This window comes from Lampetra fluviatilis, chromosome 1 (genome assembly GCF_964198595.1).
Source record: "Lampetra fluviatilis chromosome 1, kcLamFluv1.1, whole genome shotgun sequence".
Lineage (NCBI taxonomy): Eukaryota > Metazoa > Chordata > Hyperoartia > Petromyzontiformes > Petromyzontidae > Lampetra > Lampetra fluviatilis.
This window is the reverse complement of record NC_136275.1, coordinates 8392757-8681114: the sequence shown is the minus strand read 5'-3', so window position 1 is coordinate 8681114 and position 288358 is coordinate 8392757. Positions and strand designations below refer to the sequence as shown.

Below are 288358 nucleotides of genomic sequence, written 5' to 3'. Positions count from 1 at the left end.
TGTAGTGTAATTGCGCCGGCTGGTGGACAGCAGCGACAACAGTGTTGGACAGACAGTACACACGCTGGTGTGGGTGTGTACGGTGTGTGGGCAAAGGGTAGGAACTAGGGTAAGGGTTTCGGAGGGCCCCATCTGGAGGCCACTGGAACCTGCTAGCGGGCTCGAGAAGGGAGGCGCGGTCAGAGCGGAGCCAGGCCATGCTGGTAGCATAAAAGGAGCCAAGAGCAGGGGCTCAAGTCTGTCGGTTCTCGTTGCTTTCGTCTCGTCGCCGTCATCGCTAAACGTCTCCTCTAGATATTGCGCGACAAAGGATAGTAATTGGCTATCTCAGTCAGCGCCGTCAGTGTACAGGCTAGGCTAAGTTACTATGAAGAGTGTGCGGACGAGACCGTGAAAGTTGTTAATAAAGAAAGTGCCTCCTAAAAACGCTGTCTCTGCATCATTCCCACTACACAGGGATAGACACCGCAAGGGAGAATGGACTCGGGTGAACTCGGGTGGCCCAAAGGGACACTTGGCGGAGCAGGCCCAACAAAGCGAACCTCTAGCCGCACCCGGCCCTGTGTCACAGGCTGACCTTCCCTCTTTATTACACTGGTAACATGGCAAAATTGGCCCCAACTATCCCCACCATCATCCGTCACTGAGACTAGAAATTACTTTGCAATACACCACCATCTTTTACACGTCTGAATGAGTATACAGCCATTAATTTCTTAATTTATCGATTCATATATTTTCTTGATTTGCGATACGGGTTTATATTTGTATTTGTTGATACAGGTTCACGTGACCATCCAGCTGCAAGTGGCAGCTACATGGACCAAATTGTTTAAAAAATTGAAAAAAATATTAGAATTTTATCCCAATTTTGAAATCACAAGGGGTTGCTCGTGACACCTTTCACTCCGGTGCTTCTCTCATGACCTCTGTCAGACTCTTCTGACCTCTACTGACATCAGTGTTCCCAGCCAGGCCACAGTCGCCAATTAAAGAGACCGTTGCACGTGTAACCTGTGTGGTTATGTATTTGTTAAATGGTGCATATTTTTGCGCTTCAGTATTATAAGGATAACCTCTCTATTTTCTTTGGAACATATTTTTTACAAAGTGCTTAGGTGATGACCAGTGTGATGGAGAGACTTCACGTGAACAAGATCACTGATCGATTCGGTGTGATCGAGTCGGCGTGTTACGTCACCAATTTTAGAATTGGCTCTGCGTGGCGCAGGTGAGATGCTGAATGAGGGAGCTACGTCAACAAATAACTTGTGACCGTAAAATTAACACTCGAATCGAAATTAATTGATGAGGATGAAGTAATAATTCGTTTTCAAGTGCGTACTACCCAAACACCTTTACAATTAAGGTTTTGGATATTCCATTTGGTTGTAAGAGTTTAAAAAGGTTCATTTTGGTGTAAGTAAAAATAATTTAAACCCTGCAATTAATCCCATATGCGCAGGGATTTGATCAGTGAGGCGGGGGCGTGAAGTTGACAGCACGTTTGATTGTTTCAGGTATGAGATTAGTTTATTTTGAATATTGTGTAAACGGGTGGGGTTTGTGCGGGAATCTTAATGGACGTTACTCGCGTGAGGCACATTGTATCATTATTTTTACGAGTATTTGTAGCATGTTTGAGTGCACACGGGAGTCATCCGTTACAACAATCAATGGCTGACTGGAATACTGCCGATAAAACAAAAATAGTTATTTTGTGATAAGTTGCTTTAAGTTCGTATCGTTTAACTATATCAAGTGGTCAAGCGGAGGGCTCAAAATGGCCGCTAGGGAACTTCTGGGTCAAAAGTAGAGATTCGCATGTAGTTTTGGATTTGAAAATCGGCTCGGCGTGGCGCAGGGATTTGATCAGTGAGGCGTGGGGCGTGAAGTTGACAGCACAATTTAGTCGTTTCAGATGGTCCGACATAGTCGTGTGCTAGAGTGGCTGGTTCAATAAACCCAACGTGTGTGAACGGAGTCTCCTCCTGGGTTCCTTGTGTCCAAGCGTGGAGAACAAGAAGATCACGCCAGAGAACTATCGGTTTTTATTTTGTTAATCATTGTTGACCACCACCACTGTGCCCAAGAGGACGATCACGGCCAGGAAAAACCGAGGCACAGTGGGCGCGGGTCACTCAACAAATACGACGCAATTTGGAGATGTATCGAGACACCTGGGGTATCTGATTGCTCAGCTCAGAACTGCGATTCCTTCTTGTAGAAGGATGTCAGACCATTAATTACAGCAAAACGTTTACTTTGGCAGCTAATGGTATTCAAATAGTAATAATCTGTTTATAACTTATTTGATTAATTAAAACAAGTTAGTGGAATGATAAAACAAACTGCAAGCTGACTTATATTTTGATTTACCCAGATGCGACCAGAATCTGCACTGTGTTGAAATAAGCGCTTCTCTGCGCACTTGAGGCTGTTTTACGCTCTCAGAAAACCAGACCCCACACCCCGAAATTCGATTATCACGTTTCGAGGTAATGATTAAGTTTTTTAATCTATTTGTTTATACAGGTGAGAACTCACGAGACAAGGATGGAATCTCTGGCTCCAATTAAAATCAACCTCACCACAGAAGTTTAGACAGATGCCATCACTAAGATCACAGTTCCTGGAGCACTTCTCTGATAATGGCCCGGATTGGGAGTACAGCAGCTCCAGCCTCGTCTCCCACCTTGGAAGATTACAGTCGACTGAGTACAGTATATAATATTGACTGTTGTTTTTTTATTTTTTTACCACCTGTATTATTATTCGGGCTATTACCAATACCCCAATGATGCCCTCCGTCGTATATTATTCATGACAGAAGAAACAACGCTATTGGGAACACATCCCCATATATACAATGGTATAATGACCCTTTTTAACATGGATTCGATGAGTGCTCACTTCTCCAGGAACGCATCTTGAGCGCTAAGCGAGGTCTACCTGTATATCAACGTGGCGAGATTCAGGAATCTGCTTCATGTAATTTCTTCTACTGGCCACGTTGCTGCTCAGTGTGTTTGGGAATTTTATAATCTCTACATGATCCACCGATCTTTGATTCTAAAGGGGGGGGTGTAGAGGTGTAATGTTCACATCCAATGCTGTAGCGACGTGAATTTCATTACAGCTGAAGTAATCATCAAAGGCACTTATACTGAGCCGTCCCTAGGTCGCCTCAGCCTTAAATAGCTGCCTGGTCAGTGTGTTCATATCAGTATTGGTGCACAGATGTAACTCAGCGAATCGAAGGCAAGTATTGGTGGATCACGAGATGTGGGTTGGTGAATATCCAGGCGATGGTTGTTGTTAAAGGTTTTTAAGTTAGTGGATTATGAAGAAATAGAGTTGGTGGGATGTTATGTCACTGGAAGTTGGTATCATGTGCTTCAATAGCATCACTCATTGCCATAATTTTAATTGTGGTGATGTAAATTGTGACAAATGTGTTTCGAATGTAATGATTTATCGATAAATATTTAAGATTACGGACTCCCAAAATCTACCTCAAAATGCATGTGTAAGAATTGTTATTCATACAAATAATAATGTATATGCACGTACATTTACGATAATGTAGCTAACAAGATTGTACAGAGAACAGTGAGAACCATCACGAATAAAGGTAAATTTTGAAAAAAGTGTTGATACAAATACGTGCAAAGCTAGAACAAAATGCCCCATTATCTGAAACTGGTCTTGCACAAGTATTTTCTTCTTGGTCTGTATTTGTTCAAACTTGCACTTTTACACGCCTTGGCTTGAAGCAACTGAACTTTTGTATGCAAAACTCTGTAAGTTTTTGTTCCCTTCAAGGTCATAGTAAAAAAAATGCAGAAAATGTCACCACAAATATGCAGTATATGGGGAAAAACCACCACTCTTTGTAATTTTTTTGCCTTGAGACCTCACTTTAGCAACTAACGCCTCTTTTTCACAACCTTGAAAATCATTATTTAATACAATATTTATTCCACCACCAAACCTTTCAATTTCACCATGGCAGATTTCACTCAGTTGGTGAATTACAACACCGACTTTTTAAATATACCGCAAAATGCATTTGTAAGAATTGTTATTTATTAAAAGAATAATGTATATGCACATACATTTCGGATAATGTAGCAAACAAGATTGTACAGAGAACAGGAACAACCATCACAATACATGGTAAATTGAGAAAAAAATGTTGATACAAATTTGTGCAAAGCTAGGAAAAAAATGCCCCCTTATATGAAAGTGGTTTTGCAAAGGTATTTCCTTCTTAATGTTAAGCTTTCGTGACTGCATGGATCCATACTCTTTGGTTCTGTCGGTAAAGTCACGTAGTTAGACATAAAATAAAATAAAACAAATCACGACGTTTCGATCGCAACACAAGCGGTCGTCATCAGGCCTGATAACGCCCGCCGTCAGATTTCCTCCTTGGTCTGTGTTTGTTCAACCTTGCTCTGCTGCCTTTAAAATGCATTGGCTTTAAGCAACTGGACGTTTTTTATGCAAAACTCTGTGAGTGTCTGTTCCCTTCATAGTCACTATTAAAAACATTTAAGAAAATGTCACCACAAACATGCAGTATATGGTGGGGGAAAACCACCACTCTTCGTTATTGTCTCGCCTTGAGACCTCAATTTAGAACCAACGCCTCTTTTTCACAATTCTGTCTATCATTATTGAATACGCTATATATATTACACCACCAAACCTTTCATATTCAGAATGGCAGATTTCACTCCGTTTGTGAATTACGCCACGAACTTTTCACATGGTCTTGGTCCTAATGTGCAGCAGTTTTAGTTTGTAAATCTGGAGGGTGGGAGTATGGGGATAGCATCATAAAACGAAAATCCTGCAGTTTCTACATTGCCTCTCCACCTGCACACTCATGGACACACGGGGTCTCCGAGGGCTCGCGTTTCACCCCAGCCTCAGCCACGCACCGCTACCCCGCGGGAGCTGCACACTGGAGAGCCCCTCTAGCACGGAGCTCTTCCCCGAGCTCTGGTCACCGATGACGAGCCACGGCCGGTAGGTAACCTTACGTCCTGCTCCACCTCAAAGTCAGCGCAGCACGTCGATCAGGTATTAATGCACCTTGCCGTTGAAGCAGTTAACCAGGGACCTGCCTTGTGGGCATACGACCGACTTTTCTGCGAGTGATCCCAATGGAACGAGGATGAAGTGAGGGTGTGAATTCGTATTTGCATCATCAAACACCGACAAGGAAAGGGAAAGATAATGGTAATTGAAGTCGACTAAGTCCTTCATCCCTCCAGCACAATGAAATAGCTATCACTTTATGTACAGAATAATGAGCAATAGTGTCCATGCCTTACCCTTTGCGTGAACAACAGTAATTGGTTATCCTGTGACCAGCATCTGCAAAAGAAATGCAGCATTTCTGCCATCGGCTCCAGGCTACCAACAAAGATGAGCACAATACAATGCTCGTTTTTGATAGATTGGCTGTCAAGCAAGGACTTCTCAGGGCGCTTTACACGCGTTATAAAGCGTAATTGAGATGAAAATGTTCATTTGTAGTGACTTACTCAGAGACACTAATAGTTGGAGGCACTGGTTTATTAACACGGCCTGACAGTGACACTTAGAAACTAATGTTCCCAGTCAGGACAGCTGGTAGACTGCCTGACTGGCGACGCCGAGATGGTGAAGATGGAGACGATGGTGGTGACTCCAGCAGCACGACGGGATCCCACTCCAAACGACAGCTCCAAAGTCCCCTCCCGGGGCCCCTCTTATACTGTCAGCGTGGCCTGGCTCCGCCCCCGGCCACGCCCTCCTTCTGGAACCTACTAGCGGGTTCTCGATGTGCCCCTTCCGTGACCTTTCCCATATATCCATCTCTGGTCTATCACGTGACCTGCCGTCAGGGCTGCTGTAAGCTGCAGATCCCTTATCTGCCAACAGCTAGCGCTATGCTGCTACGTGACCGATTCTATGTCACTACACATTTATGAATGGGTTACAATAGCTGAAAAGACTTGATTAAAAACACCTGGAAGTGATGTACGCCAGTGTTGCACGCAAACGATTACTACCAACCTATTTCAGTATTTAGCGCATTTCTGCTTCAGGGGGAGCGCACGTGTCTACTAGGTCAGACCTGGCTCCAGTTCCTCTCGGATTAGGAGGCAGAACTGCTGTGTGGGGGGGCCACCATTATAGGGATACACACCGCTGGGGAGATTGGACTCGGGTGAACTTGGCGGAGCAGGCCCACTAAAGCGGACCTCAAGCCCCAGCAAGCCCTTTGTCACAGGCCGACCTTCCCTCCTATTATACTGGTAACATGGCAAAGTTGGCCCCAACTGTCCCCACCTTCATCTGTCACTGACACTAGAAATATTTTGCCATACACCACCATCTTTTAAAGTCTGGATGAGTCTACAGCCATTAATTGAGCACCAGCGCTGGTCCAGATGCAATGCTCCATTAATCAATTCATCGATTAATATAACGTCTTGATTTGCGATACGGGTATCTAATTGTATTTGCTTATACAGGTTCATGTGACTATCCAGCTACATGGACCAAATTGTTTAAAAAATATATATATTTGAATTCAATCCAAATTTTGAAATCGCAATGGGCTACTCATGACACCTTTCACTCCGGCGCTTCTCCCATGACCTCTGCCAGACTCTTCTGACCTCTACTGACACAAGTGTTCCCAGCCAGGCTACAGTCGACAATTCAAAAGCCTGTTGCACTTAACAAATACTACGCAATTTAGAGATGTATTGAGACACCTGGAGTGTCTAATTGGTCACATCGGAATCGTGAGTCGTCCTTGTACTAGTGTAGTGCCATAGAATGGGTCACTACAGCGCGTAGCGCCGGTTTTTGGCAGTGAAGGGCATTTGAGGATACAGTGGCCGGTCTGCCAGTAGGGCACGTGATAGGCACGGCTGTAGCGTTACGGTGACAGAGGACACGTGGGGCAGAGCCCAGAAGGGGGCGTGGCCAAGGGCGGAGCCAGGCCACGCTGGGTCGGGGCTGCTGCGGTTTGGGAATGGCACCCGTCTTCACAAGTCTTCATCCCCCTCTTCACCTCCTCGTCGGTGTTGGGTCAGTCAGTGTGCCGGCTTTCCTGACCCATATATAGTTATCCCCTATACTGTGGAAAGTGTAGAATGAACGTGTATGCCTCCTTCTATTAGTGTCTGAAGTGACTCACTGCCCTAGGATGCCAGAACATTAATTCCAGCTAAAAATAAACTTTGACAACTAATGGTATTCAAATAGTTATAATCTGTTCAGAACGTATTTAATTCATTAAAAAAGTTATTGAAATGATAAGTTAAAACTGCAAGCTGATTTTGATTCACTCAGATGCAGCCAGAATCTGCACTGTTTGAAAGAAGCACTTCTCAGTCCCCTTGAAGCTGTTTTACGCTCTCAGAAAACCAGACGCCACACCCCGCAATTCGATTATCAGGATTCGAGGTCATGATTACATTTTTTAAATCTATTTGTTTAGCCAGGTGAGAACTCACGAGATCAGAATGTAATCTCTAGCTCCACGTAAAAGAAATCTCACCACATAAATTTAAACAGAAGCCTTCACTAAGATCACGGAATTCCTGGAGCTCTTCTCTGATAATGACCCGGATTGGGAGCGCAGCAGCTTCAGCCTCGTCTCCCACCTTGGACGACTACAGTAGAATGAGTACAGTATACAATACTGATGTTTTAAATTATTTGTATTTATGAAATGTTTACCACCTGCATTATTATTACCAATACCCCAATGGTGCCCTCATATACTGCTCATGAGAGAAGAAATCACCCTGTTTGGAACGCATCCCCATTATTTATTTCTCCAGGAACGCATCTTGAGCACTAAGCGAGGTCTACCTGTATATCCACGTGGCTAGATTAAGGCATCTGCTTAATGTATTGTCTTCTACTGGCCACCTTGCTGCCCAGTGGGTTTTGGAGTTTAATAATATCTACATGATCCACCAAATTTTGATTCTAAAGGGTGGGGGTGTAGATGTGTAATGGTTAGCATACTGTGCTGTGAACGTAGTGACGTGAATTTGATTGCAGCTAAAGCACCTATACTGAGCCTCACCTAGGTCGACTCAGCCTCAATGGCTGCCTGGTCAGTGTGTTCATATCAGCATTGGTGCACAGATGTAACTCAGCGAATCGGAGGCAAGTATTGGTGGATCACGAGATGTGGGTTGGTGAATATCCAGGCGATGGTTGTTCTTTAAGGTTATTCTTGAACAATTGGGGATTGATAGAGTTTGTGGATTATGAAGAGATAAAAGTTGGTGGGTTGTTATGTCACTGGAAGTTGGTATCATGTGCTTCAATAGCATCACTCATTGCCATCATTTTAATTGTGGTGATGTTATTAGTGACAAATGTGTTTCGAATGTAATGATTTATCGATGAATATTTAAGATTGCGGACTCCCAAAATCTACCGCAAAATGCATGTGTAAGAATTGTAATTTATTAAAAGAATGATGTATATGCACGTATATTTAGAATAATGTAGCTAACAAGATTGTACAGAGAACAGTGAGAACCATCAGAAGTAAAGGTAAATTTTGAAAAAAATGTCGATACAAATACGTGCAAAGCTAGACAATAATGCCCCATTATCTGAAACTGGTCTTGCTCAAGTATTTTTTTCTTGGTCTATATTTGTTCAACCTTGCACTGCTTCCTTCTACACGGCTTTGCTTGAAGCAACTGCACTTTTCTATGCAAAACTCTGTCATTTTTTGTTCCCTTCATGTTCACTTTTAAAAAATTGCACAAAATGTCACCACAAATATGCAGTAAATGGGGAAAAACCACCACTCTTTGTAATTGTCTCGCCTTGAGACCTCACTTTAGCAACAAACGCCTCTTTTTCACAACTCTGAAAATCATTATTTAATACAATATTTATTCCACCACCAAACATTTTATATTCACCATGGCAGATTTCACTAAGTTGGTGAATTACACCACCGACTTTTCAAATATACCGCAAAATGCATTTGTAAGAAGTGTTATTCATACAAAGAATAATATACATGCACATACATTTAGGATAATGTAGCTAACAAGATTGTACAGAGAACAGTGTGAACCATCACAAGTAAAGGTAAATTTAGAAAAAAGTGTCGATATAAATACATCCAAAGCTAGAAACAAGTAAACCCGTAAAAACAAAGTTTTTCACTCTAAATCCTTTATATGCGTGGCGGCTAGAGTCCTCTCGTCCTCTGGCTTGAGATGGCTGCAATCTATGGGTCAGATGATTGTCTGCCAGTATTAAGCAATTGGTAATTAAATATTTAAATTGTTTTCCCTAAACAGTGTAAAATTTTGGAACAAAAATTTTCACAAAAATTAATTGTCACACACAACGAGTCTGTGTGGAAAATGTCAGCTCGATTGGATCACGGGAAGTGGGTTAAAAAATGAGCGAAAGATTTGCACGGTCCTAAGCAAGCAAGCGAACTTAATATAAAGGATTTAAAATATTTTCGCCTGTGGAGGACGCGGGGATCGATCCCGCGACCATTTGGCATGGGAAGCGAGGGCGCTACCAACTGCGCTACTCCGCCACGGCCTGTGGAGGGGTTACGCTCTGGGCTCTTATACTGTGACGTTCAGCCAAAGCCAAGAATGAGTTCTATTTGAATATATGTCAAATAATTTTTTTTTGCCTAAAAAGTGTAAAATGTTGGGAATTCTTTTTCACGAACATTAATTGTCTGTCACAACGAGTCTGTGTGGAAAATGTCAGCTCGATTGGATCACGGGAAGTGGGTTAAAAAACGACCGAAAGATTTGCACGGTCGTAAGCAAGCAAGCACGCAAGCAAGCACGCAAGCAAGCAAGAATGCGAACTTAATATAAAGGATTTAACAAGTAAACCCGTAAAAACAAAGTTTTTCATTATAAATCCTTTATATGCGTGGCGGCTAGAGTCTTCTCGTCCTCTGGCTTGAGATGGCTGCCACCTATGGGTCAGATGATTGTCTGCTAGTATTAAGCAATTGGTAATTAAATATTTAATTTGTTTTCCCTAAACGGTGTAAAATTTTGGGAATTTTTTTCACGAACATTAATTGTCTCGCACAACGAGTCTGTGTGGAAAATGTCAGCTCGATTGGATCACGGGAAGTGGGTGAAAAAACGACCGAAATATTTGCACGGTCGTAAGCAAGCAAGCAAGCGAACTTAATATAAAGGATTTTAAAATATATTCGCTTGTGGAGGACGCAGGGATCGATCCCGCGACCTTTGGCATGGGACGCGAGGGCGCTACCAACTGCGCTACTCCGCCACGGCCTGTGGAGGGGTTACGCTCTGGGCTCTTACACTCTGACGTTCAGCCAAAGCCATGAATGCGTTCTATTTGAAAATATGTAAAATATTTTTTTTTGCCTAAAAAGTGTAAAATTTTGGGAATTTTTTTTCACGAACAATAATTGTCTGGCACAACGAGTCTGTGTTGAAAATGTCAGCTCGATTGGATCACGGGAAGTGGGTTAAAAAACGACCGAAAGATTTGCACGGTCCTAAGCAAGCAAGCAAGCACGCAAGCAAGCAAGCACGCGAACTTAATATAAAGGATTTAAAAATGCACAAAATGTCACAACAAATATGCAGTATATGGGGAAAAACCACCACTCTTTGTAATTTTCTCGCCTTGAGACCTCACTTTAGCAACAAACGCCTCTTTTTCACAACCTTGAAAATCCTTATTTAATACAATATTAATTCCACCACCAAACCTTTTAATTTCATCATGGCGGATTTCACTCCGTTTGTGAATTACGCCACGGACTTTTCACATGGTCTTGGTCCTAATGTGCAGCAGTTTTATAGTTTGTAGATCTGGAGGGTGGGGGTATGGGGATAGCATCATAAAACGAGGAACCTGCGGATTCTACATTGCCTCTCCACCTGCACACTCATGGATACACGGGGTCTCCGAGGGCTCGCGTTTCACCCCAGCCTCAGCCACGCACAGCTACCCCGCGGGAGCTGCACACTGGAGAGCCTCTCCAGCACGGAGCTCTTCCCAAAGCTCTGGTCACCGATGACAAGCCACGACCGGTAGGTAACCTTACGGCCTGCTCCACCTCAAAGTCATCGCAGCACGTCGATCAGGTATTAATACAATTTTCCGTCGAAGGAGTTAACCAGGAATCTGCCCTAGGGGCTCGCGACCGACTTTTCTGCGAGTGACCCCAATGGAACGAGAATGAAGTGAGGGTGCAAATTCGTATTTGCATCATCAAACAGAATGGGAAAAATTATGTTAATTGGGGTCGACCAAGTCCTTCATCCTTTCAGCACAATGAAGTAACTACCACTTTATGTACACAATACTGAGCAATAGTGTGCATGCCTTACCTTTGTGTGAATAACAGTAGTTGGTTATCCTATGATCAATATCTGACAAAGAAATGCGACATTTCTGCCATTAGCTCCAGGCTACCAACAAAGATGAGCACAATACAAGACTTGTTTTTGATAGATTGCCTGTCAAGCAAGGACTTCTCAGGGCGCTTTACACGCGTGATCAAACGTAATTGTTATGACAAATTCACATTTAATAACGGGATACAAGAGCTCAAAAGATTTGAGGTAAAAAACTGTTAGCGATGTCCGCGGGTGTTGTACACACCCGCTTACTACCAACCTATTGCAGTATTTAGCGAATTTCTACTTGTCCATCAGTGAGAACGTACGTATATACAGACAAGACCTGGCTCCAGCTCATCTCGGATTGGGAGGCAGTATAGGTGTAGTGTAATTGCGCCGGCTGGTGGACAGCAGCGACAACAGTGTTGGACAGACAGTACACACGCTGGTGTGGGTGTGTACGGTGTGTGGGCAAAGGGTAGGAACTAGGGTAAGGGTTTCGGAGGGCCCCATCTGGAGGCCACTGGAACCTGCTAGCGGGCTCGAGAAGGGAGGCGCGGTCAGAGCGGAGCCAGGCCATGCTGGTAGCATAAAAGGAGCCAAGAGCAGGGGCTCAAGTCTGTCGGTTCTCGTTGCTTTCGTCTCGTCGCCGTCATCGCTAAACGTCTCCTCTAGATATTGCGCGACAAAGGATAGTAATTGGCTATCTCAGTCAGCGCCGTCAGTGTACAGGCTAGGCTAAGTTACTATGAAGAGTGTGCGGACGAGACCGTGAAAGTTGTTAATAAAGAAAGTGCCTCCTAAAAACGCTGTCTCTGCATCATTCCCACTACACAGGGATAGACACCGCAAGGGAGAATGGACTCGGGTGAACTCGGGTGGCCCAAAGGGACACTTGGCGGAGCAGGCCCAACAAAGCGAACCTCTAGCCGCACCCGGCCCTGTGTCACAGGCTGACCTTCCCTCTTTATTACACTGGTAACATGGCAAAATTGGCCCCAACTATCCCCACCATCATCCGTCACTGAGACTAGAAATTACTTTGCAATACACCACCATCTTTTACACGTCTGAATGAGTATACAGCCATTAATTTCTTAATTTATCGATTCATATATTTTCTTGATTTGCGATACGGGTTTATATTTGTATTTGTTGATACAGGTTCACGTGACCATCCAGCTGCAAGTGGCAGCTACATGGACCAAATTGTTTAAAAAATTGAAAAAAATATTAGAATTTTATCCCAATTTTGAAATCACAAGGGGTTGCTCGTGACACCTTTCACTCCGGTGCTTCTCTCATGACCTCTGTCAGACTCTTCTGACCTCTACTGACATCAGTGTTCCCAGCCAGGCCACAGTCGCCAATTAAAGAGACCGTTGCACGTGTAACCTGTGTGGTTATGTATTTGTTAAATGGTGCATATTTTTGCGCTTCAGTATTATAAGGATAACCTCTCTATTTTCTTTGGAACATATTTTTTACAAAGTGCTTAGGTGATGACCAGTGTGATGGAGAGACTTCACGTGAACAAGATCACTGATCGATTCGGTGTGATCGAGTCGGCGTGTTACGTCACCAATTTTAGAATTGGCTCTGCGTGGCGCAGGTGAGATGCTGAATGAGGGAGCTACGTCAACAAATAACTTGTGACCGTAAAATTAACACTCGAATCGAAATTAATTGATGAGGATGAAGTAATAATTCGTTTTCAAGTGCGTACTACCCAAACACCTTTACAATTAAGGTTTTGGATATTCCATTTGGTTGTAAGAGTTTAAAAAGGTTCATTTTGGTGTAAGTAAAAATAATTTAAACCCTGCAATTAATCCCATATGCGCAGGGATTTGATCAGTGAGGCGGGGGCGTGAAGTTGACAGCACGTTTGATTGTTTCAGGTATGAGATTAGTTTATTTTGAATATTGTGTAAACGGGTGGGGTTTGTGCGGGAATCTTAATGGACGTTACTCGCGTGAGGCACATTGTATCATTATTTTTACGAGTATTTGTAGCATGTTTGAGTGCACACGGGAGTCATCCGTTACAACAATCAATGGCTGACTGGAATACTGCCGATAAAACAAAAATAGTTATTTTGTGATAAGTTGCTTTAAGTTCGTATCGTTTAACTATATCAAGTGGTCAAGCGGAGGGCTCAAAATGGCCGCTAGGGAACTTCTGGGTCAAAAGTAGAGATTCGCATGTAGTTTTGGATTTGAAAATCGGCTCGGCGTGGCGCAGGGATTTGATCAGTGAGGCGTGGGGCGTGAAGTTGACAGCACAATTTAGTCGTTTCAGATGGTCCGACATAGTCGTGTGCTAGAGTGGCTGGTTCAATAAACCCAACGTGTGTGAACGGAGTCTCCTCCTGGGTTCCTTGTGTCCAAGCGTGGAGAACAAGAAGATCACGCCAGAGAACTATCGGTTTTTATTTTGTTAATCATTGTTGACCACCACCACTGTGCCCAAGAGGACGATCACGGCCAGGAAAAACCGAGGCACAGTGGGCGCGGGTCACTCAACAAATACGACGCAATTTGGAGATGTATCGAGACACCTGGGGTATCTGATTGCTCAGCTCAGAACTGCGATTCCTTCTTGTAGAAGGATGTCAGACCATTAATTACAGCAAAACGTTTACTTTGGCAGCTAATGGTATTCAAATAGTAATAATCTGTTTATAACTTATTTGATTAATTAAAACAAGTTAGTGGAATGATAAAACAAACTGCAAGCTGACTTATATTTTGATTTACCCAGATGCGACCAGAATCTGCACTGTGTTGAAATAAGCGCTTCTCTGCGCACTTGAGGCTGTTTTACGCTCTCAGAAAACCAGACCCCACACCCCGAAATTCGATTATCACGTTTCGAGGTAATGATTAAGTTTTTTAATCTATTTGTTTATACAGGTGAGAACTCACGAGACAAGGATGGAATCTCTGGCTCCAATTAAAATCAACCTCACCACAGAAGTTTAGACAGATGCCATCACTAAGATCACAGTTCCTGGAGCACTTCTCTGATAATGGCCCGGATTGGGAGTACAGCAGCTCCAGCCTCGTCTCCCACCTTGGAAGATTACAGTCGACTGAGTACAGTATATAATATTGACTGTTGTTTTTTTATTTTTTTACCACCTGTATTATTATTCGGGCTATTACCAATACCCCAATGATGCCCTCCGTCGTATATTATTCATGACAGAAGAAACAACGCTATTGGGAACACATCCCCATATATACAATGGTATAATGACCCTTTTTAACATGGATTCGATGAGTGCTCACTTCTCCAGGAACGCATCTTGAGCGCTAAGCGAGGTCTACCTGTATATCAACGTGGCGAGATTCAGGAATCTGCTTCATGTAATTTCTTCTACTGGCCACGTTGCTGCTCAGTGTGTTTGGGAATTTTATAATCTCTACATGATCCACCGATCTTTGATTCTAAAGGGGGGGGTGTAGAGGTGTAATGTTCACATCCAATGCTGTAGCGACGTGAATTTCATTACAGCTGAAGTAATCATCAAAGGCACTTATACTGAGCCGTCCCTAGGTCGCCTCAGCCTTAAATAGCTGCCTGGTCAGTGTGTTCATATCAGTATTGGTGCACAGATGTAACTCAGCGAATCGAAGGCAAGTATTGGTGGATCACGAGATGTGGGTTGGTGAATATCCAGGCGATGGTTGTTGTTAAAGGTTTTTAAGTTAGTGGATTATGAAGAAATAGAGTTGGTGGGATGTTATGTCACTGGAAGTTGGTATCATGTGCTTCAATAGCATCACTCATTGCCATAATTTTAATTGTGGTGATGTAAATTGTGACAAATGTGTTTCGAATGTAATGATTTATCGATAAATATTTAAGATTACGGACTCCCAAAATCTACCTCAAAATGCATGTGTAAGAATTGTTATTCATACAAATAATAATGTATATGCACGTACATTTACGATAATGTAGCTAACAAGATTGTACAGAGAACAGTGAGAACCATCACGAATAAAGGTAAATTTTGAAAAAAGTGTTGATACAAATACGTGCAAAGCTAGAACAAAATGCCCCATTATCTGAAACTGGTCTTGCACAAGTATTTTCTTCTTGGTCTGTATTTGTTCAAACTTGCACTTTTACACGCCTTGGCTTGAAGCAACTGAACTTTTGTATGCAAAACTCTGTAAGTTTTTGTTCCCTTCAAGGTCATAGTAAAAAAAATGCAGAAAATGTCACCACAAATATGCAGTATATGGGGAAAAACCACCACTCTTTGTAATTTTTTTGCCTTGAGACCTCACTTTAGCAACTAACGCCTCTTTTTCACAACCTTGAAAATCATTATTTAATACAATATTTATTCCACCACCAAACCTTTCAATTTCACCATGGCAGATTTCACTCAGTTGGTGAATTACAACACCGACTTTTTAAATATACCGCAAAATGCATTTGTAAGAATTGTTATTTATTAAAAGAATAATGTATATGCACATACATTTCGGATAATGTAGCAAACAAGATTGTACAGAGAACAGGAACAACCATCACAATACATGGTAAATTGAGAAAAAAATGTTGATACAAATTTGTGCAAAGCTAGGAAAAAAATGCCCCCTTATATGAAAGTGGTTTTGCAAAGGTATTTCCTTCTTAATGTTAAGCTTTCGTGACTGCATGGATCCATACTCTTTGGTTCTGTCGGTAAAGTCACGTAGTTAGACATAAAATAAAATAAAACAAATCACGACGTTTCGATCGCAACACAAGCGGTCGTCATCAGGCCTGATAACGCCCGCCGTCAGATTTCCTCCTTGGTCTGTGTTTGTTCAACCTTGCTCTGCTGCCTTTAAAATGCATTGGCTTTAAGCAACTGGACGTTTTTTATGCAAAACTCTGTGAGTGTCTGTTCCCTTCATAGTCACTATTAAAAACATTTAAGAAAATGTCACCACAAACATGCAGTATATGGTGGGGGAAAACCACCACTCTTCGTTATTGTCTCGCCTTGAGACCTCAATTTAGAACCAACGCCTCTTTTTCACAATTCTGTCTATCATTATTGAATACGCTATATATATTACACCACCAAACCTTTCATATTCAGAATGGCAGATTTCACTCCGTTTGTGAATTACGCCACGAACTTTTCACATGGTCTTGGTCCTAATGTGCAGCAGTTTTAGTTTGTAAATCTGGAGGGTGGGAGTATGGGGATAGCATCATAAAACGAAAATCCTGCAGTTTCTACATTGCCTCTCCACCTGCACACTCATGGACACACGGGGTCTCCGAGGGCTCGCGTTTCACCCCAGCCTCAGCCACGCACCGCTACCCCGCGGGAGCTGCACACTGGAGAGCCCCTCTAGCACGGAGCTCTTCCCCGAGCTCTGGTCACCGATGACGAGCCACGGCCGGTAGGTAACCTTACGTCCTGCTCCACCTCAAAGTCAGCGCAGCACGTCGATCAGGTATTAATGCACCTTGCCGTTGAAGCAGTTAACCAGGGACCTGCCTTGTGGGCATACGACCGACTTTTCTGCGAGTGATCCCAATGGAACGAGGATGAAGTGAGGGTGTGAATTCGTATTTGCATCATCAAACACCGACAAGGAAAGGGAAAGATAATGGTAATTGAAGTCGACTAAGTCCTTCATCCCTCCAGCACAATGAAATAGCTATCACTTTATGTACAGAATAATGAGCAATAGTGTCCATGCCTTACCCTTTGCGTGAACAACAGTAATTGGTTATCCTGTGACCAGCATCTGCAAAAGAAATGCAGCATTTCTGCCATCGGCTCCAGGCTACCAACAAAGATGAGCACAATACAATGCTCGTTTTTGATAGATTGGCTGTCAAGCAAGGACTTCTCAGGGCGCTTTACACGCGTTATAAAGCGTAATTGAGATGAAAATGTTCATTTGTAGTGACTTACTCAGAGACACTAATAGTTGGAGGCACTGGTTTATTAACACGGCCTGACAGTGACACTTAGAAACTAATGTTCCCAGTCAGGACAGCTGGTAGACTGCCTGACTGGCGACGCCGAGATGGTGAAGATGGAGACGATGGTGGTGACTCCAGCAGCACGACGGGATCCCACTCCAAACGACAGCTCCAAAGTCCCCTCCCGGGGCCCCTCTTATACTGTCAGCGTGGCCTGGCTCCGCCCCCGGCCACGCCCTCCTTCTGGAACCTACTAGCGGGTTCTCGATGTGCCCCTTCCGTGACCTTTCCCATATATCCATCTCTGGTCTATCACGTGACCTGCCGTCAGGGCTGCTGTAAGCTGCAGATCCCTTATCTGCCAACAGCTAGCGCTATGCTGCTACGTGACCGATTCTATGTCACTACACATTTATGAATGGGTTACAATAGCTGAAAAGACTTGATTAAAAACACCTGGAAGTGATGTACGCCAGTGTTGCACGCAAACGATTACTACCAACCTATTTCAGTATTTAGCGCATTTCTGCTTCAGGGGGAGCGCACGTGTCTACTAGGTCAGACCTGGCTCCAGTTCCTCTCGGATTAGGAGGCAGAACTGCTGTGTGGGGGGGCCACCATTATAGGGATACACACCGCTGGGGAGATTGGACTCGGGTGAACTTGGCGGAGCAGGCCCACTAAAGCGGACCTCAAGCCCCAGCAAGCCCTTTGTCACAGGCCGACCTTCCCTCCTATTATACTGGTAACATGGCAAAGTTGGCCCCAACTGTCCCCACCTTCATCTGTCACTGACACTAGAAATATTTTGCCATACACCACCATCTTTTAAAGTCTGGATGAGTCTACAGCCATTAATTGAGCACCAGCGCTGGTCCAGATGCAATGCTCCATTAATCAATTCATCGATTAATATAACGTCTTGATTTGCGATACGGGTATCTAATTGTATTTGCTTATACAGGTTCATGTGACTATCCAGCTACATGGACCAAATTGTTTAAAAAATATATATATTTGAATTCAATCCAAATTTTGAAATCGCAATGGGCTACTCATGACACCTTTCACTCCGGCGCTTCTCCCATGACCTCTGCCAGACTCTTCTGACCTCTACTGACACAAGTGTTCCCAGCCAGGCTACAGTCGACAATTCAAAAGTCTGTTGCACTTAACAAATACTACGCAATTTAGAGATGTATTGAGACACCTGGAGTGTCTAATTGGTCACATCGGAATCGTGAGTCGTCCTTGTACTAGTGTAGTGCCATAGAATGGGTCACTACAGCGCGTAGCGCCGGTTTTTGGCAGTGAAGGGCATTTGAGGATACAGTGGCCGGTCTGCCAGTAGGGCACGTGATAGGCACGGCTGTAGCGTTACGGTGACAGAGGACACGTGGGGCAGAGCCCAGAAGGGGGCGTGGCCAAGGGCGGAGCCAGGCCACGCTGGGTCGGGGCTGCTGCGGTTTGGGAATGGCACCCGTCTTCACAAGTCTTCATCCCCCTCTTCACCTCCTCGTCGGTGTTGGGTCAGTCAGTGTGCCGGCTTTCCTGACCCATATATAGTTATCCCCTATACTGTGGAAAGTGTAGAATGAACGTGTATGCCTCCTTCTATTAGTGTCTGAAGTGACTCACTGCCCTAGGATGCCAGAACATTAATTCCAGCTAAAAATAAACTTTGACAACTAATGGTATTCAAATAGTTATAATCTGTTCAGAACGTATTTAATTCATTAAAAAAGTTATTGAAATGATAAGTTAAAACTGCAAGCTGATTTTGATTCACTCAGATGCAGCCAGAATCTGCACTGTTTGAAATAAGCACTTCTCAGTCCCCTTGAAGCTGTTTTACGCTCTCAGAAAACCAGACGCCACACCCCGCAATTCGATTATCAGGATTCGAGGTCATGATTACATTTTTTAAATCTATTTGTTTAGCCAGGTGAGAACTCACGAGATCAGAATGTAATCTCTAGCTCCACGTAAAAGAAATCTCACCACATAAATTTAAACAGAAGCCTTCACTAAGATCACGGAATTCCTGGAGCTCTTCTCTGATAATGACCCGGATTGGGAGCGCAGCAGCTTCAGCCTCGTCTCCCACCTTGGACGACTACAGTAGAATGAGTACAGTATACAATACTGATGTTTTAAATTATTTGTATTTATGAAATGTTTACCACCTGCATTATTATTACCAATACCCCAATGGTGCCCTCATATACTGCTCATGAGAGAAGAAATCACCCTGTTTGGAACGCATCCCCATTATTTATTTCTCCAGGAACGCATCTTGAGCACTAAGCGAGGTCTACCTGTATATCCACGTGGCTAGATTAAGGCATCTGCTTAATGTATTGTCTTCTACTGGCCACCTTGCTGCCCAGTGGGTTTTGGAGTTTAATAATATCTACATGATCCACCAAATTTTGATTCTAAAGGGTGGGGGTGTAGATGTGTAATGGTTAGCATACTGTGCTGTGAACGTAGTGACGTGAATTTGATTGCAGCTAAAGCACCTATACTGAGCCTCACCTAGGTCGACTCAGCCTCAATGGCTGCCTGGTCAGTGTGTTCATATCAGCATTGGTGCACAGATGTAACTCAGCGAATCGGAGGCAAGTATTGGTGGATCACGAGATGTGGGTTGGTGAATATCCAGGCGATGGTTGTTCTTTAAGGTTATTCTTGAACAATTGGGGATTGATAGAGTTTGTGGATTATGAAGAGATAAAAGTTGGTGGGTTGTTATGTCACTGGAAGTTGGTATCATGTGCTTCAATAGCATCACTCATTGCCATCATTTTAATTGTGGTGATGTTATTAGTGACAAATGTGTTTCGAATGTAATGATTTATCGATGAATATTTAAGATTGCGGACTCCCAAAATCTACCGCAAAATGCATGTGTAAGAATTGTAATTTATTAAAAGAATGATGTATATGCACGTATATTTAGAATAATGTAGCTAACAAGATTGTACAGAGAACAGTGAGAACCATCAGAAGTAAAGGTAAATTTTGAAAAAAATGTCGATACAAATACGTGCAAAGCTAGACAATAATGCCCCATTATCTGAAACTGGTCTTGCTCAAGTATTTTCTTCTTGGTCTATATTTGTTCAACCTTGCACTGCTTCCTTCTACACGGCTTTGCTTGAAGCAACTGCACTTTTCTATGCAAAACTCTGTCATTTTTTGTTCCCTTCATGTTCACTTTTAAAAAATTGCACAAAATGTCACCACAAATATGCAGTATATGGGGAAAAACCACCACTCTTTGTAATTGTCTCGCCTTGAGACCTCACTTTAGCAACAAACGCCTCTTTTTCACAACTCTGAAAATCATTATTTAATACAATATTTATTCCACCACCAAACATTTTATATTCACCATGGCAGATTTCACTAAGTTGGTGAATTACACCACCGACTTTTCAAATATACCGCAAAATGCATTTGTAAGAAGTGTTATTCATACAAAGAATAATATACATGCACATACATTTAGGATAATGTAGCTAACAAGATTGTACAGAGAACAGTGTGAACCATCACAAGTAAAGGTAAATTTAGAAAAAAGTGTCGATATAAATACATCCAAAGCTAGAAACAAGTAAACCCGTAAAAACAAAGTTTTTCACTCTAAATCCTTTATATGCGTGGTGGCTAGAGTCCTCTCGTCCTCTGGCTTGAGATGGCTGCAATCTATGGGTCAGATGATTGTCTGCCAGTATTAAGCAATTGGTAATTAAATATTTAAATTGTTTTCCCTAAACAGTGTAAAATTTTGGAACAAAAATTTTCACAAAAATTAATTGTCACACACAACGAGTCTGTGTGGAAAATGTCAGCTCGATTGGATCACGGGAAGTGGGTTAAAAAATGAGCGAAAGATTTGCACGGTCCTAAGCAAGCAAGCGAACTTAATATAAAGGATTTAAAATATTTTCGCCTGTGGAGGACGCGGGGATCGATCCCGCGACCATTTGGCATGGGAAGCGAGGGCGCTACCAACTGCGCTACTCCGCCACGGCCTGTGGAGGGGTTACGCTCTGGGCTCTTATACTGTGACGTTCAGCCAAAGCCAAGAATGAGTTCTATTTGAATATATGTCAAATAATTTTTTTTTGCCTAAAAAGTGTAAAATGTTGGGAATTCTTTTTCACGAACATTAATTGTCTGTCACAACGAGTCTGTGTGGAAAATGTCAGCTCGATTGGATCACGGGAAGTGGGTTAAAAAACGACCGAAAGATTTGCACGGTCGTAAGCAAGCAAGCACGCAAGCAAGCACGCAAGCAAGCAAGAATGCGAACTTAATATAAAGGATTTAACAAGTAAACCCGTAAAAACAAAGTTTTTCATTATAAATCCTTTATATGCGTGGCGGCTAGAGTCTTCTCGTCCTCTGGCTTGAGATGGCTGCCACCTATGGGTCAGATGATTGTCTGCCAGTATTAAGCAATTGGTAATTAAATATTTAATTTGTTTTCCCTAAACGGTGTAAAATTTTGGGAATTTTTTTCACGAACATTAATTGTCTCGCACAACGAGTCTGTGTGGAAAATGTCAGCTCGATTGGATCACGGGAAGTGGGTGAAAAAACGACCGAAATATTTGCACGGTCGTAAGCAAGCAAGCAAGCGAACTTAATATAAAGGATTTTAAAATATATTCGCTTGTGGAGGACGCAGGGATCGATCCCGCGACCTTTGGCATGGGACGCGAGGGCGCTACCAACTGCGCTACTCCGCCACGGCCTGTGGAGGGGTTACGCTCTGGGCTCTTACACTCTGACGTTCAGCCAAAGCCATGAATGCGTTCTATTTGAAAATATGTAAAATATTTTTTTTTGCCTAAAAAGTGTAAAATTTTGGGAATTTTTTTTCACGAACAATAATTGTCTGGCACAACGAGTCTGTGTTGAAAATGTCAGCTCGATTGGATCACGGGAAGTGGGTTAAAAAACGACCGAAAGATTTGCACGGTCCTAAGCAAGCAAGCAAGCACGCAAGCAAGCAAGCACGCGAACTTAATATAAAGGATTTAAAAATGCACAAAATGTCACAACAAATATGCAGTATATGGGGAAAAACCACCACTCTTTGTAATTTTCTCGCCTTGAGACCTCACTTTAGCAACAAACGCCTCTTTTTCACAACCTTGAAAATCCTTATTTAATACAATATTAATTCCACCACCAAACCTTTTAATTTCATCATGGCGGATTTCACTCCGTTTGTGAATTACGCCACGGACTTTTCACATGGTCTTGGTCCTAATGTGCAGCAGTTTTATAGTTTGTAGATCTGGAGGGTGGGGGTATGGGGATAGCATCATAAAACGAGGAACCTGCGGATTCTACATTGCCTCTCCACCTGCACACTCATGGATACACGGGGTCTCCGAGGGCTCGCGTTTCACCCCAGCCTCAGCCACGCACAGCTACCCCGCGGGAGCTGCACACTGGAGAGCCTCTCCAGCACGGAGCTCTTCCCAAAGCTCTGGTCACCGATGACAAGCCACGACCGGTAGGTAACCTTACGGCCTGCTCCACCTCAAAGTCATCGCAGCACGTCGATCAGGTATTAATACAATTTTCCGTCGAAGGAGTTAACCAGGAATCTGCCCTAGGGGCTCGCGACCGACTTTTCTGCGAGTGACCCCAATGGAACGAGAATGAAGTGAGGGTGCAAATTCGTATTTGCATCATCAAACAGAATGGGAAAAATTATGTTAATTGGGGTCGACCAAGTCCTTCATCCTTTCAGCACAATGAAGTAACTACCACTTTATGTACACAATACTGAGCAATAGTGTGCATGCCTTACCTTTGTGTGAATAACAGTAGTTGGTTATCCTATGATCAATATCTGACAAAGAAATGCGACATTTCTGCCATTAGCTCCAGGCTACCAACAAAGATGAGCACAATACAAGACTTGTTTTTGATAGATTGCCTGTCAAGCAAGGACTTCTCAGGGCGCTTTACACGCGTGATCAAACGTAATTGTTATGACAAATTCACATTTAATAACGGGATACAAGAGCTCAAAAGATTTGAGGTAAAAAACTGTTAGCGATGTCCGCGGGTGTTGTACACACCCGCTTACTACCAACCTATTGCAGTATTTAGCGAATTTCTACTTGTCCATCAGTGAGAACGTACGTATATACAGACAAGACCTGGCTCCAGCTCATCTCGGATTGGGAGGCAGTATAGGTGTAGTGTAATTGCGCCGGCTGGTGGACAGCAGCGACAACAGTGTTGGACAGACAGTACACACGCTGGTGTGGGTGTGTACGGTGTGTGGGCAAAGGGTAGGAACTAGGGTAAGGGTTTCGGAGGGCCCCATCTGGAGGCCACTGGAACCTGCTAGCGGGCTCGAGAAGGGAGGCGCGGTCAGAGCGGAGCCAGGCCATGCTGGTAGCATAAAAGGAGCCAAGAGCAGGGGCTCAAGTCTGTCGGTTCTCGTTGCTTTCGTCTCGTCGCCGTCATCGCTAAACGTCTCCTCTAGATATTGCGCGACAAAGGATAGTAATTGGCTATCTCAGTCAGCGCCGTCAGTGTACAGGCTAGGCTAAGTTACTATGAAGAGTGTGCGGACGAGACCGTGAAAGTTGTTAATAAAGAAAGTGCCTCCTAAAAACGCTGTCTCTGCATCATTCCCACTACACAGGGATAGACACCGCAAGGGAGAATGGACTCGGGTGAACTCGGGTGGCCCAAAGGGACACTTGGCGGAGCAGGCCCAACAAAGCGAACCTCTAGCCGCACCCGGCCCTGTGTCACAGGCTGACCTTCCCTCTTTATTACACTGGTAACATGGCAAAATTGGCCCCAACTATCCCCACCATCATCCGTCACTGAGACTAGAAATTACTTTGCAATACACCACCATCTTTTACACGTCTGAAAGAGTATACAGCCATTAATTTCTTAATTTATCGATTCATATATTTTCTTGATTTGCGATACGGGTTTATATTTGTATTTGTTGATACAGGTTCACGTGACCATCCAGCTGCAAGTGGCAGCTACATGGACCAAATTGTTTAAAAAATTGAAAAAAATATTAGAATTTTATCCCAATTTTGAAATCACAAGGGGTTGCTCGTGACACCTTTCACTCCGGTGCTTCTCTCATGACCTCTGTCAGACTCTTCTGACCTCTACTGACATCAGTGTTCCCAGCCAGGCCACAGTCGCCAATTAAAGAGACCGTTGCACGTGTAACCTGTGTGGTTATGTATTTGTTAAATGGTGCATATTTTTGCGCTTCAGTATTATAAGGATAACCTCTCTATTTTCTTTGGAACATATTTTTTACAAAGTGCTTAGGTGATGACCAGTGTGATGGAGAGACTTCACGTGAACAAGATCACTGATCGATTCGGTGTGATCGAGTCGGCGTGTTACGTCACCAATTTTAGAATTGGCTCTGCGTGGCGCAGGTGAGATGCTGAATGAGGGAGCTACGTCAACAAATAACTTGTGACCGTAAAATTAACACTCGAATCGAAATTAATTGATGAGGATGAAGTAATAATTCGTTTTCAAGTGCGTACTACCCAAACACCTTTACAATTAAGGTTTTGGATATTCCATTTGGTTGTAAGAGTTTAAAAAGGTTCATTTTGGTGTAAGTAAAAATAATTTAAACCCTGCAATTAATCCCATATGCGCAGGGATTTGATCAGTGAGGCGGGGGCGTGAAGTTGACAGCACGTTTGATTGTTTCAGGTATGAGATTAGTTTATTTTGAATATTGTGTAAACGGGTGGGGTTTGTGCGGGAATCTTAATGGACGTTACTCGCGTGAGGCACATTGTATCATTATTTTTACGAGTATTTGTAGCATGTTTGAGTGCACACGGGAGTCATCCGTTACAACAATCAATGGCTGACTGGAATACTGCCGATAAAACAAAAATAGTTATTTTGTGATAAGTTGCTTTAAGTTCGTATCGTTTAACTATATCAAGTGGTCAAGCGGAGGGCTCAAAATGGCCGCTAGGGAACTTCTGGGTCAAAAGTAGAGATTCGCATGTAGTTTTGGATTTGAAAATCGGCTCGGCGTGGCGCAGGGATTTGATCAGTGAGGCGTGGGGCGTGAAGTTGACAGCACAATTTAGTCGTTTCAGATGGTCCGACATAGTCGTGTGCTAGAGTGGCTGGTTCAATAAACCCAACGTGTGTGAACGGAGTCTCCTCCTGGGTTCCTTGTGTCCAAGCGTGGAGAACAAGAAGATCACGCCAGAGAACTATCGGTTTTTATTTTGTTAATCATTGTTGACCACCACCACTGTGCCCAAGAGGACGATCACGGCCAGGAAAAACCGAGGCACAGTGGGCGCGGGTCACTCAACAAATACGACGCAATTTGGAGATGTATCGAGACACCTGGGGTATCTGATTGCTCAGCTCAGAACTGCGATTCCTTCTTGTAGAAGGATGTCAGACCATTAATTACAGCAAAACGTTTACTTTGGCAGCTAATGGTATTCAAATAGTAATAATCTGTTTATAACTTATTTGATTAATTAAAACAAGTTAGTGGAATGATAAAACAAACTGCAAGCTGACTTATATTTTGATTTACCCAGATGCGACCAGAATCTGCACTGTGTTGAAATAAGCGCTTCTCTGCGCACTTGAGGCTGTTTTACGCTCTCAGAAAACCAGACCCCACACCCCGAAATTCGATTATCACGTTTCGAGGTAATGATTAAGTTTTTTAATCTATTTGTTTATACAGGTGAGAACTCACGAGACAAGGATGGAATCTCTGGCTCCAATTAAAATCAACCTCACCACAGAAGTTTAGACAGATGCCATCACTAAGATCACAGTTCCTGGAGCACTTCTCTGATAATGGCCCGGATTGGGAGTACAGCAGCTCCAGCCTCGTCTCCCACCTTGGAAGATTACAGTCGACTGAGTACAGTATATAATATTGACTGTTGTTTTTTTATTTTTTTACCACCTGTATTATTATTCGGGCTATTACCAATACCCCAATGATGCCCTCCGTCGTATATTATTCATGACAGAAGAAACAACGCTATTGGGAACACATCCCCATATATACAATGGTATAATGACCCTTTTTAACATGGATTCGATGAGTGCTCACTTCTCCAGGAACGCATCTTGAGTGCTAAGCGAGGTCTACCTGTATATCAACGTGGCGAGATTCAGGAATCTGCTTCATGTAATTTCTTCTACTGGCCACGTTGCTGCTCAGTGTGTTTGGGAATTTTATAATCTCTACATGATCCACCGATCTTTGATTCTAAAGGGGGGGGGTGTAGAGGTGTAATGTTCACATCCAATGCTGTAGCGACGTGAATTTCATTACAGCTGAAGTAATCATCAAAGGCACTTATACTGAGCCGTCCCTAGGTCGCCTCAGCCTTAAATAGCTGCCTGGTCAGTGTGTTCATATCAGTATTGGTGCACAGATGTAACTCAGCGAATCGAAGGCAAGTATTGGTGGATCACGAGATGTGGGTTGGTGAATATCCAGGCGATGGTTGTTGTTAAAGGTTTTTAAGTTAGTGGATTATGAAGAAATAGAGTTGGTGGGATGTTATGTCACTGGAAGTTGGTATCATGTGCTTCAATAGCATCACTCATTGCCATAATTTTAATTGTGGTGATGTAAATTGTGACAAATGTGTTTCGAATGTAATGATTTATCGATAAATATTTAAGATTACGGACTCCCAAAATCTACCTCAAAATGCATGTGTAAGAATTGTTATTCATACAAATAATAATGTATATGCACGTACATTTACGATAATGTAGCTAACAAGATTGTACAGAGAACAGTGAGAACCATCACGAATAAAGGTAAATTTTGAAAAAAGTGTTGATACAAATACGTGCAAAGCTAGAACAAAATGCCCCATTATCTGAAACTGGTCTTGCACAAGTATTTTCTTCTTGGTCTGTATTTGTTCAAACTTGCACTTTTACACGCCTTGGCTTGAAGCAACTGAACTTTTGTATGCAAAACTCTGTAAGTTTTTGTTCCCTTCAAGGTCATAGTAAAAAAAATGCAGAAAATGTCACCACAAATATGCAGTATATGGGGAAAAACCACCACTCTTTGTAATTTTTTTGCCTTGAGACCTCACTTTAGCAACTAACGCCTCTTTTTCACAACCTTGAAAATCATTATTTAATACAATATTTATTCCACCACCAAACCTTTCAATTTCACCATGGCAGATTTCACTCAGTTGGTGAATTACAACACCGACTTTTTAAATATACCGCAAAATGCATTTGTAAGAATTGTTATTTATTAAAAGAATAATGTATATGCACATACATTTCGGATAATGTAGCAAACAAGATTGTACAGAGAACAGGAACAACCATCACAATACATGGTAAATTGAGAAAAAAATGTTGATACAAATTTGTGCAAAGCTAGGAAAAAAATGCCCCCTTATATGAAAGTGGTTTTGCAAAGGTATTTCCTTCTTAATGTTAAGCTTTCGTGACTGCATGGATCCATACTCTTTGGTTCTGTCGGTAAAGTCACGTAGTTAGACATAAAATAAAATAAAACAAATCACGACGTTTCGATCGCAACACAAGCGGTCGTCATCAGGCCTGATAACGCCCGCCGTCAGATTTCCTCCTTGGTCTGTGTTTGTTCAACCTTGCTCTGCTGCCTTTAAAATGCATTGGCTTTAAGCAACTGGACGTTTTTTATGCAAAACTCTGTGAGTGTCTGTTCCCTTCATAGTCACTATTAAAAACATTTAAGAAAATGTCACCACAAACATGCAGTATATGGTGGGGGAAAACCACCACTCTTCGTTATTGTCTCGCCTTGAGACCTCAATTTAGAACCAACGCCTCTTTTTCACAATTCTGTCTATCATTATTGAATACGCTATATATATTACACCACCAAACCTTTCATATTCAGAATGGCAGATTTCACTCCGTTTGTGAATTACGCCACGAACTTTTCACATGGTCTTGGTCCTAATGTGCAGCAGTTTTAGTTTGTAAATCTGGAGGGTGGGAGTATGGGGATAGCATCATAAAACGAAAATCCTGCAGTTTCTACATTGCCTCTCCACCTGCACACTCATGGACACACGGGGTCTCCGAGGGCTCGCGTTTCACCCCAGCCTCAGCCACGCACCGCTACCCCGCGGGAGCTGCACACTGGAGAGCCCCTCTAGCACGGAGCTCTTCCCCGAGCTCTGGTCACCGATGACGAGCCACGGCCGGTAGGTAACCTTACGTCCTGCTCCACCTCAAAGTCAGCGCAGCACGTCGATCAGGTATTAATGCACCTTGCCGTTGAAGCAGTTAACCAGGGACCTGCCTTGTGGGCATACGACCGACTTTTCTGCGAGTGATCCCAATGGAACGAGGATGAAGTGAGGGTGTGAATTCGTATTTGCATCATCAAACACCGACAAGGAAAGGGAAAGATAATGGTAATTGAAGTCGACTAAGTCCTTCATCCCTCCAGCACAATGAAATAGCTATCACTTTATGTACAGAATAATGAGCAATAGTGTCCATGCCTTACCCTTTGCGTGAACAACAGTAATTGGTTATCCTGTGACCAGCATCTGCAAAAGAAATGCAGCATTTCTGCCATCGGCTCCAGGCTACCAACAAAGATGAGCACAATACAATGCTCGTTTTTGATAGATTGGCTGTCAAGCAAGGACTTCTCAGGGCGCTTTACACGCGTTATAAAGCGTAATTGAGATGAAAATGTTCATTTGTAGTGACTTACTCAGAGACACTAATAGTTGGAGGCACTGGTTTATTAACACGGCCTGACAGTGACACTTAGAAACTAATGTTCCCAGTCAGGACAGCTGGTAGACTGCCTGACTGGCGACGCCGAGATGGTGAAGATGGAGACGATGGTGGTGACTCCAGCAGCACGACGGGATCCCACTCCAAACGACAGCTCCAAAGTCCCCTCCCGGGGCCCCTCTTATACTGTCAGCGTGGCCTGGCTCCGCCCCCGGCCACGCCCTCCTTCTGGAACCTACTAGCGGGTTCTCGATGTGCCCCTTCCGTGACCTTTCCCATATATCCATCTCTGGTCTATCACGTGACCTGCCGTCAGGGCTGCTGTAAGCTGCAGATCCCTTATCTGCCAACAGCTAGCGCTATGCTGCTACGTGACCGATTCTATGTCACTACACATTTATGAATGGGTTACAATAGCTGAAAAGACTTGATTAAAAACACCTGGAAGTGATGTACGCCAGTGTTGCACGCAAACGATTACTACCAACCTATTTCAGTATTTAGCGCATTTCTGCTTCAGGGGGAGCGCACGTGTCTACTAGGTCAGACCTGGCTCCAGTTCCTCTCGGATTAGGAGGCAGAACTGCTGTGTGGGGGGGCCACCATTATAGGGATACACACCGCTGGGGAGATTGGACTCGGGTGAACTTGGCGGAGCAGGCCCACTAAAGCGGACCTCAAGCCCCAGCAAGCCCTTTGTCACAGGCCGACCTTCCCTCCTATTATACTGGTAACATGGCAAAGTTGGCCCCAACTGTCCCCACCTTCATCTGTCACTGACACTAGAAATATTTTGCCATACACCACCATCTTTTAAAGTCTGGATGAGTCTACAGCCATTAATTGAGCACCAGCGCTGGTCCAGATGCAATGCTCCATTAATCAATTCATCGATTAATATAACGTCTTGATTTGCGATACGGGTATCTAATTGTATTTGCTTATACAGGTTCATGTGACTATCCAGCTACATGGACCAAATTGTTTAAAAAAAGAATATATTTGAATTCAATCCAAATTTTGAAATCGCAATGGGCTACTCATGACACCTTTCACTCCGGCGCTTCTCCCATGACCTCTGCCAGACTCTTCTGACCTCTACTGACACAAGTGTTCCCAGCCAGGCTACAGTCGACAATTCAAAAGCCTGTTGCACTTAACAAATACTACGCAATTTAGAGATGTATTGAGACACCTGGAGTGTCTAATTGGTCACATCGGAATCGTGAGTCGTCCTTGTACTAGTGTAGTGCCATAGAATGGGTCACTACAGCGCGTAGCGCCGGTTTTTGGCAGTGAAGGGCATTTGAGGATACAGTGGCCGGTCTGCCAGTAGGGCACGTGATAGGCACGGCTGTAGCGTTACGGTGACAGAGGACACGTGGGGCAGAGCCCAGAAGGGGGCGTGGCCAAGGGCGGAGCCAGGCCACGCTGGGTCGGGGCTGCTGCGGTTTGGGAATGGCACCCGTCTTCACAAGTCTTCATCCCCCTCTTCACCTCCTCGTCGGTGTTGGGTCAGTCAGTGTGCCGGCTTTCCTGACCCATATATAGTTATCCCCTATACTGTGGAAAGTGTAGAATGAACGTGTATGCCTCCTTCTATTAGTGTCTGAAGTGACTCACTGCCCTAGGATGCCAGAACATTAATTCCAGCTAAAAATAAACTTTGACAACTAATGGTATTCAAATAGTTATAATCTGTTCAGAACGTATTTAATTCATTAAAAAAGTTATTGAAATGATAAGTTAAAACTGCAAGCTGATTTTGATTCACTCAGATGCAGCCAGAATCTGCACTGTTTGAAATAAGCACTTCTCAGTCCCCTTGAAGCTGTTTTACGCTCTCAGAAAACCAGACGCCACACCCCGCAATTCGATTATCAGGATTCGAGGTCATGATTACATTTTTTAAATCTATTTGTTTAGCCAGGTGAGAACTCACGAGATCAGAATGTAATCTCTAGCTCCACGTAAAAGAAATCTCACCACATAAATTTAAACAGAAGCCTTCACTAAGATCACGGAATTCCTGGAGCTCTTCTCTGATAATGACCCGGATTGGGAGCGCAGCAGCTTCAGCCTCGTCTCCCACCTTGGACGACTACAGTAGAATGAGTACAGTATACAATACTGATGTTTTAAATTATTTGTATTTATGAAATGTTTACCACCTGCATTATTATTACCAATACCCCAATGGTGCCCTCATATACTGCTCATGAGAGAAGAAATCACCCTGTTTGGAACGCATCCCCATTATTTATTTCTCCAGGAACGCATCTTGAGCACTAAGCGAGGTCTACCTGTATATCCACGTGGCTAGATTAAGGCATCTGCTTAATGTATTGTCTTCTACTGGCCACCTTGCTGCCCAGTGGGTTTTGGAGTTTAATAATATCTACATGATCCACCAAATTTTGATTCTAAAGGGTGGGGGTGTAGATGTGTAATGGTTAGCATACTGTGCTGTGAACGTAGTGACGTGAATTTGATTGCAGCTAAAGCACCTATACTGAGCCTCACCTAGGTCGACTCAGCCTCAATGGCTGCCTGGTCAGTGTGTTCATATCAGCATTGGTGCACAGATGTAACTCAGCGAATCGGAGGCAAGTATTGGTGGATCACGAGATGTGGGTTGGTGAATATCCAGGCGATGGTTGTTCTTTAAGGTTATTCTTGAACAATTGGGGATTGATAGAGTTTGTGGATTATGAAGAGATAAAAGTTGGTGGGTTGTTATGTCACTGGAAGTTGGTATCATGTGCTTCAATAGCATCACTCATTGCCATCATTTTAATTGTGGTGATGTTATTAGTGACAAATGTGTTTCGAATGTAATGATTTATCGATAAATATTTAAGATTGCGGACTCCCAAAATCTACCGCAAAATGCATGTGTAAGAATTGTAATTTATTAAAAGAATAATGTATATGCAGGTATATTTATAATAATGTAGCTAACAAGATTGTACAGAGAACAGTGAGAACCATCAGAAGTAAAGGTAAATTTTGAAAAAAATGTCGATACAAATACGTGCAAAGCTAGACAATAATGCCCCATTATCTGAAACTGGTCTTGCTCAAGTATTTTCTTCTTGGTCTATATTTGTTCAACCTTGCACTGCTTCCTTCTACACGGCTTTGCTTGAAGCAACTGCACTTTTCTATGCAAAACTCTGTCATTTTTTGTTCCCTTCATGTTCACTTTTAAAAAATTGCACAAAATGTCACCACAAATATGCAGTATATGGGGAAAAACCACCACTTTTCGTAATTGTCTCGCCTTGAGACCTCACTTTAGCAACAAACGCCTCTTTTTCACAACTCTGAAAATCATTATTTAATACAATATTTATTCCACCACCAAACATTTTATATTCACCATGGCAGATTTCACTAAGTTGGTGAATTACACCACCGACTTTTCAAATATACCGCAAAATGCATTTGTAAGAAGTGTTATTCATACAAGAATAATGTACATGTACATACATTTAGGATAATGTAGCTAACAAGATTGTACAGAGAACAGTGTGAACCATCACAAGTAAAGGTAAATTTAGAAAAAAGTGTCGATATAAATACATCCAAAGCTAGAAAAAATGCCCCATTATCTGAAACTGATCTTGCACAAGTATTTTCTTCTTGGTCTGTATTTGTTCAACTTTGCACTACTGCCTTTTACACGCCTTGGCTTGAGGCAACTGAACTTTTCTATGCAAAACTCTGTAAGTTTTTGTTCCCTTCATGGTCACTATAGAAAAATGCACAAAAGGTCACCACAAATATGCAGTATATGGGGAAAAACCACCACTCTTTGTAATTTTCACGCCTTGAGACCTCACTTTAGCAACAAACGCCTCTTTTTCACAACCTTGAAAATCCTTATTTAATACAATATTTATTCCACCACCAAACCTTTTAATTTCACCATGGCAGATTTCACTCCGTTTGTGAATTACGCCACGGACTTTTCACATGGTCTTTGTCCTAATGTGCAGCAGTTTTATAGTTTGTAGATCTGGAGGGTGGGGGTATGGGGATAGCATCATAAAACGAGAAACCTGCAGTTTCTACATTGCCTCTCCACCTGCACACTCATGGATACACGGGGTCTCCGAGGGCTCGCGTTTAACCCCAGCCTCAGCCACGCACCGCTACCCCGCGGGAGCTGCACACTGGAGAGCCTCTCCAGCACGGAGCTCTTCCCAAAGCTCTGGTCACCGATGACAAGCCACGACCGGTAGGTAACCTTACGGCCTGCTCCACCTCAAAGTCATCGCAGCACGTCGATCAGGTATTAATACAATTTGCCGTCGAAGCAGTTAACCAGGAATCTGCCCTAGGGGCTCGCGACCGACTTTTCTGCGAGTGACCCCAATGGAACGAGAATGAAGTGAGGGTGTAAATTCGTATTTGCATCATCAAACAGAAGGGGAAAAATTATGTTAATTGGGGTCGACCAAGTCCTTCATCCTTTCAGCACAATGAAGTAACTACCACTTTATGTACACAATACTGAGCAATAGTGTTCATGTCTTACCTTTGTGTGAATAACAGTAGTTGGTTATCCTGTGATCAATATCTGACAAAGAAATGCGACATTTCTACCATTAGCTCCAGGCTACCAACAAAGATGAGTACAATACAAGACTTGTTTTTGATAGATTGCCTGTCAAGCAAGGACTTCTCAGGGTGCTTTACACGCGTGATCAAACGTAATTGGTATGACAAATTCACATTTAATAACGGGATACAAGAGCTCAAAAGATTTGAGGTAAAAAAAACTGTTAGCGATGTCCGCGGGTGTTGTACACACCCGCTTACTACCAACCTATTGCAGTATTTAGCGCATTTCTACTTGTCCATCAGTGAGAACGTACGTATATACAGGCAAGACCTGGCTCCAGCTCATCTCGGATTGGGAGGCAGTATAGGTGTAGTGTAATTGCGCCGGCTGGTGGACAGCAGCGACAACAGTGTTGGACAGACAGTACACACGCTGGTGTGGGTGTGTACGGTGTGTGGGCAAAGGGTAGGAACTAGGGTAAGGGTTTTCGGAGGGCCCCATCTGGAGGCCACTGGAACCTGCTAGCGGGCTCGAGAAGGGAGGCGCGGTCAGAGCGGAGCCAGACCATGCTGGTAGCATAAAAGGAGCCAAGAGTGGGGGTTCAAGGCTGCCGGTTCTCGTTGTTGCTTTCGTCTCGTCGCCGTCATCACTAAACGTCTCCTCTAGATATTGCGCGACAAAGGATAGTAATTTGCTATCTTAGTCAGCGCCGTCAGTGTACAGGCTAGGCTAAGTTACTCTGAAGAGTGTGCGGACGAGACCGTGAAAGTTGTTAATAAAGAAAGTGCCTCCTAAAAACTTTGTCTCTGCATCATTGACACTACACAGGGATAGACACCGCGAGGGAGAATGGACTCGGGTGAACTCGGGTGGCCCAAAGGGACACTTGGCGGAGCAGGCCCAATAAAGCGGACCTCTAGCCGCACCCGGCCCTGTGTTACAGGCTGACCTTCCCTCTTTATTACACTGGTAACATGGCAAAATTGGCCCCAACTATCCCCACCATCATCCGTCACTGAGACTAGAAATTACTTTGCAATACACCACCATCTTTTACACGTCTGAATGAGTATACAGCCATTAATTTCTTAATTTATCGATTCATATATTTTCTTGATTTGCGATACGGGTTTATATTTGTATTTGTTGATACAGGTTCACGTGACCATCCAGCTGCAAGTGGCAGCTACATGGACCAAATTGTTTAAAAAATTGAAAAAAATATTAGAATTTTATCCCAATTTTGAAATCGCAAGGGGTTGCTCGTGACACCTTTCACTCCGGTGCTTCTCTCATGACCTCTGTCAGACTCTTCTGACCTCTACTGACATCAGTGTTCCCAGCCAGGCCACAGTCGCCAATTAAAAAGACCGTTGCACGTGTAACCTGTGTGGTTATGTATTTGTTAAATAGTGCATATTTTTGCGCTTCAGTATTATAAGGATAACCTCTCTATTTTTTTTGGAACATATTTTTTTACAAAGTGCTTAGGTGATGACCAGTGTGATGGAGATACTTCACGTGAACAAGATCACTGATCGATTCGGTGTGATCGAGTCGGCGTGTTACGTCACCAATTTTAGAATTGGCTCTGCGTGGCGCAGGTGAGATGCTGAATGAGGGAGCTACGTCAACAAATAACTTGTGACCGTAAAATTAACACTCGAATCGAAATTAATTGATGAGGATGAAGTAATAATTCGTTCTCAAGTGCGTACTACCCAAACACCTTTACAATTAAGGTTTTGGATATTCCATTTGGTTGTAAGAGTTTAAAAAGGTTCATTTTGGTGTAAGTAAAAATAATTTAAAACCTGCAATTAATCCCATATGCGCAGGGATTTGATCAGTGAGGCGTGGGGCGTGAAGTTGACAGCACGTTTGATTGTTTCAGGTATGAGATTAGTTTATTTTGAATATTGTGTAAACGGGTGGGGTTTGTGCGGGAATCTTAATGGACGTTACTCGCGTGAGGCACATTGTATCATTATTTTTACGAGTATTTGTAGCATGTTTGAGTGCACACGGGAGTCATCCGTTACAACAATCAATGGCTGACTGGAATACTGGCGATAGAACAAAAATAGTTATTTTGTGATAAGTTGCTTTAAGTTCGTATCGTTTAACTATATCAAGTGGTCAAGCGGAGGGCTCAAAATGGCCGCTAGGGAACTTCTGGGTCAAAAGTAGAGATTCGCATGTAGTTTTGGATTTGAAAATCGGCTCGGCGTGGCGCAGGGATTTGATCAGTGAGGCGTGGGGCGTGAAGTTGACAGCACAATTTAGTCGTTTCAGATGGTCCGACATAGTCGTGTGCTAGAGTGGCTGGTTCAATAAACCCAACGTGTGTGAACGGAGTCTCCTCCTGGGTTCCTTGTGTCCAAGCGTGGAGAACAAGAAGATCACGCCAGAGAACTATCGGTTTTTATTTTGTTAATCATTGTTGACCACCACCACTGTGCCCAAGAGGACGATCACGGCCAGGAAAAACCGAGGCACAGTGGGCGCGGGTCACTCAACAAATACGACGCAATTTGGAGATGTATCGAGACACCTGGGGTATCTGATTGGTCAGCTCAGAACTGCGATTCCTTCTTGTAGAAGGATGTCAGACCATTAATTACAGCAAAAAGTTTACTTTGGCAGCTAATGGTATTCAAATAGTAATAATCTGTTTATAACTTATTTGATTAATTAAAACAAGTTAGTGGAATGAGAAAACAAACTGCAAGCTGACTTATATTTTGATTTACCCAGATGCGAACAGAATCTGCACTGTGTTGAAATAAGCGCTTCTCTGCGCACTTGAGGCTGTTTTACGCTCTCAGAAAACCAGACCCCACACCCCGAAATTCGATTATCACGTTTCGAGGTAATGATTAAGTTTTTTAATCTATTTGTTTATCCAGGTGAGAAGTCACGAGACAAGGATGGAATCTCTGGCTCCAATTAAAATCAACCTCACCACAGAAGTTTAGACAGATGCCATCACTAAGATCACAGTTCCCGGAGCACTTCTCTGATAATGGCCCGGATTGGGAGTACAGCAGCTCCAGCCTCGTCTCCCACTTTGGAAGATTACAGTTGACTGAGTACAGTATATAATATTGACTGATGTTTTTTTATTTTTTTACCACCTGTATTATTATTCGGGCTATTACCAATACCCCAATGATGCCCTCCGTCGTATATTATTCATGACAGAAGAAACAACGCTATTGGGAACACATCCCCATATATACAATGGTATAATGACCCTTTTTAACATGGATTCGATGAGTGCTCACTTCTCCAGGAACGCATCTTGAGCGCTAAGCGAGGTCTACCTGTATATCCACGTGGCGAGATTCAGGAATCTGCTTCATGTAATGTCTTCTACTGGCCACGTTGCTGCTCAGTGTGTTTGGGAATTTTATAATCTCTACATGATCCATCGATCTTTGATTCTAAAGGGGGGGGGGTGTAGAGGTGTAATGGTTCACATCCAATGCTGTAGCGACGTGAATTTCATTACAGCTGAAGTAATCATCAAAGGCACTTATACTGAGCCGTCCCTAGGTCGCCTCAGCCTTAAATAGCTGCCTGGTAAGTGTGTTCATATCAGTATTGGTGCACAGATGTAACTCAGCGAATCGAAGGCAAGTATTGGTGGATCACGAGATGTGGGTTGGTGAATATCCAGGCGATGGTTGTTGTTAAAGGTTTTTAAGTTAGTGGATTATGAAGAAATAGAGTTGGTGGGATGTTATGTCACTGGAAGTTGGTATCATGTGCTTCAATCGCATCACTCATTGCCATAATTTTAATTGTGGTGATGTAAATTGTGACAAATGTGTTTCGAATGTAATGATTTATCGATAAATATTTAAGATTACGGACTCCCAAAATCTACCTCAAAATGCATGTGTAAGAATTGTTATTCATACAAATAATAATGTATATGCACGTACATTTACGATGATGTAGCTAACAAGATTGTACAGAGAACAGTGAGAACCATCACGAATAAAGGTAAATTTTGAAAAAAGTGTTGATACAAATACGTGCAAAGCTAGAAAAAAATGCCCCATTATCTGAAACTGGTCTTTGACAAATATTTTCTTCTTGGTCTGTATTTGTTCAAACTTGCACTTTTACACGCCTTGGCTTGAAGCAACTGAACTTTTCTATGCAAAACTCTGTAAGTTTTTGTTCCCTTCAAGGTCATAGTAAAAAAAAATGCACAAAATGTCACCACAAATATGCAGTATATGGGGAAAAACCACCACTCTTTGTAATTGTCTTGCCTTGAGACCTCACTTTAGCAACAAACGCCTCTTTTTCACAACCTTGAAAATCATTATTTAATACAATATTTATTCCACCACCAAACCTTTTAATTTCACCATGGCAGATTTCACTCAGTTGGTGAATTACACCACCGACTGTTTAAATATACCGCAAAATGCATTTGTAAGAATTGTTATTTATTAAAAGAATAATGTATATGCACATACATTTCGGATAATGTAGCAAACAAGATTGTACAGAGAACAGGAACAACCATCACAATACATGGTAAATTGAGAAAAAAATGTTGATACAAATTTGTGCAAAGCTAGGAAAAAAATGCCCCCTTATATGAAAGTGGTTTTGCAAAGGTATTTCCTTCTTAATTTTAAGCTTTTGTGACTGCATGAATCCATACTCTTTGGTTCTGTCAGTAAAGCCACCCACTCACTCACCCACCCACCCACTCACCACCCACCCACCTATTCACTCACTCACCTATTCACCCACTCACCCACTCACTCACCACTCACCCACTCACTCACCCACTCACTCACCACTCACCCACTCACTCACTCACCAACTCACCCACTCACTCACCCACTCACCTACTCACTCACCCACTCACTCACTCACCCACTCACTCACTCACCCACTCACCCACTCACTCACCACTCACCCACTCACTCACTCACCCACTCACCCACCCACCCACCCACTCACCCACTCACTCACCACCCACCCATTCTCTCACCACTCACCCACCACTCACCTACTCACTCACCCACTCACTCACCACCCACCCACTCTCTCACCACTCACTCACCCACTCACTCACCCACTCACTCACCTACTCACTCACCACTCTCTCCCACAGGACATGGAGAATAAGATCCGTAACACTCTGAATGACATCTACTTTGGGAAAACCAAGGACATCGTCAATGGACTGAGGTGAAACACCCATCACACCACTCACCTCACCACTCTCCTCACCACTCACCTCACCACTCACCCCACCCACACACCACTCACCCACCCCCTCACCCACCCACCCACCCCCTCATCCACCCACTCACCCACGCACTCACCCGCCCACTCACCCACTCACTCACCCGCCCACTTGCCCACCCACCATCTCCCCGTGTGGTTCACGATTCATCTCCGTGGTTCTCCCAACAAGTTGCTGTGATTATCATCTCATCTGCCTCATCTGCCTCTCTCTCTCTCTGTCTCTCTCTCCGTTGCTTCATTTATTTAATCTTAATTTTGGAGTTTTCGTGACTGCGGGAATTTCTCTTTGGTTCTTTCGGAGAAGTCGCGTATCAAGATAAAATAACAAATTAAATACTAGCACTCTACGACGTTTCGATTGCAACACAAGCAATCGTCGGCATCAGGTATAAATGAAATAGCAACAACAATCTAACAAGAAAACTATAGACCAGGGGTCGGCAACCTGCGGCTCCGGAGCCGCATGCGGCTCTTTTGAACCTTGACCGCGGCTCCGGGGCGGATGCTAGCGAGGGGAGGAGGCGCACTGTGACACCTGCTCTGGCGTTGCCGCTGCTGACAGGTCGCCGCTCCGCTCCACACTGCCCGCCCGGTGACAGGCAATAACGTTGCCGTTGCTTTGTCACATGTTTGGAAGAAGTAAAAACCTTCCTGGGCAGCAAAGAGCTCACCTTTGCTGAGCTGGAACAGCCAGAGTGGCTGGAAAAATTACATTTTATGGTAGACATGACAGCACATCTAAACACGCTAAATACAACCCTTCAGGGGAAAGGAGGCACATCCCTGCACATGCTGGAGGAGGTTTTGGCATTCGAGCGCAAGTTGACAGTGTTTGTCAAAGATTTACAGAGAGGTACACTGTCTCACTTTCCCTCTTTGAGAGAGTTCAAACAAAGTCATGATACGATAAATTTGGAATATTTCAAGTCTGCAATCACCACAATGCAAAGTTCGTTTGGGAAACGATTCTGTGAGTTCAGAGAGGAAAAAACGACATTATCCTTCCCTGTCACTCCCCTGGCGATCGATCCATCCCTATTGAATATGACTGCATTTGCAGGTGTAAGTCAACCTGATCTTGAGATGGAACTGGCCGATATAGCCGACAAAGATATATGGGTGTCCAAGTTCAAATGCTTGACCGCTACTCTTGAGGATGTTGCCCGTCAGAAGGCCATTCTGGCTCAGAATCATAAATGGAGTGATATTGAAAACCTTCCCAAACAGGACAAACTTGTATTCGAAACATGGAATGCCATCCCCAACACTTATATAAATATGAAAAAGTATGCATTTGGAGTCCTGTCGATCTTCGGCTCCACATATGTATGTGAGCAGGTCTTCTCCAACATGAACTATATTAAAAACAAACATCGATCACGACTCACAGATGACAGCTCGCAAGCCTGTGTGAAAATGAAGGTGACGTCTTACAGCCCTGATGTGCAGACACTGTGCACTGAGGTTCAGGAGCAAAAATCCCATTAACCAGGTAATTTAGCTATTAATTTGCAAAAATATATTTTACATTGTTAAGTGAAAAAGTCCTTTTTTTATTCAGATTGACAGCTGACTGCACGATCCTGTATATAGCAATAAGGTAAGAAACAATATATGCAGTGTTATATTTGTTTTAAATGTTGCAATGGTTTTGCGGCTCCCAGTTTATTTTTTCCTTCGGAAACGGGTCCAAGTGGCTCTTTATGTCTTAAAGGTTGCAGACCCCTGCTATAGACAGACAGATAAGCAGACAGACATCACAAAGATAGACAGAGAGAGGCTGATACGTGTCTCTCTCTCTGTGTGTCTTTGTGATGTCTGTCTGCTGATACGTCTCTCTCTCTGTGTGTCTTTGTGATGTCTGTCTGTTGATATGTGTCTCTCTCTGTGTCTTTGTGATGTCTGTCTGTTGATACGTGTCTCTCTCTGTGTGTCTTTGTGATGTCTGTCTGCTGATACGTGTCTCTCTCTCTCTGTGTCTTTGTGATGTCTGTCTGCTGATATGTGTCTCTCTCTCTGTGTGTCTTTGTGATGTCTGTCTGCTGATACGTGTCTCTCTCTCTCTGTGTGTCTTTGTGATGTCTGTCTGCTGATACGTCTCTCTCTCTCTGTGTGTCTTTGTGATGTCTGTCTGCTGATACATGTCTCTCTCTCTGTGTGTCTTTGTGATGTCTGTCTGCTGATACGTCTCTCTCTCTCTGTGTGTCTTTGTGATGTCTGTCTGCTGATATGTGTCTCTCTCTCTGTGTGTCTTTGTGATGTCTGTCTGTTGATACGTGTCTCTCTCTGTGTGTCTTTGTGAAGTCTGTCTGCTGATACGTGTCTCTCTCTCTGTGTGTCTTTGTGATGTCTGTCTGCTGATACGTCTCTCTCTCTCTCTGTGTGTCTTTGTGATGTCTGTCTGCTGATACGTGTCTCTCTCTCTGTGTGTCTTTGTGATGTCTGTCTGCTGATACGTCTCTCTCTCTCTGTGGCTTTGTGATGTCTGTCTGCTGATACGTGTCTCTCTCTGTGTGTCTTTGTGATGTCTGTCTGCTGATACGTCTCTCTCTCTCTCTGTGTCTTTGTGATGTCTGTCTGCTGATATGTGTCTCTCTCTCTGTGTGTCTTTGTGATATCTGTCTGTTGATACGTGTCTCTCTCTCTGTGTGTCTTTGTGATGTCTGTCTGCTGATACGTCTCTCTCTCTCTCTGTGTGTCTTTGTGATGTCTGTCTGCTGATATGTGTCTCTCTCTGTGTGTCTTTGTGATGTCTGTCTGCTGATACGTCTCTCTCTCTCTCTGTGTGTCTTTGTGATGTCTGTCTGCTGATACGTCTCTCTCTGTGTGTCTTTGTGATGTCTGTCTGCTGATATGTGTCTCTCTCTGTGTGTCTTTGTGATGTCTGTCTGCTGATACGTCTCTCTCTCTCTGTGTGTCTTTGTGATGTCTGTCTGCTGGTATGTGTCTCTCTCTCTGTGTGTCTTTGTGATGTCTGTCTGCTGGTATGTGTCTCTCTCTCTGTGTGTCTTTGTGATGTCTGTCTGCTGATACGTGTCTCTCTCTGTGTGTGTATTTGTGATGTCTGTCTGCTGATACGTGTCTCTCTCTCTCTCTCTGTGTCTTTGTGATGTCTGTCTGCTGATACGTGTCTCTCTCTCTCTCTGTGTCTTTGTGATGTCTGTCTGCTGATACGTGTCTCTCTCTCTCTGTGTCTTTGTGATGTCTGTCTGCTGATATGTGTCTCTCTCTCTCTGTGTGTCTTTGTGATGTCTGTCTGCTGATATGTGTCTCTCTCTCTGTGTGTCTTTGTGATGTCTGTCTGCTGATATGTGTCTCTCTCTGTGTGTCTTTGTGATGTCTGTGTTGATACGCGTCTCTCTCTCTGTGTGTCTTTGTGATGTCTGTCTGCTGATATGTGTCTCTCTCTGTGTGTGTCTTTGTGATGTCTGTCTGCTGATACGTGTCTCTCTCTCTCTGTGTCTTTGTGATGTCTATCTGCTGATATGTGTCTCATACTGACATAACATTAAATTACCAGGTAGCAGATAATAAATCATTAATAGCGAAGCGTGGTCTCGCATGATCTTGTCGTGCAGCGTGAGCGTGTGGGGGCGCGGGTGCACACAGTGGTTCGCCACGTGAGTGAGCGCTGCGCGGAGCTGAGCGCGTGGGTGAGCGTGTGTACGCAGTGGTTCTGTAGTGCTGCGGCTCGCCTCGGGGGAGCGCGGCGCAGAGCGGTGCGAGAGTGGGTGTCGCGTGTGTTCACTCCGTGTGTGATACAGGTGCACGATCATAACGCGAGTAGTCAATGTGGAGTTGGAGCGCACGGAGCGGTGTGTGTGTGTGTGCGTACGTTCGCTCCGTGTGGGTCGCAGGTACGCGATTAGGAAAGGGAGGTATCGTGGTAGCGTAAAGGGGGACATAATACTACGCGGTATCCAACCATGCCTACTACGCGGACCCGCGGTGGAGGGGAATCCTCGGGCGACGGCTCCCACACCATGGGTGAGGAACCTAGCAACGGGGGGGCGATTGATGATGTTAGCCCGGCCGTTAGCATTATCGAGGGAGGGATCTCAGGGGCTAGCGACCCCCACAAGAGCAGCAGCTTCAGCTTCGTCTCCCAGCTTGGACGAATACAGTAGAATGAGTACAGTATATAATACTGATGTTTTAAATTATTTGTATTTATGAAATGTTTACCACCTGCATTATTATTACCAATACCCCAATGGTGCCCTCATATACTGCTCATGAGAGAAGAAATCACTCTGTTTGGAACGCATCCCCATATATATTTCTCCAGGAACGCATCTTGAGCACTAAGCGAGGTCTACCTGTATATCCACGTGGCTAGATTAAGGCATCTGCTTAATGTATTGTCTTCTACTGGCCACCTTGCTGCCCAGTGGGTTTGGGAGTTTTATAATCTCTACATGATCCACCAAATTTTTATTCTAAAAGGTGGAGGTGTAGAGGTGTAATGGTTAGCATACTGTGCTGTGCACGTAGTGACGTGGATTTGATTGCAGCTAAAGCACCTATACTGAGCCTCACCTATGATTTATCGATGAATATTAAATATTATAGACTCCCAAAATATACCACAAAATGCATGTGTAAGAATTGTTATTTATTAAAAGAATGATGTATATGCACATACATTTCGGATAATGTAGCAAACAAAATTGTAAAGAGAAGAGGAACAACCATCACAATACATGGTAAATTGAGAAAAAAAATGTTGATACAAATTTGTGCAAAGCTAGGAAAAAAATGCCCCCTTATCTGAAACTGGTTTTTCACGTAGTTAGAAATAAAATAAAATAAATCACGACGTTTCGATCGCAACACAAGCGGTCGTCATCAGGCCTGATAACGACCGCCGTCATATTTCCTTCTTGGTCTGTGTTTGTTCAACCTTGCTCTGCTGCCTTTAAAATGCCTTGGCTTTAAGCAACTGAAGTTTTTATGCAAAACTCTGTGAGTGTCTGTTCCCTTCATAGTCACTATTAAAAACATTTAAGAAAATTTCAACACAAATATACTGTATATGGTGGGGGAAACCACCACTCTTCGTTATTGTCTCGCCTTGAGACCTCAATTTAGAACCAACGCCTCTTTTTCACAACTCTGTCCATCATTATTTAATACACTATATATATTGCACCACCAAACTTTTTATATTCATAATGGAAGATTTAACTCCGTTTGTGGTCTTGGTCCTCCTGTGCAGCAGTTTTAGTTTGTAGATCTGGAGGGTGGGAGTATGGGGATGGCATCATAAAACGAGGAACCTGCAGATTCTATATTGCCTCTCCACCTGCACACTCATAGACACACGGGGCCTCCGAGGGCTGGCGTTTCCCCCCAGCCTCAGCCACGCACCGCTACCCCGCGGGAGCTGCACACTGGAGAGCCCCTCCAGCACTGAGCTCTGGTCACCGATGACGAGCCACGACCGGGAGTTAACCTTATGTCCTGCTCCACCTCAAAGTCATCGCAGCACGTCATCAGGTATTAACACAACTTGCCATCGAAACAGTTAACCAGGGACCTGCCCTGGGGGCACGCGACCGACTTTTCTGCGAGTGACCCCAATGGAACGAGAATGAAGTAAGCGTGTAAATTCGTATTTACATTATCAAACACCGACAAGGAAAAATAATGTTAACTGGGGTCGACTAAGTCCACTTTATGTACACAATACGTGTGCATGCCTTACCCTTTGTGTGAATAACAGTAGTTGGTTATCCTTTGATCAGCATCTTCCAAAAAAAAAATACTTTTCTGCCATCAGCTCCAGCCTACCAAGAAATATGAACACAATACAAGACTTGTTTTGATACGATTGTTTGTCAAGCAAAGACTTCTCAGAGCGTTTTACACGCGTGATAAAACGTAATTGTTATGACAAATTTACATTCAAGAATGGAATACAAGAGCTAAAAAAAACTTGAGGTAAAAAACTGATAGCGATGTACGCGGGTGTTTTACAAAACCGCTTACTACCAACCTATTGCAGTATTTAATGCATTTCTACTTGTCTCTCAGGGGGGACGTACGTGTATACTATGCCAGACCTGGCTCCAACTCCTCTCGGATTTGGAGGCAGTATAGTTGTGTGGGCGGCCACCATTACAGGTGCAGTGTAATAGCGCCGGCTGGTGGACAGCAGCGGCAACAGTGGTGGACAGATAGTACACACGCCGGTGAGGATGTGCACGGAGTGTGGGCAGAGGGGAGGAACTCGGGTAAGTGTCACAGAGGACCCCATCTGGAGGCCACTGGAACCTGCTACTGGGTTCGAGAAGGGAGGTGCGGTCAGGGCGGAGCCAGGCCGCACTGGGAGCATAAAAGGAGCCAAGAGCGGGGGCTCGAGGCTGCCGGTTCTAGGAATGGACTCGTCTTGTTGTTGCTTTCATCTCATCGCCGTCGTCGCTTAACGTTTCCTCTAGATATTGCGCTATAAAGGATAGTAGTTGGCTATCTCAGCCAGCGCCATCAGTGTTAGACGGCTAGTGATATGTACAGGCTAGGCTAAGCTACTGTGAAGAGTGTGCAGATGAGACCGTGAAAGTTGTTCATGAAGAAAGTGCCTCCTAAAAACTCTTTCTCTGCATCATTGACACTACACAGGGATAGACACCGTGAGGGAGAATGGACTCAGGTGGCCCAAAGGGACACTTGGCGGAACAGGCCCAACAAAGCGGACCTCTAGCCGCAGCCTGCCCTGTGTCACAGGCTGACCTTCCCTCTTTATTACACTGGTAACCTGGCAAAATTGGCCCCAACTGTCCCCACCATCATCCATCACTGAGACTAGAAATTACTTTGCAATACACCACCATCTTTCATAAGTCTGGATGAATTCTGCAGCCATTAACTTTTTTAATTCACCGATTACTATAATTTCTTCATTTTACTATAATTTCTTGATACGGGTATATATTTGTATTTATTTATACAGGCTCACGTGACCATCGATCTAATAGTGGCAGCTACATGGACCAAATTGTTTCAAAAAGAAAAAAATATTTGAATTTAATCCCAATTTTGAAATCGCAAGAGGCTGCTCGTGACACCTTTCACTCCGGCGCTTCCCTCATGACCTCTGCCAGACTCTTCTGACCTCTACTGACATCAGTGTTTCCAGCCAGGCTACAGTCGCCAAATCAAACGCCTGTTGCACTCAAAATATAGTACGCAATTTAGAGATGTATCGAGACACCTGGGGTGTCCGTGCACGGTGCCATCCTGGTATGCTGACAAATTAGACTGTCCTGATCTCCTGAGCTCTCACCTCCGTTTAACGAAATCAAATGTTACTTTTTTCATGGACTCCTCTAGTTCTCAGCGATAATCACAATATACAGTACCACTGATAAAACACACAAAGCTTAGCACTAAAACTGTTACACCATATGTAATTTGTATATCCAGCACTGTATACTCATTTTCCCACTGATAGAGCGATGAACGTTTGCCGTTCTCTTCTCATTACCTGAACTCTTTGTCTCCACGTCAGCATGTTACGTCACACAGCACGAAGCAATGTGGGCATGGTGCCCCTGGTGAGTGAGTATTGCTTTTGGTTAGCCGCCTGTGTCCCATGATCTTGACGATCCGTTGGAGTAGAGATTAGTTTACAGGTGGATTGATCACTATTTTTTTTTACAAAGGGTTCCTCATTGTATTGGTTAATCTCAACTCTCCGATTGAGAGGCGAGATCTCCACTAACCTCCTTTCCCGGTTGGATTTTATCACCTTCAATTAATCAGGAAAGAGTATTCCAGACTAAATATTATTGTCTGCCGGAAGCACTGGCTCTCTTGTCATTACTTTAACGCGAATTCTAGGCATCACGTGATGTCACACGACTTATTATTATGATTGTTCCTATTACTATTGGTATTCTCCATTGGTTGTCACAGTTAATATATCGACAATAAATTTGAAATGGTTAAAACTTTCGTTATTTATCATTGTGCCTTTATTTCTCCAATCCATTTTTGAAAACATCTTCTAGCATTGCTGTGCGTTACCGCCCTTATATACTGCTCAAGAGAGAAGAAATCACCCTGTTTGGAACGCATCCACATATATACTTCTCCAGGAACGCATATTAAGCACTAAGCGAGGTCTACCTGTATATCCACGTGGCTACATTAAGTCATCTGCTTAAAGTATTGTCTTCTACTGGCCACCTTGCTGCCCAGTGGGTTTGGGAGTTTTATAATCTCTACATGATCCACCAAATTTTTATTCTAAAGGGTGGAGGTGTAGAGGTGTAATGGTTAGCATACTGTGCTGTGCACGTAGTGACGTGGATTTTATTGCAGCTAAAGCACCTATACTGAGCCTCACCTATGATTTATCGATAAATATTAAATATTATAGACTCCCAAAATATACCGCAAAATGCATGTGTAAGAATTGTTATTTATTAAAAGAATGGTGTATATGCACATACATTTCGGATAATGTAGCAAACAAGATTGTAAAGAGAAGAGGAACAACCATCACAATACATGGTGAATTGAGAAAAAAAATGTTGATACAAATTTGTGCAAAGCTAGGAAAAAAATGCCCCCTTATCTGAAACTGGTTTTGCAAAGGTATTTGCTTCTTGATTTGAAGCTTTCGTGACTGCAGGAATCCATACTCTTTGGTTCTTTCGGTAAAGTCACGTAGTTAGAAATAAAATAAAATAAATCACGACGTTTCGATCGCAACACAAGCGGTCGTCATCAGGCCTGATAACGACAGCCGTCATATTTCCTTCTTGGTCTGTGTTTGTTCAACCTTGCTCTGCTGCCTTTAAAATGCCTTGGCTTTAAGCAACTGAAGTTTTTATGCAAAACTCTGTGAGTGTCTGTTCCCTTCATAGTCACTATTAAAAACATTTAAGAAAATTTCAACACAAATATACTGTATATGGTGGGGGAAACCACCACTCTTCGTTATTGTCTCGCCTTGAGACCTCAATTTAGAACCAACGCCTCTTTTTCACAACTCTGTCCATCATTATTTAATACACTATATATATTGCACTACCAAACTTTTTATATTCATAATGGAAGATTTAACACCGTTTGTGAATTACACCACGGACTTTTAACATGGTCTTGGTCCTCCTGTGCAGCAGTTTTAGTTTGTAGATCTGGAGGGTGGGAGTATGGGGATGGCATCATAAAACGAGGAACCTGCAGTTTCTACATTGCCTCTCCACCTGCACACTCATAGACACACGGGGCCTCCGAGGGCTGGCGTTTCCCCCCAGCCTCAGCCACGCACCGCTACCCCGCGGGAGCTGCACACTGGAGAGCCCCTCCAGCACTGAGCTCTGGTCACCGATGACGAGCCACGACCGGGAGTTAACCTTATGTCCTGCTCCACCTCAAAGTCATCGCAGCACGTCATCAGGTATTAACACAACTTGCTGTCGAAGCAGTTAACCAGGGACCTGCCCTGGGGGCACGCGACCGACTTTTCTGCGAGTGACCCCAATGGAACGAGAATGAAGTAAGCGTGTAAATTCGTATTTACATTATCAAACACCGACAAGGAAAAATAATGTTAACTGGGGTCGACTAAGTCCACTTTATGTACACAATACGTGTGCATGCCTTACCCTTTGTGTGAATAACAGTAGTTGGTTATCCTTTGATCAGCATCTTCCAAAAAAAAATACTTTTCTGCCATCAGCTCCAGCCTACCAAGAAATATGAACACAATACAAGACTTGTTTTGATACGATTGTTTGTCAAGCAAAGACTTCTCAGAGCGTTTTACACGCGTGATAAAACGTAATTGTTATGACAAATTTACATTCAAGAATGGAATACAAGAGCTAAAAAAAACTTGAGGTAAAAAACTGATAGCGATGTACGCGGGTGTTTTACAAAACCGCTTACTACCAACCTATTGCAGTATATAATGCATTTTTACTTGTCTCTCAGGGGGGACGTACGTGTATACTATGCCAGACCTGGCTCCAACTCCTCTCGGATTTGGAGGCAGTATAGCTGTGTGGGCGGCCACCATTACAGGTGCAGTGTAATAGCGCCGGCTGGTGGACAGCAGCGGCAACAGTGGTGGACAGATAGTACACACGCCGGTGAGGATGTGCACGGAGTGTGGGCAGAGGGGAGGAACTCGGGTAAGTGTCACAGAGGACCCCATCTGGAGGCCACTGGAACCTGCTACTGGGTTCGAGAAGGGAGGTGCGGTCAGGGCGGAGCCAGGCCGCACTGGGTGCATAAAAGGAGCCAAGAGCGGGGGCTCGAGGCTGCCGGTTCTAGGAATGGACTCGTCTTGTTGTTGCTTTCATCTCATCGCCGTCGTCGCTTAACGTTTCCTCTAGATATTGCGCTATAAAGGATAGTAGTTGGCTATCTCAGCCAGCGCCATCAGTGTTAGACGGCTAGTGATATGTACAGGCTAGGCTAAGCTACTGTGAAGAGTGTGCAGATGAGACCGTGAAAGTTGTTCATGAAGAAAGTGCCTCCTAAAAACTCTTTCTCTGCATCATTGACACTACACAGGGATAGACACCGTGAGGGAGAATGGACTCAGGTGGCCCAAAGGGACACTTGGCGGAACAGGCCCAACAAAGCGGACCTCTAGCCGCAGCCTGCCCTGTGTCACAGGCTGACCTTCCCTCTTTATTACACTGGTAACCTGACAAAATTGGCCCCAACTGTCCCCACCATCATCCATCACTGAGACTAGAAATTACTTTGCAATACACCACCATCTTTCATAAGTCTGGATGAATTCTGCAGCCATTAACTTTTTTAATTCACTGATTACTATAATTTCTTCATTTTACTATAATTTCTTGATACGGGTATATATTTGTATTTATTTATACAGGCTCACGTGACCATCGATCTAATAGTGGCAGCTACATGGACCAAATTGTTTCAAAAAGAAAAAAATATTTGAATTTAATCCCAATTTTGAAATCGCAAGAGGCTGCTCGTGACACCTTTCACTCCGGCGCTTCCCTCATGACCTCTGCCAGACTCTTCTGACCTCTACTGACATCAGTGTTTCCAGCCAGGCTACAGTCGCCAAATCAAACGCCTGTTGCACTCAAAATATAGTACGCAATTTAGAGATGTATCGAGACACCTGGGGTGTCCGTGCACGGTGTCATCCTGGTATGCTGACAAATTAGACTGTCCTGATCTCCTGAGCTCTCACCTCCGTTTAACGAAATCAAATGTTACTTTTTTCATGGACTCCTCTAGTTCTCAGCGATAATCACAATATACAGTACCACTGATAAAACACACAAAGCTTAGCACTAAAACTGTTACACCATATGTAATTTGTATATCCAGCACTGTATACTCATTTTCCCACTGATAGAGCGATGAACGTTTGCCGTTCTCTTCTCATTACCTGAACTCTTTGTCTCCACGTCAGCATGTTACGTCACACAGCACGAAGCAATGTGGGCATGGTGCCCCTGGTGAGTGAGTATTGCTTTTGGTTAGCCGCCTGTGTCCCATGATCTTGACGATCCGTTGGAGTAGAGATTAGTTTACAGGTGGATTGATCACTATTTTTTTTACAAAGGGTTCCTCATTGTATTGGTTAATCTCAACTCTCCGATTGAGAGGCGAGATCTCCACTAACCTCCTTTCCCGGTTGGATTTTATCACCTTCAATTAATCAGGAAAGAGTATTCCAGACTAAATATTATTGTCTGCCGGAAGCACTGGCTCTCTTGTCATTACTTTAACGCGAATTCTAGGCATCACGTGATGTCACACGACTTATTATTATGATTGTTCCTATTACTATTGCTATTCTCCATTGGTTGTCACAGTTAATATATCGACAATAAATTTGAAATGGTTAAAACTTTCGTTATTTATCATTGTGCCTTTATTTCTCCAATCCATTTTTGAAAACATCTTCTAGCATTGCTGTGCGTTACCGCCCTTATATACTGCTCAAGAGAGAAGAAATCACCCTGTTTGGAACGCATCCACATATATACTTCTCCAGGAACGCATATTAAGCACTAAGCGAGGTCTACCTGTATATCCACGTGGCTACATTAAGTCATCTGCTTAAAGTATTGTCTTCTACTGGCCACCTTGCTGCCCAGTGGGTTTGGGAGTTTTATAATCTCTACATGATCCACCAAATTTTTATTCTAAAGGGTGGAGGTGTAGAGGTGTAATGGTTAGCATACTGTGCTGTGCACGTAGTGACGTGGATTTTATTGCAGCTAAAGCACCTATACTGAGCCTCACCTATGATTTATCGATAAATATTATAGACTCCCAAAATATACCGCAAAATGCATGTGTAAGAATTGTTATTTATTAAAAGAATGGTGTATATGCACATACATTTCGGATAATGTAGCAAACAAGATTGTAAAGAGAAGAGGAACAACCATCACAATACATGGTGAATTGAGAAAAAAAATGTTGATACAAATTTGTGCAAAGCTAGGAAAAAAATGCCCCCTTATCTGAAACTGGTTTTGCAAAGGTATTTGCTTCTTGATTTGAAGCTTTCGTGACTGCAGGAATCCATACTCTTTGGTTCTTTCGGTAAAGTCACGTAGTTAGAAATAAAATAAAATAAATCACGACGTTTCGATCGCAACACAAGCGGTCGTCATCAGGCCTGATAACGACAGCCGTCATATTTCCTTCTTGGTCTGTGTTTGTTCAACCTTGCTCTGCTGCCTTTAAAATGCCTTGGCTTTAAGCAACTGAAGTTTTTTATGCAAAACTCTGTGAGTGTCTGTTCCCTTCATAGTCACTATTAAAAACATTTAAGAAAATTTCAACACAAATATACTGTATATGGTGGGGGAAACCACCACTCTTCGTTATTGTCTCGCCTTGAGACCTCAATTTAGAACCAACGCCTCTTTTTCACAACTCTGTCCATCATTATTTAATACACTATATATATTGCACTACCAAACTTTTTATATTCATAATGGAAGATTTAACACCGTTTGTGAATTACACCACGGACTTTTAACATGGTCTTGGTCCTCCTGTGCAGCAGTTTTAGTTTGTAGATCTGGAGGGTGGGAGTATGGGGATGGCATCATAAAACGAGGAACCTGCAGTTTCTACATTGCCTCTCCACCTGCACACTCATAGACACACGGGGCCTCCGAGGGCTGGCGTTTCCCCCCAGCCTCAGCCACGCACCGCTACCCCGCGGGAGCTGCACACTGGAGAGCCCCTCCAGCACTGAGCTCTGGTCACCGATGACGAGCCACGACCGGGAGTTAACCTTATGTCCTGCTCTACCTCAAAGTCATCGCAGCACGTCATCAGGTATTAACACAACTTGCTGTCGAAGCAGTTAACCAGGGACCTGCCCTGGGGGCACGCGACCGACTTTTCTGCGAGTGACCCCAATGGAACGAGAATGAAGTAAGCGTGTAAATTCGTATTTACATTATCAAACACCGACAAGGAAAAATAATGTTAACTGGGGTCGACTAAGTCCACTTTATGTACACAATACGTGTGCATGCCTTACCCTTTGTGTGAATAACAGTAGTTGGTTATCCTTTGATCAGCATCTTCCAAAAAAAAATACTTTTCTGCCATCAGCTCCAGCCTACCAAGAAATATGAACACAATACAAGACTTGTTTTGATACGATTGTTTGTCAAGCAAAGACTTCTCAGAGCGTTTTACACGCGTGATAAAACGTAATTGTTATGACAAATTTACATTCAAGAATGGAATACAAGAGCTAAAAAAAACTTGAGGTAAAAAACTGATAGCGATGTACGCGGGTGTTTTACAAAACCGCTTACTACCAACCTATTGCAGTATATAATGCATTTCTACTTGTCTCTCAGGGGGGACGTACGTGTATACTATGCCAGACCTGGCTCCAACTCCTCTCGGATTTGGAGGCAGTATAGCTGTGTGGGCGGCCACCATTACAGGTGCAGTGTAATAGCGCCGGCTGGTGGACAGCAGCGGCAACAGTGGTGGACAGAGAGTACACACGCCGGTGAGGATGTGCACGGAGTGTGGGCAGAGGGGAGGAACCGGGCAAGTGTCACAGAGGACCCCATCTGGAGGCCACTGGAACCTGCTAGTGGGTTCGAGAAGGGAGGTGCGGTCAGGGCGGAGCCAGGCCGCACTGGGAGCATAAAAGGAGCCAAGAGCGGGGGCTCGAGGCTGCCGGTTCTAGGAATGGACTCGTCTTGTTGTTGCTTTCATCTCATCGCCGTCGTCGCTTAACGTTTCCTCTAGATATTGCGCTACAAAGGATAGTAGTTGGCTATCTCAGCCAGCGCCATCAGTGTTAGACGGCTAGTGATATGTACAGGCTAGGCTAAGCTACTGTGAAGAGTGTGCAGATGAGACCGTGAAAGTTGTTCATGAAGAAAGTGCCTCCTAAAAACTCTTTCTCTGCATCATTGACACTACACAGGGATAGACACCGTGAGGGAGAATGGACTCAGGTGGCCCAAAGGGACACTTGGCGGAACAGGCCCAACAAAGCGGACCTCTAGCCGCAGCCTGCCCTGTGTCACAGGCTGACCTTCCCTCTTTATTACACTGGTAACCTGACAAAATTGGCCCCAACTGTCCCCACCATCATCCATCACTGAGACTAGAAATTACTTTGCAATACACCACCATCTTTCATAAGTCTGGATGAATTCTGCAGCCATTAACTTTTTTAATTCACCGATTACTATAATTTCTTCATTTTACTATAATTTTTTGATACGGGTATATATTTGTATTTATTTATACAGGCTCACGTGACCATCGATCTAATAGTGGCAGCTACATGGACCAAATTGTTTCAAAAAGAAAAAAATATTTGAATTTAATCCCAATTTTGAAATCGCAAGAGGCTGCTCGTGACACCTTTCACTCCGGCGCTTCTCTCATGACCTCTGCCAGACTCTTCTGACCTCTACTGACATCAGTGTTTCCAGCCAGGCTACAGTCGCCAAATCAAACGCCTGTTGCACTCAAAATATAGTACGCAATTTAGAGATGTATCGAGACACCTGGGGTGTCCGGGCACGGTGCCATCCTGGTATGCTGACAAATTAGACTGTCCTGATCTCCTGAGCTCTCACCTCCGTTTAACGAAATCAAATTTTACTTTTTTCATGGACTCCTCTAGTTCTCAGCAATAATCACAATATACAGTACCACTGATAAAACACACAAAGCTTAGCACTAAAACTGTTACACCATATGTAATTTGTATATCCAGCACTGTATACTCATTTTCCCACTGGTAGAGCGATGAACGTTTGCCGTTCTCTTCTCATTACCTGAACTCTTTGTCTCCACGTCAGCATGTTACGTCACACAGCACGAAGCAATGTGGGCATGGTGCCCCTGGTGAGTGAGTATTGCTTTTGGTTAGCCGCCTGTGTCCCATGATCTTGACGATCCGTTGGAGTAGAGATTAGTTTACAGGTGGATTGATCACTATTTTTTTTACAAAGGGTTCCTCATTGTATTGGTTAATCTCAACTCTCCGATTGAGAGGCGAGATCTCCACTAACCTCCTTTCCCGGTTGGATTTTATCACCTTCAATTAATCAGGAAAGAGTAATCCAGACTAAATATTACTGTCTGCCGGAAGCACTGGCTCTCTTGTCATTACTTTAACGCGAATTCTAGGCATCACGTGATGTCACACGACTTATTATTATTATGATTGTTCCTATTACTATTGGTATTCTCCATTGGTTGTTACAGTTAATATATCGACAATAAATTTGAAATGGTTAAAACTTTCGTTATTTATCATTGTGCCTTTATTTCTCCAATCCATTTTTGAAAACATCTTCTAGCATTGCTGTGCGTTACCGAAATCCTATTTTAATTTCAATCGGTGCTAATTTCTTCATGTATTTGCCGTGCAGTTCCTGTCGTTATAAATGGCAATGATAAAACAAATATATATTTTATTAAAGGTTCTTCACCTTTTTCAGTCACAACGGACTTCTAGAATAAAACATGTTTTAATTGTAAAATGTATTGCCTGTTAATATATTGACACTTTAAATAAACAAGACGGACACACACAACATTTATTTTTTTCATTGCTTTTATATTGTTCAGCTTTTATTTGTGTCAACTACTTCCACAAATATCTTGCATTGAAGCATATCAATACATTTTCATTTCTATTATTTCCTCTACACCATCTTGATAAAATAGTATTGTTAATCTTTAGCTCACTACATGGACTGCAAGTACATATGGTATTGTTGCTATATCAAATCAACTTGCACAGTAACAGTCTAAGCAAAAATAACAAACGGTAACTTTTTTTATTCCCGAAATCTAAAATTAGATCATTATTTAGATCGTATTCTTTCTAGAAAATTACAGAAAACGTTCCCCTTGTTTTTATTTGTCTCTTACTCTATTATTTATACTCAGAGTATCTGTTTGGTTGTTGTTGCTGGTGTATGGTATCCGGGTTGGTTTGAGGCTATATGACTTGTTTCGGGCAAAGACACTGTGCAGGACACATTAGTTTTATCGTCTTTCCAGCAGCATCATCCCCACATCCATAACGGTCGGCCATTACTTCACAATTGCTGTATTTGTCTTTGTAGAGGCATGGATTTGCTGTTAATTAAAAAGAAACGAAAAAGAAAGTAAAAATGGCAGACGTTTGTACTTTACCACTGCATCTTGTACGTGCCTAAACAAAATACAGCATGCATGTAATCACTGTAATTGTAAGATTTAACAGCATAGCAAAAGCTGTCACTGCCCCTTCAATCAGTGCAAGGGAAGACGCAATAAAGTTTAATTACTCACCTGTTCTCTTTTGCCCATTCTCCCCTCGCCCCTCCATTCGTTCCCGTCCCTCCCCTACCCTGTCGTGACCCCTAAGTTCCCCCTATCGTGGTCACTCATTCCTCAATCCTTGCACGCCCCTGCCATCTAAATCATTATATTATCTCAGCGTTTATTAAACTATGTCAAGCACCTTGACTGAGGCGCTCTATAAGTATAACATTATATGAGTAGATATCAAATAAACGCAGCTAATACTTGCTGAATTCATGGTCCACGTTTCTGTCGACCATTGCTGAGCACAGCAGGAACACAACTTTCTAGATAGCCTCGCAAAACGTCAGTGTCACTCTGGGCTCATATGGCAAACAATTAGGCCTTAGGGTATGCTTTACAAAAAAAAAACTTACTGGCAGCATGTAAAAATGAGGCTCATACAGCTTTATAACAGATGTCAGTAGGCAGTGAAAGGTAGTAAATGACTTTCTTATATAGATAATGTGTATAATACGTGGAAGCATGGGATGGAGGTCGATAGCAGCAGAGGTCTTGATGGACTATATTAAATAGTTCTGAGAATAGAGGTCAATGTTTATGAAAAATGTACAGATTCTAACACGTAAGATATTAAATAAAATTAGTTTTTATATATGGAGGATGTAGGTAGTTTTATAGCAAGACAGTGCTACCATATTTGATAGAACATAAGAAGAAAACATTGTGGATTTAATCAGGAAGATGAACTTGTGATTGGTGGAACGCGTGTAGAATGAACAGTGGCTATTTCCTGAAATGAGCACTGGAGTGAAACCTTGGAGGATGTTACACCAGGGTGTCAACTTTTATATAATTTTGCAATACAGCTGAAAAAATGGTTACATATGGTGTTATCTACAGTATTGGTTTTTGACCTTGATTTATCATGCTGCATGAAAAGGTGTCTGGGTAACTTACTGCACAAGTTGTTTACACAACTGTCAGGACAAGCTTCACATGGCTTCCCTAAGTCATATGGATAGTTCAACCTGGAGTTCTGGTTTCCACTGTAGAAAAGAACAGAAACATGCAAGGGCTTGTTAATGAAACAATACGTATTTTGTAGGCAGGACATTGCATGAACTGGCTGGAGTGCTATCCACGCCTGTATAAGGGGGGAAACACAGTACTTGTTCCATACATGCGAACCATAATTGGGATCTGGGCGAGGGGATTGTCACATCGTGGCCACGGCTGGAATCGGCCAATGAAGCTCTGATTCCACTTACAGACGCATGGACACGCGTTTTAACTATTTTTTATTTTTCCAGGTAATACCCACTTGAGCTATGTAGCTGTTTTTCAAAAGAGACCATAATAGCTCAACGAAGTGGCTTATCACATGGAAATGTATATTCTTGGTTCTTTCGGTAAAGTTACGCAGAAGGGTAATAATAATAAAAATATAACAATTCAACAATACAATTCTCACGACGTTTCCATTTCAACACAAGCAATCATCATCAGGTGTAAAAACCACAGCAAGAAAATTTGAAAAAAGTGGCGGGTTTAAAAAAAAAAATCTAATTCTCTTGCTGTGGTTTTCACACTTTATGATGATTGCTTGTGTTGCAATCGAAACGTCGTGAGAATTTTATTGTTTTATTTCTTCTTATTTTATTATTTCCCTTCTATGTGACTTCACCGAAAGAACCAAGAATATGAATCCCTGCAGTCACGAAAGCTTTAAATCGAAATGGAAATGTATTGCAGCTAAATACTCTAAACGCGTGTTTCTAAATGTGGAGAAAAAAAAACGGAGGACCCGTAAAAAATCCACACAACCACGGGAAGAATATGCACACTCCAAATATACGGGCGTCAGGGTCGAGATCGAACCCACGACTTCCTGAATAACAGGCGAGGCAGTTAACATATCGCCATCGTGGCGCCCCACCTTGTGTGTGTGTGTACCGCAAACCAGTCCAGTGTGCCCCCTGGTGATCATTTACGTAATGCAAGGTTCTATGGCAGGAGTCAGTCTAACCATTAAAAAGTATTAATTTATATCAAGTCAACCTCTCATGACTTCATATAAACTAGTACTTTTTAAATTACATTGGTAAACAAATAGCCCCAATCGCACGTTTTCTCATTGAAAATAGGTACATTTCTAAATATCACTGTCCTGATCACAAAAGCAAAGTTTGTGGGGAATAATAGCCATTTTCTATACTTTTTAGGCATAAGCAATTACGAAATAACACTTACTACCCATGAACAAAAATTGTGATACATAGTGTAATCAATCAATCTGACTGCTTTATATTGAATTATGTCAAGTGGAGCGAAGTAGGAACAGGGTACTCCACCCCAGATATGATAACAGTATTTATAACTACAAAGAAAGAAAAAACATATGTAAAGCATGAGGAGGTGCATGCTCAACAGTGACACAATAAGGACACATGCTAGTGCTCACGTAATGCACTGCAATTCAGATAACTATCTGAAGAACACCACCTACTTTTGCCCACCATTAGCTTTCTCTCCTAGAGATATAATTATCTGGAAACTGTTGTTGTACATTACCAGCATTATTCTTTAACATTTGACATTCTAACAAAACACAATCCACGTATTGAGCATACTTACGCTGGGCAATATTGGCAGACATAGAGGTACTTGAGATCCCCAGGGATATTTGGGCAGTAGTTGATCGCACACCCAACCTGATGAGACTTATACCACACCAGCTGCAGGAGACAGTGAACACAGTGGATAGATATAAAAATAGGTGTTACTATTTCTGGCAATAGAACGGGTGTCTGCATTAACCACATATACTTGTGGTGAACATGCAAAAAATGCTCTGATAGTACAGGCATTGTTTTTAAACTGATTGGTCCACATCAGAGACGGCGACATCATTGAGGTCCCATGGGAGATCCCATGATGTAGCTGCTCACCCCGAGCTCTCAATGTCCTGATAGTGCATTGTCTTTGTGCTGTTCACCTTTTGACGTCCTCTGGTCTAACAATGGTTGAGACTATACTCTAAAGAAAGCTGTCTCTGGTGTGTACCAATCGGTTTCAAAGACAATGTATATACTATCAGAGCATGTTTTTTTTTGCATGTTCACCACAGGCATATTTGGTTAATGCAGACATGATTCCTTGCAAAAAGTTTCAGTTTGGTGTTTTAACACCTGTTTTATTGCCAGAAAGGGCAAAACCTATTCTTATATTTTGATACGCGCAAGGGAGGTCCCATGATACAGTGGATAGACATTGTACTTTTGCATACGAATGTATCTTAAACACATCTACAAGAGTTCATGCAGGTTGCATATCACTCCAATAAGTGAAACTTGAAATACTATTTTAGACATTGTATTGGCAGTCGTGTTAAAGCACATTCTAAAAATGTCTTACTTCCACTACCGTTTAAAAACACTGACAAATACATAAGTCCTTGAAAGAAGAGCAACTGTAGGAAATTATAGGTAAATGTTAGGTTATTACCTATGCTACGTAGCTGCACATAACTCAGCACCTGGCCTGAAAACCGACATTAGTCAGTCAGTAGGCGGTGATCCCAATTAGTAATTTGCGGGTAACTTTTTAAGTTGAAAAATTGTCACCATTATGCCACACAATGGCCTACTCATGCCCAATGACGTCACGGGATCTTTAATGTCCGCCGTGGAGCGGATGGGACGTATTTTGCAGTGAATGCACCCATAATATTAACCAGGGCAGCCACTGGGGGTTCAACCGTGAAGCTGTGCAACAAGCGGCCAACGCACTGGGTCATGTCACCCGTCCAGAGTGTGCTCTTTACAAACCTGAGTGAAGTGTCCCACGGCCCCTGGGTGCTTGGCACCTTTCCCGTACTCAAACCCTGGAGAAATGACTTCGCTGTACCAGCTAAACACCACAGAGTCCCATGGGCGAGGATTCCCCGACAGGAAAATGTTCTCACCGCAGTTCCACTCTGCAGAGTAAATTGAACTTAAAATCAGCACACAGATCATGTCTCTCACCAAGCACGTGTTGATATGAATGTGTTACCAACGTAATGTAAGTATACCATAACGAGGTGTCTTATTTGTCTTTAGTGATGTAAAATAATTTTATTTTTGCACGCACATCCCTGAACGATTGATGAAAATTATAATATTATTTTTGTGATCGCACGCCATTACAAGGACGATGAAGATACTGGCTCCCACCATAGTGATGTTGGATTTTCCACACCTATCTCAAAGCTAACAAAAAAAATTAACGACAGTGGTTCATCATCAGGACCTCCTTTGCCAGTACCAAAATATACTAATAGGGTTTTTCCCCTTTTTTCTGGCAACAAAACTGACACCTTTTGCAAGGAATCATGCTTACATTAACCACAATACTTGCAGTCAAATGCAAACAAAAAACAATACTCTGAGAAAGCTGTCTCTGGTGTGGACCAATCAGTTTCAAAGACAATGCATAAATTATCAGAGTATTGTTTTTTGTTTGCATTTGACTGCAAGTATTGTGGTTAATGTAAGCATGATTCCTTGCAAAAGGTGTCAGTTTTGTTGCCAGAAAAAAGGGGAAAAACCCTATTAGTAGACAGTGGTTCACTTCGCCCTTTCCAGAACGCACTTTCACGTGCACACACAAGCCCAGGTGTGTGTTGTGTCATAAGAGTCTGATTGGTCAGCTCGGACCTGTGAGTCGTTCTTGTACCAGGATGTCAGAACATTAATTTCAGCTAAAAATACACTTGGATTACTAATGGTATGCATTAGTTATTATTTAACGGCAAGTTTGTAGAATAATAAAACTGCAAGCTTACTAATATTATCATTCACCCAGATGCGGTCAGCATCTGTACTGTGTTGAAATAAGCACTTCTCTGCCCACTTGAGGCTGTTTTTGGCCACGTCTGTATTGTATTCCTGCGAAGAGAGCACCGTCACATCCATTAGGACTCCATTGGAGGTATAATCAGTAGTATTAGTTTGTAAACAAAAAACTGCGACTTACGTCTTATTAATGACCACATCACGCATCAGTATATTGAGAATTAAGATAGCTATCAGGAGATAGCACACCAAAGGGGTATTGAATCCGTCTGTGTTGGCATTTTTATGCTATCTGGGCTCTTTTTCCATTCCTCATATGTTCGCAACATGCCATGTTACAGTGTAAAGGTAGCTGCGTCAGTTTTGAAAGGACGCTGAGCATTTCGCGAAGGATCTTGTTTATAAGGTGTTCGTTTCATGCGCTGTAATGGAGAAAAGTCACTCCTGTGTTTTACCATTTTGAGCATGTTATCAGCCCTCGGGGTGACAGAACGACGCAGCATGTTGTGTATTTCCTCAATTATTTTTTGATTTTCTACGAGGCTTGTGTCAAGTTTTTTCCAGGCATTGTTGTCGGCCATCACTCGTGTGGTGCACTCCAGGATTGACAGGGCCACTGCCACCAAAATCGCCTTGGTTCTGTGCAAGAGCAAGCGCACACATGCACAAGGGCACAATCTAACACAGAAGGCTCAAATACATTGAACATTTCATACAGCTTGTTTCTACAGCACAATTTTTGGCAGCTCACTACAATGGCTTACATGTTCACCCGTTTAAGCATTGTTATGTAAATAGACGGTAATATATGTTTTATTGTTGATAGATACAGTACGTGAGTTATGACTAGTCATGAACTGATCCGAGGGATTATGAACTTAAGAGAACAAATATTTACGTAAGAGATAAATGGATATGGACTCATCCACAATTGTGAAAAATTGTGGTCTATGGGAAAGTACTTCTATCCTCAGTGATGGGTCAAGGTGGGGGCAGTTGAGGTCAATTCTGCCGTATTACTCGTGTAGTACAGGGGAAGTCAGTCTGGGACACAGAGCCGGCACTCGGGGGCTGCTGGAGTTGCCCCTGCATTGTCAAGCATCCCTTTTGGCCACCCGAATGTATCCCCATTATGGTGGGCCCCCCACACAACAGCTCTAGTGCCCCCCCCCAATCCGTGAGGAGCTGGAGCCGAGTCTGCTGGAGATGTGAAAAGGTCTCTAAAGCTTTGCTTTGCGGATAAATGTACCGGTGGGATGGCGGAGGGGAACACACAATTCCAATGGTGTTTGCACACAAAAAGGTATATAAAGAGTAGGTAGCCACATCGACAACAGTCAACTTATTTCTACGCCGAAACCCGTCCTGGTGAGGAATGTGCTCATCTCCATTGACGATACTGAGTCAGGGGTGGAAATTCCACTTTTCTGTGATGGGAGACAGTATATCATAGTTTTTCTTAACAGTGGGACTAATTTAATGAATCACTGAGTGATGCTGAACTCTTGCTCACATCGAGTTATATACTTATGTATTTTTTGTGTTAAGCTTCACAACTGTGTAGATTCATACCGGTAGTATATTCCAGTTAGCTGTGTGAGGATAGAGCCCAAATTGGCTCATCAGGCCTGCCTCCACCTGGTACAAACAGTACCACTTATATGACTGAAGCCATTTATTAATTATCAACCATTTCTGGTTGATACTTTGCTTCAGTCACGTAAATGGCAATGTGTGTATCAGGTTGGAGGATGAGCTTATTAATCATTTACATAGCTAACCCGAATATATTAATGATACGTATTGTACTGCATTTGATTACTGAGGCCTTCTGAGGTTGATGTCCCCCAGTAATGATTCCACGACATGAATTGTCACTGAAGCAGAACTCTCCCTTTGGTTCGCAATGTCACGGATCAGTGTCAGTTACAAAAGTTCAACGCTTAGGTCAATGAGCCCCTTTGCTCAGATGATGTCATCATCATGATCAGCCGAGGTCAATCCACTGCTGGGTGAAGGCCTCCAAAAGCCGCCACCACCTCCGACAATCCCGCAACACAACAATCCACCTCGGGCCTGCACATTTAACTGACTTAATCACCCCATCACATCAGTAGACAAGGATGTCTCGGGACCCCCAAATAATTGACCCCTAACATTGTTTTTCCTTTACAGATTCATTTGTTTTAAATAAACGTTACTTCAAAAAATATTACGTTTTCGTGAATTTAATGGGGCAACAAGGCATCTGGACCACCCTGTACATTGTTACAAACATAACAAAATAACATGCATTATAAATATAAATATATTCAACCTCTGCATTTGTAGGTACTTTACAACACAATACTGTGATATATATATGAATATAAAGGCTGAATTTCAACTATTTATTATTCAAAGAATGTTCAACTTTGACGAAGAATTACACGTTTTATACTGTACTTACGCGAACATTTCTGCGAAGGGATAAAGAAAACGCTTTGGTCCAGCAAGGTCTTATATAGCAGCAGCCAAGACAAACACATGATGTCACTCACAGAGATTAAAAAACACGTAATAAACGTGACGCACTTTGAAATGTAGTATTAGCCAAACATTTTATTTAAAAAAACACAGTGTAAAGGTGATCGATATTAATAACTTCACAGCAGAGGTGGGACAAAGTCATTGTTATGCAAGTCCAAGTCGAGTCGCAAGTCATCAAATTCATGACTCGAGTCTGACTCGAGTCCAAGTCACATGACTCGAGTCCACATCTCATAGGTGGGACAAAGTCATTGTTATGCAAGTCCAAGTCGAGTCGCAAGTCATCAAATTCATGACTCGAGTCTGACTCGAGTCCAAGTCACATGACTCGAGTCCACACCTCTGCTTCACAGCCTCTCAGACATAACCATAACCCCTCTAATGATACACTATCTCGCTAAGAGGCAGACTAAAAAACTTAAACTATTTTTATTTTTCCAGGTAAGACCCACTTGAGCTATGTAGCTATTTCTCAGAAGAGATCTGGCCACACATGATAGCTCAACGAAGTGGCTTATCAAGTGGAAATGTCTTGCAACCAAATACTAAATGTGGAGGGAAAAACCGGCGTGTGGGTCGGGATCGAACCAACGACCTCTTGCATACCAGGCGAGGCTTCAGGCGAGGCTTGAAGCTCGGTGCCAACAAGAATCCTGGTCTCAATGCGAGACTTCACATACACGAGCTGGCTGTCCAGGTGATGTCTTACGGACACCATTTCTAAGCACAGGGCCCAAATGCCAAAACGTCAAGCCGCCAGCAACAAACAGCACCATCAAAATTGTGATACAGCATATAAGAGTTAAGGCATTTCTTGAATTGAGCGAGGTTATGAGAACTTAGGGGGGGGGGAAAGACAATGGGAGAGAATTCCAGAGTTGAACAGTGCGAGGGAAAAAAGCAGTGAAATGTTGCGACCTTCAGTGTAGTGGTTGAACATGGTATGATGAGATGAAACAGTCAGTCTGGAAAAATGAGACCTCAACATGGGTGGAGAAATCAATGAGTGAAGTCACAGAAACAGAAACCACCCAGAATAGAGGTTTTTGGGCTAGATTGCTGAAATATAAATGTGTCGTTAAAACCGCCACCACACGACACAGCCAATTAGTAAGGTTTGTCACGTAAACAAAACGTGTCAATTTGTTACTAGCTCATCACACCGGTGTGTTGGAGAGTAAACCCACAATATTTACAATTTACTATCCAATACACCGATGTGCTGACATACTTGGCTGTTGGGCGGTGGTGGGTTTAACGACACATTTCTACTTACGCATTCTAACCTCAAAATCTCTATTATGGATAATATTGGTTGTGAAGGTCTAACATGTTCAACAAACAGAAACCATGATAGTAGCGATAAAAGGGTGGTAAGGAGGCAACTGGCCACTAGTGAGCATGTGACTTGAGTGAATAAGTAAGTGCAGGATCAATCACCCTCACTGCTTTACATTCAATTATATCAGGGACAGGGATCTAGGAACTGGGTGCACCACTCCCGATATCACAACTTTGGCCGAATGTGTGCTTTATATATCAGCAGTAATAATTGCACAGAGTTAGAGAGGCATCGACCCGGATAAGAAAGCCAAGCTTCTTTGATGCCTCCTTAGCCAGATTAATACTACAGCCATTCCATGACAGGTCAGATGAGATTGTTGTGCCAAGCAGATTTATGATTTTACGAGGGATAAAAATATATTTTTTATATATGCAAGGAGGAACTGTGGCATCGACAGTTTTGTGTGATATTATCAATGACTGGGGTTTTTTTAGTTGAACAGAATTAAAATGTGCGCAAGAAAATGTGTAGACTGGGCCAACTTTTTGAAACGTACACATTTCTCACATAAATGAACACGCTGTAATGATTAGCTTCACTTTCACCTCAAAGAGCGGATTAAATGTAGATCCTTAATAAACAAGTTGTTTGGATTGCATATCGCATTTCCATGAGCCACAGAATTCGAAAACCTACTCGAGTTGCTACCCTGTCGCTGTGTGTCCACACTTGCGAATAATTCAAGTGAGCAGCCATTTCATTGGGCATACATTCTCCACGCCGATTTCGCTGGACTGGCTGGCCTTAATTCTCCATATTATAATGTGGGCAAAGCAGAAGTGCATGATTAAGTCTGATAACCAACTGGAGTTCACTTCAATGGACTTGAGTTGTCCGTACGTGGAACGTAGGTACAAGTGCACATTCTCTCCTGAGCAAGATATTGTCTAGTTCAGATAAAGAAAAGAACAAACAAATTAACACCAATGTATAACTACTGGACATCATCATTGTACTAAATCTAAAATAAAACTAAAAAAACCTCAGAGCTTCAAAAATGTCAGATCTGTGATTAATCACGGGCTTACTTGGTAGTACTATACACACACACCATATTTGGATAATTTCTGTTAATATTTACTTATACTTTAGCTAACACTTATGATGTTTAACCCTGTCATGTTTGAGCGGGTTTTTAGATTTTCCAAAATACTTTGGCACTGATATATAAAACCAAACTGTAGTGAAAAGCAGAACTTGCCTTTGATAATAACGCAAAAAATAAATCGCATTGTGCTACATGCCAACCATTTTATTTGCGCAACAGAAAAAACATTGTATTGTTGTCAAATGTGGTCAAGCTACGTATCAGGTTTCTGAGGCAAAGACGCCCACCTATTGCAATCATATTCAACCTGCAATAGAGAGTGGATATTAATAATTCAAAACACTTCTTCAGGCCCACTTTGTCATCTGACCTAGACCTAGAATCACAACCACCCTGCACCACGAGCACCACCACCACCTAGGGCATGTACATTTCTGAGCTGCCAAGACTTGGCACCAGGCAGTGGCTGAGAGGATGTGGTGATGGTAGTGTGGTGGCACAAGTACTGTGGACTGCACACGCTTAGCACACGGACATAGCCGCCCATACCACGCTACTCCCGCTCGGCCCACAGCGCACAACACCGCAAACCATGGTGTGTTTCTGCTGCCATGTAAAAAAAAACATTCATTATGACAGCTGGGATTTAGGCGTATTATCTTAACAATTATAGGTGAGGAAAGATGCGCCCATCAATTAGTTTTAGACCAACAAATGTCGTCATATATTTACTGTTACCGTTACTAATGCGTTAGCAAATACAGAAAGGGCTTCTCTTTAATTCTGACGATGAATACATTTCTCAACTCTTTTTTTCAGGCAGAAATTTCACGCCTCAGGATTGGCTGTCGAGATTACTTGACCGCGGTTGGAGAATCATCTTCTCGGTGAGATCTTTCCTTTGCGAAGATTGTTTAGATATTAAGTGCTGCTGCTGCTGCCACACGGCAGCTGCACCTGCCATGATGCCACCTGCTGGGGATGGCAGGGAGCCGCTTGCAACTGCGTTCTCTGTGCTCAACAACAGAATCCGGTACAGGCTGGAAAACCGTAAGTTTTAAACAAGGTGCAGAAATGTATATAAAACAACAACCATTGGGTCAAAAGCGGCCTGGTCAGAAATGATAGCTCAACGAAGTGGCTTATGTGGACATTTATAGCAGCCAAATAGTCTAAACGCATGTTTCTAAATGTGGAGGGAAAAAACGAAGGACCCGGAGAAAAATCCACACGATCATAAGGAGAACATGCAAACTCCAAATATACAGGCATCAGGTTCGGGATCAAACCAACGACTTCCTGCATACTAGGCGAGGTGGTTAACATATCGCCACCATGCACCTTTAGCGCAGTGTGACTCCGTATTGTGCAGCGTATCGTTTTCGCCTATTCAGGGTGATGAAAAGGGACTCCATCCCTCATTGTATTGACCATCAAGACACCGACTAAAATTACACAAAATGTAAAGTAATGTAGTGTTTTATCGTTTTAGAAAAGCCAAAGCATCTTAATAAATACCTTTGGGAAATGTATTGATCTTCAGAATTAGGAAATCGCTGCATATTTGCTAATGCTTTTGCAAATGACAACAGTAAATAGAAGACAATTGGTTGCTTAAAACTAATTGATGGGAGCAATGACGCACGTGAGAGACGGGACTTCGGGTCAAAATACAAATACAGCATTGTTTGCTCAATGGACATATTTGAACATGTCTACTAATATATTAGGGTGCCCATTGCTTAAGGGAGGAGCAGTGGCATATGTGCAGAATTAACAGTGATCTGATATGTATTCCCATGCTGTTCGATCGTATTGGAAAACTTAAATAGAAGTCTCTGTGCCAGACAGTTTCACAGACCGAGTATACTTCGATGAATGTCGAAGTTGCTTGAGGTTACACTGGCAGCATGCATCAATGTGTGCCGTAAGTACATGCATGTCTAGTGTTGTAAATATTGACGAATAAACTTCTTTATGAGGCACACGTTGTTTATTGACTTTCACTACAGGGTCCCTAGCATGAAGGGTATATCAGTCCCTTCACCCGATACCTAGGCATTATGGCCTCCGAACTATACGGGACCTAACTCTGGTCACCCGTTCCCTATCGTCCTCCGGCTGGGACCTAGGGGAGGCTAACTGACCCCGACCTCCTGGTCTGTGGGTCCTGACCACTGGCCTCACTGAGCTCCAGCCCTTAGAAGGGCTGCAGAGCTTGGGGTCCAGGGTCCTATTCTCCAGCCCGGTATTCTGTCTCCGGCGTGTAGATAAATGAGCCAGAGCTCTGAGAGCACTGGGTTATATACCCGTTCGTGGCCGGCTCCGCCCTGGCCACGCCTTCCTTCTGGAACCTTCTGGGCCATCCTGGAAGGTTTACATCATTCCCCTGGTTTCCCCCCCAGCTGGGGGCCCAGGGAATGTGTTCTAGGATCCGTTAACCAGGATCCACCGTTGGCCTCTATCTGGCCCATGGCATTTGCCTTGGTGAGGTAACGCCTCTGCACCCTATTGACAGTAAGTGGAACTGCAGGGCTATTGAACGGTGAGTGAGAATCACTCCTACATCACCCCCCCTGGCTGTAACAATTTAACGAATATTTCAAAACCGTGAACATGTAAAAATAACGCGTGTGCCTCGCAAAACGTAACAAGACCATTCCGACATAAATACCCCCTCAACAAGAACACACAATATATACATATGTAACACGAGAGAACCGAACGAACACACACCCATGAACACGCGCGACGCGGTAATAACAAGCCAACGGGCAACGAGAAAAAAAACTGAATTTTGAAAGGACCTCTATGCTGCAAAGGTACGAACACTCCACAGACCTGCAGTAGAACGCGGTGCACGGCATCAACCAACCAGACCGCGTATGTGTGAGGAAATGAACGAGGCCCTCATGAAAACCCCCAAGTTTTAGCGCGAGTGCGTGTTGCTGGCCCGTCGTAGGGAGCGGGTGGCTTCCTTGGTGGTACAGGCGGGGAGGGTGAGTTGGCAGGCACACCCGGGGAGGCCCATGATGACTCGGCGTCCGCAACGGGCGACCTTGTATTGCACGGCCCCATCACTCCCGCGTCATCTGCAGGAATGGCGACACGACTGCAAAGTGGGTTAGGCACCAACAAGGCATCACTTGTCTCGTTGGACGCGTCGCACGCTCGGCCCCCGTGATGTGTGTGTGACGCGGGAATGCGTGGCGCGACAAAAGACTTCAACCGGGAGGGGTGAATGAACCAGCGACGCTTTCCCCATCGAATCTTAATGCACTGGGGCCAAACAACCTCAACAATTTCGACCGGACCCCGCCATGGCTTAAGAAGTTTGGCCGATGTGGATACCGGCACCTGGGGACAATGAAGCCAGGCTTTGTCCCCCGCTGCCCACGCGTGTGTGGATGTCTTAGGGGCATGCAGCCGCAAATTAGCACGCTGGCGAGAGGCCGAATTCTTAATGGCGGCCTCGTGCGCCTCTGACAGTTTACGAAGGTTGAACCGCAGATAGTCTGCGAGTTTTGATGTTTGCAGCGGCTGGTCGATGCGCAAGCATTCTTCCGCCGGGGGGACTGCATCCCTACCATACATTAAGAAAAATGGCGAGAAGCCTGTCACTGTGTGCGGCGCCATTCGATATTCGGCGAGAACCCCAGGAATTTGCAAGTCCCAGTCGAGCTGGGATTCATCAACCTGGTGGCACAGCATAGAGGTGAGAGTTCTATGCAGGTGCTCTACCATGCCGTCAGTTTGAGGGTGGTAGGATGAATTGCGCACCTTCTTTGTGCCCAACAGGCTGCACACTTCGCGCAAAAGGGCACCCGAGAAATTCCTTCCCTGGTCGGTCAGCAGCCGTTCGGGAGCACCCTTGTTCAGGACGTAGCCCTGAACCAAGGCATCCACGACGGCTGCTGCCGACTGGTTGAGGAGAGCCCAGGCCATGGGCCAACGAGTGAAATACTCCACCCCAACCAGAAGGTACTTATTACCTCTCGGCGTAGTAGGGAGAGGCCCCAGGATGTCTAAAGCCACCAGCTCATTCACGCGAGACACGGAAATGGGCTGCAAGGGCGGACACGCAGGCCGCGCTGGCGGTTTCCGGCGTGCGCACTGGGTACAGCCCTATAGGATGTCGGTTATGTCACGCAACATACCCGGCCAAAAAAATTGCAGGTGCAGCATACCAAGGGTTTTGTAGCAACCGTTCATGTGCTGCCCACATGGCCTTACCCTGTAGCACAGAGGTTACGACAATCTTATACTGACAGGAATCACTGTCCCAATGCATGAGAAGACCCTGTCGCAAAATGACGGAAACAAACCAGCTCTGGCACTTGGCTGGATCACTGACACGACGTCGTAAAGCCAGCAGAGACACGTCTTCCAACTGGTGGTAACCCCATTCCGCTAGCGTCAGACCAAGCAGGTCATCACAGACCGTCACCTCAACGGGGTCATCAAGCGGAACCGGGTCAATGGGAAGAGTGACAGCCACCATTGTAGGGGGCGCGACAGACTCCGTCAGCGGAGGCTTGCAACGGCACGACCCAAAAAAACAAGCGCATTTTTGAACCGGCGGAAGACGAGACAACGCATCGGCATTAGTGTGTCGGGTACCTTTACGGTAAGTGACGGTGAAATCGTAGTCCTGAAGAATTTCGAGCCACCGGGAAAGCTGGCCGGATGGTTGGTCTACCTGCAAAGCATATTGCAATGCGGGGTGGTCGGATCAAACAGTAAAATGCCGACCGTATAGGTACGGCCTGTACTGCTGAATAAAGAAAACAATAGCCAGCAACTTGCGGCAGGTTACACAGTAGCGTTGCTCGGCAGGAGACAACACTCTGCTACCATACGCGACGACTTTTTCGACGCCGTCAACAATCTGGGAGAGCACCCCGCCAATCCCAGTGTTGCTGGTGTTAGTGTCCAGAATGAATAGCTCCGAGAAGTCGGGGTAGGCCAAGGGCGGTGCCTTCACGAGGGCATCGCGTAAGGAATCGAATGCGGCCTGCTCAGCTTCCCCCCACTGAAATTTCACCCCTTTGGATGTGACGGCGTGGAGTGGCTTGGCGATGGTCAGCGAAAGTAGGACGCGAAGCCAAGTAAACTGCGAACGTCCCCCACAAAGGTGGGGGTCGGCCACGAGCTGACACATTTTGTCTTCTCAGGATCGGTGGAAATTCCCAAGCGGCTGACTATATGGCCCAAGTACTGCACAGACTCGTGCAGAAGATGGAATTTCTGCGGCTTGAACTTCAAGTTAGCAGCGCGCATTTTCAGAAAAACAGCTTGCAGATGCTCAAGGTGCGCATTGAACGTGCGGCTAAAGACGATCACATCGTCAAGGTAAATGAGGCATGAGTCCCACTGGAGCCCAGCGAGGACAATTTTCATGAGGCATTGGAACGTCGCTGGGGCCGAGTGGAGACCCATGGGCAAACGATTAAATTCAAAAAGGCCCTGCGGTGTCCGAAAGGTGGTCTTATGTTTCGATGCTGCGTCGAGGGGGAGTTGCCAGAACCCCGACAGGAGGTCCAGCGTGGAGAAGTAACGAGGATCGGCAAGCGTTGTTGGAGGGTGGCCGCCGGCGCTGAGGCGAGCTGGTCGGAGTCTATACGAAAATCGGCGATCGCTTGTCCGATGGCGTCCACTGTAGCGGGTCGCTGCCGTGATGACGCAGCGTCCGTTGATTGGCTGGAGCTGTATGCCTCGCCCGCCAATGACGCGGCGTGCTGTGATTGGACCACAACGTTCCCAAGATGTATCTGGCTTCCGTGTCTGGCGGAAGCACATGGTCCCTAGGGGGAAATTTCAAAATGCGCGGGCTGTCCGATGGCGGGAACTGCCGTTGGCGGCTGCTCCGTTTCGCCTGCAGCCTCCAGCACCGTCCCGCCTTGGTTAATTTCTTCAAGAATAGAGGCCGCAGCATGAAGTAGTTGGGCGAGGCGGGAGTGCGCAGCGCGGACCCCGTTGCCTGCGCCAGGAGGGGCGATCGGTGGCCGGGCTGGTGGTTGGGCGGCCGGCAGCACGCCGGCATCTTCTGCACAGTTTTCAGCCCCCGCAGGTAAGTCTGAGTTATCTTCATCCAGGCTTCGCACGCGGGTCGTTCGTCTTGTTTCCATATTTTAACCACTTCTGACTCCAGTTGTAGTGTTGTAAATATTGACGAATAAACTTCTTTATGAGGCACACGATGTTTTTTGTCTTTCACTACAGGGTCCTTAGCATGAAGGGTATATCGGTCCCATCACCCGATACCTAGGCGTTATGGCCTCCGAACTATACGGGGCCTAACTCTGGTCACCCGTCCCCTATCGTCCTCCGGCTGGGACCTAAGGGAGGCTAACTGACCCCGACCTCCTGGTCTGTGGGTCCTGACCACTCGCCTCACTGAGCTCCAGCCCTTAGAAGGGCTGCAGAGCTTGGGGTCCAGGGTCCTATTCTCCAGCCCGGTCTCCTGTCTTCGGCGTATAGATAACTGAGCCAGAGCTCTGAGAGCTCTGCCTTATATACCCGTTCGTGGCCAGCTCCGCCCTGGCCACACCTTCCTTCTGGAACCTTCTGGGCCATCCTGGAAGGTGACATCATTCCCCCAGTTCCCCCCCACCCGGGGGCCCAGGGAATGTGTCCTAGGATCCGTTTACCAGGATCCACCATTGGCCTCTCTCTGGCCCATGGCATTTGCCCTGGCGAGGTAATGCCTCTGCACCCTATTGACAGTAAGTGGAACTGCAGGGCTGTTGAATGGTGAGTGACAATCACTCCTACACATGCATCACTGTGTGCCGTAAGTGCAAGTTATGTAGGGCAGAGGCAATAGCATGACATTCAGTGATACAAAAAGAAATTGGCAGGCAGTATTTTTTTTATTGTTTTGGTAGAGTTACATCCAAGTAAATATACAGCATTGGATAATGAAGCAAAAGAAGCAGCTACTACCCCATACTAAAATTGTGCATATGCAGTCTTGCTTTATACGTTGTAATGTTGTATGATAGTTCACTTTAAATAGACACTAATTCTAAGTCATAAAGTCAAAGTGATGTCTACTCAAATAAGCTTTGAGATGGTGCTCTTCTCCACTTTACAGCCCTGAACAAGTGGTGAAAAAAATCCACATTCATATGGCAGTGGAGGGTGTCTCCATAGGATAACCACTGTTGGCTTTTCCACAGAGTAGTAGGTATTTTATCAACCCAATAAGGATGATGGACGGAGTCACCCTCAAAAAGGATTTGTACTCGCAACCCTATTCTGAGTCCATTCTTTAGGCCTCATAACGAATTGGAATTTTATGGCAGCAGCCTCTACCTTTCCTGATATTCTGACTTGATTATATTACACTAAATTACCTAACATGGTCGCTTGCTTATTTGTAGGTTTACATATGTAATTATTTTGAATGTGAGTATTATTGCCATGCATTTTCTTTTTTAACATGAACCTAGAACATATAAAAGCAGCCTTTTAACCGTTATCTTAATCCAACAACTTCAGTATCCTGGTCAAGTTGTATTAATAGTATTTAAAAAGTGACGCATTGCAAATAACAGCAACAAGCGCTTGTGCATTGCAAATGCACAATTTAGAATACAATCTGTTTATAAAAGGCCTTCTTGTGCAGGGCTGGGAGGTTCATCTGCTGACTTCAGGCTCGTCAGAGACTTGTAGCTTGTAAGCGATGACAGTGATCCGCACAATCCCAGCAAAGAGGGAGTTTCATCTGCACAAATAGCATAAAGTTACAATGATCGCTAATAACAACCGTACAGTCAATAGGAAGATAATTTCACTTATTCTGTGCATGGCTCATGTTGATGTAGAGTAGCACCTATAATTTTACATTGAGGTGGTTGAGACAGATAATTGTATCATGCGTAGCTAATTTCACTGTTTGGAAACAACTGATAAGAGTGTACCTATTTTTAATCAACATTTTACCATTTAAAATATATCTCATACTTATTTTAGAGATAATTTATTGTATGTGTTACGTTATGCATTAAGAGCTTTAAACAGACATGAATTACTTGAAATACAGCATAACAATTAGCTAGACAAACAAATGTTCTTTACGTATTTTAAACTGGTTTCATGTGAACTTTTATACAAAACTGTTTAAACATGGGTCATATATCAAATTTCCACAATATTACGCTTGTTTACAAAAAAAAGCCTCACCGAGTCTCATCACTCTTATTCCGGAGGATCCTGACAAGTTTTCACAGGGGATGCCGATGATTGATATGTATTTCCCAAACGAGTTATTTGTGAGAGTATGGTTTTTCCTTTCTCATATTTGGACCAAGATGCCAGCACACAATGGCCTGCTCTTGCAAACCACGTCACAGGATCTTAAATTACCACTGTGTAGCAGATAGCGCATATATTTACGGCTAATACCCGCAGTAATAACCCAAAAATACAAAGCTATTAAAATGCAATGCCATTAACCAGGACAACCACATGCAATGCCCATCAGCACTACAATGTTCTGATGTGATTAATCTGTGTTACGTGACTTTGGCGATGACGTGTACAGTCATCCCGAACGGCGACCCATTTTCCTTACTCTCTGATCCCATTTTCTCGGGTCAGATCATTTAAACATTTGTATGGCTCAGTGTTGGTTTTGACAAGGCTGAATTCTATTTTAAGCATGTCCAAGTGGGGTAAACAACCTCCAACACCTGGATTTAGTCATGTAAGGTCACATTGTGCACGTCTGCACAATTTGCAGATACACACACAAACTGTCTACGTCAGTCTTGGCAATGTCGGAAAAACTATATAGTATTTGGCATTTCCCTACACTGCAAGTGTGGGAGTGGTCATAAGGTAGTTATGCATGAGACTGTGCTCAAAAGTGTGCACTGCACAGCATGGGTTGACTTAACACGTTCGGGAATTGGGTTTGGCACTGTGGAATATGTTTATTCCAGAATTGTTCAAATGAATCCATCACAGTTGGACTACACGAAGCCTCTGGGAGCATAGAGAGGTCAGCTTTAGCATTGAGGGCTGAGAGTTGAATACGATAGTAATGTCGGAGTAATCGTATTGGTTGGGAGAGCCCTTACACACAAAGTGCATGTGCAGGATGCTATTAACTACGGTAAGGTGAGCTCGTTCGTTTAGACATTGAATAAAGCGTACCAAAACAATTGTGATTCTAATTGATAAAGGGAAGTTTAAATGTGCAGAATAGAGGATACCAAGCGACTTGAGACAATGAGAAGACATGAAGCCTCATGATGGGACTGTTATGGTGGACATCAGAGGTTTCTGTAAACTGCGTGCGGTGGCATCAAACGGAATTAGCCGTCACCAACCCTTTGACAGTAACCTTGATTGAGATGTGGATCTGTCTGGGGATATATCTATTGATGCACGGCTGCTTTACTTTTTTTTTACAACTCTCAAATCCGCCTTGGCACGCTGCCGAGTGAGTTGAGCAACAAGCGAGGCAATGGCACACTTTTGGAATATCTCTGCTGGAAGCGAATCCATTAGAAGCAAATGTACGTGTGCATGCATTTCAGATGACTCAGTCTTTCCTGATCAGCTCTGTCCATGGGCGGGGATTACATTGTGATGTCACGATTCCCTGGTAGAATCCCAGCGCCCTGCCGCTAACTTGCGATTGGCTACCATTGATTTGTGGCACGGATTGGTGCCCCACAGAGCCCATGGCATTTCTGACAAACACCACCTGACCGGTGAATTAAGACATGTACATCGGGCCCTCAGGATGAACGGATACTCTGACCATACTATCCGCCAAGCTGTCTCTCCCACCACACAGAAACAGCCACATGAAACTCCGACCAAAACCATCACGTTACCATACATAGCAGGCGTGACCAAAAATATCTCCAAAATTCTAAACAAACATAAGATCCAAGTCCGATTCAGTACAGTGCATAAAATCCGTGATCTGATTCCATCTGTGAAGGATGTCGTTCCTGACTTACAGTATCCTGGAGTCTACAAATTGAGTTGCATTTGTCGTGATTGCTACATTGGAGAAACGAAACGTCATGTTTCTGATCGTGTCCGCGAGCACAAGTCAGATCTGAAACACGGCAGAACTGATTCTTCTGCCGTTGCCGATCATTGCTACAACTCGGTGGGCTCTCATGAAATTGTCTTTTCCGAGACCAAGGTTCTCTGCAAACCTCCCGGCTACAATCAAAGGTTTGTACACGAAGCCATACAAATATACAAACACAGACATAATTTCAACCGTGATGATGGGTACAAACTTAGTAATCATTGGAAAGATGTTATCAACCACGCAAAAAAGACTTAATTACACTTTTTTGGACCATCTTATCTGACAGGCACTATTTTACTTTACTTTACCGAGTGTTAACAACCCCAGTTATTTTTTAACAGTACTCTCTTCATTGTTCAGCCAGCATTGGTATAAACATGGGCATTTTCGTTCTTTTGTCTATCATGTGTATCAGACCTCCCCTCCCCCTCTCTGTCCATTGTGTTGGCGTGTGCAGCAGCAACCGCGTCCAAGCCGTCGTCCATTTTTTTGGCCCCCCCTCCCCTTCCCGATGCGTTGTACTTAGCACTCCGTGCTGTCTTTGAGCCCCACCCCCCTCCCTCCCGATACGTTCCATTCATTGGCTACCACATTTTGATGAGCTCCCCCCCCCTCTCCTCCCCCCTTCAACTTGCTTATAAGGGATTACATCTTGAATCATTGCCTCACTTGATGCAGCTAATTCGGCTGTGACGGTCCCACCTGATGACGGAGACTTGTGTTGCCTCCGAAACGTTGTGATTTTTGTTTTATTTTATTTTATTTTCATTAATTTTGATGTTTTACCTACGTGACTTTACCGACAAAACCTAAGAATATGATTCCTTGCAGTCACGAAAGCTTCAAATCTAGAATTGGTGCCCCACCCTCCCACTTGGCAAACTGGCAAAAAATTATGCTCATGAAACGTAGAAATGAAAGCATTTCTTTTGCAATTCAAAAAGAGTAACACTTGTGAGACATTAATGCATGAACATGTTAGATTCAGTGGGACTCAAACAATATAAATTAAAATAGTCCAGTTACATTATTTTGCAGTAGAAGGGTTATGCGATTTACATACAACTGATATAATATATAATATACAAAGTAATCCCTTCCCCCACCACAATCTTAACTTACCCATTTGCTTCCAGTTCGCAGCAGAATTTGCTTCGGAATCCAGTTGCGAGTGGGAGGTGTCCCCGTGAAGAGAGAAGGGGCTACTATCTCCTGAGAGATTCTCCAGACTCGGAAGACTTCTGCAATGACATGTACAGGCAGTCCTTGACTTACGAACACCCGACTTACAAACGGTTTTACTTACGAACGGGTCTCAGGAACGAAAATCGTTAATAAGTCGAGGACTGCCCGTATACATAAATATATAATTCACGGATCTCTAATGCTTCATGTAAATTGCTATTTGCAGAGCTAATTTTTGGGATGTTTGGGGTTTATTGAGTATAGGAATCACACTTTATATTTGTAATAACCTCACTGCATTCACTTATTCGCAACCCACCCACTGTAGATGCATTGTGTAATGTCGCTGTTGCATTGCAAGACAAATTATGAGATACATATACCCTCAATGCGAATGAAAACTCCAACCTAAGCAAGACCTGTTTTAATTGCTCATATTCGTTCAGTGTATTTTTCCACCAATCAACCCACGTTTTGCTATAAGCAATCCAGGTCACATTAATAAGAAACAATATAACTAAATTATAAGAATTCAATAGAGATATTTGACTCTTATGAATGCTTCCCCAGGAAAGCTTCACTGAGTCTCAAGACTCTTATTTCAGGGGGATCCTGCCAAGTTTTTGCAGTCGGGGGCGATGTTGCTGCTGTGTATTCTTAATAAAGTAATGTACAGGTAATTTGTTTGTACTTTTTCAGTTGCATTGTTTTGTTTAGCTGCAGTTCCTGGAGAAACCCCGTTTAGACCATACAAACTCCACACGGAAAGGCGCCTAAATCGGGAATCGAACTAAGGACCTTCTTGCTGTGAGGCACAAAGTGTTCCTACTGCTCCACTGTGTTTAGATGCCAAATACATTTTGGAAGATAGTGTTACATTTAGAGATTACCCTGTCATCTATTTCAGGTTACATAATGAAGAACAGTCCTTTGTCAAACCACTGCTGTAGGAAGCCCTTCCCATGCCATGTTGTCATGGGGGTTGTTTCACCATACCATACTTTACTATTCTGATCAATGGAGGCTGGTGAAAAGGTGGCCCAAGACCAGTTCACACATTGCTCACTAGTCACCACCGATATCAGCCACGGACAAGAATCAAACTCAGGTCGCCCAGTTCGTAATGCTATACACTACACCAGGTTATTCAGAATGCATTCGGAGGCTTTCAGGTCATTTTATGCGTGCATTTATAGTTACATCTTACAATGAGTATGTATAAGTATGTAAAACAAAAACTGCATTGCTGGCAGCAATAATTACTGGATTACCAGATGGAAATGCAAAGAACACTCCATACGCAAATGTATTATGGATTGCCGTGGATCATTGGGTAAAAGCAAATAACAGAATATTTAACATCTGGTGATCCAGCCGCAGCGTTTGTGTCATAAGCCTAACTCTCCTGATGAGACCCACGGGGTCTACACCAGTCCACGGTATCCGTTCTTAAACAAGTTACACTTGATAATGTTGGTGTGGAAAGCCAATAGACTCATGGACTCAGATATGTTTTGCTTTGTATATGAAGAGAGAGCAGACTTCCGTTTATATTAGATTTTTTCCCACAATGCTCCACAGCAACGCATAATACCTCGGTTTACTTGCTGCCAATTTAGTTGATGACGTAATCAGTGACTCAATCTGTTTGTGTTAGAGAATTCCCAACTGCCTTTACTACACTATTCACTTTTTCTCATCACCTCACCTTGTATGCTCTCTTTGAAAAATCATGGTGTTCATCGCCACATTTTCCACAGTCCAGGAGGGGGGGGAAAAACACTGAGATGTAAAGAAGTTGGTGAGATCTTGTCTCGAACACTGATCCTGGAGCTTCACTTTGGCCCTACAACAAAATAACAACAGAAAACAGCTTCTGTGCACCTTGGTGGTTTACAGTATGATGGCTCAGTGTGTGCCACAGTTATACACTGTGTATTTATTATAAAGCTTATTTACCCAGGTAAGTCTGAATACGGTGGCTAAATGTTAACTACTTCGCCTGGTATACAGGAAGTCGTGGGTTAGATTCCGACCCCGACGCCTGTATATTTAGAGTTTGCATGTTCTCCCTGCAATCGCGTCGGTTTTCTCCGGGTCCTCCAGTTTTTCTCTCCACATTTATAAAGATACATTTAGAGCATTTGGCTGCTATAAATTTCCACATGATAAGCCACTTCGTTGAGCTATAATTTGTGGCCAGGGCGCTTCTAAAATAGCTATATAGCTCAGTGGGCCTTACCTGGTAAAAAGGTTTAGTTTTTAGTTAAGTTTTAGCCTTACTGAGTTCACAAGACTCTTTTTCAGAAGGGCCCTGACAAGTATTCGCAAGAGGCACACTGTTGATATGTGTAATTCCAAAATAGTAAATTACAAATAATTTTTCAGAATTGGGATATTATGACAAGAATAGTGAAACACGGAAAAGTGTATTTAATGTGTGGTGCATTCACACAAGAGAGACATGGATACTTGTCCCACGTTGACGCTTTTATAAAGGTCACGGTGTGTACACTCGGCCTCAAATAATGTCTGGGTCTTGACGGGTCACCGTGAGCAAAAAGCATCAGAACATTAGAACATGTATGCTTTCATGAGACAGTCCAAATGGGTCATTGCTGATCCCGATGGTTTAGACGGAGTAGAGTTCAGCTGGACAAATATAAAAACCAAATAACTCCGTGGCGCTCGCCTTACATCACCCACTTATATCCATAGAAGCGAGAAGGAGGGCGCGACCCCTTGCCGGGGCAACGTAGCCTTGCTGCGGGTGGCGGTTACCCCCATGTGCATTTTCATTATTTTGGGCACAATCTTGTGTCACGGGCAGCACGACGGCGGGTGTGGAGCAACGCACATCTCGGCATAAACACCGCTCGCAGTACGCTCGGTATGACCCAAAGTTTGAACTCGGCTGTACATTCCCTCAGCCGTGACAGACTCTGCACACTCCATAACGGGCGGTTAAGGGAAGTCGAGTGCATGCCATACTGGACGGCAGGGTTACACAGTCGTAACACTTTGTGTCTCGTGGAAAAAAGGGCTTGGGTTCGATTCTCGACTCCGTGTGGAGCGTGCATGGTGCTCCCCCTGTTCCGCATTGCTTTTCTCCAGGTTTCTGCGGTCTCCTCCCTTATATGTATGTTACAAAAACCGTACATCACTGGAATTGGTAAAAACATCCCAATACTAAAAACGTACCTGCAAATTACATAGCAACATCGCCCTCTACTGATAAAAAAAACCATGGCAGGACCCTGATAATACAGTCGAGATTCAGTGAGCCTTTCAGGAAACAAGCACAATCACAGCAAATAATGATGAAGGCATGAGTCAAAAGAAGAGGGTTTCCATATATATGGAAAAAACATGTGGTGCCCATGATGCATATGCCACTCTCATATTTTACGGTCATCCTCGCAGCAGCTTTGGGATAGCCATCGAACAAAGACGATCACTGCATCGTTTCTGCGGCCGTTTGGAACACTCTTCCTTCCGATAGTAGGAAGTCACTGGAGCTATGAACTTTTAATTCTAGGTTAGAAAACTGATTTCTTTAGAATTGCTTTTTGTGTTTAGTTTGTTGTCCATCCCCCGCACCTCCGATATGTGAACATACATACAGGTACATACATATACCACGCTGTCACTGCTAGGCACAATTTCCCACCAACTCAGAGCTAATGGCCTTTGCAAATGCACAAAATACTGGTAGGCAGGTGTATTCATTGGCATGTCCACAGATAATTACCATAGCCATACCAATTCTAGTGGCAGTGCCATTGACAACATTAGCTGATGATTACCAGCCACATGTGAATATGATTATTCTTTTTTTTTGTAAACGAGGGAAAAATGTTAATTAGCTGCTAGTTCCTGTCAAAAATAGCCATAAATGACATTGCTATAAAACGTGTACTCTTACATTGACCCTGGAGATAATTTAGGTCAACTATACACATATTTATATGAGGTTATCTGGGATTAGAGCAACACAATGCTTCATTCAATGTAGTTGAGCCCATACAGAATGGAACGTGTGTGTGTGTACAGGTTGAGAATGTAAACAGTGTCCAATGGTGAAATTTGCTTTATTTTCAATCTGCTTAATGTGGATTAAAACACTTGAGGTGTATACGATTCACCTGACCCATCGACTTTACGGGGGATTTTCTCCCTGTTTTGTCGCAGTGTTCACACAGAGAACAGGACAGCCGTATGGTATCGTGTTTGAGTCATTGTGAGCATAAACAGCGAAGGAAAACAGTAAATAAGACATTAATAATTTGCGCTCGTTACTGTATCACCATTTGCAGACTAAAGTCACATCGAAGTGGGGATGTGCTCCATTGAAGGCTTAGAGCCAGCGGTGGAAACTGAACATGCTTAGCGTGCTACACCACTGGCCACATTTGGTTAAACTGAGACAGTACCTGACGGATTGTATTCGTTAACACTTATGCGACTCTTGGACTCTGCGAACTCACTCGATTCACTGTGCGATGTCGTGATTGCTCTTGATGCATGGGCATCGCATCGTATAGCATTCATGATTATTGTTCTCAATGCACGGTGCGGCTCGTTCATTGCAGGGTACCCGTTGTGTTCGAAGACGTAATAGTTTTGCATTGGTGTTTAATAGCGCAAGTCAAATACGAGCCCCAGCAAAGGCAGCTGTTACCCTCAGACATTCGATGCGTCATGATCCACACTAAACTAAAACTAAATTTGTGTTTATTGCAACAGGTAAGGCCCACTGAGCTATATACAGTAGCTCTTTTTCAGAAACGACCTGGCCACAAATGATAGCTTAACAAAGTGGCTTATCACGTGGGCATTTATAGCAGCCAAATACTATAAACGCATGTTTCTAAACGTGGAGGGAAAAACTGGAGGACCCTTAGAAAAATACACGTGACCACGGGGAGAAAGAGAGAGACACACAAACTCCGTATATACAGACGTCAGGGTCAGGATAGAACCGACAACCTACTGTATAACAGGTGATGTAGTTAACAACTCGCCATCACGGCGCCCCACACAAGGCGTGCGCGTGCTTACAGCTGTTGCTGGAGCTCCCGCGTGATGACCTGCAGCTGCTGCTCCTCCACACGAGTCGTTAAGCACATTTCCTCCATGAGAAATAGGTTATTTTGGTGTCGAATGGAAAGATCTTCTATCTGGGCCTCTCGCAGGTGCACAAGCTCCTCAAGGTATGCCTGTAACAAGACCGAGGCCATGAGTACATGACAGCAGACTACGTGAGCAGTAGACGAGAGAAGCATCACGTGTTATTTGTGCATGCATTCACTTGAGCTAAGCAAGTCCTCTGTTTCAGCAAAGCGAGTCTGTGGTTTTCCGTGGTAATCACTCTTATAAGTTGCATGACAGTTTTGCCACTTGTATGCGTATGAAGTTTGTAGATAGACAACTAAAAAACAACCAGATGCAACATGGAAAGAGTGTTGTGACTGACAGACATCTTGAGTGTGTTGAACACAGCACCGTGATGCACTTGAGTATGTGGCGAGGAGAATGTAAGGATAGATCTATGTGAACACTGAGATAGAATTGCAATCGGCACAAGTGAACGTTAGCTACAGTAGTTGTTGAGCTTTCAGGAATAAGTTAGAATTTATAAAAGAAAGCACAGCTGGGGGAAATTCGTCAATTCCGCTGATTAACTGACAAAAAATTATAATCGACTACTTTTTTTGCGACTGCCCACACTATCCTGCCACCTACTGTCAGACTAATGCCCACCCAAAGACACCTTGTGCCGCACAGGGACAGTTGCCAATGGGGGTACCCTCCAAATGGTTGAGATGAGACATGATGTAGGGCGCTTTGAGATGCTGAGGAATAAAAATGCCCTATGAATGCGAAGATTGTTACTTTTATGAAGTTAACACTATGAGGTCTCCTTTACCAGTGGCAAAAAATAGTAATAGGTTTTTACCCTTTCAACAGCTCTCAATACTCTGATAGTGCGCTGTTTTTGAGTTGTACGCCTTTTGGCGTCATCTGGTCCAACACTAATGGAGACTAGGATCTAAGAAAAGCTGTCTCGGGTGTGGACCAATCAACTTCAAGGACAGTGCATACATTATCATTATCAGAGTTGTTCCTTTTTGTTGCATTTTGACTGCTTGTGTTGTAGTTATTGCAAACATGATCCCTTGTATAAAGGTGTCAGTTTTGTACCAGTTGAAAGGGTAAAAACCTATTACTATTTTATGAAATTGTTAGAACTAAATTATATTTATGATCACTATCATTCAAAAAAATAATTAGTTCAAGAAAGAATGATTTGGCTACCATGTTACCCATCGCGTGTTTGTAGTATTAATGACGGGCCAAGATGCAGGAGAACCTAGTGTGACCCCAGGTGAGAGTCCAGTACATGCACCCACAGTAGTCATGTTTACTTGATGCCCTAAATTCTGCGCACGTGTTCAGATTAACTCTCAAAGATCAATTCCATTAAATTATATTTACTTTTACTCGGTCATAGTATATTTGACCTTTTATAAGCCAGACCTCACAAACTTTCCACCGCGCACGTTTGAAGGACACACTCGAGTTTGCCTGCATCCACTCAGTGGTGGGGTCACCAACCCCAAAGGGATCAATTTTCATTGACGTTTTTTTTTCCTGGTTATATACGTACTGGATACCAAAACGGCAAAGCGACAAACGATTATTGCTACTACGGTCACACATGTAAATACAACGATCTGTCTCTATCCATGTCATACATTTAAATTGTGTGTGGATTACGTGAGTGTACCAGTAATTTGGTCTCAACTCACGATTAACTCAAGACAACTACCCAGAGTTCATCGCTGCCAATGATGCAAAGCTTTTGATTGGACTGCAGAATTGAAATGTTTTGATTATGTTGTTTGCCCACTTCCTGGCATTGACAGTATTGAGTGTGAAATAAAACTGGAACGTTTTGGGGAAATCAAAGCGAAAACCAGTACAGATATTTTTCAGCATTGGGATGTTTGGCCAATACCAGTTATGAGTGCTACTACTTAATTCCAATGAATATTCTCTCTGGTTTTTTCGGTGAAGTCACGTATATAGAAAAAATAATAGAATAAAAGAAAACACGACGTTTCGGTCGCAACACAAGCGTCCGTCTTCAGGTGTGAGAAAATGGTCTGCTGTTCTGGCCTTATATAGGCACTGAAGGGGAGAGGGAAGGGGGGAGTTTGGCTGTGGGAGTTTACAAGGGAAAGGGAAGAGGGTTTGTGGTGTGCAGAGACGGGAGGCACGGGGGGAGAGGGGGGAGGGTTTGTGGTGTGCAGGGACGGGAAGCACCGGGGGGGGGGGAGGGTTTGTGGCGTGCATGGACGGGTGGGGCACGAGCAATTAGCAAGTAAATGGACTTGTAGTACAAGTCGTGATCGGACGATGACAACCGGTTAGGTGAGAGGACGACGACAACCGGGTGGGTGAGTGAAAATCATAGCAGTTAAAACTTGACGCGGTTTATCACATCCTTCCAATGATGGCTCAATCTGAATACATTTTCTCGATGAAAGTTTTGTCTGTGTTTGTACATCTGGATGGCTTCATGAACAAATCTCTGAAGGTGGCCCGAGGGTTTGCAGAGCACCTTGGTCTCGGAGAAAACAATGTAATGTGTACCCACAGCGTTGAAACAATGGTCCGCCAATGAATATTATGACTTGAATGTTGTTATATGCATGCATAGTGAATGTAAACTGTACTGTGGTTACCTTTTGCTCACAAATAACATTGATTTTTTTTTCCATTTTTTGATACTTCATACACCAGGCTTTCTCCTCTTTACAGACGTCAGAGAAAATTTCATTTTCAAGAGACGTGCTTCCACTGCCACTTCCCAATGTCGTCAGGTCCTCATCACTGCAGACACTGTCACAACAACACGCGCCATCGTCATGCAAGTTCATTTGCACAGGGGACTGCTTTGGAATGCAAAGGTGAGTTTGCATCATGCACAGTGCCAAGTACAATGTGTGACCGCAGTCACCTGACCAACAGGTGGCTGTTGCATGTCGACATTCCGATTAAAACGTTCATGCAGAACTACACTTTGCATCTCAATTCCGTTCAGTGAGACCCCGACGAGAGAAAGAAATGCACGTGGCAATGTGCACATCCACGTGAGTGTATGCTAACTGACACTCACCTTTGTTTAAAGCTCAAGTAAGGGGTGTAGTCGATCGAGGCTGGCTTACTAGTTTTCATTGCATCACCTTTCAAACAAAAGCTTTAAAGAAAGACAAAAACCACACTGACATTTGTAAACATCGTTTAAGTTCCAATAGACTAAATGTGCCACCATAATATATGTATTAAACAGAGTAGCAGCTTCTTAATAAGGATGGGTGGTTATTGTAATATATTGAGCTAAACTTTAAGAAAAAATAAAAATACAATTATTTGCCACAGTCACTTTGTCAATCCACAAATTATTATTCAATGAAGTTCAGAAATGTTTATATTAAATCAGACAACCTATTTCATGTTTAGACGCTCTTATTGAGGTTTTGTTCCCCAACTGGCACTTTACAAAACACAGAAGGACTATGGTCAATGAAACGTTCACCATGGGGAATGATCTGTGTTGATGCCTTTACCCTACCGCACACAACCTGCTAATAGCCTAACTGTGGTGTACACATTTAAACTGGTGTGCATGCACAGAGGCGGCGAGGGACATTCTAAGTAACTTTCCTCATTTAATCAACTGGCGCACAGTGAGGTGCAATCCAGCCGGGGAACTTTGGATTGCAAGTCCAGTGTGCTAACCATTACACCAGAATACACCGGAAAGCAATGTACAGGGTGGTCCATTAGAATCAGTGAATGTTTTTAAACGACATCTTCAAACATACCTTTTGAGATTGGCTTTTAATCAGTATACCCTGATTGTGTGCTTATTATGCTTTTTATTATACTTTAAGTTCATTATAATGTTACGTCTTTTTTACATATTAATCTCATTGTTGTTTAAATTGTGTCAGTCGCTTTTAATTTATCTTGTAAAGCACTTTGTATTGCATTTTATGAACGAATTATGCTATATAAGCAAAGTTTTATTTGATATATTATGACCGCCAATTATTTGACCCCTAAGATGTTTTTACGTTGTATATACATTTCTGTTTAAAAATAAACGTTACTTTTTAAAAAATAAAAAGTTTTAGAGATTTAAATGGGGGCCACAAGACATCTGGATCACCCTATAGAATGTGTGTAAGATGAAGGACGTGAAGAGAAGGGATTGAACAATTTTATTCTCTACTTGACCCGTCTGAATGTCCTAAACGACTCCCATCCCATCATATAAAGGAATAATGAATGAAAAGCCATTGATACACATATTTTACTGTATTAAAAGACGTGCATGTATATTCCCTACAAAAAAGAAAGCGTGTTGGGCCAAGCTGGCTGATGGAGAATACTCTATAATAGAGGTTTTTTTGGGTTAGATCGCGTAATTATCAATGTGTCGTCAAACCTGCCACTACCTGACACAGCCAATTAGTAAGGTTTGTCACATTAACAAAACATGTCAATTCGTTATTCGTGTAGTGTATCAGCGCCGACTGGCGGCCAGGGGTAGCAACTACGGGCATATCCACCCAAAAGGGAAGATCTGGGGCAAGGGTTGTCAAAGGGAAAATAACTGGACCAATGGTCGTGGAAGGGATCCATCTTGCGACACCCCGAACCAGCTAGATGGTTCCAGAAGGGGGGCGTGGCCAGGGCCTGGCCGGGCTCCGCTGGCAGGATAAAAGGAGGTGAGAGAGGGAGCTTGGGGCTGTCCGTGGGAATCGGGGTCGTCTCGTCGTTGTTGTCCTCGTCGTCGCCGTCATCGCTGCCGTCTTGGTCATCGCTCGACGTCGCCACTGCTCAATAGTTAGCCAACTATCTAGTCCGCCAGCGCCGTCGTTGCTACGGCGGTCAGGGTTGTGTTAGCGAAGTGTAAGAGTGTAAATTTACGTGAAATAAATACGAAGGTGCCTCTACAGTTACTGTCTTCGGAGTCGTACACTGCACGAGTACAGCACACTGGTGTATTGTCGAGTAAACCCACAGCATTTACAATTCGAGTACGACGTTTAGCCAGTAATTGCAACCAGTCTAAATCAGGTGACAGCCAGAGTTGTATGACACATTTATATCTATGCGATCTAACCCAAAATACCTCTATTATGGATCATATTGGTCGCCAAAGCCTACGTGTTAAACAGAGAATACTGTCGGGCCCAACAACGGCAATAGTGACGAACAAATACCTAAAATCAATCGAGTTGAGGCCGAGAAGCATGCCTGCCAGCACGACCCCCTCCTCCCCAAGCAGAAATGCCCCTTCCCGATAGAACTTCCTGTAAATAAAAGGAATCACATTTTTATCACAATAATAAACCATGTTTGCCAGTTGTGCCATTCGTATAGCACAAGGCTATTAGAAAGGAAAGCGCTGATATGTTTCACACAGTCCGCAGTAATTTCACAGTAGGAGGCAATGTTGCAATGTGTAATCCCAAATTAGTATTTTGCAGTGTAATTTTGCAGCATTGGCATGTTGTTCCAAAATACCAGTTATAATGTGTGTGTGGGGGGGGGTTAGCACTAACTTCCAATAAAACTAAAATGCAACTATGTCAGGTGGTATTTTCTAACAGTGGTTAACCTGGCCATAGGGGCTGGCTATAGGAATGTGCAATTTCCACTCATGGTTCAGGCCACCAGGTGGGAGGAGCACTTCTGCAATCCTCACATGAGCAGGGAGACACAGTGGCTCCAGCGGCTCGTTGTCTACCTTGTAATGTGCACCTCCCTCAGCGCCGCCGACACGTACTCGGAGAGACGCTTTTCCATGAGGGCCACCCGGATCCACGCTCGCCCCTGCACCAAGGACATGCGCGGTTGAACCCAATCGATCGTTCGGCCGACTGTGGCCAATCGAATCTACCAAACATGCTTTCAGATTCAACAAAATAACTACCACTTTTCGATGTAAAGCTTTCGTGACTGCAGGGATTCATCTTCTTGGTTCTTTCCCTTCTACGTGACTTCTTCTTGGTTCTTTCCCTTCTACGTGACTTCACCGAAAGAACCAAGAAGATGAACTACCACTTTGTGTGCAATCAACAGTGGTTGCTCAATCTTAATTTTAGAACTTTCGTGACTGCAGGAATTATTATTTGGTTCTTTCGGTTAAGTCACGTCTAAAGATAAAATAATAAATTAAATTAAATAATAGAATACGACGTTTCGATTGCAACACAAGCAATCATCATCAGGTATAATGAAATAGCGACATAAAATCTAACCAGAAAACTATAGACAGACATATTGGCAGACAGATATCACCAAGATACATAGCGGGAGCAACATAGGTAACAGAGAAGGGTGATCGTCTCTGTGGTTGCTCAATTGTTGTTGTCATCCCCGCCATATGAATGTGTGATTTCCACCATCGGTTCTGGGCTAGCAACAGGCGGCGAGCCCCACCCCATGTTTGTTTGAGGATGGAGACATTTATTGGCTTTTCTGAATTAACTGAAGAATGTGCCGCTTTGTTCTGATGATTTATCCCGTGAGTTCCCCCACACAGGGGATGCAGTGGTATGCTTGCGCCCCCTGGGGGCCAGCGATGTGAGAGACATCCTAAGCTCAACATCGGGGGCGAAGCATCTGCCTCTCGAGCAATTGTTGGCGCCGGTTTTGCTTGGTAAACATCGAACACTGGGCCAACGTTGGGAAAACGTTGATCCATACGTTGAATGTTTACCGGGTGGCTTCCTTTCCGCTTGTCTGTAGCTTCCTGTGCCTCTGATCTCAGTACACTGCATGACAAATGTGTAAGGTTATTAAAAGGTGTACATAGTAAATGTGATATGAAGAGTTTGTAAAAGGGCGAGGAGAGTATCACTAGCCTTGGCAGCTGACAGTGCGAGCTGCTCCATGCTCTGCACGCTGCTGATGCAGTTGTTTGGGACATGCCAGCACGCTTCTCGTATGTAATCCCAAAAATGTCTCGTGTTCTCAACGCCGAACCACGTCACGTGACCTACATACACACACAAAAATAACCCTTTCATTACATACACGTTCGTCCAGGCCTGTAGCTATGCTGTGGTGCTGTTAACAAGTTGTTCATGGTAAACGAGACGTTCATGTTTCATTATACTTCTGTAATTAAAATGAAACTCAACAAACGTCCAATTTTTTATTTGCTCAAAAACGCGCTGGTCATGAATTAAATATGCTCTAAGCGGTATCTTCCGGGTTAGGCCGCGTGTTGAGAAGTTCTTTTCTCAAGTGGAAGTCCACACGCAGATTATGATTTACTCTTTGCTTTTTTTTTAAATAAATGCATTTAAGTCACAGTCAACGAGAGAGAAAATATTTACGAAAATGTAATAATTTATCGAAAGTCTAATTGGAAAACGATAATGCGGATAAGATGTGTACAAATTCCAAAGTCAGGTACATACTTTCTCAAGTCATACTATCTCTGTTTAAAGTAGCAATGGAGCGCTACTTTTCTTCACTGCTAGTCTAAAGCCAGTGGCGTTAATTCGACATTCCCATAAATGGGGGCCAGGGTACAGGATCACTGTTGATATCCCCTGACTGGGATTTGAACCCAAAACCTTACCATCGAGCCACCGTGCAGCCTAAGCTGAAGGACATTTTCCCAATGAACCTTTTTTTCAATTGATGCCATTTTTCCAAAGTATTCATTGCGATACGTTTGTTTTTAACACAATAACTAAGCAGTGTAGATGCAGTACGTGTAACAATTACCTCTCAAGTTGTGATTTAGTGACTGTTCCAGTACAGCTGCAAAATTGATAAACTCTTCAACGCTCTCGTCTACTGGTTCAAAATTCGATCTCTCGATCAGAGTTTTCACAGTAAACCTAAAAAAACACACATTTACGTTGGTCATATTCAGTATATAATCAGTAAACCTAAAAAAAACACACATTGACGTTGGTTATATTCAGTATATAATCAATAAACCTAAAAAAAACACACATTGACGTTGGTCATATTCAGTATATAATCAGTAAACCTAAAAAAACACAATGACGTTGGTCATATACGGTATACAATACTAAAACGTATCATGAGACAACAGCTGCTTTTGGTGACTTCAAGCATACCACACAACTGCACACTGAAATGCACTTGCCACGTTTAACTGGGTTTCCACATACAGTCGTTGTTTTTTTTTTCTCTCGAAGAAATGTTGTGTGAGTTAAAAGAGTTTTCATTTTTTTCATAAAACCAATAATGTCTCTGTTATCAGGCATCTCCCATCGCAGCTCCATCATCGCCCATCATTCCCTATCACCGCTCATCATCGTCTCCCATCGTCATCAGGCATTGTCCCCCATCCTTGCCAATCAATTCCATCATTACCCATTTTCCATCACCTAGTATTACTCTTCACTGTCCCATCTCATTCTGTCTCATCAACTCGCGCTAGTCAACCGTTATCAACCAACCCATCACAGCCGATCGGCACCCATCAGCCGCCCGGAGGTAACGCGAGTCGCTGTCCGTGGTGCTAGTTACTCCCCGACGCCGCCGTGCCGCCTGGCTTACCCGAGCACGGCGAGGAGGTTGCGGCCCCGCACGGCCCCCGCCGCACGGCCCCGGGTCCCCGTGCCGCTCGGTGCCCGGGCCCCGCGCGGCCGCGACCCCGAGGACATGGCAGAGCGCGGCGCCTTGATCGTCTCCACGGGAACGTAATCGACGATATCGCTCGCGTGTACAGGCTAAAGACCCGCACGGCCCAGCACTTTATTCGCCGCGAGTCAATCACTGATTGCCGGAATCGACGGTGATCGCGCAAACCGCGGCGTTCAGAACGGCGATCGGCAGCAGAAATGTTCAATTGGGTGACGCGAACTGGGCTGAATCGGCGGTGGCCGAGAATCGTTAGGCAAGAGGCCCGCACTGATGTCACGAATCGCGTTTCGAGTGGCATTACAGTGCGAACGCCGTGTAACGCGCTGGGTAGAGTAGTGCAAACAGCGCTTGAATCGTGAATCCCAGACGCACGATTCGATGCATGCATCGTCAACGTCATCATCGGCAGTCATGATCTTACCACTGCTGGATGAAGGTCTCCCCAATTCTTCGCCATTTCTCACGTTCTGACGATGTAGTCATCATCCACCTCGCACCTGCACATGAACTGATTTAATCGCTCCATCTCCATGGTAGAGGTGTTCCTGGGAGTGCTTTCTCCTTTTGCTGCCATTCCGTCGTTAGTCTCGATCACCGGCCAAAAGTCGACGTGATTTCTCCGTAGTGGAACACGATCCTTAAATACAGTAGAGATCCCTGGACCGTAACATGGAAATAGAAATGTAAAGAGAGCGAAACTAGAAAAACAAGCCATGACTACACATACAATGGGGGTTGGGGTGAGGAATGAACATCATCAACGCGCTATAACGACTTTGTAACTCAAATTAATTCAAGAAGTTAATGGGTTCCGGGACGGAAACTAAATATGACGGGGTTAGTGTAGTAGTACACAATCCGCATGAATACATTGCCTCATTTTATGCAATCGTGGGGCTATACGGTAAAGTATGTGGCCCCACAACAGGGACTCCTGACTCGACTCGTGATGCTGCATTTAAATACGAACAGCACCACTGAACAGCTCGTTGTTTGTTAACAACGGACAGTCACGAGGCTATCATTTAACGGCAGTTAACGGAGTTGAATGGCAGGTAAAATGGATGAAAGGGAAGATAAAGGACAAAATTGTCGGAGTCTTCTCTTACTCTTTGTATATAGTAACGATTAGGCTACATTATATCTCTAACTTGCGTGTGTTCTCTAATCCAGGTTTGCCTCTTTCAGTGTATTTCCAAGCATGTCCCACCTCTCCACATGGACTTCATGAAAATGGGTTTTGGCAGGACAGATCACTATAAGGAATGGTGGTTCAAATTCATGATGGCGTGGCAACCAAACGGAGAGAATTTCCCCTAGAGGACACCAATGGCAGAGATTGAGTGATGAAATCTGTCCGTGTACGCAGGATTTCAATGGATTGTACATTGCAGGACAATGAGGGATGGTCACGGAGTGAGGAGGCCTTCATCCAATAGCGATTCAATAATGACTGGGCAAATATACACACTTATATATTTTTGGTAAATTAATCATTGAAAGAGCATACATATTACTTAGTACCACACACCTGCATCAACTCAAGCCATTGTTTTGACCCATTGCAACACATGGACGTTAAAAGTTTCCGATTATCAAAACGGAGCAACAGAGCTGGGTTTGAGATGTGGTGCCACAGATGACTACTACGGGTATAATGAGGGATGGTGACGTGTTGGTGTTAATTTCTTTACCGATTGTCGGTTCGATGATTCAACAAATCGGATGACATTTAAAAATATAATTAGGGAAAAAGGCTAATCTCTGTTCACGTGTGTGCCGCTAGACGAGAGGTGACGGGCAAGATTTGGTGACGTCCACATCAGTCACGCACTTTAGGGGAGGAGGGGTCCCACCTTCGGGGGGGGCAGAAATTCGGGACAGCCTGCCATTTATAAAGGGGCCAGAGCAATGGACCACAAAAAGTAGTTGATTACAATTTTTCGTCTATTAATAAACTTAATCTACAAAATGCCGTTCATTAAAGTGGTGTGGGTTTGAAATAAGCTTTTAAGTTGCATTCAGACATGGAGATTATTTTTAACCAATCCTTTTGGTCATCTGAGCATCTTCAATGGGAAGCAGATAGCAGTTTCTTTGCTGGCATCTCCATTAGATGACAAGTACATCGGCAGTGGTCGTGAAGGTGGAAGTTGTTTCCAGCACAATGCTGACCAGGTCACCCAGATCAACTCTATCGAGTTCTGTCTGCAACGCACAGAAATTTGATGCAAACGTTGAGCGTGATTCAAGTCGTAGCAATGCCTTGCGAAAAATGGCTGAGTGACTCGGTTGCAGCACGACAATAGAGTTCTTGAAATTGCTCAGAAAATTTTGTTTTTATCTTTACAGCTTGTACGCACATTGTAGTATTATCTCATAAATACAGTACAAAGGTGAACTAACGCAAGTCATGCATGCTGTCTCCAAATTTGGTCAACATACGTAAAACAAATCCCCATGCAACTTTGGATAAAGGTAGCTTATTCTGGATATCTAATCTCTAGCTATACAATGGCTTCTTCAGCACCGTAGTCGTGGGGTTACATTAACAGATTGACATGCTAATCTCGAGCAATACAATGGGCGAGGCATATTACTTGTAAATTCCATCTCTAGCCTCGCCCACTTACCCTTGAGTTGTGCCCATCTCAAACCTATAAAACCTCTTGCTGCAGTAGTTCTCTCGCTATATTTCTCCTGCCTCAGCAGTTCGCCTGCTGTATTTTTTCACCTGAAGACGATTGCTTGTGTTGCGATCGAAACGTCGTGATTTTTTTTAATTTTTATATCTATGTGACTTTACCGAAAGACCCAAAGAGTATGAATTCCTGCAGTCACGAAAGCTTTAAGTCAAGATTTAAGTCAAGAATCATTCTGGATACCTCTATATTCTGGAAGATATTTTGAAATACTCTATATATGAGATGAGTCATTTCTAAAATGTTCAGAGTTCATTAAAAATAACGTATTGTGTGTTCAGCTCACTCGTGAAACATGGCATATGTGGTTGTCTTTGAGAATAATATGTTATCAATTCGTTAATTATAATATTATTTTCCAGGGTAACTGTTGTTTTCCTCCATGAGGTGTATATTTAAAATATCAGCATATTGGTTGTTCACAGAAGCACCAGATTACATGAACACACATTGATTGACTTGCACCGTCAAAGCACACTGTTTCGTGTGTCATGTAACTCAACCAACACAAAACATTCTATGCATAGTAACAAAATCCCACTTACAGAAAAACACATATACTCACACACACACAAACATATCTGAATTTTCACCGTGTTCTGCCAGACATCACTTTCAATCCATTCAAAAGGTTGCGGTAATGTAATCTCTCCTTCGCGCAATGTCACCGCGTGTAATATAATGCTTTCCTGGGTCTCCCAAGTAGCAATACCATTTCTTGTAACAATGCCCTTATCAATAATGTAAACTGCTACAACAACATGCTGAAGAGCATCACATTGTCAATACTTGAAATAACCATTCGTTTATATACATCATCATTTAGGGTAATTAGTATATGTCTATTTTAAACGCAAGGATGCAACAGATACAAAGGAATATCACTTTTAACATGCTTTGTAACCGTTTTGAGACCGTGCATACTATACATAGTAATGCGTGGCAAAGAATTGTGAATAAAATTAGAACATACTTTGGGTTGGTGGTGGTCACAGATAACATAATTTCGCCGGGTGTGGTGGCACATGCTTCTGGTATAGCCAGGACTTTTTAGAAGTGGGTGCTGAGATATGTTCCAGTGTCTCTTGTGATGTGTGCATAGCCGATGCTTCAGTAAACCAAAGAAGTAACTATTGGGAAAAAATATTAACTGTATTTGCTGAAGGAAAACAATGAAAGCCAAATTAACCTTTTCGTCCAGAGGGTAAAAAGGCAAGTTTAATAGTATTTTCAAAAATCCATGAGCATATTTGTAACACAGCAAAACTGTGGCAGTTTACACCCTTCGCACTCATCAGTAAACCATAGCATAAGGGCAGGAGGCCATGTACGGGGAACGTGGGGTCATCTCGGCATATAAGGGCGTTTGCTTTTTATCTTTACCTGCATCAGTCCGTATTCCAGCTCTGTATCTTTCGATAAAGTCACGTAGTTAGAAAAATAAAATAAAAATATATCATAAGTGACATATTACTCACACACAAGCGTAAGTGATATATTACTTATGATATATAAAATATATATATATAAGTGATATATTATGTTTTATTTTATTTTATCTTTCTACCTACGTGACTTTACCGAAATAACCAAAGAGTTTGGATTCCTGCAGTCACGAAAGCTTCGAATCGTGCTGGTATTTAACTCGATTGCATGTTATCGATTTTATGTAATATTTATTTTGTGAAATTACCTTATCTCTTTAAATGTACATGTGGTATATAAAAATGTACTGATTTAATACAAATGTAATATGGTATTTAGTTATTATTTAACTCACCCTCATATCATATACCACTTTGTGGGAAGTTGTTATCTTGTTAAGAGACTGGAAATCCACCATCATCGCTATTATCCATGATCGATCCACTGCTGGATGATGGCCTCTCTAAGTTGCCATCCTTCTTCATGGTCTTGCGATGCAAGGATTCACCTAAAACCTCCATGCTAGTCGATGTCATCGTTCATTCTCTTTGGTTTTTTCATGTCTCTGAATAGCTCTCTTCATACGCTACATCAATTTTACTGGAGCAGTTACACCTGATGATGGAGGCTTGTGTTGCTTCCGAAACGTCGTGAGTAAATTAATTTAATTTTTTTACCTACGTGACTTTACCGAAAAATCCAAAGAGAATGAATCCTTGCAGTCACGAAAACTTCAAATCTAGAATTAATCGTTCATTCTCCGCAGTGGACATACTGTTGGGTACTTTCCTCCTTTGGCTGACACTGAGTAGTTATTCTTGTCTGCTAGCGACGTGTCTTGCTCAAGCCCACTTATCTTAACAATCAAAATTACGTCCTTAAATAATGTATGCTCCCGAATCCTAAGTTACGTCTTTAACCTGTGTTATCTTTCTCCGTGTATTCCCAAACAAACATCTCCCAATGCTTCTTTGTGCACTTTTTTGCTTTTGTTCCATTCTGTTCGTCAGCGTCCATGCTTCTCGACAACAAGTTTGCTGAACAATCAAAGATAGGATGACAGTTGGGCCCATGAATGCATCACTAAGTCGATTATGATAATTACGTCACATGTTTTACAAAATTAGCATTGCCTTATGGTTAAAACTACAAAACACTATATTATTACTGCCAATTCCACAACTGTTTAGATTATCCAATTAAACGCGAGATAATGGTACTTCAGGGTTTTTTTTAACTCATTACTATTTTGCAACGTTTTTTAGAGTAGTTTTAACATAGAAAAAATGTTTGAGGGTTGACATTGGTCAACAAATCCTGAAAGTTTGGGAACCACTGCTAGAGAGTGCTCCCTAGCACATGCGCCAGACCACTCAACAGATTCATTTTCATACAAACTAATAACACAAATAAAACACTGCATATTCAGTAATTAGACAGCCCAAGTAATGTATGCACTATTACGAGCATTTACCGAAGGTCTATTCAGTTCACAAAGTGGGATCGCTGAGTGCTGCATTATTCAATGCTATTACCAACCTAAGAGAATGTGAAGATATAGTTTATAGAACGGTGTTGTCTGTCAGCAAGGGCTTGCCAACTTGTAGGATGCGAGGAGGGGACACGAGGGTGCTCGGCAAATTGGCCACCGGATACCTCGACTTGAATAAATAATACGGTGTGCCACACACTGATACATTCTCAGACGTCAGCCTCATATCGCATTGTATAGCGGTGGACACCACGAGGCTAGAGGCACACCAACGTGCACGTCTGCTGGTAAAGGTGTCTCCTCGAGGCACAGGTTATGTGGCATATTGCAGTAAAATGGAGCACATAAGGATAGACTTAGGAAAGTAAACACCGAGGTGCGCCGTGAGGAACGCAGGATAGTTACATTAGGATCACGCGATGGCGCAGTGGGACCGTGTGGAGCTGACAATCAATCAGACCATACAGTGCATCACTAGCCCACGGAGGAAGTCATCTCATGGGCAAGCAGGTACGAGCCTTATTATTCCTACTCCGACTACGCGTGTTTGCTCAGGAAATACTCACTAATCTCAAGACTTATTTTCAGAAGGGTTTTGATTAGTGTTTCACAGTTAAGTAATTTGCCGTGTCATTTTTTTTAAGTCAAATTTGGACCATGACGCAGGCAAACAATGGCCTACTTTTATTCGAACGACGACACTACACGTGTATGGTAAATACACACCGCAGTACTAACCAGGGCAGCCTGTTGAATTCGAACCCCTGCAACTAGCGGCACACGCGCTACCACGGGGGGCATGCACTCGGGGCAGTGCCACGACAAAGCACAGGTGCATGCTTTAAAATACTGAGCGTCACACCATCATACTCACATTGATAAAAGCGTCTCATTATAACCGTATCTCAAGACACGATACGAGATCGGCAGAACTGTCGGGGGACAGAACTAAACCATAATGCAGTAAAACAAAACTTTAGGAGAATAGAACGTTTTCATTGTCAAAGTGGACAAGGGGAAGGAGTAAATGTACAGCAAACCGAGGCAACACCTCCATATAGGCCTAGGCAGAGTTGTGCAGAAACAACAATCCAGCGTTCGGTTAAAATATACTGTGTTCATTGTACGGCTATTAGGTGAAAACATTCCCGTTATCAAATCTTATATACAATTATGGAATCTCATTTATATTATGGAATATATATAATTTTAACGAAGCACCGTGCTATGTACAAAACAGTCGACCCATGAAATAAAGAAACCGTATACAATACAATAAGCTCAACACATCTGTCAATAACACTGCCTTTAAAGAAGACGAAATATACTAGCTGACGTTTCGTTCAATTGCCATTTTTCATAGTATATAATTATTATTTTTTTATATGTACTATAAAGAAACGCCATTGCCTAACATGTCGCCTATACTGTCCTTTTAATGTAGTGTTATTAACGAATGTGTAGAGTATTTTGTGTATTGTGCTTATTCACCACTGCCAACGCAGTAGCATCACAAAATTATTACCTTAGTTGAAACAGTATACTATGGAGTGCTGGGTGGTGGTGTTGAGGAGGGCAGATATTTCTCAATACAAAACTTCCTTGAGTTGACTTTGAGCAATGATACATTGATATAAACAAAACCATAACCCCTAACCGTAAATCATAACGACTAAACCCTCATTCTAAGGCCAAATCCTAAACCATAAAACTTTTGACAAAAACCAGAAGAGGTGCCATGAATATATCATCGAATGAAACCCAAGCAAGTTCTGTGATTGGATATCTGCAGGGGCAATAAATGGGAATGGCAGTAACTTCGGTTCTGTTTAATGACACATTTATATTTACGTGATCGAACCCTAAGCCCTTTATTATGAACACTTCGATTATGTTTCTCATTTCCAACACTGACAGTGTCTACATTAGTTTAGGAGACACCGGGTTTAACCACCACAGAACCTTAACAGTGACGTTGATGCCACACGCAATGAACGAGTCGAAACGTGTGTAGAGGACGCGGTGATGCCGTAACCTTATAGTGTACTGACTGGCGTTACGCGCAATTAATGCTTCATTAGCCTGGCCCCTGGTTTTGCTTGGCTCCGAGCCAGATTCGGATATCTCTCGAGATCAAGTGTATGACGATTTGGTTCGGGCTCGGCAGTGGAAATCCACCCACACCGTGAGTGGGCTACGCTTGCTCGGCTCGGATGTGTGAGTGGAAAAGGGGGTATTTTAACAGAAATAGTGGATGTTGCTTCGATGTCATGGTGGTTCTGCAATATTCGTTCTACCAATTCCAAATCGTACCCACAGTCATATGCAAAGCAGGAGTTACTCGTGCTAACCTACGGTACACCCGAATTTTGGTTAAAACATTCTAAATGCAACCACATTTCAAGTAAACTGCAAAACAGTGGGATATGTTCATCATGGGGAAGAAGGGGGCATATATAATGTACGAGGGTGGTTGAAGTCAACCCGGACTTTAGCTCACACAAAAAGTTTTAATTCCAGGATCGTTCACTCATGTCTTAAGTCTCCATCCACAGTGAAGCACTTCTCTCAACCATGCACAAGTGCCCTGAATGCCCAATGCAGCGTTCAGGTCAAGCGTCTTCACATGCAATCGATGCGACCCAGAATATCGAAACCGGTTCAGAGTTTTCTTGCTTAAACATTTGATTTTGGATAACATAAGGTGCGGGATTCTTCACAGTGCGGCATCTCCTTTATCTCTCAGCCTCCACCCATCATCATTCATCGCCCCCCAACTTGCTCCGTCCTGACTCTTCAGTGGCTTCCTCCCACGAAGTCTCGTGGCTCGCTCCGTCATTCCTCGTGGCCTCTCCCATCATCTTGTGGCTCTTCTCAACATCTCCCGTGGCTTTCTCCCACGATGTCTCGTTGCTCCTGCAAACCATATCTTTAGAGTTCCCTCCCACTATACTGTGGCTCCTCCCATAATCAGATGGCCCCTCCCATGCCACCGTGGCCCCTCCCACGATCACGTGGCCCTCCCATCATCCCATGACTCCTCCCCATATCTCTCGTGGCTCCTCCCATGACTTCTCGGCGCTGGCGTCCTTTTTATTTGCTCGCTTCTGAATGGCCGCGGCCGCGCTCGAACGGACCAATCGGCTGCTCGCACATTAACGGACGCGTCGGCTCGCGCGCTCGGGCCAATCGGCGCACGCGACACGAGACGACTGGGGAAGTGGGCGGGGCGGGGCGGGGGGGAAGTGTGCGGGGCGATGGGAAAAAGTGGGCGGGGCGGGGTGAAGTGGGCGGGGCGATATGGAAAGTGGGCGGGGCGGGAGGAAGTGGGCGGGGCGAGGGGGGAAGTGGGCGGGGCGTGGGCGGGGTTAGCGGCTGCACGGTGTCCGGCGGCGCAGAGCGCGCGGGGTGGCGCGGGCTCCCCCTCACCGAGCCGCCGAGCGAACGGAGAGGAGGGCAATCTGCGTGCTCCGCCTTCTCCACAGAGGCCGCAGCCGTCGCCGCGATGGAGGACGAGAAGGAGCGGCAGAGGCTCCTACAAGCCGGGAAGGCACGGGTGAGTAGAGGGGCGTAACACACCGGGACACATTCGGAAAGGGACGCGAGCGAGAAAAGTCGGCGCTCGGCATGAGTGAGGATGAAGTGTTGTTCTGTGAGGGACGGCGGCGACGTGGAGAGGGCCCCGATGAGAGGGTGAGTGGTGATGGTGAGTGGTGGTGATGAAGTGAGTGGTGATGGTGAGTGGTGATGGTGAGCGGTGATGGTGAGTGGTGATGATGATGGTGAGTGGGGGTGAGTGGTGATGATGGTGAGTGGTGATGATGGTGAGTGGTGATGAAGTGAGTGGTGATGCGGAGTGGTGATGGTGAGTGGTGATGGTGAGTGGAGATGATGGTGAGTGGTGATGATGATGGTGAGTGGTGATGGTGAGTGGTGGGTAGTGGGTGGTGAGTGGTGATGATGGTGAGTGGTGATGGTGAGTGGTGATGAAGTGAGTGGTGAGTGGTAATGGTGAGTGGTGATGGTGAGTGGTGATGATTGTGAGTGGTGATGGTGGGTGGTGATGGTGAGTGGTGATGGTGATGGTGAGTGGTGATGGTGAGTGGTGATGGTGAGTGGTGATGGTGATGAAGTGAGTGGTAATGGTGAGTGGTGATGGTGAGTGGTGATGGTGGGTGGTGATGGTGAGTGGTGATGGTGATAAAGTGAGTGGTTAGGAGAGTGATGGGTCAGTGAGAGGGTGATGAGTGCAAGTGAGTGGTGAGTTGTGATGGAGAGTGGTGAGTGGTGATGGTGAATGGTTAGGAGAGTGATGGGTCAGTGAGGAGAGTGATGAGTGCAAGTGAGGGGTGAGTTGTGATGGAGAGTGATACGCTGAGGGTGTGTGGGGAGAGTGAGGTTGGTGAGTTTGAATGCTGCTGGTGAAGTTACTGTTAGTGGTGAGGTGATGGTGAGGATGAGTAGCGATGTGAAGTTTGGGCGAGGGTGTCGATGTCTGTCAGCGTGTGTCAAATTGCCCGGCCTCTGTGTGTGTCAGTCATTGTGTTCTGTCCGTGTGCAGCAATGTCTCAATTGCATTTGTGTGGCATTGTGTGTTATTGTTGTGGATGTGTGTTTGGCTGTTGACACAGTGGACAACACAGGTGGTGCATCTGCCTGTCATCTTAGTTCTTTCACCCGTAAGACCTAGGCCTGTCTCTTCGACACTTTTACGTGGCCTCAAAGTGCACCTAGCCTGGCACAATCGCTGTGGTCACGTCACCGTCACTTAGTGGTGAAAGGCAGCTGCTGTTGTATCACAGACGGACAGTGTGCGTTGGTATGCATGGTCATTGTGTCAAGTGTGTGTCACTCTCAGTATTGCAATGCAGAAGGTCAGTGTGTATCAGCGTGTGTGTGCGAGCACATGGTTATTATGTAAATGATCATGGTCATTTTGTGTGAGCGTGTGCATGGTCAGTGTGTCAGTGTATGTGTCAGTGCATGTGTCAGTGCGTGTGTCCCCCAACTAGCTACCTGTAAGTGATGGGGCAGTTGTGGAGACAGTGGAGAAGTTTCCGTACCTTGGCAGTGTGCTTATGACCAGCTCTGGTTTTGCAGCAGAGGTTCTCACTCCGAATGCGTAGAGAGGCATCATCTTTTATTTAATCATCTGCGTAACGCTGTATAGAAGTGACCTTTCCTGTCCGCTCCACACGAAGTTCCGGGTCTTCTCGGCCACAGTTATGCCCTCCCTCTGAAGGAACATCTGCGCCGGTTTATAACATTCAGGCTGGCCTGCCGACGATCCATTCTGGTTTTAATCATGATAGATTGTGTGAGGAGCTCACCAATCCTTGAAAGATCTGTGCACAGTCTCATCAATGATCTCCTCCGGCAAGCTAGGCTGCGATGGCTGGATCATTTAGCCCATATGCCCAGCCACCGCATGCCCCAAGCAGTTTCAGTTTGGCAGGATAGATTTGGCTTAACTGGTGTGGCACGGGCTACAGAAGAAGATATGGACGGATGTGGCACAGAAGGATGTAGAGCTAATTGGACTTGCCGATGATTGGTACCAGCAGTGTCAAGATCGGCCTCTGTGGAGGAGGTTCATGAAGGAATACGACTGGTGAGTTGGAAGCAGTCGCCCTCCAGCAACAACGGAGGGTCGAGGAGCGATCCTCACAGCAACGAGCAGAGTGCCAGGCGGCTAAAACGCAGAAAGTTGGCACAGTGGAGAGCACAGTTGGTGCATCTACTAGTCACATTAGTCAGTCATTTCAGTCAGTCAACCTGACTGGCTGAGATGACTTGCCAGCGGACCTTTGACACTTGACTTGACCTCAAAGTGCACAGAGCATGACGCAAACGCCGTGGTAAAAAAAAAGTTTAGTTTTAGTTTATCTTAATGGTGAACAGCGGTTGTTCTTGTGCATAAGTGTGTATCAGTGTGTGAGTGAGCGTGCCAGTGAGGATGATCAGTTTGTACCAGTGTGTGGCCGTGTTCGAGTGTGTTTGGTCAGTATAGGTTCCACTGTGAGTGCCGGTGTCTGGTGGGATGTGGTTCGCTCTGCTCGTGGTGTCCAGAGCTCCAGGGGTGGTAGAGCCCACCTGGAGACCAGCACCTGGTACCACAGTCACCTGTCAGTGTGGTTTGATCAGTGGTGGTGTTTCTAACAGCTGTCGGGGGTTCGGATATTATGTGAGTAGCTTAGTAGTTGTGGATTATTAGGACTCGCCACCCAGACTGCACTGCAGTGATAGTTGCTGCCTCTACTCGCATAGCCTCATGGTAAGGAAGCAGTTGGTGCCTTGAGGCTGTGTGCTGGGAGTGATTATAGCCATGCGTGAGGTGGTTGTGGTGGAGTGTTTGGTGTGGGGAAGGAGCGTATGTGGGAAGGGAGAGTATGTGAGGATCCCTCTCAGGCTGGGGAGATGTCAGTGCATCCTGCGAGGAGTAAGGATATCCCTTTGGGAGGGAGGGGTTATGGTCGAATGTGGGGAGGGAGTGTTTGTGGGCTCAGAGGGGAGGGCGTGTGAGTGTGTTCCCGCCTCGGGCTGCAGTGCCCGCGCCCGATGGGACTGCGTATGGCCAGGTGCCAGTCAGCTGTTTGTGTCTGTCTGCCCTTGTTGCAAGGAGTCGTCCTATGCCTATTCACTGGCTGCACTTCCATGAGTTCTTAGGTAGTGTTTTCATTAACATGTTAATTCGACTTGTGCTGGCATATATTTCGAATCAAATTAAAATGTCGTCGCAGAATTTGTGCCTCGTTGCAAAATCCCTGAACACGTTTTTTACTAAATATAATTTTTTTATTCAATTTTTCTCAATCCGGCTAGGACCAATGAGCGATTTTCAGGTAATAATAACTAGGGGGTTGCACTCTCTGACCTCCCATGTGACAGTATATAGGACTGTACTGAGAAGCAAGTGGCACTTTGTTTGGTTACAGTGCCAGCCAATCATAGTGAAGATGTGACTCTTTATCCACTTCTAGCCTAGCAATCCTGGAGGGCCTTATGTACCCCGAATCAGGATTTAAGCTTGCAAATTGGTCAGTAGCACCTCGAGACTGGTTCAAAAACAGAAGAGAATAAAAGCATGGAAATGTATATGCAATGTATTTTGCAGTCTGTATACAGCACTGCGTTTTGCTCAATGTACAATGTATGAGAACTATATCGGGTACAGTGCAGTTTGATACATTGTGTGATTTGACATGTGCCATATTGAAGGGTTAGGGATGGGTCATGGGGCACACTGGCATTTAAACATAAATGAAGATGATCAGCTGAACCAGTTGCAATACATTGGCTTGTGGCTTCACACCTGAGAGGCAGCAGGTGCTGGTTGGTTGGGAGTTTTTATATTTAGCACTCATAGTAGTTTGACCTCCCATGTGACAAAGCAACTTTCCTTTTACGTCAGATAGCTGTGTGAACTTTGATCAGGGCGTGATTGTCTGCAAATTTCTCATTTTCACGTTGCTAAATTCGAAATGCATTGAATTGTACATTGTTTTGCTATGAATTATTTTTATGTTGACTTGTAAGTATCATGTTTGCATTTTAATAATCTCCTAGTGTCTCTTAAATTCTGGTTATCATCTATTGTCAGGTGTTTGCTGGAGGCTTATGACTGGTGATTTAGCCATGATTGTGAGTTATGTTACGTGCTTAGTTACATGTTTATGATGATTACGTCTAATCATATCTCATTACCGTACAGTGGGGATAAGAAATGAAGGGCAATTGAGGGAGGTGTGTGGGGAAATTATCTCCAGCCCTGTCACAGAGGTATTATACAGTATGGTGGTCAGGTGAAAGCATAAACAGCTGTGTGTCATCGGCACAAGCTCAGTCATAAGTAGTAAAGAAGCCCTCAGGTACAGAAGAAGGAAACATTTGCCTTGGACAGAGAGTGAACAGTGTGAACATTCATGGGGTCACTTTTGTGTAGAGCACAGTGAGGTGAGTAGAGTGACATTTTGGGGATTAGTTTGTTGTCCTTCCCCCGCATCTCAGATTATCATGGTTGGCTACGTACGGTGCGAAAGAAGTTCAACATACACACAAATTAAGTGAGAGGCGTAGGCATGATGGGGCTTGCAGACACAGAGGAAGTTACAGCTGGCTTTGTGCCTATGAGCACAGGCGACAATTGAGGTAGTGACATTTTGCATGATCGGAGCATGTAGGTGAGGGGCCTTGTATACATTTGCACATATGCAATGTGTACAGTGCAATGTGTCAGTCCCGTGTGACTGAAATGTTTTCTATGAAATTGATTAGAAATGGCATTGGTGTGAACGTTTTATTCTCTCATGAGCACATTGTAATGTTCAATAGATAGTGTATAATAGATGCTGTGGGAATATTGTTTGATTCACATTTAGAATTGTGCTCGTTCAAATCTCAATTCGGGCTCTTCCCTGCCCAGGGTGGAATAAAGTGAGTACTAAATTTAGGGAAGCCAAGAGTGGTCGACCTCTGGAATATTGGTTTCTACAATAAAAATGTGAAATGTCTAACACTGGTTTAGATCAGCCAAAGGAGACGCTGAATTTGTTTATAAATTCTTAACTTTCAGAATTACTAAATGTGTTAATGAATATCTAGGTAGTTGCTGTATGTAGTTGTGAGTGAGAAAAAGTATTACTGCTGAAAAATGTTAGGCGGTGACGATAAAAAAACAATTTTAGCTCCACACAATCAGGTCAATAGGACTTTTACACTTATAAACCAACAAAATAAAACAGTAACCTCTTGAAGGCAGTGGATGTCTGTTTAGTGGTTTGTCCTGTTAATAATATGTACTTCATGGTATTTTTCTATCAAGCTTAAATTGCATGTTTTATCATGAAACTCTCCACACGGTACTCACTGTTTTGCGTTATATTGTAAAAATATGGTCATTTATTTTATTTCGCTCATATCGTAGGCATGCTTTACTTACGTTTTTTTGTCTTGATATTTATGTCAAAAACACTGTAAACATTTCCACTGCAACATTCCTTTTTTTTACCTTGTTACAGCATTGATAAGTATAATATTATGGATGACTTGGAATTGTATATAACATTGTAATTTCATATATTTTATCAACATTTATTTATAGCTTGAAAATTTTAGCACTGCCATTGAGAATGCAGATCGCCATTCCTGAGATGTTTTCACTCCATTGTGGGTGGTGAGCACTGCGTAAGACCAGAAAAACCAGAACCTCAAATTCATTGTAAGTCAAATATTCTTTAGCAGTGATTTATCTCCATATATAAAAAAACGGCAAAGTTGTGATTACGTGTGACTGTTCAAAATGTTTAGCGTACTTCCCGACATGCAACAAACTTGAAATTTGCCATGTGGGTACTTTCCAGACTGTACACCATGCAAAAATTATTAAAATACACTTTTGTGTTTTTTTTTGGGGGCTCAATAATGCTTATATTTTTTGCATGGCAAGCGAGCTGTGATGTCACAAAAAAATATATCTTCAGCTTATGTTAAGCATTATGTTTGTTTGTAAACTTTTCTCCACTTATTTACAACTAGCTTTACTACCCGTCTTCGCCCGGGACTTGGATTCACCACGCCCGGCCGCATTTGTCTCCCCAGTGGCGATGTTCACACACCACAGCAGTTTCTCGTTTGAGGCTGAGTCGACCTAGGGGAGGCCCAGGAGCGGTTAAAATAATCCTCACCGGTGGTGGACGTTAGCGGGAATCGAACTCGGGTAGCAGGGTTCGTAGCGCGCTAACCACTACACTACAACGCGTTACGCTTCCACGTGCGCGGGTCACGTGACAGATGTGACGTCACAGCTCCCTTGCCGTGCAAAAAATATCTGCATTATTGAGCTCCCCCCCAAAAAAACCACAAAAGTGTATTTTTATAATTTTTGCATGGTGTGCAGTCTGGAAAGTACCCACATGGCAAATTTCAAGTTTGTTGCATGTCGGGAAGTACGCTAAACATTTTGAACAGACACACATAATCACAACTTTGCCTTTTATATATATGGAGATAACATTTGGCAATTGTTCATTCAGCAGACTCAACATTCACCTGCAATCCTGAAAATCAAATCATGGCTTATGGTTCGACAAGGCCCTTCATCCCTCTGAATTTGATAAAGTACCACTTTATTGGAAGTCAACACCAGTTGTTGGAGAGACTGTACTCTGCATTGATATGGAATTTCCACCACTTGCTCAGAGCCACCAATGGAGATAAACCCTGTCCATCATTTTAAGCTGGGAGATGCTTTGACTATTTTGATGCAGAATTATATTGCATGCAATATTTTTACCCACAACCTGGATCGCATATTGTAATGGCATAAAACACTGTACAGTACTGCAAACCAATTAGTATCAGTTACATTGCCTGCAGCAACACGGCTTGCCTTTGTCAATTACAGTTATGCTGAAATTCACAGCCACCATGTAAAACATCGAGCGAGCAAAGGCAAGACAAAGAAGAGCTTCAACAGACCCTGTAGCACATGGCCAGACATGATAAGAGATAGAGGACACTGTCTGCTCACAGCCATACATAACAATGGTATAGCGTACAGCTGGCCCAATGTATTTTGGGACAAAAGCCCAGCACAACGGCATTAATTTAATATGAACACCAGGGACAATTTAGCTTTGGAGCTTGGCATGGGCCGTAGTCCTTCCACTGCAGTGATCAAGCGGATTACACCTTGTGCTGTGAGACTCTTAATTTGCCACCAGCAATTTGGATGGGAGATGGGGCACAGCAAGTGGGTTCCTGACCCATCTGCAGATTTCATTATCATCCCTTCATAATATGTGAAGGTTTTCTCCAGCTACTCTCATTCCATTGGCACAGGCAAAACACAAAAAAAATAACCTGACCTCGCATTCCAATTCAGCATCCAGCTGAAGAGTCTTGAGGCTAGCCTAAATAAAGTTTAGTCAAAATACAATGTCTTTGCTGAATTGAGTGTGGTAGCTGTAGCAGAAATTCCACATTGCTATGGTAAGCCAACCTCTTTACAAGACACGAATTATTGACTTATCGCAAAGTTGTCGTTTTATCAACCGTGGAACGATGATGGGTTAAACTGATACCTGACTAGGAGTGGCACTTGCAACCTATGATTGTGAATCAAGTGTTCTCCAACAGCGTCACCCAACTAGCTCGCTAATAAAGAGACGTGATACTAGTGGTGGGAATTTCAAACTAAGCTCACAAACGGTAGGCTTCTTTGTTTGGGAACATAAGCACCTGCGTATTGAATTAAAACTGCTTGCTATGCAGATTTGTCATACTTTAGAGTGCATTTCTGGATTGTGAAACCTAAATTCCATTGTTTATAGAAACTAAGTACAGTGGTACCTCGGTATACGTCATTAATTCGTTCCAGAAGGGTAGGACTTATGCCGAAAATGACGTATACCAAACTAATTTTTCCCATAAGAAATAAAGGGAAAGGAAATAATCTGTTCCAGAGTATAAGAAATTATATTTTATATGGCATATTATACATTAATGGGGTTGTATAAAATAATTTAGACACTACTTATTACTAAAATGCATACATAAATTAAAATAAATAAATTGAAATAAAAAAAACATTTAACATCACTTTACCTTGCTGAGAGGAGTTGATAGCCTACGAGGATGGTGGTGAGGAAGGGGAGGAGGAAGAGATGTAATTTTTTTGGAAGGAGAGTCCCCTTCCATTAAATCTTCAGGAAGCTGAAATTTTGGGGTTTTTTCTCTTTCTCTTTGCTGTCTTTTTTCTTGACTTGGACCTGGTTGAGGCTCACCAGGTTTGAGTTTTACTAAACACCTGTCCATTGAAGTTTGTTGTCTAAGAATTTCCTGAAGTGTGACATTGCCTGGTCACTCCACACAATACTGTTACGGCTTGTTAGTGCCGTAACAGTATTGTGTACGCGGGTACTGTACGCGGTGACTCATCCCGACCCATATAAGTTCTAGCAAGCGTGTCGTATCCCAAGCAAGACGTCGTATCCCAAGACATTTTTTTCTCGTCAAAACACGACGTATACCAAATTCGACATATTCCAAAGCGGTCGTATACCGAGGTATGACTATACCAACTTTTCCCAGTTGCAATTGTGAAATATTTATTGTGTGCCCTCCAAATCTCTGGGTACTTCTCGACAGTTGAAGGCACATATCTTTCTCCAATAGCTACATGTAATATAATGTGTAAACACTTTTTGGAAGTAAGTTGAAGTTTGTCAACTCCCTTGTCCTCATCAAGTCCAGGCTCAAGACCTTCCTTTTTTTTTCTACCTATGTCTGATCCTCTCCATCAACAAAATATAAAGCCTCATGTTTTTCTACAGCATCTTGAGATGCAATCACATTTAGGTGCTATATGAATCCACTTTGAATTGTATTTAGAGTGTCCCAGAGACTACACAAAGTCCTTTCTTGACCATAAGCTTGCACTAAAATAGAAAATAAAGCCTAGTGTTTGGTGCAGTGGATGGACGAAGGGATTATGAATATAGTCATATGTTGTGTAGGTGCAAGATAATGCATTATGGGAAATACTTGACTGTAAAATGTCTTACCTCTAATCTAACTAACCCTCCCACCTCAGCTCAAACAGCTGTCAGGGAGGTCACCTAATTGTAAAGGATATCAAAATCAGCTCTAAAGGGCCATGACACTGAAGTGCCTGGGAGCTGACACCGTAATCTCTGTATAGTTTAACATGTAGGCTTTCGCGACCAATATCATCCATAATAGAAGTTTCTTTGGGTTAGATCACGTAAATATATAAATGTGTCGTTAAACCCGCCACCACCTGACACAGCCAACTAGTAAGGGTTGTCACGTAAACAGAACATACCAATTCGTCACTAGTACAGCACACCGGTGTGTTTGAGAGCCAAGCCACAACATTTACAAACTTAGTACGACGTTTCGCCAGTAATTACAACTAATTTCATCAGGCGACAGCCAGATTTGTGGAGAAGTCTCACTGTTTCGCTTTTTATATAGAGGCCTCTATATAAGGAACGAAACAGTAAGACTTCTCCACAAATCTACTAGTTGGCTGTGTCGGGTAGTGACGGGTTTTAACGACACATTTATATATAGTTCCTTCTGCTCAGTGTATTTTATAACATGCAAATACTTTTTAAACCCAATTTTATAAGCTGTATGACTTTTTATTATTAAAAGTTGCAATTATAATTTGCCATGTAAAATGTCATTACTTTCAACAATGAATATCAGATGGTGGAAAGTGATTGACAACATAATCACATTATTACAAGTTGTAATAACGTGAATAGGTGGACATCGGTGATGTATTCCAGAGTTAACGGTATGGTTGTTCACAGGAGGAAGTGATGTAATTTTTGCAGCATATCGGCGAGAAAATGCATCTTGCATGCGAGATGTGCATATTCATTTAATATGATTTTATCTCAAAGGGTGCCCCACATCAGAGTTTTTAGGTTTGAGTGAGCACAATTTCCAATATGAAGCCTGTAGAAAGAGAAGTTGGAATAACGTAATCAACCAGGTAGGGTGTTGACTTATGTTAGCCAACTCTCTGTGTTGTATTGCATTATATTTCTAAGTTTACTAGGTTTGTTTTCTCTTTCATTCGTACCTGATGATGATTGCTTGTGTTGCAATCGAAACGTCGTATTCTATTATTTAATTCTTATTTTCTCTTTCTACGTGACTTTACCGAAATAACTAAAGAGTAATTCCTGCAGTCACAAAAGCTCCAAATCAAGTTTGGATGGTTAAGTTTTGGATAGTCTTAGGTGCCTCGTCGGTACTGCATGGGCTAACACGCATGCATCCCGGGAGCATTTTAGGGCTCTGTGTTTTGCTCGAGACATTTAATAACCTTAAGATTTTTTGTTCAAAATTACCAATTCTCCTCAGCTTGTTAGATGCAGCATACTTGAGAAGCTATTGAGACTTATTCAAACAGTATGTCACAAGTACCTCAATATTCAGTTCTATCTCACTGTAAGAAGTAACGGCTTTATTACGCACCGGTGTGTGCAAGCTCACCATACCTCTGCTCTCAGGTTGTTGCTTATTTAGGCTTGCTACAGCTGTGGCAGAGTGCTTGAATTACGATGGGAAGGGAGCGAGTTCAAATACCGGTCATGGCTTGCCACCGCCCATCAACCTTCTTAGGTCCACAAAAGAAGTTCAACTCTTTGGGAATTCCAAAATGGTCATCTAACTTAGAAATGGTGAATTTCCACCTGGATGAGGGTTGCCTGTGGAGATGAGCACCTTTCGTACGGTAAGGGATACACTTTGCCTGGCTGTTGAAGGAGCACGTGTTGTGTTTGCGTGACCCCCAGCTGGCGGCGTTTCAGCAGCAGAGGAGAGAACACCAGCAGGAGGGTGGGGGCAGCGTGGAGGAGGAGGAGGAGAAGGAAGGGAGTGAGCGGCCGACGACCCGGCGCAACAAAAAGCGCTCCGGGAAGGGTGGTGGAGCTGCCCCAACAGCTGAGCGCAAGGCCCGAGGCAAGCAGCCGCATGGCGCACGTACCCTGCGCTCCGGGGACTCTGTCAGCCAACAGCAAACCTACGTGTTCAAGGTACTACTGCACTTCACTATCTAATCTATTTAATGGTTGATGGTTCCTTTTTCCACGGGTAGGTGGAGTTCCCCCACTTTTTCTGTGCTTCAGGCTGGAGATGAGTCTCGTTTCAGCAGAAAGCCACTTCTGTGAAACGTTGGGCACGTCACCCAGTTTGGGATGGTCCTGCTTGGAAGTTGGTTGCGTAGAAACAGAGTCCCTGGAGACAACCCATGTATATGTCGTGTCCTCCTTCCTCCCGGCGTGTGTGTGTGCATGTGGTGTGCGGCGCACACACTCAGTCGGAGATGAGGTAGTTGCAGGAGGCACTGTCTCTCTCTTTATTCTCTTGTTGAACCACCAACTCCGGCCTCCTCTCTAATGACCACGCTGCCGTACAGCCCAGACAAGACCCTGTCCTCGTTACACCGACGGCGTCGACCGAGACAACCAACTACTGTTCGGCCGAGCAGTCGGCCCTGTGTCACTACATATTTAAAGGGACAACAGTCAAAACATCTTCCCTTCATATTCCATTTAGTGCACGTACCTATCTTTGGACAGTCCATTGACCCCACCTCCAAAATGTCAGATGACTGCCATGTCCCTCCACATAACCTGGATTCACATTGTAAAGTAATTGTAATTCATTTTAAATGTGGACAATGTTATTGAAGAGTATTAAACTGGAGACCTTAACAAAAGTGTGACTGCCGGAATTGGTTGTAGAGGCGACCCCCACACCTACGACATAATTGGTTTCTGGGCGACGGTTGCGAGTTGAGCCGTTGTAAGTCGAACCCTTATTTCCCATTGGCACAATGTTATACATTGGGGTTCCGTTTCTGGAAAACCATTAAATACCACAAAATACCAAAATTGACCACAAAATAAATTAAAATAACCTTAAAAAACATTTATTGTAACTTAACATAAACGTAACTTGACAAACATTTATAAAGTAAAAACAAACACTTACATTTGAAAATTCTTAGGTACTGTTCTGCATGTGTATCACATTTACTCTTCTCAGACATCGCGAATGGTGAACATTTTTCAAAATTAGAAGAAAATTTACGAAGAAATGTAGAGCGTTGTGAATAACATGCGCAGACGCAGTGCCCAATCGACTCAGCGTTGGTAGCAGTCGTTAGGCGGTTGTAGATACGAGTTTTAGTCGTTACTGTGGAGGGTCTTAATTACTATCAGAAAGGTCGTAAAGGCAGGGGGTCGCAAATCGAGCCATCGTAAGTTAAGGGGTCACCTGTATAGATTTTCAGTTGGAAAATCAAATTTAACAGCAGCGATAATGATGTTAACAACTGGAAAACCGGCAAAGAGACATTGAATATAAACCCATTCTGCTCAAACAAAAGCAATGTAAAGGGTGAAACACTTCAAACCCCATAATGGAAACAATGACATGAAAAGGCTCTTTAAATTCCACAAACAATCCCCCATGGGTAATGCACAGTATTCTTCTCTTTGGTTCTTTCGGTAAAGTCACGTATAAAGATAAAATAATAAATTAAATAATAGCATACGACGTTTCGATTGCAACACAAGCAATCATCATCAGGTATAAATGAAATAGCAACAAAAATCTAACCAGAAAACTATAGACAGACATAACAGGACCCTGCGGGGTGGGCTGGTAGGAATAATACCAATACCGGTACAGGGATATCGACCGCACACACACGCGCACACACGCACATACGCGCACACACGCACATACACGTACACACGCACACACACGCACACACACCGCACGCACACACACACGTACACACACATGCACACACGCACACACACACGTAATGAAGTTGTGTTGCTACGCTTCCAGTTCGCCGTGAATAATGATCCGAAGCCCAATAGCGCCCATTCATCACGCCGCTCGAGTGGGCCGGACACGCACACACGCACACACACACGCACACACACGCACACAGTCACACATATACACACACGCACGCACACACGCACACACAGACACGCACACACACGCACATACACACGCACACACACGCACGCAAACACACACACGCGCATACACACACGCACACACACACTCACACATATACACGCACACACACGCACACACACGCGCACACACACGCACACACACACGCACCTCTCACCTGCAAGGCAGCGGTCGCCGCTTCTCCTCCCACATCTCTCGTCGCGGCAGCTGTAGCGATGGTGCAAGTTTGTTTTTATCATCAATTCCTCCTCCTCCTCCACCCCTCCCCGCCACTGTTCACCCACCAGAATAAATGAGTTCGCCCATAGTCAGTCGATCAATAATAGGTGGATTATTACATCGCAGCAGGATAAGGGCGTGGGGGGGGGGGCGACGGCTTGGGGTTGGCGTTCATCCAGCAGTGGATTTATCACGGCTGCGACCCCGCGTCACCGCGATCCTCGTGTCCTCCCCTAGGTCGACTCAGCCTAAAATGGCACACCGGGATTGGTGGCACAGACGTCTTGGCACACTCCCGAAGCCTTCTGCACTAGGCCTCGCGAAGCCTTCTCTGCAGTAGGCCTCGCGAAGCCTTCTCTGCAGTAGGCCTCGCGAAGCCTTCTCTGCAGTAGGCCTCGCGATGCCTTCTCTGCAGTAGGCCTCGCGAAGCCTGCCGCACTAGGCCTCGTGAAGCCTGCTGCACTAGGCCTCACGAAGCCTTCTCTGCAGTAGACCTAGCGAAGCCTTCTGCACTAGGCCTCGCGATGCCTTCTCTGCAGTAGGCCTCGCGAAGCCTGCCGCACTAGGCCTCGCGAAGCCTTCTCTGCAGTAGACCTAGCGAAGCCTTCTCTGCAGTAGGCCTCGCGAAGCCTCCTGCAGTAGGCCTCGCGAAGCCTGCTGCACTAGGCCTCGCGAAGCCTTCTCTGCAGTAGACCTAGCGAAGCCTTCTCTTCAGTAGGCCTCGCGAAGCCTTCTCTGCAGTAGGCCTCGCGATGCCTTCTGTGCAGTAGGCCTCGCGAAGCCTGCCGCACTAGGCCTCGCGAAGCCTTCTCTGCAGTAGACCTAGCGAAGCCTTCTGCACTAGGCCTCGCGAAGCCTTCTCTACAGTAGGCCTCGCGAAGCCTTCCCTGCAGTAGGCCTCGCGAAGCCTTCTTTGCAGTAGGCCTCGCGATGCCTTTTCCGCAGTAGGCCTCGCAAAGCCTGCTGCACTAGGCCTCGCGAAGCCTGCCGCACTAGGCCTCGCGCCGTGCTTTTCGTGCACAAATAAGGCGATTAAATGTATCTCGTCTCTGTGTTAATAAATGTATCTTGTCTCTGTGTTAAAAAACGTGCTGCGTTTCAGTAAAGTAAATTTGAAGCGAAGTTTAAAGTTTCGCCGTGAGGCGCCGGAAGCGACGGCCATCTTGTTTAATTCACAGATCGCAGGGGGAGCGGGCGGCCATCTTGTCGGACAGGGTCATGCCAAGTGTTTGCAGTAGGGGGCGATGTTGATACACGGACGGACGGATGGACACATTAATCTATTGGTGGTCTGGTCCACTTCGTTCCTACCAGTATAAGCAGACAGATATCACCAAGATACATAGAGAGAGTAACACAGGCACAGAGAGGGAGATCGTCTCTGTGGCTATTTAAGGCCTCGTCACAGAGACGATCTCCCTCTCTGTGCCTGTGTTACTCTCTCTATGTATCTTGGTGATATCTGTCTGCTTATATGTCTGTTTATAGTTTTCTGGTTAGATTTTTGTTGCTATTTCATTTATACCTGATGATGATTGCTTGTGTTGCAATCGAAACGTCGTATGCTATTATTTAATTTATTATTTTATCTTTATACGTGACTTTACCGAAAGAACCAAAGAGTAATTCCTGCAGTCACGAAAGCTCCAAATTTAAGATCGCACAGTATTCTGTCTACTATCGCGGTGTTTAAATGTATTACTCTAGTCTACAAATCCCTCCATGGTCTTGCCCCACCATATCTTGCATCTCTCATATCTTACTACATCCCATTCCATCCTCTGCTCCCAATTTCTCCTGTCTCTCTATGTGCCTCCCTCACCCTGTGCCCAGTCACGCTTTCGTTCATTTTCGCTTCTTGCTCCCCTTCACTGGAACCAACTCCCACTGCATATAAAAACTCATCTCACTAACCAGCTTCCATTCCTCCTTTAAAACCCATCTCTTATCCCTTACCGATCCTACTGCTACTCCCTGCCCTGGCCCCCCAGCAATGACCAGGCCTTCCCAAACCCCTATCACTACCCCTACCCCAACACCTCCTTAACCACTCCCACCTGTCCTTCTTGCTCACACCATAACTACACGACCACTTTTCATAACTCCACTCTTTTATCCACGATCATTTAACGTACGATTTTATTGTACGTTAGATGATGTAAAGCATCTTGGATTAATGCAGTATATACATCTATATAACATAAGATAATATTCTCTTGATGAAATAATGAAAAAAAATTGTTATTTGCACAAATAGTGGCAGGTGTTGTGCTACGAGAAGTGGAGGTTTCCTCTATATTTGCCACGCTTGTCTTTAAGCAAAATGCAATTCAATATACAATTGAGATGATATTTTATTCAATCAACACATAAATTCGACCGTTTAAAGTAAAAACAAATTTGTAAAAAAAAATATGCTGATTCACCTCTCAATTCTTGGCTCCCAGCTCCCGGCTTTTAAATTCCCCTCTGCACGCTGGGCTGCATAGACTCATAGAGAGCAGCTTCCAACACATGCCACGCCTTTTTGAGGTAGCCTGTGACACAGGGTTCCCACCCAGTCAATGGAGGTGATGGACATCATTAGAGGATTTTATGCGACTGAACCTTATGTGGCTGTCACTTAAAAAAGACATTTCTTATTAATGGACATCTTAGAGCACACAACCATGGTGCGTATCCACAAAATTATCAGATTTTGGGTTACATGCTCACGAAAAAGAGCTCACCTTGCATGATTGTCCTGGTCTTTATAACATTGTACCTTTTTTATTGGCTGTGCTCCGATGTAAATGTTGCTGGAGCTGTTGCAGCTGCCGTGCTAAACCAGTAAAAGCTCCCTGGCTGGTATGGCACACGTGACTGGATAACTTTGGCATCTTGTTTGGGTGCCACATGTGCCATTTTAAAAACAGCTGCAATTTTAGTTATTGACTGTTGTCATTTGCTTTACAACATGTGTCAGCAGCATTGCAACAGCATTTACGATGCTGAGCCATGCTGCTGTTATGTTGGCGATTTGCCATGGGAGAACAGAGCTGTAAAACCCCTTGATTAAACATATGGACTATTTTTAAAAAAAGAAACTAGTATGGCATGTTGACAGTAGCCTTCAACATCATATTTATAGATATAAAAGGGAAATTTGTGAATATGTGTGTCTGTTCGAAATGTTTATCATACTTCCCGACATTCAACAAACTTGAAATTTGGCATGTGGGTAGCTTCCAGACTGTACACAATGCAAAAAGTATAAAAATAGACTTTTGTATAAGGATGGGGGGGGGCAATAATGGATATATTTTGCACGGCAAATGAGCGGTGACGTCACATCTGTGATGTCACCCGCATACGGCAGCGTTACGCAGTATGCCTGCTGACGTCACGCACCCCCCCCCAAACCCTCCGCGTAGGCCGTGTATCCCGCACAAATAATGTCTAAATCAATGAAATGCTTTTCTCTCTCTTACATTAAAGTAATCCGATTACTCTTTTCCCTGTGCCTGTCATCCCTTGGAGGTCAATAAAATGAATACCACTTTGTAGGAAGTTGCATTTCTTGCTCCATATAGAGACTAGTCCCTTGCAGAAGAATATTGAATTTTCACCACCGGGTCAGTGACACTAATGTAGATGAGCCCCACTTGTTTGAGCAAACTTTGACAGCTCCTGTATTTCTTATAAATCAGTGGTGATCGATGAAGACTTCTCAACATTCTTTAAAAATGCCATGAAGCTTTTTTGTGTTTAGTTTGTTGTCCTTCCCCAGCACCTCTGATTAGCACGGTTGGCTACGGACTATGTGAAAGAAGTTCAACATACATACATACGTATGTGTTATAATAGAACCCACTGGTAATTAGGCTTACAGACCCCTTTACCTTTAATTTTCCACCTCATGTTCCCAGTGTACTCCCAATTGGGAACCCTTGCCCTATGCAGTATTCATTCCTGGCTTTGTTCATGGGTTGTTTTTATGGGCGTTAGAGGAGAGCGAATGGCATTATGACCATGCTTAATTTATGTTGTGTGTCTTTTTCCCAAAGGTTTCCTCTTCTCCAGAAGAAGCCCTATCTGGGCCGGAGGATGAGGAGACACAGAGTTCGGAGAGTGTCACGGTGAGCGTTTTCATTATAGAGAGGAATTGTAATTACAACAAAGCATGTAGTGTGGTAATGGTTAAGGCTGAGTAGACTTAGATGAGGCCCAGGACTGGTTCTGATTCAACTTGTTACTAATTAAATATGGCCAGGAAGCTTTTGCAGACCATGAGGTTTGTAGCACAGTCTGTGAGGCACCTTGTCCACCACTCCCCCCACACACAAACATATTTTAAATTAAAACAAAAAAACACGTACACATAATACGTACAGATATACACAACCGTATATATACACACAATTTTGAACATATTCGCACATTGGGAGACAAGATGAGGATCACATGGACCCTAATATGCACTTGCTAAGAGAACTAATTCTCCATACGAAGTTTTTTGGGTTAGATCGCGTAAATATATAAATGTGCCGTTAAAACCTGCCACCACCCGACACAGCCAACTCGTAAGAGTTGCCACATAAACAGAACATGCCAATTCGTCACTCGTACAGCACACCGGTGTGTTGGAGAGCCAACCCACAACAGGCGACAGCCAGATTTGTGGAGAAGTCTAACTGTTTCGTTCCTTATACAGAGGCGCAGATGTAGTGACCACGCTTCTGCGCTCTTACGCAAAGTGGAAGGGGGGGGATTACTGAGTCAATGTACATTATGCATGTGCATTATACGAGTCCTTTGATCTTGTCCTTTCTGTCTATCGACTTGTTCTGTCAGTTTCTGTGATCAGAGGGGATTTTTGTTTTATTTCTAGGGACCAAGCAGCCCCAATGAATCACGGAAGCATCGTCCACCTCGTCGGTCGCCCGCTAAAGCCACTGGGCAACAGCAACAGCATGGCCAGGCGGCAGAGCAGCTCAGCAGTCCCTTAAGCACGGATGGGAGCCCGTCCTCACAGAGCCCCCGCCACAATGCGGGCATCGCCCCTCCATTGCAGCGCGTTCGCACAACTTCCCCCCTGGCAAGTTTACAGCCAGATGGTGGCGGCACAGTATACCTTAAGGGAAACGTCCCCTTGGTTTATAGTGATCTAGATTGTTTTAGACGTTGAATAAAGGGTCATTCAAATAGCTACAGCTATCAACTGCTAAAATAATTGATTACTCTTTTGATTATGACTTCAATCGATTAATAAAAAATGAAAATCATACAAATTTCCTCATCGTTTAAAATAATTTTCAGGCATGAGTCTTAAACCGTGTGTTTAATTATATGATTTCATGGCATTGATGATGTCAAGACTTGTCATCTCGGCGTCATGCTAACTGTGCCGCGGTGAGTTTCTGGCCTTTTGGAGGACAGATGCCTCGCGTCCACCATTTAAAAATTGCTGCTGCTTAAAAATACGTACGTTTTTTCAGTGTTTATATTATTTTAGTGCTAGAAATTTTAAGTAACCTTCGCGTTGAGCAAGTAAAGGAAAAAAATCAATAGTTACGTGAAACATACAGGGATACATTTTTTTTTGTAATATTCTGACTACGGTTGAAAGCGTTTATGCATTCTCGCTGTCTGTCCCTATGTCTTCCCGTTTGTCTATAACGTGGGGGCATATTAACTTTTGTGAAGATGACTACATACAAATTGAAATGTGTGTTGAAAACAGCCAAATTAATCAAAGGGTTGCCCAACACATGCAAACACAAACCAGCGCTAAAAGTGCCTGTCTCAACTTTTTGGCCCTGCCAGCAAAAAGCACTCCATCCTGGATGAAGCCGCTATCCGATGCCCATGGGCTCCTGGCTTACGCACCTACTGGTTCTTGCGCACACCTGGCGTGAGCACTACTGTTGTTATCTATCATAAAAAAATATTCTGAGTAGATGTCATGTGTCCTCATGAACGTATGCTAAGAGATCCCCCTGGGTCCTCAGATGTCTGTCACCATGGCTGAAGATACAGTGGATGGTACTGTCGTGAAAGAGCAGCCATTCCTACAGAAAGATAATATTGAAACACAGCTGTCGGAGGAACAGGTGGGAAGTTCACAGGCGGTTTGCATTTCCGTTTAAGATTTTGTCACAATCATTATACAAACAAATTCTACCTCTACAGTATGTTTTCTATACATTTGTACCTCTCTTTTTTCAATACCTTTTGTGTGTTCTCCGATATGGTAGCATGTGCTAAACGACCCATAAGCGCTGTAACGATTCATAGTGACACCATGATCTCTCACTCAATCTATTCCCGCGCTGCATTCCCACATCTCTCAAATATTCCATGTATCCCCAAGCTGTCCCCTCCTTTCTTCCTCAAATAAGTAAACTACGTAAATGACAGTATTGTTGTAAAGAAATTTTTTTTTTATGTCTTTGTTGGTGAAATTACCTAACTGTAGCATGTTCGCCACTTATTGTAGAGGTTTGTGGTTCAAATCCAGCATGCTGCCGTGGTTATTACTCCGGATTTATTAACCATAATTAAAGTACTACATGCCATCTGCTTCACAGTGGACGTTAAAGATCCACCTTATGTCATTCGAAATGAGCAGGCCATTGTTTGCTGCCATCATGGTCCAAATTTGTTGACATCACCCCTTACTGTGACACTATTGCAGGTTGTCTTAAAAGACAGTGCCATCCTTCACGATTGGCTTTCGCGTTAAGAATTGCATGAACACCAAGTGTACATTATTATTATAATCATTATCTCCCTGGAGTATTCCTGAATGAAGGATTGCTGCTGGCGTTAGCACTGTGTGTCACTCCTCGTGCTGTGTGTCGTGTGCAGGTGAAGGAGGTGCATGCAGCGATTCAGCAGCGAGACACCATCATCACTCAGCTGTCTGCCAAACTGCAGCAGGCGGTGCGTTCACGCGATGCGGTGCAGCACGAGGCGCTCACGCTCAGCACCACCGTGCACGGCCTGCAGCAGCAGCTTCTCGAGGTGTGTGACCACATCATGTGCTCTGAGACTCCCACGCTGCTCGCAAGAAAACTAAAGCACAACAAGGGGTTTTGAGTGCTCTTGTTTACTCATGTGAGTCGATTTGCTGCGGGTACTCTGATTTTCTACGACATGAGAAACACTGCTCAAAATAAAAATTTCTCAAAAGCCATTAAATTGTGTCATACATACCTGGTGTCCTGAGTTCAATTTACAGCCACCGCTATTATAATTGATATACGAACCAGTCCTGCCTCCACTCACTTCACAATCCTGCATAGTGAAGTATGGTCAAGCAACTCCCATGACCGACAGTCCTAGTGAATTGAAACGTGGGTGTAAATTACAGTATTATCGTGAATTTTTTTTCTGTATTCAGGCAGCCATTTTTTCACACTGCTTTTGATTAATAAGATAAGCTGATTAAAGATGACTGTGCCACTTTAAAGCCCGGTTACATCTGTGCATGCACATGTGTGCCCAGGCGAGCGAGATTTTGAAGAAGAGTCGCCACGGCAATCTGGCGGCAGAGCTACAGCAAGCGCACGAGCAGATCTCGCTCTACCAGGAGACAATCAACGAGCAGGGTCACGCCATGCAGGAGCATGCAGCGCGTGCCGCCCACCACGAGCAGCAGCTCACACTCATCCGCACCAAGCTGGAGGACTCGGAGAAGGTGCATCCTCATCCAGGGAACGCCTATAGCAGGGGACGGAAACTCGCGGCTCCAGAGCCGCATGGGGCTCTTTAAAAACTGCTTTGTGACGTTATTAACATGCATTGTGGCTCTGGAAATATTAAGATTTTTACCGTAATCAAAAAGAATTATCTTCTTGTTATTTTGCTTGCCGACCCCTGGCCTAGAGGATGGACACACTTACCTTTCTTGTTCCCATCATCAGCAAGCCTTAAGAGTGGGCGGTTTGTAGAATGGAACTGGTTTATTAAATCAGTGTATTGTCTACTTTTCGATTTCAAGCTTTCGTGACTGCAGGGATTCATCTTCTTGGTTCTTTCGGTAAAGTCACGTAGTCTCACGACGTTTCGGCCACAACACAAGCGTGACTTTATCGTCTACTTGTTTATCGATTCATTACACTTAACCTTCTTATTAAGCATGATTTTGTTCAATGTGCTGAGTAGTCACAGAGAAGGTGAAACTGATCCAGGCTTTGCCCTGTTTTAACATGTTTGGTGATTAAACACGTCTTAGTTGCTCATTTTGTTATTACCCACATCTTTTTGATAAGACACAGTATGTACATTAACATCAATGCATTACTACGACTGCATAAGAGATCCTCTACATTATAATACATGCTTTGTAGCTACTGTCACCACTTGGTATGATGCTGTCTTTTACGAATGTTGAGCATTTTGTAAAGTTGGTTGAGTCTTCGCCAGGGTAGGTGAAGTAGTCATCGTGAGATGATAAATGTATACATTATATTTGTATTAAAATTATATTCTAATGTGATACATTTAACTTGACTGTGTGATGTTTTTAATGTAGGAATATTTTTTTTGCAACACATTGTAATCTGCATATGAATTTGTTTCTGGTAACAAAAATGCCACTTTCTTCTTTAATTGCAGACGTTGAAGGAAAAAGACGTTGTTTTGAATGGCTGCAAGGAGAGTATTAAAGAGAAGGAGAACCTGATTGGGGAGCTGAGCGGCAGAATGAACGAAAAGGAAAAGAACATAATAGAGCTCAGCAAGAAGATGCGAGAGCGGGAGGATGCACTTGCTCAGCTCGTGCAGCGTGTGGAGGTTTCCGAGCAGAGCAACGCCAAGCTGCAGGAGACGCTGCAGCTGACGGAACGCGATGGGGAGAAGATGAGGAATGAACTGTCCACCATCAAGCAGCGTGAAATTAAGACTTCGAGCGAGATCAAGACGCTCATGGGAACCATGGAGCAGATGCAGAAGCAGCATCAGGGCTCCTCGGAGGCCGAGCTGATGCAGCGTATTGAGGCCGAGCTGCAGAGGAAGCTGGACCACTTGCGCACGGAAATGGATGAGACGCACGGGCTGCAGATAGCGCAGATGAAGCAGCAGATGCGAGAGCAGCACAAGCGAGAGATTGAGGAGCTGAACACCATTCACCGTTCAGAGCTGGATAAGATGAGCTCCATTCCCGTCAGCCACATGGTGGACGAGGAGCAGGTTGACTTGCTGAACTCGGCAATAAATGAATTGAACATCAAGCTGAGGGAATCGCACGTCCAGCGCGATCAACTGAAGCAGGAGTTGGCACGGAGGGAGGAGGAATACAAGAGTGAGGTGAGCGGCGTTGAGCGACGCCACGAGCAGAAGGTGCTCGAGCTGCGGTATCAGCTGAGCCAGGCTCACGAACAGGTCCAGAGTCTCTCCAATAAGCACACGGCCGGTGAGCAGCACAGCAAGGAGGTCGAGCTTCTGACAGCCGACCTCAAAGAACTAAGGGCCCAGATCACAGAAATGAACGTTGCTAAAATGGAGCTTCAGTCCAAATACGAGCAAGAAGTGATGAACTACCAGATCAAGCTGGAGATGATGGAGCGAGAGAAGGACGCAGTTCTGGATCGAATGGCGGAGTCTCAGGAGGCGGAGCTGGAACGTCTCCGGACCGAGCTGATGTTCTCTCATGAGGAGGAACTCCGTGCACTCAAGGACGCACTCACCAAGAAGCACCTGCAGCAGCAAGATACCCTGAAAGTGAAGCAAAAGCAGCAAGTCGACCATCTACAAAGTGAGATGGACACTAAGAACGCTGCCATTAGGGCTAAGTGTGATGAGCTGTCTGCAGAAAAGGCTGGTCTCCTGGTAGAGGTCAGCACCATGAAGTCTGATATTGAAAACCTGAAAAAAGGACAAGGTGATGATGAAGACATGATTAAACAAATTGAGATGCTAAAAGCAGAAGTGGGCACTCTTAGAAGCGTCCAGAAAGATTTGCAGGAACGAGAGTTGCAGATGATAGAGCTGCAGGCAGCAAACAAACAGGTAATAGCAGCGAGGGAAAATTTGGAACAGCAGCTTGCGGATTTCCAAAAAGCAGTGTCTCAGCGTAACGATGTAGATACCTTAAGCCCTACTGATCTCGAGGAAAGTTCAAGTAGGGTCCCAGCTCTAGTCGAACAGTGTTCCATGCTTGAGAAGCAACTCCGTGCCCTTAAGAAGATAAATGAAATGGCTAAGCAGACTGAATACCAGCTGAGGGAGGAGTTGGAGAAGCAACACAACACATTTGTTTTTTCAGAGAGGAACTTCGAAGTGAACATGCAGGAGCTACGAGAGGAACACGAGCAGGTTCTGAAAGAAAAATCCTTGATAGAAGTGAAGTTAGAGGTGCAGATGGAAGAAGTGAAAACCCTTAAGTCAGAGCTCTTACAAATAACTTTGAGTGCAGTAGACACATGCGCAACAGAGACCGGAGGAGAGATGGTGGTAGTGGAAAGCCATAAAAAACAAGATTTGTCTGCCACCTTTGTGGAGAAAGACTCTGTCGAACTCATGGAAAAGATACAGGTTGTGGAAAGAGAGAGAGATCATCTCGTTGAAGAAAAGGCCCTGCTGCTACGGATGATTGAAGATCACGACGCAGAGGTGGCCTCTCTAAAGGCCCGGCACAAAACTGAGGTGGGTGCGGCATAATCCTCCCCATTGACCACTGGACTATCACTGGGACTACCATAAGGACTCCTAGTTCCATAACTGGATCCACTGGGATCCCCATTGAGACTGGCACCGGCACCACCATCACCACCATTAGATGAATGTGCCGCCACTTCTACTGCTCTTAGTGGGAAAGCCAGGATATCTATGCATATAATAGGATAATCCACAGATCGATTCAGTGGTACTGTAAGAGGAGTTTCACTATATTTGAATGTGCCATTTAGTGTTGCTTGGGAAGGTGTTGATTAGTGTTGATGGTTTTTTCCTCTATCCACAGCTAACCAAGCTTGAAGAGACCTTCTGTACTGAAAAACAGCAAGAGATCATAGGCACCCGACAGGTGAAAAACATACAGCACACAAACAGCATTCACTTTTAAATATGTTTTCAAGGTTTTTAAAGGATTGAATCACCAAGAGTGCTTTTCAATAGACAAGGATTGGTTTACATGAGAGTCCTCGTAAATGTTGTAAAACTTTAAAAAAGCACCGCATTTTAGCATAATAAAAAATAAATGGTCAATTAAGAGATGTGATGCATTCAACTTGTAATGTAATGTTTAATTGCAATTATACATATTTCAGTTTAATCAGTGAATTTTGGAGCAGAGTGTGTTGTGTATTGTTGTTATAATGCATGATATCCGGACGAGTGCTGTCCTTTTCTGTCAGACCTACAACTCAAATTTAGTTTCCATAATGTGTGAAAACATACGGCCACTGTTTGGGAAGTCCACTTGAAACGTCCTCACTTCATACATATCCTGCCAAGGAAACAATGATTACATTTCGTTACATAATATATAATATTATTGCACATTCATTCATGTGTATTATCTCTGCTTCAGGAATATGACATTTCCATCACTTGATTAGAGCCAGCAATGGAGAGGAGCATCACCCTCTGCTTGTTTGAGCAGAAACACATTGCCATTCGATTGGTGGCTGCTGCAACGTATGTTGGATTTGGAAGCTGGTGTTGTGGTTTCCCTGTTTGTGTGTATTATGGAGCTCACGGATGTGGCATGTGTCAGGCATTAGAGGCTGAGCACAAGCAAAACATGGACCAGCTGCAGGTTCGGCAGGAGGCTTTGCTGCGAGAGAAGGAAGAGGCGTTGCATGCCGCGTTCCTGAGCCAGACACAAGAGATCCAGGTATGTCAGTTTCGAAGGGTTGAATCAATAAGGATTTGAGTAAAGACGTGACAACTCCTCAATTGTTTAAATAATTTCTTAGACTCATTATACACTATTTATCACTATCTCATAACTGACAAGGGAAATGAACACTGCCCATTGCCCAACAGCATATTTTAGATAGAGCCGCATTTATACGATCTCTGCATTCAAATTGTATTGTGCTGTTTGAGCAGGCAGACGCATGGGCTTTTGGCACTGACCGTGATCACGTGTGCCTCTGTGTTCCTCTAGGCTGAACATGCTCTACAGAGGGAGGCCACCCGCATCGCGCTCACTCAGATGCACGCCGCACAGCAGGAGCTGGTTCTGGAGGAACCTGGCCCAGCCGCACAGGGAACCCCAGTGGTGGTGGTGGTGGCACATGCCTCTGGAAGCACACGGGCTGACGGACCCCTTGAGCCTCCCACAGCAGAAGGCTACACACATGAATCACCGGCCAGGGAAGGACAAGCCCTGGACACAACACTCACTATAGCCAGCACGATGCTGACAACAGCTGGGCCGTCAGACACGCAGATGCGGACAGCTTCCCACCAGCAGCAAGGTGAGGATGATGGTGGGGTGATTAGCCCCACTGCTGAGATGTGCACTTACTCTGCTGCGCTATCACCTGCGAGGGACACATACAGTATAGACTGTTCCTTATCATTGCAGTAAAAATAAGTAAAAATAGTCATCCTATAGATATACAAGCCCTTGCCATGATAATGTCGAATATTTACCCCCAGTTTAGGGCTACAAATAACACTACCCCATTGCTTGCTGAGCAGGAGTTGGGTTTTGGTTGAGAATTGTCTCTTTGACTTTGAAAGTATCCCCATGGCACAGTCTCGTGATGAGTGCTGTAGTGCTGATGAAAAGGTCATTCTCAACTTTGGGCATGAGAACATGTGTGCTCCAGAACACAATTACAATCAAATTGAGAACTGCATAACATAACAATCAACATTTCCTTCACAATTTCCTTAACATTACGCATCTGGAGATGAGCATGGTTGACTACATACGGTGCGAAAGAAGTTCAACATACATACAAAGCCATTGTCAGAATATGAATATTTATTTATACTGGAGGAATCTGAACATTTATACTGGATAGATACAAAGCCATTTTTTATTAATGTATTGTGAATAATACATCTAAGAGCTATGCTAGTCTCACTGCTGCCCCATGTCGCTGGTAGTGCCCGTGCCAGGAGGTGGTGAGGAGGAGAAGCGGCACCAGGAGGTGGTAGAGCTTATGACCAGTGTGCGGCTGCTAGAGGAGGAGCTTGCAGAGCTGAGGGGCTGTGCCCAGCAGCAACATTTGGAGAAGGTACTGTTCTTCACAGAAATTGTCAAGACCAAGTTAATTATTACACTCCCTACACGCAAGACAACACTCAAAACTATGCACACATAAATGTCTCCTAGTGCTACCTCCTGTTCAAGTGTTATCTCATACTAGATGTCTTTATGTTTGGTAAATTATATCTGCTGGCCATTAGTTATTATCATGACATCTCGTCTCCTTTACAGTAAATGCTTTGATTGTCTGATCGTGTGGTGCCACTAGAGTGCCCTAGAACAGGAATTTCTGGAACTAAGAGTCTGTAAAGAAGAAGAGGTGGACAGGCTGCGTGCTCAGCTGGAGGGCAGCCGTGCCAGTCGACAGGAGCTCAGTGGTACGTGTGGCTTTCCCAGCTGTGGCCCCATTTGTTCATGTAGTTCACGATAACCTGTCAGGGAACCGAGCCAACACTACTTTGGGTTCTGGCGTGGGCCCTACACCACCAATATTCCTTCTGCCCACTCAAGTTCACTCTCCTTGGCAGTATATTACGATTATGGTGGTCCACACCACAGCCCTCCTGGCTCCCCCTTTCAAGAGGAGCTGGAACTGGGACTGTTATGGTTGATTTCTTTAGAATGTAGGTGTTTTCTACTTAAAAGGTTTTTATTGAACTGCGCAATGGACTCGAATTCAGGCAGACACCCATGAAACCAATTCTTTATTTTAAGGAACTGATGACTTTGGCCTGGTTACCAAAAATCAGACGAAAAAAGAGTCACGTTATTTTGAAAAATGTAATTCAAATTGTGCACAGCGCAATGGGGTTTCTGCTGACTCGCGCTGTGCTCCCGCGGTCGCCGCGCGCAGAGCTGAAGACGCAGCTGCAGGCACGCTGCGGGCGCCTTGCCGAGCTCGAGTCGGTGCGGCAGGAGCAGGGAGCGCTGCTCGCACGGCTCGGGGCCGCCCAGGAGGAGACGGAGCGTCACGCGCGCGACAAGCAAATCCTGCAGCAGGAGCTGCAGCGCCTGCGCTTGCATGGGTGCGATGCTGTGGATCGTTGCTGTGTGGATCCTCCGCATGGCTTGTGTGCACCATGCACATAGCAATAAACATTTTCATACTACTTTTGATAATGATAGTAGTCATTTCTATTATCGGCACATCCGGCTATGTACGGTGCAAAATAAGTTCAATATCCATACATACATATCCAGGAATGTATAATTTTTACTGTTTTTTCAGGAGGGTTCTTTATTGGTATGTTTGGACAATTTTTTTTACATTTGGGGAAAACAAGATAACCTTTTTTGAAAGATACCCATTGCTTATTTTCAAATCTAAACATATTTCTTAAATAAATAAACTGCGTGTAATAACTTAACACCATGCTTAATAACTTAACAGCTAAAACAACATACAGTATAACTGATATTGGCGAAACATCCCACAATGCTGATAAATTACCTGCAAATTACTCAATTGGGATTACACAAAGTAGCATTGTCCCCCCCTACTGCGACAACTTGGCAGGACCCTCCTTAAAAAAAGTGTCTTGAGACTCAATGAAGCTTTTGTGGGTAAACATGATACAACAATAATAACAAACCTGGTACTGTCTCCCACTGCAGGCTGCTGGCGGAATCCACACTTAAGGTTGTTCCTCACCAGGCTGCAATCTTGAGTCTTGGTCCACCTTGCACTGCTGCATCACCAGTAAGAGTGCGGCTCTTTTTCTAATAATTATCAGCATGGTAACATCTACACGTTGGGGTTATTAATGAGGCGGCTTGCAAAATACTGTGGGTTTCCGACTATGCCAACTATGCCGTGCATTGTCTTTGAGTTGTGTGCCTTTTGGCATCATCTGGTCCAACCCATGTGAGACTAGGCTCTAAGGAAAGCTGTCTCGGGTGTGGACCAATCAACTTCAAGGACAGTTCATACATTATCAGAGTTATGTTTTTAGTTTGCATTATGACTGCAGGTATTGTGGTCTATGCAAACATGACTCCTTGTAAAAAAAGGTGTCAGTTTTGTTGCCAGATGGAAGGGTAAAAAACCAATTATCATATGCCATTTTTGTAAAGTGTGTTTCATGTTAGCGTGTAAATGTGATATGTTGTCATAGCCTGCACATTTGTTCACAGTTAATGACGATACATATTGCCTCACTTGGCGTTGACATCATTGTCTTCTGGCTCGGTCTTCTAAATAAAAAAATTTGCTTTCATAATGCCATGGGCTATTAGAGCTTGAATGCTTTAGTTTGAATTAGTTAAAGCACCCAATTAAAACCAGTTATTCGTGACCACTTACTGACGCACTATTCGGCCTATTGAGAGGTCGTTCCTCTGATGCCTTTGTTGTATCGAACCTTCTGCCTATGGTCTACTGTAATATCTACCCGCTCTCTTGGTTCAAGTCCATTCCCTTCCCCTATGCCCAGGACTGACCATCTCTCGTAGCGATGCCTCCCTTCATCACCTCTCCTTATAACATATGTTCCCATTTTTATCCAGCCGTGAAGTGTAAGCACACAAAGATAAACTAATCTGTAGCGTTTCACTGCATTGAAGTGTGTTACTGCATGTTGTGAATGACACACTTGTTAATGCTATTGATTGTGCTGCGTAGGTCCAGCATGTCCTTGAAGTGGCTGATGACGCTGTGATCTCAGTTGTCCACTCTCGATAGCACATCCTGCTCATTGCCCACAAGCACACGGCCTCTGGCAATAGACTTTTGCCGTATTTGTGCTACGTGGCAACGATCCTATTCATTTACAATAACAGAGCCTATTTTGGGAAAATGTTGTTATTTCATGGGCAAAAAAGTGATTATACATCTAAAGTTATTTACACATTTGAGATGTGGAATTTGTAACTTGGAGGTGTTTTGTTGTAAAAGTCTACAAGAAATCAAGTGTGGTCTTTCTCTGCATGTAAGTTCAGTATTCAAATTGATAATGCTGATTATATTGAAGAGGTACAAGCTTTGTATGGTTTTTATTAAAATGGTTCACATGTGATATGTTTAAATTAAGCCGTTTTTTAACTCTTCAGTTTATGACATTTGTATTGTTCCCCTAGTCATTATATTGTTACTTTCATAATGTCCCTTTCATGTTTTTTACATCTATTGTGGCGTTTGCTATTGTCGATGTAGATTTTTACCACCTACCCTGGTGGAGTTGTGGTAAAAGCTCTCAGCTTGCAATTTAAAGGCAGTGGTGATCTGTAATGCTGGTGGGGAGTCAACTCAGAGCATTATTTTGTGTATTGAGTTTCAATGCTTTAAAAGTACGAGGCATTTTGATGGGTCCATTTGCTCTATCGTTATGCATTTTCAGAGCATTGATGACGATCTTCTGCAAGCCATGACATCAATTCCAGAAGACAGGAAGGAAATGGCTTTGCCTGTGAACTCTCAAGTGTCAGACTCCACTCTTGACTTAGCGGCAGCCTCTGGCATTGAAGGGCCAACTCTCTCTTTGATTGAGGGAGAGCCTCGGACGCAGCCAGAGGTGAACATGGGGCACAGGGATGAGTGGGATCAAACTTGGCAGAGACAACTGGAGCTGCAACATCAGCAGCAGTTGTTGGCTTTGAGGGCCCAGCTGGAGTATGAGCAGCAAGAGGCCATGGAGAAGCTGACGCTTCAGCATCAGGACGAGCTTCTCCTGCACATTGCCAAGGTGAGTAACCTCCTCTGTAAGTCACAGTGTCTCCCTGTTGAATTTAAACTTTGGTGGAACTCCCCTCTATTATTGGTCCATCCCCAGTGGTGTGCCACTTGCACACTCCTATGGCAGAGACCATAGGCCTCAGACAAAACGGAAATAAAATCTCTTCTTCGGACAATAGTCCATGACTTTCCACAAAGTGGTGCTTGTATTACCGAAAAAACCTAAGAAGAGTATTACAAACACTGAAGGGATGATGGCAGAGTTGACCCCCAACTGAGCTTTTAACTCGTAAACTATTTACGAGTCCAGCTCCGTGACACTGTCACCACCCAGCCTGCTTTGTCAACAATAACAATTATCAACTCTATTTAAACAGGACAAACCCTTGAATCTACTATTTTGTCTATTTCGTTCACAAAGAGGACTTGGCTTTATAGCAGCGATGGATACATTTTACACAAGAGCATAATCTCCACACAGCACACTTACAATAAACTGTGGTTGTGCGACTGAAAAATATGTTCATTGGAGTCTGTTGCATTTTTTGTTATAGAGTTATTGTGACATCTTCAAATAAATTACCAAAAGTCTTTAACTGTTATGAAGTATATAGGTATTTATACATGATTAAAAATGAAAACTCTTAACGGGTATACTGTCTGCCTTACTGCAGTTTTCATTGCACCTTGTAACTCTCAAACACTGAATGTGTTTCTCTGTGCTCCAGGTGATAGTGGACATGTCACTTCAGGTCGCTGTGCATCAAGAGGCAGAAAGATTGGCTGCCACTGAGGAAGTTTGGAAGGTCCAATCGCATGAGTCATTGCAAGCTGAGAAGCAGGATGAGCCAGACAGATCAGAAACACCACTACACACTGCAGGAAAGGAGATTAATCTGATGTGTACCACAGTGGAGGAGCAGAAAGCTGAAGTGTCTGGAGCAAGTGAAGCCGAGAGCGGTGACTCTGGGTTAGCTCGCAGCGTCTCTCAAGCACTGCACGACGCAACGTTCAGGTAATGATCTCAGTCAACCGTCGTGGGATGGCTACTGTTAGTGAGCACCTATTAAGGTCAGCACAGTCCATGTTGGGGTGATGTGGGCAGCACCACACCTGTTGTACTTGCCTCCCACCTCATTCAGCACAATGACCTCTTTGACATAATTCCAAAATGCAGCTTGTGTCTGCAACGAGGGCAATTTGCTTGTGGAGGATTATGGAAAGGCATAGATGACTGCAATTCAGCCATGCATAGTGTGATGGGTTCCCAGCTGCAAGGGTGCATGGCTTCCAAAAGTACAGGTTCGAGACTGATAAAAAAGTGTAACTCTGGGGCTGTCAAGTTCAAGAAGTGATCCTGAGTAAATGCGATAGATGTAATCATAGAACAAGTCCCCATGTATACTTACATGGTGTTTCGTGGCCATAGAAAGCCTTGCTTTGTAGTGCCATTAATTGAGTTGTTTATATTTTGCAGGTTCCCCAAAGAAGATAAGGCTCTGTTGGAGGAGGTATTCAAGGAGCATGTGAGCATGGTGAAGCATCTGCAAAGTGAATGTGGCAGACTTAAAGACCAGTGCCGGAAACTGCAGGAACAACTGGTGTCTGATCTGGACTCATTATCGACATCTCTGAACGAGACGCACCAGCGAGACATGGAAAATGTGCGAGCTCTGCTCACTGTGGAACATCAGAAAGAGGCTGTGAGTCTAAAGGAGGCTCACAGTAAGGATCTGGATGATCTCAGGTCATCACTAAAAGAGCAGCACAAAGATGAAGTTGAAAAAGTTATGGTGGCGGTTAAGGAAGCACAGCACATGGAGCTACAGTCACTCAGAAGCTTCCTTGGCGAGATGCAGGATAGAAGACAGCTCGGGGAAAATGAGCTCTGGCCACATGGCGCTGTGTACTGTTCGTCAGAAGAGTACACAAGTGTGGAGGCACTGTGCGCTGGCCTGGTGAAGCAGCATGCCGGCGAGATGGAGAAACTGAAGAGGGAGCAGAAAGAGTTGTTGCAAGAGCTCCAGGAGTCCTTCAACCAGAAGCTTGCCAACCTGCAGGCGGCACATGCCGCGGAAACAGACGCGCAGTCGGCGCTGGAGGTCGCGGCTCTCAAAGAGGCACAGGAGGAGGAGGTGAAGGCACTGACTCAGCAGCTCGAGGCGCAGTGTGAAAAGCATGTGTGCAAAGCCGTGCAGAAGCTCAGGGGTGAGCACAGAGAAGAGCTGGAGGCACTTCTTGCAGCGCACGAGGAAGAGCTGAAGGAACAGGCGGAGAGGCTCGGGAGGCAGCACAGCCAGGCTTTGCAGGAAGCTGTGGGAAGCGTGCGCAGTGAGAACGCCGCGCTCGCCGCTCACAGCACCCAGCTGCAGCAGGCTCACCAGGTGAGGTGGCCCTCGCTCCCGTCCCGCCACGTGTCAACACGCCGTACGCCTCCCACGCGGGGTTGCTGGCTCACTTATGCAGGGTAGTGAGCTGCCTGCTGAAGGCAGTACAGCAGGTAGGTAGCTAATTAATGTTTGCATTGCTCTGTATTATCTTGTGTTTGTTCTTATTCTTAAGGAAAAAGCAGTATTGAAAGAGGATTTGGCTGAATACCTTAATTAGTACTGTTCAGTAAACGTCTTAAGAAGTAGTCTTTCGAAAGAACGAAAACATTATAATTCGTATTATCCATTATGAGAGTGAAGTTTCTTCAAGTTATTAATTTGCCAGATAAAAATTCCCCATGTGTATCGGTTATAGGGATTGTTTGACAATACTTCACCGTGCTGCCAGTGTGGGTTCGTGAAGGTGGGGACCCAGGACCAGTTCTAACTTGTAATGGTTACTTCTGGTTAGAAAGAATGTCTTCTTTTTAATTTTGTAAGGGTTTATTACAGATGGAAATGAATGCATGTGCTAAGCATCTGTTGACATTTCTTATATTAATATAATTTTAATCTCTGAGCCTTTTAAATTAATCCAGAAGTGGTTCTGGCATGCCAACGTGTGGAGCCAGAACCTGACAGTGCTCTCTCAACTGGGTTTATGATGGAGAATTCTCCCTCAGATTAATTGATTCCAGTTAATGAATGGTAAATACATGTACAGAAAAAAGGAAGTGATCAGGCTGTCAGAATTGATTTCTTCTCAGTTATCAATTCTGGGTGGTGTCCACACAGTACAACTTGGATTTACGCCATCTGCGAACGATGCCCCTAGAGGCGGCTGACGGGAGTTGTGTGGGAGAGCAGGCGGAGCGAGCTGCCATGCAGCAGGAGTTTGAGCAGAGGCTGGAGCACGTGCGGGCACAGCTCCATGACGGCACTCAAGCCGAGCAAAGGCGCGTGGAGCAGAACGAGCGCTCGCAAGAAGAGCTGATGCACGTGCAGTCACAGCTGGAGTGCAAGCATGAGGCGATGGACCGCATGAGTGAGGAACTGACACGCGTGCAGGAGGCGCTGAAGCTCAACAAAGTGGAGATGGAGCAAAACCAGGTGGATCTAGAGCATGTACAGGAGAAGCTGATACATGTGCAGGCAGAACTGGAGCGCAAGCAGGTTGAGCAAGAGTGCATGCAGGCAGAACTGGAGCGCACCAAAGGGGAGACGGAGCACAAGCGAGAGGAGATGGAGCACGTACAGGCGGAGGCAGCCAGGAGAGAAGCGCAGCTTGTTGCTGAATGGACGGAGAAGTTGTACAAGGAAAGTGGCCAGCAGGAGAGCGTACAGCAGGTAATGAACCGGGGACTTATTTTGGTCTGAAGGCTCATCACAGAGTAGGTCATCACAGCCAGTGCCCTCCATGGCACCACTCTTTGCTGCGGTATCCTTCCATCTACCAGATTCGAAAACGTTTGCAGAATTGGCATCTGGCCTGCAAGGTTTGGTCTTACAGTGTAATTTACAGTCACCTAGTTATTGTAACGTTTATCTTAAGGCTCGGTAAATAAAACTGTTTCAAGCTGCATTGCCCCTGCCAAGAGCCTGCTTAATAAACTTGCATCATCAATAGGTAGACAGGGTTAAGTTGTACTGTGAGACTCCCAACTTGCTGGGCTGTGAGATATCCAAGAGATGGCAGTGCATTAAGTGGGTTCTTGATTTTGATGTATGCTGTCTGGCTTCTTCCCACATGAAACACGCTACTTTAAAAGGAATTGGCCAAACATCCTTAAGCAGGATCCTTCTGAGAGAGTTTTAAGGCTCATTGGAGCTCATTGACGGTAAGTGTATGTTAAGGCCGTGCTGCTGCTTGTCGTTGCAGCTGCGCAAGGAACTGGACACGCTAAAAGAGAAGCTTCACAGCCGCAGCTCAGAGCTGGAGCAGCTCCTGCAGCGGAGGGAGCGCGAGAATGAGGAGGGAGGGAACCTCCTGGGTCTCATGAGAACCGACCTGGACCGGCTCCAGTCTGAGCGGTGCGTACGTGGGCATTCGTACGAGTGTGGAAGCGTATGTGGGCGTCTTGTTGCGTGTGTGCGAGTGCATGTGATTGTTGAGCATGCATGTGATCGTTTAGCGTTATGTGTGAGCGCGTGCGTGTGTGAGTGCGCATTAGAGTTAGTGATGCGGTGGTTAGCGTGATCCGCGGAAAATGCAATGACGCATTCAATTTCTAGTTGTGAATACCTGTTCAGATGTGACAGCAGTAACTTTGGGTAAGCGTTGGTGGTTTTTGTAGAGAAGCTGCATTGGCAAGTATGGACACTCACTGTAGAAGGTAGCACAGAAAGTAGATTGCTGGCCTTCGAGTGCAGACTTTTGAGAATTATCCCCTCAAATAGGAGTTCACTCGGTTCACCGGCTTTCTCTCAAATTCAAAGATACTCAATGAATTAACTCATCCCAAAAATGTAGTCAGGCAGTACATTAAGTAGGCCTCAGACATAGGTGTGTAAATTATGGGTGCTCTACCCTCACAGCTGCCACATTTGTTAAGCATCATCGTTGATGGCAATGCCATGTACAGCATCCCATTCAACTGAAGTCCAATCTTTGTTTAAGGAATGAGTAATTGATTAGCAAAATTTGTAAATATTAAAAAAAATACAATTATAAATGTTTATATTCTTTGGGTCTTTCGGTAAAGTCACGTAGATAGGTTCAAATGAATGAAAAAAATAAACAAAAAAAATACGTCTCGATCACAACCTACAAGCGATCGTCATCAGGAGGAAAAAAGAGAGGGGGAAAGCTGCTGAGGCGCAGACTGTTTTAAAGGTTTAAAATCGGTGTAGCCCAAGGGTCATAAACGAAGTAGGCGGGGCTAGTGATGTGAATGTGAGAGATTAGCATGTTAATGTTAGATCGCAGAGCTGCATCCACTAAGGCGTGGCGGTGGCTATGTTAATGTGAGAGATTAGCATGTTAATGTAAAATTGCAGAGCTGCTGCCACGTCGAGGTCAGCGCGCGGAGGTGGCTATGTTGGTGTGAAAAAATGTTACCTGTTAATGTATAATCGGAGAGCCGAAGCCACGGGGAAAATAAAAACTAACATCGGAAGGTGGCAGGATGGGAACATTACAACCAGTTATGAATTAAACTGGTTGATGACGTACTTCCAATGAATGCTGAGTTTGTACCCATCCTCTCGGTTGAAATTGTGTCTGTCTGTATATGTGAATGGCTTCATAAACGAATCTTTGTTGATAGCCAGTGGGCTTACAAAGTACCTTCGTCTTAGAAAAATAAATTTAGTGTGAGCCAACTGCATTAAAACAATGATCAGCCACGTGTTGGTCCTTATGCGTTTCAAATCTGCCTTATGCTCACAAACATGGTCCGAGACATGTCGCTTAGTTTCCCCAATGTAACTACTGCTGCACACACAGCTTAGTTTGTAGATGCCAGGGTATTGCATATCAGGGATCCTATCCTTCACAGATGGGATCAGATCACACATTTTATGTACTGTGTTAAATCGAGCCTGGATCTTGTGTTTGCTCAAGATTTTGGAAATCTTTTTGGTAACCCCTGCTATGTATAGCAAGGTGATGGTTTTGATTGGGTCCTCAGATGGTTCTTTCCCAACGGTTGGGGTGATAGCTTCACGGATTGTGTGGTCTGAATATATCCATTCATCTTGAGAGCTTGGTGCACGTGTTTCAGTTCACTGGCAAGGTGATGATGGTCAGAGTTTTGATGAGGGAATTCTTCTGGGATGGATGGTGGTGGGAGTCAGGTTTTAGGTAGGCATCCGTTGAAGTTGCTTTCCTGTAGACAGTGTCCCATTGAGCTATCTGGTCTCTTTTCGATTAGAACATCAAAAAATGGTAGCTGCCATCCTTTTCCACCTCCATGATGAATTTGATGGCTGGGTGTATGGAATTAATGTGGTTGAGGAATTGGTTTAGAGCTGGTCGGCCATGTGGCCAGATGACGAATGTGTCATCTGTGTACCTCTTCCACAAGGACGGACGTAGAGTGGATGCCTGGATGGCATCCATCTCAAATTTTTCCATGAAAACATTGGCTACAACCGGAGATAAGGGAGAACCCATTGGGGTGCCTTCAACTTGTCTGTAAAATGTTCCATTCCAGGTGAAGTATGTATTGGTGAGGCAGTGTCTAACCAGGGCTGGTACATCAGCATTCAATCCTTGTTGGACTAAATCTTCAATGATTGCAATGGTGTCGGGCACATGAACTTTGGTGAACAAAGAAACTACATCGAAACTAACGAGCAAATTACCTGGAGACCGTGATATGTCCTTAATTAATGATACCAAGTGAGCTAAGTTAAGTACAGATGAGGTGGTCTTACTAGTGAATGGTTGCAAGGTCTCAGACAGAAACCGGGCCAGTTTGTAGGTGGGTGAGTCAATGGTGGAGACGATGGGACTAAGGGGCGTGTACCTTCTTTATGGATGTTTGGTAAGCCATTCAATCTGGCAGGTCTAGCAGCAGAGGATTTTAAGGAAAACCGTTTGGTTTGTTCAATTAATGAAGCCGAATCAGTGGTGATGTTGTTGGTTTTTGTAACGTGGCTGTTGGTGGAATCTCTTTTAATTTTTGTGTAGCTACCATCATTAAGTAGGTCCTGAATGTTGTTATTGTCTGTGGTTTCATCCATGATGACCGTGGAATTGCCCTTGTCGGCTGAGAGGATGACGATGTCATCCCTCTTTTTTAATTGAGCTCAAAACGTTCATCCTTACTGATGTTGCTGATTGGTGTCTTGGCGTTTTTAAGGATTGCAGCGATTTCCGATTTTGCTACGTCTGCAGCGATGTGTCCCAAACCCTTCGACTTAGGCAATGATATTATCCACTGGGATGTGTTTAGGGGTGACTGCAAAGTTCAACCCTTTAGCCAAAACCGATTTTAGGCCGTCGGAAATTGGACTATTACTCAGATTAATAACAACCTTGTCAACGTCTAACTTTTTAATGTGTTGATCTGGCTTCTTCTTGGAAAGGAGGTTGAACTTCTAAATCAGGTTATCTTTACATTTTGCTGACATTGTCTCAGCTGACGAGGCAGTCATGTTATCTACATGTTCCCAATTTGATGTAGACATTTTTTCTGTCAATGTTAAGTGTGATTTCAAGAGTGTCTTAGCCACATGATCCAGTTCAATTCGGAGCAATCTAATTCTCTCTGAGATCAGGGCCAAGCCGGCCCTGAACAATGTTTAATCACATTTCAGATGAAAATGTACATATAGAAATTGTTTTAATATTCAGATCTTCTCTTACTTTTGTTCTGATAAAAAAAAAAACGTCATTCCTTCACATCTACTTTGGAAGGCCATATGTTTCTCAGTGGGGCTTCTACTCCAATAAACAAAGCATCCTATCTGTCTGTATTCTGTCCAGCTGCCCGTGTATCCGGCGTGGCCAACTTCTGTTTTTGTTGTTGTTGTGCTTCACAGCGCAAACACTGTCAGGGCCAATGAGCGCTTGCTGCATGTGCTCTCCGAGGTGGTGCGACGCGTACTCTCCTCCGAAGAGTCCATCGCTCGCCGCGTCTCTGCTCTCATGGCCCCCCCGCCGGAGCATGCTGGGACGTCCGCACAAGTGCCGGCGGGGTCTGTGCTTGACGTGGATGAAGGGGTCGCGTCGTCCACGTCCCCCCGAACTCTGAGCGGCTACAGGATACCAGTCGACGGTATCTCCTTCACACAGCCACTGCAGTCTGCACACAGGGAATCGCTGTCTTATGTGTCTGTGTAGCAGCTTGAATCAAAATGCAGAGTGTTAATCCTACAGTGGATAAGGTATTTCCTGCACCTCCGATTGTATTATCACGTTTGGCTACGTACGGGGCGAAAGAAGTTCTGCATACATACAACATGCGTACACTCATTGTTTCAACCCTTTGGATGGAGGGTGATGGTCTGACCTGACCCCAGACAGGAATTTGAACTCGTGTAACTGCCCTGTCAACAACTTCTTGTGGAAAAGAGAATGTTACACAATGTAAAAAGTGGCTCAATGGCAAGGGCTCTACCGATTATGCAATTCAGCTATCGACTTATATCTTCAGTAAGAATATTTCTCACATGCCTTCGTGCAATTAGTTGGGCCTTCATTATGACAGAGAGCACACACTGCTGGCCCTACTATAGGGCTGCGTTGTGCGTGTGCTATGTCCACCCCCTCCCAAACCTTGGCAGGCGCAGACGAAGGAGAGTGGCACGAGGGCCAGATGGATGAGACGAGCAGCGCGCGCTCGGCAGCGACTGATGAGGGTCTCGAACTGTCTCAGCGCCTCTCCGAGAGCATCTTCTCCGGCCCTGAGCTTGAGGCCGCCGGGGAGGAGCTGGTACTGAGCTCGAGTGCACGTCTGCAGGCCGCCACAAGCCGGCTGCTCGACCTGCTTGCCGAGCTCTCACGACAGGTGACTGCACGCAAGTCCCACCCCGAGGCGTGTGCTGTCTGTGCTCTCCCATGGCTCTGCACTGGTGGAATCGGGAGTGGTGGAGCCGCGTTCACATGCGCAGCTCTCTTAGTTTACCCTGGGCTCTGCGTTCGCTGGGTGTTGTGGACCTAGTCCTGGGGAGGGGATGTGTGAAAAATGTGGTGCAGGGAGCACTAGATTCACGGGCCAATGATTGCTATATCATCCCCAGGTGTGGCACCCCCACATAAAACTTCACTGGTCTGGAATTAACAAATCTTATGTTGAGACCCAGTGGTAGTGAGGTCAATGCTGTTTTTTGGATAAACCGTGGTAGTGGTGCATATTCAACACATTCCTGCGGAGGGAGCTGGTAGGAACGTTGGGTTGCTCGGTCAATGGCCAGGGTCAACGTGGTGTATTCCGCAAATATGGCCGACTGTGAGGGTGGGCACAAGCCGGTGTGAGTAGGTTAAACGTTGAGTTTTATAAGGGCACCACGGGGTGACCAGCCCCTCCCCACCCAGCCCCATCCCCCACCCAGCCCCACCCTCCCCACCCAGCCCCTCCCCACCCTCCCCTCCCCACCCAGTCCCTCCCCATCCTCCCCTCTCCACCCAGCCCCACCCCTCCCATTTTTGGATGCACGACGGACGGACACAATAATCCCCTGTGGGCTGGTGTAACCAGGAGGTTTCTACCAGTATAAACTAGAGCTATGGAGGTTGGCTAGTGGATATTCCTGTGCTGCATCTCTTCAGTCTGCTGTACTGCGAGGTGGACAGGAGATGGCAGCACAACAATTTGGTTCGTAATCCATTTCTGTGGAACGGAAGTATCATTAATTATTTGCATGACACACTACCACTCTCCTTTTGGTTTCCTGAGATACGATCTGCTCAATGAACTTTATTAAAACAGAACATGTATATTATAATATTTTAAGTGTGGAAATGTTCTAGTTTAAAAAGAAAACCTTTCTTTGAGACCAAGACTACTGTGGTTTGTATTCTGGCTGAAGAGCCTGTTAATGTGATAATAAATATTCATTAGCAGTGTGCTGCAATCGAATATAGCAGTGTCCCCCTGTACGAGAAGCTAACAAGAAATTGGCCAAACGTCCTCATGCAGGATCATTTTGAAAAAGAGTGATAGGCTTTCCTGGATGAATTACATTTCTATTGTGAATTGTTATGAATATGTGAGCTGAATCTACCACATTTCATAATGGCATACAACAAACTAATAATTCATAAATCCAAGCTTTTGTCTAAATTAGTATATAGACAATGCTGTACTGCGTTGCACGTTCTTAAATTGTGATGAAAAATGGGATTGGCTGCAGAATAGGAACAGGAACAAAAATCCCATCATTTAAATTGGCCCACTTATTTCAAATGACATCAGAGAATCTTTAAAGTCAACTATGAAGAAGACGGTGCAGATTTGTATGGTTAATATACCAACTGTAATAATCATGGCGGTCTTCCAGATTCGAAGTATTTAACCTTTGCTGCAATCGGCAAACACGCTACCTTTGGGCAAATGTCGCCGCCCAAATATCTTCAGTGAAACATTTTAATCAGTTACTTATGGAGAGCATGTGATGATTGAATGTTTTTTTTTTTATTGAGCCCCTTTGCATGGGCGAGTGAAAACAGAGATACTAGCCAAGATGGGTATGTTTAGCAATCTTAAATAATATCGTTATTATCAACATCAGCAGTCATAGTCAATCCACTCCTGGATATCTATTATGTCTGCATAGATAGTTAATCATTCAAGTTTGGTCTCTTCCCTAGCCCCATTGCAAGATGTGTCGCTCAGTTACCATGTTAGATTGAGCGCCTGTGTGTGTATGCATGCCTATATCAATGTGCGTGTTTATGAGTTTTAGGGAGGCACGGGTCTCCGTGTGACGTGGTGTTGTGTGCGCACGTCTCCTCGTGGCAGGGGAGCTGTAATTGTACACGAGTCAATGGGCAGTGGGGGAGGTGTTTGCAGTAATGTTTACACTTGTGTCGTACCGGGAGACGAGGGTGTGTCACTTTGTCAAGAGCGTCAGCGCATGAGCAGTGCTGGTGCGGTGTGGGGAGATGCCATTTCATATATATACTCGCACATACTCGTCTGGGGATGATTCAGTGCTGCGACTTGGACACTGTCGCCTTGGCCTTGCCAAACAGCCAGTGTGAGACATTGCCTGAAAATGGGTGTCATTACAGTGTGACGTAATGAGCTGCAAACACGACTAACGGAGCCACAATGAAACCAATGTATAGTGTAGGCTCACCAAGGAATTATGATCTGGGTATGCATGTCACTGATCATTTAGCACATTCATCGTGAAGAATTTCATTCAGCTTTTTGAACGGTTTTTTTTTGCTGACATTTAAATTAGGCGTACCTCAAAGGTTTTTGTTAATCTAAAATAGAAGTTTCATCAATGAAGATAACAACGTAACATTGTATGACTCTCAATGGAGGTAACAAGCAATGAGTCTCTGAAAAAAGACCCCAGCGTGAAGTGCAAGAACACCATGGAAACTGTGGCTATTCTGAACAACATGGACAATCTCAACGTTGACAATTTAGTCATGAGTAGAAAATTGAGAACTCTTCACAAGACTCTGAGAAAAACGACAAAATGCAGCCACCAGACAGTTGGTGACAATGTGGCATGGGACAAGGCTGTGGCTGATGGTGACACTGAGGGCTGTGCAGGAGAAGTTCTTGCTCCAGGGTTTTGGCCTGAGGGCAGTGAGCTGGAGGTGTGCGAGGTTGTCACACGCGTACCACTGCCCCCTCTATGCTTCAACTTGAATGGGCATCATCGGCTGGGAGGGTCGACGACAGAAGCGGGCGCCAGAATCTGCCTGTACACGCGCTTCTCTTCCCACTACAAACCAAGCATGGGATATGGAGTGCGTGTGATCTCCAAACTCCTCCTGCCGTGCCCCCCGTTCAGGGTGAGCGTCTTCTCGCCCACTGTTCGTTTGTTTAAAAAAAAAAACTTTGGGAAAGTTATCTTCGTTAATGCACAATGTGCCAACCCTAGTCCTTTGACAGTAGATATTTACAGGCATTGATAGTTTGTATTGTATATGCAGCAGTGGTGGAATAGTCAAAAGTTAGTGTTGCTACTCTGACAAATGTCGATCAGTTCTCAGCTATACTGGTGGCCCTGAGTCTGTTGTGAGATTTTCAGATTTTTGTGTTGAAGACCAGGGCAACCACGGTTAACTTTACCAAAAATGGTAAAAATATTATCAACCAATTTTAAAAGAATACAATTGAACGAGCTGAATGACAGTCATGATTTGAGTTCACAATATTCAAATTGTAGTTGAATCTGCCTATTGCAAAGCTAAACAAACCTCTTGAAGCTGGATTAACTGGTGATAGGATCTCTGGCATACTGTAAATAATGAATGGCATGTTGTACATGTTATTAAAAGTAAGCACTCATATTTAACTAACACTATTAACGAATCATGAATAGCTATAAACTAAATATTTACAATCTAATAACGGGTGGTGGCGGGTTTAACCATCTAACCTAAAAAAAACTGTATTATAGATGATATTGATCGCGAAAGCCTATGTGTTTAACCAATCTAATAACACTTCAAAAATTACTCCTGTACATTTTGATGAGTCAATTCCCATCACCGTGAGGCAGAGGTAGGAGGCTGAGGTTCACTGGATGTGGAAGACTCAGCTTATGTGAATTGAAATTGTGTTTGGTAGTGTGATACAATAAAAACACTGGGAAACTCAAAAGTGCAGAGCAATTAGAGAACCATAGAGAAGTTGAGCGCACCCCATTGTATGGGATCATTGGAATCTGTGGAAGGCGAATACAGGTATATTTAGATCCATATTTGTGTCTGTGATTCCAGAACAGATTCGTTGTTGTTAGTGTAAATATTAAAAGGTGAATATGAATGTCCTACCTAAGAGCAAATTGGTGTTGGTGACAATGATGATACAGATGAGCACACAGAAAATAAACAAACTAGATAGGGTGCCTGTGTAATTCGAATTAGCATTAGTTCTGAGACGACTAGAAGCAAAGAGGGAGGCTCAACATGTGGAATAGTTTGTGTTTAGTTAAATCAGGGGTTCTCAAATATTTCCAACTGGATGCCTCATTATGCAACCAAAACATTTCCGATGGGGTTGTGGGGAGAGTGGGATGGTGAAGCGCTTTCCGTAGACCATATTGTGGCTTTGACTGGGGGCAGGAGGTGGTGTCACGCTTACAGATGTCATGGCATTGATACTTATGAGTGGTCTGAATGCAAGTAAAATGTATTTGCCCAAAAGATGACCTCTTTCAAATGCCAGTAGAAGCCCCTGGTGGTCACCCCCGATGGTTTAAGACGGAGGATCTAACCCAAGTAAAAGCCTCGTCTTCTTTCCATGATATTGTAGGGGTGTTAGAGAGAGAGCCCGTTATGCATGGCAGCCTATGGTAAACAAACACAGTAGGCGGGGCTACATGTGTGCACGAGCAGGTGCCCTCTGCGACGTCCGCGCCAGACACCCTGGGGGGTCGATTCGGTCATTATGATCCCCCGGGGCCCCACCCCTCAGGGAGGGGTTGGGTATAAAAGGGGAATGTATCGAAGGGCTCGGGAGTGTTGTGTTAGCTAAGAAGAGAAGACGGAAGACGTCCTAGATAGAGCCCTGGTCTCCCCCTGGCACGCTGTCCTTATCAGGACCGCGCAGGCTCGAGCCAGTGGCGTGGTACCAGAGCCAGAGCCAGTGCTGGTCTGGACTCTGGGTACCGGGCCCGACTGACCAGTGTCGGGCCAAGATAGCCTCCCCTAGCCCATTAGAGGAGGACTCAGAGGCAGGCTAGGGTTAGCCTAGAGGTGTGTCCTCAGATAGACGGGTGAGGGGGCCGATACCCCCTCAGTGTGTATGTCACAACGTGTGGTGTTAAATAAACAAGTGTGCCTCCAACTCCGGTGTGAACGAGTCATAAGCGTTACTACATCTGGCGTCAGAAGTGAAACAAAGTACGAACATGGATACACGCCGGACGACTCGAGTCGGAGTACCAGGGGCGGAGGACACCGCTGCAGTTGGAGAGCCCGAGACGGCTGAAGATGCCATCGAGCAGCCGGGGCTGGGTGCATCCACGCCACAGCAGCTGGAGGAAGGGGAGCCGTCGACGGAGGGGCTGAGACAGGCGCACGCGAAGCTGGCCGAGCTGCTGTACGCCGCAGCCGCCATGCTCGATAACATCACGCGGCTGGGGGCTGCGGGACCGCCACGAGGCGACAGCAGCCAACGACCACAGCGCCTTCCCGCCATTTCAACGGAGCAACATTTTGAATCTCCCGCCATCGCCGCAGCTGCTGTTGAGGGCGTGGCCGCTCTAAGCATCGCGTCCAACGGCGGGAGTACAGTACCTGCCGCGTCACCACGGGTGCGACCGGCGATGCCATCGCTGCTTCGGGCCGACGCTGAGTCGAGTGAGGGAGACGAGGGAGCGCGATCGTCCTCTGCAGCCGCTGCCTTACATCAGCGACTGCCGCCGCTCAAAGAATTTGTGGGCGAGGAGGGCGACTGGGGCGGCTTCCAGCGGCGCTTCCTCGCTCACCAGGAGATGGCACAGTGGACAGACGCCGAGGCTCTCCGAGCACTGCCAGCACTCCTCGACAGCGACGCCCTCGCCACACTAACATCGGCAGCGAAGGAGAGGCGTTCCACGCTGCGGAAGGCGATGCAAGTGCTGTCCGCTGTGTATGGGCCACCATCGGACTGTCGTCAACTCTTTTACGATCGCCAGCGGGGGGCGAAGGAGTCGCCCCTGGCGTACCGTACAAGCCTCCTGGCGCTGGCGAAGGAAGCCTTTCCACGAATGGACGACGAAGGGATCGACGCCATGGTGACAGAGAAGATACTTTTGCTGGCGGACGACTTAGACATCGTCATTGTCGCACAGGACGATGCAGAAATGTGCTCCCTCCAAGCGGCCCGTCTCCTCCACGCAAACCTGTCCTCTCAACGACGGAAGGCCAGCAAGGCGGCGAGCGGGCGCGCCGTCGCTGCGGCCACCCTCCCGGCGGAAGAGGTTTGCGCCGTCAACCATCGACGGCAGCACGGAGCGGGAGCGCGGGAGGACCGGGCCGGTTCGAGCCATCTACAACGTCCATCGTCGCCACCAGCGCTTCCACGCTGCTACAACTGCGGCATCCGGGGCCACGTCGCCTCGGGGTGCCGCTCTCCTCGGCAGCGTGGGACGACGCCTCAACGGGACGCTGGCCCTCGTCACAAGCTCCACCATCATAATCCGGCGAGTCGCGGCACCCCTCACGTTTGGCCCACGCACACGCTCGTCGCACACTCAAACACCGCAGCGAAGGGGGGGCCAATATCGCGTACCATGGCACCAACACGCACCGCTCTGGGTACTCACATTGAACCCAGCCAGTGGTCCGTGTTGGCCCATCGGGTTGTAGCCGCGTCGTCGGGGTCGTCGGCCGTTGTGGGTCACATCGATGGGGTGGAGGTGCGCATCCTGGTCGATACAGGAGCATCGGCGACCATTATTTCGGAGTTGATTTATAACATTCTCCCTGTCCAGAGCCGTCCTTTGATGCCTGTTAATGTGCCATTCTTTGCTGCTAACGGGGGTTCACTTGGCATCATCGGACAGATTCGAGCCCAAATTTGTGTCGGGGATATTAAATTATCTGGGCCGATTTTTGTTTCCTCCTCGCTGGCGGTTCCGTGCCTGCTGGGGACGGATTTCCTGGCCAAAATGCCGATTAGGATATTAATCGACCAGGGATGCATTGAGCTCCCATCGGGCCGACGCATGGCGTTTCTGCCATCCCCCGCTACGAGCCGGACGGCGTTCGCGACGGTGCCGGCGTTCGTAGATAGAACGGTGCGCGTTCCTCCGGGGGCGCAAATGTTAATTCCTTTGAAACTTCGGCGGCCCTTCGCTAAGGGCATTGGGGCTCAAGGGGTTCTGCTGGGACCGTCTAGGGCCGGGGTCAGTGGACCTAATTTATTCCCGGCCCAGACCATAGTGAGAGGGGAAGGAGAACCCTTCATCGCGGTCCTCAATGTGGGCTCGCAGACGGTGGTGGTCCCACAGGGGACCGTGCTTGCTCACGCAACGCCGGTGCCCTGTGAGGAACCCGTCGCGAGTCATGTCGGCGCTGTCCCTGCACCGCGACCACATTCGGACAGCGATGAAGGGTGGCTCGAGGCGCTTTGCGCGGGATCGACGGACCTGTCAAATTTAGAGCGCCAACGTCTTAAGACACTACTGAGGGAATTTTCCGACGTTTTCAGTCGGGATAAATACGATTTGGGCTGCACTCATCTGCTGCGTCACCATATTGATACGGGTGACAGCGCGCCAATACGCCAGAATCCTTTTCGGTTGAGTCCCGCCGAAAAGGACCATGTCAAATCGGCTGTTGATGACATGCTAGCCGCCGACATCATTTCTCCCTCCAACAGCCCTTGGGGAGCGCCGATCGTCCTGGTTAAGAAGCAGGACGGTTCGTTGCGGTTTTGCGTTGACTTTCGGCGCCTTAATAAAATTACGGTTGCCGACGCATACCCGCTCCCACGGATGGACGAATCGCTTGACGCCTTGGCGGGAGCGCGATTCTTCTCCACATTGGACTTACTTTCGGGATTCTGGCAGCTTCCTCTGGACGATGATTCAAAGCCTAAAACTGCTTTCCGTACTCCGCACGGCCTGTTTCAATTCAACCGGTTGCCGATGGGCTTACACTCAGCGCCGGCAACTTTCCAGCGGTTGATGGAATTGGTTTTGGCTGGATTGCAATGGGAGTCGTGCCTGATTTATTTGGATGACGTCATTGTCTTTGGCAAAACTTTTGAGGAACATCTCCAGAGGTTGCGGGCAGTTTTCCTAAAGATGCGGGCTGCTAATTTGAAATTTAAGCCCCAAAAATGCCATTTGTTACGCGAGTCGGTGCGTTATTTGGGGCACATCGTGGGCCGCTCAGGTATTTCTACCGATCCCGCCAAAACGCAGTGTGTTAGCTCCTGGCCGACTCCCACCTCAGTGGGAGAGGTTAGGAGTTTCATTGGGTTTGCGTCGTATTATAGACGCTTCGTCGCTAATTTTGCGACTATCGCCAAACCCCTACATGCTTTAACATCTAAAGGGGTTCGGTTCTGCTGGGGTCAGGAGGAGGAAGCTGCTTTTTGCTCCCTTCGGGATGCTTTGGTAAACGCTCCCCCCCTGATTTACCCTGATTTTTCAAAACCGTTCTTGCTCGACACCGATGCGAGCAACACGGGTATTGGGGGCGTGCTCTCCCAGGTGGTTGACGGCGTGGAACGTGTGGTTGCGTACGGCAGTCGGGTGTTGTCTCTAGCGGAGCAACGATATTGTGTCACCCGTAGGGAACTGTTGGCAATTGTCCATTTCGTCCAACAGTATCGCCCATATCTGTACGGTCGGCATTTCACCGTCCGCACAGATCATGCGGCACTGCAGTACGCCCTGAGGGTTCAACAGCCATCGGGACAATTGTCCCGATGGTTGGAGGTCCTCCAGGATTACGATTTCCAAACCACATACCGTAAGGGCGTTCGCCACACCAACGCGGACGCTCTGTCACGCTTGCCAACCGCCTCCGAGTGTGCATGCCTCCTGGGGTCTGGACGTTGCAGGCCTCCAGGGGACACATCGGTACCTGTCTTGGCGGCCGCCAACGACGACGATGCAGTGGTTCCTAATTCGATCGAACAACAGGGCAAAGATTCCCTGTTGGGGTTGCCCGTCATTGAATGGGGGCGCCTCCAGATGGAGGATGTCTCCCTCCTCGGGTGGCGACGTCGCGTTGGCGGTGCGGGGGGGGGGAAAAGAGGTGGTTCCGACGCATGGGAAATGTGCCAAGGTCTGCTGATGCATTGGGACGGGAAGTCACGTCGACATCGGCTGGTGGTCCCTACTGGGTTGCGGGGTAGGGTGGTATGGGCCGCTCATGAGCGCCTCCTACACCTGGGGACCCAAAAGACTCTCGCCTTGTTGCAACTTGATTTTTATTGGCCTGGCATGACGAGGGATGTTGGGGATTTGTTGGGATCATGCCCTCAATGTGCACAACGCAAACCGCCGGCACGGGAGTCTAACCCGCCTTTGCAATCGATCAAGGTGTCCAGGATAAACGAGCTGGTCGCTCTGGACATTTTGGGACCATTCCCCGCCACCCCCAGGGGGAATAGATATTTGTTGACTGGTGTCGAGTATTTTACACGCTGGCCTATGGCCTGGCCTCTGGCCAACCAGTCGGCAGCAGCCATCGTGGAGGCCTTTGTTCAGGGTTATGTCCTGGACAAGGGTGCTCCGGAGAGGTTGCTGACCGACCAGGGCAGGAATTTTTCCGGTAAACTACTCCGACAAGTCTGCGATCTCCTGGGCACAAAGAAAATTCGGACCTCCCCATATCACCCACAAACTGACGGGATGGTCGAACGTTTGCATCGCACCATCTCGTCCATGTTATCACAACAAGTTTCGGACTCGCAAACGGATTGGGACCTACAAATTCAGGGGGTCTTGGCGGCGTACCGGATGGCACCCCATGCAGCTACGGGGTTTTCTCCCTTTTACCTCATGTACGGCCGAGAACCAGACCCGCCTGTTCGTGCCCAGTTGCGGATCCCCGTGCCGCAGGGAAAAACTAATCTGGCTGACCATGTTAAATTTAATCTGGACAAATTGACCGAGGCACGGGATGCTGCAATGCGAAACTCTGACCTCCGTCAGAAGGCGAATGAGCGCCTCAGATTGAGTCGAGCGCACATACTGCAGTGGAAGCCGGGGGACAAGGCATGGTTGCACTGCCCCCAGGTGCCACTGGCGACCTCCTCTAAACTGGTGCGGCCGTGGCGGGGCCCTGTGGAAGTGGTGGAGGTGTTACGTCCGCAGTGCGTGCGCATAAAGTGGGGGAAGCGGAGATGGTTCGTGCACCCCTCTAGGTTAAAACCCTTCGCGGCGGTACACAATCCCACTTCACACGCGCGTGGCCAAACGTGTGGGGGGTCGGCCGACTCGCTGGGTCCGTCTCCGTCGCTCTCACCAAATGCCTTGCCGGCTGTGCCACCTTCAGGAGCATCAGGAGTGACGGGCTCACGCCCGATCACCCCGCCTGCGGATGCCAAGGGTCACGCGGAGTCGGATGAATGCTCACCCCAAGACGGACATTCACCACCTGATGGTCCGCCACGCGGGGTTACCCCGTGTGAGGGGCCCGCTGCAAGGACGCGCGCTAAAATGCGCAAACTGTTGTGAGGCCGGCAAAATGTGTACATAGCTGTTGTGTTTATTGGGTGTTGTGTGGGTGGTGTGTTCCTCGCTCCTCGGATGTACATATGTTGGGTTCACCGTGTGTTGTGTGTGCGGGGTGGGTTCCCTGCTGATTGTATATAGGCTGTTTTTTTTTACGGAATTCGTATTTATTCGGGGGGGTGCGACGGGTTGTTTCTCACCTTGTTGTTGCGTTCTTGTTCTGGTTCCTGTTATTGTTCAAAAATAGTGAGGCACACGCGCGGTCAGGGGGTGAAGGCACCTTTATTGTCAAATTTTTGTATGTTGGCAGCCGGGACGGCTGCATGCTATGCGGGGGGGAGTGATGTAGGGGTGTTAGAGAGAGAGCCCGTTATGCATGGCAGCCTATGGTAAACAAACACAGTAGGCGGGGCTACATGTGTGCACGAGCAGGTGCCCTCTGCGACGTCCGCGCCAGACACCCTGGGGGGTCGATTCGGTCATTATGATCCCCCGGGGCCCCACCCCTCAGGGAGGGGTTGGGTATAAAAGGGGAATGTATCGAAGGGCTCGGGAGTGTTGTGTTAGCTAAGAAGAGAAGACGGAAGACGTCCTAGATAGAGCCCTGGTCTCCCCCTGGCACGCTGTCCTTATCAGGACCGCGCAGGCTCGAGCCAGTGGCGTGGTACCAGAGCCAGAGCCAGTGCTGGTCTGGACTCTGGGTACCGGGCCCGACTGACCAGTGTCGGGCCAAGATAGCCTCCCCTAGCCCATTAGAGGAGGACTCAGAGGCAGGCTAGGGTTAGCCTAGAGGTGTGTCCTCAGATAGACGGGTGAGGGGGCCGATACCCCCTCAGTGTGTATGTCACAACGTGTGGTGTTAAATAAACAAGTGTGCCTCCAACTCCGGTGTGAACGAGTCATAAGCGTTACTACAATATTAAGCTGCGGTTGATTGAGTCATTGCACGTTTTGGGAGAGATTGCTCCATACTGTAATGTGTGAATGTGAGCGTGGACCATAGATGTTTGCAATGTTTGTGGGTAGTTTGTGTTGATTTATTTAATTTTAGAGTACGCTAATTGGGTCATCAATGCCATCCATATTTATTTTTGGTTACATTTGTTAACCTTGGTGGGGGGGGGGTTCAGAAACTGATAAAAGAGGAATTTACTGTTCGTAACAAAAATGGAAGTGAACCACATACTTAAGCCTCTAATTTCTTATCCCTATTTTCATTTATTCATCGGGATTGCTGTTTCATCATGCTAACCTTTGGCCTTTTTGTGATTCATTACATTCAAATGGTGTCTTTAACTTCCGCAAAGCAGAAGAGTTTTGCTCAAGAATTTAGCGTTTTCTTTTTTGTAATACTCATTTGCTCTCCCCATGCTTGTGAGAATAGAATGTCTAAATCAATGCACAACTAGATTATAAACATTTTGACTGTACTGCCTTATACAGGCAACTCATTGCCCTGCAGGTTGGTGTCACCCACAGATGTATATGTCTGTGTTCCACCAGCCCCTCTTTCATGTTGTTGCACTACAGGCAATTGTCATGTCCAAGCAATGTCAAAACGAAGGGCCATTGTAGTTTGGCTATTTTTTATGTGAGTATCACATCAATTATCAATGTCTTTATGCTTAAATTAGTGTGGTTAGGTACAATAAATTTTATATGTCTGCGTTGCGGATCAGTGTGTCTGTAGGGTGACCATTTCTCAAATAATGTCATGGCAAATGTCAAAGTGTCTCCTTTCTCAGTTGAACATGGGGTGGCACTCTTTTTTGTTAGCTGTTGAGGGAAATTCCACATTTCAATGGTGGGTGCCTGTCTGTTGATTTCCACAAAGTGATACTCATTGTATTGCATTCAGAAGAGGTGGTGGCATTCATCAATCCCAAACTGGGATGTGAAGTTGGAAAATTACGATAGTCAGTTGAACACTCAGCCACAATTCTACTGTCTGTAGACACAATCGGATAACATGGTGCTGCTGATGTGGGTTTGCTCACTGCCCTGAGCTTTGTCCTGTAGCCATACTAACCCCGGGCCATTGTGGGTGCAGCTGGAGCAGGCACGAGCAGCGGAGACGGAGCTGGTGTCGGAGTGCAGCCGGCGCACGCATGATGCGGCAGGGCTCGCCGAGCGACTGGCTCATGAGGCCGAGGCCCGTGAGCAGCTGGCACTGGAGCTGCACAAGGCAGAGGGTAAGGGCAGCGGTGCCCCGGTCCTCCAGCACACAATCCCACACACACAACAACAACCGCTGTTTGCCACTGACGTCACCATGGCGCTTGTGCCAAGCGAGGTGCACCTTAGCGTCAAGGTGCACCACACGCACAGACACTCACAACAATAACCGCCATTCGTCACCAAGTGGCTGTGACGTCACCACAGCACTTGTACCTGGCTATATGCACTTGAGGATCAATGGCAGTAAATTACAGGTTAGGCCTAGGTGTTAGGACTTAACTGACGGAGATGACTGTCAGATGCACCACCTGTGCTCCCCATTGTGCCAACGTACTGCATTTGGCCGTCGGGAGCTCTGCTCATTGTTGTGAGTATTACTCCTCCACCCTCTGTTGATGATGGAGGGATGCTGCCTCCAACTCCCCAGTAGCTTGCTTCATGAGCCTCCTCCACCGATCTTGACACTGCCTAGGCTTGACATCACTCTATCCCGAAGGCACTAGAAGCATGTCAGATTCTTCATCTGTCAAAATGTTTTTAATCCAATACTTTTTGCTTGGCAGTTGGCCACTGAGTCATTGCTATTGTCTTAAACATATGCTAATTAACACTCCACAAAGTTAAGATCTCCACTTGAGATGTACTGTACAGTTTTATTTTATGGGGAATGTGAAGCTCGCCATTCAAAGCCTCATGAATGTTTTTTCAGTCCGCAGATGTCGGCTGCCTTTGTGTATATATCACCGTGTTATCTTCCTCTTCTACCCAATGTACTGTGTGTCACTTATTTTAAATTGCTTGATAACTATAATGAGCGGTGGAACGCTTTCCTCTGAATTTGCTTGTAGTTTCGATTAGCTGTTACATGTAGCTCCTCCTTTATTAGATGCTTATCTTGTTAATCTTGCATTGTGAGTGTCTTCTCATTTATTCATAAGACAGTGTCAGTTTTTCAACGGTTTATTCACTAGATAATATGGTATCGACTGTCAGTCTTTTGTGCCTTATTGACCTGGTGCTTGTGGGCATGACAACAAGGCCGTACACCAGTTCTGTGGTTTTCATGGCAGCTGCAGTAAGATACCTGATGTTAGCTGCTGTCCATTTTACCTCAAATTATCAAGCCATCGATGATTAAAACAGCTACTCAAATGTGGCAGCTTGATTTCTGCCCGTCACCAAAACATCATAGAGATACAGTATTGTTTTTCTTAATTTTGCCTGGCCATGCTAAAATATGCCTTTACCGAATCACCCCCAATACACCCGATCTCATTTGTTGATAAAAAAAGCTGGAAAGCCAGCATGTAAAGGGGGCCTTAATTTGTTTACGCAGTAGTACAGTTGCCTGGATTGTTGCAGCCACTTTTCTGAGACTGGTCAGTTACAGGCGGTCAATGACAGGTCCACTCAACATATCAGTGGACTGTGATGAGAATGCACAAGGTTCAGCACACTGAGCCACAGCGAGCATTTGGAAAGAGAAATTAGTTCTATAAAACCAATTAGGGAAACGTTATCCCTTACAGTAGAAGCCTTCAGTGCTCATTTCCCAAGCTGCTGATCCTCCTCTGGTGTCTGCTTTGAATATGCAGAGGGTCTGTTGTTTCCACAAAATAATTATTGTCTGGGTATTCAAGTCAAAAAAACGTCAACGATAACTTTGTTACCAAACTCTTAGATGCAGCAATGACTATCATTGAGTGAGAGAATGACCCCAGGAAATAGCGTTCCTTCATTCAATACATCGGTCTCACGCAGCACCATACAGCACTCCTCCATGTGCCTTGACAGCAGATTTACACATGGCAATTACGTTGACAAAATGAGAGCTGAGATAGGTTGAGTGAACTTAACAAATAGGTTGATTAAAAAAAAATCTTCACTTGGTTGTGGCCAGGTTTAAATGGTAAACATGCTACTGTTTTATTATGAACGGTGTTGTGGCTGACTAGAGATATATATTACAAAATGAGTTCTGTATAAATGTAACATTGAACTGAATTATTTGTTTTTTGGGGCAACAAAAGTATCTTGTTAAGAATGGTCAATTGTAAAGAAATAGCAAATACTGTACTGTATATACATCAGTAGTGGCCTGGTGTTTGCAAGGTGCACAAGCACGCAAGAAACACACGGTGTTCCTTAAAAACAACAGTATAGCAGCCTCCATGCACGTTAAGTATAAGAATTTTAAGAATGCGGCATACGAAAACTGTGCTTAGAAATGCTTTGATCAACGTTCAGATTGTTTGCACAAATTAAACACTGGCAGTCATGGATGAGAAGTGGAAAGGTAGTTGGGCATGCTAGGACACGTCGGCCGTATCCAGCTCGCAAGCAATATCCTCGGTGGCTATTTAACTTCCTGAGCAGGACTTGTAAAGAAACTGAATCTAAAGCACAACATCCTGTCCCTCTAGTGCTGGGAGAATAGCTGCATTCTCGGGTTGCTGTGTTGCAGGGAGGTCTCATTTATGCAACAATGAGCGCAAACTTGTTGCAAAAATGCTCCTGGTGGTAGTTCAAATAATGTGTTAATATTCAATTCTGCAAAATAAGTGTTGTGTATTTCAAGACACCCAATGCGTGTTTTATAACTCTTTTATGTTCAAGTGTCTGCAACTCACCATTACAATGCAGGTATTTAAAATTCAGCTGGGTGGCACGGAGATGGTGAAATCTTATAAAGTACTACGATAAGGTTGTGAGTTCCAATCCCAGTGGGGGTTTGACCCTCAGCCTCATTATTATTAATATTTAACTAGGATGACAACTCCTTGAGGTTTATTTGTCATTTCCAGGCAGGTCCTAGCTAGTTGCCAGCGATTCATCGCTTCTATTTCTCATCACAGAGATTTAACGGGTTCTCAAGTGCAGCGAGTTCAGCCCATTCACCATTGCTTGTACAAAGCAAGGCAGCCATGCAGGTCAGCTTGAGACTTTTCTCACCTACTCATACTATTCTTGGCAAGTTGCCTTTTGCATCTTAGATTATTGGCTATTTACACCAACCAGCCCCTAATAATTGTGAGTGTTTCAGTTTAGTTTATTCATCTCATATGCACAAGTGATGAGCTTTTATCCACAAGTGAGGAAGCTAGTAAAATTACATCAGCTAGTCTACATTGTACACCAGTAGCACCAGGTAACTCTACATAACCTTGGATGAACTTGAGCTGCTCCATTGAGTTCCTTAAGAAGCTCCCAGCACACGGAGCGTAACATCGGACATCATGCCAAACAACGTGCATTACAACCTAAATATTATCGGAGAGCAATACAACACAACCATGCAAACCTGTATATTATCGATTGTAATTGCCTGTTTGTGCTATGTGCCTCCATGGTAAGCAGAGCACTGTGGCAGATACAGGATTGCAATTGCCCATGTGTGTGCCAGTGTGTTTGCAGGTCTGCTATGGGGAGCGGTAGTGGAACGGTTAGCGCACTGCGATACGAACCCGGCAACCCGAGTTCAATTCCCGCTCATGGCCAACCAGAAATGATTAGATCTGAACCGGTCCTGGGCCTCCCCTAGGTCGATTCAGCCTCAACTGAGTACATAGCCACTGAGGAGACAAAGGGGGTTGGGTGTAGTGCTGACCACCCACCCCCTCGTGTGCTGTACAGGCCCTCATAGGTGCTCGCGAGCAGCACTTACCCCAACAGTCTGTTAAGGCTATACGGGATCTTTGTCTTTTTTGCAGGTCTGCTGGAGGGCTATGTCGCGGAGAAGCTCTCGCTGCAGGCGGCGCTGCAGGAGCGCGAGGCGAGCGAGCGTGCTCTGGCGGGCTCCCTGGAGGCGGCGCGTGGCCGTCTCACCGAGCTCGAGACGGAGCAGCAGCAGCTGGACGAGGAGCGCCGCCTGCTGGAACGGCAGAGGCACGCAATGGCCGCCTCCGCCACCGGCGCACAAATGGGTGAGGGCTCATCACGGGCACAGGATCACATCAAATCACAGAGTGCTCGGCTATGTAGTAAGGACACAAGCTCAAATTGCATGTGAAGGTTGACTTGGCTCATTATCTTTATAGGTCAGGAATATGTGTACCACTTTTTGGGAAAGTCGTCTGCTCTGGAAATATTTACCTCCTCCACCCCACTCATCTCGAAAATGGAGATGAGCTCAGTCCCATATTCATTTGTGCAGGGACACACTTCGACTGAACCTGGAACGATCTTGTAATGCTCTTATTTCCGATATTAGGAAGCCACTGGAGCTGTACACTTTTAAATCTACATTGAAAACTAAATTTTTTTTAACACCTATTTTGTTAAGTTTGTTGTCTTTCCCCCGCACCTCCCAGTTAGCACGGTTGGCTACATATGGTGCAAAACAAGTTCAACATACATTCAAAACAAAAGCAACTGCGGCCGTTCTCTGCTAGGTGGCAGTGATGTAGCTGTGGTATTCGTGCGAGAGTACGTGCACTTTAAGGCCATACTGAGCGATATATGACTAGCAGACATTATATATGGAGACAAATTCAGGATTTACAGGGCTCTTAAAATGTCATAGTTGCCATTTTGCCACTCAAGGTACTGCACCTCCTTACACTTTTATAAAACACTACGACATCCTGCACTTCTGCATTGCACTCTTTGCAGGCAGCAACACAGCGAACGGTCACCTTCACACTTCCTGCCTCATTCCTCAGCATTTCCTTTATTTCCTTTCCCACTGGATTCAGCCTTGGAGTTGTCTCGTTTACCCCTGTTTCCTCTCCGTGCCCCGCGCACTCTGTCCTCCTCCCTCTAGTGAGCGTGGGTCCCGGTGATGGTTCTGCTCCTCCAGGTTGGTTTGGCTGCCGCACGCAGAGGTGTCCCTGGCCCGTGCGTGCCCTGCCAGTTGCTTCACGTGAAATGATTGCTCAGATCGAGACTGCTCACATTGACCTAGTCAGCCAGATTCTGATGAACGCAATCCTTCCCTTAGTCACCATTAAGTTCCCTTACGGTGGCTCAGTTGACTGATTAATGAAGATTCTGACCTGGTAGTCGTTAATGAGGCAGTCCCGAAACCTATCCTGCCAATGTAGCCATCATTTTATTGGGTTTGGTCAAATGAGTACCACATTGAGGGAAAGTAAACAGTGGTTGTCTTATGAATGGTCTTGCCACCGCCATATTAATGTGTGATTTTATCTGTAGTCAACCATGAGGGTCCTGTGCGTAATGAATGCCGTCCCTTGGCTTTTTTTCTTCCTTGAATACCACAGGCCTTTATGATTGGTGCATAGGTAATCACACACTATTTTCTCGTTGAATCGTTAATCCAGTCACGACGAAAGAGTTGTTAGCAAGAGTCGTCCACTCTTCAACCATGTGTGAGCAGTCTGGTGTGGTGGTGGTGCGGTCCCTAAGTGAGGCATGCGTTATGCAGTCTCACTGCCAAGTGTGTGCTCAGCAAAAAATACATCTGCCACAGGACTGGGCACCAACGCTATGGAAACTGCCTGCCACTAACCGCCCGTTGGTGCTTGAGCTGTCCTCTCGGCCTGCCGATGCTTAAGCTGTGCTAACACGCATGTGCTGAGGGCCCCTGTCGCTCACCGCCTCCAGCGTCCCTCCACAATAAACGGCACGGACGGAGCGCGAAGCTGCAGCCTGTGAAGTTGGAGGCTCAGTTTGTTTACTAACTTTTGGTTTTGTTTCTCTATTTGTCTCATTCATACTCATAACCATTGTAACTTTCCGTCACTTTGGCACAGAACAGGAACAGAGTTTGTTGTAATTTGTCAGGGTGTAGATGTGTTGCGTAGAATATATGTATGGAAATGATTACTCTTTTTATTATCTCAGCGGGTGGCAGAGAATGTAACTCACAATTGGTGGGTAACTCTGCACATTGCTCTGTGGTTGATCAAATCGGACTTACTTGGTGGTAAGTAAACTGCGGTTGAGCACTGAGAGTCTCTAATAATGCACAGGAGTCTCTGGGATAAATTGAACTGTTAAGATGGAGTGAGATGGGGTGTATCCCACCCATCTTCAAAATGTTTACAACCCCCAGGAATGTCAGTAGCATGCTCTTGACATTTTCTAGGCTCATAAGTCTGCAGGAAAACTAAGTTTGTCTGCATTGTTAAGGAGACCTATTGCATGTTAGTTACTGTGCAAAGTTTTATTTCTGAACGTATTGTTAACAAGTGCATTTTTAATGCAGTGGCTCGTACGATTCTCTAGAAGCTGTGTAATCACTGACAATTGCCTGCTATGCAAAAGTGAAAGAAAAGCGGCCGCTTTACTTGCACATTCTTACAGTGTGAAAAGCGGCTCAGATCCCAATAGTTTTGTGCTAAATTGGATAAGAAAACAAGCGAGGATTACAATAAAACTATATCCACAGGAGTAATAATCAGGGAAAGCCGTTTTATTTAAAAATCTCAATCCTATTAGATAATTGAGCATTCATAAAAAAAACTAATTTGCTACTTTTGTTCATAATGTACCTATCAGTGTTGTAAAGTCGGTTTTGTTTGAATACGCTCGCGCCACATGTTTCTGTTTGACACGGGTTGGTGTGCCCACAGGGCTCCTGCACGAAACGGAGAAGATGGCTCAGGAGAAGCGTCGGGTGGAGCAGCAGGCCGAGCGGGGGGCCCAGGAGCTGCACGGCCGTCTGCGTGCGCTGGAGGTGGCGCTGGACGAGGCCCTGGTGCGCAATGCGGAGCTGGAGAAGGAGCGGCATGCTGAGGCCAGCGACCTCCAGCAGCAAGTGCTGGCGTTGGAGAAACAGCTGAAGCACCACCGGCAGTTCATGGAGGTCAGCGCCCAACTCATTGTCGCGACTCCACTCTTCATGGAAAGATGTTCTCGCCTGTCACATCGTGTCACGCCTGGCAATGGCTTAACAGCCAAAACTCTGCAAATTAGACTCGGAGCCGTTTATACCTGTTCAAAGTTGGCTCGTTTAAGCAATGTTTAGTAGACAGTGATTTAGGAAGTGTGTTGGCCATTTGGGCAATTTTTTAGGGCAACTCCTGACCTGTCTGTTGTCCTACAGTTACCTGAGAAATATTTTTTTCATATGTATATATATTCCAGATTTGCATTGGTACAAATCTGTACCAATGCATGACTGTGCCAGTGGTATAAATTAGAACAAGTTTGATTTGCATTGAATTGCGCATATAGCATAATACATTTGTGTTTGGATATTGTTTAGGAACAAGCGGCAGACCGCGAGCATGAACGGGAGGAGTTCCAGCAGGAGATCAAGCGCCTGGAGGGGCAGCTCAAGCAACAGAACAAGGCAACGCCTGCAGAGAGGGCCAGCCGCGAGGTGAGTTCCAGCTTCGTGACGGCACTTCGACCTCACACCAAGAATGACCTGGGTTCGATTCCCGAATCGGGTGCCTTTCTGTATGGAGATTCTATGTTTTCCTCCTGTTCTGCATGGATTTATTTTTCCTCTCAGAGATAAAATACAACAATAAAATGTCACCGGTATTGGCCAAGCATCCCAATACTGAAAAATTATCTGCAAATGACTCAATTGGCAAAACACATTGTAACATTGTCCCCTACTTCGAAAACTTGGCAGAACTTTCCTGAAACAGAGTCTTGGGACTCAGTGAGGCTTTTATGAGTAAATAAGCTTAATCATAATAATACTGGCTCCACGTGCTGTTCCATCACGTGGTCAATGACATGCTCATCAGCGGCTCTGCTCAGCACTGACATTCTTCTACAGCTCTTCATAAACCAATATGATTAACCCCAAATGTGTTTCACTAAACGTGAAATGACCTTACTTAACCATAATAACTTATGGAAGGAGATGAGCAAGGTGGTGATTACTGAAGGATTTGGTGTTTGAGACAAGCAGGTGGTGATGAGAGTGCTAAAGAGAAATCCTGTGGATTGAAAAGATACACGAACACAAGGAGTGAGTGTTGGACGAACTGGCACTGCGAACGCTTATGTTGGGAATGGTGATTGAAGTTTATGATAGCAGACTGAGAAAAGGCATGACAGCCAGGATGTTTGTAAATATGTTGAACTTCTTTCACACCCTACGTAGCCAACTGTGCTAATCAGAGGATGGTGGCTTTGTGAAAATGTGGGGAGTAGATCACTTGAGAGGCTTAGCCTGGATATATTTGGAAGTATCAGGTATAGTATTCAATGAAGGAGCATTTTGTGGTAGCTTCTGATATGTGAGGTTGTAATTCAATTTGGTAGCATGGTCACCTTTCAGGGGGTGAGCCATGGGAACCTGGCCCGGTGGCCTAGAGGCACGTGGTCACAAGCGCCACGTGCTGGTTATCGCAAGCCGGCTCCTATAGAACGCCACTCTCACTCAAGTCCCCCAGCAGCCTCATTCTCCCCTGTGTCCTCTCTGGATACCACCAGAAACCCTTCTCTTAAGCTAACTCTTCCATCTCGGCTGCCCTTGATGCATCTTCCCTGAAAAAATAAACTCCGATAGCTCTTTATTTATACCCTGTGGCAGAGGTGTGGACTCGAGTCATGTGACTTGGACTCGAGTCAGACTCGAGTCATGAATTTGATGACTTGCGACTCGACTTGGACTTGCATAACAATGACTTTGTCCCACCTATGAGATGTGGACTCGAGTCATGTGACTTGGACTCGAGTCACTCGAGTCATGAATTTGATGACTTGCGACTCGACTTGGACTTGCATAACAATGACTTTGTCCCACCTCTGCCCTGTGGTGTACTCCTAACCTTCTACATTGCACATGATTATTTGTGTTTATATTTTCCTTGAACGATGGTTGACTTCGTCTGAGTACGTATGAGTTTATATTATGCTTTGCTGTATATATTTATAGTGATTTGTTTCATGTTCGAAAGCAACCTGGGGTTTGCCTCTTTTACACCAAAATAACATTGTTCCAGAAGGCTTGTGGGTGAAGAAACTGAAATTGTATTTCATTTTAGCAACAAAATGGATGCCTTTCCATTTACTTCCCAAATTCTGCTGAGGTAGCATGTACTGATTTTTTACAATTATTTATACGTGTGCGTATTACGCTGAATAGTGTGAAAAATTATTGCAAAGTGGTAATGTGACATTTCTCAAAGGAGTGTGCTACTATATTCATATGGCGATTAGATTTTGTGAAATTGTCGTAAATGTCTGTCTGCAATTAAGCTCCCCTTGTAGAATTTTACAAAACAGTGGTTGTTTAATTTTAATGACTATACCATTGTAAAACTTAAAGTAAGTCTAACTCACAAACTAATTGTGTTGAATGTGTTTTGTTATGCTTTCCTTTGGAATATAGATTCAGGGTTTACAGGACCAGGTATGGTGGATTTTATCAATTGCTACTATATTCTACAATTAACCTCTCCTTCAGACTTTTTGACTGCCCTGTTTAATCAGCGCTGCCCAGACCACTGTGATTTCTCTATAATTGTGGCTTTCCTCCATAAGCAGCTGTGCTCTTTGTCTCGGGCCCTTTGATTGTGTCTCATCGACCACTACGAGTCACTGCTCCTGTGCCTGGGCCATTTGATGGGCCATCTCCTTCACTGCTACGGGCTGAGTCAGTCTTGGTCTTGTTTTCTGATGCCTCATCATGAGTCCTGTGCTGCATGAGCGCTGGTCTTGTGCCCTTGAGCTGCCTTCGCAATGCCTCCCCGGTCTCACAGCTGCCACATCTCCCCTGCAAAGGGTTTTGATGACTGACTGCGAATTGTAGATCGTTCTTGAGCTTTGTAATTAAGTTAATGCTGTTACTGTACAGACTTGCATAGTCCTGAGTAAAAACAAAAACGAGTATTGTAAAATATTGTCCCGGTATAAGCATATGTGCATTATGTTTATGTATATTTCAGAATTCTTTGTTGCCCTGTTTATATACTTTTGTATTTTAAAAGATTTTTCCTTTCTATCTCTGTGGCTTATCATGTGTTTGTATCACAGTGTTCGTCCCCATGCCTCGTAATTCCTCTGTGTTGTTGGAAACCTGCGTGCGTTCCAAAAAACAGCGCCTTGCCTATCCACCCTCTGTGCGCGTGGAGGTGTACATTGCCCTGTGTTTCCTTGTGCGCATTGCTCTGTGTGTGCTGCCATGCGTGCTGCATGTGCCCGCCTGCGCTGCTGCCGCGTGGTGCAGGTGGAGGGCCTGGAGGAGGCAGTGCGAGTGCGCTGTGCTCGCGAGGCCGAGCTGCTGCGTGAGCACTCGGAGCAGCGCTCGGCGCTAAGCGACCGAGCCGAGGAGGCGGAGAGGCAGGCCCAGCGAGCCACCGCACAGCTCCAGCAGCAGCTGCTCAGCCTGCAGCAGGCGCGCGACGATCTCGCACAGGTGCGTGTCGCTCCCCCGACGGGTGTCATCGTCTCCCGCTGCTTGCCACGTTCATGGCAGAAGATGGCTGGACTATATTTATAGCAACTTGGTGCTCATCTCTATTTAAGTCCTCTGAGCCAGTGGGAGCGATTCATTCGGTAGGATAACCACTTCGTACAAAGTGATATTTCATATCGAAAAATCAGATGGATTCTGCTGTGTGCGCCTACGCACACACGTGCGATAATCGTCCATGATGTTGATCGATCCCCGAGTTTTGAGCTCGCGCCGTCACGTGACCATTGTGCTGCGTGTGCCCAGGACAACGAGGCGCTGCAGCAGCAGCAGTACGCGCAGCTGACGCGCATTTCCGCGCTGCAGGCCGAGGTGGACGAACACCGGCACCGCTCCACCACCCCGGCGCCTCCGGGTGCAGTCTCCATGAGCCCCACCGACGCTGCCACGCTGCGCCACCAGCTGCAGGAGGAAAAGGAGGCGAACGAGCGCAAGAGCAAGGAGGTGCCCGAGCTGCGCGTCCACACATTCAGCAGTGCTCCTGTGATTGCTCCACCACCAGTGTGCTGCACTGTGTTGAGTTCTCTGAGCAGCGTGATCGAACTAGATGTTTGCATTGGGGCTGTGTGTAGCCTTCTTCCATACATCTTGTGAGTCCCTCCCTCTCCATCCCCCTCCCTCTTCATACCCGTCCCTCTCCTTCCCCCTTCCTCTCAGTCCCTCCACCCCTTTTTTTCCATACTCCCACTGTCTCCCTCTAGATCTCCCCACTCCCTTCCTCTCCATCCCCGCTGCACATGCGCTGTTTCCCCACCACCTCTTTCTCTGTGCCCCACCCCCTCTTTCTCCCCTGCCTCTCCCCTCCCTCTCCAACCACACAAGTAGGATAAGTTAAAATAATGAATTCATCGGTATGCGTCTTGTTGATTTCAGAATTTGTTCAAATGAATGACACGTATCTAATGAGAAAAGTGAATTGAAAATCTTATCGGAACTTCCTTTTTCAAAAACAGCCTGAGCTTATTGTTTTATCTGTGGTCTATTACTGTGAATGAATCTGCGATGGTTAATTCCTCATCTCAGATGACTCATCTGGAAGAACAGCTGGAGCAGTTCCGTGAGGAGCTTCTCAACAAGTCTGAGGAGACTGGACAGCTACAGATGCAGCTGGAGATCCAGAGGAAGCAGGCAGGCCACGTGACGCAGCTGCAGCAAGGCAATACCCACATGAAGGTGCTCCCCACACTCACCACGAGGATTTATCAACGTGCTCATTGAGCAATAATTGGCCATTACTTATTAATGTTGATATTGAAAAAAATTATACATTATGTATGTCCGTCTGTTGATCAGAATATCTGTAACATGGGGTCACAATAACTCTCGTGAAGATAAGCCAATATGAGCAACATTTTACTATAAAGTAGTGTTGCTGTTAGGGACTTAGCCTTTTGAAAACCAGATGATGGTGTCACGTCATGCGCTGTGTGATGTAATCTCATGCTACACGAAAGGTATGATTTACAACAGATGATATACTTAAGGTTTTGAGCATGATGGTGGAAATGTTGTCTTACTCATCAATGTTTATACACCACCTCCAGAGCTGCCTCTAAAAATATATTTGGTTTTCTTTCTTGTGGTGAAGAAGGTAGAGTTGTCGGAGGCTGAGGATGCAGGAGGTGACAGGAGAGCGGGAAAAAAGGAGCAGGTGCTTCTGTCACTGCCGGACGCTCTGCTGCAGGAGAAGAACGCAGAGATCGACCAACTGACCTTGCAGGTCCAGCAGCTGACGCGCGCCCTCCAAGCTGCCCCACCCAGCCAGGTGATGACCTCTCATGCCCTTCGTATCAACACGAGACCAGACCAAGTCAATTGACAGTGGCTCCCTGCTCTAAAGAACATTGGGCAGTACTTATCTCCATTGGTGGTCCTAAGGCACATGGAAGAGATGGCAATTATAAAGGTTAGCAGTTGAGATGTGCAACGTGTCCCTATTTTGAATTATGGAGATGGTTTGACTTTTGTTTTTTTTGAAAGCGTCGATTATTGAACATTTTTCCAAAGACCTAGAAAACTGAGTGGCACAGATAAAAAAAACACACTTGCTGACCTCTGCACACTGCCTCCTCTGCCCCTGGCCTCACAGGCCTTGCAGGATGAGAATGAGGAGCTGCGTGCCGAGGTACGGTGTCTGCGGAGCGACGTGGACAGACTGCGGTGGCAGCACGAGGAGGAGTTAGAGCGCACCCACGAGGTGATCGCGCGCATGCAGCGCGAGCTGCCCCACGCCGAGGCAACTCTCCGCGCCCCACAGCCTCACGCCGAATCCCTGCTCTCCGAGATGGAGCAGCACAGCCTGGAGGCTCTGGCAGGGGACCAGCCAGGCCAGAGCCAAGCACAGCCCAGTGGGGGGCCGTGCACCCCAGAGGAGCAACTCGCAGACAATGCAAACGAGCAGGAAAAGAAGCAGGTGCTAGAGGAAGCACGGAAGAAGTTGGAGGCGCTTAAAGAAACCTACGAGGTTGTCGTAGAAGAGCACAGGTTGCTGAAGTTGCAATTGGCAGAACGGGACAATGATAAGTCAGCGCTAACGGAGCAGCTGGGAGAGCTGCAGAGAACAGTGGCATTCCAAGCGGTTGCAGAAGAGGAGAAAGCGACCGCTCAGCACGATGCCGCGGAGGCCCTTCAGGCGCAGGTACAGCAACTGCTTGAGCAGCTGGAGGAACAACGGCAGCTGGTTGAGCGCCAGGCGGAGGCTCACACACACAGGCAGCAAAAGATCTCTGCCACCGCAGCCGAGGAGAAGCGGCAGCTGGAGGAAGAGCTGGTAAGCGAACACACTGGAGCTGCCATGTGGTGCCCACTGTGTCGTGCAGCACCTTGGTTATTAGTAATTTTTAGTTTGGCTGATGTATTTATTTTTGCCTCTACATACTCCTGACCCCCCGATTTCACCATGAAGATTAAGTAAATTGTCAAAAGTATTTTGTTTTATATTTCGACTTTTTGTTGCCAAAAAGTGCCAAGTATAAAGCATCTAGCCCGTTTACATCTCTAGCCCGTTGGAGTTGGAGTTAGAGCTGGTGTTAGTCACTAAGTCACTTACAGTTGGTGTGAAGTGGGACGAGCATATATTTCATGTCTACTAACACTGCCAGTTGTCCATCACTTGATGGAGTATCACTCCTTATTCTATGCTGTTCACGATGTCTGGAATTCCCTCCCCGAGTCTCTCCTTCCTGTTCTAGTTCACCCAAATAGCCGCTAACTATTACTCCCTCCCCACTTCAATAACCACCACTGTAAACTTTTCTCCTCAGTCAAAATAAATCTCTCCCCTTTTCTCTGATCACAAGCACCTTCTTCCCAAGCTTTAATGTTTCACTCATCCCTTTTTTTACAGCATCTTGAGATATCATCGTGTTCACAGGCCTCGTAAACCCAAACTGAGCTGTTTCCACATTGTCTTTTGTAACTTCCAACCAGGCGAAGGTGAGATCAGAGCTGGGAGTTGTGAGCATGAGCATGGAGGAGCAGGCGTTGGCCCTGACCGCACTGTCCGCCCAGATGGAGTCCAGCACTCGCCTCGCAGACGCACGTGCGGCGGAGGCAGCCGGGCTGGCAGAGCGACTGCAGGTGCACCTTCCACGTGTCGAGGGGACCAATGTGCTTGGGCAGTCGTGAGAGTGTCGCAGATTTACTTGGGAAGTGAAGCTTGCAATGCGTGGGGCATGTGCGTAGGGTGGAGGAGGGAAGGTTACCGAGCATTACATTGGCACCTAGAATTTGACAACCAAGGGGAAGATTCTAGATTTGAAGTTTTCGTGACTGCAGGGATCCATATTCTTTGGTTCTTTCGGTAAAGTCACGTAGGTATAAAATATAAAATAAAATTAATCACGACGTTTCGGGCGCAACACAAGTGCCCGTCATCAGGTGGAACAACCACAGCAATAAACAATTTCTGAAGTGGGCAAGAGGAGGCTGCTGGTAACAAGAGGCTATATATAAGTAAGAGAGGGGGGGAGGGTGGGGGTGTGGGGTAGGGGGAATGGGGGAGGAGTGCCTACTCAACACCGAGTACAGCACAATGCCGGGGCTGGGAAGTGCAAGATCCAACACAAGCAAGACAAAATGCCGGGGCTTGGAAGTGAGCGGGGCTGGGGGGTAGGAGGCTGAAGAAACTGGAGATGCGGATATGAAGGCAAACTATAAAGCAGTTAGGGTTTTACCTGGTTAATAACATCCTTCCAATGATTGCTCAATTTGTATCCATCTTCTCGGTTGAAGTTATGTCTGTTTATATATCTGGATGGCTTCATGAACAAAACTTTGATGGTAACCCAAAGACTTAAAGCCACCTGGTGGGATGTTGTAAAAGCAGGGTATGGAGTTCAGGTTCAGGCATCAACTGTGAAATCTGTGGAATTTGCTAGAGGAAGGAAATGATGATGAGGTGTTCTCTAGCCATTATAACCCCTTGGCCTTGCATATAATTGACCTAAGCTCTAGTATTGAGGCTTAGACTTTCCATCATCCCTCTGGGATCATGAAAATGAGTACCACTTTGTGGGAAGTCAACAATTATCCTATGGAGTAACTAGCCTCCATAATGGAAATATGTAATTCCCACTAATAGGTGAGAGCCACCAATGGAGATGATTACCCCTTTCTTGTATGAGCAGGGAGACACTTTGTAATTGTTGAGAGCAGGAGGTTTAATCTAGCATCCCTGCATTTCTGGTTCAATACTCAGACACGTACACACAGCCCATTGTTTCGAATCTAACGCAAAGGGTGTTTACTGCAGGATGAGGGAGCTGCGATGTCAGAGCTGCTACAGCAGACAGAGGAGCTGCGTGCTACCATCACCGAGAAGGAAGACTCCGTGCAGCAGCTGAGCAGGGAGTGTGAGCGATTACAGCAAGAGCTGAAGCGGCGGATAGAGGAGGTGACGTCGCTCACCGTCTCCTCACGGCCGGCCTCTACACGTCCAGCCGGAACCCAAACTGAGGCAGGGGAGAGCGTGACTGAGGAGGGAGAGTGCTCAGACAGGTCTTCATCCCTGGCATCAGAGAGCTCATCCCTTGGCCTGGGCATGGCCAGCAAGGTAAGATTGGCCGGTGGTAAACATACAAATCGATCAGTGGCCTTTTTCACAGATTATTAAATGTCATGCGATGGGGCATGCCCTAAAATAGGACACTCCGCAGGTGCGATTGGGGTTCATGCAGAGATAGGGGCAGTTAGGTGCCAGTAGAAGGAGAAAGTAAGATGGATGATGACCTGTCTGTGTGGAGTTTGAAGTGTTGTTCCTGAATAAGCCAACTGGCAATATATACCCTTCGCACGTGAAGGGCTCACAAGTGACATCATCACAGCTTTCCCTCTTATTTAAAGAACGAAACAGGAGGATTTCTCCACAAATCTGGCTGTCACCTGATGAAGCTAGTTGTAATTACTGGCGAAACGTCGTACTCAGATTGTAAATGTCGGGTGGTGGCGGGTTTAACGACACATTTATATTTACGCGATCTAATCCAAAAAATATATATTATGCATGTTATGTATGCTGATGATCTGGCGATTGCTGCTTAATCAAGAGGAGTTGAAGGCACAGCTGCTGAACCTAGAGCGTGCCACTAAGGTGGGGCCTTACCATCAGCCCCACCAAAACTAAGTACCTGCCTGGGTATTTTGTGTCATCAAACGCTTCACACCCTCAACTCCCCATTGGTAATGGGGCAGTTGTGGACATCGTGGAGAGTTTTCCATACCTGGACAGTGTGCTTATGACCAGCTCCGGTTTGACAGCAGAGGTCTCACTCCAAATCAGTCGAGCGGAGTTATCTTTTCATTGGCTGCATAATGCTGTGTGGAAGCTACCTGGTCTGTCGCTCAACATGAAGCTTGGAGTCTTCTCGGCCAAGGTCATGTCCTCCCTTCTCAATGCTTGTGCAACGTGCACCTCCCTAATTTAACATCTTCACCGGTTAGAACATTTAGGCTGGCCTGCCTATGATCCATTCTTTGTTTAACCAGGATGGATTGTCTAAAGAGCTCACAAATCCTTGAAACATGTGGACAAATTCCCATCAGAGAGCTCCTTCGGCAGGCAAAGCTGCATTGGCTGGGTCATGTAGCCCGCATGCCCAGCCATCGCATGCCTAAACAGCTTTCAGCCAGATAGAAGGGGCTAAATGGGCATGGCACGGGTTAGAGAGGTGATGGAGTGATGTGGTACAAGAGGACGTGGAGCTGAGTGGACTTGCCGATGACTGGTACCAGCGGTGCCAAGATCGGCCTCTGTGGGGGAAGCTTGTGAAGGACACTATTGGGCAGTTGGAGGCAGTCGCCCTCCAGCAACAACGGAGGGCAGAGGAGTGACACCCACAACACAGCAAGTTGGCACAGTAGGGGACACAGGTGGTGCATCGGCCAGTCATCTCAGTCACTCAACCCTTGGAACCTGGGTCTGTCCCGTGACCTGCCAGCGGTCGTTCGACACTTCACATGGCCTAAAAGTGCATATGGGCTGGCACAGGCGCCGTGGTGATGTCACCGTCACTTAGTGGCGAATGGTGGTGGTTGTTGTTGTTGTGGGTGTATGTGCGTGGGTGCATGCGAGTGCATGAGTCTGTTTGGGTACTTGTGTGTGTGGGTCACTGAAAAAGGTACATTTTTCCCACTTGCAGCCAACACCAGTAATGATTATATCTGAACTGGTCCTGGGCCTCCCCTTGGTCCATTCAGCCTTAAATGAGTACCTGGTGCGGTGCGTAAACAGCACTGAGGAGACAAAGGCGGCCGGGTGTAGTGCTGGCCACCCACCCCTTCATATGCCGTGCAGGCCTTTAGGTGTTCAAAAACAGCACTTTCCCCGACAGTCTATTAAGGCTATCTGGGAGATCTTCATCGTCGTTTGGGTGAATTGTTGCCGTGTGTATTTGCAGGCAGGGGCCATGGTAGAAGCCCACAGCTCTGTGGAGCGCATGCGCTTCCCAGTGTCTCCCTCGGCCTCGACACTGGGGGGCTCCACACTGTCTCCGCTCTCGCTTTCCCATCACATCAGCTTGCCTGGTGAGAGTGGTGAGTCGGTGCCCTCGCACGCATGCACGCCACCGCCAGTCATTGGGTCCTTCCTACTCAAGTGAGAAATGTGGTGCCACTTGTCTCCATTGGTCACCCATATCCAGTGTAAATTCCACATTCCAATGACAGATGTTATAATTTCCATAACTTGTAAATGGTGAGTTAATACTGTTGAATACAAATTCTAAAACTAAATTGTCAACTTTACAAGTATGTTACATACATCGCCATCATATACTAAATGCTCAGTAATATACAATAAGGCTGGCAGCAACATAAGTGAGCGTTCAATAATTTATATTTTCCTATATAGCCACATAGTATTGCAGCATCTACAAAAATATCAAGCCTCAGTTTAAAAGTAGGTACGGCACTTGTATCTGTTGGAGATTCTGGAAATTCCACTTTACCTTATTATAACCAGCACACACATGTTGTGTCAACATTCAACTAACATTTTGAATCTAGGCAAACCACCATGATATGCATGCACATGAGCGTAAGGAATATGGCATTGACACACATGGCCAGCTACTGGTAAATGTTGGCAGGTTACTAGAGTGAATCTGCTGAACTGGGTGTGCTAAATATACAGTGGCTGCACATGGTGTGGGCAACAGTGGCAGAAGAGTTTGTACGCTACAAACCTGGTGAGCCGAATCCACATCAGTGAACCTGTCTTACGTTTCCTTCTGTGTCAACTCAGCCTTCATTGAGTACCTGTGTGCACATGAACACTGAAGATACCAAGACTGTCGGGCATGACGCCGGCCATATACCGCCCCATCGTCCCTTGTGCTCGCTATTAGCACTTGCCCAAACAGTTCTGTTATGTTATACAGGGAACATTTGTCTTTGTGTGTCTGTGGCAGAATATGAGAGTCTAAGCTGCAATCTGAAGCGGGAGCTGGACATGGCGGATCACCTGGACTCACGGCTTGTCGCTCACCTGCGGCACCAGCAGCTGCAGGCCTTGGGCTCGGACGAGCGAAGCAGTGGGCGAGACAGCCCCTCTGTATTCGAGGCGTCCTCGCTCAGCGAGCCTGCCCTCTCCACCCCACTGCAGGTCCGCGATCGCTACCTCCACAAAAGTGTCTGACATCAGAGTAACTTTGCAAAAAAAATTTTGAATTTGTTTATGAGTGCATTCTGCCCTTTGGCAATGATTTAGAGAGTAACATTTCTCACATGTGACTTTGAAAATGGAGTATTGTTATGGTAGAGCTGACTGGCTCATGGTGGTTAATGCCACATGCGAATGGTCTGCCAACACCACTGACATTCTGAGTTTAAATTCGAGTTTAAGGTGCCTATGATTAAATTGTATTCTCAAGTGTAGCGCGTTAATGATTAACCAAATAAGCCAACAACACAAATAAGCCATCACGTATTCATTTATTGACATGGCCATGAGGATGAAAACCACTTATGCTACATATGCTCATTGTCTTGCATGATACAAATGACCCTCTTACTTTCTTCTCAACAAGTTATGGAATATTGTAAAAACCATTGACAAAGTGGAGTGTTGTTAAATATTTAATGCGTGCATTAAAGTGTGTGTGAGATGCGTGTAGTGGCTCTGAACTATGTTATTTTTGAACAAATTTTCCCTTTTATTTTAGTGGAACATCATTAAACTCGTAACTATTATTCACAGATAATCATTGATAACTTCCTTTGATTGTAGAGCCTTAATATAGATTAACAACTCTGTGAATAATTACTCTGAAACCCTTATTCTTTACATTTGAATCCCAGAGCAATTATTAATCCTACTCTGCAATTACTTTTGCCTTTTCCTTTCTGATAGAATTGTTGCCACTAATTAAAGTATAGAAATCTCTCCTTTTCCCATTACCTCATCGAGTTCAGCTATTCCGAATTAATGTCTCCCAATAATGTCTGCAGATTAGCAAGGTTCGATTAACCTCACCTAACCTGTGTGTTGTATGTAGCAGTGGTTACATTCATGAGGCATTATATTGATACTCAGTGATTCATTGCTCCAAGCTCCTTCACTTAACCAACTGAGGCCCTAGCTCGTGGATCAAAAACGTTTGGGGACTCGGGGCCGTAGCTTAGCCATAGCTTAGATGAGAATATCCGCTTCTATAAATATCAATACCTATCGGTATGGTTGTGACTTCATACCATTTGGAAACACTCTGTAACACTTGCCATTATTTTATGTGATCATTTGGGGCTCGCTGTTACCGACAGGACATCCTGACTGTTCTCCACTGGGAAAGTGAGAAGGTCCTGGCTCTCTCTGAAAACACACAAAGGCCGGTATGGGAGCCGTTGGAAGGTGCAGATGCCCAGCAGGGGGCAGGCACGGGCCCTGACGTCACCAGCACCTGGCTGCAGGAGAAAAGGGTGCTCCTTCAAAACATAGCTGCACTCAAGGAGCTCCTGGCTCAAGTGTCCAAACAACCAGGCCACGAGGTGAGGTTGCATTGTTAATGGCTTATGAGTGACATGCTTTGTTTACAGTAAAGATACAGCTCAAAAAAACCAACAGCTGTTGTTTGTAAATGTATATCTGGACTGGGTGGGTTGTGATTTTGGTGTCCTTCATAGGACGCAGCTGAATCTGACTGGAGGGGGGAGTTTATCCGTGTGCTGCTGGCGACATTCGATGCAGAACGGCGCGCGCTGCTGGTCTCCTCTGCTGCCCAGCCTCCCTTGGACCATGCACCCACACACGGAACCCCAGCACAGCAGCTGCTGCAGCTTTTCAGCAACATGGTGTGGCATCATACTAAGAGGGCTCACTCCAGCCTCTAGCCCATGTAACATCCCACAGAGAGGACTCACTCCAACCTCTAGCCCTGTAGGCAATACCTGGCTGCAGAATTTAGGGGCCCTGGTTTATGGTCCACATTAGTACACCGTGGAGAGGAGTATCGACGTGACTTTACCGAAAGACCCAAAGAATATGTGGAGAGGAGCTTTACCAATGGGCCTTTTTTGTAATTAAAAGCTTCTACTGTACCCACAATTACCTTGATAAGGTTGCTAAGCGATTGACAGAAGAAAAATACTGAAAATGTAATCAGGTGGGAAGATGGAGGAAGGTGGTGCACTACAGAAAATGAGGAAAGCAGCAAAGCACTTTGTGCACTAAGATCAGGAAACCAGCGCCGTTCCCTTGGCTCGTGGTTAAGCGCCAGGGAGTGGGATTAGGGGTAGAACTAAGGTCAGGATTAGGGTTAGGGTCTGCGTTGGCTTCACTTAACTGCATTTTCACAAGGCAGCTCATTCTATGCAAAGCCCAGTGTTTATCAGCACACAAGTAATGTGAGACCAATTCAAACCAACTTAGTTCTGAACCCTACTTAGTTTCCAAAATATAACGAGATCGGGGGCTCTCTGGGTACTAGTGTAATGACAACTTGACACTTGTCTTGAGATGGTGTCTTTATTATAGAGAGACATGTTCACTCGAGCAGGCGGAGACCCCACTGCAACAGCCCTGAATCTCCTGTGCATCTCCCTTATATACGGACCGATGCCACGCCCCTATTCCCGAACTTTCTCGTTGGCTCTAGACGCTCCCTCCACCAGCAGACTCTACCGTTCTCTTCCGTCACGTGGCCACGCTCCTATTCTCGATCATTCCTATAGCCACCAGTCCCTTCGTGTACTGCAAGCTGACTCCCCTGTCATTACCTCCCGTGGCCACTAGCCCATTCGCACTGTAGGCTGACCCACCTGTCATTACCTCCCGTGGCCACTAGTCCATTCACACCGCAGGTTGACTTTACTGTCGTTACAGTAGGATGGCGACCACCATTCACTTACAGGTTGTCATAGGGCTTGTGAGGATACGGTGTGGGCAGCAACATTATTGAGCCTGCTGACACTCGTCTTACAGCACTAATCCTGGGCTTGCATACAATTTTAGTTTGTTTGTCTAGGGTAGATACAACAAGTACCACTTTGTAAGATGTCACTATTTGTTGTGCTATGGAGAGACTGATCCTTCATAAAGTGGAATTTTAAGCACTGGTTCAGCACCTCTGTTCGTCGTGAGCACCGCTACTAAGCTTTTTTGAGCCTGCGGGACGCTGCATGGCATGGCACTCACGGGCAGCTTTGTGTGAGGAGCAGGAGCGCATGGAGACATCGGTGCTCGCGGGGCTGGAGGCTGCAGAGCGAGCGAGTCTGCTGTCTGAGCTGGGCACGCTGCGCTCCGAGGGCCGGGTCGCAGCCCTGCAGCACCAGGAGGAGGCTCACCGTCTCCAGGCGGACATGGCGAGCCAGCAGGACCAGAGCGCCGTGAGCAAGGGGGCGCTAAATCGGCAAGGTGCTGGCGCGCACTCGCACCACAGTTGGTGAACGAGGGAGTACCCACGCTTTAGCCAACCACATGCACGTCGTGTCTGGTGGTATACATTGTGGGTACTCCTCCTCCAAGACATCCAGCCAGCATGGAAGAGTAGGCCAATTTCCCTTGAGAGGGGCTTTCTGAAGCTCCCTCTAGTGGAGGCCTCTCTGCCAACAGTGGTATAAATAAGTGCAAGGTTGAACTTTTACGTTTAATGTCTTCCACACATGAGCAGCAATTACATGTTCAACCAATAATTGTGCGTGGTGAGTGGTTGAACGCAGCACCCTGGTGAATGCGCACGACTGGCACTCAAGTTGTAATGTGGGAAATGTGAAGAATATGTTATTATATTGGTTTTGAGCCATCTGGCCAGGATTGGGCAAGGACGTTGCTCACTTTTCACCCAGGCTACCGGAGAGAACAGACTAGGTATTTCTTAAGTTATCACTAAAACAACGAACAAGTATATATATATTTAAGAATGCACAAGTAAAAAAAAACAAATATACTATATTCTTGGTTCTTTCGGTAAAGTCACGTAGAAGGGAAATAATAAAATAAAAAATATATAAAACAATAAAAATTATCACGACGTTTCGACTGCAACACAAGCAATCATCATTTTTTTATTATTTCCCTTCTACGTGACTTTACCGAAAGAACCAAGAATATGAATCCCTGCAGTCACGAAAGCTTTAAATCAAAACTAATATACTATTAAGAAGGAGAAGTACAATAAAAAAAAAATACTTAAAATGTTAATTTTCTTGGTTCTTTCGGTAAAGTCACGTAGAAGGGAAGTAATAAAATAATAAAAATTAAACATAATAAAATAATTCTCACGACGTTTCGGCCACAACGCAAGCAGCCGTCCTGCAGCCGTCCTCAGGTGAGGACGGCTGCTTGCGTTGTGGCCGAAACGTCGTGAGAATTATTTTATTATGTTTTATTTTTATTATTTTATTACTTCCCTTCTACGTGACTTTACCGAAAGAACCAAGAAGATGAATCCCTGCAGTCACGAAAGCTTTAAATCGAAATGTTGTTAATTATTCTCATGTTGTCTGGGATACAGTTCCAGTATCCAACCAAGCTATTTAAAACACTATTAGAACCAACTGATCTCCAAGAGTAAAATTATTGCAATTTAAATCCAGTACTTAAACGCCATATATCTGGGTGTGTACGATAGTTGTCACAGTAAGGCACCGCGCGGTGATTTCGATGCAAGCGTGGTGTACCGTTACTGCGCCCTGTGATGCGGTGTGCTATCGCCGCTGCACATCGCTCTTCCCTCGCCACAGTGGAGCTACTCGAGTGCAAGCTACAGCAGGAGCAGGCTGTGGGCGCTGAGCTGCAGACGGAGCTGGGCGTGGAGCGAAGCCGCGGTGCCACGCTGCAGAGAGAGGCGGCTCACGAGAGGGAGCGCGCCTCCACGCTGGAGGGGCAGCTGGCACGCCTGCAGGCCGAGCTGGACAGCGCGGTGGGCACATGGCACCAGCATGCCGCCCAGGCTCAGGCGCTGCTGTAAGTGACACCTCACTGGCACTTATTCTAATATGTAATTTCTCAATCAATTTCCCAACCAATACAAGTTGGTCTTTTAAAGCGTCTCGTAATGCAAAAGGGGATTGTGTGCATATTGGCAGCTTGTAAAAGAAGAAGGGATTTGTTTAGGTTATTTTCACTGTGGGAGAATGTGCAGGGAATCTAAAGGGCAGGGAAGGTAATGTTACAGGTGAGATTGAAAACCCTGCATGAGGAGATTCAGGCAGAGGAAAAGACTAAGAAATCACATTTACGTGTCATCAAGTACAGTATTGCTGCCTAGGTTTCTCCCACATCTGTATGGATTGCCTGTGTGAATGTGCGAGCACAGAGCTGAACTGCAGGAGAAGGAGGGCGAGATCTCTCGTCTGAGGGAGGCACTGAGTGCGACCAAGGTCAACTTGGCCCAGGAGAGGCGGAGCGGTGCCGATACCCAACCCTGTGGCCTGGGGAGCCAGGGAGATGCCGGCACGACTTTCACGGTGTGTAGAGACCAGTGCGAATGTCAACATTGTGACCGAAGGTTCACGAAAAGTTTATTTAGTTTTCCATATTTTTACTTAATTTAACTCCTTTTATCCAAATGTATGCCGTGCCTCATGGCATATGAGGTAATCTAGTTCCTCCACTCCCGATCTGTGCCATCCTTTTAGCGTTGACCCATATGGTACCCCCCTCCACGAGGTAATCTTTGATGATGCCCTTCCACATTCTTATCCATCTCCCTTTTGCTGTTCTTCCTGGTTGTATCCATTTCATGCACTCTTCTTTGCTCTTTATTCTCTTTCCTTTCTCATTGACTTGACCAAACCATTTCTGGCTCTTCATTCCTCTATCTTATGCAATGTCTAAGTTTGAGGTTGAGGAGACGATGTGTTTTACATTCCATTGCCTTGACAGGATGTGAGCTGTTTTTTGTTTCCGCATGGTAAATGTGTGTTTCTCTGCGATCATTGGCAGCAATTGCATGTGGCGCTGGAGAAGGCCACAGCGCACTCCACACAGCTCTCGTCCACCCTGGAGCAGGAGCGAGAAGCTGCCGTGAGGCACCAGCGTGACCTGGAGGCGGAGCGGAACAGCCTTAAACTGCGCTTGACCCAGCTGCAGTCCGCACTGGCCGCTGAGAAGCAGCACGTAGGCGAGCTGCAGGTCGCCCTCACAGCGGAGCTCGACCAACGGGAAAAGTCCCTGAGCGGCAGCGTGGCGAGGGCAGTAGACAACGTGTGCAGCGGAGATAGCGGGGAGGAAAGGGCCGCTGCTCCGGAGCGGGTGCTCGTGGAGGAGCGGGAGGTGGCGGCGCACCACGAGCGGGGCCTGCGTGAGGAGGTGGAGGGACTGAAGGCCGATGTGGCGCATGCCGGCCGTGAGCTGGAGCAAGAGCGCCGCGAGTGCAAGCAGCTTCGCAGGGTGGTACAGGAGCTGCAGGCGCAGCTGGAGGAGGCGGCCGAGGCTCTACGGCAGGAGAAGCAGTTGGCGGCACGCACGCTCGCGTCTGCGCGTGCTGCCAAGGAGGAGCAGCGCAGTGTGCAGGAGCGGTGCCGCCTCGAGCACGTGGTGCACATCGAGCAGCAGGAGCAGGAGCTCAGGAGAGCCAGGCAGAGGCTGGTGAGGCATTATGCACATTGCTGTCATATGGCTCCAAAGAGTTTTAAATCAAAGTGTCTCTGCACTCAATTAACCCTTGGAGTGGTGTTCATCGGTTTTGTCAACCCCAAGCTAGCTGTGAACTTTCCACGTTGGTAGGATGGGGGGATCAGTTTTTACAAAGGATAACTCGTGTGGACTTGTTTGAAGCACTGAATTCACAATGTAAATGTGTCTTTTTGAAGTGCCAGAGACGCCCTGATATTTTTTGCAGTCTGCGGTAAAGCTTTATACAATGAGCATGAGATTTGGTTGCCAGTTGTGGTGGTATGGTTGTATGAACCATGAAGAGCAGCATCATGGTCATGTGTGCCGACGTTATGGTCCCTATTTGCCAAATTTAATGAAGTACTTGCAAATTAGTTGATTAGGAAGCCAAAATCACCCTTCACAGGGACAACTGCCACTGGGGAATTATCCTCTACCACATGGCACCTCAAGGTATCTTGCATGGGAGGTGTGGTATGCATATTAAGTGCGAATGATATCTGTGACGTGAGCGCCAGTGTGGTTTTATGCCGCAGCTGGAGCTGGAGGAGTGCTGCCGGCGCGAGCAGCAGGTGGTGCTCGAGTTGCGCCAGACTGTGACCTCGCAGAGGAGTATGGGCAGCGGCCCCCCCACGCTGCCCCCCGTGTCTCTCCAGGGATTCGCCGGCACCAGCCTAGAGAACACCATGCAGCGCCTGCAGCTGCTGGTGCTCAGAGTCCATGAGCTGGTAACGTGCATCAGCAACCGGTACGTGGCAACTCACGGTGGAGATGAAAATCCCATCACAGCATCCACGTTTAAACAAATGTGTCATGGTGTGTAGGTGAGGTGTATAATAGTATGGTGTGTAAGGGTCATGTGTTGTGGTGTGTTGTGTAGTGGTGTGTAGGGGGGGTGTTTTGTGTTGTATGTAGGTTTGGTGTGTAGTGGCGTGGAATGTACGGGCGTTGTGTGTAGTGGTGTGGTGTATCGGGACGGTGTGTAATAGTGAAGGTTGCTTGTCGACCAGGCTGATGGTGCTGCTTGGTGATGGTTCGGACGAGGAACTGGAGCAGATGCAGAGGAGCCTCAATGACCTGAGCAATGAGCTGAGGCAGATGCAGTCCACGCTGCCGGGCTCCACCAAGGTGCCTGGACCACTGGACCCCTCAGCAGCTTAGCCTCACTCCGCCTTGTGTCACAACGTGCTGCTTCCATAGTAACGTGTTTCAGATGTGGTAGTGGTGACGTCACAGTGCAATGGGGATACTCTTCAGCTTTAATGATTATGCCATATGATGCAATAGCAAATGGTGTCAAAAGCACCTTCGGGATTCTTGCGTTTCGATGTTAATGCTTGAGGCTGAGAACCGATTTTATGTGCAGCATTGCCATGGGTGAAGCACCTTATTTTTATCATAGTCTTCATAGCCTAGTCTTCATAGTCTTTTTTGTAACAGCCTTCAATAGTTGCATGTCCAGTGTGCAGCATTTGCGTATCCAAGTATACATATAAATTTGTGTGCCCGTGTACGTGTTGTGTGTGTGTGCATTGTATATATGTGTGGGGAGTGGTGGCGCATCGGTTAGCACTCTGCGCCACGAACCTGGCGACAATAGTTCAATTGCCACCCACGACCAACACCAGTGACGATTATATGAACCAGCCTTGGGCCTCCCCTAGAACAACTAGGCCTCAAATTAGTACCTGGTGTGGTGTGTAAACACTGGGGAGACATGTGGTTGGGTGTGGTGCTGACCACCCACCCCTTCATGTAGCATGCCGGCCTTCATAGGTGCTCGCTAACAGCACTTGCCCCAACAGTCTGTGTGTGTGTGTGTGTGCATTTGGTGTATACTTGTTAGATGTTTGTATGTGTTTCGTGAGCTTGTTGTGTATGCGTAATGTTTGTGTGCATTGTATTTGTGTGCTTAGGGCACGGGCCGAGTGAGCTTGGAACTCTCGGAGCGGCTGCTGCAGCAGAACTCGGAGCTGACAGGGCTGGTGTCTCTGCTGACGCAGGAGAAGGAGGATCTACGCAGCGCCCTCTCTTGTCTGCAGCAGGACGCCCGGCGGCAGCAGCAGCAGCGCGGGGTGGCCCTGGTGCGTCCACGGCACGCTCCGTCTTGAAGCGCACCCCGCATAACCGTCCATTCACGCAACCCACGAATTACTACATTGAGCACAAAGATCAAGTGTCTGCACACTCAAACAAGCCGTGGCCAGTGCTCATCTCTTGGCAGCCCTGAGCCAGTGATGGAAATTTGACATTCATATGGTGAGCATCAGTCTCCGGAGGACGAGCACTGTTGACTCCTTGTGAAGTGGTACTCATTCGCATGACCAAAAACAGCACTTCCTGTAATGACTGTCAATAGCACCTCGCCTCTCTGCCTGCACTGGTGTGGTGGCAAATGGGTCTATGGTGGTCACTGTTAGAGCCGATTGCACACTGACCATTCGCTGACAAGGCCCATACAAACCAGCACCCATTCATCTAATACTGCATCTAATACTTACGTGATGGACAACATCTGCACCATACTCGTTTCCAGCCACAGTTGGAGGGTGAATAAGCACGTTTATTATTTATTTCATTTTCTTTCTATGTGACTTTAACGAAAGAACCAAAGAGTAATTCCTGCAGTCACGAAAGCTTCAAATCAAGTTTGAACCACCTCTACGGGGAGGATTTCCACACAACTCATACTTAATCTTGATTTGAAGCTTTCGTGACTGCAGGAATCCATACTCTTTGGTTCTTTCGGTAAAGTCACGGAGATGGGAAAAAATAATAGATCACGACGTTTCGATCGCAACACAAGCAATCGTCTTCACCTGAAGACGATTGCTTGTGTTGTCTTTGGAAGAACGTAATCAACCAGGTAAAGTCTTAACTGTTGTGTTAGCCGACTATTGTGTTGCATTGCATTACATTTCTAAGTTTACTAGGTTTGTTTTCTCAAACTTCCAATTTCTCTCCCCCTACCGCTCTCATTGACATGCTAACTTCTCTGCCCCCCCCCCTCTCTATATATATAATGCCTCGTCACAGAGGCGTTGTTTCTCTGTGGGTCTCTGTGTGGGTCTCTCTCTGTGTGTGTGTCTCTCTATGTGTCTCTCCACCATGTGTGTCTCTCTCTCTGTCTCTCTCCATGTTTGTGTTTGTCTTTCTCCATATGTGTCTCTCTCCGAGCTTGCATTCATTCATACCTGATGACGGTTGCTAGTGTTGCAATCGAAACGTCGTATTCTATTATTTATTTTATTTTATTTCTACGTGACTTTACCGAAAGAACCAAAAAGTAATAAGCACATTGTTTGTGAGAAAAGCACCCTAACCAACCAGTGTCTAGCCAACCAACCGATAGTAAAAGCCTTTTCTCTGACCCTATTCTTAAACCCGAGCTCCACACCTGCCATTTAACCTCACCCCCTTTTCACTTCTTTGGTCACGCTTCACTCTTAAATTTGGGCGATTTGTGGCTGAGCAGGGTTTGTGTTTTGCAGGGCGTGACAGAATCACAACGGCTTGCCGAGTGGCTCAAGGAGAAGCTCTCCCTGCAGGCAGCACTGCAGGAGTCGGAGACAGAGGTCACACGGCTCCGTGCTCAGCAACAGAGAGAGGCTCTACGCAGAGGCAGCCCCCAGCCAGATGTGTCCAACAGCAAGGTGGCTCCTGCATACATACTGGCAACCATACACTCATATACACAACTGTATATTGTCACACACTCGCAACAACAACAACAACAGCTGCCAGTTGCCACTAAATGATGGTGACACGTCCACATCGCTTGCACCAGTCTGGGTGCACTTTGAGACCACATGAAGTGATGAAGGCTCTGTGATAGGTCACTGGACAGAACCAAGTATTAGGGTTTCACTGACTGAGGTGACTGGTAAATGCACCACCAGTGCGGATGTTTGCACATACCGCACCCAATAAGCATGTGAGCCTAAGTCAACCTAGGAGAGGCTCAGACGGAGTCAAGTACCACATTTTTTATTGATGTTCATGGCCAGACATTGCATACAGGTGTCCACTAAGACACACAAACTCGCATACAAATTACTCATTTGAGAAGAGTCTGATATGTAAGATTTTGTTCAAATACATAGTTACTGTATTTGCTGTGTCACCCACGTGTCTGCGCCTCACAGATGCAGCGTCTGTATGGGCGTTACCTGAAGGCGGAGAGCTTCCGCAAGGCCCTCGTCTATCAGAAGCGATATCTGCTACTGCTGCTCGGTGGCTTCCGCGACTGCGAGCAGGCCACGCTGGCGCTGATCGCCCGCATGGGCGCCTTCCCCTCGCAGACTGACACCAGGCCCCCCGGCGCCCACTCCCGCGCCTTCACGCGCTTCCGCTCGGCCGTTCGCGTCGTCATAGCCATCTCGAGGTGACGTAGAGCGCTCTGCGGGCTGCGGCATGGCAACGAATTCCACGCTCCAGGAAATGGGTGCATTGCATTCGCAAGGCGGTGCAGTGCTAACAATTGTGTCTCGCATCAAGAAGGGCCTGTGTTTTATACCTGACTCGGGTGCCTTTCTGTGTGGAGTTTGTATGTTCTCCCCATGTTCCTCGTTGATTTTATCCAGGTTCTCAATTTTCCCCAAAGCAAAAAAAATAACAACGTTACTGGCATTGGCCAAGCATCCCAATGCTCAAAGATTACCTGCCAATTCCTGAATTGGGATTACATGTAGCAACATTGCTCCCCTACTGTAAAAACTTGCCAAGACCATTCTGAAGACAGTTTTGAGGCTCGGTGAGGCTATCCTGGGTAAAAAGGGGTAATCGTAATAAAAGCACAGTGGGTTTGTGATTGACTACAAAATCCTCTTGAAAGAATATGTTGGAGTTAAAAGATGGATGTTTCAGGAATTAATAACGTCTGTCTTATTGTATGGAAGCATCTTTCCTTTTATAGTGGGTTCACAAGCAACAGAGACGGTGTAGTCGAGGCACGCTATTTATTGCAACTCAACACTTGGCACAGGGCAACGTATACAATACTTGAAGGGGTAACGGCCCCTTCACCCATACTGGACTGGAATACACCCCTCGGCTATCTGCCTAACTGTTATGCTCCCAGGTCCTCCGCTAAGGGTGCTAGGGGAGGCTTTCTGACCCGGCCCTGGTCAAGGCACAGGTCACGACACCCAGCCAGACAGACCCGGCTCTTAGAAGAACATTGGCTCTGAGGCTCTGGGGCCGCGCCACTGGCTTGCTCTGCCCGGTCCTGAGAAGGACAGCAGGTCAGAGGAGTTCCAGGGCCTATCTGCCCGGTCTTCGGTCTTCACTGGCTCTTCGTTCCTTAGCTCCCCAACACTGCTTCTCCAGCCCTCTCGCTCCCCGCCTTTTATACCAACTTGCCACCGAGGGGTGGGGCTGTGTGGGATCACAGCATCCCCCCACAGCCCCCCAGGGTGGTAACCGTTTGCGGACGTGGATGTGGACACCCCTGTGTACTTGTCCGTTTCCCTCCCGTAACACCCCTACACTTGTATAACATGTATATCGGGCACGCTTGGAATTGTATGGCAACATAGCGTGAGCAACTTAGAAGTTCTGAATCAGAGGCGGTGTGGAGGTTTCCACACCTGCAAAAATGAGGTGGTGGAGGTGCAGGCCATCACAAGCAGAGAGGCCACGTCCACCAACAGCGCAAGGCCACCAAGCGAGTGCTGACTCATGGGAAGAGAAAAGCACGCAAAGGGCTTTCATTCGCCTATCTCACCAGAGGGTCAACTATAAGAATACCCAGTGTGAAAGCGACTGTGGAGATGGAGTCATGGACGATTCTTGTCCATGAGACTGCATTATACAAACGTTCATGAGCATTATTAAGATCTCAGGCTAACTCCCAGATAACTCCCTTTAACCTGAATTTTGCGTTTTTTGGGTAATTAATGATGTCACCATCTAAACCAATCGCAGCATCCTCTCTAAAAAGGTTTTTAATTATGAAAACTTAGTTTCCTTGTGGCAATAACATCAGCAATGCAGATTGGAGAAATACAGGCACTCATGTGTAAATGCCCATTTTTTTTTATCATAAAAAAGTAGTTCTTAAAACATCTCCTTGGTCTTTTTTCCTGGAAGTTATGTCAGCATTTAATTTGCATAAAACAATAATTAGCATTCTAGATTTGAAGCTTTCGTGACTGCAATGATTCATATTCTCAGGTTTTTTCGGTAAAGTCACGTAGGTAAAACATTAAAAGTAATGAAAGTAAAATAAAACAAAACAAAAATAAAATTCACGACGTTTCGGAGGCAACACAAGTCTCCGTCATCAGGTGAGACCGTCACAGCCAGATTAGCTGCATCAAGTGGGGCAATGATTCAAGATGTAATCCCTTATAAGCAAGTTGAAGGGGGGAGGAGAGGGGGGGGGAGTTCATCAGAATGTGGTAGCCAATGAATGGAACGTATCGGGAGGGAGGGGGGTGGGAGGGGGAGGGAGCCAACAAAAAAGTTGGCGACGGCTTGGACGCGGCTGCTGCACACGCCAACACAATGGACAGAGAGGGGGGAGGGGAGGTCTGATACACATGATAGAACAAAGGAACGAAAATGCCCATGTTTATACCAATGCTGGCTGAACAATGAAGAGAGTACTGTTAAAAATAACTGGGGATGTTAACACTCGGTGAAGTAAATTAAAATAGTGCCTGTCAGATAAGATGGTCCAAAAAGTGTAATTAAGTCTTTTTTGCGTGGTTAATAACATCTTTCCAGTGATTACTGAGTTTGTACCCATCATCACGGTTGAAATTATGTCTGTGTTTGTATATTTGTATGGCTTCGTGTACAAACCTTTGATGGTAGCCAGGAGGCTTGCAGAGAACCTTGGTCTCGGAAAAGACAATTTCATGAGAGCCCGCCGAGTTGTAGCAATGATCGGCAACGGCCGAAGAATCAGTTCTGCCGTGTTTCAGATCTGACTTGTGCTCGCGGACACGATCAGCAACATGACGTTTTGTTTCTCCAATGTAGCAATCACCACAAATGCAACTCAATTTGTAGACTCCAGGATACTGTAAGTCAGGAACGACATCCTTCACAGTACTCTCTTCATTGTTCAGCCAGCATTGGTATAAACATGGGCATTTTCGTTCCTTTGTTCTATCATGTGTATCAGACCTCCCCTCCCCCCTCTCTGTCCATTGTGTTGGCGTGTGCAGCAGCCGCGTCCAAGCCGTCGCCAACTTTTTTGTTGGCTCCCTCCCCCTCCCACCCCCCTCCCTCCCGATACGTTCCATTCATTGGCTACCACATTCTGATGACCCCCCCCCCCTCTCCTCCCCCCTTCAACTTGCTTATAAGGGATTACATCTTGAATCATTGCCCCACTTGATGCAGCTAATCTGGCTGTGACGGTCTCACCTGATGACGGAGACTTGTGTTGCCTCCGAAACGTCGTGAATTTTATTTTTGTTTTGTTTTATTTTACTTTCATTACTTTTAATGTTTTACCTACGTGACTTTACCGAAAAAACCTGAGAATAATTAGCATGCTGTTTGGTTTTATGGGGTAATGCGCTTCTATGTTCCGACTGGGATTGGCACTCACTGCACTATAATTGTGAATAATGCACTCTGCCACACCACCACCCAATACGGCGATTGGCCAAAGCGTATTGACGCTCACTGTGTCGCAGCTCTGGAAAGCGCGTGTTGCTGCTAATGCTGCTGCTGTCGTGTTCAACAGGCTGCGATTCATGGTGCGAAAGTGGCAGCGAGCGACAAGGAGCCACAGTCCTATGGATCGCGGCGGTGGCAGCGCCTCTGGTGAGCAGTGTCCTCCACAGCACCGCTAACCATGTCTCCTCTACCCTGCTGTGCACCACAGTTAGCGCATAACCATGATCGAGTGAGGAGTGATTAGAAAGCCACTGTCGTTGGCTGCGACTGAAAGTGTCCATAACTATTTGATGCATTTAGTTTAGTCCAACTGTTAACACTATTTTCAGTAAGGTTATTCATACAGTTGTCAATTTATGCGCTGATATATGGAATGTATTTACGTGGCTTTTTAAAACACTGGAAAGGTTTTCATGAGATTTGTTTTGACTCTTTTGAAATGCTGTATGTCACAATGTAGTAGGGCTGCAATTGCCGCATTCTGTGTTGATATTTTATGGAATGTAAACTGTTCACACGTGGTGAGCGATACAAGGCAGTTTTTTCGTTAAGAGTATTACCCTGTTCTGTGAAGCATCGGTGGTAATGGAATGGTTGTGCGTGTGGTTTTATCATTACTTCAATCATATGGCTTGTCAAGCACTCATTCATATCACAATAATCCAGTCAAAGTCCCTCCTTTCTCAGACGAACTCCTCCCCTTTAGTGCTCCTGAGCCACCAGTGAAAAGTCCACATTCCTATGGCAAAAGCGAATTTTTTCTGTGAGACAACTTTTATCATCCCAAAGGGATGTTGATCTAAGGCAACCTCTGACTGGGATTTCACCTAAGTCACGTCTAAAAATAAAATAATGGATTAAAATAATAGCGACGTTTCGATTGCAACACAAGCAATCATCATCAGGCATAAAAGAAATAGCAATAAAAATCTAACTAGAAAACTATAGACAGACATACAAGCAGACAGACATCACAAGGACACACAGAGAGAGGACACATATCGGCACAGAGAGAGGGGTCGTTTCTGTGACGGTCCCTTAAATATAGAGAGGGGGGGCGGGGACGGAGAGAGGGAGGGGGCAGAGAAAATTAGCATATCAATGAGTGGACGGCAACGTGTTGCTGCTGCGCAAGTAAGATGACGATGTGGCACGGCACACAAGCTTGAAAATTAGGAGAAAGGCACACTAAAATTAAATAACCTCGCAAAATATCGAAATGTGATGTAATGCAACACAGAGAGTCGGTCAACACACAATTAACGCATAGCCTGGTTGATTACGTATTTCAAAGATTGCTAAGTTAGAATTTAAGCGTGAAAATTCCAAAAGAGAGGACACAGGCAGAGAGAACAAATAGCCAGAGAGAGAAAAAAGATAAGCTTAAAACTTCCCCATAGAAGTGGTTCAATCTTAATTTTGGAGCTTTCGTGACTGCAGGAATTATTATTTGGTTCTTTCGGTTAAGTCACGTCTAAAAATAAAATAATGAATTAAAATAATAGCGACGTTTCGATTGCAACACAAGCAATCATCATCAGGCATAAAAGAAATAGCAATAAAAATCTAACTAGAAAACTATAGACAGACATTCAAGCAGACAGACATCACAAGGACACACAGAGAGAGGACACATATCGGCACAGAGAGAGGGGTCGTTTCTGTGACGGTCCCTTAAATATAGAGAGGGGGGGCGGGGACGGAGAGAGGGAGGGGGCAGAGAAAATTAGCATATCAATGAGTGGACGGCAACGTGTTGATGCTGCGCAAGTAAGATGACGACGTGGCACGGCACACAAGCTTGAAAATTAGGAGAAAGGCACACTAAAATTAAATAACCTCACTAATTTTCTCTGCCCCCTCCCTCTCTCCGTCCCCGCCCCCCCTCTCTATATTTAAGGGACCGTCACAGAAACGACCCCTCTCTCTGTGCCGATATGTGTCCTCTCTCTGTGTGTCCTTGTGATGTCTGTCTGCTTGTATGTCTGTCTATAGTTTTCTAGTTAGATTTGTATTGCTATTTTTTTATGCCTGATGATGATTGCTTGTGTTGCAATCGAAACGTCGCTATTATTTTAATTCATTATTTTATTTTTAGACGTGACATAACCGAAAGAACCAAATAATAATTCCTGCAGTCACGAAAGCTCCAAAATTAAGATTGGGATTTCACCCCTGAACCTGAGTGTGAGTCGAGTGACACTCGGTTGTCTAGATTATAATAATAAGTCTGTTTTTTTTACGCGGGACTTATTTTACGTTATGTTTCTGCAATGGGTTGTTTGAGCAACTATTTATTTACGTGTGGAATGAAACCATTATAGAGAAAATAGGGACATATCAGGAGATAACAGTCAAGAACCTCACAGACGGTCCAGGAGCCCAGGACCTCAACCCAGCAGATGCAGTGGAACTTGAACTGATAACATGCATGTGCTGCCACACATGTAATGCCGGAAGTCTAGCACATTACTGTCTCCTTATCCAATGATTTTCAAGGAACTGAAGATATGGATGATGGATGCTAGTTGCCAGTCGGGAAGGATGACGCAGAGCGAAGGTTTTCCTGTTGTGCTGTGTTGTTAAAATCACCACGTGTTCTGGGCTTCACGTTTTAATCCGTGCATTTCTACAGATGGCTCTGTGAGGGCAGAGTCTCCTCGGCTCCTCTCCAACTCCTCCGCCATTAACTCCCCGCCGACTCGCGACCGACCACACGCTGCCTCGTCGCGATCGATGTGCGTGCAGCGGCAATTTAAAGCCTTGCATGCACACGCACACTTAACATTGTTGCATATGACACATGGCAACCGACATTGGCAGGTGCTTCTTGCTTCATAAGGCTAATCAATTCGTGTCAAGAGCCTTGAGCTGCCACTGCTGCGATGATGGGATTGAATCCAGGTAGCCACTCCTCTTGTGACAACCAGACTCAAGTGTAGTTAGTTTAACGTTCTTGACTTCATCATCAGCTGCAGAGAGACATGATTGATGTGAAGCTACCACTCTTCACAATCACAAAGAAACACCGTCTCACGTCCTATTGAAATTATTCTGTAAATGGTTCTATGCGTCATCTTCTGGGGCAGATTTCACAAATGATGTAATGTTATATTAATTGAGGGACTTACTTAAAGACATTTATTAGCTCCATGACAGTATAGTGGAGATATACATTGCTACAAAAATGTGAAAAAGACTGAATAAATCCTGACAAACGATTTGCTGTGCTGTGTGCGGTCACACAGCCAAGGTGTCGATGTTGGCAGCGTGCTCTGGGTGTTTAAACCGCGTCTCTGGGTGTGTGGTTGATGCAGCCGACAGCAGGCAGCGTCGTCATCACCTTTGGCCCAGCACATGAGCCCCTCGCCTGCACACGTCACCTACACGTCCCAGACGCAGGACCCCGAGCGTTCGCTCACTGACTACATTGGACGCCTGGAGGCCCTGCAGCACCGTCTGGGCGGCCTGCAGCCAGGTAAAGTACACGGTCGCAGCCACACGCAGCCCTCCCCACGCCGTACCACTGGGACAAGCCAGTACTGTGTAGAATCCTCTCTGCTCATGTGAGCAATGGGCAATGCTCGATTTCACTGGCAGCCTTAAGGCAGTGTTGGAAATTCTACATTCCTTTGACAGAGGCTAGTCTCTGTAAGATAACCAATAAAGTACCACAAGTTGGAACACGAAGCGGTATGTATTTTATTGACCCTAAAAAGATGTTGGGTTGTTACCCCTGACAGATGTCAATGTGCACCAATCCAATTGTCACATTCCAAGCACACTGTCATGTGACTGGTTCAGGTGTCATTTAAATTGAAAGAACAGGGAATGAGCAATTAAAACGACAAGAGCCACTCACCTTGTGTTATTTAAAAAATGCATGTTATGCTACAAACAATACCACCATACACCAAGGCTCCTTGTTGACCCATCTACGAGCAATGATGGTCTTACATTCAAACCATTTCACTTTTTCAAAGACAGTGTTGCCCTGCTCAAATGAGTGTGTGGTGCTCAGGTCCATTGGTGGCTCTCAGTTTTGTAAATGTAATGTTTTATTGTCCGTACAATTTTCTCCATGGAACGATTGCTCATCACTCAGTGTTATACTGGTAGGAACCTCCTGGTTACACCAGCCCACAGGGGATTATTGCGTCCGTCGTGCAGGGAGGGGCTGGGTGGGGAGGGTGGGGCTGGGTGGGAAAGGTGGGGCTGGGTGGGGAGGGGCTGGTCACCCCGTGGTGCCCTTATAAAACTCAACGTTTAACCTACTCACGCCGGCTTGTGCCCGCCCTCACAGTCGGCCATATTTGCGGAATACACCACGCCGCCGTTGACCCTGGCCATTGACCGAGCAACCCAACGTTCCTACCAGCTCCCTCCGCAGGAATGTGTTATAAGCACTGTGGAGGGGTGATAGGTCAAGTTGACCTCCAAAAGTTAGTAAAGGGCTCTACCAGCACCACATAACCGATCTAGCATAATTCTCAAATACATCTTAAGGGTGGCACACACGGCACATTTAATGTTTGATGTAGACAGCATCTTGCCTGGCTGTACGGTGCGACATCTTCACATAAAGGTAACACAGCCAAGAATAACGTTTGACAAATCTAAATCCAAAAATGGGAACTAATATTTGTATTCAAAGGCAGTAAAAGATGTGGATATCGGCTGGTTGGCCCATAGGCCCTCGTTTAGTGAAACTGTCGTGACAGGATCGCCAAGTTCACGGTATCGCCTGAGCAGCCGGAGGTGAGACATCAGTCTTGGCATGGATGGTGACCCAGGACTACCTCCCATAATGGCCAGCCTACAACCAGTGAGTCAAGCGAACGGGACCCACCCAGCACGAGGATGTCCGCAGCAAACAGCGCAGGGCCTCTGAACTAAAACCATGAGCCCCTGCACCCCAAGACACGCACGGCTTCATCAGCACGTTTGACGAAGGATTTCCAAAAAATAAATCCAAATGGTCAGTTTTTGATAATATTTATCTGTTATTCATTTTAGCATGTCACAATACATTTTGCTTATGTTTCTCCTGTACTCTTTTTGTGTGTTTTTATTATCATACAATTTGCTGTTTCTTTGTACAGAATAAACTGTATGAGTAGTTACACTATTAATGCATACTCTACAGTTAACAGTCCCTCCTCTCGAAGAGGTGAGTGCAAGGATGGGAGGCAGTGATGAGTTATTCTTGCTCCTATGTGAATGAACTAAGCAGAAACGTAACATAAAACTACATGAACTGAAAGTGACAATTTGACCAAATGGTGCTGTTGCAAGGTCAGATGTACAGATATGTGAATGGTTGTCCAGACAGGCACGACTATCGTTTCTATAGTCACCCCCTTTAATGTGCTCTCGTAACATAAAATTAGAAATAAATTACAGATCAGTGTAACAAAGTTGAAAAGTGTGCAAAGAAGCATGGAAAGATATATGGTTAGAATTACACAAATAGAATCACACATCTGGGGATTATAATTATGCATTGATCTCGGAACAAATGTACATCAGGGATATATTGACTCAAAAGTGGTTTAGGTAAAATACATCATTGGATGGATTAAAGGCTGGTCATGCAAGTCTGATGATGCAATGGTAGCCAAATGAGAGAACGTCCCTGCGAGGATGACCACCTGATGAGATCAGCTCAGGTGCCGGAGCCAGATGGATTGTGCCACCGCAAGTTATGGCAAAAGCGTGGGGAGGCTTTCACCAGGAGGTAGGCAATTAAATAAATATGGGGATTTTATACCAATCTGAAGTTAGTGAAGCGAATGTTTTACTCAATACTGTAATGTTTCGACCACCCCTTGTGTGTATTAGGTATTCTGCCATCAGAATGTATGTTCTGGTAGATCATTATCTGTGCTGTGGGGCTGTCGGCTGTGTGGTGGCTCCATGTGTGCCAGATCGCAGGAGTGCTCTTACCGCATGGCAATTTCTCCACGCGCCTCTGGCCCATGAAGTTGTATTTTTGTAAATGTGTTGAAAAGCTAAGTTTTTAATTCTGTTCAAGAAATAAAAGATACGAATCAAAAGTTGTAATGGCCTTATGAACCGTGGCTGTGTATTGCGGATGTTTGGTCGGTGTCGTCATATGATGGGAGGGGGCCAGGCGATAGATTAACAAAATCAAATTCGTTTACATAATGTAATATATCCAGGAATGGCTCATCGAGTCTTAAAGACGAAGGGTCTTGTATTGGGATGTTTGTCAGATTATTTTGTATTGAGTATGAGGAAACCAGAATACCTCGAGAAAACGCACACCCATGAGACGTTCATGGGTACACACAAATCAGTTAAACAATGGACTTTATAGTGGTAGGAACCCACTGGTTCCACCAGCCCACAGGGGATTATTGTGTCCGTCCGTCGTGCAGGGAGGGGCTGGGTGGGGAGGGGCTGGGTGGGGAGGGTGGGGCTGGGTGGGGAGTGGGAGGGGTGGGGCTGGGTGGGGAGGTGCTGGGTGGGGAGGGTGGGGCTGGGTGGGGAGGAGGGGCTTGGGGAGGGGCTGGGTGGGGAGGGGCTGGGTGGGGAGGGGTTGGTCACCCCGTGGTGCCCTTATAAAACTCAACTTTTAACCTACTCACGCCGGCTTGTGCCCGCCCTCACAGTCGGGCATATTTGCGGAATACACCACGCCGCCGTTGACCCTGGCCATTGACCGAGCAACCCAACGTTCCTACCAGCTCCCTCCGCAGGAATGTGTTCCCAATGGGTTTGCTAGTTTCACATCTACATGATCCATCAATACTCGTCCCCAAAGTGCTTAATCGCAAGCATATGCCTGGCTGCAAAAAGCGTGTACTTTTATCACGAAGAATGTGGGTAAATAAAAGACCATATCCATATGCATTGACCATTGTTCGACATGGCATGGATAACATACAAAACAAAGTGTTTAGAAAATACATTCCTCTGTTTCGGGGTATTAACAAAATTTTACCACTGTCCACACAAAACAAATCAGGTCCTTAAATTTACAAACTAAAATGTTAACTGCAAATTGTCTACAGTGAACTCTACATGGGAATACAACACCATTTTACCACGTTGAATTCCACATTTTCTTTCATGCACGTGCCCTTGAAGCCATTTGTACAGGTCTCCCTCGATTCATGCAGAAAATGCGCATTATCATGAAACTGTCGCCTGGTTCTTAACCTCGGTGAGTGTACTGGCAGTCTATGTAGACTAGCCTGAAAAATAATTTTAAAAAACCAAGCCACGACGTTTCAATCGCAACACAAGCGGTTGTAATCAGGACGATCGCTTGTTTGCGATGGAAACGTCGTGGCTTTTTTATTTTTAAGTTATAGTCTACATTATAAGACTGCCAGTACACTCACCCAGCTTAATAACCATTGCTAGTCTACATTATAGACTGCCAGTACACTCACCAAACTTAATAACCAGGCTACAGTCTACATTATAGACTGCCAGTAAACTCACTCCGATTAAGAACCAGGCTTAAGTATTATTTTATAATTTTTATTCACCTTATTTTTATTAGTATTTTTCTATCTACGTGACTTTACCGAAATAAACAAATAATGAATTCCTGCTGTCACGAAAGTAACAAAAAAACTCCCATGTAAACCACGGTTTATTTTCTCCACGCCATTTTGCCGTTACTTTACAAGGCAAATGCACCTTCACGTTAAACTGAGACTTACAAATAACAAACTCAAAATGTATTTCATCCATTGTCTACGAATGCAACGCCATTGCACAACGTATGAGATAAAATTAAGACAGCAGGCTTCACGTTTCTTGCAAAGTACAGTATATCCGTGTGGGTAAATCATTCTGGATTAAATGTTTAATTTAACACTTAATTTCTAACTTCAACTTTGTAAAATATGCACAAACTTCCAAAACACTTTGTTTGATATATTAAAATAAATTACCACAGTAACATATAAAATTAGCACATCAATGATTCTCTAACACAATTGTATTTTATCCTCAAACTCCGCTGCTGGCACGAAGGCAGAGCTGAAGTGTTGGCTGGCCCATCATGAAACCGAGACAGCACAGCACCGAATCATTGTGCATCAACACAGAATTGTATTTATTGAATGACTCCACAAAACTAGTGGTGATGTCTTGAATAGGCCTCTTCCCACGACTCATCTCAATTTCATATGTGCAGATGAGTGCTTCACTTCGTGGCTTGATATATACACATTAATGCATCCCACAAGGGCTGGGATTCACAAAATCAAGTGCCGAGCTTGTATTTTGACAGATTTCACAAGTGTGTGCATCGTGTTTGTGAAACTTGCTAAATATCACATGTTTCAGGTAGGAACAACAGTTCCACACTTCCCACCAGGGATTATTTGTTTTTCGTGCATAGCCCCTCCCAAACATGTACGCTCCCGGATTGGTTGAAGTGCGTCACGTGACCGCGAGCTTTCTGTCGTGCACAAATGCGCTGTCCAACCAAGTTCCTACCTGCCCACTCCGAAGGAACGTGTTTCACTGCAATAGGGGCCAAAACCCAGGAACCGAGTGGTGATGGCTCAATGTGGTGACATAGCCCTGAGAATCACATCATTTTATCGGTGGAGAGGCATTTTATGTTTGCACAGGATTACATATGTACAGAGTGTGGACAATGAGGTGTAGTCTCTGCAGTGAACGTGTGATATGGTTGCACAAGTGCTGGACGGCAGCACAGGGAGATGTGGTGAGTGGGTTGATGTGGACAGAGCCCCTGGCCTTGACGCAGGTGGTCTGATCAGTGGGACTTGGGCTCAGCGGTCCCTGCGTTTGTAACGGATGATGGCGTTGCTGGGCGTATGGATCATGGTGGTATAGTTGATCTCGGGGAAGTGGCCATCCACCAGCTCAAACTCAAACATGCGCAGCAGAGTGGACCAGATCGTCTTGATCTGCACATAGGCAAAGTTCTCCCCGATGCAACGGTGGCGTCCTTCACACAAAAAACATGCGCACGCAGATATTAAACAACGAAATTTAAAAAGACAAGGTCAATGAAATGCCGATTAAATAAATAAATGCTCTCACCTCTTGACACTATCACTGTACTGGATACAACCACTCTTAGGTACATGATTATATGAAAGAGTACGTGACTTGCAACTGGGAAATGTTGTTTACAGCAAGAACCAACAACCACAGTATGAGGGCACGGGAAGTGCATGCGTGAACGTACCAGCCCCGAACGGCACATAGGAGAACTTCTCCGAGTTGGAGGTTCCTTCCTGCAGGAACCGGTCGGGGTTGAAGTTGCTGGGCTGGGTCCACGCAGAGTTCAGTTTTTGGTTCACCGTGGGTGACACGCACACCTGGTGCCCCGGTGGGATGGTGTAGCCACACACCGTCTGCACAAGCACAGCAAGCATCACACATATAGGAAGTTAAGCTTACCCAAAATTCCACATGGCCAGCATCGTCAATATATAAGGAATTCCAGGAGTTACCTTCAACACCTTAAGCTTTGTGTCAACAACAGTTATAGCAGTGCTCATCTCTGTTGGTCGCTTTGAGCCAAGTGCAGATTTCTGTGGCAGGGTCCAGCCTATCTATAGAACAATCACCTATAGGAATTACACTTCATAAATCCAAGGCAGGCAATGCCACCAACTATGGTAAGCTTGGCAAGTGACTGAGTGACGAGGGTGAAGTTTCTCCCAGCATTGGTGACACCTCACCATGGCCTAAAACAGCAGTGAGATCAAGGATGTGGCTCAGGCTCAAGAGGCTGCACCTGTGGGGTCTTGGCCAGACGCATCATGGTCATGATTGGCGGGCGCAGGCGCAGTGTCTCCTTCAGACAGCTGTCCAGCACCACGAGGTCCTTGAGCTGAGCACATCATACCAAAACCACGTAAATATCAGATACACATCATATACACATCTCAAACACAGGACACTTATTACATGCATCGCACGATAAACAACACGGACACCGCACACTCATCGCACATCAGCAGCAGCGTTATCTTCACGGCATTGGCTCTGGGTGCATACGGGCGTGAGGACGCCATTAGCGATACACAATCTGAAACTGCCCTATGTCCACCAATGTTTAAGGCACTGGGAATAAATGATTTTAAAAAATTGGGCATTACAAAATATAATTGATTCAAATACTTTAAATATTAGCTGCAGGTCGACAGGATGCAAGATAAGACACACGCACACACATTGCAATGGAGAAGCAGTATGCTCTGTTAAGTGCGTTCCGCAAGGCTGGGTGGCGATACCTGGTCATACTCCACAGGTGGCAGCTCATCCCCGCACGCGGCCTTCTGCTCGGCGTAGCAGCGCGCCTGCAGTGCGGGGTCGCGTGCCAGGAAGAAGCCGAGCCACGCACTTGTCGTGGACGATGTGTGCTGCCCGGCTAGCAACAGTCCTATGAGCATCCCCACGATCTCATCGTCCGACAGCGTTCGCCCATCCCTGACGCGCGCGCGCACACACCACGATAGACATTTCATGATGATGATTACCGCATTATTATCAGTTTCCCATAAGTTTCTAATTGTATTTTCTAGTAATGATTGTGTGCATTGATATACTTCCTGTACGAATTAAAATGACTTAAAAGTTCTTCAACTGGAGTCAGTCAAAATGAGCCTGCCATAATTAAATTATTACGTCACCACTGGCGGAGCTAGTGGGGGGGTGGGGTGGCACGTGCCCCCCCAATTATCCGATCGAAATCCCTAATTTCGATCGGATCATTGGGGTTTATTAGTAATAAATCGGCATTTTGCGACCCCCACTGCCACTGTGCAGCATATTATTACGTGCCAGGGACTATGAAATGATAGGACAATAGTCTGAGTCCATAATTGGCAATAAGTAACGGCAAAGCAGTTATAAGTTACTCAGAATTGTGCGCAGTTGCGTTTCCAGTACATGACTTCCCTGAAGGCATTCAGCGAGCGCGATACCGATCACACACGGGTCGAATTCGACCCTCGATCGATGGCTGCGCCATCGCCGCACACGCGTCGAATTAAAAGCAAGGGACAAGTCCTTACTAACAACTCCTATCATTGCTGGAGGGGTTGCCCCCCCCTACCTGAAAATCCTGGCTCCGCCATTGAACGTCACAATCCATAATGCTTGTAATAAAAATTACGTTAGTTACACAATACTTAATCAAGCAATTAAAGGAGCTATGAAAATTGTCAACTGCGAAGCCTTCATTTTCTCCAAAAAATGTTTTGTAAAGAACGAATTTCATTGGTAATAGCTATTTATACTGGTAGGAACGAAGTGAACCAGCCTACAATAGATTATATCGTCCGTCCGTCCGTCCGTGTAGCAACATCGCCCCCTACTGCAAACACTTGGCAGGACCCTACAAAAACCTTTAGACTCAGTGACGCTTTCCTGGCTAAACAAGTGTAACATTCCTTTATAATTCCCTGAGATAGCTTTTAATTAAAACATTTAAATTTAAAATTAACTCACAGCGGCCTAAAGCCTACAGCTAGGCCTAAAGCCTAGAACTAGGCCTCAAACTCTCCCTTCGTATCGTACCCCCACGTGTGTGAAAGGGAGTTAATGTTTAACAATGTTACATTCCCTGATGTTTTTTTTAAAATAGAAACATTTACATTTAAAGCTTTTACATTAATAATTAAAACATTTAAATTTAAAATTAACTCACAGCGGCCTAAAGCCTACAGCTAGGCCTAAAGCCTAGAACTAGGCCTCAAACTCTCCCTTCGTATCGTCCGATTAGGTGTAGCAACATCGCCCCCTACTGCAAACACTTGGCAGGACCCTACAAAAACCTTTACACTCAGTGAGGCTTTCCTGGCTAAACAAGTGTAATAATACATTATGTTTATATTCTTTGGTTATTCGTTCCTACCAGCCCACCCCGCAGGGACCTGTTTTATATCCTGAATACTATCAGGAAATACACAAATTGTAAAATAACCACAATGTAATTATACTTTTACAACTGAACGACACAATTATCTTGGCTCTTTATTTGTATGTATGTAGAACTTATTTCGCCCTGTACGTAGCTAACCGTGCTAATCGTGGCAATGCAAAACACACAACACTGCATCGCCACAGCCCACCAACAGCAGCAAGGCTCGGCACACGGCAAACCTTCATTTAGATCACACCGCGCTACTGCCTCTCACCCAACACGTGGAGAGGCGGTGCCATGCAGACAGCGCTCGACTCACAAGCAAAAGCACGCGAGTTCAGATCCCGGTCAGGGATCAACTTTGTCGCAGCAATTGTTAGTTACATATACAGGCCATTACAGAAAACAATGGACGGAAGTTCACAGACAGATGTCATGGTACAGGCACACACGTATGAGCAAAGGCACCGAGATGTGAGGGGGAGGGGGCAGTACTTGTAGGTTGCATCAATGAGGGTCTGCAGCATGTCGTCTTGCTTCTCGGCGTCACGCCGCCTCTTCTGGATAACGGTCTTGAACACGCGCCGCACCTCCTGGTGTGCCCGGTCTCGCTTCCTGAGGCGAGGGCAGCACGGAGCACAGAGGCACGACCGCTCAATATCATGGGTGTTCGAAAGGGTGAGTGATTGCAGGTGATGGATGTTGAAGATGACAGTGGTAAACACTCTGCATTGTTATATCACCACCTCAAATGTACTTGCACAGCCCTTTTGTCAGTACACTGCTAGATGAGGACCTCCCCGCACTGTGGGTCATGGGGGTTATTTTACTATTTCATCAGACTGGTCAATGCAGGTTTGTCAAGGCAGGGAGTACATGTAGTAGCATCGAAGCACAGTACCACAACATTTTTCTGTACTGCCATCTGCAGACCACTACATAAGTGTCTTGAAGCCACCTGTGAAAACCTGGCGTGCATGGCGGTTACCCGTCCACACTATCCAGGCTCAAAACTGCTTGGCTTCAGAGATCTCATGAGATTGGGTGCATTATGGGTGATTTGCTTAAGCTCACCACCTCACACCAGAACTGGACAGTCCCTCCCCATATTTAGATGTCCATTGGAGGCTATCCTGGTCTCATATTGGTAGGCTCAACCATCTGTACTTATTCTCTACTGTATGCCCCTCACTGGGAGAGTCATAGTTTCCATCCTGAGAGGAGCTGCCGATGCATCTTGGGGCAAATCTTTTTGGTGAGCAACACTCTTTCTTGCCGTCTGCTGTTTTGAATCACAAGTATAAGGTTGTCTGCTTTGTAAGTGCCTGGCCAGAGCTCTTACCGGAAGCTGGGCAGGGGCAGCCACCCAGGAAGCAACCAGGCGGCATGAGTGAAGCCCCCGTCGAGGTCGCTGTAGAGCTGTGCGACGTGCTCCGTGAGCATGGCGCGGATCTCCTTGCCATGCAGGCAGCGGCTCGCCGTCAGGATTATAAGTTCCGAAAGGGCCTCAAAGAAGTCTGCAGCACACAGGAGCATGGGAAAACGAATTCAAGAAGAATAGAGTGATACGTGCTTAGAATTACATTGAGATACAGAAAAAGCATTGCATGGATGACAGAACATACACAGGATAAAAACATAATTCTAAATGTTCAGAAAGATAAGACATTGACATTTAGCTCCCGAACATATTGCCATCCATAAGAATAGAATTGCTCTATCGGTGCGTAGAGTGTTTTAAGCACAGCATGACGGCTGGACCTAAAGACAAGTGAAGCAACAGAAAACGTGGTGAGCGATGCGGAGCTAGGACGCACCACGCTGCCCCTTCACGCCCCAGCGCTCAAAGTAGTTCCGTGTCTCCTCTTCGATCATGTGCACATGCTGCCGGAACTGGGAGATGTTGAGCCCAGTTTTCAGCATCTTCTTTTGCTCCAGGAACACCTGGACATGGTAGAGCACGGGGCGAAATAGGCATTACAATAACATACTTTGCTTCAGGGGCATCGTGACCTTGTATTTCAGGCTCCGCTGTCACTTTGCAGTGCAGCCAAACTGGACGCACAGCAAGGGTCGTGACTGACTAGTGATGCGATATTAGACTTGGCCGGGCGTTGCCACATCTCGTACCGGGTTGGGCACGTCGTAGGCCACTCCGGGACCGAAGACGGGCGTGGTGAGGCGCGAGTAAACCTCCTCGGCATTCAGGTCCTCGTTCTTGCTATTGAAGAGCAGTGCGGCTGCGTCAGGGCCCAGGAGGTACGTGAACGTCTTTCCCACCATGGTGAAGCTGAACACGGGCCCATACTGCCCCACGACAACACAACAACCACAGGGACAGGCGGCGTACAGAGATGTCGAGGTCAGGTCATACACAGAGTGCAAGAAGCATTCAACGTGCTGTGTATGAAACTTACGACTGGTCCCTGCCTACCCGTATGATATCTTGGACCTTCACGAAATCTTACTGGAGAGTTGCGTGAAATCTTATCTTAAGATGTCTTAAGTCGTTCTGCGCTCCGGACCCCGAGCTGGCATCGCCTTACCTTCTCAAAGGCGTTCTCCAGGAAGTCGATGGGATTGCGTCCGAATCCAATGGCGTGGCCCAGGAAGGGAATGTACGAGGGGATGTGCGGCGGGTGCTTCTGTGGAGACATACGCAGTCCTGTTCACTGCACATTCCTCATGCGAAAACGGGGATATCACCACACGAGCAGTCCGCGTTATATCATGACAAATGATAGCTGCGATTTAACAAATGCATACCGAATTCGTAGGGCAGTGCAATCTTTCGTGTTAAACAGTGACCCACAGAAGGGGGTATATCAGAACTACTTCTGAGCTCCCTCGAAGTGACCTCTGGCCAACACAGTCAGAGAACCACTCGAAGTGACCTCTGGTCATTTTCATCGCATGATATTTCAGCAAATACTGTACAGTATTGAAAATGATCAGAGCTGGGAAATTATTGAAATAACGGGCAGAACCTAATGTTATGGCATGGGGTTTTTGTGCAGTCATTGGTGACGGGGCTGAGACGATTAACTCGCTGCACTTGAGAGAACCCGGATTCGAACCCAGAATCCCGGTGATGCTCGGCTCGGCACTCTTCACATCCGAGCAACACGGCCATGGCAATAACCACCGTGGCGAAGTTGAAGGGCGGCGTGCAGGGAGGCGAGATGGGCAGGGAGGGTAGGTGTCTGGGGGTGAGGTGAGATCCAGGGAGGCGAGGTGCATGGAGGTGAGATGATATGCAGAGGTGAGGTGCAGGTGAGAGAATTGACGTGCAGGAAGGTGAGAGAGATGTAGTGCAGAGGGGTGAGAGTGATATTTGTAGAGAGGGAATGTGCAGGGAGGTGAGGTGCAGGGAGGTGGGTGGTGAGGGAGGTGAGGTGCAGGGAGGTGCAGGGAGGTGGGTGGTGAGGGAGGTGAGGTGAGGTGGTGAGGGAGGTGAGGTGCAGGTGAGGGAGATGCACCACATCTCACCTGAGCTTTCCCTGCTCCGCGACTGGCGCCCAGCACCACCGCCAACAGCAGCGCGGATGCGGCGAGCGCCCAGGACGAGGGGCTCATCTGCTCCAGCACGACGTTGCCAGCTTCCATCACAGTGCCCAGCATCGCGACGACGACGAGGAGGAGACGCGGCGCACAGAAGGAGAGACACGACGGGACGCACGTGTCGCAGCACCTCTCACTGCTCCAGCCGCCTCACTCTCACTGCTCACAGTGCGCTCCGCACACTAAAGAGTCCCTTCACTGCGGAGCGGGAGGTGGTAGGGGGCGGGGCCGTAATTGGCGAATCACCGGGGCCCCGCGCACGGATACCTCGGCCTCGCGTGACGCGGCGGCGCGCGCCACGCGATAGCGCGCCGCTCCTCATTGGCCGGGCGGAGGCGCGCGCTCGCCTCACGCGACCGCCGCGGCACGGTGACGTCACGCCAGTGGGCGGGGCTCAGACACGGGCCCCGCCCCCACCACGAGAGCCGCGGGGCGGAGTCGCGCGGCGGCAGTGGCGGATCAGTGAATGAGAGAGGCGAGGAGTGAATGAGGCAGGGAGTGAGTGAAGCAGGGAGTGAGTGAGGCAGGGAGTGAATGAGGCAGGGAGTGAGTGAAGCAGGGAGTGAGTGAAGCAGGAAGTGAGTGAGGCAGGGAGTGAGTGAATCAGTGAGGCAGGGAGTGAGTGAATCAGTGACGCAGGGAGTGAGTGAATCAGTGAGGCAGGGAGTGAGTGAGGCAGGGAGTGACGCAGGGAGTGAGTGAATCAGTGAGGCAGGGAGTGAGTGAGTGAGGCAGTGAGTGAGGCAGGGAGTGACGCAGGGAGTGAGTGAATCAGTAAGGCAGGGAGTGAGTGAGGCAGGGAGTGAGTGAGTGAGGCAGGGAGTAAGTGAGGCAGGGAGTGACGCAGGGAGTGAGTGAATCAGTGAGGCAGGGAGTGAGTGAGGCAGGGAGTGAGTGAGTGAGGCAGGGAGTAAGTGAGGCAGGGAGTGACGCAGGGAGTGAGTGAATCAGTGAGGAAGGGAGTGAGTGAATCAGTGAGGCAGGGAGTGAGTGACGCAGGGAGTGAGTGAATCAGTGAGGCAGAGAGTGAGTGAATCAGTGAGGCAGGGAGTGAGGCAGGGAGTGAGTGAAGCAGGGAGTGAGTGAAGCAGGAAGTGAGTGAGGCAGGGAGTGAGTGAATCAGTGAGGCAGGGAGTGAGTGAATCGGTGAGGCAGGGAGTGAGTGAGGCAGGGAGTAAGTGAGGCAGGGAGTGAGTGAATTAGTGAGGCAGGGAGTGAGTGAGGCAGGGAGTGACGCAGGGAGTGAGTGAATCAGTGAGGCAGGGAGTGAGTGAGGCAGTGAGTGAGTGAGGCAGGGAGTAAGTGAGGCAGGGAGTGAGTGAATCAGTGAGGCAGGGAGTGAGTGAGGCAGGGAGTGAGTGAGTGAGGCAGGGAGTAAGTGAGGCAGGGAGTGACGCAGGGAGTGAGTGAATCAGTGAGGCAGGGAGTGAGTGAGGCAGGGAGTGAGTGAGGCAGGGAGTAAGTGAGGCAGGGAGTGACGCAGGAAGTGAGTGAATCAGTGAGGCAGGGAGTGAGTGAGGCAGGGAGTGAGTGAGGCAGGGAGTAAGTGAGGCAGGGAGTGACGCAGGAAGTGAGTGAATCAGTGAGGCAGAGAGTGAGTGAATCAGTGAGGCAGGGAGTGAGTGAATCAGTGAGGCAGTGAGTGAGGCAGGAAGTGAGTAAGTGAGGCAGGGAGTGAGTGAGTGAGTGAGGCAGGGAGTGAGTGAATCAGTGAAGCAGGGAGTGAGTGAATCAGTGAGGCAGAGAGTGAGTGAATCAGTGAGGCAGGGAGTGAGTGAATCAGTGAGGCAGTGAGTGAGTGAGGCAGGGAGTGAGTAAGTGAGGCAGGGAGTGAGTGAGTGAGTGAGGCAGGGAGTGACGCAGGGAGTGAGTGAATCAGTGAAGCAGGGAGTGAGTGAATCAGTGAGGCAGGGAGTGAGTGAGGCAGGGAGTGAGCGAGGCAGGGAGTGAGTGAGTGACGCAGGGAGTGACGCAGAGAGTGAGTGAGACAGGGAGTGAGTGAGGCAGGGAGTGAGTGAGGCAGGGAGTGAGTGAGAGAGGCGGTGTGTTGCAGGGTGCAGCAGCAGACGAGCGGCGATGACGGAGGGCACGTGAGTGGCGCTGCACACCGCACTCACTGCCCGCGCCTGATGATGACAACTCCTCGGTTACACACATCGCCTCCACCTCAGCCACATAGCGCACTCCGCATGGCAATCGTGAACACAACACGCTTATTACACACACGTTGGTGGGGTGACGGGCGGTGGCATGGATACCGTGCAGGAGAAATCCTGCAACACACACCGACACAACGTGAACTAAATGCCTTCCCAAAACAAACACAACACACAATATACACAACGTGAAACGACTAGCGGCGTGGGCATCTGATGTGTCGTGTGTCGTGCCAGGTGGGTGGGTTGGGGGGGGCATTGGGGCCTGACACTCCGTCTGTACTCGCTGGGGATGCCGCGATATGACAGCAATGACGACGATATGTCGCACACGATTTCGGTTTTTGCAAAATATCATTGCGCATTCAATTTGTGTATGGGGCCATCCATAAATGACGTCACGAACCTATGGGGGGGGTTGAGAAATGTGACGTCACATCAAAATGCGCAACTTTAAATAAATATAGACCACGTTCTACTTAATTAAATAGACTTTTTAATAAATGTTTTCTACTTGCAACATCAGAGTGCAGCGCCACATTAAATACGCACTACAATGACAATAGTTTAAAGCGATTTGAAGCATGATAATTGTTTTTGTTACCCTTTTATCTGGAAACAAAACTGACACCTTTTTTTACGAGGAGTCATGTTTGCATAGACCACAATACCTGCAGTCATAATGGCAACAAAAAACATAACTCTGATAATGTATGCACTGTCCTTGAAGTTGATTGGTCCTAGAGCCTAGTCTCACATGGGTTGGACCAGATGACGCCAAAAGGCGCACAACTCAAAGACAATGCACCATCAGAGTATGAGAGCTCTCATCTGGTCCAACCAATGTGAGACTAGGCTCTAAGGAAAAATGCCAGTAAAAATCTCGCGGTTTAGAATTTTATTGTTGGAACGAATGCAGTTGAAAAAAAGTCCTTTTTTTATTTGTCATGCGTAGGGACAGATATGCAACGGAAGATTATTGTTGATTTTGTTACCGTGATTAGTTTGTATAAAATGTTGTTTATCTATAACTTGAATAAAACAACAACAAAAATCTAAAGACAGTCATCAAGTCGTATTTGTATAAGGGGCCGTCCATAAATGACGTCACGCGATTTTGGACGATTTTTGACCCCCCCCCCTCCTTCGTCACGCGGCGTCACAAAAAGTCAGACCCCCCCCTCAAATATGACGTCACAAAGCTCTGCCCCCCCCCTCCCCCCATATTGTCACTGTAGTGCGTATTTAATGTGGTGCTGCACTCTGATGTTGTAGGAGAATTGCAGATTTTGATGTGACGTCACATTTCTCAACCCCCCCCCCCATCGTCACAATTGTCTGACCCCCCCCCAGATGCGTGACGTCATTTATGGACGGCCCCTAAGCAAAAAAAACTCTGGCCTGGTCTTGACTTCTTGGTCTCATGAGCAGTCAGGCTTGATATTTATCTGGAAATCCAATCGGCTAATAGACTAAAAAAAAACGTGAACACTGTTTATATGTGGATAGAGAAAAGATTTCCGCTCATATTTGCTTGTATTTTTTATATCAATAGATTAGCTCTGTCTGCATGTAATATTGGGTCATGACCCCTCGTAACTATGATAGAATACTGTGCATAAATACATTTTAGGTATAATTGTATTATCAGGGATTTACCCTCCAGAAAATATGATGAACACGCAGCCTCAAGAGCACGTTTGTATTACTTGTCGCTGCACCACAAATGATGAAACCGTATAATTTCCTTTCCATCAATTACATTACTCCGAAAAAGCAAGTTGCAAAGCATTCATTTTACAAATGACATCCACGTGAAGACGGTGTCACGGTGTCCGTGTGTGTGCAGCACGCTGCTCCGCCGGCGCGGGGGACCCTACCGCACGGAGCCGGCGTCCGAGCTGTCGCGCTGGCGGCTGAGGAACGAGGACGGGCGGCAAACGTGGAGCTTCGTGGAGTGCGGGGACGGCGAGGGGCGGCCACAGAACGTAGTAGAGCGGCACGCCCTGGGTCTCGACACCGTGAGCGCCACTCGCCCCGTCACACGCAATGGACAATGGGGCACATTTCACTGCTTCACGAGAATGGGTGTAACGATACGTGGATTAATATTGATCATTAATGCTCACGGTGCACGTATCCAAACATGTGGGTAACAATAGATGTTTTTCACCTTGTGAAAATTGTATGCAGATGCTATGCTGATCTAGCACATTTTTACGTCAGCTAATGCGGTAAACTAAATTGTATAAACGAGACAAAAAAAACTATGAAAACCACCTCAAACATGACAATGCAGAATTCTTGAAGCTAATCCTAGCCCTATATTATGGCAATTAAATGTAAGTGCATGAGTGCTTGAAGCAACAACTTTTATGTAACACATTGAAAGACAAAGCAACAAACATGAATACGAGAGTGTATGGGAGGCATTCTTCTTTGTTGGCACATTTTCATGGCACGGGCCAGTATATTCAGAGCCTAACCACTGTTGATTTTCCACACTCATGGTCCCCAGAAATGAAAAGCTGAATCGACCCCCCAAAGTTCCCAAACTCGAGTCACTGGACCTCACTCCCATTGGCTAGGAACCGCAGCAAGTGGACTGGGACCACAGTTTTGAAGTGCTGCATTGGAAGTTGATTTGTGAGTCATTTCTGGTGACAGGCGGAATTTGCCAGGAATCTTCCGCGAGCGGCAACGGCACGGGAGGCAGCGCGCAATGGCATGGCCTTCTACAAACTCTTGCAGACTGAGGATGGACACTGGTCTGGAGACTACGGGGGGCCTCTCTTTTTACTGCCAGGTGCCCTCAAAAAGTCAGAGACAAAGTGTTACCATGATGAAATAATATTCTTGGTTCTTTCGGTAAAGTCACGTAGAAGGGAAATAATAAAATAATATAAATATTTAACAATAAAAATTCTCACGACGTTTCGACTGCAACACAAGCAATCATCATCTGGTGTGAAATCCACACCTGATGATGAAATCCACACCTGGCTGTGGATTTCACACCTGATGACGATTGCTTGTGTTGCAGTCGAAACGTCGTGAGAATTTTTATTGTTTTATATTTATATTATTTTATTATTTCCCTTCTATGTGACTTTACTGAAAGAACCAAGAATATGAATACCTGCAGTCACAAAGCTTTAAATCAAAATGATGAAATAATGCTGATATCTACTGGCGACTTAAAGCCATCAATGGAAATTCCACATACCTGAACAATGGCAGGAGCCGTCGTCTGCTTTGGTAATGTGGCAATTACACCACGCAGGCTCAGTCCTGCCCACTCCGATTAGAGCTGCCCCATTGTACATTTTGAAAGAGACACGCTTTGACTTTTGATAATTATACAAGTATTTACTTTTCAGCAAACTGCGCTAAATCACCCATTAATCCACTATGGACAGGTTATCGATATCCACGAAAAATCTATTCGAAAAAAATGAGTGGCTGTATTTTCATGGATTCTAATAGATATTCAAGATATTAAGCAGTTTGCAACTTGAGACAGATGGATGTCTTTCACTTTCATTTACGCTCATTATCGGCACATATCCAGCTAAAGACTTCCGACAACAGCCCAGAGAGATATATGAGTCTTATAATGGGTCAAAGCAGGTTAGAGTGGTTTTGGAAATTGATATTGACAATGAAAAGCAGCATACCAATTTTCCTTAACAATAAAATCTTTGATCAGTGTATATTTATCTGCTATGGTATGCATTAGAAACATGGACACTGGCAAAAAAATGGAACAGATGCTGAAATATGTTCAATGAAGTATTAGGGGGTACATGTTTGGAATTTCACTTGGAGAATGTGCATGTTTGGAATTCCACTGGGAGACAGAAGCAACATGGATCAGAGAACAAACAGGTTTTGAGATCTGATATCGACTGAAAACTAAGCTGACTTTGGCAGAACATGTAGACAGAAGAGATGATGGTCAGTGGTTGAAAATAAGAATGGAGTGTGGCAGCCAAAAATGAAGTCATCCAAGAGGACTTCCTATGCAGAGAGAGAACGTTGAGATCAGCTGGTTTTCAGGAGCTAGATGGATCGTTTCATCGTGTAACAATGAGGGATGGACATAGCTTGGACAGGCATTCATGTAGCAGTGGATAGGTCATGGCTGATGTGTTATTGGTGATAAGGACTGGTGCACTGAGCTGCTACTCATATTGATGTGGTTTCCATGTGCCAGGACTGCTCATCACTTGCCACATTGCTCACATCCGCCTGGCTGAGATGCAGAAGCGGGAAATGGTGCGGTACCTGCGCTCAGTTCAGCTACCTGACGGAGGCTGGGGCTTGTGAGTGCACAAACCGCAGGGTACAGACACAGCCCACAACAGGGCTGACTTCACGCAACACAACACAACAGTTCTAGATTTGAAGCTTTCGTGACTGCAAGGATTCATATTATTAGGTTTTTTCGGTAAAGTCACGTAGGTGACTTTACCAAAAAAACCTAAGAATACAACACAACAGGGCTGTCTTCACACGGTAAAATATTTTGTAATAAGTAGATAATCACATACATTACTTTTATCGTATATATAAAGAAATCGACACCACTTATTTTGTATAGTGTTCTTTTGTTATTTTTCCCAATATATTGGGAAGACAGGGGTGGTCAAGCATGGTGCTGAACACACTACCGTATCGCGTGCCGTACCGGCTTTAGTAGGTGCTCGGTAACAACAAAGACAAAGCTAGACGCGGCATCTGTGTGTGTATATGCAGGCACGTAGAGGACAAGTCCACAGTGTTTGGCACTGCGCTTAATTACGTGGCCATGCGGATCCTTGGCGTGGACTCTGACGACGCAGACCTGGTGCGGGCCCGTGCGAACCTGCACGCCAAGGGTATGCCTCTCCAGCAAGGCGCACACGTGCGCTGTGCAGTACAAATAAGAGAGACGCAACGCAGACAACCACTGTTTTTCCTGTTTTGTATAGCCTAGCAGTGCCCACAGTATTCATTGACAAGTATATAATCTTCTATCCAGTCACCCATCACCCTCTTGCATATATAAACTGCAGAGCCTGAATTTTCTCTGAGCAATACAGTTCCCACCCATAGGCAAAAAACATCCAGAGAATATAGGCCCTCAAAATATCCTGGAAACTGGGTAAACAATACATAAATATACAAATGTTGGTCCTATGTTGGGAGTGTATGTGATTCTTTCTTTGTCTTGTGCGGTGGAATAGGCGGTGCTATTGGAATTCCGTCGTGGGGCAAGTTTTGGCTCGCTGTGCTCAATGTGTACAGCTGGGATGGCATGAACACCCTCTTCCCAGAGATGTGGTGCGTTACACACCACCTGATCCTCTCTCCACTGCTTACCATGGGAATACGTTGCACTGCAGTGAATGACGTGATCACACACACACATACACACCCGTTCCCCATGCTCACGTGTGTGCTGCACCACGCTGTCGGCTTCAGGCTGCTGCCGCGGTGGTTTCCCGCACACCCGTCCTCGCTGTGGTGCCACTGCCGCCAGGTCTACCTGCCCATGAGCTACTGCTACGCCGTGCGGCTCTCGGCCTCCGAGGACGACTCCCTCGTCCGTAGTTTGCGACAGGTTCGTGCGCGCGCGTACGCACACTCCGACATCTTCACAAGAGATATAAGCCAGCGTGCCCACTCATTCAGGCAAGATTGAGGTAGTGCTTGCTCATCTCCATTGACAGCCCTCAGCCAGAAGCAGGGACCTGACTCTCCAAACGACAACCACTTTTGACTTCAGTGAACCTGTACTCGTTATATTGACACCAAAAGGGGGAGCCGACCCTTGACCGGAATTGGAGCTTGCAATTTTCCCATTTTGAGAAGAGAGAAGAGAGCAGCTTATAGAAAATGAAAATGGGATATTTGTATGCCTTTGACAAGAAAGGAACATCGTGGCATTTTGGCTCTTGAAATTCGAGTTATGCCTCTTTGTCAATTCATTGTTGGATGAAGGTCTCCCTTCCACTACCGTGTAGGTTTTTGAGATTTTTTTAGGTCAAAGGTCGGCAACCAAAATAGCAAGAAGAGCCATTTTTTCGAATTCGGTAAAAAAAACTCAACATTTTAAGAGCCGTAATGCATGTGAATACAAGACGGTCCTTAATAAATAACGTCGAGAAACAGTCCTTAAAGAGCCGCATGCGGCTCCGTAGCCACAGGTCGCCGACCTCTGATTGAGCTGTTCTTTTACCTGGCTGCTCCTTACAAGTTGATAAAGAGGTCGGCCCAGGACCAGTTCAGATATCACCTGCCACTGATGTTAGCCAAAATATTACCCTTCATAGTTGGACGAGAGTCAACGCTCGAATGAGCGATGGGCAGCACTCGCCTCCATTGACACCCTCAACGCCTGTGGAAGAAATTCCACATTCCTATGGCGGCGGCCAATCTGTCCGTAGGTCAATGACAGAAGTGATGTGGTGACATCTCATTTGCGATCAGCTCATCACTTGAGGGTTGACGAAGTACCGCAATTGTGCTTAGCTGGTGGTTGTCCTTATCATTTGAAGATATAATTTCAAACACGAGCTCAGGAACTCCAACGATGATGAGAAATCACCTGATTCTTACTTGAGTAATGGAACACAATTTGAATTTGTTTTACTGCCATGTAACGGAGCAACGCGCATTGTCAAATGCCAGAATGTTATGCGTTCTTACCGTGTGAATGTTTGTTGTAGGAATTATATGTGCAAGACTATGCGTCAATAGACTGGCCTGCTCAGCGGAATAATGTGGCACCGTGTGATCTGTACACGCCGCACAGCTGGCTGCTTGACTTGGCATATGGTATGTGGTACACTTCCTACACATTGTAGAAAGCAATACATTTTACTGGTAGGAACCACCTGGTTCCACCAGCCCACAGGGGATTATTGTGTCCGTCCGTCCGTCTGTCGTGCATCCAAAAATGGGAGGGGTGGGGCTGGGTAGAGAGGGTTAGGTGGGGAGGGGCTGGGTGGGGAGGGGACGGTGGGGTTGGGTGGGGAGGGAAGGGTGGGGAGGGGCTGGGTGGGGAGGGTGGAGCTGGGTGGGGGTTGGGAGGGGTGGGGCTGGGTGGGGAGGGGCTGGTCACCCCGTGGTGCCCTGATAAAACTCAACGTTTAACCTACTCACGCCGGCTTGTGCCCCCCCTCACAGTCGGCCATATTTGCCGAATACACCACGCCGCCGTTGACCCTGGCCATTGACCGAGCAACCCAACTTCCTACCAGCTCCCTCCGCAGGAATGTGTTGTACAACACAAACAACGTATATTATCGTTAGAATAAGAAGAAGGGTACATTTATTGATGCATTAAAATGTGTTGATCTTAGGGACTCAACATTATCGTCATCAGCCATGGTAATTACACTGCTGGATTAAGTCTTCCCCAAGAAAACTCAGGCTCACTCTTCTCACGATGTTGCTCGCACCTTTGTTTATCCCAATATTAATTTTGAACCCAGGCAAAGGAATGTGAAATTTCCACCAGCTGTTCATAGAGATGTAAATATGCAACCTCCCAGCGATTAATTGACTTGATTGTAATGGAATTCTCACGTGTTCCTACCATTTAATTTGGTCTGTCTTCTTTTTGTTATGTCAATATCCCAGTAGTTGGAGTAGTGTGATATTGTCCTGGCTATCGAAAAATTACATTTCAATGATGTTCCGCATATCTGCTGCCTTTGACGTAAGGAAGTATGGGGCTATCCATTTAGTCCGTACGCAAACATCTGTCAAAACTTGACCCCTCCCTGTACGCACGCGTACTTTTTACCCTCCCCCCCCCACCTGCGTACGTACGCTTGACGCACCCCCCCCCCCCCCCGAAACCTATAAAACGGCCGATATTGAATCCACGCAGAAACGATCAAGGATTAATAATATTAACGTGTTTAAGCAAACAGATAGTCCACCGCCGGACTATCTAACTCATTTGAAGGCCAATGTAGACAAATTATTATCGAGACTTCATCCCCCCTCCCTCCATTTCCTATGCGTACGTACATTGTCAGTAGACCCCCCATACGCAAGCGTGCACATTTGGGTTAACCCCCCTCCATGCGTACGTACTAAATGGATGGCCCCTATTGGTTATGCCGCTCATGCCTACCACCCCCCGCCCTACCCCCACAGGGTTTCTGAATGTGTATGAGCGGCTGCATGTGACGAAGCTGCGCAAGATTGCCATGGAGGAGCTGTACGACCATATTTGTGCTGACGACCGCTTCACAAAGTCCATCAGCGTTGGCCCTGTGAGCTTTTGCATGTGGAGCTGTACCTATAGACAGATTAGATTCCATAAATGTAAGGCATTTATATGAGAAAATAATATTAAAACATGTTCATGTACTTACCAACAAGCATTTAGTGGATCTCCTCTCTGGTGGCAACCTTCATCCAGTGGTGGGAAATCTACATTCCTATCGCAGATGCTGGTAACTCAAAAAGTACAATGACTGTTTGTATCCCACAAGATGGTATGCATCTCAATTCTGGAGGAGTCATGGGCTGAGTCAACCCTCCACCAGGATTTCATCTCATGCCTCATCACCACTCGGCTGAATATCTGCGTGACTTATAAGGATGTTACACGATAGTGCTCTTTATTATTCAGTAACGCGTCGATACTTTTTCAGGATATTTCACCAATCTCGTGAGTATTTTTGCAGTTTAGAGGAAACGCGAGTATCTGGAGAAATGTTTTCCAAACGAGAGGATAGGACTCACAGTTATTAGCCTTGGAGCACTTGGTATGTTTTTCCCTAAACTAATATTAACATCTTCCGGGATACATGAACACATACAAGTAGTAACATGGTGGAGCAGTGGCATATTGCTTAGCGCACTGCGCTTTGAACCCGGCAACATCAGTTGAATTCATGGCCCAGGCTAACGTCACTTGTGAGTGTTATCTCTAAGTGCAACAGCATCTGAATGTGGATCACACCTGGTTTAATTGTGTCAGGAGACCTCCAGTTATTAGGTTGAGAAGGGGCCATAAGCTGACATTGGAGGGAGTCTTTTTTTAGAAACTGTTCGCAGATTTTTGAGTGCCACCTCATGCACAGATTTTTCACTGAGTATCCTGATTTCCTTTGGTGTTCGCAGCACTTCTTAAAAATAAATTGGCCAAAATCCCAATGAAGGACCCTCCTGAAAAAGTCTTATGACTCAATTAGGCTTTCCTGGTAAATAACTATAAATCAACAATAATGATTTCATTGTCCTTTTCCATATGTAGAGAAAGGGCTGTGGACCTATGATGTTAGTCTTCTATGACGTATTCTCTTTTAAGTCCTTGTGTATGATGACAGCAGTGGGAAACAGTAGTTTAGTTATCTAATGTGCTATTGCTGTGAGCTCCTTTGCCGGGTCTGTGATCATTCTGCTTATACCACATTGCGGGCAGATCTCCAAAACCATCAACATGTTGGTGCGGTGGCATGTGGACGGGCCCACCTCTTCTGCTTTCCTGGAGCACGTGGAGCGGATCCCTGACTACCTCTGGTGAGGGACAATGAGAGCAAGAGTGGCTTCGATTGAGATTGTAAATGTTGTGGAGGGGAGAAGCTTGACACTGTGAGAGGGATGACACACTTTGAAAAGCAACATGAACTGGCAGTGAAGAGTTCACACTGTCACCGCATCCTTCCTGCTGATCCCAAAATTATTTCAAAGTTGGCACCCAACCTCCAAGGTCCACTCTTAAATTCTCTCTTCCCCTGGTCATCGATCACTGCGTGCCACTCCACTGCTCGCCTGGATAACCTGTGCTCCATCCTGTACACGTGCAGCACGCATCACAACCTCCTTGTCTAATTAATTATACAATGCTCTCCTGCTACACACTCCCAACTGTGAAGCTCCTTTATCCTGCTATGAATTATGAAATCTAAAATGTAGGTGGAATAAGACCATGGGGATTTTGTTTTATATGAGCCAGCACCTGGAACATTTCAAAACTGGATGTTTTGTCCTTTATTCAGGAAAGCCTCAATGAGTCTGAAGACGGTTTCAGGATGGGACTGAAGTGGGATATTTGGGTATTTCCATAATCGGTTTTCTGTGAGAAATCAGGGTACTTGGACAAAATCCATTCATACGAGGGGACAGTACTGCATTGCGATGAGACTGGAAACATTTGTCCATCTCACAACCTAGCATGTTGGGAGTATCACCGCACGTGGTTATATGTCCGTGATTCACAAACCCCACCTCCAGCATTAGATCTCTACCATGCCATGTGTGGGGACACTGGTCCTGTAGATTTGATTGTGAAGTCACTGGCTCAAGTTTTGGCCGTGAAGTCTTGGCTCTACTGTGATTTGCTATGTAATTTGCCATGAACTGTTTGCTTTTCTGTGTGTCGTGTACAGGATTGGACTGGATGGAATGAAGATGCAGGTATTTCAACTCGGAGCAAGCCTCTCTCTTTAACTTAAACCCTTTGACTACATTACAGCTGTTTGAGATATGTTCTCACTTTTGCAAGGTAGAGTAGGATAATTATTATTAAATAGGGGCTGTGTTGAGTCGATAGTGATTGTCCTATATAAATACTGATCTCACCGACAATAAGGTGGAATTTCCACCATTGGTTTGGTAAAGCTATTAGCGATGAGCAACTCCGAATGCACATTTTATCATAGAGACAATATTGCATTTTACTCTTACTCAAGAATAATATGCAGAATTTTTTTTTTTTAGGGTTGGTGTAGAGGGGGGGAATGGAGGTGCAGTGGTTATTGCACTGCACTATGGACATGTGGCAGTCTGAGTTCAGTTCCTGGCCACAACTAACATCGTTTCAAAATTATATCTAAACCCGTTCTGGTTTCCTCCTGCACCAACCAGCACTAATCTGCGTGTTAAGGTATGTCACGGCATGGATTTGCCGTTGTCCATGATTGGATTAACAAAGGGCTGTACATTATGAATGCTGTTACATAGTTTTACCCGACCTGCGATATGTACTGTGTATTTAACATAGACAGTACACTGTGTGCACTGGTGTGTGAGGTTTTCATTTGCCTTAGATAAATTCTATGAGAAATTATGAGATGACCCTTTTGTTGTCGCTCTTTTCTTGTTAGGGAACTAATGGGTCCCAACTCTGGGACACAACTTTTGCAGTGCAAGCTTTCCTAGAGGTGAGCCATTAGTCAACAGCGCACCACTTCACACGAGCCTTCCACACACTGCCTACAGTTCTGAAACGTGCACAACACTGAAGGAAATTTCCACTTTCACACAATTACACTGACCATGCCTGTGAAGTAAAAGAGGCACTGTGCACTGATGTGTGCATGTGGATATGGGGAACAGTTGAGTATAGTCATTAGCACTGGGCTCTAAAGGTTTTATTTTTGGCCACGACGCCGTACAGCAGTGGCCACCGGTATATGAACCTGTCACACCTGTGATGGACAAGTCGGCATACAATGAGTCCCCGCTGGTATGGTGCGTTAGTATTTGCAAAATACAAATTTGCACTGAGAGATAACAGTAACTGGGCATGTATGGTCCTGCCCACACTAACCGCCATGTATAATGTCGGCCTTCATTGGTGCTCTAATATCATTTGACCAAGCATTTTATTGAATAAATGGAAATATTTGTGTGGTAGTGCAGCGGTTAGCACACATTTGGAATCTAGCAATCCGGGTTCGATTCCTGCTTACGGCCAACAATGGTGATGAGTGATTATCTGAACTTTTCCTGGACCTTGCCTAGGGCAGCTTAAATGAGCACCTGGTGCAGTGTGTAAACATCAGCATTGGGGAGACGAAGGTGACCGGCGTGGTGCTGGCCACAAGCACCTCCAATTAGGAAGGTTGGCTACGTATGGTGCTAAAGAAGTTCAACATACGTACATACATACATACGACCTTCTTGTGTGCCGTGCTGGTCTACATTTGTGTTCGGTAACAGCCAGCACTTGCCCCAAGAGTATGTTAAGGCTATGTGGGGGATCTTTGTGTTTGTTGTAGGCGGAAGCTCAAGACATCCCAGAGCTTGAAGAGTGCCTTCGTCACGCACACGCGTTTTTGGAGCTCACCCAGGTGAGTGCTCTGGGCTGGTAGGGTCTTAGAGGGGAACCACATTTATCTGAGGCGAGATTCCAGATGCCCAGATATTCTCAGTAGTAAAACGATAGATACGTGCTTAGAGAAATTGTACCAAACTTGAGGAATTAGGAGGTTGTGTGGTTAATAAAGATACGTATTTCGTTTTCCTTGATACGTATTGAGTTTTCGTTGCATTAAAAAGAGTACTAACAATGAGTAGTGAAATTAAATTAGGTATTCTAGTCCTTAATAATGGCTCAATAGGTGAAGCAGCCTTTACATTCACCAAAATCCACACAGCATACCTCAACAGCTGGACTCTTGCAAAACTCCACTGGAAGGGTGAAAGTTCTGTGGGAGCAGCCAACATATTTGGAATCTCCACAGAAGCACTCAAAGTGAGCAGCAACTCTGAAGAGCCACTCGTAATTAGGAACCACACAGAGCCACTCAAATTAAGCAGGAGCCAAGCAGAGAAAGTGTTTTCCCTTCTGAGTTGAATGCTGGTCAGCTTCTAAAACATTTGTATTTGGAAAGTAATTCTGAGTGTGTGCTGGCAGATCCCAGAAAACCCTCCGGATTATCAGAAGTACTACAGGCAGATGAACAAGGCAAGTTTGTGCACACGTCAATGTTTACTTTGTATATCCACTGATTTACACATGCAGGCATCGAGTACCTTCCACGATCAAATGGCATGGAGTGGCATTTGGACGGCCAAAAAGTGATTCGAATTGATCAGAAAATTATGATGATGACAATGTTGATATACTGAGTGAAATCTGGACCGGGATTTGAAGTTAATTGTGAGACGAGCACTCGATCCACAATGTAAATTGGCCACATGAACAAGATCTTGACTTAAAGCGTTCGTGACTGTAGGAATTCATATTCTTGGGTCTTTCGGTAAAGTCACATAGATAGGTTCAAAGAAAATAACAAGAAACTACGACGCTTCGATCGCAACACAAGCGGTCATCTTCAAGGCAAACTATTTATAAGGGTTTGAAATGGGCCATGAATGATGAGATCAAAAATGTAGGTGGAATAAGACCATAGGGATTTTGTTTTATATGAGCCAGCACCTGGAACATTTCAAAACTGGATGTTTTTGGCATGTTTTCCCCGTGGTTACTTGGATTTTTCTCCGGGTACTCTGGTTTTCCCCTCCACGTTTAGAAACGTGCATTTAGAGTATTCGGCTGCGATACATTTCCACATAAGTCACTTCGTTGAGCTATCATTCGTCGCCAGGTCACTTCTGAAAAAGAGCTACATAGCTCATTGGGCTTCATATGGTTAAAATAAAAAGTTTATAGTTTAGTATAGTGTGCAAAAACGTGTCTATATGGATGACCTGTGTGTGTGTTGTGCAGGGTGGATTTCCGTTCAGCACACGGGACTGTGGCTGGATCGTTGCAGACTGCACAGCGGAGGGGCTCAAGTCTGTGATGCTGCTGCAGGAAGCTCGCCCTGGTCTGGTGCAGAACCCCCTGCCTGCATCACGCCTGTTTGATGCGGTCAATGTGGTACGTAACTAGACCACCACTACACAGCTTAAACTGCAGGTTGAACTAGCTGCTAAAGTACAGTTTTCATGCATGACAACTGCTCTGGATGTGGGCGGTTAATTGGTCAGGGTGGATACATGACAGGTATGGGACATTGTACCGTACCACAATCATGCAACGATGCCTCAACCATTCTTAATTTCAAAGAGCGTGATGGTTATACTGGTAGGAACCTCCTGGTTACACCAGCCCACAGGGGATTATTGTGTCTGTCCGTCCGTCGTGCAGGGAGGGGCTGGGTGGGGAGGGGAGGGTGGGGAGGGGCTGGGTGGGGAGGGTGGGGCTGCGTGGGGACGGTGTGGAGGGGCTGGGTGGGGAGGTTGGGGAGGGGCTGGGTGGGGCTGGGTGGGGCGTGGGGCTGGGTGGGGAGGGACTGGTCACCCCGTGGTGCCCTTATAAAACTCAACGTTTCACCTACTCACGCCAGCTTGTGCCCGCCCTCACAGTCGGGCATATTTGCGGAATACACCATGCCGCCGTTGACCCTGGCCATTGACCGAGCAACCCAACGTTCCTACCAGCTCCCTCCGCAGGAATGTGTTTCATGATGATATTAGAAGATATTTTTCAAATATTGTCTTAGCAGGGAATCTGTGTTTGTGCGTGTATATATGCAGCTTTTGAGCATGCGTAATGCAGACGGGGGATTTGCTACTTACGAGACCAAGCGTGGTGGACGGCTGCTCGAGCTGATAAACCCCTCGGAGGTGTTTGGTGAGTTTGTTACACATCCTTCACTGTTCTCACTCATATTTGACTGACACTGACCTAATTGCTGCTGTTGCTCAATCACAGCAGCTTGAGCATGATATTGTTGTACTTGAAGCATGCAATTCATATGATTTTGTTTGGAAGTTAACATATTTTGGTTTGCTGTTTCTCAGTACTCTTGTTAGAGGAACACGGCCTAATACGTCACCCTGCTTTATATAACTCCTTAGGGAGTGCCGATGACTATGGTGGGTTTTTCAGTCTGCAATGTTGCCTGATGATGATGATGATAATGCGCGTGCGCATGCAGGAGACATCATGATCGACTACACATATGTGGAGTGCACGTCAGCGGTGATGCAGGCACTGCGCCACTTCCAGGAGGCGTTCCCCGACCATCGGCACCACGAGATCCAGTGAGGAGTCATGCAGCAACACCTTCACACACGCTCGCACAACGCCCAGCGTGTAAAGCTGCCATCGGCCAGGCATCACGGCACATGGCTGTGAGCCAGAGGCCTGGAAGAGGCTGTGTAGATCATGCAGGGGGCGGCATCAACTCCTTCTGATAAACTATGTTGATGAATAAACTTGTCCCATTAATTTGCATATTTTTTCTGGCTCTGGTTTAGTAGTCCCTTAAATTAATTGACCAAATGACGGGGGAGAATATCTAAGTAAGAATGTGCTAGAGGCCTGGCGGGGATGGACATCAGTGACGTCGTCTCCTGGGCAAACCCTATTTGGTGGAGTCAGGGAAGTAAAATCCCCACCTCGGGGCGCTCCAAAAACAACAGGCAATAGCTACAGCTGACCATGTGGAATATCCAAGTGCTCGCTCGGGACAGGGGCTGCCATTCCTCCATCAGAAGTTCCACCAGTGGGATACAGGACTGGATCGGGCTCCTGTCTTGGCAAACCGTAGGGAGTCCTCTACTCAGGGCAAGATGTGAAACAGCCACTAACAGGGAATGGCTACTTCCTCCATAACTCCTCTGTATATATGGCAAGAATGTTGTGGTGTCTTCGGTTCAAATATTTATTGAAAGCCCCTTGTCAATCTATGCTGAAGGTCTCCCAATACTCTGTGGGTCATCAGGGTTGTTTGAGCAGACTTCACCACGCTGGTCACTGGGGGTTGGTGAATGAGGTTGCCCAGGACCAGCACAGATAACACTCACCAATGATGTTAGCCGTGGCTGGGAACAGAACTGGGGTCACCTTGAGCTGCAAAGGTTTAATATCAGAACACGTAAAGAAGATAAAATGCATGGTAATGTCTTGTGAAGACAATAAGTGCTGAATTGTCAGTGTGCTTTGTCACCGAGTTGCTTTTACGCAGGGATACCCTGGAAAAGGGGCTGGAGTTCTGCAGGGATGTGCAACGGCGTGACGGCTCCTGGGAGGGGTAGGTGCCTTGCCTTGTGTCCCTATTCACATGCAGTAATTCACCATGGAGATGAAACACACACGTGCTTATTCAAGGTTATGTCACGCTTACAGTGCATGTATAAGAGCTTTTCTTTTGTGGGGACCATCACATCCAGTAAGGGTGTTAATCCCAATAGGATTTACATTCATTTACATGTCCATTCCCACAGGTGCTGGGCTGTATGCTTCACATATGGAACGTGGTTTGGACTGGAAGCATTTGCTTGCATGGGTCATCGGTACCACAATGGGTGAGTCTAATTCACACAAAGCCCAAACAAAGTGATGCCTGCAACCCATGTATGTACATCTAGCACATAATGGTTGCAATGAATAAAATACCTGAAATTGATCGTATTATGGCACCAATATATATGCTCCATCCATGTGTCTGTCGGTTTGTCTGCCTTTAGCAGTACATGATAACGGCTACAAATGATAAGACTGTGAATGAAATTGAAGTGTAAATTTATGTTAAGAACCTGCGCTATAGAAAATGGGGGAAATGTATTGATGAATTTCCCCCACGGCGATGACATCCATGCGCACACTTTGCTGCGATCACATGATTGCACGTGTTGTCATCTCGCGACCGTCTCATTCTGTGTGACATCGTCTCGTTATATGGCCTGAAAGCCAACGTTATTCTTAATCGTAATTAAGTTGTAATAGTTTCAAGGTAAAAATCTTGTCTACCTCTCTGTGCCCCCCCCTCGTCCTGTGCAGGGGTGCATGTGCGGAGGTGAGCTGCGCCTGCACATTCCTGGTGTCAAGACAGATGTCTGACGGAGGCTGGGGTGAAGACTTTGAGTCATGTGAACGCAGAGTCTATGTGCAGAGTGAACGCTCACAAATCCACTGCACAGCCTGGGCCCTGCTGGGACTCATGGCAGCCAGGTGGGATCACTCACTAGGAATAGTAGCTGTGCTTTATCTCTCCTGGTTAGGTAAAGGTTGTGTTGAGCACAAAGGTAGCTTTATTATTGTACATGGACTTTAATGCCACAAGTTTGTTATTTTTGCTATACATTTTGAAAATGCTAAGCATATACGGGTCACTGCAGATTTGAATCTTCTGAACATCTTTACTCGCTGGGTATGCTCATTTATAATGTGCTTTGCTGTGCTCTGTGGATGATGGTGTGTCTGTTAGGTACCCCCACACAAACGTGATTGAGAAAGGCATCCGTGTGCTGATAGAAAAGCAGCTGCCAAATGGAGATTGGCCCCAGGTAATTGCGATGGTTATTTTTCCTGGGTGAGGAATAAAATATCAGTTCTGTCAGTGAGGGATGTTACCTGGATGTTTATATAAAATATTTATTGATGAACTTACCAAATAAACCAATGCATTCTCCTAGATAAAAGACTGTGGGTGACGGAGTGGCTTTCAAATGCATTGGATGTGAAGGCGGTATATTGTATTTAATCATGGAACCTTGCTGCATGGTGTTTGACTTTATATGGACTGTTACGTCTTGTTTCAGGAGAACATCGCGGGCGTGTTTAACAAGACGTGCGCCATCAGCTACACCAGCTACAGGAACGTGTTCCCTGTGTGGGCACTGGGGCGCTTTGCCCAGCTCTACCCGTCCAGTGTGCTGGCTGGCAAGGTCAAAGTGTGACCTTCCCGATAGCCAGACGGGCGCTTCATAACTGAAGGATCTTCTGTCATATTCATTGGGAAATGTGCTGCTGCATTTATAAAGTGGTTACGAAATTTCGATTTAAAGCTTTCGTGACTGCAGGGATTCATCTTCTTGGTTCTTTCGGTAAATTCACGTAGAAGGGAAGTAATAAAATAATAAAAATAAAACATAATAAAATTCTCACGACGTTTCGGCCACAACGCAAGCAGCCGTCCTCAGGTGAAGACCTTCCCCCCTTCCAACCCAGCTTAAATATACGCTCCAAGCGTGGTGGTGTTTCATTCAGACACTGTCTCCCCGACAGACCTGGTCTTCACCTGAGGACGGCTGCTTGCGTTGTGGCCGAAACGTCGTGAGAATTATTTTATTATGTTTTATTTTTATTATTTTATTACTTCCCTTCTACGTGACTTTACCGAAAGAACCAAGAAGATGGTTACGAAATGTTAAATAAGCTATTAGTTGTGATAAATTGTTTTCCTTTAATGTCAATTTTTTTTTTATTCATTATCAAGATATATTCATAGGTCTACTGTGAACACACCCAGTCAAAAGCTCTCCAAGCTCAAACAAGTTTTGGGTGGTGACTATCTGGGTAGATGTGAGTCAGGAGTGATTTATTTCTGTACTATGACCAATATCCTGCAGTGGAGCAGTGAGTAGCCACCGAGAGCTTAGGTAAAGCCCTCCGAACGGGCTTTACCTAAGCCCTATAAAAGGGAAGCTTCAGATAAAACTCAATACAGTATTCACAATTACACTGTGGTGCTGGTTAATGGGTTACGATTGGTTCCATCCTACCTTCATGGAATGCCAGCCAATAGAGAATCACAATTCTTCAGTTTGAAATTTTTCTCGAGTTTTGTCTCCACAATTGAACCGCATTCCATAATCTCTCAGTCCACAATGTAGAATAAGGTGTAGAGGGCAGGGATAGGCATAGGAGACAGCTGGCTCAGATTAAGAGTGATTGGCTCTTTTCAAACCTATTTACCAGCTTGCATTCGTAGCACGTGGTAGACTGACACAATCAGTAAATTTGTTCCCCTGTGCATCTGCTATTGGCATCCATGTGCTCTTATTTTTGGACATTCATTTAATGTTAAACTTTTGTTACGTCAGCCGCCAAAGATATTATTTCAACCTGCCAAAATAATTGTACCCTGCCGTCCATTGATTATAGAACATAAACAGGGCAGGGCCACAGAATTGTGAAATTTCACAGTATCTTACACATGCGGCAAGGGAATTTCCACTATTCAGGTGGCACATGTAAATTCTGGAACATTATTGTGCCCGTTTCATCCGTGGGAGAATCTGCCCAAGTGCATTTGTGGATAGCAAAATTTGATCGACTTATCAGAAAGTGTTTTCTTAATTACATATATAGTGTAATAATAGTTAATTATTAGGGTGTTTTGTCCCTCTTAATCTAGAAATTACTTTCCACACTTTTTCAACAAAAAGTATATACACTAAGTTTGATAATTCTGTTTTAGAGAATGGTGTAAAAATATTACATTTTCATGTTAAAATAAAACGTGATTATTAGTTGTGAGGCGTGAAATTGTCATGGAGAATATACTTACAAAATCAATCAGCAGACAATAGATCTCCATCACCCATCTGTCCTCCCACATAATAAACAAAGCATGCTTTACGGCTCTGCGAGGTTACATTTCAGCAGCACTGGCTAAACATCGAAATGATTTTAGTCCTTTGGATGCATGAAAACTACAGAGAGGAGTCTAAATGGTCTATAAAAGTCATTCTAGATTTGAAGCTTTCGTGACTGCAGAAGAAAGAACCAGAGAGTATAAAAGTCATGTTTGAGAACATGAAGATAAGCACACGGGCAGCTTAATGAAATTCTTGTTATAGCGCTGAACTTGATCAGCTCAATATTTATTCAGTTCATCACATATCAAAATATAATATGGTACTCCTTTATCCAAACAAGTGAAGGCTACCATAACCGAAACGGTGTGGGGGAGGCCTTCGTCCAAAGGTGATTATGAATGCAGAATTACCAGCACTTGGCAATGTGATGACAGCAACACATGACATGTGTGCGATTGAACACGTCTGCACAGCTTCACAAGCAGCACACACAGGTGGACAGCAGCAGTGAAGTGATAGTCTGCTCATTTAAATGGCCACAGCATAGTGTGGGCACAGCAAAAGCCAGCCATTCCACAACTGTGATAGGATGGCACAGTGAAATCTCCTACTGTTATAGCACAATATTCAAATTTGACTGTTTTTGGGCACCATATTTTAAATCCACATGTTTGACAATCGTATGCTTTCGCTCTTTCTTTGCACTAAAGAAAGGCCACTCCTTGAAGTGTTAGCTTAGATTATTTTCAGTGATTTTCATCCTATGCTATACCACTGTCCACAATCCATGGTGTTTAATGGATGTGGATTTGAGTAACACTTTTATAACTTACTAACTTTACTACCCGGCTTCGCCCGGACTAGGATTCACCATGCCCGGCCGCCTTTGTTTCCCCAGTGGCAATGTTCACACACCACACCAGTTACTCGTTTGAGGCTGAGTCGACCTAGGGGAGGCCTAGGACCGGTTAAAAAATCGTCACCGGCGGTGGCCGTGAGCGGGAATCGAACTCGGGTCGCCAGGTTCGTAGCGCAGCGCGCTAACCGCTACACGACCGCTCCCCCCACACGCGCGCGCGTCCATAGGTACACATACACGCGCTTGCTGCAGACACAGCTTTCAGGGTGCGTACGGCAGTAAACGACTGAAATAATAAAGCAATGCTGTGCGAAGAACGCCTTAGACCTGCAACACATTTGTATTTCACTTTACCCGCGATCAGCAGGCACACTGTTACGCTTCCACATACGGGTCACATGCCAAATGTGACGTCACAGCTCACTTGCCGTGCAAATAAAATATGCATTATTGAGCCCCCCCCCCAAAAAAAAATAAGTGTATTTTTATAATTGTTGCATGGTGTACAGTCTGGAAAGTACCCACATGGCAAATTTCAAGTTTGTTGCATGTCGGGAAGTACGCTAAATATTTTGAACAGACACACATATTCACAAATTTCCCTTTTATTATAACTTATTACACTTGTTTACAGAGGATAGTATTAGTGAGTCTCAAGACTCTTACAGGAGGGTCCTGGTAAATTTCTGCATTATTTTTCAAAGTTAGAAAATTTCGACTATGACACCAGCAAACAATGCCCTCTTGGAATTACATCACGGGATCTTTAACATCGACTGTGAAGCAGACCACACCTATTTTTGCGGATTGTACATCCGATGTATTAATCAGGGTGGCCTACCAGATTTGAACAGCGAAATGCGCAACTGCTGGGCCATGTCACCACCACTTAAATAATATGGACTAGAACAATGTGGTGATATTGACGGAGCTTTATGTGGTGCAAAAGCACCGATATCCTGATGAACGTCCAAGATCACTTCTCAATACTCTACTGACACATTCAGAAATGAAATAATTTCTGCATAAAGAACAAGTGAAAAAAAGTACAAAATGTATGTATATATATGTACACTATGTATGTGTCTCAGTAGGACACCTATTATAAACAAACACTCTGGGTTCAAACTCGTGAGCTCGTGCTAAGCTTGTCGTGTGCACCGTTGGCAGGCAGTCCTCCCACAGTCTCGGTCACAGGCGCTCACTGCCACCTTCTGAAGGTGTCGGTGTCTTGGGCTCTTGCTGGCTGCTCAGCTTGGCCATTAGTTTGATGATGAGGCTAACCTGTCGAGCGCACAGACAGCGAGAATGTGAGAGGAGACAGTGACCACTGAAGAAAACGCGAGAGAGAAACACTTGACGGCAGAGCTAGGTGGAACGTATCAGTAATCCAGTGACTTGTAGGTGGAGCTGGTGGATTGCACTGGGATCATGTGCAAGACATCTTGCAGGGACAAAAAAGTGCAGGTCAAGTTATTTCCAATAGTAGCTCTGAATCAGTGGTGTTATATTCAACATGAATCTATGACAGGGGTCAGGATCTATATATGACAGGATGAATGATGAAGATACAGTTTGCCATGTAGAAATTCCAGGAATCCAAACAAGCAAAATTATTTAAGCGATGTGCATACAATGGTGGAAACTACGCTTATCTCTGTTGCGCTGCACCTGCTTAGTGTAGACTGCGTAGTTGATACGGTCATCCAGTTTGTGGATGTGCAGGCAGGCCTCTCCCACGGCTCGGTCCCACGTCATTTTGGCGTAGCAAACACTCAGAAGTAGCGCCTAGTGCAGGCACACGTGGCATTTCAGTTACAGCACATGGGTAGCCAAACATCAACAGTGCACATGTACAGCATTTGCATACTGCACACACGGAAACATCACTATTTATCCAAACAAATGCAATTTGCTACAGATGAACTGCTATGTATGCAGGAAAGAATGTTGGGAGGTGTCACGTATGAGATGGTTTGTGGTTAAGGAGCTCCTCTTGGATCCCACGTGGTGGCCTGTGGCAGTGATGGTGAAGTTGTCAACACAAAGTGCTTCCCTCCTCTGCTAACATGCTGACCCTGAGCCAACTGTTTTCTATCAGTGTCTTACCATAAGGATCTGATCACTAAAACCCTTTTGGATCTTAATCCACAATGATTTTTACGTAAGGTGTTTTTCGATCTGATTCTTTGTTCTATTTAGCAAAGTGTGGCGGAGTGTCATCCTTGATAGCGGAATGGTGCAAGTCGGAGTGGATGACGGGAATCCACCACAGCGTCATAAGGATAATTTCTAGATGGTTAATGCCGACCAAGCAGGCTCCGATCTGTCTCACACACACACACACAACTACACAACTGCATGTGCACGTGCCCTCTCACGATAAGCATAGAGTGGGATTCACCTTGGTGTCGGCGTTGAGGAGCTGTACTCCGCGGCAGCTCACGCCCACGATCACGGGCAGGGCCTTGTGCCCGGCGGTGCCTGCTTTGGTGTAAATGTGGCCCTGGAAGAAGGCCGAGCCGTAGGTGGGAAAGGCCCAGCACGCCTGCAGGAAGCGGCGCTGCAACTCGGCGGGGCTCTCCTCCCCGCTGCTCGCACGGCTCAGGTGCTGCATTCACGCGGTCAGTGATCAAAGTTTCACAGTCTGCACACATTCGATAATTGCTACAATTTTTTTAACTAAACTTTTTTTATGTTACCAGGTAAGGCCCACTGAGCTATATAGCTCTTTTTTAGAAGTCACCTGACCACAAATGATAGCTCAATGAAGTGGCGTATCATGTGGAAATTTATAGCAGCCATATACTGTAAACGCATGTTGATTCAATATGTGGAGGGGAAAACCGGAGGATCTGGAGAAAAATTCACGCGACCACGGAGACAACATGCAGGGTCGGGATCGAACCCACGACATCCTGTATACCAGACGAGGTAGTTAACATCTCGCCACCGTGGAGTCCAATGCACACAGCACACCCACATACAGCACACATGGTCAATACACACTTCTATACAGTGAACACACATACACACATTCATCCAGTCATCGCACACCCACATTCACATGGTCAACGCACAGATTCACAGAATATATTAGTACAGTCAATACACATTCACATACAGTCAACACACTCACATAGTCAACACACATTCACACGTAATTTGCACTTGTGTTTGAAAATGAGAATTGTCCGCAATGGCAGTCCCTATGCAGCAGAGTTATTGTTATAACCTTGTACTCATGCAATATGCGATGGATCCAGTTGTGTGCCTTGTTCTTCAGTTTGTTGCTTGAAACAAACAGGTTCAGGTTTTCCTCACTGATAACGCAAACACAAAGAGAGACATAAGCCATGCAACCAAAGCTATGGACCATACAGTGAACCAGTGTAGTCTGCGCTCCTTCAATGGAAGACAGATGATGGCTGATGATGATCAAGGAAAGATCCTTGTTCTTTGAAAAAAATATACGTACCCAGAGAAACCTCAAAAACGTGAGGAAAAAACTCAAAGGTCCACACAGTTTGGGTGGCTGCCCATATGCTGTATCACCATCTCAAGGCCACGTTGAGGCCCAATAGGTTTGGAGTCTCACAGCACACATTCTCTCAGTGCGATCCACCAACCCCACTGCAGGTGTGTGGTATCCCGCCTGACAAGATAAATCCTACTCACGGTTTGAGTATTAGGCAGCCCGTGCCATGCAGTGTGCAGTTACGTACGTGAGGAATCCCTGCTTGTGCTTCTTGGCATCGTAGAGTCCATAGTGAATGAGAAGCAGAAGTGCAGCAAGTCGTGTTGCCTCCACGCCTGTGCACGAGTACATGCCCTCCAGCAGCTGCACGCGTGCCTCCTCAAAGAGTACGCCCACCGCTGCCGGCTCGCTCACCTCCACACACACGCACAGCACGGGCAAGCACCGTCACTCACCATCGCCAGCAAGCACCGTCTCTCACCACAACCGGCTCGCTCACCTCCACACGCACACGCACAGCACGGGCAAGCACCGTCACTCACCATCGCCAGCAAGCACCATCTCTCACCACAACCGGCTCACTCACCTTCACACACTCAAACACACACACGGCACGGGTAAGCACCGTCACTCACCATCGCCAGCAAGCACTGTCTCTCACCACAACCGGCTCGCTCACCTCCACACACACGCACAGCACGGGCAAGCACCGTCACTCACCATCGCCAGCAAGCACCGTCTCTCATCACAACCAGCTCACTCACCTTCACACACTCAAACACACACACACGGCACGGGCAAGCACCGTCACTCACCATCGCCAGCAAGCACTGTCTCTCACCACAACCGGCTCACTCACCTTCACACACTCAAACACACACACGGCACGGGCAAGCACCGTCACTCACCACCACCAGCCACCAACACTCACTGCCACCAATCCACCTACAGACAGTGTAAGTGGATTGCACCATGCGGTCCCCACCTGAGCCTCGGCCTCCAGGCTGAGCCGCACGTCACGCCGCAGCATGAGCCGTGGGGGGTCCTCCTCTTGGGGAGGCACTGATGTGAGCTCTGCCACTATCTCGGCCCAGTCCCGCACGTGCTGCAGGGGCTTGTGGAACGGTTTCAGCTGCAGGGCTGTCAAACACATGGCGCCATGCTCACTCGCTATGCTGCGTCGGGCAAGGGCGCTGCTCTAAAAAAAAACGTCAAAATGTTTCACCGCTCAAATAAGTGTGGCCCAGTGTCTCCCAGTGGTGGCCCTGAAAATTCCATGCTCAGTCTCCCCAAGAAACATCCACTGTTGACATCCCTCAAAACGGTACTCATTTGTGGTACTCGGTTTACTGACACTCGATAATGGGACGGGTTGACTTTGAGCAGCACTGGGCTTTCACGATATTCCAATTTGGAGTTGAAAAGCTCTTACACAGCACAACCTAGCTGCATGTTGGGTCTGGTGCCTCTACTTTGAGTGCTAGATGAAACTCACATGGGATGAATTTCCCCTGACCATGATTTAACCCCAGTTCTGACTTGAGTGCTCCAAATACATCACTTCCTGACTGAGTTACAGTGATATCAGGATGTCATCATGGACAAAGCCGTTGATGCCACCACACCATGCTAATACTTTCTACCTTTTGCCAAATCTCGCAGCTGATGCACAGTCCACATGCAACCTCCAAGATCTGCCTTAACAGTCCCCTACCATTTGCTCTTCAGTCTTCTCCTTAGTGACCGGCCTAATGGCAACGATTTCAATGCCTGCCTCAGTAACCGCTCCTCTCCCATCCTTCACGTACCACCCAACAAAAACCCTTTTGCTCAATATCTACAAAATTTACCTGCCATGTTCTCTTGTAGACTTCAGCATTGCCTATCTTGCCTTGCCACAAATTCCTCGCACTAAATAGGGAATACATAAAACTGACACTTTGGAATGAAATTCCCTTTTAGACGTAAACACTTGGAATTAGCCCTAGGTGTATTAACCCATGGGCTAAGTAGGCTGCAGATCATGGTCTACATATAAAGAGGCATCCAAGTGAAATCATCTCATTAATCTTCCACTAGATCACGCATAACATGGCCATACAGTTGTGCATATTTGCCATTACACACAAATATACACCGATTCAAATACAGACACCCCAGTGCACATACTGAGGTTTGGCGAGCAGATCCAGATGGTGGTGCATTCCAGGGCTGGCGCAGGAAGACGCAGTGCGTCTATCACCTGCTGCACCGTGGTGTTATTCCCACGCGGTAATTCCACAGCACGGTACGACCCATCCACGCGGTACACGCGCACCTTTTCAAACTGCAGTGCACACACGCATATGCCATATGTCAAGTCAATCGTCAGTGTCTCGCATGAGCAGTGGGGCAGTGCTTCCCTCTGTCGGCAACGAGCAAGTGGGGAATATTCCACATTATTCTTAGGTTTTTTCGGTAAAGTCACGTAGGTAAAACATCAAAATTAATGAAAATAAAATAAAATAAAACAAAAATCACGACGTTTCGGAGGCAACACAAGTCTCCGTCATCAGGTGGGACCGTCACAGCCGAATTAGCTGCATCAAATGAGGCAATGATTCAAGATGTAATCCCTTATAAGCAAGTTGAAGGGGGGAGGAGAGGGGGGGGGGGGAGCTCATCAGAATGTGGTAGCCAATGAATGGAACGTATCGGGAGGGAGGGGGGCGGGGCTCAAAGACAGCACGGAGTGCTAAGTACAACGCATCGGGAGGGGGGGGGGGCCAAAAAAAGAACGACGGCTTGGACGCGGTTGCTGCTGCACACGCCAACACAATGGACAGAGAGGGGGAGGGGAGGCCTGATACACACGATAGACAAAAGAACGAAAATGCCCATGTTTATACCAATGCTGGCTGAACAATGAAGAGAGTACTGTTAAACAACTGGGGATGTTAACACTCGGTAAAGTAAAGCAAAATAGTGCCTGTCAGATAAGATGGTCCAAAAAAGTGTAATTAAGTCTTTTTTGCGTGGTTGATAACATCTTTCCAATGATTACTAAGTTTGTACCCATCATCACGGTTGAAATTATGTCTGTGTTTGTATATTTGTATGGCTTCGTGTACAAACCTTTGATGGTAGCCGGGAGGTTTGCAGAGAACCTTGGTCTCGGAAAAGACAATTTCATGAGAGCCCACCGAGTTGTAGCAATGATCGGCAACGGCAGAAGAATCAGTTCTGCCGTGTTTCAGATCTGACTTGTGCTCGCGGACACGATCAGAAACATGACGTTTCGTTTCTCCAATGTAGCAATCACCACAAATGCAACTCAATTTGTAGACTCCAGGATACTGTAAGTCAGGAACGACATCCTTCACAGATGGAATCAGATCACGGATTTTATGCACTGTACTGAATCGGACTTGGATCTTATGTTTGTTTAGAATTTTGGAGATCTTTTTGGTCACGCCTGCTATGTATGGTAACGTGATGGTTTTGGTCGGAGTTTCATGTGGCTGTTTCTGTGTGGTGGGAGAGACAGCTTGGCGGATAGTACGGTCAGAGTATCCGTTCATCCTGAGAGCCCGATGTACATGTCTTAATTCACCGGTCAGGTGGTGTTTGTCAGAAATGCCATGGGCTCTGTGGTATAGCGTTTTGATGAGATAATTCTTTTGAGATGGGTGGTGGTGGGAATCCGGTTTCAAGTAGGAATCTGTGTGGGTGGCTTTCCTGTAGACAGAATGTCCCAAGGATCCGTCAGGCCTCCTCTCAAACAGAATATCCAAGAATGGTAGTTTACCGTCTTTCTCCACTTCCATGGTGAATCTGATGGATGGGTGTCTAGAATTGATGTGGTCCAAGAAGTGGTTCAATGCTGGGAGGCCATGTGGCCAGATGACGAAAGTGTCATCCACATACCTCTTCCACAGGGAAGGACGCAGGGTGGATGTCTGGATGGCGTCTGATTCAAACTTTTCCATGAACATGTTGGCTATAACTGGTGACAAAGGGGAGCCCATAGGGGTACCCTCATTCTGTTTGTAGAAGGTGCCATTCCAGGTAAAATAGGTGTTGGTGAGGCAATGCCTAACCAGCGCAGGTGCATCAGAATTCAATCCATGTTGGACTAAGTCCTCAATTATTGTTAGGGTGTCCGGTACTGGGACTTTGGTAAACAAAGATACTACATCAAAGCTGACGAGGATGTCATCAGGAGATAGTACCATGTCCTTAACCATAGAGACTAATTGGGTTGAGTTGAGTACTGCCGAAGAGGTCTTGCCTGTGAAAGGGAGCAGAGTATCTGATGTTGGCGTGTGCAGCAGCAACCGTGTCCAAGCCGTCGTTCTTTTTTTGGCCCCCCCCCCTCCCCCTCCCGATGCGTTGTTGTTAGCACTCCGTGCTGTCTTTGAGCCCCGCCCCCCTCCCTCCCGATACGTTCCATTCATTGGCTACCACATTCTGATGAGCTCCCCCCCCCTCTCCTCCCCCCTTCAACTTGCTTATAAGGGATTACATCTTGAATCATTGCCTCACTTGATGCAGCTAATTCGGCTGTGACGGTCCCACCTGATGACGGAGACTTGTGTTGCCTCCGAAACGTCGTGATTTTTGTTTTATTTTATTTTATTTTCATTAATTTTGATGTTTTACCTACGTGACTTTACCGAAAAAACCTAAGAATATGATTCCTTGCAGTCACGAAAGCTTCAAATCTAGAATATTCCACATTCTCAAGACAGGGGCCAATTTCCTCGAAGGAAAACTACTGTTGACTTGTTACAAAGTAGCATTAATGTTATTGACCCTGTATAAATTATGTGATGAGTTGACCCATGACTGCAACTTTCCAGTTGTGTAGCCGGGCATCGGAGGTCAAATACAAATATTTCATGTTGAACAAAATTCTATCCAACTGGTGTGCCGCAGCAAAAAAAATTCTGAACGTCATAATTCTGAACACGTAGGCTTTCGCGACCAATATTATTCATAATCAACGTTTTTGGGTTTAGATCGCGTTATTTATAAATGTGTCGTAACCCTCCACCACCCGACACGGCCAATCAGTAAAAAAGTGTCACGTTGACAAAAGACAAATAGTTCACTGCTTTGCATCTGACGAATTAATGAGTTAATGATGACGTCACCCTGCTGCTGCTCTATATAAGAACGGGAGACACAGCAGAGCCTCACCATTCTGGCGAATTGCCCGATGATGCTGGATGCAATTACCAGCGAAACGTCGTACTCAAATTGTAAATGTTGTGGTTTCACGCTTCAACACACCGGTGGGCTAAAGCAGTGAACTATTTGTCTTTTGTCAACGTGACACTTTTTTACCGATCTAAACCCAAAAACGTTGATTATGAATTTTATTGATTATTTATGTAAACCTAACGGCACTGTGGGTTTCTGCTCTGTGCATTCATATGGGAAAGGATGAAATCAAGAGCAGCTAAGACACGCTACATCAGCTGGCCATGCCCTTTCAAGAAGGGTGGGGCAGCCATCTTTTCCAAGCTAATTTTAAAGTGGAGAATTTTTACTTTTAAGGCAAGAAAATTTACTAATATGATAAGAAAACTGATTTTGGTGCCTGCACATCTTCCTGCAGTGATTAAGTTCAACTGAAGCTAAAAAGTGGTGAACCAACACCATGGATTGGTGGACCATCTTACTCCCTTCCACAGTGTCCCATGGTGTGCGGAGAAAGTCACACAACGCCATGGTACCAAGTAGGTTAAAATTACATCTTAAGACCACGCTTTTTTCCTTTGCCAACAAAGATGTGTTTAAAAAAAAACCGATTCTTATTATAAATCAGGAGTCAGTGTGCCATGCTAAATTACATTAATCTAAGTGTGCCTCGAACCGGAAAGAATTTGGGAAACACTGGATTAGGCAATTCCTGATTCATACACGTAACTTTTGTAATTTTCTGCCAAATCTGAATGTAAACTAAACTTAGGACATCACAGACCGTGCGTTTCATTTCTGCAGGTGACCTGTAGAACAGTATCTGGCCCAGATGGCATTGTGGCACAACACTTTCTCTTTCCCTACTTTCCCCCACACCCACACCTCTGCCTTACCGTCTTGTTGACTGAATCTCGCAAAAGCCGGACCACCCCCTCCCAGTCGCCCTGTCGATTCTCCTCGCACACCTGCACGGGTGATCGTCCCTGCTGGTCCTCCACAAACTGTCCGCACAAGGATGCACAAGGATGCACAACACGCAGAAAACACTTAAGAAAACAATCTCTCTATAGCCACACAAGCTGTTGAGGCACGTGCTGTTAGCGAGCCCTTTGTGCGACTGAGATGCACTCACTCGGTCAATCTCGCGGTGATTAAGCAGCAGACTGACTATGGCTGTGTGTCCCCCCCCTGCAGAGAAGTGTAGCGCCGTGCTGCCCTGTCCCGTGGGGAGGTTGGGGTCACAACGTCCCTGCTCCAGCAACACCTGCGTTGCCTCCACTTGGCCATACCTGTACACCACCAGCACGGGCACACGGTCACACGTGTACAGAAGAGATTGTAAGTTGCAGAATCACGAAAGAGTAAGGTCTCATGAGGCCATGCTGTTTGTAGGAACAAAATTTAGGATGATGTAGACCCAGCCAGGGCCCAACATGGTTCTAAAATGGACCGAGCCAACTTACATCAAAATGCAGTCTAAACGTATCGTGTATGTGTGTGTGTGTATGTATGTTGAACTTATTTCGACCATATGTAGCCAACCGTGTTCATCGGAGGTGCGGGGGAAGGAGTATCCTGCATGCACTGGGTACCAGCAGGCGTAGTGGATGGGCGCCCACTGGTCATGGTCCAGCTGGTGCACGGGCTGCCCGGCCTCCAGCAGGGATGTCAACCGCACTCGGTCGCCCTCGCACGCGCTGCGGTGAAGGGGAAACTCCTCCATCCAGTGCGGCTCCCTGTGCTCACAAGTGCGATAAATATGCTGCTGAGCCACGCTGTAGCACGCAGCTTGGAACACGCATATCAATTACTCATTAATAGACGTTAAGTCAGAAGGTCAGCATGCCTCCTCGCTCAAACAGCCATGGGGGAATTATCTCTGGTGGCCCTGAGCAAATGGCAGAATTTAGAAATTCCCATGGAGTGAGTTTTCTCCATAAAATGTTTATTGCTGACCTTTTATTTACCCCAGAAGAATGGTGGTCTGTGTCAACGCCACACTAGGAGTTCAACTTGCATTTTTCTGCGAGTTGAAACGCCGAGCACTTTTCCGACCTCGGAAAGATGCCGAGCGACGGCGCCTCTGTCAGAACAATGGGCAGGGCGGAGCACTCACTGTATAGCAGCAGCAGCAGCAGCACCAGCACCAGCAGCCTTGCCGTCACTACCCATGTCGCTGCCCACACTGGACCGCCACAAGCAAGGACGCGTAACGCAGATACGGGAGTAGTCCGGCACACCCAGCCCGAAGTAGGGGTTGACAACCACCTTGTCCACCTGCACACACAATCCCCACGCACATATTCACAAGGCCCATTCCCAACCACGTGCACCCAACTACAATGACAACTCACACCTCAACACCAACAGCAGACTCCTCTCACAATTTCAAAGGCAGAAAGTGACAGTGTCTCTCTTCCATTATGAGTGGTGCACAGTTCTTTAGAATTTGTACTATGGCTCGGGCCACCACACTACAATGACAGTGATACATCTCTCTTCCAGACATCCACTGTTCAATTTATACAAGGTGGTGCCTATTTTAATGCAACTAAAATAACGATGGCTGAGTAGTTTCCATTAACTTAAAATAATCACAATCTGGGAGTTTTTTTTATAAATATAGAATACTAAAATATATAGAAATGTGCCCATTCATATTTGTGACATTAACATTGTTGCAATGGTTTCATAATTATTTGTTGTCATTTTGAGACATTTATTAAAACGCATGCCATGCTCTCCATTGTTAGTCAAAGCTTTACTTTTAGAGCAATTCAAAATGAACGAAGAAAGGAGTCACTTTGCTTGGTTTATCTGCGAATGAAAAAAGTATTTCATGCCAACTGTACTTTTCAATTAGGAACCTAAGTGGGCGGTGTGCACCGGCAGCTGGGCCACGCACGTACCCGAGACGTGTACTGCAGGTCCGAGCCGAACAGCGGGTTCAGGATGCAGATCTCAGGCTTCTCCAGCTCCAGCATGCGAGCACGAGCCTCCAGGGCTGAGCAGGCGGGACCCTTGCGTGGCGTGCGCTCACGCCCCACCTCACCCTCCACATCACCCTCCGTGTCCCTGTAGGCCGGGCTCACCACGGCCATCTTGATGCGCTCGGAGGCGGACGGACGGAAGAGCCCCACGATGGCCAGGGGCACGGTGTGCTGCTCGCCAAGCCACCTGTCAACCAGCGGCACGCGTCAAGCGGGGCGTCACGCCAGGGCGGCACGACACACAGGGTGGCACAGGTCGTATGTGACGCTGCTGAACGGTGGCCCACAATCTCGCGCATGGTACTGAAGAGGTTAGGACTGCCAGTCCATTCTTCCTATCATCCCAACGATCTCGTTAAAAAAGATAACTCTGTGACGAATCAACAGTTGTCATCCTGATAATTGTTTTTTTACCCTTCTATCTGGCAACAAAACTGACAACTTTTTACAAGGAGTCATATTTGCATAGACCACAATACCTGCAGTCATAATGCAAACAAAAAACATAACTCTGATAATCTGCACTGTCCTTGAAGTTGATTGGTCCACACCCGAGACAGCTTTTCTTAGAGCCTAGTCTCACATGTGTTGGACCAGATGACGCCAAAAGGCGTACAACTCAAAGACAATGCACCATCAGAGTATGAGAGCTCGGGGTAAGCATTTACACCATTGGAACCTCATTTGCCAGTAAAAATATGATAATTGTTTTTTTACCCTTCTATCTGGCAATAAAACTGACAACTTTTTACAACCCATGTGAGACTAGACTCTAAGGAAAGCTGTCTCGGGTGTGGACCAATCAACTTCAAGGACAGTGCACATTATCAGAGTTATGTTTTTTGTTTGCATTATGACTGCAGGTATTGTGGTCTATGTGTAGTGGTGGTGCGGACGCGCGCCCGCAGTGAGAGATCACGGGGCGGCGCGGGGTGCGTGGTTGGGCACGCGATGTAGGCGTGGTGTTGACGCGCGTGCCGGGAGTGAGAGATTACGGGGCGGCGCGGGGTGCGTGGTTTTGCGCGCTGACACAAGGTGGGAAAGAGGATCGTGGGCAGCGCGCAGTGATTGGTCAACTGGGGTGGGTGCTCTCATCGACGTCCGCATGAAGGACTATAAAGGGGGACGCGCGGGAGCACTCGGGAAGTTGTTAACCAGTCGAAGACCGAAGACGGAGTTCAGAGGTAGGCCCTGAGACCCCTAGTCCCGCTGTCCTTGTGAGGGCCGGGGCCCTGTGTGGCTCGGAGGCGAGACTGTGGGACCCGTGGTCTGACGTCCCTGTGGACCGAGACTGTGGGACCCAGAGTCGAGACGGACACCCTGGCTGGGTGTGTTCCGAGAGGCTACGGGGCGTAAGAGCCCGTGTGGGTGTAGCCGGGGGAACCCCGTGGGTTAAGGCTGGAGTTAGCCACCCGTGTAATATACGTTGGTGTTAATAAAAGAGTGTGCTACCCGTAAGGTCGTCTCCCGCCAAGTTCCTACATTACAACTGGCGTCAGAAGTAAACCTGTCTTCAAAAGGATGGATACTAGGAAGACTACCCGTACCCACGAGCGAGATCGGGAAGACGACGGCGTACCGGAGCCACAAACCTCGGAAGGAGAGGACGAGGAGTTGCCGCCGATGCAGCACTCCGCGGCGATGGCCGACGCTCCGCTCGCCTCCGACACCAGCCTACAGGATGCACACTCCCGCCTGGCGGAGTTGCTGCTCGCCGCCGCTTCAATTTTGGCGGAAATCACCGTTTCAGCAGGCGGAAGGACGACTACGAGGTTGGAGGAGGGAGCGCGGCCGGAGGGATCCCGCCAGAATGCGCTTCGCGCCGAAAGTTTTGAAATTGGCGCCATTTTTGAGGGTCCACCATCGGTTGGCGGGAAGCGTGGACACCACGTGGTCGGAGACCTCCACTCTGCACAGCCCGCGTCATCGGCGCGCGCCAGAGCTCTCCACCATGCGCCTGCCGACGGAGCCGACATTTTCGTCAACCACAGCGGCGCGCGGGAAAAGCATTCCTCGGAGGACGACGACCAGGTCTTCCAGCAACGACTGCCCGCGCTGACGGCGTTCAAGGCAGACGGGGGCGACTGGGGGGCCTTCCAACGAAGGTACCTCGCACATCAAGAAATGTCGGGGTGGTCCGACACCACTGCCCTACGCGCGCTGCCAGCGACGCTCGACGACGACGCGCTTGCGGCCTTCACATCCGCCCCAAGGTCGTCCCGCTCAACGCTCCAGGCCGCGCTACATCTAATGGCTAAGGTGTTCGGACCGCCCTCGACCTGTCGCCACCAGTTCTACGAACGGCGCAAGATGGTTGGAGAAACTACGCTCGCCTATCGCACGGCGCTGCTCGCCCTGGCGGACGCTGCTTTTCCCCGCATGGACAAGGAGGGGAAGGACGCCATGGTGACAGAGCAGCTGCTGGCGTTGGCTCACGACCTAGGACTCCCCATCAATACGGCGGACGAAATGGACATCTGCTCCTTGGGGATTGCTACTAGTATTCACGCACACGAGGTCCTCAAGCGCAAGCGGACGGTCGTCTGTGCATCGGCGGGGATCGCGGCACCTGCCGCCACGGTCGCCGAGCCTCAGACTGCTACGGCTCGAGAGGAGGCCTTCACCGTGTCGAGACCGGGGGAGTGGAGAGCGGGAGGTCGTTTGCCCACACGTTCGTCCCGCAAGCTGGAGCAACCGAAACCCACGACGTCCCTCGTCATGTGTTACAACTGCGGCCTTCGGGGTCATGTCGCGTCCGGGTGCCGGGCTCCGCGTCAGCGCGCCACGGGACCACGTCCGGACGACGACCAAGGCCCCAAGTCGTCCCAGCTAACCCCGGCAAGTCGCGGCACCCCACACGCTCGGTCCACATACACGGCACACTCGGGTCGCCGCTTCGCGGTGGGGGGACCGCGTATGGGTACCGGGGATTCGGTTCGGCGAGGGGGGTTCGTACACGGCCCGAAAGCAGTCGAATGGTCCGAATTGGCCCACAGGATAGTGGCTGCGTCGGCCGGGTCGTCCATGGTAACGGGTTTTATTGACGGGGTTGAGGTCCGGGTGCTGGTGGACACGGGTGCGTCAGCCACTATCATTTCGGACCTTATTTATAACATCCTTCCCGTCCAATGTCGACCCCTTTTGCCGGTGGACGTACCATTTTACGCGGCGAACGGGGGATCCTTGGGAATCATCGGACAGATTTGGGCGACTATTTGTATTGGCGATATCAAATTGGCGGGTCCTATTTTTGTATCATCATCTCTGGCAGTTCCTTGTTTACTGGGTACGGACTTTCTGGCTAAAATGCCCATCAAAATTCTCATCGATCAGGCCTGCATTGAGCTTCCATCGGGACGGCGGGTTGCATTTTTGACGAGTCCTACAAAAATACGCACGGTTTGTGCGACGGTTCAGGCGCTGGCAACTCAGACTGTACGGGTACCCCCGGGATCGCAAATGTTGGTACCCCTTCGATTGAGGAAACCCCTCGGGGTGGATGCGGCGGGAAAGGGTGTTCTGTTGGGGCCGTCAAACAGAGCTGTTGGGGGCCTCGACTTAGCGGTAGCTCAGACCATGGTGCGGGCGGACAGTGAGCCGTTCGTTATGGTTCTGAATACGGGGTCGCGGCCAGCCGTAATTACACAGGGCACGGTGCTGGCTCACGCGGCGCCGCTACCCGTCGATGAACAGCTCGTTGCACACGCGGATTCGGGCCTCGATACGCATCCTCCATTTGAGGAGGGGACAGAGTGGTTGGACTCGTTGTGTGCTGGGTCTGGTAACTTGTCTAGTGTGCAGTTGGGAGCGTTGAGGGGCTTGCTACTCGAATTCGCTGACGTGTTTAGCAGACACAAGTACGATATTGGCTGCACAGACCTGTTGCGCCACCACATAGCGACGGGTGACGCGGCCCCTATTCGGCAGAATCCCTTCCGGCTCAGCCCAGCCGAGAAGGAGCACGTGCAGTCGGCTGTTAATGACATGTTGGCGGCCGACATCATTTCGCCCTCTTCCAGTCCGTGGGGTGCTCCCATCGTCCTTGTTAAAAAACAGGACGGGTCCTTGCGGTTCTGTGTGGATTTCCGCCGCCTAAACAAAATCTCAATGGCCGACGCGTATCCACTCCCCAGGATGGATGAGTCGCTGGATGCCTTGGCGGGAGCACAGTTTTTTTCGACGCTTGACCTGCTTTCGGGATTTTGGCAATTGCCCCTCGATGACGAATCGAAACCAAAGACCGCTTTCCGGACACCAGGAGGCCTATTTGAATTCAATCGATTGCCCATGGGCTTACATTCCGCTCCCGCCACGTTCCAGAGGCTCATGGAATTGGTTTTGTCAGGACTCCAATGGGACACCTGTTTGATTTACCTCGATGATATCATCGTTTTTAGCCGGACTTTCGAGGAGCACCTCCAGCGACTGAGAGCGGTGTTCCTCAGGATGCGTTCCGCTAAATTAAAATTTAAACCGGCGAAATGTTACCTGCTTCGGGAATCGGTCAGGTACTTGGGGCATATCGTTGGCCGTTCAGGGATCTCTACAGACCCTGCTAAGACGCACTGCGTCAGCTCATGGCCAACGCCAACCTCAGTCACTGAAGTCCGCAGCTTCATAGGATTCGCCTCCTACTACCGCCGTTTTGTCGAACATTTTGCCACCATAGCCAGGCCCCTGCACGCTTTGACGGCTAAAGGAGTAAGGTTTCACTGGGGGCCGGAAGAGGAGGCTGCGTTCTGCTCCCTTCGAGACGCCTTGGTGCGGGCTCCCCCTTTGTGTTACCCCGATTTCACGCAACCGTTCCTGCTTGACACGGATGCCAGTAACACGGGTATCGGGGGAGTGCTCTCACAGGTGGTCGGGGGGGTCGAACGGGTGGTCGCCTACGGTAGCAGAGTTTTGTCACCTGCGGAACAACGCTACTGTGTAACACGTCGTGAATTGCTAGCGATCGTTTTTTTTATACAGCAATTCAGGCCGTATCTCTACGGCCGTCATTTTACTGTTCGTACGGACCACGCGGCTCTCCAATACGCTATGCGGGTGGCGCAACCCTCCGGCCAATTGTCCCGATGGCTGGAGGTCCTCCAAGACTACCAATTCACGACGATTTACCGTAAGGGATTGCGGCACTCGAATGCGGATGCCTTGTCGCGATTGCCGCCCCACTCGGAATGCGCATGTCGTCTGGGATCGGCGCGGTGTAAACCCCCTGTCGCCGTCCCCGCGGAAGTTTTGCTCGCCGCCACTGACGCTCCGGGGGTCGACGCGCCCGCCGCTCCCACGGGGAGGGACTCGTTACTAGCGTTGCCTCTTATCGAGTGGGGCCGTCTCCAAATGGCTGACAGCTCCCTACTCACGCTGCGTCGGAAGGCTGACGCTCCCGGGGGGGGGGAGAGGCGGGCCGGTTCCTGGGTGGTCAGACAGGGCCTCCTGATGAAGTGGGACAACATGTCTCGGCGTCATGCGCTCGTTGTGCCATTTGCTATGCGGGCTAGGGTCATTCTGGCTGCTCACGAACGACTCATGCATTTGGGATTTCACAAAACGCTCGCCCTAATCCAACGTGACTATTATTGGCCGGGTATGGGCAACGACGTGGCAAACATCCTTAAGGGATGTGTGGGGTGCGCCCAAAGGAAACCGCCACCAATAGCGGCTAATCCACCGCTACAATCCATTCAGGTTTCGCGCACAAACGAACTGGTTGCGCTCGACATCTTGCGGCCCTTTCCCGCTACACCTAGGGGTAATAAGTACCTGCTGGTTGGCGTAGAATACTTCACCCGATGGCCCATGGCATGGCCACTCGCCAACCAGTCGGCTGCGGCAGTGGCGGACGCCTTTGTCCAGGGCTATGTTTTGGACAAAGGCGCCCCCGAACGCTTGCTGACGGACCAAGGGAAGAATTTTTCGAGCGTTTTGTTGCGCGAGGTGTGCGACCTGTTGGGTACAAAGAAAGTGCGTACCTCCCCGTACCACCCGCAGACTGATGGAATGGTTGAACGTCTGAACAGGACGATTACTTCTATGCTGTGCCAACAGGTTTGCAACGATCAGGTTGATTGGGACTTACAGGTACCTGGGGTACTCGCGGCCTATCGAATGGCCCCTCATGCAGCGACGGGGTTTTCCCCATTTTTTCTCATGTATGGGCGGGAGGCCGATCCGGCCATGGATGTCCAACTGGGGATTTCCCAGCCACGTGCGAAATCTAAATTGGCCGACCACATCAAATTTAATATCGCCAAACTGGCTGAAGCGCGAGAGGCTGCGAGGTTGAATTTGAGGTCTCGCCAGATCGCTAACGAAAGATTGCATGAACGAAAGGTGTATACGCACGATTGGAAACCAGGTGATAAGGCCTGGCTGCACTGTCCACATGCACCGTTGGCTACGTCCCCTAAATTGTTGAGACCATGGAGGGGACCGGTGGAAATTGTGCGTGTTGCACGACCCCAGAGTATCCAGATTAAATGGGAAAAACGCCGTTGGTACGTACACCCCTCCCGGCTGAAACCCTTCGCGGCACCGCATGGCCTCCTTTGTGCCGTAACGACCGAGCGTGTGATGTGGCCGTCGACTCGGGGAGGGATGTGTCGCAGGCTGATCCTCACGTGTCTCCACCTGACCCACTCCCAGGTGTCTCGGACCTGACGGCTGTTGACCGTCGGGAACCGGAACCCCGCGGCACGCGCGGATCTCCGATGCCTGCCCCGTGCCTTCCTGGACTGCCGGCACCACAGGACGGTCAACCGCGTCTGGTGCCGTACGACGGACCGGCCAGGCGGACTCGTGCTAAGACACAACACTTTTCATGAAAAAAAAAAAACCGAGCTCTCCGCCGCGTTCCCCTTCTGCCCGGTGTAATGTCCCGTTCAAGGGGCGCTCGGAAATGAAGGGACGCTGCACGAGTCATTTTTTTGCATACACATTTATTGTTGTCGCCCGCCGCGTTGTACATATTGTTCTTGTTGTGTTGTGTTGTTGTTGTTGTTGCTTGTGTTACGGGACACACACGGGGGGAAGGTAATAAGATTTTTTTTTATAGCAGCCGGGTCGGCTGCGAGCTATGTGGTAGGGGGTGATGTAGTGGTGGTGCGTACGCGCGCCCGCAGTGAGAGATCACGAGGCGGCGCGGGGTGCGTGGTTGGGCACGCGATGTAGGCGTGGTGTTGACGCGCGCGCCGGGAGTGAGAGATTACGGGGCGGCGCGGGGTGCGTGGTTGTGCGCGCTGACACAAGGTGGGAAAGAGGATCGTGGGCAGCGCGCAGTGATTGGTCAACTGGGGTGGGTGCTCTCAGCGACGTCCGCATGAAGGACTATAAAGGGGGACGCGCGGGAGCACTCGGGAAGTTGTTAACCAGTCAAAGACCGAAGACGGAGTTCAGAGGTAGGCCCTGAGACCCCTAGTCCCGCTGTCCTTGTGAGGGCCGGGGCCCTGTGTGGCTCGGAGGCGAGACTGTGGGACCCGTGGTCTGACGTCCCTGTGGACAGAGACTGTGGGACCCAGAGTCGAGACGGACACCCCGGCTGGGTGTGTTCCGAGAGGCTACGGGGCGTAAGAGCCCGTGTGGGTGTAGCCGGGGGAACCCCGTGGGTTAAGGCTGGAGTTAGCCACCCGTGTAATATACGTTGGTGTTAATAAAAGAGTGTGCTACCCGTAAGGTCGTCTCCCGCCAAGTTCCTACATTACATATGCAAACATGACTCCTTGTAAAAAGTTGTCAGTTTTTTTGCCAGATAGAAGGGTAAAAAACCAATTATCATATTTTTACTGGCAAATGAGGTTCCAATGGTGTAAATGATCACTAATAAAATACAACCACGATCAATCTCAGCAGAATCAATAGAGACTGCCATTAATGAACACTCTACACTTACTATAACATTTTATCTACATAATTACACCTTTCCATACTTACAACGTGTAATCTTATTTGTATTTTTGTATTTTAAGATTGTTTAATACGGCTAATTAACATTTTGCATTTTATAAGGTCTACTTATTCATAATTTTAAAGATTTTAGCCCTTTAGTATTACTTATACTTTGTAACGTTAGTATAGTTAGAGTGTATACCTTTTATATAAGTTAAGATTCCTACTTGTTCAATGTATGCACCGTCCCGCCATAGTGAATTCCTTGTTTGTGCAAACTTACATGGCGATTAAAACCGTTTCTGATTCTGATTCTACTTGTTAAGTAAACCTGTAATTAACATTTATTCCGTAAAAATCAAAGTGTGTCCCTGCTCAAATTCGTGTCGGGTGGACTTATCTCCACTGGTGACCATATACCAGTCGTAATAAATTCATGTTTCTAAGGCAAGGCCAGCCTCTCCAGACAGCGACTTCTGTTAGATTCCCAGCAAGTAGAGCACACTGACTGACCTCTGCAGTAATAAAGGGCTTAGTTGATCCCTAGGACTTAAGCTCACAAACTTCACATTGTCAGCTGAGCACTCTCGCCCCAGCGCCACCCATCGGGGCTTTATACTGCAGCACGTGCTTGCGTTTGCAAAATATTTAAATCGTGTATGCTTGTCAGAAAATAATTACAGGTGCTTAATTGTTAAGTAATGTTGGGAATCTGGGAGTAACAAAACACGACAATGCACTCAAGGGGACCATGTGGTCATGCGGAATACACAAGCGGGGTCGACTGTCCATGTGTGTTAAATGTTCCACCTGTCGAGGGCGAGCAGCATCGTGCTGGTGAGAGGAGAGAACTGGGCTCCGGTCTCGCCGCACACCCTCAGGATGTCCTGCAGGCAGTAGAAGCCAGGGCTGCTCGGGCTGTAGGCCAGCCGTGCGTTATCTAGACAAACCAGCGCAGTGGTACTCGCATTACACACAGTGGAAACCCTCTGACCGCGACGTATGTCAACAGTGAACACGTAAAAAACACAAGAGAAGCCTGCAGCAGAGGGACGTCTTCCTCTAATGGGTACTAAGGCAGCATTCATCTCTGTTGGCCAGCAGTAGGAAAACTGCATATTGCTATGTTGGGGGCCAGTATATGGCAATCAGTAACCCACAAAGAAGAGGAGTCTTACTCAGTTCCATGTCAAACGAGTCTACTCCGACTTGAGTATTTAACATTATTATTGCCGGTATCTTAAACTGAATATAAAGAGCCACAGAATCATTCTTAATTGTTACTTAAATGTGCTTTCCTGTTGCCTGTGTAACCAACATTATCCAGTTAGTCAATACTGAAGTTAGCTTGTTCAAAAAAATATGTGCTTGTGTCAAAGTAGCTATCTAGGCTGATGGATTCCTTGTGAACATAATGGTATTTTGGACTTTCAATTTTTTTTTTCTTAGGTAGATCCCAATTTTTCAGTTGATTTCTTTTTTTTAACAAATACTGGCTTCATGTAATGCAATTCACGACAGTGACATCCCCCCCACAGTATGGTTCCGCATGGTAAGATATATTGCATGAACAACACATTAAAGGCGTTAATCTGCAGAGCATGGGGAGATGCTCATCATTCATGGCCCTGAGCCCACTGGTGTAATCCAATAGCGAGCAATAACTTCCCACAAAGTGGTGCTTATGTTATGAACTGTAGGGGATAGATAGGCTGGAGTCAACCCCTAACCTTGTGTGACGTGCATACTTTTGAGTGCAGGGCTCACGGGTGCGCTGTGCAGATGCTCACTAATCACACACTGTATTATCACACTCCGTTACCCTTGATCGTGGTGGGGACAATGTAGAGCTCCACTTCGTGGTCAACACCGCTCTCATCAGCACCAAACCTCTTGATTAAAACCGACCGTTTCCCTGAAGAAGAAAAAACAACAAACGTCACAAATGTAACCGTACAGCGGCATTCTATTTCAAACAATACCAGAGAAATCGTTGTTATTGTTTTATGCGCTTCTGTTGAATGACAAGAAAACCCACCTCTCAAACCTTGGTTAATGGGTGACATTTGTTTGGTCATTTCAAAGACATATTCCAGTATGGTTCTCCCAGCCTCTCCGTCACCAGGGAAAGTTGTACCGAGCAAAACTTTCCTCCTTTTCTTCTCTTGCGCATCATTCTGAATCTCCTTCTCACACAGCAAAATCTAACAGCAAGACCAAAGGCGGCATGTAATTGGGAGCGTAACTCATTTTTCTCAATTATAAATTCACTATCCTTTATTTGAGCTGATGAGAGCCCACTGATACAGGCAAAACCTTATAGCAGGACAGTTATGTTAATATTTTAGTCAGGAATAATTTAAAATTGGCATTTACTTTTAGCACCGAGAGAGGCACCGGGGGAGAGTGGGGGGGGGGGGTTCTACCTCGTAGCTCTTAGGGTGGTACTCCATGGAGGCCGGGCTCGTGATCTTCTTGGGCCGGATGACGGCCGCGTAGAGACGCTCCGCTTCATCACAGCCAGCCATGGCCGCCCACAACCCGCCTCTCTAGCCGGGCACCCAACGAGTCACAGACAGCTGTCAGCACGGCATGGTCATTCACAGCAAAGGACAATGGGATTCACTGTAACGCATTTACTGATGACTGCACCACCTCCATACATTTGCGTGTGACTGTATCTCAATACAAGTTAGGCACTCACATGTTGGTCACTCAAGATACGGGAGGAGTTTTTTTAGGCCATTTTCAGTGGGAACAGTCCAATGGGCATTGAGGAAAATGAGAAAAATGCAAAGGAGGATACAGATAGTCCATCACTGGGAAGAGGAGATGAAAAAGGTCTTAAATCTGTGCCTGAACAAGAGAGTTCCATAGAGCAGAGGCAGGAGAAAATGAACAAAGGCGTATCCTAACCAAGGCCGCTTATATTTCGATTTAAAGCTTTCGTGACTGCAGGGATTCATCTTCTTGGTTCTTTCGGTAAAGTCACGTAGAAGGGAAGTAATAAAATAATAAAAATAAAACATAATAAAACAATTCTCACGACGTTTCGGCCACAACGCAAGCAGCCATCCTCAGGCGAAGAATGAAACACCCCAAGCTTGGAGCGTATATTTAAGCTGGGTTAGAGGGGGGGGAGGTGGGAAGAAGAGCGCCTAAACAAAATAATTTGCATATCAAGAGGAATTCAGCATATGGAAAATGCGTAGGAGGTGGGCGGGGGGGGTTCCAAATCAATACTATGCCCGTGCATTATGCAGGATTAGCAGCATCAAAGGGGGGGGGGAAGGGGGGGAGCATTAACAAAGGAAAGGAATGTTAATAGTATGTAGCTGTAGTTACTAAACAACCACGTAAAAAACTACAGTATAAACTGCATGACAAACTAAAGTATAAACTACATAGCATCATCAGTAAACTTACTATACTCTACAATAAGCTGAGTTACTAACAGTAAGTAATACATGAAAAATTCTACGTTTAATTCTTCGCCTGAGGATGGCTGCTTGCGTTGTGGCCGAAACGTCGTGAGAATTGTTTTATTATGTTTTATTTTTATTATTTTATTACTTCCCTTCTACGTGACTTTACCGAAAGAACCAAGAAGATGAAGGCCGCTTATGCTTAATATTACAGATCATAGTATGCATGCACTGTAGAACCCACCTAAACAATGAATAATATAATTAACAAGAATATAATTACGTTCTGTGGTGAATGATTAGTTTGTCCATGTTTACTATCTGAATATCTGATAAAAGTAGTCATAGATGAGTGGAGTTTTAACAGTTGTAATTGTGCGAAACAGATCAAGTTACGTCATGGAAGGTTTTGGAAGGTTTGGTGCGTGTGTAGTGGTGGTGTTGACGTGCGCCGACAGTGATGGATTACGGGGCGGCGCGGGGTGCGGGGTTGGGCACGCATGTGGGCGTGGTGTGGACGCGCGCGCCGGGAGTGAGTGAGTACGGGGCGGCGCGGCGTAGGGGGATTGTGCGCGCTGACACGAGGTGAGAAAAGGGGATCGTGGGCAGTGCGCAGTGATTGGTCAAATGGGATGGGTGCTCTCAGCGACGTCCGCAGGATGGACATAAAAGAGGACGCGCGGGAGCACTCGGGGTTGTTGTTAACCAGTTGAAGATTGAAGACGGAGCTGAAGAAGTAGTGCCCTGAGACCCCTAGTCCCGCTGTCCTTGTCAGGACCGGGGCCCTGTGTGGCTCGGAGGCGAGACTGTGGGACCCGTGGTCCGACGCCCATGTGGGTCGGGACTGTGGGACCCAGAGTCGAGACGGACATCCCGGCTGGGTGTGTTCCGAGAGGCTACGGGGCGTAAGAGCCCGTGTTGGTATAGCCAGGAGAACCGTGTGGGTTAGGCTGGTGTTAGCCACCCGTGTAACTAAGTGGGTGTTGGTCACCCGAGTAACTATAGCTGGTGTTAGTCACCCGTGTAACTATAGTTGGTGAAATAAAAGAGTGTGCTACCCGTGAAGTCGTCTCCCGCCGAGTTACTACATTACACGTGTATGACATTCAAGACTCACAAAATGTCCCTGAGGTCGTCGTCGTCTTTATGACGAGCTGCGCTATCTCAGCAGCATTGTTCGTGTTTGGTTGGTTATTTTCTGGAGAGCGATAACAGCAGAGGGTATAACTTAAACACAATACAAGCCAGCATATATAACTGTACTGTTGTGCTTTTTGCACAAAACTAGTCACTGAACAACGGAGAACAACACATGCAACGCTCCCTGGGATGCCTTGCTCACAGCTGATGGGAAATCATGGGCAGGGCCGCAGCAACAACACTCACAGGAAGCGGAGTTGTTTTTCATTTCATCTCTGGAGCCTCAGCTTTCCAATGTTGCCCCTGATAAAAAGCCTGCAGCCCAGGCTGCTTGCGATCACGTTACATGTAGGCACACAGAGCGACGTTGACACAAGCGACTTCCAGGATCAAAGCCTCTGGCAGGTAGTCGAGGTTGTGGCTTGGCTCTCCAACACACCGGTGGTGCTGTGCTAGTGACAAATTGGCCACGTTCTGTTTACGTGACAACCCTTACTAGTTGGCTGTGTCGGGTGGTGGCGGGTTTAACGACACATTTATATATTTACGCGATCGAACAAACAAAAACCTCAATTAGTACTGTATTGGTTTATTTAGTTTTACCAGTTGAGAGGCCAGGGTGAGTTTGATGTGTTGTCCTTAAACACCCGCACCTCGCATGAGCACGGTCAGCAACATACGGTGCGAAAGAAGTTCAACATGCAGTACATACATCTGCAAGAGTGACACCTGGGGTATTAGTCTACCGGTAGGGGGCAATGATCACTGTGTATCTTGCCAAATTAGTCACTACTCTTCTTGGTTCTTTCGGTAGTCATATTATATTATTTTATTATGTTTTATTTTTATTATGTTATTATTTTCCTTCTACGTGACTTTACCGAAAGTACCAAGAAGATGAATCCCTGCAGTCACGAAAGCTTTAAATCGAAATTTAGTCACTACTCTTTGTTTTAGGTAAAACATTAATATGAATTAAATCAGTGATTTAATTAAATCAGTTATTTCATTTATATTACCGAAAAAACCAAAGAGTATGAATCCTTGCAGTCACGAAAACTTCAAATCTAGAATTGATTGAGTCAATTTCGAATTCGGCAAATTTGGACCCTTGGTAGCAGAACCCAGTGGGGTGGTGTGGGGGGCTCCTCTTGTGAGCGACGTCAAAGGATCTTTGAACGTCCCCTATGAAGCAGGCTGAGCGTGTTATTGTGGTTCTTATAACACCAAGAAGTGCAGCAGCACAGACAACGTGAGTCCATGTGGCATGGGGCGTAAATAGCTTCACCGCAGAAACATTAGAAACACGCGTCGCCTCACGCCGAATACAACCCCCCCCCCCAACCAGCCCGGGCACCAACAACAATAACTCACAACTGAATTTCGATTTAAAGCTTTCGTGACTGCAGGGATTCATCTTCTTGGTTCTTTCGGTAAAGCCACGTAGAAGGGAAATAATAAAATAATACAAATATAAAACAATAACAATTCTCACGATGTTTCGACTGCAACACAAGCAATCGGCATCAGCAAAAATCATCAAGCAATCATCACACCTGATGATGATTGCTTGTATTGCAGTCGAAACGTCGTGAGAATTTGTATTGTTTAATATTTGTATTATTGTATTATTTCCCTTCTATGCGACTTTACCGAAAGAACCAAGAATAACTCACAACTTCTGTTGTACCACGACGACTTGTAGTGTAACCCACTTATTAAAATCGCGATAGTGCACGACTGCAACACGGCAAACATGGGTCGGTGGCTCATTCGGACGCGTGGACATCAAACGCGAGACGCTCCCAGTCACGATATTGGGACAGAACGCCGCTGAGTTTGTTGACCAAATCTTCAGTGTTTGCCATTGTACTGTGGGCCCCACGCCCTCGTTTAGTGACCAGGTTCACAGTGGCCATCTCACTCACCACGCCAGTCGCGCTGTGTCCACCACCACCGCCGCCGCCACTTCTCCCCGTCCGTCTTTGTCTCCCCGGGGTCGGTGGTGGGGTGAGGGGGGCGCGCGCGCCGCTCAGGGACCGCGTGGATTTGCGCATTAAAATGAACTCGCATTGGTGCGGAGACACGCGCCGCGGTTTGTTGAAAACTTTCATTGTCTGGAAGTAGAGCAAGTTTGCAACGAAAGGTGCGTAAGTGTCTCTGCAAACGACCACGGGCCCTGGTGCGATGTTGTCGCGCTGGGTGAGTGAATCTGTGTGATTGACCGCGGACCCTGGTGCTTTATTGTCACACTGGGTGAATGAGTCGGTGTGATTGACCGCGGACCCTGGTGCTACACTGTCACACACTGGGTGAGTCTGTGTGATTTACCGCGGACCCTGGTGCGATGTTGTCACACTGGGCGAGTCGGTGTGATTGACCGCGGACCCTGGTGCGATGTTGTCACGCTGGGTGAATGAGTCGGTGTGATTGACCGCGGACCTTGGTGCGATGTTGTCACACTGGGTGAGTGAGTCGGTGTGATTGACCGCGGACCCTGGTGCGATGTTGTCACACTGGGTGTGTGAGTCGGTGTGATTGACCGCGGACCCTGGTGCGATGTTGTCACACTGGGTGAGTCGGTGTGATTTACCGCGGACCCTGGTGCGATGTCACACTGGGTGAATTAGTCGGTGTGATTGACCGCGGACCCTGGTGCGATGTTGTCACACTGGGTGAATTAGTCGGTGTGATTGACCGCGGACCCTGGTGCGATGTTGTCACGCTGGGTGAATGAGTCTGTGTGATTGACCACGGACCCTGGTGCGATGTTGTCACGCTGGTGAATGAATCTGTGTGATTGACCGCGGACCCTGGTGCGATGTTGTCACGCTGGGTGAGCGAGTCGGTGTGATTTACCACGGACCCTGGTGCGATGTTGTCACACTGGGTGAGTGAGTCGGTGTGATTGACCGCGGACCCTGGTGCGATGTTGTCACACTGGGTGAGTGAGTCGGTGTGATTGACCGCGGACCCTGGTGCGATGTTGTCACACTGGGTGAGTGAGTCGGTGTGATTGACCGCGGACCCTGGTGCGATGTTGTCACACTGGGTGAGTGAGTCGGTGTGATTGACCGCGGACCCTGGTGCGATGTTGTCACACTGGGTGTGTGAGTCGGTGTGATTTACCGCGGACCCTGGTGCGATGTTGTCACACTGGGTGAGTGAGTCGGTGTGATTGACCGCGGACCCTGGTGCGATGTTGTCACACTGGGTGAGCGAGTCGGTGTGATTTACCGCGGACCCTGGTACGATGTTGTCACACTGGGTGAATGAGTGGGTGTGATTGACCGCGGACCCTGGTGCGATGTTGTCACACTGGGTGAGTGAGTCGGTGTGATTGACCGCGGACCCTGGTGCGATGTTGTCACACTGGGTGTGTGAGTCGGTGTGATTTACCGCAGACCCTGGTGCGATGTTGTCACACTGGGTGAGTGAGTCGGTGTGATTGACCGCGGACCCTGGTGCGATGTTGTCACACTGGGTGAGCGAGTCGGTGTGATTTACCGCGGACCCTGGTACGATGTTGTCACACTGGGTGAATGAGTGGGTGTGATTGACCGCGGACCCTGGTGCGATGTTGTCACACTGGGTGAGCGAGTCGGTGTGATTTACCGCGGACCCTGGTGCGATGTCACACTGGGTGAGCGAGTCGGTGTGATTTACCGCGGACCCTGGTGCGATGTTGTCACACTGGGTGAATTAGTCGGTATGATTGACCGCGGACCCTGGTGCGATGTTGTCACTCTGGGTGAATGAGTCTGTGTGATTGACCACGGACCCTGGTGCGATGTTGTCACGCTGGGTGAATGTGTCTGTGTGATTGACCGCGGACCCTGGTGCGATGTTGTCACGCTGGGTGAATGAATCTGTGTGATTGACCGCGGACCCTGGTGCGATGTTGTCACGCTGGTGAATGAATCTGTGTGATTGACCGCGGACCCTGGTGCGATGTTGTCACGCTGGGTGAGCGAGTCGGTGTGATTTACCACGGACCCTGGTGCGATGTTGTCACACTGGGTGAGTGAGTCGGTGTGATTGACCGCGGACCCTGGTGCGATGTTGTCACACTGGCTGAGTGAGTCGGTGTGATTGACCGCGGACCCTGGTGCGATGTTGTCACACTGGGTGAGTGAGTCGGTGTGATTGACCGCGGACCCTGGTGCGATGTTGTCACACTGGGTGTGTGAGTCGGTGTGATTGACCGCGGACCCTGGTGCTACACTGTCACACACTGGGTGAGTCTGTGTGATTTACCGCGGACCCTGGTGCGATGTTGTCACACTGGGCGAGTCGGTGTGATTGACCGCGGACCCTGGTGCGATGTTGTCACGCTGGGTGAATGAGTCGGTGTGATTGACCGCGGACCTTGGTGCGATGTTGTCACACTGGGTGAGTGAGTCGGTGTGATTGACCGCGGACCCTGGTGCGATGTTGTCACACTGGGTGTGTGAGTCGGTGTGATTGACCGCGGACCCTGGTGCGATGTTGTCACACTGGGTGAGTCGGTGTGATTTACCGCGGACCCTGGTGCGATGTCACACTGGGTGAATTAGTCGGTGTGATTGACCGCGGACCCTGGTGCGATGTTGTCACACTGGGTGAATTAGTCGGTGTGATTGACCGCGGACCCTGGTGCGATGTTGTCACGCTGGGTGAATGAGTCTGTGTGATTGACCACGGACCCTGGTGCGATGTTGTCACGCTGGTGAATGAATCTGTGTGATTGACCGCGGACCCTGGTGCGATGTTGTCACGCTGGGTGAGCGAGTCGGTGTGATTTACCACGGACCCTGGTGCGATGTTGTCACACTGGGTGAGTGAGTCGGTGTGATTGACCGCGGACCCTGGTGCGATGTTGTCACACTGGGTGAGTGAGTCGGTGTGATTGACCGCGGACCCTGGTGCGATGTTGTCACACTGGGTGAGTGAGTCGGTGTGATTGACCGCGGACCCTGGTGCGATGTTGTCACACTGGGTGAGTGAGTCGGTGTGATTGACCGCGGACCCTGGTGCGATGTTGTCACACTGGGTGTGTGAGTCGGTGTGATTTACCGCGGACCCTGGTGCGATGTTGTCACACTGGGTGAGTGAGTCGGTGTGATTGACCGCGGACCCTGGTGCGATGTTGTCACACTGGGTGAGCGAGTCGGTGTGATTTACCGCGGACCCTGGTACGATGTTGTCACACTGGGTGAATGAGTGGGTGTGATTGACCGCGGACCCTGGTGCGATGTTGTCACACTGGGTGAGTGAGTCGGTGTGATTGACCGCGGACCCTGGTGCGATGTTGTCACACTGGGTGTGTGAGTCGGTGTGATTTACCGCAGACCCTGGTGCGATGTTGTCACACTGGGTGAGTGAGTCGGTGTGATTGACCGCGGACCCTGGTGCGATGTTGTCACACTGGGTGAGCGAGTCGGTGTGATTTACCGCGGACCCTGGTACGATGTTGTCACACTGGGTGAATGAGTGGGTGTGATTGACCGCGGACCCTGGTGCGATGTTGTCACACTGGGTGAGCGAGTCGGTGTGATTTACCGCGGACCCTGGTGCGATGTCACACTGGGTGAGCGAGTCGGTGTGATTTACCGCGGACCCTGGTGCGATGTTGTCACACTGGGTGAATTAGTCGGTATGATTGACCGCGGACCCTGGTGCGATGTTGTCACTCTGGGTGAATGAGTCTGTGTGATTGACCACGGACCCTGGTGCGATGTTGTCACGCTGGGTGAATGAGTCTGTGTGATTGACCGCGGACCCTGGTGCGATGTTGTCACGCTGGGTGAATGAATCTGTGTGATTGACCGCGGACCCTGGTGCGATGTTGTCACGCTGGTGAATGAATCTGTGTGATTGACCGCGGACCCTGGTGCGATGTTGTCACGCTGGGTGAGCGAGTCGGTGTGATTTACCACGGACCCTGGTGCGATGTTGTCACACTGGGTGAGTGAGTCGGTGTGATTGACCGCGGACCCTGGTGCGATGTTGTCACACTGGGTGAGTGAGTCGGTGTGATTGACCGCGGACCCTGGTGCGATGTTGTCACACTGGGTGAGTGAGTCGGTGTGATTGACCGCGGACCCTGGTGCGATGTTGTCACACTGGGTGTGTGAGTCGGTGTGATTTACCGCGGACCCTGGTGCGATGTTGTCACACTGGGTGAGTGAGTCGGTGTGATTGACCGCGGACCCTGGTGCGATGTTGTCACACTGGGTGAGCGAGTCGGTGTGATTTACCGCGGACCCTGGTACGATGTTGTCACACTGGGTGAATGAGTGGGTGTGATTGACCGCGGACCCTGGTGCGATGTTGTCACACTGGGTGAGTGAGTCGGTGTGATTGACCGCGGACCCTGGTGCGATGTTGTCACACTGGGTGTGTGAGTCGGTGTGATTTACCGCGGACCCTGGTGCGATGTTGTCACACTGGGTGAGTGAGTCGGTGTGATTGACCGCGGACCCTGGTGCGATGTTGTCACACTGGGTGAGCGAGTCGGAGTGATTTACCGCGGACCCTGGTACGATGTTGTCACACTGGGTGAATGAGTGGGTGTGATTGACCGCGGACCCTGGTGCGATGTTGTCACACTGGGTGAGCGAGTCGGTGTGATTTACCGCGGACCCTGGTGCGATGTCACACTGGGTGAGCGAGTCGGTGTGATTTACCGCGGACCCTGGTGCGATGTTGTCACACTGGGTGAGCGAGTCGGTGTGATTTACCGCGGACCCTGGTGCGATGTTGTCACACTGGGTGAGTCTCCGCCACTGCCGCCATGGAGGACCCCGTGAAGGAGTCCCACCGCATCGCTTTCGCCTGCCTCACCGCAGCGCTCCACGAGGATGAAAACCCGAGCGGTGATCACAGACCTCCCCCCCCCTCTCTCTGTCGCTGCCCCCCCTCTCTCTGTCCGTGTCAATTCTGCGCTGCGATCAGAGAGGCCTGGCGGAGCGGCGGCTTTTGAGAGCAGTTGATGATTGTGGCTCAAAGTTTGCAGGACGTGGAACTGAAAAGGTCTTCGATAAGGAGAGATGGAGCCGCGAATCGATTTTGTCGTCTTGAGTGTAAAGTCTGAAGGTGTCACGTCAGAGCAGTGTTGTGGAGAATATCTGTACTGTAAGCTCGTGGTTTAAAAGCCTTCAGATATGATAAGTAGACACGCAGAAATAAAGACTCTTGTTGAAGAAATAACAAAATGGTTTTTCAAAAACCGTTTTAAATATAAATGATGAGTAGCCGTGGGTGAGCCACGACAGCAAGCACAACATTGCAACATTTACCGTCAGATGGGCAGGACAAATTAACCACTTACGATGGAGATGCGTTACGACGACCCCCATCATCGTAAGTGGAAAATATCGTAAGTCGAAGATGGCCTATAGCCTGCCCAGCAGTCTAATAGAATGGTGATAATTTAGCAAAATAGAGCAATTTACAGTACCGTACTGTATAAACTATATACTGTATGTATTACAATACTGTATTGCACAGTAAAATGTAAAGTAAAAAACAAGGTAAATTCTTAGCCTGCCGATATGAACTGCAATTTAATCGAATGTTTTTTCAGGAAACAATCCTATCTGCTATAAAAACGTTTAACATGCATTGAACGTATCGTATTGTGGTAACCTTAAAATGAAATCGCTAAAGCTACGTATCATACATGCATTGAACGTATCGTTACGTATATTGTACTGTAGTCACCAAGATTCTGTCCGTCGTCTGCATACTTGAACGATGTTAGGTTGTTGATGGCAATGTTGTCGTATCGCCATCGTAAGATCGAAATATCGTAAGTCGGACCATCGTAACTTGGGGACTGCCTGTACTTTTAGCACATGTACAGTAACACTATCCAGAGCTTAAACCTCTCATCTGTGGAAGCCTGAGTCGGTAGATGTAGCCACGCTGTGCAATCAAAATAGTTCGTGGTAAGATAGAGACCCTTGAAGAATATCAGGCCTCTTCCATGACTGATGGGTCATTGTGATATGTGACTTGTCTGTGCTGTACAGGAGACAAAAATATGGCGATCAAATGGTACAAGAAAGGGATTCTGGAGCTGGAGAAAGGCATCGGCGTCTCCATCACATGGCAAGGTAGCCGACTCAGACGAGCACGTGAGAATATTTCCCGCGTTGGAATGTTTTGTATCATTTCTCAACGTGTAGAACGATTTGGTGTCTTTGTTTTTCTTTCTTTTCATGCCAGGGGAGAAGGCCGAGCGATCTCGGAGCCTGCAGGAAAAGATGAGAAGAAACCTGGAAATGGCCCGAGAGAGGCTCGGCTTGCTGGGTTGCGGTCAGCGACATCGCATCGTGGCAGCAGTCACCATTCATGTTGTGTCGAGAGTTGTGCCTCGCCGTGCCTCACCCCCGTTCGTGTGTGTCACCAGCGCTGCTAGCTGCTGCTGCTGCTGCTCGTGGCCACATAAAATAGATGTCAACCCATACGGTTTATGCTCCGTATTCTTGTACAGGGAGATTGAGTTTTCAGCTCCATGCGGGGTATACATCCCGTTTCAATACGTGCAAAAAAAACATGTTTATTTGTTTGTGTTTCTTCCTTGTGATGGGACTTTTATAGGATGAACGTTGAGATTTATAAGGGTCACCGGGGTGACCAATTAGGTCTGAGTTGGTCAGTAATAAGGTAGGGGGCACTCATAAGGGGTTGACAGGTATGACAATATGTTCTATTTTTCTCTGATATCCCATGCGGAATGGGGCAAGCTGTATTTTCATGAAATGTGCTGTAATTTCAGAACAGAGTGTTCCGAGATCAAACGCTGGCCACAAAGGTGGCCCCGTGCCCAGCACCTCGACTCAGAGTAAACCCCGGCCTCAAACCAAGAGCACTTTAGCAGCAAGGCCCTCGTCCCACCGCGCCGTGGCGACTAACAGAGTGAGAATGGCCCTTTGTGTTCATGTTCACAATGACCATTTGTTCATATGTCCGGGAAAGGTGAACTTGAACATATTTATTTTCTGCAGGGTCCTGCTGAAAAATGTTTAGCCAGTTTGATTGTAAATTTGTATGAGTGTGGGGGGAAACCAGAGTTCCTAAAAAAAACACATACAAGAGAACACATGCAGTTAACTCCACATGGATAGATCACATACATACCTGCTTGTCACACTACCTCTTACTGGAAGCTCAGTGCCTTGCACATTGATGTCTCGTGCATATGATATTTGTGTGATCTACAAATTAAAAAAATAGTCTTTGGATGTGTCTAGTTGTAAACTTAGACTAATATTAGAATTATTTTCTTTGGGTCTTTCGGTAAAGCCACGTAGATAGAAAAATAATAAAAAATCACGACGTTTCGATCGCAACACAAGCAATCGTCATCAGGTGAAATATATAGTGGGAGAGCTGCTGAGGCAGGAAAACATAATAAGTCAAGATTATAATTATTTCTCTATGATGTGGTATATGGTTCAGTCTTTCTCCCGAAGGGCAACCTTTTGTGAATGTACAATTCTCAACCTCCTTTTGATGCTTTCATGCTCCCATTGCTTGCCATGATGAATCTTAACATTAGTTTTCGGCATTTTATGTCGGTATCTTGAAAAATTATATTATATACCAGGAATCAAGCAGTGTTTCATATAAAAAAAAATGTTAACGCTAAAACGTCTGTGATTGATTTCATTCAAAGTCTGTTTGCCTTATTGACGACCCTGCCGTGGCTCCCCTCCAGGCATCGCTCACATCGCCGTTGCTCTCATCTGTTACCAGCCTTTGCCTCTTCTGTTGCCTGTGTTCTTCTGACGTCTCTCACGTTATTCCACCTATCAACTGGTCCACTCATGTTACAAGCCAATTCATCTCCCTACACTTTCACATCATGTTAGATGTGACATGCATCATGCTCTTCTGCCTTTGCACCTGATTACAACTTGTAATTTTTACTACTTCGATCTGCGCTGTTTGTGGAGATTGGGTGTTTGTGTTAGGTCTGGAGCTTCCAATAGGCATCTTTCGTTTAAAATATATTTATGTGCATTTCAATGAATTATGGGAAGCAATGGTAGACAACTTAACGCGCTCTTCTCCTTTCTATCCAGACGACGGTGCCCAGGCAGCAGCCAGTGGCACAGCCCACAGCCCCATCAGTGCTCAAGAAACTGAAGGCTCTCAACGTGGACAACACCATGGCCCAGCTCATCGTCAATGAGATTGTTGACAGGTATGGGATCACATTATTATACCACTCAACTCAATTGTTATCGTTTAACCTCTCGAGGAAGCCGGATATAAAAGTGAGCTAGAAAAGCTGCCTAAAAAAATTATTATTTTCTAATAAACTAAAGAAAAACTCTTGACTGGAACACTGCAATGCAACTTTAGTAATTGGTTCATTCCATTCTGCTGGACATTTCACTATTATCATTATAACTGTCCACCTATGCATAGAAAGGATTAAATACAGAATGTGCAAAGAGCATTGAGGGGATTCATAAGTTACATTGTAGTTCTCACATATGAACAAGTACACACATTCTCCTAAATGTACTTCTTTTCTTCAAACATCCTGGCTTCCCAATGTTCCTGATTGAATCAATCTTTTTCAGGAGTCCGCAAGTCAAGTGGGATGATATTGCAGGACAGAAAGTAGCCAAGCAAACCCTGCAAGAAATAGTAATTTTGCCTTCCCTCAGGCCAGAGGTACTGCACATAAACTTATCTTGTTCATTTGTGTCGAACCTATGCATCAGGAGAAGTTGTATCCTGTCACTTGAACTTAAATGTATACAACCTAAACAAACTATTGGGTGCTGTTTTACTTGAGGATTTAAAGCCATGTTCATACACAGCAATATCACCACTGCCCCATGTAAGTAAAATAAGTACGATTTCGCTTCTCAAGTCCCAGCAGCTGGCCAAGTTAAGATGTCAAACTCCCCTGCAAGCGCTGTGCCCCACGTACTTTAACACCGCACGCCTTCGAGCTACTCCTTCACATCGGAATGCCATGAGTTCCATTCCTGGTTGGGAATCGACTCGGCTCATCATGCCTCCCAGGTCAATACAATAATTATTTTGCGGCTAATTAAGAGGGGGTTTTCTAGGTAAGCTACATTCAATGTTTAATAATTGATTGGAGAATGCATTTGATAATTATCAAAGTGCGTGGTATAAATACTTAGTGGCTGATGAAACAAATACTTGTGGTTTATAAGTCAATCATGTGCCACAGCGCCACCTAGCGAGAAGCAACTTTACATAAGGGTCTGCAATAAAAGTGTTTTTTTTTGTAAAGCTCTTTACAGGTCTGCGCTCACCTGCCCGTGGATTGCTGCTGTTTGGCCCTCCAGGAAACGGGAAGACCTTACTGGTATGCGTTGTTGTGTGTGCTAATGATTAGCTTAAGTTAGAATGCCATGACTGTAATATAAAACAGTTTTGTTAATGTAAAGAAAAAATATGCAGGCATTGGGTCCCTTCTTGGTAAACGCACAGTGCCGCTGTTTCTTTCAGGCTAGGTTAATGTACATTGTTGCAATGGCTGAAAGTAATCTCAAATGTTGGCATCGTAAAAGATTTCGATTTAAAGCTTTCGTGACTGCAGGGATTCATCTTCTTGGTTCTTTCGGTAAAGTCACGTAGAAGGGAAGTAATAAAATAATAAAAATAAAACATAAAATAATTATCACGACGTTTCGGCCACAACCTGAGGATGGCTGCTTGCGTTGTGGCCGAATCGTCGTGAGAATTATTTTATTAGGTTTTATTTTTATTATTTTATTACTTCCCTTCTATGTGATTTTCCCCAAAGAACCAAGAAGATCGTAAAAGATGACTAAAATAAAATAAAACGTTAAGCGTGTGCTCAGTTCTTCGCACCATGATCTAAATCAAGAGTGCCGCTACTGCTTACTTTTTGGCTATATATTGAGATTTGTTCATCTTTTTTTTTAGGCAAAAGCTGTAGCAACTGAGTGCAGTGCAACTTTTTTCAACATCAGCGCTTCCAGCATGATGTCAAAATACGTGAGTACCAAGACAAGCAGGTGCAATGTGGTAGTGAGGAGTGGGGGGACAGTTTGCATATGGATAGGAGTATATGGGGTGGGGGAGTGTTGTAGGGGGGTGTGGAGTTTGTGGGCAGGGTAGAGGAGGGGAGTGAAGAGGGTGGGGTGGATGCAGAGTAGATGGTAGAGTGCCAGAACCAACATGGTTTTTCTGTGATGTTATTGGCTATCCCTACTTATTTTTTGGGTCTTTCGGTAAAGTCACGTAGATAGGTTGAAAGAAAATAACGAAAAATAACAAAAAACTATGACGTTTCGATCGCAACACAAGCTATCGTCATCAGAAGAAAAAACACAGGAAAGCTGCTGAGGCAGACTGTTTTAAAGGTTTAAAATGGGTGTAGCCCAAGGGTCATAAACGAAGTGAACGGGGCTAGTGATGTTAATGTGCGAAATTAGCATGTTAATGTTAGATCGGAGAGCTGCATCCGAGAAGGCGCGGCGGTGGCTATGTTAATGTGAGAGATTAGCATGTTAATGTCAGACCTGTTAATGTAAGATCAGAGCCAAAAATAACTTAACATCGGAAGGTAGGGTGGAAACCTCACAGGCAGTTATGATTTAAACTGGTTGATAACGTCCTTCCAATGATTTCTCAGTTTGTACCCATCTTCTCGGTTGAAATTGTGTCTGTGCCTATCCCTACTTGTCAGAGAAAATAGCCAGAGTTCTAAATGAGAGAAGTGCACTCGTGTAAAGCATATCAAAGTCAGTACCTCAAATCACATGTTTTATGTTATCTTTGTCTAACTCTGAGTAAGTAAGAATGTGGTATTTGTAATTCATAATCTTGTTCTCTGGGCTTTATAAACATCATTTCAGATCGGATCAGGGTTGTCAATTTTCAAGGATGATATTTCTAATTTCGCCCGACTATTTGTGTCCACAATTTAAGTGGGCAACACAATTGCGTCCCATTACAATAGTACTCAAGAATTAGTACCTCACTACTGAGTGGAGCTTCAGATGTGTGATGACCAGAACAGCCTGAGCCTCTTGCATATACGTGTTTATACAAGTTCAAAAATGAACATAATTTCCAATACACATTGATGTTTGAGTAGAGTTGGTAAATCCTTCTGGTGTGCTTTGGCTATAGGATGTAGTTGTTATGTTATTGTTAAAAGGTATGACCGTGTTTGTGGTGCAGGTTGGAGAGGGGGAGAAGCTGATGCGTGCCCTGTTCGCTGTGGCAAGGGAGATGCAGCCATCCATTATCTTCATAGGTACTCATTCAGTCCCTTAAGTTAATGCTGTGAATTGTCTTGAGCCACTTGTAAACATTTGAATTCAATACAGCTGGCAAGGTCAAGAGGTGATCGCAGCCAATAACATTGATGCTTCCTTCTCAAGATTATGTCGTTGTGGATTCTGGTCTCCAAGATCTACTTATACACTGCCACCATTAGACTCAAGGTCACCGACTTTGGTTTCTGACCTCTGGCTGCCACTGGAAAGCCGAGCTCAGTAATCTGCCTTCATCCTGCCCCACCTGCCCAACCGATGACAACCTGTTCCTAAAAGTAGACTTTTTTTGACATTTTTTTTTTCAAAACTCACGTTTATTATTATTGCGATCTTATGTCAAACTCGGCATCAATCTGGAGAGGAGTTATCCTTGTAACCACTTTGTTCGCTTATAATGCAACCAGGACAAAAATAGCTGCATACCTCTGCTTGTGTTCTGGGTAATTGTATACAAACTGTTAAACAAGCCACTATATTTCGATTTAAAGCTTTCGTGACTGCAGGGATTCATCTTCTTGGTTTTTTCGGTAACCCAGCTTATATGTAAGTTCCTAGCTTGAAGTGTCTCATTCTTCACCTGAGGACGGCTGCTTGCGTTGTGGCCGAAACGTCGTGAGAATTGTTTCATTTTATTATGTTTTATTTTTATTATTTTATTACTTCCCTTCTACGTGACTTTACCGAAAAAACCAAGAAGATGAAGCCACTATATTGTGAGCCTAAACACTGCAATGGTTGTGTGCACACTGACTTTTAATGCTCAATTTTAAAAAATCCACTTATATCAATCAAAGACACAAGTAGGATACGGTGGCTTTGCCACAGTGTCTTGCAGTCTGAATTATACCATAGCAAACATAATTCGCTTTGACAGTTCTATGTTGTTATCATGATCGAGATGTCGACGAAGAAAAAGTGAACATAGCCTTTCATTGTACAGGGCTGAGGAGCAAACAAGTGTGATTGATTTATCTGTTGCAGATGAGATTGACAGTTTGCTGTGTGAAAGGAAGGAGGGAGAGCATGACACAAGCCGGCGAATGAAGACAGAATTTCTCATGCAGTTCGATGGAGTACGTTTACTCCACTGCACTGTAATGCACTGTGCTGTTTATTTAATTATGGGATGCACAATGAGGACTCATTAAGTGCTGCGATCCTCTTTACTGACCGATGTGGTTATCTGGAACTTGCAAGCACTGTGGAGCGAACATCAATGAGAACGCTATTTGTACATATTCAAGCCAAAGCCTATACATTCTAAAACTAGCCTTTGGCAGTGCTCATTCATAGGCAGCCCTCAGTCATTCGTGAGAATTCCACTCCTCTGGCAAGTGCCACTCTCCACATATATAATCCCACTTCTGACTTTCTGTCAATTGGTACTAATTTTATTGACCCCCGAAGGATTGATGGGCCATATTTACCCTGGACCAGCACATGGTGCAGTAGAAAGGAACCGGTTGAATGTGGATGTTAATTTGTGAATGTCGTACATGCAGGTTAAAAGCGAAGCAGAGGACAGAGTGCTGGTAATGGGAGCAACAAACAGGCCCCAAGAACTGGATGAAGCCGTTCTCCGGTAAACACATTTTAATTAAACACATTCCTGTGGAGGGAGCTGGTAGGAACGTTGGGTTGCTCAGTCAGTGGCCAGGGTCAACGGCGGCGTGGTGTATTCCGCAAATATGGCCGATTGTGAGGGCGGGCACAAGCCGGCGTGAGTAGGTTAAACGTTGAGTTTTATAAGGGCACCACGGGGTGACCAGCCCCTCCCCACCCAGCCCCACCCTCCCCCCACCCAGCCCCACCCTCCCCACCCAGCCCCTCCCCATCCTCCCCACCCAGCCCCTCCCCACCCTCCCCTCCCCACCCAGCCCCACCCTCCCCACCCAGCCCCTCCCCACCCAGCCCCTCCCTCCCCACCCAGCCCCTCCCTGCACGACGGACGGACACAATAATCCCCTGTGGGCTGGTGTAACCAGGAGGTTCCTACCAGCATAATTCATCTTTGTTTTGTGTCTCACTCCCATTGGTATTGGGTATACCAAAATGTAACGTGTATTAAATGTGTGTTCTAGAATTGAGCACACGTGGAAGAATATTGTTCCTGAAAAGATATTGTTCTCATTATTTAAAATCAGTCCTGATAATTCAACTGTAATTACCCAAGCCGTCTTTTATGCCGGTAACTTCGATCGCTGTCGTAATTTTGCTCAATGCTCTTTCAAGGTTTGTGCACCAGAAATAACAGCTTGCGTCAATGAATATTCAAATATTGTTAGCCGTCGGCATGAAAGCAATGGCACTGGTGTGTGTTTTCCAGACGATTTCCGAAGAGAATATATGTCGACATGCCCGACGAAGCCGTAAGTCTTGCCCATATACAGTCGGAGTTTAAAAACACATTGGCGCTCATTTCCCTTGGCAGCCTGAGGTCATTGGTGGATCTTTAACACACTCATGGTGAAGGCCGCCACTTCCTTCATTGGATGATTGCGCTTGATTTAATCGACCTTTGAGATGATAGTGTCAATCTCTGACCAGGATTTTAACCCCAAATCCTCTTGATTGTCCATAATAGAGTTGTTTTGAGTTAGATCGCGTAAATATATAAATGTGTCGTTAAAACCTGTGTAAATGTCAGGTTTTTGGCATACATTTTTTTTGTATCACTCAGACAGACTTCTGCATCAGACATACATCGCCAAGCTGTACAGCTAATCTCTTGTAAATTTCAGCTGGTTTGACATTTTATTTCACCAGAAACTTGAGTCTGCAAGGATGTGCCACAAGACATGACACACTGTTAGCGTCCAGATTGAAAATACCCAGACTGCTTTGCACAGCTGCGATGCCAATACCTATGCACACATTTTCAGCTGATCTTTCATTCGTTTACAACTATCTAGACCAGGTTAACCTCGACACCTTCAAAATGTATATGAACAGGAGTTTAACAATTGAACGAAGGAAATCGTAAACGTAACACGTGTTATCAACATGGAGGTTAAAGCACAGCCATGAACTAAGCTGAGGCAGAAGGGACTGTGGAAATTGGAGCCTGAGCTCCTATAATAATACTCTGTTTTATTTTACAGGCAAGAAAACAGATTCTTAACCATCTTTTATCCAAGCATGGCAGTCCACTGTCAGAAAAAGAACTTGCGGTACTTGCCAGGTAAGATTATATCCGAAGGTTGTCTGCATTTCCTCATTCTCTTGTCATTTAACTTATCCGAATCCATTCCTTCATGATAATGTCGACTGTGTTGTAATGTTGTACCCTGCCAGGCATTTCCACCTCCTTTACTGCCTTTGTTCTGAGATGCCACAAATGGCAGGGAATTCTTGTTTTCTTGGTGTAACATCTGTAATATGAATCGTATGGCTGATGTCTATGTAATACGTTGCAATGCCAGTTTTGGGTCATGCCTGCCAGCTGATATGAATGATGAGTCATTCTTCGTGATATACTACTTAAAATCATCAACACAAATGCAACTCTATCTGTAGCTCCCACCAAGTACATAAAGAGAGCAACACTTAATAAAACATCCAAAATCTACTGTAACTGATATCGATATGGGCCATAGTTGCTTGAGCTCTTCGATTATATTATAGATGTATTAATTGTTTTTGAACAAATTCTTAAAAGCATGTCAAATAACAAGATTCAAACGTACAATTACTGTGTTTTTATAACATCTCGTATGGTTTCCCGATGGTGCTGAACAGGAGATTCCATTGTCTTAAGTTGCATATCAAAACGTATAATTTGGACTCAATGCTATGCTCGAGGAAAAGAGAGAAACATGTGACTTGTGCGATAACAAGATCAAAGTCATGCGAAGTAGAGAAAGGTCGGGGCAGGTTAGAACAATGGCAGGGTACGTGTTATCCCCCTAATTATATAAACTTTTGATCACGTGGCCAAAAACAACGGTCACTCTTAGTCTGCTTGCACAAGAGAGCCTGCATACATAGATCTGTGCCTGTTACTGTAGAAGATACAAATTTAAGCATGTCCTTTTGTATGTAGCGCATAGCTTAGCTGGGTAGATGAGTTGAGATTCAACATTTGCGGGGTTTAGGAGAAACCTCAGCATGGCCACGTAATACATATACAATGTATTGATTGTAATACTACCACTGTCCAACTTCATAGACAATGTTATGACCCGACTCAATTCAAAAAGGCTTTGACTCTCTTCTGCTCACCGGACTATAGTTCTCCTGTTGCTGCCACTTGGCATGACAGGCCTAGGCCCTCTGCTTAATGGCTGTTGATTGTGGTGAAGCTGTGTCCTTGTGATGTGATGGTGGTCGTTAACTGTAATTGAAACTCAATCATGACTCAACTTTTTAATTGTATGTTCAGTTCAGGGACCATAAATACTGGCGATGTTTAAAATGGTTTCCATCCTTAGTAATATTTTGTATCAATATTTCAGGACAACCACTGGTTACTCGGCAAGTGATCTGACTGCACTGGCAAAAGATGCTGCACTCGGGCCTATCAGAGGTGAGTGAAACTTCACCTGTGTGACCAAGCAGTCACTCATCACTCAGTGTTATACTGGTAGGAACCGCCTGGTTACACCAGCCCACAGGGGATTATTCTGTCCATCCATCGTGCATCCACAAATGGGAGGGGTGGGGCTGGGTGGAGAGGGGCTGGGTGGGGAGGGGAGGGTGGGGCTGGGTGGAAGGGGTGGGGCTGGGTGGGGAGGGGCTGGTCACCCCGTGGTGCCCTTATAAAATTCAACGTTTAACCTACTCACGCCGGCTTGTGCCCGCCCTCATAGTCGGGCATATTTGCGGAATGCACCACGCCGCCGTTGACCCTGGCCATTGACCGAGCAACCCAACGTTCCTACCAGCTCCCTCCGCAGGAATGTGTTAACACAACCTGAATGAGCTATCACTCATAGTGTTGTTTGTTTTTGCAGTTTTATTTCTGATCTTTTTATTGCTATTACATTGTCCTTTTTTTCTGCGCTGATGTATTTTGGAATGTGCATGTTCACACTCCTGGTATCCCTTACAAAAGAGTTATATTATTTCGGTGATTTGTCACCTGTTTATAAATAATGTACAAGTACGTGTATACAGTATGTGTGGGTTCTACTTGCTCCGCGAAGGAAAAGCAAAGTAACTTTGAATAAAATCGTGATTGCGAATTGTATTAGTTGAATTTTGAAGGTTAATCATTACAATTGTAACACTTTTAAGTGGGAATGTGCAATTTATATTAGAATAATGTGCAATATTTGCTTTATATTGCAAACATGCAACATACATTATACAATACATTTTGTAAATGAGAATAGGACATGCATATGCCACTGATAATTGCAGGATAATAAAGTCAAGGTGTCCACATGCTCAGTTGGGTAGTGCTCATCTGGGTTGGTGGTCCAGAGCCAGCAGCGGAAATTCCACAGTCCTATTCCAGGGACATGCTGTTCGTAGAGCAGCCACTGTTAACTCCCCACAACGTGTTCATTATTTTAATGGGGGGGGTTGTTTGACTATACTTCACCACGCTGTTCAGTGTAGGTTGGTGAAAGGAGATTAACTCAGCACTGATGTTAGCCGTGGCCGGAAATCGAACTCCGATCGCCAGATTTACAGCGCAGTGTGCTAACCACTGCGCCACTGTTCCCTCCCCCTATAGTTATGAACTGTATGTGGCTACTTTATAGGCAGCGCAGGGCAATGCAGCAAATTCCTTTGTTGCACTGCACTATGCTGCCATGTCTATGGTCCCCATCTTTACCAACTGGCATTGACCAGTGTGGTAAGGTGTACTCAAATAACCCTTCTGTCCCACACGGCGTGGAAGGGCCCTCATCCAGTCGTGAGTGGCTTGATTAAAGGGCTGTACCAGTACGTGATGATAATGGGATGACCCCCCCCCCACCAACTAGGATTTCAGCTCAGCCTCAAACTATAACAGGTGTTCTGACACAAAGCCAGATATTGTGCATGACATCTGGCTACTTAAATGTTTGTCAATACCCAGGGGCGGTTTCTTCATTAGGGCGATTGGGCGACGCACCACCAATGTCATTCAATCACAGAGTTTCGCGAGCCGTTACTGTGCCTCTGGATATAGTCCAATCAGCGTCATGCTACGTTCTGTGGAGTACCGCCTCTTTTTGGGCGATTTCACTCCGGCTGAGAATCGCCCCGAGTGGTCCCATAGACTTACATTCAAAGATGTTTTTTTTCGAAGGGCGGGCGCTGCAATGCATTCTCTGGCGCCCGGGAGGGCTCGCACTAACGTGCTTACGTCATCATACGTAAGCACGTTTCATCCAACAATATTATTTGTCGCCACCTAGTGGAATCTTTAATAAAAGAAACTGAGTGGATTGTAATAATAGTGAGTATAGAAACAAACAAGATGTATTGTAAGAGTCACTTTATTTTTCATTAATATTAAAGAAGTGAAGTTGCCTTTACATGCTTAAGCTGTTAATTTATCCATTGCATGGGTGGACCTTATCTTTATCAATCATACAGACATTTGCCCCCCCTGAGAGATTTAGCAGGAGCCGCCATTGTCAATACCTAAGCATTATAATTGTTGCTTTAAATGTAACTGTGGATGCATATTTATTTTCTCTTTAGAACTCAGCATGGAAGAGGTTAAAAACTTGGCTCCAGATGATGTACGTATCTTGTTGATTTATTATTTTACTGAAAGTTTTGCTGCATTTTCATGATTTGTTTTCAAGAGGATCTTTACTTGGAATGTTTGGCCAATGACTACCTTTTGTATGTGGTAGATAAGACACCAGTGTGAAAAGTAACTCCACACATACACGAATATAACCTCAAATTCATAAAACAGAGGTTTGCAACCTGCTTGCTGTACTACCTCCTACAGGGGTCTTATTGAATTGATGCGTTACAGCCATGTTTTCCCACGTTTGTAAAAAGCAAATCAAACCAAATTTTGGTTTCTAAATAAAAAAATTTTTACTGCAAATATTTCCATGAAACTGGGGGCAGACTACCATTGTAAGGATGTCTATACACTTCGTAATGTGTACATCAGTGTGACATCAATATTTTAAAGTCAGTTTATAAGAATGTTCTGACCACCTTTAAAAGTTGCAGTTCAAAATGGTTTGACAAGCATTTGGCAACGCTGAACTTTTGCGTACGTGTTCCAAGTGAAAACGGCAAGGCTTCACTTTGCTGGTTGATTCACTGTAACTCTTTAAAGATCAAGCTTGGCTCAAATTCCACTGCTCCCAAGACACGTGTTGACCTCTACTCCCAGCTAGGGATCACGTCACGTATCTCCACCGTCTCTTCGGGATGCTGGAACACATGAACACATTTCTCAGTCCACCTCATTCACGCAGCTGGAAAATTATAATACTTTCATTTTATAAAGCGTCATTCATGCCAACAGCATCCCACAACTCTGTACATTAATTATATATGAGGACCAAATCCCATATACAGCTACTACCAAGCAAATTAAGAAATGAACAAACAAATACACCAAAAGCACAAACAACAAAAAAGTTATCACAAAAAAGAAATATTATAGGCAGAAGCTGTCGTCAACATTTCAATTCATACAACCCTTAAAATACTTTAAAATCACGTGACTGTACAATTACAAAATGTTAGATTTTGTCGAAATAATATCTGTAAATTTTGTGTGACGTGTGTTTGTTGTAATTTTCTTGTTCCCCTGAACTTGACCAATGTTTTATGACTAAAACTGTTTCCATTGTAGTTTCTTTTACCAAAGTTGACTTTACATTATTTCTTTTATCACATGATCTAGCACGTTTATATAAAAAAAAAACTGCCCTATGTTTGTTTTAGGTCAGAGGAATCCGCGTGTCGGACTTTAAAGAATCTTTGAAGAAAATCAAAGCAAGTGTGAATCCCCAGAACCTCCTTACATATTTGAACTGGAACAAGGAGTTTGGTGACACAGCTTAGGCTGTGTTTATACTCAAAAAAAGCTGGACATGCTTACACATCGAGCATGCATACTTGACAGTGATGTACGTAACATGTTGCTGCTTTGTAAAATAAATAATTAGGAACTGCAATGACAGCGAGTGGTGTATGAACAAAAAGCAAGAAATAATAACATAACAGACACGTATATTGTCGACTCACCTTGCAACCAATGGCCATTCAGAGCAGAGGAAAATGAATAAACATTGAAGGACGACACTTGATAATGTATTTGCCTTGAGAACACCGGGATATCTCTGATGAAAACATGCAATGTGGATACAGATGTCAATGAAAGTACTTATTGATGGGTGTTTGTTTGATGTTTGTTTTATATCAATAAATTATAAAGTTTGGGATCAAGCCTAGAAATCAAATGTAGTTGCCTTTTCTCTCATGAAGGGCCATTTGGCTGAAACAACACAATTTTAAACCCCATGTCAGTAAACTGCTGGACGAATTCTCATAGGGGTTGTTTGGCCATGCTTTGTCATGCTGGTCAATGTAAGTTGGTGAATGGTGGCCCAGGTTTAGTTATCACGCAACCACTGATGTTATCCATGGCAGGGAAGCAATCGCAGGTCGCCGGGTTCATTGCGCAGTGCGCTTAACCACTCATCGTGGCTCATTACCGAAACTGTGATCCTAAGATGTATTTTATAAGTCTGTTAATTACAAAGATTTTTTTTCTATAAAATAAATGATTGTCACGTTACGTTGCTGTTTACTGTTTTATAACGTGTAGGTGTTTTTTATTTTTAACCGTGTGTTGGAGGAGTGGTATCGGGTACATTTGCAATGTAAGCTCCAAGTTTACACCTATCATAATTTACTATGTTGTGGTTCTGCAGTGAACAACATAATTTACTCATTGCATTTGATTGTTTTTGAAATATATTGTATAGTATGGATATTGAGGTTATTAAGCCATTCACTAACCTCTGTGAATTACATTGCCCTACCGCATTTACAATGCCGCTGATAAGAGTGCAATTTTCAGGACTTAGCCCATCGCCTCGCCTCCAAACTACCACCATACATCACATTCATGTACAAGTGCAGTTTTCAACTCCTTTAATTTTAGCAGATTAGAGGCCAATGAAAACAATGAATATGAGTCCAGAATGGATATGGGGAAACAATTCGTAATGTAATTATAAATGAAGAGGACAGACACTGAAGGTTGTCTTGCATTATTCTAAGTTACAGTATAAATAATCAGCAAACGGCCTTTTCGCCTATTAAGTGAAAATACTTCAAAGAATGCATCTCTGATAGCCTGTTTTAATGGAGATGAGGAATCGATTGCAATCGATCATATAAAACATTTCATATTCTTAGGTTTTTTCGGTAAAGTCACGTAGGTAAAACATTAAAATTAATGAAAGTAAAATAAAATAAAAATCACGACGTTTCGGAGGCAACACAAGTCTCCGTCATCAGGTGGGACCGTCACAGCCAGATTTGCTGCATCAAGTGAGGCAATGATTCAAGATGTAATCCCTTACAAGCAAGTTGAGGGGGGAGGAGAGGGGGGTGGAGCTCATCAGAATGTGGTAGCCAATGAATGGAACGTATCGGGAGGGAGGGGGGCGGGGCTCAAAGACGGCACGACGTGCCACGTAGAACGCATCGGGAGGGAGAGGGGGGCCGGCCAAAAGAATGCACGACGTGGTACAAGTCGGCGGCGTGGACGTGGTTGTGCGCAAGCAACTACTGCTGCACACGCCAACGCATTGGACAGAGAGGGGGAGGGGAGGCCAAAAGAGAGTGTGGTGCAAGTGTATGTGGAAATGTGTGTGTACAAGCACCTGTTGATACACATGATAGAAAAGAACGAAAATGCCCATGTTTATACCAGTGCTGGCTGAACAATGAAGAGAGTACTGTTAAACACTGGGGATGTTAACACTCGGTAAAGTAAAGTAAAATAGTGCCTGTCAGATAAGATGGTCCAAAAATGTGTAATTAAATCTTTTTTGCGTGGTTGATAACATCTTTCCAATGATTACTAAGTTTGTACTCATCATCACGGTTGAAATTATGTCTATGTTTGTATATTTGTATGGCTTCGTGTACAAACCTTTGATGGTAGCCAGGAGGTTTGCAGAGAACTTGAGCCCCGCCCCCCTCCCTCCCGATACGTTCCATTCATTGGCTACCACATTCTGATGAGCTCCCCCCCCCCCCCCTCTCAACTTGCTTTTAAGGGATTACATCTTGAATCATTGCCTCACTTGATGCAGCAAATCTGGCTGTGACGGTCCCACCTGATGACGGAGACTTGTGTTGCCTCCGAAACGTCGTGATTTTTATTTTATTTTACTTTCATTAATTTTAATGTTTTACCTATTTGACTTTACCGAAAAAAACCTAAGAATATGAATCCTTGCAGTCACGAAAGCTTCAAATCTAGAAGGAATATAAAACATTGCTTGATGCAGGTAGCAGGAGGACTATGTGACAAGTTTAAATTCCGCTAAAATGCCGCACTACATTCCTTTGAGCTGCTTTGTGTTTTATTGCGTCTGGTCATGGTCAAGGTGAAGATGTGGATTAGTGGAGGTTGCTAAAGCAGTCCTTTGCACTGCACGAAATGTGTACCCGAGCACGAAGTCGTGTATACCATGAAGGCGTCGTGCATGTCCTAAAGGTCATGGGGATGTCTCAACCATACTTCACGCTGATTGGTGAAGAATGGCAGGGAGGGGGGTGAATTTTGTCCGGTTAATCTATCATTCGCATCTGATGTTAGCCGTGGATGGAAATCAAACTCAGGTGGCCGGGTTTGTAGCACAGTCCACCACACTCGATGCCACCCTTCCACCCCTAAGCATTCAATTAACGCTTCCATGTTATCTGCCTCGTCGTGACTGAGAATGGAACGCAATCTCTGATCTCATTCCAATCACATCAGCCCGCGTGGACAGTTTTTTCTTTGAACCCACCCAATTGCTGAGCACAGACCCAAATCGACAAACGGATGGTAACAAACAGCACGATGAGTGTTGCAAGTGCAGTGTTGTAACTGTTCGCACGACGCCGTTTGGAGTGGCCGCTGCCATCGGCAAAGTTGCGAACGTCTCAAACCGAACGACGCAGCCTCTACGGGACGCGTTGTAAGGGGGCGCTATCGCACAGATTCTTAATCCCAGCTCACGCGTGGTGAGATTTGGCGCTTTTTCATTTCGTATGAGTTGCATCATTGGATGCCAACAATCAAACCCGCGTTCAAAAAAAAAATCTATCTCATTGAATTGTGGCCATGAATCGCGACAATCCTAACCCCTCGCAGTTACACGATTCGACAATCTGTATTACTTCTGGACACGAGCCCATCCTCGTCACTCCATCTCATTGGGGGACGTCCTCTTGTGCCGTAATTTCTCTACTGGCTGCCGCTTCATGGTTAGTCTCGACCACCGGCCGTCATACCTTCTACCCCGCACCTCTGATTAGCACGTTTGGCTCCGTACGGTGCGAAATAAGGTCTAGATAGTGACGCCTCCTGCCCGATATCACTTTTTTAAAACAATCCTGCGGAGGGAGCTGGTAGGAACGTTGGGTTGCTCGGTCAATGGCCAAGGTCAACGGCGGCGTGGTGTATTCCGCAAATATGCCCGACTGTGAGGGCGGGCACAAGTCGGCGTGAGTAGGTAAAACGTTGAGTTTTATAAGGGCACCACGGGGTGACCAGCCCCTCCCCACCCAGCCCCACCCTCCCCACCCAGCCCCACCCCTCCCACTCCCCACCCAGCCCCACCCTCCCCACCCAGCCCCTCCCCACCCAGCCCCTCTCCTCCTCACACAGCCCCACCCCTCCCATTTTTTGATACACGACGGACGGACACAATAATCCCCTGTGGGCTGGTGGAACCAGGTGGTTCCTACCAGTATAGCCAATACTGTATGTCTTTGTGTTTGCTCTCAGCTCCACGTATTCTTCTTTCATTCTCTCGGTGTAATTCGAAGTATGCACCATTTCCATGTCTCGGTGCACGTTTCAGCTCTTGTTTAGTTTGCTTTATCATGCGTTCATCTTTCTTGATCCATACCATAACTGTTAACATGCAATGATTAACACTTGTAATATGCCATAAAAAACGTTCCCGTCTGCCATGGAGGGTCTAACCAAAAGCAATATCCGTCTCGGCACCTTTCATGTTGCAGCACGCAAGCCAACTTGACGGATCGCAGTGAGAGTGTTCAATTGCAGTGGAGGGTCAAACGGACCGCAGCGTCCTATCTCCCTAAAGCCTATACAGCTCGAACTATATAAACATTTGTTTGTGTGTCAATAGTTACTGTCGCACGAACGAGTCGGCTAAACGAATGTGGATTGGTTAGAACACTTGCTCAGGACCACCAAACGCAATTTTGAGCAAGTATTGTAATTTGGGTATTTTTATTTGACAAGTGTAGCCGGTCCGCTCTGTCACCTCTCCTCCTGTCGTTTGAATCTTTTCGAGTGGGGGGTGGACAGGTCGGCTTAATAGACAACAATACAAATTATAAAGTTCGGAGACGATGAGTTGTAAACTGTTCTGAACACAAGGGATTTGTGAAGCGGCAGGACTTTATTTCAAAAGTCATCTTTTTCAGAAGTGCATTGTGTGTATCTGCTATAGCCCACCACGTCACAACACCGCAGCCGAATTCCTCGGTCCAGAAGATGGCCCAACATGTCTATTGGGGACGTGGGGGGGCTCGGGGTACAATCACCGATCACCATCGCCTGATCTTAAATAATAATAACGAATATAATGAAACGCATCTGGCTCTCCGTTGCTGTCCAAACTCGTTTATTAGGGTCCCATACGCAGAGGCGTAGCTAGGGGGGGCAGGGGGGTACACGTGTCCCCGGGCGCCAAGGTAAAGGGGCGCCAAAATGAGGCTTACAACGTCACGTGATAACTTATTGCGGCGGGCGCGGCAGCCTGAAACTACTCCACAATCTACACCTCAACCTAAACGTTTATATATCCCGCCACACACAGCCTACATGTCATGTAATTACATTTTGGTACGCGCGCCTATTAAGAACTTACATGGAAGAACGTCCCAAACAACAGACAGGCGCAGTCTTTCAGCCTTAGTCACTGGCCTGTTTTTTGGTGGCGGAAACTACAACGGCCTATTTTTTGTTCTTATTAGTGACATCACGCTCCAGGCAGCTGCAGCAGCCGGAGTAGCCCACGCACGTCAACATAGCGTGGCCTTCATTTAGCAGCATTTACTACAAGGCTCACTTATACGTGTACGTCGCTCGTACCTTATATTTGAACTGACCTAAGAGCCGAGCCATGCTCGCTGGCGGACACCAAGTGAGAGTGTTACTGTGTTAGCTAGACCACCTTGCCACGACTACAAGCCACCGGACGAGCGTCAACCTCGGCGGGTAAGTCTATGCCGTTACATGGCCGCGTACGACCGACAGTAGAAGCTTATAGGCGGTGGCGTCCAAAGCGGCGACCTATTTTGGTTACTTGAACAACAAGATGTATGTTTTATATTTTTTGATAAATAAATTAATGTTTTTAAAATATAGAATACAATTTAATATATCGATATTTTTAAATATCTGCAGCATAATCCGCCTTTAAGCGTATATATTATGTACTTTTAATCTGCATGTATAGCCTAATTATTATAATAATTATTTATTGTAGTAGCACTATGCCAGTGCCACTATGTTATTGTCTAGGCCTACACATATTTTTTTCACTTCAGTGTACTCAGTGATATAATAATATATTTATAATTTTTGTCAGCCATGTCAGGAAGAAAACGAAGTGGAGCTCAATGTCGTAAAAGAAAAAAACAAGCTGAAATGGCATCAAAGAAGTCAAGTACATTACTGGCTAGCTTTTTAAAGAAAGCCAAGAAGAAAGAAGCTGAAGCTGAAAACTCCAACTCTTCAGAATCAGAAGATGGCGGCTATCAACCACCTATTTCAGAGCATGTAAACGAGAAGGTTGAAGACATTGAGGATTCGGAGAAAAACATCGTTCAGACAGATGTTACTGTCTATGTTGAGGAAGACTCCGAAAACACTGAAGACCAGGGCGTCGTCGTTGAACAGGTTCAACATGATGATGAACTTGTTGACAGTAACGGGGAAGATGAGATAGAAGAATTTTCTGATAGAGAAGCTGAAAATACTCATTATGATGCTGTTCCTGCTGTACTAAGGTTTCACGATGTTGGCTACTTAAATTTTGATAAAACGACGAAGCTATCGAAAATATCACAGCCTCTTCGCAATGAAATGATTACTCTCGGATCCTTGCCTTTTCAGCACAGAGACAATCTATCATCAGTATCCAGAGAACGTTCAATTACATCAGCATGGTTTAAACGCCGACTAGCGAACGGAGAGGAAGTGAATCGTTCGTGGCTATTATATTTACCAATCAATAAAGCTGCTTACTGTTTCTGTTGTCTATTATTTACATCATCGAGTTCAAACTCACGAGCTTCGTTTGAGTTAAAAAACGGTTTCAACAAGTGGAGAAAGCCAGAAAAACAAAATTCTCATGAAAACAATCCTAGCCACCGCACAGCTTTTACTACATGGAAGGAAGCCGAACGAAGGATAATTGATGGTACTGGATGGAATTGACGCAGTGGTTCAAGCTCAGATTCATTTGGAAAAACAACGTTGGCGAGATATATTGCAAAGAATACTCACCTGTATTAAGTTTCTGGTTTCACAAAATTTGGCACTACGTGGCCATGAGGAAAATTTGAATGCGGATGAGGATAAAAATGTTGGAAACTTTCTCGCGCTGATCAAACTCGTTGCTCAGTATGACCCATTGTTAGCAAAACACGTACAGCACGCAGGAGAAAATCCGGGATCAGTTTCTTATTTGTCACCGGAAATCCAGAATGAATTTATCCACATACTTGCGTCGACTGTAAAGAACCAATTGTTGGGTGATATCAGGAAAAACAAGTACTACGGTATCTTACTTGACTCAACTCCGGATCTAGGACATCGGGAACAGCTTTCTCAGGTCATAAGATTTGTGGATGTGGATTTTCAAACTAAAAAAGTAACTATTAAAGAATAATTTTTAGGTTATATCGAGATACATGCAAAAGATGCAGCAAGCCTAGAAAGAGTCATCGTCGAGAGACTGAAATCTGACAACATACCTCTAGCCGACTGTCGGGCACAATGTTATGACAATGCTGCTGTGATGACTGGGCATATATCCGGCCTTCAACAACGAATATGTGACAAATCACAGAGCATTGTTTGTCAACTGTGACAACCACAGCTTAAACTTAGCAGGAGTACACTCAGCTAAACAGGATCCACTTGTCGTCATATTTTTTGGAACAGTTGAAAGTATATATTTGTTTTTCTCTCGTTCAACAATTCGTTGGGAAGAGTTAAAAAAAAGCTGTGCCCATCACAGTAAAGCGGGAGTCTGAAACACGCTGGAGTGCACGATCAGAAGCTGTTAAAGCTATCTATGAAGGACTGGATGAACTAGTAGGGCTGCCAGACAAATTATCGGAGGACGTAACTATGACGCCTGAAACCAGAAGTGATGCAGAACAGTTACAGGCATGCGTATTAAGTTTTAACTTCATAGTTTTATTACATTTCTGGAATGTAATTCTTGGAAAAATTGATCGTGTTCAGAAGCGCTTACAGGATCCTACTATGAATTTCAAGGAAGCAGCAACTGATCTTGAATCTTTGGAGCATGAATTTGTCAAGCTTCGTGATGATTTGAGCCAAGTTACTGTAGAAAACGCCAAAACAAGATGCATAGCCTGGGGGATAGATGTGGACAGAAGAATTAGGCGACGTCGGAAGATGCCAGGAGAACTGGTAAGAGATGCAGGACTTTCAGCAGAAGAAGAAATTGTGCGCGTTATGAAGAACGTATTTGATCGACTTCAACAGGAGATGTCAACACGGTTTTTACGACTAAAAGACCTGAACACAAAATTTGGATTTCTGCTGGACGTCAAAATTCTTCTATCCGACACAGATGTCGATGCAATTCGTCGAAATTGCACAGATTTTGGAAATTTCTATGACACCGACATCAATGGCCACGAACTTTTCACAGAAATTGGAGATTGCAAAATGCTGCTCAGTAACCGGAATGAAGTTCTACCAGAAACTCCTTTGGATCTTCTTGGTTTTATTGTGTTTTATGGAGACGACATATTTCCGAATTTGCGATTTCACTGCAAATTTTATTAACAATAGCAGTTTCAATTGCAAGCTGTGAGCGGTCGTTCAGCAAATTGAAACTTATTCTGTCGTATTTGCGTGCTTCAATGGGACAAGATCGTCTCAGCGATCTTGCTCTTCTTAGCGTTGAAAGAGAAACATTGGAAAAAACTGATTTGATTACGTGATTGACCAGTTTGCGACAGTGAAATCAAGAAAAATGTATCTTTTGTAGACTATGCCAACCAGTCTACGACAGTGAGTGAGCCATGTAATATAATTTCTATAAATTTGCTTCTTTAAATACAATGCTTCATTAAAATTTAAATTGTTATTCCTTATTCGATGTAATAGGAAAATGTGATTAAACGGGGGGGGGGGCGCCAATTTTATAGTTCGTCCCCGGGCGCAAAATATCCTAGCTACGCCTCTGCCCATACGCTACGGATTGCACAATTGTGTGCGCGATTCATCACAGGTGAAGCCTATAGCGGCTACAAAAGCCACCTTTGGCTCACCCAGACCATGATATGAGTTATTATATAGTAAATGTCCTGCCTGGTGCGATAACAATACATGTCCAGTGCTCCAGTTAACGAAACAGTATTTGAGTTGGGCTTCGCTCGGTCTCAATGCGCTGTTCTTCAAGGCAGTCGCGGCACAAAACGAGGCACAAAACGAGGCTCATGTTAACGGAGGGCAGCGGGGTGGGGTAGAATAACAAATCAAATAAGAAAACAAACAACCTGGTGGCCAGAAATAACAGAAAGTGGAAGAAGAAGAAAAAACTCACGAGGAACAACACCAACTACTGAAAGCAGGCATGAGGGCCTCCTCCCCCATTGTTTTGTTGTGGTTCTCAGAAGACGCGCTCTGCGCCGCCGTGGCCTCTCGCACGGAGAACATAAAAAGTGGCGAGGGAACAAACAATGAGCGCCGAGGGGGGCGGAGGGGTGATGGGTTGTGGTGGTGGTGGAGTAAATGGACGGGGAAGGCGTGCGGTGCCTTCCGCCCATTGCCCGAGCGCGACTCGGCGTGAGAGAGCGACGCGACGGGGCTGAGCAGCAACAACAATTAGTGGTTCCCCACCCACCCACCAACACCACCACCCACCCACCAACACCACCACCCACCCACCAACACCACCACCCACCCACCAACACCACCACCCACCAACACCACCACCCACCCACCAACACCACCACCCACCCACCAACACCACCACCCACCCACCAACACCACCACCCACCCACCAACACCACCACCCACCCACCAACACCACCACCCACCCACCAACACCACCACCCACCCACCAACACCACCACCCACCCACCAACACCACCCACCAACACCACCACCCACCAACACCACCACTCACCAACACCACCACCCACCAACACCACCACCCACCCACCAACACCACCACCCACCCACCAACACCACCACCCACCAACACCACCACCCACCCACCAACACCACCACCCACCAACACCACCACCCACCCACCAACACCACCACCCACCCACCAACACCACCACCCACCCACCAACACCACCACCCACCAACACCACCACCCACCAACACCACCACCCACCCACCAACACCACCACCCACCCACCAACACCACCACCCACCAACACCCCCACCCACCAACACCACCACCCACCCACCAACACCACCACCCACCCACCAACACCACCACCCACCAACACCACCACCCACCCACCAACACCACCACCCACCCAACACCACCACCCACCAACACCACCACCCACCAACACCACCACCCACCCACCAACACCACCACCCACCCACCAACACCACCACCCACCAACACCACCACCCACCCACCAACACCACTACCCACCCACCAACACCACCACCCACCCACCAACACCCCCACCCACCCACCAACACCACCACCCATCCACCAACACCACCACCCACCCACCAACACCACCACCCACCCACCAACACCACCACCCACCCACCAACACCACCACCCACCAACACCACCACCCACCAACACTACCACCCACCAACACCACCACCCACCCACCAACACCACCACCCACCAACACCACCACCCACCCACCAACACCACCCACCCACCAACACCACCACCCACCCAACACCACCACCCACCCAACACCACCACCCACCCACCCACCAACACCACCACCCACCCACCAACACCACCACCCACCCACCAACACCACCACCCACCAACACCACCACCCACCCACCAACACCACCACCCACCCACCAACACCACCACCCACCAACACCACCACCAACACCCCCACCCACCCACCAACACCACCACCCATCCACCAACACCACCACCCACCAACACCACCACCCACCAACACCACCACCCACCCACCAACACCACCACCCACCAACACCACCACCCACCAACACCACCACCCACCCACCAACACCACCACCCACCCACCAACACCACCACCCACCAACACCACTACCAACCTCCGCACACTGCGTCGTACACGCACAGTGGGTACACACCACACACCGTGTGTGACGACGATAATGATGATGTACATGGCAACATAGACCAGTCAACCCATACGGTTTAACCCCGTATTCTTGTGCAGGGGAATTGAGTTTGCAGGTCCATACGACGTAGCGACGTTTTAATACGGGGACAAATAAAAAAATGTGTGTGTGTGTTTTTCCCTTGTGATGGGACTTTGTAGAATGAACGTTGCCATTTATAAGGGGCACGGGGTCACCGATAAGGTGTGAATTGGTCTGTAATAAGGTAGGCACTGCCGAGGGTTTGACAGGTTTGCTGTATACACGGGGAGCCCAGCAGCAACGTGTTCGCCGGTTGTTGCAAAGGTTCAAGGTTCGAATGCGGCAGCCGCCCTCATTATTAATGTGGGTGTCAATAAGCGTAATCATAATCATGATACGCGCCGTCTGCTTCTCAGTGGACGTTAGAGATCTCCTGACGTCAGTCGCAAGAGTGGGCCATTGTGTGCCGGCGACACTGCCGCAACCCTCTGGGAAAGTCCAGACAATTGTGGAAAATGTACGTCTCCCCATCCACCAAGAACCTGAACGTCCCTCGCCGCCGCTTAAAGTCGTGCAAGCCCTTTTGTAACACGCGCGTAACGTTCAACAGAGCAACCCTAATGCTGCTGCTGCTTGGAGGGCCAAATGGACTTGACAAGAAGTCACAAACAACCACCTCGTGCAGGACTCAATGCGAAATATCTCTGAATTCGATCTTCTGCGAGGCGGATTGGCCACAACCCCTAGACCCTATCAACTGCACGAGCCATGGCCGATGAAGATGCTCGATGCACAAATAGAAAGTGAAAACATCTCTGGTGTGCAACTGTGGTCACTAAAAACAGAGTCCATGCAACATGTAACGACTCAATGGCCAACTCACAAATACGAAGAATGCATCGCAGCGATGCACCCCACCACTCCTGGCGAAATTATCTGACTCATCCACTTCAATGTAAAATGATAATAATTGGTGTACAGAAACATCAGTTCTACGAAGCACTGACCACATTTTCCAAATCAAAAAATTACCCATACATTACTCAATTGGGATTACACATAGCAATCATCGCATCCTACTGGTAGACGAATGCCTCAAGGTCACTCTTGCAAATGAGACTATCCTGGTCTCTTGAATTCTCACCTGGTTAAACAAAAGAATATTGAACTACACTCATTGAAAACTATTTTTTGGGCATATTAATTTGCTACTTTTCATTATCCCATTTAGTTTCAAATAAGCCGGCAATCCACGATTGCTCATCTCTTTATTTCATCATTATGATCTGGGTCCACCCTCAAACATGTCCCTAGATATAATACTATGATGTGTTTTCCAGTTGTGACCCTCCAACAAATAGCTCTCATTGTTGTGTGATCTTCTTGGATTTTATCATGAGACAATTTTTCTCCCTTATTTGTGACAACTTCTAAAAATTCCTGTCATTCATTTCCATGGGATGTTATAATGATGATGTCACCAACGCAAAAATATAGATGGTTCAACATGTTTTCTTTGTTTACATCGATGCTTTTATTTCTCCAATTTATTTTTCCTTCAAAAAAATATTCTTATGTTGTTGTGAATAACTTTGGCTTGCACCTAGAGTGTACAATGTATAGTTACACTTAGTGTGTGTAGTTACACTGGTAACTATGTATAGTTACACACTTTGTTACACACTTGGTGTAATTATACATAATATTATACAGTACATATTTGTATATGTATGGGTGGCGTGTTGGACGCTGTGGTGATATCCCGGTGACCTGAGTCCAATTTCCAGCCACGGCAAGTGATACCTGAACAGGTTCTGCCCCATGTCCCCCTACTACCTCCTCTCAGCCACAGTTTTTCAAACATTCAAATAAAGATTAAGCACTTTACTCACATGTTGTTCCTTTCTATCCATGTTTCGTTATCAGAAATGTGTGGGTGTATGCAATGTAAAGGTGGTAGGAGTCCGATGTGTGTTTTCCAAAACGTAAATCTGGATTTTCACTCAACAATTCTCGCCAAGTTCATCGCGAGTACGTTAATCACTGCACCACTTCTCCAAACGTATAAAAATATGCCTACATATATTCTAATACGGTACTAATATGCACACACATTTGTAATAAACGACTCTGTCAGGCTTTCTTGGTCTCCGCTGTGTCGTTAATTTAGGTTCTTCGTATCGCACCCCACTGGTCCTTGGCCGGACCTGCGCAGACTCCGCGCGCGCACCGCGCACGCTCCGTGTGGCCGCTCCGCTCTCTCCGTGTGCCCCGTACACACCGCCAGCCACACCGCTCGCTCCGTGTGCCCCGCACACTCCGCTAGTCACTCACTAGCCACGTGTGCCCCGCACACTCGGCTAGTCACTCACTAGCCACGTGTGCCCCGCACACCCTGCTAGCCCTCACACTCTGCTAGCCCCGTCTACCCCACGCACCCCATGTGGCAGATGGCGTCGCTCCACCACGTGGCAGATGGCGCCATCTCCCCCACTGCCCAGCGTGGCTTCCCCTATTCTCGCTCCGTTCCAACTCCCCGATCTCTTCCGGCTCTCTCCCTATATCTTTCCCATCACGTGACCCTGACTCCTCCTTCCCGTACTGCCCCCGTCTTCGCCCCCCGTTCACCTCGTCTCCCATTGGAGCCGAGGTGAGCAGTGGCTCCTCCCACACGCTCCGTGTGATTGGCGTAGGGGCCAGTAACCACCCTGTTTTTGCTCGCATTACATGACCCCCCCCCCTGATGAAAAAGCCAGCCGTCCCCGGCTGCAACAGAACAATAATAATGCGAGCAACAACATGACAATCAGGAATCACCCCAGACACAACGGAGATTATAACAACGACACAATTAACGAAAGGGGAGGGATCAGGATCCGGTATGGAACACCGGCCCGTCCTCCGCGCAACAAGCAATAAGAATTAAGGAATGGAAAGCAATGCACAACAACGGTAACCGACACGCAAGAACGGCCGACTCGCATAAACCAGGAATGCGGTGTCTTAGAGCGTGTCCGTGTTGCTGGTCCATCCGCCTGGCTCAAGTCCAACTTCCGAGAACAACTGGTAGAGCAGGAGTGACGAACAGGTGCTCCACTCCCCCTTCAAGTCCACATCCGGTTAGCACAACCGGTAACACCAAGTGTGGCAGGCGCCGAAGATCTGTGACGAGAAGGAGAACCCAACCCCCTGAGGCACAGCACAACGAAATGCACATCCACATGTCGTACACGACAGCCACCCGGCCCCAGGGTAGTGGAGATGATCTAAATCCACCCCGTGTAAGGAGAACCGCAATAAATACCCAAAAATAGACGCATGACAACAAATTTTTTTCCTGCTCTTGCCCATCAGCAGTCCTCCCTTGAGGACCAGCACAGACATCTCACATACACAGCATCTATCCACTGTCACTCTCAACACAGCCCTCAGCCGCACACCCTCGCGTGGAGAGAGACGGGGCTAGCAGAGCGGTAACATTTAACTCGCCTTCACCCTCACCGTGGTCGTCCAACCACAGCAACGTCCACTGGCCATACATTCGGCCAGTGCAATTTCGGGGACGAGACAATGGCACATCGCAACAACTCAGCTACGCTCCATCCCGTACTATCCCATCACCAATGGACACACCCCAGCATCTTATAGTCTGACGCTTTACAGACAAAGGAAGGTTCATCCCTTAGCAAGGCTAGACCTCATCGACCCCCCCCCATGGGCAATGTTCCCTTATACATTCAATAACGTCATAACCCAGAGCGGAATAAGTCCGCGGCCCTTCCCGCTGGAGGACCCGCAAGGGGAATCCCCGCCCCATGGTAACCAGGTCTCCCTGTTCGCTGCCACGTAACGGAACCTCTACTTCTAAATTCCGTGAGCCCCCGGCCCACCAGGTTCACAGTCTGCCACCGCACGACGGAACCCTGACTCCCCGAGCCATATGAGCACATGGGCCATTAGTTTGAGACATACCACGGAGTGTATCGCCTCCGGACTGTCAGGTCAGCCATCGGCCATAGGCCGATGTGACCACAACTCGTGCATCACGCACTCAACAATGGCAGGCGTATACTGGTGAAATACTTGCCCCAGAATAGAACCCAGGCAGCATCTCTGTCCAAAATGCTGGTCCAATAACACGCCCCCCCTTAGTCAGACACGGGCCACTATGCTCCTGTCACCCCGATGGGCGCCAACACGCCAGCATTGCGCACAACGCTCAATGCACGCACACAAGTTAGAGCGCAACACGAGAGTCAAGGGATGATATCTATAACCGCATCCCCGCGGCTCGACGTGTATACTTAAAATGGTGGCGGCACGCGCAAAGCGCCCCACCGAGGTTTTCCCCCCCTGCGCGCTCAAAATGGCGGCCCCCTGCGCCAAGCGCATCCCCGCGATTTCCCGCGCGCGCTCAAAATGGCAGCCAAAGCAACCACGTCGCCAGTTTTCCCCCGTGCGTGCACCCCAGCTGCCCCTCGCTGGGGGTCACAACACACATCCCCTGTCACGTTTTAACAACCCCCAATGATACAACGCATAGCCGCAGCTCGCTGCGCACAGCAGTTGTAGCGGGGACATTTATTTTTTTTACCCATAGTTGACCAGACACACTGCTTATACACACCAACTCACAATGCAACCCCTGGCCGCATGCAATCAACGGAAAGAGCGACGCCACTTGGCGGCAATTTACGGCCCCATCACCCTTGACGGCAGAGCCACCAACAATGCCCTCATCCCTCAACACTCGCAATTTCCTATGAACACACATGCAATCTCGTGTGCACGAACACCCATACAACCAAATTTGAGGGTCCCCCCAGAATTGACCAATTTCCGAACAGGTACGCACAACTAATAACAATCCCGAACCCAATGGTCAAAACAATGCACCGCACTCCGTATCCATACAGAAAGACCGTCTATACAGTACGTACAGTCAGCATATCGCGATTATAAGCAGCAAGTTCTACACAGGTCGTACTTTATGCACAATCGCAAGCAGAGCTGCAGGCAGACAACACACCGTTAACCCTGTCGCACCGTGCAGCAAAAAAAAATCATCAAAATAAACACGTCGCACACGGCAGCCCACGGGATGGTAACAGCGCGGGACACTCGACGCAACCGAATTAATAATTAACTTGACAAAATCCAGCAACGCATAAACACTATTTGACACCGAGCAAACAAGCAGATAGCGCGTCCATCCTCAACACACACACAGCCCGAACCGCGCTCCGCATGCTCGAGACATAACAACCAATCGCCCCCCCGGCACACACTAGATGGGTGAGGTGTGTGTTAGGGCCGGGTGCATATCGTCACGACTCGCCCGGGGCTGCAGCGAGCAGAGGACGGCAGGGTGGTGACTTGAGACGCCTCGCAGAACTCGGACGGTGAGCGCGGCGTCCTTCCGCGACTGCTCCGGTGTCTCGCACACGAGCCAGGATGGGGGTGCTCCCGCCCCGGCAGCAGCAGCGTCGGCGTCCTCTCCTTGCGGCTCCTTCCCGCAAAACAGCTGCTCAGCAGCAGGATGCGCACCACGCGGCGCCTGCGAGATGGCAGCGCACGGCCGCCTCTCCGCTGCGATGTTCAAGATGGCGTCTCCATGCGGCGGGGGCAAGATGGCGGCTTCCCGCGGTGGAGGCGACAAGATGGCGGCTTCCCGCCGTTCGTCCCCGACCACACCCAAGATGGCGGCATCTCGCCGCGTGTCGGTGAGGGCGGGAAGCGTCGCACAGGCCCCAATGGCGGACGGCTCGGCCCCACTCGAAGGCTCCCCACTTGGGTGATCCGGCATCGTCGCTGGCGCCAACAGGATGACAAAATCCAGCAGAACGGCCCGCAGCGAATCAAGCTGGACTGCCATGTGTCGCCAGCCGTCCTCGGCGCCCCCGCCTTTCATGGTCGGGACCCCCGCCGCTGGAGGAAGGTCCTCTTCATCTTCTGAAGATGGTGCAGGTATATTATTTTTCTTGAGATGTTTCAACATCTCGTTCCACTTCTGACTCCAGTGTAATAAACGACTCTGTCAGGCTTTTTTGGTCTCCGCTGTGTCATTAATTTAGGTTCTTCGTATCGCACCCCGCTTGTCCTCGGCCGGACCTGTGCAGACTCCGCGCGCGCCCCGTGCACGCTCCGTGTGGCCGCTCCGCTCTCTCCGTGTGCCCCGTACACACCGCCAGCCACACCGCTCGCTCCGTGTGCCACGCACACTCCGCTAGTCACTCACTAGCCACGTGTGCCCCACACACTCTGCTAGTCACTCACTAGCCACGTGTGCCCCGCACACCCTGCTAGCCCTCACACTCTGCTAGCCCCGTCTACCCCACCGCACCCCATGTGGCAGATGGCGTCGCTCCTCCACGTGGCAGATGGCGCCATCTCCCCCACTGCCCAGCGTGGCTTCCCCTATTCTCGCTCCGTTCCAACTCCCCGATCTCTTCTGGCTCTCTCCCTATATCTTTCCCATCACGTGACCCTGACTCCTCCTTCCCGTACTGCCCCCGTCTCCGCCCCCCGTTCACCTCGTCTCCCATTGGAGCCGAGGTGAGCAGTGGCTCCTCCCACACGCTCCGTGTGATTGGCGCAGGGGCCAGTAACCACCCTGTTTATGCTCGCATTACACATTCACAAAAAACGCCAGTCGCCATGAAGTGGCGATGGTGTCACCACAGCGCTTGCATCAGGCGAGGTGCACGAGGAAAATTTACTTCTGACTTTGAGGCTAAGCAAAATGTGGATGGGCTCGCTGCTGGCAAGGAGGTCACGGAACAGACCCAGGTGTTGTGGGTTGATTGAGATGACTGACAGATGCACCACCAGTGCTCCTCACTCCCAACTTGCTACGTTTTAGCTGCCCGGCACTTCACATTGTTGTGAGCATCGCTCTTCCTCCAATGTTGTTGGATAGCGACTGCCTGCAACTGCTCAGGAGCATCGTCCATGGGCCTACTCCACAAAAGCTAATTTTGAAATCTTTGGCACCAGTCATCCGCAAGTCTAATCACCTCCAAATCCTCCTATGCCACATCAGCCCACCTTCTGTCCTGCTCATGCTCCACCCATTTAACCACCTCTTATCCAGCCAAGCAGAGGGTGAAATTTCGATTTAAAGCTTTCGTGACTGCAAGGATTCATCTTCTTGGTTCTTTGGGTAAAGTCACGTAGAAGGGAAATAATAAAATAATAAATATTGCCTTTTATTATGTTTTATTTTATTATTTTATTATTTCCCTTCGACGTGACTTTACCCAAAGAACCAAGAAGAAGCAGAGGGCGCTTGAGCATGCGGGATAAATGACTCGGATAATGCATCTTCAACTGCCTCAGCTGTCTGGCACGCCCCAGTTGGAGGGTAGTAATCTATTTGAAGAGACTGGTGGAAGAGAATGAGAGAATGCTGCATTTCATAGGAACAATAAGTGATTGAACTTTTTTACACACGGGTCTTCAATTCAAGCGGCAGATACTTTGGTCTTGCCTTTGAACATCAAAAAAACTAAGGGTTGTGAGCAGGAAGCTTCATGTGACTGGAAGGCATCGGTGGAAGTGGCCACCAGTAGACTTTGTTCTTGTGAGGAGGATGGCTGTGCAAAGTCAGCGGATGCAGCCACCCATCATTGGCAAGATAACAGCCACATGCAGAGCTTCTTGTATTGCTGGAATGTTACATCGCTCATAATTCCGCCTATCAATGCCGTGGCCTGCTTCCCCTGCAGCTTGTGTGGACTTGGTGCAAAAGTTCAGGTCTCACAACGCTTGCCAGACGCCACAGCAGGCAACAGCAAGCTTCTAAAACCGAGGTTAACTCTGCCTGCCGTGCGTCCGGGAAGTGGACAGCTGGATATTTTTTCCAATGTTTACAGGTCTTAACATATCATCTCATACTCCCTATGGGTCAGCTTCCACAATGTTCCAGGAGTGAATTCATTATATTTTGCGAATCTTTTTCAAGGTGGCCTTGGTAAAAAAAAAAGGTACAAGGACAGTTACAAACTGTTTAGTATGGAGCGATGGTTGTCTTGTTCTACGAACCTGACAAGCTGAGGTTGATTGCCGAGCATGACTTACATGAGTGTCGAATGCTATCTTAACCGTCCCAACCTCCTCCACGCCGACACTTCACCAATCAGCACTGACCAGCATGGTGAAGTATGGTCAAATTACCCCCATGATGAATTAAACGGTGTGGGAAGACATTCCATCAGTGGATTCAGTAGGTTCTGTATCATGTCACGTACTGTACATGCAGGTCGCCCTTGCAAACAAAAGCAGTGTTGTTTCGTGTGTCTAAATGGGTATATTGCATCGCCTGGTTAAAGGGTACAACAGCAACAACAAGCACGTGATTAGAAGTACTGTATTGCAGTTGTAATTATTAAAAATTGGGATTTGGTATAGGCCACAGGTTTTATCATCATGAAAAAGTATGTCACAACAAATAATTACTCTCTCCAATTGATTATTATTATTCACAAATTGTATTTTTTTAATACGTATGTACTCACAATTGATTTCTAGGTGGAGTTATTGTGTAAGCTTCGCTCACAGTATTCCATAGGCAACATGGCACGAAGGCAATTAAGTAAAACAAGTAAAACTAAATAGATAAACAAACAACACTTATTACAAAGATCTAGTTGCCATCAAAACAAAAACAAGTGAAAACATTAACAGCGTGTACCCTAACCCTCATTGTGACCTTTACCCACACAAATCCGTTACAAAAACTGCCAAAAAAACACACAAACTCCCACCCCTTGCCTGCACCACGTAAAAAAAATCCACACTGTGCACATGCATACACACATCGCGACAGATGTGTCACACGCCTGTGGCTCTCGTGTACGGCAGGGAGGAGGACCGGCCACATTTGGTTGTGCCCTGACCGCCTCTTGCAAATCCCGAACGGGAACTTTGAAGGAAATGGGGTTTCGGGGAGGTCTGGTTTAGAGCCGGTGCTCGGATCCAGCTGGTTGGTTTGGCTAGGGTATGAGGTAGGGATTTACTCCGGATAGACATTGTGCTCAACCTATAGTGGATTGACATTGGGATTTAAAGTGTAACAATTGAATGGTCTAGTTTGGTAATTGTTTTTTTGTATGTACAGCTCTCTAATAAATCGTTAAGAGTTATATTTTCGTAGTCCAGTTCTCATGCGTTAAGGCACATACTTCATGATATGCTTATAGTGTAACACCATTAATTCCCGTTACTGTGTTGGCCTTTCCTGTGTGCCCACGGAGAGGAAGGCTGGGACGGATGTTTTCTCCTCTTTCAGTTTCAGAATTAAGAAACAATGAAAACATACACAATCATGTAAGTGGCTAAAAGCACTCTATTCACGTACAGCCAAGGGCATTCACTCCCAAACCAAAACAGCGCAACCCTGGCCCCAGCACCAACTACTTCTAACATCTACAGTATTGGGCAATTAACCAGAGTAGTTTGTTCAGATAAGTTTTTTCTTCACAATACAGTGCATACATTATGTACTGTATTGCTTCAGAAGGGATATCTAAATGTGGATGGAATCTATAGCAATACGTATGTTACGAACGCCATAACATGTGAGAAAAACATTATTTGGCTTATAGGTCCTTGAAAACCAATGGGTGCCACCAATGTAAATTTAAATGATCATTATGTGTCAAGGTAACAGTGGTTATTAGGCATGTAATGAACCATCGATTACAAACGACGCTGAAGCTTATGATGGAAGCATTAAATCCCGCATGTGAGAATGGGTAAAGGTTCATGCATTTTTTTGTATCGTGTTAAATCAAGAGGCAAAACAAACAGGTCAGTAGAAGCAAGACGGACTGTAGAAGAGACAGATTGTAAATATGAGATAACTGGCAGAACAACATTTCGTAGTGCTGTAAATATACAGTCAACCATAACGGACATTCAGATGAGACAGAGACAGTACAGGTGAGACAGTAAAGGTGTGAAAAACAATACAAACAAAACAATAATAATAAATTAGATTTATAAGACACTCTTACACAATGGATCTCATACATACGAAACAAAGTGCTGTACCGTATACAGAGGACATAAATAATGTATTACGAAATCTAAATATGACCCCATATCGAGACAAGTCTTTAAACCATCGGGGTGTTAATTGATACAGCCCGGGTGACTGTTCTTTTGGTTTAAGGAGACAGTACTTAGATTTTCAGATTAGATTTGTTCTAAATGTGATATTTAAACTACTGACCATATATTTGTACATACATTTTTTTACTCGTAACTAGCTGCATAATTAACCTGCTTTTATATTGGCTCTAGCATCTCAACAGTGCCAAAAAGTACCTGAAGAAATTCGTTTTATAAAACTCTGATATTTCCACAAACCTCCAGATACAAACTCTTGTAGGCCTACATCTATACACAACAAGAATGTACGTATGTTCAACTTATTTCGCACCGTACGTAGTCAACCGGGCAAATCGGAGGTGCCGGGGAAGGACAACAAATTTAACACAAAAGGTAGTTCATGTTTAGCTTTAAAAAATGTATATTTTAATAATAAAATTTAATGCAAATATATAGCTTTTGGTTTTTCAGATTGTTTTTATACAGTTATAAATTCAAGTATATATTTCTTGCCCTTCTAGAACATGAAGAGATACATCTTGCAACGCGACAATCAGTCGAGCACGTGAACACGAGTTGGCTACATCCACAGGGTCGCCACAGATGTTTCCTGTGCTGACCTGGGCTTATTCCCTAGAAGCCTCCGTGCGCATGGCCAATCCTCACGTGAACTGCTCTTAAGCACAAGCCTCCGTACAGACCTCGCATACAAAACTAAGTGTAATCAGAATCATCCGTAACTTGCAATACAGTATAAATACGAGACACTCACAATTCCAGTCGTGATTTAAATCACGGTTTGTGCCTCGGCTTCGCGTGCTTTTCAGTTATCTCATCGAGTTTAACTAATTACTGCGTTAAGGTGTAATTCCTGCGTTGTGGTCTCGATGTTGATAATGCACCTGGAAATACTTTTCTCACTACACAGTGGCTTTCAACAGCTCTATGAACACAAAACGGTTGCTGTTTGGTGACCATTTTTAGTCCAACCTAACGTTTC

At 46.1% G+C, this 288358-nt stretch overlaps 7 protein-coding genes across 19 annotated transcripts; 3 read left to right on the top strand and 4 right to left on the bottom strand.

Annotated features, from left to right (window-relative positions):
• Positions 1-55209: 55209 nt before the first annotated feature.
• Positions 55210-64460, bottom strand: LOC144933808 (cysteine-rich secretory protein 2-like). Of its 2 annotated transcripts, XM_078859010.1 has the most exons (7): positions 63787-64460; positions 61107-61290; positions 60642-60744; positions 59644-59792; positions 58451-58551; positions 56774-56862; positions 55210-55645 (listed from the first exon to the last, which is right to left on the bottom strand). In XM_078859010.1, the coding sequence occupies exons 2-7, from the start codon at positions 61230-61232 to the stop codon at positions 55506-55508; spliced, it is 708 nt and encodes a 235-aa protein (XP_078715136.1). In that variant the 5' UTR covers positions 61233-61290; positions 63787-64460; the 3' UTR covers positions 55210-55505. The 2 variants fall into 2 exon arrangements, with proteins under 2 accessions (XP_078715136.1, XP_078715225.1); XM_078859099.1 differs by lacking the exon at positions 63787-64460 and having other exon boundaries at positions 61107-61470.
• A 7826-nt stretch (positions 64461-72286) lies between these two features.
• On the bottom strand, positions 72287-90649 carry LOC144931451 (RUN domain-containing protein 3B-like). 3 transcript variants are annotated; one of them, XM_078855289.1, is made up of 11 exons: positions 90451-90649; positions 89644-89759; positions 88770-88903; positions 87650-87735; positions 87123-87212; positions 85007-85087; positions 84573-84729; positions 81883-82040; positions 78530-78667; positions 76759-76877; positions 72288-73302 (listed from the first exon to the last, which is right to left on the bottom strand). In XM_078855289.1, the coding sequence occupies exons 1-11, from the start codon at positions 90555-90557 to the stop codon at positions 73181-73183; spliced, it is 1308 nt and encodes a 435-aa protein (XP_078711415.1). In that variant the 5' UTR covers positions 90558-90649; the 3' UTR covers positions 72288-73180. The 3 variants fall into 3 exon arrangements, with proteins under 3 accessions (XP_078711423.1, XP_078711415.1, XP_078711431.1); XM_078855297.1 differs by lacking the exon at positions 87123-87212 and having other exon boundaries at positions 72287-73302; XM_078855305.1 differs by lacking the exon at positions 78530-78667.
• AKAP9 (A-kinase anchoring protein 9) lies at positions 90357-189630 on the top strand. Of its 8 annotated transcripts, XM_078855141.1 has the most exons (53): positions 90357-90387; positions 99642-99712; positions 110490-110729; positions 116961-117032; positions 117785-117991; positions 118905-119006; positions 119764-119919; positions 120404-120595; positions 121516-123543; positions 123860-123922; positions 124616-124735; positions 125012-125324; positions 125965-126095; positions 126336-126444; positions 126921-127092; positions 127682-127766; positions 129403-129747; positions 130466-130752; positions 131215-132121; positions 132902-133453; positions 133986-134137; positions 137594-137829; positions 138338-138561; positions 150915-151056; positions 154753-154965; positions 155805-155840; positions 157579-157811; positions 158214-158330; positions 160305-160325; positions 161142-161330; positions 161634-161831; positions 162411-162560; positions 162976-163152; positions 163477-164157; positions 164817-164966; positions 166141-166440; positions 168284-168419; positions 169295-169488; positions 170646-170870; positions 171006-171173; positions 172539-172734; positions 174063-174285; positions 174638-174788; positions 175267-175911; positions 176475-176686; positions 176949-177066; positions 177855-178022; positions 179430-179591; positions 180084-180322; positions 183641-183720; positions 186209-186311; positions 186891-187051; positions 188295-189630. In XM_078855141.1, exons 2-53 carry the CDS (start codon positions 99662-99664, stop codon positions 188333-188335), a joined length of 12573 nt encoding a protein of 4190 aa, XP_078711267.1. In that variant the 5' UTR covers positions 90357-90387; positions 99642-99661; the 3' UTR covers positions 188336-189630. The 8 variants fall into 8 exon arrangements, with proteins under 8 accessions (XP_078711267.1, XP_078711316.1, XP_078711310.1 ...); XM_078855190.1 differs by lacking the exon at positions 90357-90387 and having other exon boundaries at positions 99559-99712; positions 132974-133453; XM_078855184.1 differs by lacking the exon at positions 90357-90387 and having other exon boundaries at positions 99559-99712; positions 132971-133453.
• A 1201-nt stretch (positions 189631-190831) lies between these two features.
• Positions 190832-199267, bottom strand: CYP51A1 (cytochrome P450 family 51 subfamily A member 1). Its single transcript, XM_078855263.1, has 10 exons — positions 198956-199267; positions 198013-198111; positions 197597-197773; positions 197284-197410; positions 196809-196983; positions 195962-196081; positions 193833-194028; positions 193334-193429; positions 192779-192947; positions 190832-192535 (listed from the first exon to the last, which is right to left on the bottom strand). Exons 1-10 carry the CDS (start codon positions 199085-199087, stop codon positions 192357-192359), a joined length of 1470 nt encoding a protein of 489 aa, XP_078711389.1. The 5' UTR covers positions 199088-199267; the 3' UTR covers positions 190832-192356.
• A 162-nt stretch (positions 199268-199429) lies between these two features.
• LSS (lanosterol synthase) lies at positions 199430-219088 on the top strand. The gene is made up of 23 exons (XM_078855224.1): positions 199430-200674; positions 200715-201117; positions 203033-203204; positions 203851-203989; positions 205400-205508; positions 205942-206063; positions 206412-206508; positions 206650-206788; positions 207897-208005; positions 209338-209456; positions 210614-210711; positions 211581-211608; positions 212298-212354; positions 213195-213266; positions 213833-213883; positions 214649-214801; positions 215461-215557; positions 215865-215970; positions 216897-216962; positions 217156-217236; positions 217712-217882; positions 218139-218217; positions 218473-219088. The coding sequence occupies exons 2-23, from the start codon at positions 201104-201106 to the stop codon at positions 218608-218610; spliced, it is 2217 nt and encodes a 738-aa protein (XP_078711350.1). The 5' UTR covers positions 199430-200674; positions 200715-201103; the 3' UTR covers positions 218611-219088.
• A 1415-nt stretch (positions 219089-220503) lies between these two features.
• Positions 220504-247253, bottom strand: KRIT1 (KRIT1 ankyrin repeat containing). Of its 3 annotated transcripts, XM_078855214.1 has the most exons (18): positions 247146-247253; positions 245195-245275; positions 243079-243199; positions 242691-242856; positions 242475-242567; positions 241463-241592; positions 232688-232955; positions 231895-232055; positions 231371-231514; positions 230911-231067; positions 230672-230779; positions 226761-226917; positions 225577-225731; positions 224839-225005; positions 224349-224436; positions 223518-223724; positions 222785-222901; positions 220504-222397 (listed from the first exon to the last, which is right to left on the bottom strand). In XM_078855214.1, the coding sequence occupies exons 3-18, from the start codon at positions 243178-243180 to the stop codon at positions 222305-222307; spliced, it is 2313 nt and encodes a 770-aa protein (XP_078711340.1). In that variant the 5' UTR covers positions 243181-243199; positions 245195-245275; positions 247146-247253; the 3' UTR covers positions 220504-222304. The 3 variants fall into 3 exon arrangements, with proteins under 3 accessions (XP_078711340.1, XP_078711328.1, XP_078711333.1); XM_078855202.1 differs by lacking the exon at positions 245195-245275 and having other exon boundaries at positions 243079-243201; positions 247146-247224; XM_078855207.1 differs by lacking the exons at positions 231371-231514; positions 245195-245275 and having other exon boundaries at positions 243079-243201; positions 247146-247225.
• Positions 247254-251883: 4630 nt separating this feature from the next.
• On the top strand, positions 251884-267219 carry LOC144931443 (spastin-like). Its single transcript, XM_078855275.1, has 16 exons — positions 251884-252074; positions 253233-253316; positions 253429-253518; positions 253982-254121; positions 255291-255412; positions 255798-255891; positions 256487-256561; positions 257146-257217; positions 258409-258484; positions 259488-259579; positions 260009-260088; positions 260833-260875; positions 261608-261687; positions 262961-263031; positions 265146-265186; positions 266364-267219. Exons 1-16 carry the CDS (start codon positions 251993-251995, stop codon positions 266481-266483), a joined length of 1362 nt encoding a protein of 453 aa, XP_078711401.1. The 5' UTR covers positions 251884-251992; the 3' UTR covers positions 266484-267219.
• The last annotated feature ends 21139 nt before the right edge of the window (positions 267220-288358 follow it).

What these genes read in the sequence shown, in the direction of transcription:
- LOC144933808 (XM_078859010.1), bottom strand. Translation starts at nt 61,232, where the DNA reads ATGGCCGACAACAATGCCTGGAAAAAACTTGACACAAGCCTCGTAGAA. An exon ending in CTGATAACATGCTCAAAATG is followed by an intron (nt 60,745 to 61,106) that starts GTAAAACACAGG and finishes CTCTCTTCGCAG; the next exon opens with GAATACAATACAGACGTGGC. An exon ending in CTGGGTGAATGATAATATTA is followed by an intron (nt 59,793 to 60,641) that starts GTAAGCTTGCAG and finishes TTTACTCTGCAG; the next exon opens with AGTGGAACTGCGGTGAGAAC.
- LOC144931451 (XM_078855289.1), bottom strand. Translation starts at nt 90,557, where the DNA reads ATGTCCTCGGGGTCGCGGCCGCGCGGGGCCCGGGCACCGAGCGGCACG. An exon ending in AACCTCCTCGCCGTGCTCGG is followed by an intron (nt 89,760 to 90,450) that starts GTAAGCCAGGCG and finishes GTGTTTTTTTAG; the next exon opens with GTTTACTGTGAAAACTCTGA. An exon ending in CTCAACTCGATTGATTTTAG is followed by an intron (nt 85,088 to 87,122) that starts GTATTTGTTCGT and finishes CTTTCTTTAAAG; the next exon opens with CTTTTGTTTGAAAGGTGATG.
- AKAP9 (XM_078855141.1), top strand. Translation starts at nt 99,662, where the DNA reads ATGGAGGACGAGAAGGAGCGGCAGAGGCTCCTACAAGCCGGGAAGGCA. An exon ending in TGATGGTTCTGCTCCTCCAG is followed by an intron (nt 155,841 to 157,578) that starts GTTGGTTTGGCT and finishes GTGTGCCCACAG; the next exon opens with GGCTCCTGCACGAAACGGAG. An exon ending in CCAAACAACCAGGCCACGAG is followed by an intron (nt 170,871 to 171,005) that starts GTGAGGTTGCAT and finishes TGTCCTTCATAG; the next exon opens with GACGCAGCTGAATCTGACTG.
- CYP51A1 (XM_078855263.1), bottom strand. Translation starts at nt 199,087, where the DNA reads ATGCTGGGCACTGTGATGGAAGCTGGCAACGTCGTGCTGGAGCAGATG. An exon ending in CTGCCCCTGCCCAGCTTCCG is followed by an intron (nt 196,082 to 196,808) that starts GTAAGAGCTCTG and finishes CCCTCGCCTCAG; the next exon opens with GAAGCGAGACCGGGCACACC. An exon ending in CTCATTGATGCAACCTACAA is followed by an intron (nt 194,029 to 195,961) that starts GTACTGCCCCCT and finishes CGCGCGCGTCAG; the next exon opens with GGATGGGCGAACGCTGTCGG.
- LSS (XM_078855224.1), top strand. An exon ending in AGTCCATCAGCGTTGGCCCT is followed by an intron (nt 209,457 to 210,613) that starts GTGAGCTTTTGC and finishes CATTGCGGGCAG; the next exon opens with ATCTCCAAAACCATCAACAT. An exon ending in CATCGGCACCACGAGATCCA is followed by an intron (nt 215,971 to 216,896) that starts GTGAGGAGTCAT and finishes GCTTTTACGCAG; the next exon opens with GGATACCCTGGAAAAGGGGC.
- KRIT1 (XM_078855214.1), bottom strand. Translation starts at nt 243,180, where the DNA reads ATGGCTGGCTGTGATGAAGCGGAGCGTCTCTACGCGGCCGTCATCCGG. An exon ending in ACCTGCAGTACACGTCTCGG is followed by an intron (nt 232,056 to 232,687) that starts GTACGTGCGTGG and finishes TTGTGTGTGCAG; the next exon opens with GTGGACAAGGTGGTTGTCAA. An exon ending in ACGCAGTCTACACTAAGCAG is followed by an intron (nt 222,398 to 222,784) that starts GTGCAGCGCAAC and finishes TGCGCTCGACAG; the next exon opens with GTTAGCCTCATCATCAAACT.
- LOC144931443 (XM_078855275.1), top strand. Translation starts at nt 251,993, where the DNA reads ATGGAGGACCCCGTGAAGGAGTCCCACCGCATCGCTTTCGCCTGCCTC. An exon ending in GCCATCCATTATCTTCATAG is followed by an intron (nt 258,485 to 259,487) that starts GTACTCATTCAG and finishes TATCTGTTGCAG; the next exon opens with ATGAGATTGACAGTTTGCTG. An exon ending in TGCACTCGGGCCTATCAGAG is followed by an intron (nt 263,032 to 265,145) that starts GTGAGTGAAACT and finishes TTTTCTCTTTAG; the next exon opens with AACTCAGCATGGAAGAGGTT.